Here is a 268,793-nt window from a genome sequence, read left to right on the forward strand (position 1 = left end):
CACACACCAGTAACTTTCCCATTTCTAACAGTGCTGTCCTCATCAAACACCTTTATGAAGTAACAAAACATGCCCGTTAATAAGAACTGTCCCAGCTCAGCCTGAAAGTACTTGGCGCGTGATTCAAGGCTGTCTGCCTGAATGGAGGAGAAGTGTTCTTCCTGCTCTGCGGTGAGAGCAGAACTGCTCTGATGTACCTTAAAGACCAAAGGAAGCCACCCAGCTCTCTCTAGGCATAGGTCACGGAGGCATGGAGGTGTGGAAGGGTGTTTAGATGGCAGTTCCTTGTAAAATCTGGATCCATGAAGTGAGATTATCAGTGGTAAAGGTTAGGAGGAGTAGAAGTAGATGCCAGTGCTAAGCAGCTTAACGATGAACAATGCTGTGATACCGGCCAACTCCTGAGGAGCTAGAATTGAAAGCGCATAGTGGGGCCACCCCCACAAACACCGTCATTAAGTCTGAGCAGCTCATGCTTCCTAAGAGTTAAAGGGATGGTGACTCGCCTAGAATAGTTGGTAAGGACAGCAGGGCGAACAAAGGGAAGCAGTCTTTTGGCCTCTCTACTTTATTTTTAATACAAATAAGCCATAAAAAAGGTTTTGGACATCTTTTTAACAAGAATACACTTCCCGTAGTGTATCAAGCCGTCATTTATTATTGATTAACACTGGAAAAATTTGAATGAGTAATTCCTAATTTGCTTACACAACGTGTACGAAATGAGACTTAGACGGTTGGAATGAACAACTGAACAAATTCAAAGCCTAAAATCTGGTGTTTGTATTAATTCCCTCACAACTTTCAAAGCCACACACACAGCTATAAAGAGAATGCAGATGCTCCTAACGTTGAATGCTATTTACAAAGCTCCATTCCTTTTGACTCCGTGGGCCCCTGTGCTCACGGTGTCCATTGTGGACCTCACACCGCTGTTCTGTTCCATCTCCAGGGGAAGGAGCTAGACCAACTCGTAGTACTTGCCAGTCTGAGGGTCAAAGTAGCAGTTGAGGCACGGGTCATACAACAGAGTCAACACTTCCTCCTCTTCTTCTGCACTCGGGTCCTCTTCACCTGTGGGCAAGGGGAATCACCAAGACATTAGCCATCGGCTTAGCCCAGAACTCCTCAAGTGCACTCTGAGAAGGGAGTCAGCGTGGGGGTTGCCACCTCTCTCAAGAGCTTTTCTCTATACTGGAAAGGAGGACCATAGTAAAAACAAACAAACAAACAAACAAACAAACAACTCCTAATGCCAGGGACTCAAAGGGCCAGCTCCATGATAAAGTCTAAAAAGCACATAGGGGGCTGGAGAGATGACTCAGTGATTGAGAACATTGGCTGCTTTTACAGAGGACCCAGGTTTGATTCCCAGCACCTGCATGACAGCTCAAACTTCTTGTAGTAACTCTGGTCCTTCGGTGTCCAATGGTCTCTTCTGGCCTCCGTGGGCACTGTACACATGGTGCATAGGTGTGCATGTAGCAAAACCCTCTTACATACAAAATAAAATAGAGTTAAAAGCAACAAGCAAAACCAAATGGTATAGAGAAGAGCCTGGAGGGGAAAAGGTAAGAGGGCAGAGTCATGTGCATTAGCGTCAGATATAAGGGATGACATCCAAAATGCAATTAGCACACGTGCCAGAGCTGTGCCCAGTGCAGAGCAGTGAGAGTCCAGGTCAAAACAGAGACTTTACTTATTCTGTTCCAAAAAGGCTACCAAACAGCTATGCATTTAAACGATGCCATTTGCAAAGCTAAGATCCCTAAAACGGAAAATATGTTAGGTGAGCTACAGTTTTTCTTGTGGCAGGGAGGTCTAAACTCTACGGGGTTATAGGTGATGGTTTGAGTGGAGGGACCATCCACTGCCTAAATCATTAGCTGCGTCTCCAACACGTAGAATGCAATTAAAACTGTTTCACCACTATACTTTCTAAGCTCTTTTGCATGCCCTGCAATGTCAAAGTCTCTAGGTTGAAGTTTATATGCAGATGAGGGCTGGCACAAGTTAGGTCAAGGCCATGATTGGACAGTAAAAAAAAAATAAGGTGGGGACAAAGCTTTCATAAGGTGGGAGAGAAGGGGAAGGGGAGGGAGAATCAAGATGGAGATGGAGAAGGATGACCCAGATCTGGGTGCTCTTGAATTGTCAAGGTAGTTGGATGGATATCTGTAGGCAAATTTATCTTATCTAGGTGGGCGGTTTATGTCCTTATCAATTGGTTTTGTTATTGTGTGGATGTATTGTGGATTGAGAATTTAACATATAAATCTGATTGATAAATTACAGTTTATTGAGTCATGATTTCACTGGGTTGTTGGGAACGTGGGCAGGGAGCCATGATAGGTCAGCCTATGCTGGACTTCTAGAGCCCTGACTTTACCCGGTAGCTGTAGCCAGAGAGATCGAGGCTAGCAGAGAGCCACTAATTAGAGAGATACTGATTAGAGATAAACTATGGTTAGTTCCTTTTGGCCACACGAGTACCAGAACTAACACTGGAGATCCAGATGCCACGCTGGAACGTCTGGAGGACTGCCTGGGTCACAGAATACTTGGGGGGCAGATGGAGATGCTGAGATAAATTCATGTTAGTTCCTATGGCCCGAGGGAGCCAGAACTGGCCAGAGAGTGACTGCCTGGGTCAGAGAGAGTCCTGGAGAGAAGTGCGGAGCAGTATCTGTGGGAACTGATGGTGCTACTTTTTTACCGCAACCAAAGACTTTGGGATTTGCATCCTGATTCCTTCAGAAAGTCTGTGTTTTCCTTTTGGAGCAAGAAGGATGAGGGTAGTCACAGAGAAAAAGAGGTGTTTAGGGCATTTTTCTCTTTATTAGCTCATCTCTCTAAGGACCAAGGAAAAGTGTGGGCTGTCAGCTTGAGACTCTAAAGGACTTGGGCAGTGAGCCTGAGACAGATCTGCAGTGACACAGGTTCTGTGGAAAACTGCATGGTTCATGGGTGTGTATGTGTGAATGTGTATGCACTGAAGAGAGGTCAAAGGTCAAAGGCTGCTGTCATGCTCCAAGGCAGTATCCTTCCCTGAACTGGAAGCTCACTGAAATGGCTAGACTGACTGTCCATTGAGCCTCAGAGACCTTCCCATCTTACCTTCCCAGTGCTGGGAACAGAGGTCTGAACTCCCATTCTTGACTTTTCTGTGAATGTTGCAATCTGAACCCAAGTCCCCATGCTTGCATGGCAGGCACATTACTGAGACATTTTTCCAGTCCCCAAAACTGTTCCTTTTTTCTTTTTAAGATTTATTTATTTTATGTATGTGAGTACACTCGCTGTACTGTAGCTGTCTTCCGACACACCAGAAGAAGGCATCGGATCCCATCACAGAGGGTTGTGAGCCACCATGTGGCTGCCGGGACTTGAACCCAGGACCTCTGGAAGAGCAGTCAGTGCTTCTAACCCCTGAGCCAACTGTTTCTTGAAGGCATAAATAAAAGTCTATGATCTTACTGGGATGGACTGTTACCTCAGTAATCAGGGGGTTCAGGGCCATGAGTTCTAGACCAGCCTGGCCATAGCAATACCCTGGCTTACAAAACAAAACAAAACACAAAAAGCCCATGATCTTAAATGCTCATAGTACAGTCAGGTGGTGGAGGGAGGCTGGCATTTTACCAGGAAGATCAGAGCAAGCTGTCACAATCACTCTCAGGACACCGGAACACTGGAGTTAGGACCACATGTTCACATGATGAGAGAGCTTTGAAGCCACTCTACAGCCTATCGCTCTTGTCATCACCCGGAACATAGCCCTTCCTGGTGCCAAGCACAGAAGGATCATAGGAGACAGGTTTGTTCTTAGGGAGTGTGTAGTCAATGTGTTCTTGTTTGGCTCTTGTTAGTTGAGTTCTGCACCCACAGATGAAAAGCAGGGCTAAGATGAATGGATGCCTCTGCCCTGTTTGCTGCCATTTCACTGGAGGAGCCCTTAATGGTCGGGAAGGAGGCAGTTTCTCCGCAGTAGCTCCTTAGACAATCACGAGCATGTAGAACAGGCAGGTATTAGGGTGTTCATTTTGCAAACGAGGAAGCTGAGGCCTACAAAGGAAATAGGTCATCTGAGGTTGCCTGGTGGTGACTCACAGGCAGAGCTTGGGACAAAGCCAGGTGATAAGGCTTAATTTCAGTATCCCTTCTCATATACCCTCGTAAAAATGAATTGACAGGCAGCTGATGTGAGTATGCTCCCGTGCCCCTGGTTCCTACTTATTAAGCACACCAGAGACGGAGCTCGATGTAAAAACAGAGAGACAGGACGTGTGCGCTGCTGCTGAGAAACTGTCTAGCCGTCTTCAAACTGGCTTCCTCCTCAGTCTGTCACATGCATCTTCTTGGGCTAGCATTCAAGGGCACACATTAAAGTTTCCTTGTTTTCTTGCTCTCACTTGAGCCTACTTGGTTGCAGATCGATGGTGACCAATGCATGAGTTCATGGACGCTCAAATAGACGCTTTAAAATCTTAATATGCCCAAATTTAGCTTTTGACACCGTACTTGATGTTTTTGTGAAGAGTGTGGGATCACACATTTAATTGGGGATTTAAACATGAGATAGACTAGAAAAATGTAAAGGTGTCCTACATTTTCAAATATCAAATTTGGAAGCAGAACAAATTTGACTTCTCATGTTTCAAAACCTACCAGTGAATGTGACAGGGTGTATTAAGGGGTCAGGAGTAAGAGTTCAATAGGCCCGAGAAAAGAGTGCGCTCAGTGATTGGGGCAGAGGCCCGAGGAGTGCCATAGCATGAGTAGTAGAGGACTCTGTTACTAACCACATTGGATTAACAGTGGTAGACAACATGGCCACTCGGCACAATTTTTAGTGAACAGGAGATTGGAGAAGAAATATCGCCTTTTCTTTATTTCTTTTGTTGCCTTTGTGGAGATAATGACTGTTGCTTCCCAAAGGGTGTGACTTAAGCATACCAAAGGAAGCAGCCACTAAAGGTTAACAAGGGGTTAACTGGGCAGTGCTTCTCCGGAAGAGCTAAAAATACCTATAGTTTCCAAATTCTGCATCCCTGGGGAGGGGGATGGCTGCCTGAAGGGTGGCTAGCTGCAGACTCGTTTGGACCTCTTGACCTTGATTTCATCATTTATAAACTGGTGGTCACGATGCCTGTGCTTGGGGCTCTGTGGAAGTCTAGGTTGGATGTGGTAATATGCATATCCACAGGGCAAGCAGCTGCTCAGTTAGTGGCTGTTAGCTCTATTTAGGATAGCGGTGAGAGAAACTATTAACCATTAGCTTTATATTTTTAGTAATTTATGTGTATCAGTACAGCTAAGCATGAACCACAGGCTTTGTAGAGGTAGGAGGTAAGACACTTAAACGATCTGATCTGCAGATGGCTCTGCATCCCACGTCTGTGGGACCCTGGGAAAGTTCACCGCTGAGCCTCTATTTTGTCCATGTTGGGATATTTCCAGTACCTGTCAGATTTCTAGTAGGGATGGAGCAAGCTCATACTCAGCATACAACGAGCTCTCAACAAACGCTGTAAACGTCCTGCTGGCTGGTTTTAGTCCAACTTGACATAAGCCAGAGTCATTTGGGAAGAGGGCACCTCAACTGAGAAAATGCCCCACCAGACTGGCCTGTGGGCAGCCTGCAGTGATTTTCTTGATTGATGGCTGATGTGGGAGGGCCGAGCTCTCTGTGGGCAGGGCAACCCCTGGCCTGGTTGTCCTGTGAGCTGTAACAAAGCAGGCTGATCAAGCAGCACACGTTCATGACCTCTGCATCAGCTCCTGCTTCCAGGTTCCCGTTCTGACTTCCCTCAGAGATTGACTCGGTGTAAGCTGAAACGGACTCTTTGGTCCTTGCGTTGCTTTTGGTCATGGTCCTTAATCACAGTAACACAGAACCCAACAAAGACACTCATCATTACAGGGGACATGGGCTATCTGTGCTGGACAAGAGAGGAGCATGTCCCTTAGAGCTTACTTGGCCCGCCAAACTGTATTTCTGTGTTTGCTTGATTTTTACGAGAGGGAGAGGGGGAGAGGGAGGGGAAGGGGGAGAGAATGAAATCAAACACTCCTAACTAATTTATATAGGACACTAAGACAAATTTATCTCCCCCCCCGACAAATTTATCTTTGATTAAAAGTCCTTAGACCAAAAATAAAATCATTTCCACTTCAAAGAGGAAACCCAAATTTTCTATCAAATATAATATGACAATATGAAAGTCATAATTCACAAGGTTAACAGTGACTCATGAGTGCTTGTGGATCTACCATTTACTTTCTGGTCTTTACTAATGCATCGGTTAGACCAGCCTTTGAGTGCCTGTGCAGTGCTTGTTCAGTGTATTCTGTGCCTGCACTTAAAAAAAAAACAAAAAACAAAAAATAAAAAACAAAAAACAAAACAAAACAAAAAAACCAAACCAATAACAATGCAAGCTAGTGCTGTTAAATGGGGCAAACTCGATGCATTTTACAACCAGCTGGGGATCTTTCAGGATGAGCATAGCCCGAGATGGGCCCTGGGTCTTTAACACCCAACTGCACCCAACTGGAAGCGAGGTGGGGCTGAGTCAGTAGCAGAGCTCTTCCTGTACAATGCAGAAAAACAGAAGCAGTAAATGCTATGAGTGCATTCATCTAGATACACACAACCACAGACTGGGGGCTTCATGCATTAGAACCATGGGCCTAATATAGCTTTGTGAGTTTTAGTACCAAAGCATGAATTTTAAAACTTCCAACGATGGTATTTGTACAAAAATCGGGTGAGCTTGTGCACAATTTTACGCCGAAATAAGTACTTTAAACTTATATAAAAGGTTTTGTTTTCATTGTAATTTAATTTCCGAGGCCTCCAACTTAATCATTTTGCCATAGGAATCTTTGCTTAATGAAATTATAATATCATTAAGCAATTGCCACTATGATGTCAAGTGTTGGGAAATGTTTGGAAAGGTAATTACCCTGCCTGGGTATGGGGTAATTTTCAATTATATTCTTGGATGCTGCAGAGTTTTTAAATTTTTTCCCCTTAAAATGCTAAATTGCTCTGTTTAAAGACTGGCTATGGAAGCTCCAAAAGGACAACGTAACAAATAGAACCGTTTTCTGCTGCCAGGCTCAGAGCATCTGGACAGGGGTCCAAATTGCATTTTTACTCCTCTCCCTATAACAAAGCCATTTCTACTGGAAATAAAATTACCTTTCAGATAATAATCTATTTACAAACTTCCAGCCTCATCTCCTTTCAAATTGGTTAGCAGCAATAAGAGGAGAAAGCTCCGTAGAGCAGACCGAGCACATCAGTATTGCCTATGCCACCTCTGTAACGTCAGCTCAAGTAAATAACCCCCGAGTGCACCTTTGAGAGCCAATTAATAGAAATGTTAATTATCTATATTTAATGCATTTTAACTGTGGATAATAGAAAACCTGTATGTGCAAGCTGAGGATTAGGGCTTGAAAATAAATAAAGGGCACGGCCTTATCAGATTTAAAGTCTCAGCGTCAAGACACTCTAGTTGATTTTCAATTTTTCTGATGCTGCCTCTAGAATTAAAAAAAAAAAATCAACGCATTTTCCCTCCTATAGATCCTAAGGACTGACTGACTGCATTTGTGTGTGCACACGAATACACTATTGTTTAAGCGATTCCCAGAGAGGGGCGCTGTGTCGGACAGCATGCCCGAGGGTCACGGAGGATGATACTCAACATAAGATGCTGATGAGCGCCAGGGGCCTGGAGAGGCTTTTACCAACATCCCTCAGAGCAGGAGGAATTCATGCACAGTAGCGTCTGGGAGGTCTGCTGGGAAACACTCCATTCTAGTGCCTTCAATGTGGAGGAAGAGAGAAGACCAAGGGTGGAGTTGAAGTGATAGGAAGGTTCTTCCACTAGAAAGCCGTTTTGCATCTGGAAGGCAAGTCCTGTGCGTGATTACAGATCAGGTGTCACTGCAGACTGAGCATCCTCTGTGTAGATGACTGAGTGTGTGTCATCTGGAAGATGCCATTTAAGGGCCACGCCGTGGGACTTAGATGTTTAATTAGAGGTTATTGGCAACTTTATTCCTTCCGGGTTATCTCTATTATAGTTCCAAATGTGATTGATCACATGTGAGGGAGGCTCCTTTTTGCAGGATCATGACTCTGGCCAGGTGTCAGAGCTTAGCTATCAAGCAAGGAAAGCTGGACCTCCATGCTAGTAGGCATAACTCTGGACAGCATGTGGTACTCCATAAGTAGGGATGGTTCTAGAAGAGGGCCTAGGGAGCTTTGGACTCAGCAATATGCTTGTTTCAGTTAGAGAGCTGACTTCTATTCCTGAAGGAAAGGCACCTCTTTATAGTAGTGAGCATGTGCGATCTATAGAAGAGACAGCCCTGGCCCCTGAAAGTGATTTAAGAGAGAACATCTCTCTGCCTCAAGTTTAAGTTGGGAACAAATGGTCATTGGTACCTTGTGGAAGTAGGAGGGACACTGTGTTCTAGAAGGTCATAGAAAAACCATGATTCATTTTATAAGCTGGGAGTTGAGATGGGGGTCTAAATAGAGTACTAAGAGGGCTACTGAGAATTGGCGGGATAGCATAATGCTTGCACGGTGAGCAGGAGGACCTGAGTTTATCCCTAGAACCCATCCAATGGGACAGGGAGACAGGCAGAGCCCTGGGACCTGCTGGCTAGGCTCACCTACGTGACAAGATGAAAAACATTATCTCCAGAAAAAAGATGGATGACTCCTGGGGTATAATCCCTAAGGTTGACCTCTGCCCCACTATCTAAAACCATGAGAACTATTCAATCCAGAAAGCTTCAGAGGAAGGGAGTTAAGTAGACTAAATGTTGTGGTTTGCCTTGGAGTTCTCTCTGAATTTGTAAAATAAAGGCAAGAGCTCGAGATTTGGGCAGAGGGAGGAGTCGGGAGCGAGAGGGGAGGAGTCAGGAGGGGGAGGAGTCAGGGGAGGAGAAAGGAGAAGGGAGGAGAGAGTGGGGGAAGGAGAAGCTGGAGACCTGGCAAATAAAAGGTGCAAGGGATGAGGGATTTGGGAGCTAGGAATAGGACAGTGTAGGGTGGATCTGCCCAATCTAGAAGCTAGATTGTTTTCATATTAATTGAGTTGCATTTTCTTTGTACTGGCCGATTCGGGTTGGAGAGGAAACTGCAACAAACTGCAACAACTAAAAGCCATCAGAGAGGGCCTGTCACAGTGTGGGTCTTTCTAACCTCAGCGGGGGTTCTGTGGCAGTACCAGAGTGCAGGTCAAGATGCAGATGGTCAGGCCCGTGGCTCTGTACTCCTTCATGCTGAGGTGAAGAGACAGGCTACTTAGTCTCCTAACCTCACTGTCATGGACAATGTTGTGGTGACATGTAGAAGAATCCCATGTCATGGAGGGCAAACCTCATCAAGTTTCTTCTATTGTTTTACTTCTCCAATTTTACATCTCCTCTTCTAGGGGAGGTCGCCTCTGTGATTCCTTTGTTCTCCCCTAAGTCTTGGAAGAACCAGTTTTCTCAAAGAGTATTGTCCCCGACAAGTCAGTCACATTCCAGTGGAAGGCCACACCACACGTCTAATTATATTCAGGCAGCACAATTTGGCCTTGATGGGGGAAAAAAAGGCACAAAGTTGGTTGGGAAGGGAAGTGGGGAGGTGGATGTGGCAGGAGTCATGGGAGGGCTGATGAACATGATCAAAACTCACTGTATACATTTCTCGAAGAACTTAGAAAAAACCATACGACTGCTGCCCAAGACAGAATACATGGCTGCGATCCTGGATTTAAAATGAAGTCAATGAAAGTTAAGAGAAAAGACAGGGGTTTCGTTAGACAGCCCAAGCTGCCCGCTGTGATTGCATGGGTGCCACCAGATACCACATCTGATCTGCTTTGCGCTGTGAATAGATCCTAAGAGAATCTGAAGGTTAGCTCAAGTTGCCCTGTGTCTGACTCCCACTGAACAAACACTCATCTACACATCAGAACTTTCTAGGGTGTTTACTTATGTCCTGGACGGTGCAGTAGGCACCTCACAGTGGAGCAGAACTCTTAGACCCTTATTGTTAAGTGTGAGGTCATTATGTAGCTGTAAACAGAACGACTATGGAAGAACACTTCTGTTGATGGGGAACAGGCAGCCAGATAACCCCACGTCCGTCTGTCTGTCTGTAAGGAGTGGTGCGAAGTCTGTGAATCCTTTCACAGTACTTTAGATGATGCATACAAAGAACATTAGCTGCCTGTTTTGTATCCTGCGGCAGACTGGCAACTGGATGGCCCAGGGTGACACTGCCGTACAGGACGTGCGGGGGCAGGGTTTATTTTTTATGAGACTGACAATGCCAGTTCTCCCTTGGAAGGTCTTTCTTACTCCAGATTTTTGTGAATTGCGGGGAGGTCTACAGGCTGAAGAGAGAGGTGGTTATTATTCCGTGTTGGAACTGGCAGGCATGAATAATTTAGGGGTCATATCAGTAAAGGAACAAATGTCAAAAACAAATTGACAACCATTCTTCCGGCGAAGTACCGTTCATTTTCAAAAGGTCAGCGCGGTAGTTTTTTGTTTTTTTTTGTTTTTTTGAGTAAGTTCTGAAATCTTCACTTCCCATTTTACATTTCACACAGGTTCGGAGAAAACGCGTTTTGAGTAAGTGTTAAGGGCACTTGTGCTGGTGGTAATTGGTATTCCACAAGCGTATTACAGCCGAGGAGACCGTGAAGAGCCCGCCAGTTCTCCTTCAGCTGGTGGCAAGGGTCAGAGCAGCACTCTGTAAACACAATGCTGTTTTGGTCAGCGCATGGCTCACCTAGGGTGGTGCTTACACTGAGGATCTTCTGGCTGAGCACAAATTGGCAGGGACACAGGTGCCTACCGCATAAGGCAGGGACAGGACCCTTGGGTTCCAGGGCCAGATGTAGCCCATGCATTTCCTGTGTATGGCTCGGCAGGATTTCTAGAATTGCATTAGTCAGGTCACCGCACTGTCCCCTGTGTATTCCTACCTCCAGCTGCTCCAGGAGCACTGGCTTCTCCTTCTGGGAAGGAAGTGAGGTGGTCCCGGGCATTGCAGCATAGCCCCAGAGAACTACGTAGAAGATGGGGTGGTAACAGAACCCATACTTTAGACTCGAAAGTTTAGAGGCTACCGTGAGAATCCAATTACACATGAAGACCCAGAACACAGAAAGATAGATCACTCATATTTTTGTCTTAGAAGTATCAAGATGGATTATCTCAAAAGAGAAAACTCGGTGGTTTCAACTTAAAACAAAACAAAACAATAACCAAACCAAACCAAACTAAAACACACTTATAAACTAGATAGTGGTTCAGCAGAAAGATGCTGAGGTCTTGGTAGCCCCATCTTAGCACCGGCTCTGACTGGAAATCTGACCTCTGTGTAAGTCACTTACCCATTAAGGCAATCAGCAGGTTGAATTGAACCAGTTTGTGACTGATTTTGAGTCCCAGGGTAGAACTTTGAGACACTCATCCCCTGCCACCTGACCTCTTTTATATACTGGGGTTCTATGTGAGACTGCTTTTGAAGTGAGTTTTCACGGCTTACAAAGAAAGTGTAGAGGCCACTGCTTAATATTAGAGGTCTGAAGTCTCCCACATGTATAAACCCCGGGGATGAGGAAGGAAACCAAGGCTTAAGCTTTTGTGAACTGCTCTATTGAGAATTTGGAAAACTTAAAACATTCCAGAAACTGCTCAGGGACCTGGGTCCTTGAGTTAGCAAACTGGCAGTCTCATATACTGAGGCCACTTGGGATTAAAAAGAAGAAATGAATAAAGAAATCATTAACAGAGAGAGAGAGAGAGAGAGAGAGAGAGAGAGAGAGAGAGAGAGAGAGAGAGAGAACACATGATGAACAGAGTAGTGTCTCCATAAGGCTCTGGTCTAGGCCAGCTATAAAGTGGCAGGTTATATGTAGAGACCCCAGATATATAGGTCCATGGCCCAGTGGTCCCAGCCTTACCCTGGATCTCTTCAACTGTGGCACACATATATATACATATACATATATATATATATATACACACATATATATTTGATATTTGCCTTACAGTAGTAGTGTGAGGGCTAAATACAACGTCTCAGCAAATGGCAGTACTCTCAGGATGCGTTCTAGATGACTGCGGCCACGCCTTCTTCTTCTGATGATACCAACCGGAAGTCAGAACATTATTTTTCTTTGACAAACATTTTACACGATTGGATAGAAACCTATCTCAGCATACCAGTCAAGTACAGATTGTGCTAGGCTGCCTAAAATCTCCTCGTCATTATCATGGTGAGATTAAGCAAACAGGAAACAGTAGTTTTGATGGTATTAATTAACTTCACCCCCACCCCTCCATACACACACTTATCACAGAGGGAGATGGTGAACAAACAGGGAAACATTAGTTCCTGAAGGCATGAAGTACAAGCTGCTAGGAAGAAGGGAAGTGGGCAGCTGATGAATGGGGGTGGGGGTGGGGGGGTGACAGCCAGGAGGACTTGCTCTTGATCTGGTAATCCTGGCCAACATGTTGCTACAACTCCCTGAACTTGTGAAAGTTGTCCTTAGCGGGGCTTTTGCTTACCATCAACAACCAGAACTGAGCCATCCATGGTAACTCAAGGACACCCTAAGCCACTTATTGCATGTGCGTGCATGCGTGCGTGCGTGCGTGTGCGTGCGTGCGCGTGTGTGCGCTCAAGGACTGTGTGCCCGGTTCTTGTGCTTTATTTAGGACACCTACTATAACATATTATTTGTTCCCTCACAACAAGGCCTCCTCCTGACAGCCACGATTCTGTTTTTTTCCTGTCATAAGTAATTATAAATGTACACCTCTCTAAAGATTCCCAAATTGAGGGGCGGAATCTCGTTCAGACAGTAAATCACAGAGACATCTCCATCCCTTGGGCAGCCGCAAAGTACAAGTCAGATGTATGAGCTCTCACGCTCAATTCTCCACACCTGAAGGAAAATGGATGCTTCACTGGGTCCCTGGGGCAGCGGGGTGGCAGCGAGTGGGGACCTGGCACTTTTGCTGGAGCGATTTATATTAGTTCCGCTCAAAACAGCAACAACCACAAAACTTTAGATGTAGTGTTCTTCCATCTTCAAGATGCAACCCAGGAAAGTGGCTTGGGGTCCTACTGGAGGCCATTTGTCCCTCCAGTTATGTACTTGAATGAACTTCAGTCTCCTCCACTCCTGCCAACCCAACCACTCTTGTCAACAGAGTCGTTTTGTTTGTTTGTTTGAGATAGAGTCTCAGGTAGAACCGGCTAGCCTGAAACCAGATGATCAGGAATTCGAACTCCTGATCTGTTTGTCTGTGCTTCAAGAGGTCTATGATTACTGGTGCGTCCTCACACTAGGCGTTATGCACGCTAAGCAGTCACTTTGACAACTGACTTTCATCTCTAGTCCAAAGAGTCTCTAGTGTTCCCCTTCTGACCTTCCTGACATCTAGGTTCCCGGCTTCTAACTAAAACCCACTGTCTCATCTTCATGACTTTACCGTCAAAGACAAACACCAAGGGGATTTTCATTCCGTTTCACACCAGTGCTCGCCCTGTTCATACGCATGTCCTGGCCTTGCTTTAGTGAAAGGGTTGCACCTCTGCCTTAAGGAAAATGCATACAGGCAAAGTCATTTCACATTGGGACCTCACTGTGGTACAGAGAAATGTAGTGATTGTTTATTCTGTGTCTGAATGACATAGAGGGTGCTAATTTGTACAAGCCAAAAGGACACTGCTCCATCACTTGATGTGTCTCCTGATGGGGTCAGGAAGCGGTAAACAGAGACGTAAGAAGCTGCTGTTGTAGCATGGCATGCTGTTTCTACAGTACTCATCCTTTAGTAGGTAGGAGAACGTTCTAAAACAATTTATCAGCAAGCATCATGCACCGTGTGATTATGTGTTATACTTTTAACCAGCGGTGGTCTAGCAGGTTGCTTACCCTAGAAACCCGAGAATACATAGGGAATGTATCCTGCTATGGTCTTATGATCGCTGTGATGACAGGAAACCAGGAAGAAGGAACTTTCCAGTTCTATTATAATCTTTTCAGACTGGTGTCACATGTGTGTGGTCTAGTCCTGAATAACACAACATGCAGGGCACGGCTATATCCCAGTGTTCCAAGAAGCTGGGGCTGCTTTATTTACTATGATACCAACTGCTGGTACTTGGCAGTCATTGTTCTAAGTGCTTCAAATATTGTGCCTTGTGAATCTCTCTACACAGAGGCAGCATGTATGGCTGGTCAGGCACCGTAGAGGTGGCAATTAAAATTCACAAGTGCTCACACAGTGGGAAGTGGGACAGCTGGAAATTAGATGGGGGTTGATGTAGATGCCAACGGTATGCCAACCTGGGTTGAGCCTTCAGAAGGACAGGGACAGTTCATCTCTGTAACTTGTTTAGCAAAGGGCTTTACAAAGGGAGAGGCAGAGGTGACCTCAGCTTGTATGGCCAGTATGAAGGCAGAGGTGTCTCTGAGTGACTGACTCTTTCTGTCACGACTTACCTTTATCTTTTATGCATAGCATTTCTTGAGTTCCTACCTTGCATACTCAAACTTGCAGAGGAGTCCAGAGACTGCTCCAGCGGCTGCTGACTGGGAGGGACAATTGGTGGGCTCAACATGTTCAACCAGTCTCTGAAGAGAGAAGAGAGTAAGTGAGCCATACGGTTGCAGCCCCATACATCAACTTGATGCTCCCCCTTGGTTTTTACTTCTCTGGGGTTTACAAAGGAACACTTTATCTTCCTTCATGTTTCAGCAAGAAAAATGTTGAGGATGAAAGTAATAACTCAGTTTTGTGAAGAGCTTAATAAGGAGTTGAACATTTAACCAACGAGTTGCTTGATTAAAGCCATAGGCTAAATGATAACCATTTTTCAGTTGGTTATCCTGAAAACATACATACACATTTCTGAACTTAGTACTTTCTTTAATCTACAGTAAGAAGCTGTTCTAGCCAGAAGCAAAGATTGCCAGCTCCTAGGCCAGTGCCAGCTCCATGGTCCTGATAGTAAGAGCTTGGCCAAATCACTTGATGCTCTGAGATTGACCTGTACAAAGGAGAAAGATGGTAACACTGCAGAGTTCTGCTTACAGAACTAGGCGAACCCCACTTGGCATGGATCTGAGTAACCCTTAGAGTTGTCACTTAGTAAATCTCACTTGTGACGTTCTGATGCAGAACGCCGATGCTGTGGCCTGATCTACAGTGGTAAACTAAGTGGGAGGTGGTCAAACTGGCCAAACCAGTAAGCGATGGCTGCATGCTCACCAGGGCATTCCACAGCTCAGCCTGCACCTGTACATAGCTGAAGTTTCCCCTCTGAAAGCCACTCTTTCTCCCACTGTACAAGTATTTTAACATAAAAATCACTCGGTTCCTACTTGTAATATTTTAAGAGACTTTCAATCACTGCTTACAGTTATCCCTCGATTATGGTTGCTGAAATAGGCGAGGTGAACATGCTGTGTAATTGAATTTCATAATGACACATTAAGGACATCAGAAAGGATTTGTCACAGACATTTACGCTAATGGGACATTTTCTAATAAGTACCTTTTATTTAGCCCTTTTAATTACAGCTGACCAAAAATTTCCCGTACTGTAGAAAATCATGAGGTCATCGACAAATTACCAGCCCAGGGACCTTATTTCTTAGTAAGAGTATTGAAAAGCAGGCGGGCAGGAGAAAGGAACAGTATCATCTGAAGACGCTCTTCCTGTTTTAGCTTATAGCATTAGTATATCCTGGAAAGCCTTGCATGCATTGATAGCATTTATACATTTATCCCCAGGCTTTGTTACAGCTATAGAATGCTGCACCCTGTGCATTGGGCTGTCGATGGCCCTCATGTTGCACAGGACAGGGGGACATCACGTCCAGGCAACTCTCCAGCTGATTTCCTAGGCTTGGCTATGGACCAATGAAGGGGCCCAAGCTCCCTAGACCTGACTACAGTCATCACCAGCAGGGAGCCTCTATCATGGTAAGTGGGCAGCCTATCCCTTCCCTTTTGTACACTGGGGCCACTTACTCGGTCCTAACAGAGTTTTGGGGAACCACATCTCTCTCCTGTTTCCCTATTGTTGTGGTACGGGGACAAACTTACCTTCCTCACCAGACCCCACCACTTAGCTACATTTTTAGGGGTGTACCTCTCACCCATTCCTTTTTGGTAGAGCCAACATGCCCTGTCCCCTTATTGGGAAGGGATCTTCTAGCTAAGTTGGGAGCCTCCATTTCCTCTGCTCCCCCCATCGCCTAAACCCAAGCTCGCCAGCAGCCCTCTGCTCCTTCCTCTAGCCAGTCAACCTACTAACACAGATGCGATGTTTCCTTTAGCAGCTTCTCAGGTAGACCCCCAAGTCTGGGACGTCCAGAACCCCTCTGTTGCTAAACATCATTCTCCTGTTGTCGTCCAATTACTGGACTCTACCAGATACATCACCCAAGCTCAATACCCTCTCCCTCTCCAGAGCCTTAAGGGACATAAGTCTATCATTTCCTTCGTCCTCCCTCTTCCCCTTTTAACACTCCTATGCTAGCAGTTAAGAACCTAGTGGAACCCACTGCCCGGTTCAGGACCTCAGGTGCGTCAATTCTGCAGTGGTTCCTATCCATCCCGTCATGGCTAACCCCTACACACTTCTGTCCACCATTCCCTCAGGGACTTCCTGTCTCTCATCCTGGATCTCAAGGATTCGTTTTTCTCCATCCCTCTAGATACCCGGTCACAGGACATATTTGCCTTTACCTGGACAGATGCTGACACCCACTTCTCTACCCAACTCATGTGGACCGTGCTACCTCAGGGATTCCGGGACAACACACACCTGTTTGGCTAGGCCCTAGCTTCTGACCTGTCATCCTTACCTCCCCTTCCATCTAAACTGATATTTTGTGTAGATGATCTTCTCCTTTGTAGTCCTTCCCTGGACACTAGCTGAACCTACACTGTGGTCCTTCTAAATTTCCTTTCCAGTCGAGGATACAGGGTAACACCTTCTAAAGTTCAACTGTCCACTCTTCAGGTCACCTATTTGGGACTAACAATTACCCCAACCCACAAGGCTATTACCTTAGAAAGAACCTAATTCAGTCTTTAACTGTTCCTTCTATGAAGGAGGAGATTTTACCATTTCTAGGAATAGCTAGTTTTTTACGCTCCTGGGTTCCTTCCTTTTCCCTTCTTTCTCACCCCAAAGCAAGCAGGAAGTAGTCAGACATCACAACGACCCTATTCCTGCTTCAACATCGCCTCTAATTTTTCTTTTTAATTAAACCAAAAGGGGTCGGGCGATGTTGGTATTCTGTCTAAGCTCCACCCCTACAGCTACCTGGCTGCCAGGTATGCTCCGCCCCACAGTTGCCAGGCAACAGCTAGCTGTGCCTGACACTATAAAAGGGGCTGCTTGCCCCCTTCTCCTCCTGTTACTCTCTCTTACCCTCTCTTACCCCTCTTATCTTTGTTCTTCTCTGTTCTTGCCCCCATTCCCCACCTCCACATGCCCATGGCCGGCTGTCTTCTCTTCTTCTACTCTTCTTTCATTTAACCTCTCCATGTAGAACCATGGTGTTTGTGTGTCTTCTGTCCCGGCAAGGGCCGAGATTCAAACCTAATACAGTGCAATCGGTTACGCTATCACTGCTGGCGCACGCTGCTGCGCCGTCACGCGCACCTGCTGCGCCACGCCACGCCACCTGCTGCCACGTCACGCTGCACCTGCTCGCCACGTCACGCCAAGACCTTTGCGTCCACGCGCACCTGCTAAGGCCACGCCACGCCGCGACCTGCTGCCCACGCCACGCCACGCCGCACCTGCTGCGCCACGCCACCTGCTGCCACGCACTCCAGCCCTGGCCTACATTTGGGCAGGTTTTAGTACTTGTAGCTGGAATGAGCACTGTGGGGAAAATCTGGCCTTTCTCCTCCACAGACCTGGATGGGCCCCGTGGTAAGTTCCCACAGGAGAGCCTAGGAACACAAGTCACACCCAGCACTGTGAGGACCCAACAAGCTCCCTGCACAAAGGCAATTAGGTACCCTCAACACCCGTCTGCCCTCTCGCTCACAATGTGCAAGATGACAGTTTCCACAGAGCAAAAACTAGAATGCCATGCTTAGTTTTTAAATTGTCCCCAGCCTGGTCCATGAGAGCCTCTCTCTTAAGGTAGTTTTGATTTGTCTTATTCTTAGGATAAGATGATTTGATTGCATTTTCATGTTTAGGACCATTAAAGAAACATATATGTATGCACCATATACATGCATGCACGTGCATGTATGTGTGTGTTTTTGTGTATCTACATGTATTCATGTATTTTTCATATCGTTATCAGTTTCTTTCTTTTTGTTTGGCCGTTTGTCTTTGCTTAGCCTGCCACTGCCCATGTAAATGCCTTTTATTTTCATGTGGTCAAATGTACCATTTTTTTTAGAATAGCTAGAGTCATAGTTAGAAAACTTTCCCTTCAACTACATTTTATAGAAGTCCACCCATGCTTTCTTCCAGTTATTTGGCTTCATTTTTAAAATTTAGATTTCTGATCCACTTAGGGTTTAGTCTAGCATATGCCTGTCTATTCTGGTTTATATATGCTTGCCCCAGGGAGTGGCACTATTAGGAGGTGCGGACTTGTTGGAGTAAGTGTGTCCCTGAGGAATAGCAGATACCCCACATAGGCCATGGCATTTGAATACTTGGTCCTTAATTAGGGGCACCTTCTGTGGAGGTTTAGGAGGTGTGGACTCGCTGAAGGAAGTATGTCACCGAGTTTGAGAGTTTAAAGACTCATTTTGAATTTGCTTTTCCTCCTTACTGTTTGGGGTCAGTGATGAAAGCACTCAGTTCTCGGCTGCTGCTCCAATTCCTGTGCCTGCCTGCGGCTCCCCACAGTGGTGTGGTAGACTCTTGTCCCTCTGGAACTGTAAGCCCCAAACAAGCCCTTCCTTCTGTAGGCTGCCTTGGTCGTGGTGTTTTATCAAAGCAGTAGGAAAGTAACTAATATATAATGCGATTACAGTTTTAGTTGAAGTAACTCTTTTGTTTGGTCTTTTTTCCTGGGCGAGCCATTTTCGAACTGTAATTGTGACAGACTTTTGCATGTTAACTAAACATGGATTAAGCAGAATGAACCAAGCTGTTTTCTTACTGTACCTTCCAGATCTCCCAAGTAGAAGGCAGAGGACGTACACTGTGCCCAGTTATGCCCCAGGACTGTCAGGTCTCTTTGGACCACACAGCACACTGTGAGAAATGCTGGCACAGCTTCTGCCAGTCTCTTGCCTAACTGACCCTCTTCATTCTCCTTTTCCCTTTTAAATATGGCTATCAAACCATATCAGGGCTCTGTACACTTTACTCTGCCCCTGAGCTCTACCCCGAGCCTTTAAAAAAATACAATACTTTATGTAATTCTTAATAGTATCTTTTTTTCCCCAACAGAACTTCCCCGCCTTTTTTTTTTTTTTTTTTTTGTCTCTTTGTTAATAGGAGCCAGTGGAGTGGTTCAGCTACTGTACATTACACATTTACCTCTGTGTGTGTGTTTAGTGTTAATCATGATCAACTTTAAATACCCACACCTTCCTCTATGCAAGCAAAAGGCACTGGATGAATGCGACGTCCAGCTCAGGCTCTTTTATAAGCTGCTGTACTGGTTCTTTGTCAACTTGACACAGCCTAGGGTCACCCGGGAAGAGGGAACCTCACAGAGGAAATGCCTCCATCAGACCAGTGTTTGGGTCAAGTCTGTGGGGGGCACTTTCTTGATTAATGATGGATGTGGGAGACCCCAGACCACTGTGGGTGGGCAGTGCCACCTCTAGGGATGTGGTCCTGGGTTGAAATTAGAAATCATATCGAGCAAGTCATGTAGGCAAGTCACAGAGAGCAGGCCAGCAGGCAACTTTTCTCGATGGCTCCTGCTTGTGGGGCGGATTCTTGATTAAGACTGATGTGAGCGGGCACAGTCCACTGTGAGTGGTACGGCCCGTGGGCAGGTGATCCTGGATGTGTAAGGAAGCAGGCTGAGCAGCTAGCCTCCATGGTCTCTGCTTCCGTTCTTGCCCCCAGGTTCCTGCAGGTATCTCGTCCCCAGGTGACGGATATTGATCCAGATGTCTAAGCTAAATAAACCCCTCTCCTCCCCAAGCTAGTTTTAAAGGATGCTGTTTTATCACGGCGACAAAAAGTAACTAGGACAGGTGCTTATCCCAGTTTTAGTTCTGAGCCATTTACGGGGGCTGCCCACCCTACCTACCATGTTCTGGAATCTCTTCTTGTTCTTTGTTCAGCGACTCTCAGAACTGTCCTGTTCTCAACTCCTGGCTGCTTCCTCAGCTCCGACTATCACTCATGCCAGAGGCTGACTCTCGCCCTGTACTGAGAGGCTCCGCTCTTTGGTCAGTCATCATTCTTTCTGTCAGGCCTGCTCTCTGAGTACACCCTAAAGCGTCTTCTCCCTGCTGTTGCTCTCAAGGACTCTGTAAGGTTTCCCAACCCATCCCCCACTCAAAACACGGGAGAGCGCCTGGCCTCCCATGTGAGCGCTGGCAATGTTTTATTTAAGAGTTGAGGTGGTGGGACCATTTTAAATAGCATGCAAAAATGCAGTGCAAAGGGAGAATAGAAGCTATCTTGTGAATTTCAATGATGTCAGGAACCTTCTAATTTTGGTAAAAAAAATACTTAAAAATTATTCTATCTAACCCATGTGCTAGACAGAGGACACTGTTTGAGTAGAGCTGAATTGGATATTGGTAGAACTGAACACAATGTTATCAGTTAAGACAGACTGTGGTTTTAGGTTGGGAATAGCTCATTGTATGAAATGCTTGCTGTGCAAGCATAAGGACCTATATTTGGATCCCTAGATATGGTAGCATGCATGTGTAATACTAGAGCTCCTATGGAGAGATGGGAGGGTGGAGGAAGGACAATGCCCAGAAACTCACAGGCTATTCACTTGGTGTACGAAGTGATGGCCAACAACAGGAGACCTTGTCTCAAACAAGGTGGGGATCGAGGACAAGCACCTGAGGGCGTCCCCTGACCTGGCTCCAGACCATGTTTGTGTACACACACACACACACACACACACACACACACACACACACACAAATGCACATGCACATACACTTCTATACAAGAGGTAGATTGACTTCAGTTTCTATATTTAAACAAGATTTTGTTGGTAAGAGAATTATTTTACAACATTAATTTTATTAATGTGCTTCTACACAGATAAAACTACACAACACACAGGCACACACATACACGCACCCACATAACATATGAGCACAAGCTAGCTTATTATCTCTTTGTGTATATGGTAACTACTGGCTGAATTCCTGTAAGCTAGGCCCTGGGAGTTGCAGGATGCAATATTTTTGGTTCCCACCCTGAGAGTGTCATGGTCTAATGGAGGAAGCATTCTAGTGGACAGAAAAAATAACTACAGAACAGAGTCTGTTCTGTCCTCATTGGCTGATCAGCTAATCTGTGAGTGTCCTTAAAGGGTCCCCTGCAGTGAGGCAACCTATAATCTGGTACACACGGATTGGCTACTTAGGGGAGCACTTATTTAGTGACATCAAATTTGATACTATTGGGGGGGGGGCTTAGATGCCTACTACCATAAAGAGGAAGTGATCTGATAAAATACTTCTCACGAACTTGGTGGTCTGCATCAAATACTTAGTGGCATTCATTTGTTACTAATGACTGTTTCTTATTCACTGAAAGAAAACTGGATCCTAAAAGTCTTCTCTGGTCAGAGAAGGGACTGAGGAGAGGACTGGTAAATGTTTCAGTTTTGTGGAAATTCAGGTTCTTCTAAAAACTGGTCCACTTTTTTGTTTTGTTTTTTTAAGCAAAATACAAATGGGCTAAAAGCTTCCAGTTGAGGAAGCTAGAGGCTGAAACTGTGTGTCTGCTATGTGTTTCTGGATCCCAAAGAAAGAGATTCTGTACCTTAGGTCTCCAGAAGGTGATGGTTAAAATTTTTCTGGGAGTCATCGGAGTAAGTGTATGAACCATCCACATGTCCCTCTCGCTCTCCCTGTTGCTATACTGTGAAAATCGGCCAGAGGGGTAGGTTGAAAAGGTGTTCAGCTGGTTTCCAATGGGGCCTTGGAATGATGGGCAGTGGGCAGGATGTGGCCTATAGGCCATGTTCAGTACTCTCTAACTCAGGAAGGAACTGTGCAAATGGAGGCTCCAGGCAGCATGTGAGTCCTTGTCAAGGGCTCTGCTCCCATCACCAAAGTCCAAGCACCTGTCTTGCTTCATGCTCTCTGCAGCAAAGCTCCCTCAGCTCCTCAGGCATTCCGTCTAGGCTCCCAGCTACACCCTGAGGTGAATGACGGAGGTAGCGCTCTATCGGCTCTAACTGCCAAGCAGGCTGCTGTGGAACACATGTCTGTATCTGTGAAACACATGAGCATCAAAAGCCCAGAATGGGGCATGTGCCTCAGTTAGGTTGAGATACAGGATTTGTGCACACTATGAGGTATCTTACGATACTTGAGTGCACACACATAATATATAACATAATATATATTTTGAATGAAAAGAAACGCAAGAATCATGTTCCTTTCGTTTTTAGTTTCTAAGGAATCTCCATACTGTTTTCCATAATGGCTGTATTATTGTCAACAGCATCGAGGTGAGCATTGCCAGCATTTATTGTTGTCTTTTTGATGTTAGCCATTTTAACAAGGAGAGGATATCTCTTTGTGGGTTTTCCTTTGCAAGCCTCTGACGATTAATGAGACCAAACAGTTTTTATTAGCATATAGTCATTGTACAAAATGATGGTTTCACTATGATGTTTTCGTACATTGACGTCATGTGACTTACCTAGTTTCATTCTCTTATCTTATCTCTATTCTGTAACCTCCTTCCCCCTTTTCAAATAGTTGCCCTGTACTTTCTTATGTCATATACATATATATCATGCCCATCTACACACTCCCACACACATATATATATGTATATATATTTGTATGCCTACCTGTACACATGTTCTATAGTCTGCATATGAGAAAAAATATGCTTTATTCTTGTGACTCTGGCTTATTTGCTTAAAACGATCTTTAAGTTCCACCCATTTTTCTTCATTGTTCACAACCTCATTGTTCTCCATGGCTGGGTAACTATACAGCACTTACTTTTACATTCATTGATGATGGCCACTTACGCTATTTCCATAAATCAGCTACTGTGACTAGTGCCACAGCAAACATGGGTGCAGGTATGACTGTTGAATGGTGAGTTAAATTCCTTCAGGAATTCAAAATTACTCAGTAGTGTCACGACAGGATGCTCTGATAGTTCTGCTTTAGTTTTCTTGAAGAACCTCTATGCTGATTTTCATAATGGCCTTGGTACCTTACATTTCATCCCACAGTGCATTGGAGTCCCTGCTCTTCTCTTCCTCCCCATCTTCTCCTACATCACAGCCAGTCAGAAGTGTGTGTATGCATCTGGTGTGTGTGTGTGTGTGTGTATGTATGTATGTGTGTGTCTGTGTGTGTGTCTCTGTGTGTGTGTGTGTGTATGTATGTATGTGTGTGTCTGTGTGTGTGTCTGTGTGTGTGTATGTATGTATGTGTGTGTGTGTGTGTGTGTGTATTTATGTATGTATGTGTGTGTGTATGTATGTGTGTGTCTGTGTGGTTGTTTGTGTTTATGTGTATAAGTGTGTGTATGTATGTGTGTACATGTGTGTATATGTGTGTGTGTGTGTGTGTGTCTCTGTGTGTGTGTATGTGTGTGTGTGTGTGTCTGTGTGTGTGTCTGTGTGTGTATGTATGTGTGTGTGTGTGTGTGTATGTGTGTGTGTGTGTGTGTGTGTGTGTGTGTGTGTGTGTGTGTGTATTCTTGGTAATGGCCATTCTGACTGTGACAATGAGATGGAATCACAATGTAATAGTTTTGACTTGCATTTTGGATTTTGTAATAGAAACATCTTTTGACCATTTGTGCTGTTTCTGAGAAGTATTTAGTTCATTTGGCCATTTATCCTTAATTATTAATGGGATTTTGGTGTCTTAAGGTTTGAGTTGCATGTAAATATTCTGCATTAGAAAACATTAGAAATAAGACATGGCTCCCACTCCTGAGGGATTCACTGGTGGGAGTGGTTTGAGTCACACAAGAGAGCCTGACCCAGGGTATGGCTGAGTAGCAGATCAGGGAAGGCTTTATAGATTAGCAACAGCCATGAGACAGCTCTCCCTTAAGGATGAGAGTGAGGCAACAAGGTAGAAGAATAGCTGGAAGAATACTCTAGAAGAAACAGTACACAACACAGCAGCAATGCAGTGCAATGAGAACACAGTGCACGGGAGCCTGAAGCACTTGTGGCCGTGTGAAGTTATTAATCCTGGGTGAGTGAGTGAGTGTGTGTGTGTGTGTGTGTGTGTGTGTGTGTGTGTGTGTATCTCATACATATATGTATGTATTGCATTCAGCTACTGAAAAAAAAATCGAGTATATGAGTGGCACACTAGGTTATGGGGACTCTAAGGAATCAAGCAAAAGATGTTAGTCTGGAAGAACTGTAGATGTGCATGTTAGCGAGACCTCAGTGTAGATGTGGAGAGAAAGGATTGGTGCGAGATTAGAGAGGGGCCGTGAGGACCAGCGAGGCCATGAAGAACATTGCTGTGCAACTGGGAATAAATAATGGGTATGATTTAAATATTCAGGTGTATGGAAAGAGATGGAGGAAGCACAGAACTCCCCCTTGACAAAAGTAATTCCTCATGGTGCCAAAATGGTTGCCTTTCAGTGGGGTCAGAAAAGGGCACACCTGTTGGCAGATGGCAGTCTATCATCCAGCTTCCTTAAGGTGAGCTCTCTGACTCTGTCTTCCTAAAAGTAGGTCATACACTTTTTCCACTAAAGATGCTTTTTTTTTTTTTGTATCAGGGAGAAAAAAAACAGTCTTTTCATAAAAGATGGGGATCTGGTAGTAAGATCAATCTGGACAAGAATCATGAAAAGAACTTTCTTCTTCCAGTAGGTTCTCTTATTCACTTCCTTATTCTCTCCCCACAATTTACTGCTTCCATACTAAGAACCCTTTCCATTTCTTTTCATGTTGTATTTCTATACCTGAGGGACGTGTAAGCCTCAGGGTCTAGTCTTCTTTGGTTCTCCATTTCTCCTCTGTGAAAGCCTCCATGCACATGCGAAACTTAAAATACGAGTGTCACAGGGAATGCGTGTGCTTCCCTCTTATTTATCCATCTTCGGTCAATATGGTTCACAAGCTCCAGCTTGAGAACCAGAATGTGTAGTAGAGTCTTTTCTGCTCTGAACATTGTATAAAACTCTTCTGAGAAGATACCATGTGTGAATGTTCTTCAGTGATCTTCAACATCTCTGCCAATGGCAATTGGCCTTAAGGATTTTTACATTCTTTTTTAGATTATCTTTGTGTGCTTCATTTGTTAAATTACATCTAAATAGGTATCGAGGGTTCACATGACCAGCACTGTTGGATCCACAGGGATGCTGAGCACATTAAGACGTAACTCCACAAACTCAGGAACATACAGACAGCCAGAGGAAAAGACGTGTCATGTTCTTTAATGCATGGAAAAATGTTTGATATGTACACAGAGAAAAGCAAGTTAAAAGAATGATATTTCACTGACAGCTAGGCAGAAGTTCTAAGGTCTTAAGAGACTAGGAGAGCGATGGGCTGAGAGTGCTGGTACGTGTCTATAAACATGCTATTACTGGAGAGACGGGGAGGAAGGAATTCAGGATAATCTTCACCACGTAATGAGTTCAAAGACTGCCTGAATCTTTTTTTTTTTTTTAAATAAGAAACCCTGTCACAAACCACAATAAACAAGATGGGAACATACTTATATTTTTGGCAGGAGCAAATCAGGGAACGGGGAAGTGGTTAGGCAATGCTTATCAAACGCCTGAGTAACTCTCCTGCCAGATGCTCATTGTGGCCTTCGGAGAGAGGACAGCATGACATGTCACTTCTAGTTCCCTCGGCAATAACAAGCCTGTGGAAACCACCTAGGTGTCCAGATTCAGTCAAATGAGGAAGGGATTTCTAGAAGCTTGTGAAAAATAAGACAATATCTGTATACAGATTCAGAAAGGGGCAGAGGTTAGGACTATCCCCAGTCTCAAACAAAAGCACATGTAACTTGTGTTTCCTACTATATGCACAGGAAGTTTCTAGATGTAGGTGTCTAAGAAACTGTTTCTCGCATTACAGCTGATGGTAAAAATGAGGGGCTAGACATCTTCTTAGTCTCTACCTTTCAAACCTCAGCTGCACTTTGGTTTTGTACTGCAGGTGTCGTTGTTGTGGTTGTGGTTTTGTTGTTGTTGTTGTCGTTTTTTGGTGCTGGGGATAGAATCAGGGCTTCCCTCTTGCTAGACAAGTTCCTACCGCTCAGCTCCACGTGCAGCCCTAGATGCTTCCTATCTTAATGTTAGAATCTCTCTCTGGGATCTTCCACCATGATGAGACCTGCAGGTCTTCTGAAGTGTCTAAAAACTGCCAATGTCAGTGATTAAGGCAAGCAATGCTTTATAGACCCATCTACTGACGGAGAAGGGACAGGAGTAACAGGTTGCCTTTCTCATTGTCACCTCCCACCATGTAAGCCAAGGTCCTGGTGGCCTGCCTCACTTGATGGCTGGACTCTAAAGACGAAAGCTGAGCATCTCAGGTCCTCTTCAACGCTGGCAGCGCTTCTGGAAACGGTCGGGTTTGTATCTGCACGAATGGCAGATGCTTCAACTGGAGGTTCGACTAAAAAGTGGGTGGCCGTGTAAAACTTCCTTCCTGAAACTGGAATCTGAAGAAAAGGCTGCACGGGGCTACACCTGACATTTCAAGGAACACAGGCTGACAAAGAATGGGTAGAGCAGGAGAGTAAGAGACACTTCCCTGTAGAGGGCAGGCTACCCTGACAGCTTCAAGAGGACACAGACTTTCTTTCTAAGTCGGGGTTCAACTGAGCATGTGACATTTAATATTAGATTTTTGTCATTCAGTCAAAAGGATCCCTTCCCATCCGTCTCCCCTTTCACTCTCTTTGTTTCTTCTCTTTCCTCATTTCATTTTTTTCTTTTCTTTTTTTTTTTTTTAGTTGCTGAAGGAAACAGAAAAGTCACCCGGGTAGTGACTCATGTCTTTACCTTGCAACGGAGAACGACGACCGGGGTGAAAATTCTGGAGGAAGTCAGTTTATCTCCTCAAAACAGAAAAGCCCAATCAAGCATTGTCTGATTAATTAGAGACACTTGGAAAAAAAAAAGTGCTATCAAGGCCCACAGCTGTAATCAATTTAATCAACATGCAAAGAGCCAATCTCTGGTTTTCTTGATGAACAAAGCTGAATGTTAAACAGAAGCGTGACATTGTAGTGCCATTAGCCAAATCTGCAAACTGAGAATTTTCCCCAAATATTCAAAGTCAAGTAAGGGCAAAGCAAGAAACTCTCTCATCCTGTCTCAAGCTACGGGCTCCACAGGCTTGGGTATTCCCGTGTTAAAAAAAATAAGAGGTACGGATGAGCCTCGAACGCAGACTGCTCCAGTGAGGACACAAAATCAACCCCCGCCACACTGTGTCCCTTGAAATTCCAGGAGGAGTGGAGCAGCTCTGTGTGGCATCTTCACAAGCTGTTAAGGTGTAGCAGCGTGCTGAAAGCATTCTAACTCAGCCTTCGGCGAGCCAAGAGCAAGACTGCAGCCTTTTCTAACAGGAGAGAATTAATTGTTCTAAAATTAGAATCTGAATACAAATTCATTTAAGCCTCCCCCGTGAAATTTAGCAGTGCTTAGAGAGTAGGTGGGGTTTAACTCAGGCGCTATAATTCAGCCCTGTGGGCTTTTTGTAAAAAAAATAAATAAATAAAAAAAATAACCACAGGTCTCATTTTCCTCAGTAATCTGTTGGGTTATCAGAAATGGTATTTGCCTAGTGATATCCATTTTCCTTTGGAATGTTTGGCTGTACCTCTATTTTCGGCACTCAGATAAAACAAGGATATGCTAGAAGAAAGGCTCTATCAGGTGGATGATAATTTGTCCCTTACCCCAACCCCCACCGCATTTACTGGCTGCACAAGAAAATATGGAGCTGAGAAGCTGACAGGATATTCCGCTGACGAGATTAATTTTTTTTCCGCAGTTGCAGAGTGTGTTAATTGTAACATTTCAGTTAATGAGAAATATTGTGATAGGATGCCAATGTGCGAGACAAATGGACTTTTAAACGGATACGAGGGTAAAATGCTGTTTTCAAAAAAAACCCACTTGAGATGAAATGATCCTGTGGCACGGGCAGGGGCCGTTCCTGCGAGTCCATTAGGCTTCTGAGGGAGGGTGATAACTCTTTCCAGTGGCCGGGCTGGAGTAGGCACTGCAATTATTCAGTGTTACCACAGCTTGCGTGCAGAACTGTGAGACAGAGCGGCAGACACTGCAGGATCAGAGAGAGCATTCGGACTGCGGTAGACCCAGAACTGCATGGCAAGGTGCACAATTCAGGGACTGGCCGCAATGCGAGCTCTAGCCTGGAAAGAGGAGTCCCTCTTGCTCCTTTTACATGTCGTGCTCTTTCCCTCAAGGCCACCAGATGGCGACACTACAGCTCAAAGGCAAGTTGGATCCATTTATGAATGGAAACATCCAGTATGCGCTCCTTAGCTATCCGGGGTCTTTTCTAAATATTGTACTTGACAAATTCATCCATGCTTTTGGGTGTAATTAGGATTTTGTCTTATTTATCTCTTCTAGCATACAGAGCCAGTTCTCTCCAGCTTGGTTGGGGGTCTGCAGGTCAACACAATGAGAAGACAGAGCGTACTGACGATGCAGGCAGATAACCAGGATCCCGAGTGATCAGGGATAAAGGCTTGCAGAGCGACCTAACAGGGAGGGTGAGCCCCTAACATGGGGGAGGGTTAGGAAGGACTTTTGACATCAACGGGGCACCGGTGTCTATACAGCTAAATGAGCAAGAAACTGGCGACTAATGGCAGCTGGGGTTCAGGTGCTGCTTTAGAGGAGGAAAAAGGCAAGATCTTGTTTTACAGCTCAACTGCTTTCAGTTAGAAATAATCTTCGCAGCAGTTCCAGAGGGTGGAGTGGACACTCAACCTCTAGATGTGACTTTGGATGCTCACCTCTGTGTACCTTTTTATTGGCTATGTATGAAGGAGTGTTATTACTAGATAAAAAGCTATGCTATGTTTAGCTCCCATGAAACGGTTTTCCAAAGCAGTTATATCAACTTCTCTCCCCCTGGCAGTCCGTCATCAATCCATTGTCAATGTAGTCATTGCCCTCCAGCAGGGCACTCACTCCGTTCCTGCATGTGTTCCTACCTTCTCCGATGGGTATCTATATCCCCAGTGGCATTTACACGCTATATTCACACCTACCCAGCAGTGTACTCACACCCCTTGGCAGTGCACACACAACATCCTGAGCAGGGTATTTATATGTCCCCCGCCAGTCTTGGCCATTTATCTTTCTTTCGGGTTGTCTCTATTTCCTTTCCTATTGATTTGTGTTTTGTTTCTATATTGTGGGCTGTGTGTAACCCTTGTACTGCAAATGTTCTATTCTGTGGCGTGTCTTTTTACCTGAAGTGGTGTTCTTTAATAAGTCCCCAATTTTAATATAATAAAATGTATTAACGTTTTTCCTTTATAGCTTGTGAAATTGGAGAGCTGCCTAGGAACCTCTTCCTACCCTGAGGTTATGAATCTAGTCTTCGGTGCTGTTCTTGTAAAGCATATAGTGTAGAGTGGAGGGCGGGGCAAGCATCGATCAGCGAGTCATGTACCAATGTACAACTGCTAAGAAGTTCATGTTGCAGGATGCTTGACAGGTAGCACAGTGGCCGAAGGCACTGTGGGGCAGGGAAAAGGCACACATGGGCAGAGGGGGGGGGCAGTGTAGTTTGCACACAAATTCCTACAAGGAACACTGTATGAAGTAAGGTTGAACCAGTAGTAGGCAGGGGCTGGCCACTCAGTCTTGTGATCTGTTCCCTGTGAGTGAAAGGCTTTAATAGGAGGAGTAGGCTCAGGCATGGGTTTACAAAGGTCACTCTAACTGCTCTATGGGGAACATAGAGCTGTGGTTAAAAGCACTGGTGATGAATGGAGACTCCATATGAGTCCAAGGGGAAGACAGTGAGTGGCCTAGGTGACTAGACACTAAGTCATTAGTGAGACAGGAAAACTACAAATGTGCATGGGATCCGCCCCACACCGTGAGGCGTAGTGTCCTGGCGACGGTCAGCTGCAGTCCAACTGGTTTGGACTATGTCTAAGTTGTCTCGTTCAGCTGAGAGGACAGCAACTGCGTTAGCCCAACGGTGTGCCAAGGGAGCTGGGCAGGGCTATGTCAGGACCAGAACGATCAGAGTAGACCACGTAAGAGACTGGAGAGAGGACAAAACGACTCAGATGCGCTACTAGAGGAGGGCGTGAGGAAGGCAATGGTTCAACGTACTGTTCTGGGGCAGGAGTTAGATGGAGGCTCATGAGGTTTGGCATCGAGGTTTCTTGTTATCTTGTCTGATAACGGAGGAAACGCCTGATGGTGTGCCAAGCCTGTTTCCTGGCACAGATGACCAGAGTCTGAAGAGACATCGGATAAATCACCTCCTTAGCCTTCTTGTGATGCTCGGAAGCCTCATACTCTGATTTTTCTTTCTATCCCCAGTTATAAATGGACTTAATGTATGTCCTCCTCCCCCTCCTCCTTCCCCTCCTCCTCCTTCTCCTCTCCTCCTCCTCCTTCCTCCTTTCTGACGCCCTATTATCACTGTTTGAAATCATGAAAGTCTTCATATTATTATTGAAATTAATACCGCTTATGAAAACATTCATGAGAGGCCCCGTGTATCATTAACTCATCGAACCCTTGTAGCGAACCTGGAAAGAAGAGTGACTACTTTTGGATAACTGAAGTGATGCTTGGAAAGGTGAATAATTTCCCAAGAATACAAACCCACATTTACTGCCAGACACTGCTACAGCCAGAGCATCCTGCCGTCTCCAAAACCCATTTGTTCTGTGTGCCAATGCCAAACAAGAACTAAAGCCATTTTGTTACTAATTTATTGGCTATAATGAGTGGGGTAGTTGGCAGCATGCTAAAGAGGGAGACCGTGGAAGTGCCAACCAGATACACGCCCGAAAATCTGAAGGGCTGGACATACTGGGCAGATAGCATCATTAGCTTCTGTTGACAGAGACTAGGCAGTGGGGCCAGGACACAGCAAACTTCCTCCGCCAGGTCCGCCTGAGTCTCCTCCTTGGCTTGCTCTTCCAGTGGCTCCTCTCCTTATTCTAACTTGGGAGTGCTAATTTCAGAATAGGAAAAGTCCACACACGCATGCACACACACACACACGCGCGCACACACACACACACACACACACACACACACACACACACACACACACACACACCATAATTTAAACTGTCATCATCTAGGATTCAAGTGGTGGCTACTGGGGTTATGTACAAGTTTTTTTCCCCCTCTCAATATTTTTATTGATTATTTGGAAATTTCACATAATGCATCCTGATCACACTTTCTAGTCCTCCCAGGCCCATCCTCCCACATCTGTAGCCTCCTCCCCCCAAAAGAAGAAGAAGAAAGGAGGAGGAGGATGGGGAGGAGGAGAAAGAGGAGGAGGAAGAAGAGGAAGAGGAAGAGGAGGAGGAGGAGGAGAGGAGGAGGGGTAGGAGAGGAGAAGGGGGAGGAGAGGAGAAGGGGGAGGAGAGGAGGAGGACATACATTAAGTCCATTTTGTGGTGTTTATATACTCCCAGTAGCCAGCACCTCAAAGAAAATGGAGTCCTTCCTCACCCCTCCCTGGCCAGAAGAGCTACACTTTGGCTTTCCTATCACAATTTTAAAGACTTCTCTTCAGTGACTTCTGTTTCTTTTGGGGGGGTGTAAGGAGAATTAGACAGCAAATATTAGCTCCTTTCAAGTGCCATTACATGCCATTACCTAAAGCCACCACAGGAAAACCAAGAGAAGATGACATGAGGCAGGTCACGCCGTACTTGCATTAGGCATAAATGCTAAGATGTTAGAACGAACAGTGCTCAAAGTCGTCAGAGACGTTCTCGGTGATGCAAGTCCACCCTTGTCAAGTTAGGTGCATGTGCGCTGTTCACACCCCGCATTTATTTATATTACAAATACATCCCATTAGAATTTTTCCTGAAGTATCTTTGCAACGATACAAAATAAAAGTGATTGGTTTCATTGCTATGACAGAGGGAGCACTCAAACTGACCCCCGTTTCATCCACACGCCCTTATGGGAAAACAGGAGGCTTAGTCATAATCTTAGATAATCTTCAATCGTCATAAAAGTTAAAAAGTGACAGAGAGAGCCAATGAGGACAGGTGAGCATGTCACTGAACACGGCTGGTAGCTGACAGGTGGTGTGTGTGTGTGTGTGTGTGTGTGTGTGTGTGAGAGAGAGAGAGAGAGAGAGAGAGAGAGAGAGAGAGAGAGAGAAAGAGAGAGAGAGATTTAAATGCCTCAAGACCCACAGGAGGCTTTGGCATACTTAAGACACAATTAAAATTAGGCTTGGAAGGAGAAACAGGAGCGGTGGAGAGATGTTGGAGGGAAGCCATGATCTCGGCAGCTTGGGAAAGGCCAGGCAGGCTTGTTGTGAGGGCAGCGCTGTGACTTCGTAGAGGGTGCTTTTTCCTCATTCTGAAGCTACTAATTTTAATAGAGAATGGCCTGAGGTGTTTTTAAGGTCGAATTAGAAATATGTTGCTGATTTAAAAACGCAGGCCAGGTGTGTTATTATATTACAGCTGCGGTGCTACTGTAGTTTAAGAATATCATTAAATCAGCACAGACGCACACTTAGCGTTTCCTGCACATTTCTCACCGGGCTGCCTCCTGACTGTGAGAAATCAGCTAATCTGCTCCTCGCCCCCCAATCCCTCCAAGTGACAGATCCATTCCTTCCCTAATACCCAAGGTCTTCATGTACCGTGTGCCTCGCCCACAGCACTTTCTGGCTGGGGCCTGAATCTGGAAAGCCACTCTCAGAAGGCAGAGACTGTCACGTGGTGGGAGCTGTCCTCCTTTGTCTCCTACCTCTTCCATTAGTGCAGGAGGCAAAAAATCAGAGCCTTTTCTGGGCTCCGACTGTGCATTAATTGTATTTGCTGCATGAAGGCAGTTTTTGTTTTCAGTGAGAGTGTTGTTAAAGAGTCTGTGGGAGGGCAAATTGTATAAAACAAGGTAAGTGTGCTATTTGCCATGCCAAAACACTGATCAGACCATGATGGAAATTTCTTTTAATTCTAGTGGCCAACGAGTAGTTTCAACACCCGTGAGGAGAAAAGAATCATCTACAGTTGAGAGAGGAATCCCATGCACGAGAGGAAGCGTTATTAGCGTAATGTGTATCTGTCACACACATGAACCGGAGAACACAAGGCCATGTGAGATTCTAGCTTTTAATTGTGTTCAGTAAGTAATACCAAAGCCACCTACAATTTACCATGGCATCTCACTCGTCACTGAGCCATGTATCCTTGTGACAACGCAGCAGTCATGATTATTAACTCAAAAATCGAGAGAGAAGAAGGCGTTCATAGCATAATATGAGAACTATTTCCTGATAAGTCTGTTTAAGAATGATTCTTTCCCCTATGACTATACACGCCCAACATCCAACAGTGTTTTCTTGTCCTGAGCGCCAAATTGCATCTGATTCTCCTTAATGGATAGCAAGGGATGTAAAGCCTTTTAAAAATCAATGGGCAAGAAAGAGTCAATACAACAATAATGTTTGCGTTAGTTCAATCAAATCAGCTAAGAGTCGTTTGCCTTTTCACCTTGAAGTCATTTGAAACAGGCCAGACATTTGACTCACATGGGGTTTATTATACTGAGTGGGATTTTATGTGTAATGAACATCATACTATGAAGCTACACGTGCCAATAAACATAATATATTGCTAACATGAGAAATCATGTTTTAACTTCAACCAATTTAAAAACATAATGCTTTTCATTAAGAGAAACGAGAAGAAATGCAGGGAGAAGTAGACAACGTCTAACGGAAGCAGAGTCTGTGCGTGAGCGGCAGTTTTGTAAGGCTGCCATTTTCCTTGTGCCAGGCACGGTGTGCTCCTCCCCCATCGGCCTCGTTCCTCGCTCGTCTGCGCACCGCACACACTGCACGCAGGGAGGACATGCAGAGAGGACCTGCCCTCTTGGGAAGCGCTCAGGCTCATGGAGGGCATATTCAGGTCATGGGGTAAGGGCTTCAGAAACACCAAGCGCCACTGAAGCTAGGCTGAAGTACGCTTTAAATTGCCCGGGCTGTTGGGGTTTCTTATTTAAATAACAAGGAAGGTCTGCTGCATTGGGTTCCAAAATGAACGATGAGAGTGGGTTTAGAGACATGACTGGGTGTGGACACTTGACAATAATTATGGTCTTCCATTTCTTAAGGTTTGTGTCATCGTCTGAGATCTTGACGTGCGTTCTCCGCTGCCCTGTCCCCTAATTTCTAGCAGAACAAAGATGCTATAAACTAGAATTACTACTTACGCTTGCTAAAGGATTTTATTAGTCTAAAAAAAAAACAGAATCTTTTAATTAGAAATTGAAGCTACACAATTGTTAGGATAGTAAACAGTTGTTTTGGTAATCACCATCTTTCCACTGGACGGCGGGGCACAGGTGTGTGAATCACTGTCCGGATGAACAGCAGTGAATTAGGGATGCCCGGATTCTTCAGGGATGTGTCATTTCAGGCGTAGAGGCTTTGGGTAGGTGGGGGAGAAGATGTGCTCTACTGTTGTGAAGGGTTTCCTAAGTTTGCAACTCTGGGGAGCACGGCAATAAATAAAATACTGGTTATGTTTCTCAGTCTTAATCCACAGTGTGGAGAAACCAGAAGACTTAGGCTGAGAAATGTGGTCCTAAGAGAGAGCTGGTAGTCACGGCCAAGGTTGTGAAGAACAGGGTTGCCCAGCTTAGAGGCAGGTCCAGGAATAAGCAGAAGAAAATGAAGACAAAGTCATCTTGGGTAGGTGGGCAGGGTACCCGGGTTGCTGCAATGGCCATTTGCTGCAATGGCCAGTTATGTATGGTCTTGGATCCGAGCAAACTTGCTGAGGGAGAAGAATCTCGAGAACCAGGATGGAAAGTGGGATGGACAGGTCACAAGAGTCAAAGGCGGTGGAGGAAGATGTGACGGGAAGGTGACCACTAGCTGTCAGCGCTTCGTCCACATGGTTCTGCAGATAAATGGCTGAACCTACAGCCCAGGGGGAGAGGGGGTTTTCTGAGTTGGGTAGATTACTGTCCTGGGTTATGAGTGGCTAGAGGTGAAAAGCAGGAAGATTCTCAAGGGATTTGGTTTGTTTCTGAAAATCTTCTCAGGGCTTTCTCTGAGGCAGTGCAGAGGCAAAAACAAAAACAAAAACAAAACAAAACAAACAAACAAACCAAAAAAAAAAAACAAAAACAAAAACAAAAAAACCACCCAGCCATTCTGAAATCTGGCTTTGGCTCGAGATAGGAGAGAAAAGGGCAGGGCTCGGATGTCTGAAAAGTCTGTTCTCTAGTATAGCAGTGGTCTTGAGGGTCTCTTCACAAAAAGGGCAGGGTAGGGAGGAAGAAGGAAGATGCTTGAAATAAACATGCCATCACACAGGCTCAGGTTTTTACCCCTTTCTCTTACTCACAATATATGTGTATTTAGATCTACACACACACACACACACACACACACACACACACACACACACACACACACACGCATCTTTAAAACAGCGTTCTATTTGGTTATCTAAGTGAGTGAGGGCTTCATGCACCTTCTTCAGCAGAGGTAACCCAAACACATGGCTAGCAAGTGGCTGACTTCCTCAAGTGGATATGAATGACCAGTTGAGGCAGGCAGACCTTTTCTAGTAAGCACACGAGAGAACACACTAACATTCAGGATGAGCAGTTTCGTTTCCTATTGTGTCCCCATACACTTGTGTCCCCGTTCCACTTGTGTCCCCTCCCCTTTCCCTCACTCCCTTAACTCAAAGGCTGATGGAGCTCCTAGCCTCTCCCAAACAACAAGGCAAGAGGGAGAGCCATGAGAGACAGAAAGTGTTAGTCAGCTTTCCATCACAGTAGCAAACACCTAAGCTAAAAACAGGAAGGGCTTATTTGGCTCACAGACAGAGGTTTCAACTCTTGGTTATGGGCTTTGTTGATCTAGACCAGTATCCCCTAGTAGGAGCCTGCAGCAGTCTGCTCACTCTATGACAAACGAGAGGTGCGTGTGCACACACACACACACACACACACACACACACACACACACACGAGAGAGAGAGAGAGAGAGAGAGAGAGAGAGAGAGAGAGAGAGAGAAGCAAGGAAGGAGGAGGAGGAAAAGGACGAATAAGAAGAAGAGGAGGAGTAAGAGGAGGGGGCAGCAGCTTGGGTCTCAGTATTGCCCTCAAGGGCACACCTCCAATGGTATATGCTTCCTTCAACTTCCTCCCCAGTGGCAGCAAGGTTAGACACAGGACTTCAACACGTGAGCAGTGGAGCTGTAAGTACGGAGAACTGGAGCCTCAGACAGCCATGAGTCTGTGTGACAGACCACCAAAACCAAGAGGTGCTGATGTCTTTTCCCAGAGAGAGACAGCAAGAGAAACGAGCGGTAAGAGCAATCTATGCCTCCGCCCATGCAGGTCGAGACGATGCAAACCCAGGCATCGGGAAGAACACTGAGAACTAAAGAGGAATGACATGTTTGTTTAGGGAGGGGTCTCTGTCCTGTTTTAAGATGATCCAGATGTAAGAAGGTGAAGAGGATCCCTGGACTTGTCTGTGCATTGTCTCTCTTGTTGTGCCAGAGGAAAAGAGGCTCGGGCACTGGAAGGGGGTGGGGGCATAAGGCAGAGACCTAACAGGGGGAGAAAGGGATGAAGGAGGCTGGGTGCACGCTATGACGACAGGCCAGCCTTCCTCCGTGGGCTGAGCCAGCGGCAGCTGGGGTCACTGGTTATTAATCGTCTGTGGGAGTCTTCAGGGCTTTATCAGATCATTGCGGTTGTAAGCGTGTTCACACCACACGAAAATGTGGCAGAGCGGCAAAGGGTTTAGACCCTAACATAACCTGCAGCGACGTTTAAAGAAAACAGCAACAACAAAAACCCCAACCAAAACCTACGGTAAACGACAAAGCAAACACTTTAGAAAGCCGTGCCGTGTGCTGCTGCTTGTGAACTCCAGAACTGTTTTAGACAGTGTTTATTTTCTAAACAGTTAGAACCGTAGGAAGCCTTTGGATCTGTCCCTTCCTCTCCCTAAAGTTACAGTAGGTTATGAAGCAGCAGGTAGCATCATTATTCCATCGGTAAGGGTGACGGTCGCCTGTATCCACACGCAGCCAGCGCACAACCACAGCTTGCTTCCTAAATTCATTCCTGAGCACAAGTACCCTCTACTGTTCTGGGGCGTCTCCGGGAACATGGAAATAGCTGTGCCTAAGGGACGGCTCTAAACGCGCAAGCCCATGGATGCTATTTTGAAACAAATGACCTGAAGCTGCAAACGGCATCCATTTTGCTCTGTTTGGCAGCATGCAAGTTTACATGCTAGGGAACATTTCTCAACATGAATGAACTGTGAAATTGTTTCCTCCTGCTCCACGCTCCTCTAAATTGTATGAGATTATGTTAGCCATTTCTACACCTTGTAAGAGCTGTCAGGGCCCCACGAGGTAGCATCAGTAGGTGGGGAGGGAAGGGCCCTAGTGTCTGAGAGGCTGCCTAAACATCAGCTGGTGCATTAGGAGAAAATAACGGGGAATACCCCCCCCCCCGCCTAAGGATTCGTGGGACATGGTCTGCTGCAAATCGAGACGCGCCGGGGGAATGTGATGAGGTGAGCCATAGACATTTCACTTCCTAGACTGCAATCTTCCTAGGAAAATGATCACCCCTGCATCCCACCTCGATCCAGTGTCAAGCACTGCCCTGAGAGCGCGAGCGAATGCTTTCACTGTGAGTAAAACAAGCTAGGGACGCATTCAGGGTTTTAGTTATTTTCAACCTGGAGCTCACTTTCCATCACCTGGATTTGCTTGCTTTGTGGGTTGTATATTATCTCTGATATTAATCTGCACGCACAACATAAAGAGAGCAGTTATGTTTCAGAAGTGACAGTCTTCTATAACAAAATGTAAATGGACGCTGACTGTTCTGTTACGTTAATGAAGTTCATTGAAGGCTGACTCTGAATCTGTACCTATGTGCACACCAGGACATGCAGTTTAAAAGTCTTAGGTTCTTAGGCGTCTGGAGTAGTTGCAGCATCTCACTGAACGTGATGTGGTCACTTGTCACAGGGCTGCATTCTGCTGTCCTGTTCATGGGGATGCATGCACATGCTTCCCGTCTCTGCTGTGATTAGAATCACAGTAACACCAGCTTTTTATCCACTGCTCAGACGCTCCCTATGCAAAGCCTCCCATCTAGGAACGAGGTTAGACGTTCAGTTACCCATGAGGGTGCTCTCAGAGACTTAGCTTCTCATATCTGTCTTCATATTAACTATCTGTAAAGTCCTATGTATTTTGAGATATGAAGTGTGTGTGGGGGTATGGTTTATAAGAAACACAATGAATATCAATCCGAAGCAGAATGCTAGCCTTCGATTGAAATTCAATCACATATATCACATGAATCAATCCATCCCACTCTATATGATGATGACACATGCTGATCTCAGGATTTGACCATCTTCTATATTTATGGATCAAGACTGCCTTTCTCTCAGTGCCCCAGGCTACTGAATTTATGAGTCAGGAGCTAAGGCACACAATCTGTAGGTTTTTTGAAGTTATATAATAATGTGTGTGTGTGTGTGTGTGTGTGTGTGTATGCATATGTGTATGTGTGTGTATGTATGTATATATGTGTATGTGTGTTTGTATGTGTGTGTATAGCGTGTGTATATGTGTATGTATGTTTGTATGTGTGTGTATAGCGTGTGTATATGTGTATGCGTGTGTATGTGTGTGTATGTGTGTATATGTGTATATGTGTATGTATGTGTGTATGTGTGTATATATGTGTATATGTGTATGTATGTGTGTATGTGTGTATATGTGTATGTGTGTGTATGTATGTATGTATGTATGTATGTATGTAATAAAACTGGCTAACTTGCTAGCAAATGCAGTTGAAAATACTTTTTTTAAAAGTTTGTTCTTTTAAATTTCATTTTGTAGAAATGCAAACTAGTTTTTCCTAAATGAATGAACACTTGGTTGCATAAAAATAGTGTCTGTTCTGTTGGTGACTTTTCTTGTATTCTATCTTTTGGAACGAACCTGGGAAAGGAATAGTTAGAGTCACATATTACCCCATCAAAACGTCCATCAGTCATCCAGCTTGGTGAAATAAATGCAAACCATGTGACTCCTTCTAGTGGGAATGAGTCATGTGGAAGTCACAGAATCCTACGGTTGGATCTGATGGCATTAACTTTAGTTTTTTCTTTTACTCATGAGGGTATGTGTATTATTATATGAACTCTAGTGAAGACTTGTGTGAGATCATTTACCAGGTAGCAGTTGAAAGATGATGAAATGAGGCCCTTTCTTCCTCTTCTCAAGTCAAGCTTTACTTTCCAACATGTCTTACTGCTATTCTCACTTGTTTAAACTACAAATTCTCCAGTTGTTATAGTTAGGATTAAAGTTGGATTTCCAGAATTTTTACATACAGAAAAGAAACTTATTGTGCAAGTTTGCAAGTGGCATCTTCTCTTTTCTAACTGTCTGTCTGTCCATCTGTCTGTCCACCCATCCACCCACCCTTCCATTTCATCCATCCATCCATCCATCCATCCGTCTATCTACCTACCTATGTGAAAATGCCTTTTTATGTACACTGAAATTGTAACTTCAATTTTAAACTCATTATTTGTGACTGTGACAATTCTCCGAGTTGTGCATGGATCAGGAACACAAGGATGAGTGCTAATTTCTACTCATGTCATAAGTATTCCCGGCTCGAATAAAAGTCCTCTAAGCCATGTAGATGGTCTCCCAGGAGCCTTGTTAGTACTTTTCTATGGCTTAGCTCACTATTCATTGCAGATTTGACCAGAAATTGGATTCTTGGTCCAATCTCAGTCAATCACCTTGAAAGTAGTAACTGACATTCAGACATAGTTCGTTAGCCTCCATATGCAGATTGAACGCTAATATAGAATCTCAGGCATCATTGGAATGGAAAGTAGAGAGAGTTGGTGTTCAGAGAGAAGAATTGGTCAGAAGGGAGGATGGACGAAGAGATGACAAAGGGACCCTGCCTGGCTGCCCGCTGGCTCTTTAGTTCCCAGACTATCCTGGGACTTGACTGCCCCACTCATGTATGCAGCAATGTAATCTAATTGAACGAATCCCTCTGCTTCTTTCTTCCCCTTCCCAGCTCTCTCAACACTGCAAGGTTGCCTTGGCATCAGGTCACGGCAGCCTGAACTCAAATATGATGTAAGAGACTGCACTCTGGAGCCAGAGCAATGTCCTCCTCGACGTCGGCCTACTGCGCAGGGCAACTCAGAGAGACGCATCCGGTAATAAGACTGTGAGCAGAGCTTGAGATCCACTGGCTCCCAATAACCCCTGAGTGCATGACAAGCAGTGATGATGCAATGACTTACTGGAATAAACTAGCTTTCATAAACATGCACAAGGCAGAAGTGTTACAATCCTGTATGCGTTTTTTGAGGCACGATTGTATTCTGTAGCCCAGGCTAGTCTGGAACTTACCATGTAGCCTCCTGTGGACTGGTGATTATATGTGTTTTAAAATATCATTCGGATTTGTTTATTTCCGGTCAACCTTAAATTATGTTAACAAGTGATCCAGATGCCAATAATATTTTTAATGTATCAACATATTTTGAGATTACAAAATCAAAAATTTATGAAAGAAGCAAACTGACATTTAAACTTTCATAAGGTGTCTTGTTAAATTTAAAGGATTATAAAACATTCATATTCTAGACATCAACTCCCTATTAAACTGGCATGTTTATGAAAATCCTGTTACTGCTCTTAAAGGGCTTGCTATGTGCTAGGGACTGGGCCAAGAATTTTTCATGTATTTGCCCTTTTGAACTTCCTCAAAGTATAATGAAGTAATATTGCGCCTGGAAGACCTTGTGTTTGATAGTTTGCTTGAAACCCTGCAGCCAGGTAGGTGCACACAGGTGGGTTGTTCCCAGTACTACACAGTTACGATAAGAAAAGTGGATGAGGTAGAACTTCAAAAGAGATGAACTCTGGCTGGACACTGTCCCAGGCAGATGGATCTCTGAGTTTAAAGCCAGCCTGATCCATATGGAAACTTTCCAGACAGCTGTTACATGGCAAGACCTTTGCTTCAAAAGTGAACCAAACCAAGCAGTCCCCCCAAACAAAGAAACCACGAGGAGAACAACTACTACCAACGGCAAAATAAGGACCTGGGGAGATGCCTGGAGGGTTCAGTAAATACATTTTATGTAACCAAGAAGTCAGAGGGTTTAAATTAAAACCATGTAGTTATGATTATACACAATTATAGCAATAACAAGGTAATTAAAAGCATGTAGGCGATTGATTCTTACCGAGGGTTAGATGGAGAAGGGGGGTTCATTTCTTTCTGATAGTGACGGCCTTGGTTCACAGGCTGAAAGAAACAAAACATCTGTGAGGCGGAAACCCATCAGCTTGGAGACCTTGGCGCACACCCTCACATCAATCCTTATTTCTGATGTTTTGATATCAACGGTTCTCATTTTTTGAGATCTTATTTCTGATATTCCATCTGCAGGAGAAAGCTGCGTCCCCTTCCCAGCGTAGGCAGAGGCTCTGGGAGACCCAGCAATCCCAGGGTGGCATAACCCACAGAATGCAGGCCACTTTAAAAGGTTCCGTAGCATCTGTGATGTAAACAGAGGCCTCCCTCACATGAGAGCTCTCCGTGTGGAATCTTTAGGCTGTTGCTGCTTCCGGAGACAGCAGAGGAAAACAAGGTCTCCTGTTGAAAGCACTGGCAATGGCTAGAGGCGCAACAAAACATATTTATGTCTCAGGGCCAGTAAGTTGGCGAGGACCACTTCTGTTGCCATTAGCTTGGACTGTTCATGTGAATCTCAGGTCCCACCCCCAAATGTATACGAAAACTGTGAGCATGGATCAAAATGAGCTGACAAAGTGGTGCTAATAAAAAATGGGGACTCTCTAATCCCCCACAATAAACCTTTCCTCATTTCTTGAAACACAACTAAGAAACACACAAAGAACAAGACAGAAAAACAAATGAACGCCAATAATAAAACTTGATTTTCTTCCTCTTTGAGGAGAAAGTTCGGACAGCTAATACCAACTCCATTTTGAGGATAATTCTAAATGTTTTCCTAACGTGGCTAACAACGACAAAATTCTAACATGGAAACCACATTATTTTGCCCTTATTTTACCACACGGTGGAACTTGGCATGCATTTGTGAAGTGCATTTAGAACTCCTACTCCCACAGGGGTTGCTAAGGCCCCTTCACCCTAGTGAGGAGATGTGGTCCCACGGTGCAGAGGTGCAGAGACCAGCTAAGGTCAACGACTATGGTGTGGTATGGGGTGGTGTGGCTATGGTGTGACTGTGTTATGCTGTGGCTGTGTTGTGTTGTGGTGTGGCTGTGGTGATGTGGCTGTGTGGCTGTACACAGAGAGCCTACCTTCCTCAATCCCCACACAGTCCTTATTTTAAGGGCCCTAAAATATTAATACCACAGGTGGTGGGGGTTTGTAAGAGTAAACTCTTACATATGTTCCTTTCAGATGTGTCAATCACGCATGTGAGAATCATGTCACTTAGCCTGGCTACCTGCGATGCACCATACATTTCAGTGCTCACAGATACTTTGGTGAGTGAACGGCAGGCATCGCCATCACGGTAATCAGAAATAACAGCTGGGAGAACAGTGGAAGGGAAATATGTCATAAGGCATAACTCATCTCACCAGAGAAATCAAACTTTCAGCAATTTGCAAGTGAAATTTAGTTGGCAATTTAGGCTTTATTATTTAGAGCAAGAGCTGCTTCTCTGGATCAGCTTGCACTGGGATAGGAAATGTCCCAGTGATGCCGTCGTTGGCATCCACTGTGCGTCGGCAGCACTGAGGCCTCTGGTGAATGGACTTCTGCTTATTTATCTCCACAGGCATTTCCAGAACTTTCTGGGTAGGTATCATAGTTCCATAACCAAGCAAATGTCCACCCCTGGATTTTATAGCCATTAGTTCTATGTAAATTCATTCCGAGCCCTTATTCCAGATGCTGTCTTTCCTTCCTTGGAAAGCTCTTTGCCCTGGGCATGTTAGTTCTTCTAAGTGATCCAAGGGGGAAGAAAGGCACATCCAATAATGACTCACAATAATGTTTGGAAACATTCAATAACAGCTTTTCAGAGAAGGAAAAACTTCATATGCAGCGGTATGTCTGCCTGAAGTCAAATGTCATCAAGTTGACTTTATGGGGCTGAAGACCTGCTACCCTACTCGTGGTATCTCGCATTGAGAAACAGAAGCAGTGACAAGGTTGCACATCCCTACCCTTGCTCTTCACCTCATACAACTGAGGAAGGAGTTTGTGGTGTACTCCTAAACCTTATGTGATCCTCCCTGCACCCAGAAGAAAGGGTCCCCCTTATCTCAACAAGGAGCAGGAACACAGGGGAGAGGCTGATCAAAAGGCCTTGCTAAGCTCTCCTGGTATCCTTCCAGTAGATCATATCACCTTTATTAAATCATGGTTCTCCATGAATTTCCACTCTGTCTAATCTAGCATGACAATAAGCAAGAGACCATTTTTCTTGGAAAATTCAAGTGTAATCATTTCTCTGGGTCTTCCTTTTTTTTTTTTTCTTTTTGAGGTTCTTGGGTCATGAAACACGTATGAAATTAATTTGTAGGCTTAAAAAAAGAAATGAATCTGTCTTCTATTATAAATTCTCAGCCATGGACCTAAGGTGGGTAGTGAAGGAGACATTTTCCTTTTCCTGGGTTTCTCCTATAGACATATCGATAAGTTTGTTTTTTGGGTAGGTAACATCCTGTGACGGTATCTGTGATGGTCAAATAAAATCAAGGTTTGATTTTGGAATTTAGCCTTATCTGCAGAATACTCTAAGTATTCTTAGAGTATAATGCAAAAGGCCATTGCTCATGCCCAGAAGTAACAACACCAACTCCCAATAGCGGCAGCAACTTACTGGTGTCTACGAACGCCTACGAGGGCCACAGCAGTGACACATATTTACCTCAGTTACCTCGTGCTAATTCTCGAGAGGGATGATCTCATTTGAGCCCCACTGCAAGCCTGTGAACTACATATGATTAACTCATTTATTAGAAGAGGACATTCTGCTACTAGTATTAACCCAAGACCGTGCTTGCCAGGACACGGTGCAGCTAGGATCTGTACCCATTCGTGAGACTCCATCTCGGCACTAGTTTGTTTGTATCATTTAACGCAGCTTGGGAATTCACGCAGAATGTGGAATGCAATGTTTCTGAACAACAACCTGGCAGGATCCATTCAGTATACGGAATGGAAAAAGGAAGCAGTCCCAAGATACATTTGTCTGAAGCATACGAGACTGTCTGATGTTTATAAATTAAGTTCACTTGATTTGACACTCACAGCATGTCGCTATATATTTAAAGTTAACGACAGTAAGATTTTAAGCACACTGATGAACGTGGGCCTGTTATATATAGTTGAGTTATATCAGGCAACACACACTCGGAGAATAAGGACCATTCATATTGTGAGGTGACTTTTGTAGTCGCTAGCCATAGAACAACTCGCACATAACCATATTTTCTCCTGACAGCACAGAAATGACCGCGACTCTAATATCAGTTTCCTCGTATCATTTCTCAGTTTCATCTGATTTTATCTACAGTGCAGCACAATCAAAACCCTACCTTCCTAGTTTACCCAGATAACAAACAAGCCCGGCATATCCTGCAAGAGCTGAGGAACTAATGAGTCTGTGGATGAGAAGAAATTAAGACCCATTAGGTAAGAAACACCTACAATGCCCGTTTTGTACGCACAGCAGCCTGGACTCAGGAAAAACACAGAAAGGTGCCTGGCAGAGACATGAACCGCCGGTCAATGCACACAGGCCTGGCAGTGGAGGGCTCTGTCCTTTAGGTGGCGCTGTTGCCATGTCCTCGTACGAGGAAGCTGCGCTCATAAAATTAACCACCACCCAGAAGCTTTGATTTCGTATGATCAATTTGCTGGAAATGTTGAGGTAAGGGAGAGCAGGGAAGGCTAAATAAAAGAACAAGAGATAAGATAATCCTGCTATGTTGAGAGGTACAGACAATATTTTTATGTTGTTATGTAAAATCCATTGAAAATGGCAATAATATCGCAAGGTTAATCAAGGCCATAAATAACTTGCCTGAGGACCTCGGCATATGCTGGGGATTTTATTAAGTGAATTTCGCCTCATTTTTCTCCAAATATTATGCTCTGCAATATGCCACATTGATGGATGCATAAGATGAACATTTAAATCCCCTCGCTCCCTTTTTTCTAAGCTGGGGGGGGCGGTTCATGTATTTGATATTAGGTTATGGGATGGGGGTTTCTAATCCAAAGAAATGATAGCTTTGAGGCGTCTACTCAGAGAACAACATGCGCTTTTCTTGTCTCTACGTTCATGGAGGGGCAGAAATAATTGAAGTAGTTAGAAAAAAATAAAAATAAAAAAAAGAGGAAACCACTAAAGGTGAATCAGTGGGTGGGGACACCAGTGTGTAAGCTCAACCTTTTCTTGGAGCGCCCCAGTCCGTGTGCACGGCCCCAGGATGCCTGCTTAGCTCCAGTAGCCATGAGAAGAGGAACTCCTGCCGGGTAGCAGGCTCCTAACATGGAAAGGCCCTTTGGTGAGTTCATTTTATAGGTGTAAACGACTAACATAGGATTTGGGCCCAGAACAGCTTTATATTCTCTTGATGATCATATGAAACTGTATTTGTGTTGGTGTGTACGTGTGTGTGTGTGTGTGTGTGTGTGTTACATGCACATACTCCTGCACTCCCCACACGCTCGCCATGAATGGAACACTTTTATGTTGTTGCCAATCAAATTCAGGAACACATTTACTTAAAAATTCATTGTAACTAAGTCTTACTTTCCTTCCCGAGGCCGCCTAGAACCCAGTTTCTGAACAAATCTCATGAGGGTTACTCTTTGCAGAATGCCTCTAAAATCGATTGCTTGTAGCCTGGTTTCCACAGAAGTTGTAAAGTATTGTTTTAATCGAATTTGGGTCTAAGTTAGATACTTTGAAAAATTTTTCTGTCAAAGGCCAATGGATTTCTCAGTAGGCTTGATTCATTTAGCTTAAGAAGGCCACAAAAGCCAATTTGTGACGAGAAATATGGTTACATTTAATTACACTTTAAGTGACTAATTTATTACACCTAAACACTTTTTAAATAGTACACACTGCTCGGGACTGTACTGGTGCTAGGGAGCCAGAGCTTGTGGCAGACGCAACAGCTCCTGCTAAACGCGTCACCGTGTTCCGTGTGTGATCTCTAGCTCCACACAGCAGCCTCTGTGACGTCCTCCCGTGAGGGCAGACACTGGGCGAGGCCTCACTAAGTCTCCTTTTCATGCGATTGCTCTCAAAGGCTTGCTCAGAGAGAGAGCTTCTCTGGGCATATACTGAATGTTTATTATCAATATTTAACAGAAAACATTGCATGTGCCACTCAAGATTTACTTAAGCAAAAAAAAAAAAAAAAAAAAAAAAGCAATGTTTACTCTGGAGCGGATGAAAACCAGTTTAGAGTAGAAAGGAATTATTCAGGGTGCACGTTACCGACTGTTTCACTCAATCAGTGACTGACAAGCAGCCATGCTGCCTCATGCCAGGTTGTCTTTAGGGGTCCTACATCCAGGACCAGGGCCACTGGTAACAAGATATTTAATGTTGCTAAGAGCTAGAGTTGGGCCGACTGACAAGGCGGAAGGCCGAATGTATTTGAGGATGGGGACATTTATCTGATATTGCTGTAACTTACAGTCCTGCAATGAGTGTAAAACAATTTAAAAATAAATCCTCTAGGGGCTGGCTCAGCAGCTAATGGTGCTTTCCACAGAGCCTGACAACTGGGCCCAATCAATCCCTGGGACTGCCATGGTGGAAGAGAACTAATTCTGCCAGCTGTGCTCCAACATCCATGCCGGGGCCATGGTGCGTACCCCTCACGGATAGATGAATGTAAAGGACTTCTTTAATAAAAAGTTAGCCACCCTGTAAGGCAGAGGAGGCGGTGGAAACAACCAAACCCAGACAAAATCCAAACAAACAAGTGGGTGTGTCCCAAAGGGAGAGGTCGATGGAAGAGCAGGCAGGCTGGCAGAGAACAGGGACAGGGGACACTGTGGCTGGAGCGCAGTGTCATTCGCCTGTGCACATGCTGGATGGGGTGGGGCAGGCAGCCAGGGTGAGTCTCAAGTTCTATGTGAGCTGAGGGAGAGGTCCTGAAGAGAAGGGTATCTGGCATAAGGAGAGACGCTGCTCTTACCTCCACCGTCTGCCCCTTTCTGGGATCTGAAATGCCTTCCTCCGTTTTGTCTGCATGTAAACTTGCACTCCTTCCTGAGCTCTGACCTAAGTGAGGACGTCTGACAGCGTGCCTGGGACCTAGAGGCCATGTTGGTATGGATTGCTCCTTCCTATACCTTCCCACAGTTCTTTGTCTCACTGACACTCATCATCCTGAATCGCAGAGCTTCTGTCGCTCTGTGAGCATCCTAAGGTGGGGACACGTTTTATCCCTAACATCCCTCCTAGTCCCCACTACATTGTACTAAATAGGTGCGGAATGAGTGCATGCAACACAGAATGACCAAGTCTGGGACGGGAGGTGGACATTTACTCCTGGCTCTGGGCACAGAGGAAGATATGGCCTTTACAGTGAGGCCTAGGGTAGTGCCACAGAAAGTCCTGGAGCTGTCTGGGTGTCAATCCGGAGCAAGGTACACGGATACCCTCACCGTGCAGGTAAGGAGCTGGAACTGTAACTGGTTTGAAAGCTTGGAGGGAATGGCGGAGAGAAGGGGGAAGTGAGGCTGGGGTAGGGTGGTCTCTCAGAGTGCAGGGAGCCCTCAGACTCCAGAGGCAATGGGAGTCACTGCTTTACATACAGAGGAGAACGGAGCGGATCCGGGCTCTACAAAGGTCCAGTGTGAAAAAAAACAAGAAATACAATTTTAAAAAGATTTGCTGTGCTCATGTGTGCGTGTCTGTGGGAGTAGATGTCATGTGTGTGAATATCCACAGGGACCAGAAGAGGAGGTTGGGTCCCCTAGAGCTGGAGTAGCAGGCAGCTGTGGGCTGCCTGCTGTGGAGAACATGGGAGCGGGGGAGGGGGGGATGTTTTCCAGTCTGGCTCGAGGGCCACTGGGGGCAACGCCATTTGGGCATGGAGAGGCCGGGAGGCCTGCCCTGTGGCTTCGCACCATCTCCACACCTTTTCTCGGGAGAGGGAAGAGGCACAGGCTCTCAGAGCAGCTGAAACAATGCTCGTAAATTGCTCTATTTAAACTCCACGTGAGCAGCAGGATGCGGAGTTCATTACGGAATGCAATTTCCCATTTGTTGCTAGTTCCAGTGGTGGAGCAAACCGAACTTGATGAAATAATAAACACGTCCCATGAATCTGAAGGTAGGACTTTTCAAATTTATTTCTGTCTAAAAAAATAGACTTTCCACTTCCTCATTTGGCTGAATAGAGGCGTTATTAGGCTCATTGCTAATAGTGCTATCTTTGGCCGTGCGCTTGGAGAGCGGGTACTTGTCATGCAGGAGACTTCTGTTTTTTTTTGCCAGAACAGGACAGCGATGAGAACCCCGTATCCAGGGCAACCAAGAGTTCAGACTTCTCAGTCCATAAATAATCATTCCCCAGCTTGCCCTCTGTACTCCTGGTCTCTGAGCCACTTTCTGACAAAATGGGCTCCATCCGGAGGCTGCCACTCTTTCTCTAACTGGGGCTTAAACGACTGCTGGGGAATATTCTATAAAAAAAGGCACCGTTTCACTTCTGTCTGCAACTGACTCTTGTAATTTTTACTCTGGTGAGAGGATGCTCTGTGGCCAAAGTCATGGGGACATAGATACCATTTAGCACCAAGCTGCCTAGAAAGTTCTGGGTATCAATGGCTGCGTCTAATGAAACCAGATTTAGCAAGAGGAAGCTGGAGACAGGGGAGATGGAGACAAAGGTCCCAAAGTGAGCACTGGTGGTAACTGTTCGCCTTTGAACCTCCTTAGAGACTTCTGGATTCACTGTCCATGATGACTTGCATGTTCTCTCAAGAGCACAGGAACCTCATCTTCCATTGGATGCCTGTAGCACCCATTTGACAAGCAACTCACATACCAAGAGTCAGGAAGACAGCCAGGCCACTTCTCAGGAGCCGCAGTGTTCTCACAGGAAGTGGAGCTGCTAATGGCAGGTGGAAGGACTCATGTAACTAACACATTGGACTACACGCCAAGAGGCTGCCCAGATACACGATGTCTACAAAACTGTTGGGGGGGCCTGGAACAACTGGCAGATAGCAAACAATTATCTATTAAATATGCAAAACCTATCTTCTGTCTACTACATTTGAACTTACCATTATGTAGGTTTAAAACGTATCTTAAACATTTTAAGGATTTATTGATATTTATTTAATGTGTTTGCGTGTTTTGTCTGTGTGTTCATCTGGTGCTCGTGGAGGTAGGAAGAGGACATGGATACCTTGGGACTGGAGTTACCGTACTTTTAAATGATGCACTGTCTCCCCAGCCACGTTTCTATGATGGGAACCTTTATTATTTCCATTTGGCACCTGAACAAGCAGGCAAGAGAGGGTCAGGGACCTATGTTGGCCCTGTGGGAGTCGGAATTATTCTCTGGCTATTTTAGTTGGGATTACAGACAGACCACACGAGAAGAGGCAGCTTTTGTTAACTAAAGCGTTTCCGCCCTGGGAATGGAGGCCAGGATGTTGCATGTGCTCGGCAAGGCTCTGACCACTGTGCTACATTTACAAGCCTGAGTCAAAGTTACTTTATCTTTCCTTCTCTGCTAGGCCATGGCTATACTAATGTGCTTTAACATGTGAGCATGTGGCAGTGTCAGCCTTTAAAACATATCTGAAGCTCTTAACACAACCCCTCAAACACACAGAGGAGTCAGTCAGTGAACCTCAGTGACGTGTACACAAGGTTCCTTTCTGTCCTCACTGGGAGCAGTACTTACTGTGGTCGTACTCACCATTGTCCATTCACTTAGTGAGCACTTCACTGAAAACTATCATGTCTCTTTTATGTGGTAAGGGGCTTGTGCTAGAAGCAGGAGTTGTCAGAGTCCATTTCGGTGCGTGATTTTATACACTGCTGTGGTTTGTGCGTTTTCCCCAAGTCTATTATAACAGACACGTCATCACCTACATGAAGCAGAGTGGGGCGGGGTCCTTAAGAGGTAGTTAGAGAGCAAGGACTCTGAGTTCGTGAGTGAATTAATCCCATTATTGTAGGAGCGAGTTCTTGACAACAAGACTCGTTGAGCTCCTTTCCACTAGTGTGTTTCTGCTCCCTGTGCCTTCTCCGTTTTCCCTGCTTTCATGGGACAGTGCAGGAAGACCCTGGACCTTTCAGCCTTCAGAACTGAACAAAGTCGGTCTCTGTATTCATCAGTGACTTGGTTCTCATCTGCTGTGCAGAACCAAGGAGAACTACGGCAACCAATCATCATACCTACATTTCCAAGAGGGCATAAGACAGTCTGAGACGCGACAGTGCCATCCTATGCTACCTGTCCTTCCCATAAAAGCCTATTTCAGAATGAGCTCTGCACGCCTCTCATGGTCGGCGGCTCACTTTTGACTCTACTTTCCCCAGGCGAGTCTGGGCTCGCTCCTTTTGAAGGCAAGGGAATGGATGCGAAGTATAGGACTCACAGGTGGGAGACAGGAGTTCCACGTGGTCGTGTCATCGCTGCTGGTACTGATGCTGACATTACAGTTGTCCACCTGGGATGCGCTCAGGCCATGAGGAGCCCCGGTGTCCTCTAGGTCTTCATTCTGCTGCCGCCTGAGGCTTGCCAGCATCTGTAGCTCAGATTCGCTCATCTGGCTGGGCTGATAGTTTCTCCAGTTGTATTCCTGACCCAGAGAGAGAGAGAAGAGAGATGACAGAGAATTGTGGTTTCCATTTTATGAGCCATGGACAAGTGTGACTACTGCCCTACCTTCAACAGAGGCCCAAACGCTCTCATGAGGAGCCTCAAAAGCATCAAACTGGCATCTGCCTGAGTTTGCTTGTGAATGCCAGTGTCCTCTGGCGGCCTGGCTCGATAACTGAGATGACTCCTCCTGGGGGAGGCCTTTTCTGACAATAACAAATGGGGCCAGCTCCTCTGTTATGTGTTCTTGTAGAATTTAAAAGTTTTGACTTTTAGCATTTGTCTCAATTATAACTGTCTAACTAACTACCCTGAGACTGACGAGTCAGCCGTGAGCTCTGCATAGATGGCTGCCACGACTGCCTGACTCCAGCTGGATTCCCACGGTGAAGATTCGTAGGTATTTACTCCGGGGCCTAAACTTGAAGCAGCGTTTAATGGAATGAATCTATCTGTTTACTGCGGATGCATTTTGGAGAGAGGGTTTCCCTGTAGCCCAGGCTGGCCTCAAAGTCACAGAAATCCTCCTATTTTAGCCTCTTGAGGGCTGAGGTTGCAGGTGCAAGTTACCACAGCCAATTTAAGAGGAACTCTGCAAAGAAAAGCTCCTTTTCTAGACAAAACCAGCTTATACGGTGTGATGGTTTGTATATGCTCAGCCCAGGGAGTGGTGCTATTAGAAGGTGTGGCACTGTGGGCGTGGCCTTTTTGGAGTAGGCGTAGCACTGTGGGTGTGGGCTTTAAGACCCTCATCCTAGCCCCTTGGAAGGAATATTCTGCTAGCAGCCTTCAGAGGAAGATGTAGATCTCTCAGCTCCTCCTGCACCATGCCTCCCTGAATGCTGCCACGCTCCTGCCCTGATGACAATGGACTGAACCTCTGAATCTGTCTGTAAGCCAGCTCCAATTAAATGCTGTCCTTATAAGAGTTGCCTTGGTCATGGTGTCTGTTCACAGCAGTAAAACCCTACCTAAGACGTAATGGATGGATTTTACCACTCTAAGTCCCCAGATACAAATAAACATCATTTCTTCTTTTAATTATTATAAAAATATTTTTAGCTTGTGTGTGCGTGCGTGCGTGCGTGTGTGCATGTATGCATGTGCGTGTGTACCCATGAGTGACATGGAGTACATGTGGAAGTCAGAGGACAACTAGCAAGGGGGAGTTCTCTCCTTCTATCATCTGGGTCACAGAGATGGAACTCAGGTTGTCAGGCTTGGTAGCAAGTGCCTTTACCTGCTGAGCCATTTTGACAGCACGTAAATCTTACTTCAATGTACAGGACAGGGATTAATATACGAAAACTTGGACACATTTTGTTTCCTTTCCTGTGGCTTAAACCATGACTAAAAACTTGGCCTTACATATGAGCAATGCATTTACACTCAAGTCTAACCCGTGACTTGAAAGTGACCTTGAGGCAGAAGGAACACCCATTCAGAGCCTGCCCCACTTGTGGCCCATGCATATACAGCCACCAAACTAGATAGGATGGATGAAGCAAAGAAGTGCAGGCCGACAGGAGCCGGATGTAGATCGCTCCTGAGAGACACAGCCAGAATACAGCAAATACAGAGGCGAATGCCAGCAGCAAACCACTGACCTGAGAACGGGACCCACATTGAAGGAATCAGAGAAAGGACTGAAAGAGCTTGAAGAGGCTCAAGACCCCATATGAACAACAATGCCAAGCAACCAGAGCTTCCAGGGACTAAGCCACTACCTAAAGACTATACATGGACTGACCCTGGACTTTGACCTCATAGGTAGCAATGAATATCCTAGTAAGAGCACCAGTGGAAGGGGAAGCCCTGGGTCCTGCAAGACTGAACCCCAGTGAACGTGATTGTTGGGGGAGGGCGTAATGGGGGAGGATGGGGAGGGAAGCCCATATAGAAGGAGGGGGATGGGTTAGGGGATGTTGGCCCGGAAACCGGAAGGGGAATAAAAATCAAAATGTAAATAAGAAATACTCAAGTTAATAAAGATTACAAAAAAGTGACTGAAATCTCCTGGCATATCTGGAAATATTGGTTATAGTCACAGGGACTTCCTATTGCACACACGAATGTTCAGATCTTCCCATGGAGACCTTGACTTACTTTCTTGAAGGACACTCAGAGTTAGTTACTGCCTTTTGTTTTTATTATTTTATGAAAAATCTAATCCTGAAAACAGCTCTTGGAGTTCCCAGGATACCAGATGATTTCTAATAAGGCATTGCCACCTCTATAACTTGGATTTTTAAAATATTGCTGTTTGATAATATGATGAGAAGACTTTTTGGAGTGTTGTTGGGAACCTCAAATAAATCCTTCTTCATGGCTCCACAAGACCTCTCCCCATATACTTTTTAAGGTATCATGGAAATTCTTTGTATGTACTTTATCGTGTCTATATTTGGTCATAATAAAAACTCATTTTATGGTTTTCTTATTGATTTATAAAACATCTTTACATATGGAGGACAGTACCCCTTGCCATCGCTGTCACAGCCATTTCCTGGCTCATCATCTTGCTTTTCACTTTGTTCACAGATACAGAACTCTCTCCTCCTGTTAAAACTGAATGCATTTTCACTACAAATACAGTAACTTCTTGTCATGCCACAAGTACTACCTTACTTTCTTGTTTTCCTCTTCTCCCTCACCTAAGATTCCCTTCCTCTCCCTCTCATAGCTCCCTTTTATCTTCCCACCCCAGACCCTTCTAAGTCCAATATGAGAGTAAACATAGAGTATTCATCCTTCTGTCTGACTTATTTTGCTTAACATAATGATCTCTAGTTACACCAATTTCCCTGCAAATATCTCAACTTATTTTCTTAAGGTTGGATAAAACTTTATTGTGTATAAGTGCCATCTTCTCTTTACCCATTCATCTTTGATGGATACCCAGGCATTTGTGAACAGAACAGCAATGGACGGTAGTGTAGGAGTATCTCCGTATACTAACTAGGAGTCTTTGGTTTTGTCCTCAGGATTATACTCAGGACACAGGGTAGATTTTAGTGTATAGGGGAACTTTCACACTAAACTCCACAGCGGCCCGTCCGGTTTCCATTCCTGCCGGCAGTGTGTGAGGGTGATTGCTTGTTTTCTCGATGATAGCCATTCTGATAAAGAAAATGGACTCTCAATGCAGCTTTAACTTGCGTTCTCATGATAGCTAAAGATATTGAACATCCTTTCAAATATTTACTGATTATTTGTGCTTCTTTTGAGGACCATGTGCTCAGTTCCTCAGCTCATTTACTGAATGGATGATTCGTTTCTTTCTCTGGTGTTTAAATTTTTGTAATTCTTTATGTATTCCAGATGTTAATTTCCTGCCTGATGTGTGATTGGCGAAAACATTCCTTCCATTCTTCCGTAGGCTGCTTCTTCACTCTGCCGAGGTTTCCTTGTTCTTCCTCATTTTCTATGGCCCTGAGGAGCATCTGTAGGCCATTTGAGATAGCTCAGATTCCTTACTGCAAGCACTCACAGTTAGACACTTCCCTCTTAGAACTGACTTTGTTACACTGCAAGGGCTGGTAGTTGTGCTTTAACTTTCATTTGATTTTTAAGAATTTAAAAACACCCACTGCTTTCATTAGAGTGCACGAATAAGTCTCCGAGTCTTTGTGAGGTTTCTCTTGTTACTGAGTTCTAGTTTTATTCCTAGAACTCAATATGTAAGGAGCCACTTTAATGAATTTGTTTGGGTTTGCTTTGTGACCTAGAAGGTGGCTTATTTTAGAGAGAGGCCATGGCCTTCTGAGAAAAGCGTATGTTCTCTGTGTATGTTAGGTCCACTTTATCTATGGTGTAGTTTATCTGATGTTTCTTGGTTGGAACTTAGTTTGTGCTGCCCATCTAAACATGAGTGAGGGATCGCAGAGCCATCCTGGATCTTGACGTCACTCACCTCTTATTCTCATTAGTGTTTGTTTTAGGAAGTTAAGAAAAAAAGTCCCAAATTTGGCTTCCACCTATTCACAATTATTATGTCTCCTTGATGGATTGTTTCTGTTGTTATAATGTAGGAACATTAATGAACATTTAAGAAGCTTTGGGGAAAAAAATATCACAAGACGAACCACATTTACATTCCAATGAAAAAACCACTAAAAAAGCAAATATTTCAAAGTCACAAGAAGTAGTCACGGTAACAGTAAGCGCACAGCAGCGTGATCAGCATCACTGTCAGGAGATATATGCACCCCAGCTACAGTAGTTACATAAAGTGGTTACAACTGTGAAAATGTGAGGCCCTGCACACACTGCTGGGTGGGAATATAAATGGAGTGAATAATCCAGAAAAACAAGGTTATAGTTTCTCAAAATGTTAAGCATAGAGTGCTCATGAGACCCCGAAATCCATGCCTGAACACATACAATGGGAACCAAAAATTCATTTTCTCTTATACACACACACACACACACACACACACACACACAGACACACACACACAGACACACACACAGACACACAGACACACACACACAGACACACACACACAGACACACACACACACAGACACACACACACACAGACACACACACACACACACACACACACACACACACACACACACACACTCACACACATGTTCTGAATAGCCAAAAGGTGAGAATAGCCCAAATGCCCATCAACTAACAAATGGAATTTTATTTGTCCATTTTATATAAAAGAGATAATAAAGGTTTATTACATCCAGTCTACAGGACCTTGAAAGCATTGTGCTACAGGAAAGCAGGGACATGTAGAGGCTGCGTATCACGTGATTCCATTATCTGACAAACCCAGGGTAGGCAAGTACACAGACGAAGAAAGTAGATTAAGATATCAGAAGCTGGAAAAGGAGCGGAAGCACCTGACCGTGGACAACTTCCGTCACGGGTGGTGAAGCTGCTCTGTAACCAGGTCACCGCGGAGGTTACAGAGCGTATGAACATTCCTGGATTGTCTACTTAACTTTGGGTGCAGCAGTGGACAGGTGACATTCTGTCCTGCCTTTCAGGTTGTGGATCTGAACATGCCACTGTGTCACACCACTGTGTCAAGTTATGGTCTGACATATCAGTGTGTCACACCAGCATGTCACTCGGCTTAGCATTGCGATTACTTGTTTTTACAATGGAAAACGACACTTTAAATTCTCAATATTTCCTTAGGAAGAAGTTGGTATGTCCTAGTATGACTGGTTCATGTATCCAGCCTGTTTATTTAATCCACAGCCTGTACTGTGCCCAAATGGCAACCCTGGGTGTTGAGAAGGAAGAGAGCTTGAGGTAGGAGATTCTGTCAGACAGATCTAAAGCCAGGCCCTGGTTTTGCCATTTCCAGCCACCACTGTGGACACCATCTATTTCTTCATGCCTCGGTTTCTTCATCTGTGCGGGGACATTTGATGGCCTTAGTAGTACACAGCGGATGCCATCCCTGCACAAACAGCACACAGCAGGTTAGTGAGGTCCATACTTTGCATTTGAAAACGCTGTGCAGTTTGGCTCTCACATATCCACCAAAAGCTCAGGTGCTAAAGACTAGATCCCGCCCCCTCCCCGCCATGTATGTGTGTGTGGCCATGTATGTGTGCCATGGGGCATGTGTGTAGGCTGGAGGACTTGTGGAGAGGTTTTCTCCTGTTACCTTAATGTGGATTCTTGGCACCGAACTCAGATATCCAGATTTGTGCACTAAGCCATCTTGCTGTTCCCGGAAGTGCAGCTTTTGAGAGGTGGGCTACTGAATGGTGTCAGGTCATCCTGGTCATGTCATTAAAGGGGACTGTGGGGTATCTCCCTCTCTCTCTTTTGTAACATGTCCATGAAGTTTTGCCATGTGCTGCTATTGTATATGCTGTCCACAGGCCCCCAGACAACAGGCCTAAGCAATAAGCAATCATGAACTGAAACCTTCCAACTGTGAGTCAAAATAAATTTCATTCTCTTTAAAAGCCAATCATCTTGTCTATATGTTATTGCCATAGCTAATACATGTATCTTCATGAATAACTATATTAAAATTATGTGTGACATAAAACAAAAGGTAGAAATTAACGTGGTTGAGATTTAAAAGTTGAGGACAGTTTAAGCCTTGGGTTTGAATGGATTTAATCCAATGGGTTGTGTTTGGAATCCATGGCTTAGTGGGAAAACATCCCTGCAGGACCTCGGTGTTGACAATCAATCCTTGTAATCCGTTGTTGCCATTCCCTTCCATCATTTTCTGTGGCAGAGAGGACTGGGCTAGTCGAGGAAGACAGCACACGATTATCATTAACGGTCTAGCACACTTAGAGGATGCCTCACTGAAGTTCAAGGTGACACTGAGAGTTAATTAAGTTTGCTTTCAGTAGAGTTGGTGGTCTGTGGTAAGAGCCTTCCACCACGGGCACTACCGAGGCCGCGGCTGAGGAATGCTTGCCTGAGCTACTACAGTACTCTGCAGTAGTGTGAATGAAGAAGATGGCCTGATTCATTCCACAAATGCCTACTGAGATGCCTTGCCCTGTCAGGTTCTTTCGCATTAGCCTTGCTTTAAACTCTATGCATTCTCATGATTTTATCTCCTAAGGAAATACACTGCCCTCTGGAAGGGGTACGGAGAAGGGAGCGGCTTCTCCCGAGCTTATAGGCAGAGCGACTGGTGGCGGACAGGTAATTAACTTAGCTCTCCAAGTCAGTTTTGATTTGCAATCTTTTAAGCCATTTCGAAATCACAAGGAAGACCACATCAAATGATTTCCTTATTATTTTTTAGCATTGTGAGTTGCACATCATGAACCCCAATCCCACTCATCTCTCCCTCTCCCCATACCTGCCCTCCACCTTTGTGAACCCCTCCCCCAAACAAAGGAGAAATCCTTTCATTGTGGACGCTGTAGTGTGTCACGGTGGACCCTCCCTGGGATTCCTCTCAGGTATCCTGTTATTGCCCTCTCCATAGAACTTCTGTAGTTTTAGATCTGTAGGACTGACTCCTTCACACTGTCCAGCAGTTCACTGATAGGGTAGATGTTGGGATGGGCTCGGGCCTCAGAAGTATCTGAGTTGGTTAGCCCACCGGCTCTCCCACATCCACACCACTGGGGCAAGCTCTCCTGCCTTACCCCGGGGTGGGCCATCCGATGCTGCAGCCAGTGAAGGGCAGAGACAACTCCTCCACTCTCATGTCCCTGGGGCTGCCTAGGCAGGGTCCAGGGTCCATTCTCCTGAGCGTTGCAGTCAGTGAGGGACAGGGCCAGTTCTCTCACTCTCACACCCTCATGGGCAGTTCACCCGCACCCCCACTATCAGGGTCTACTCTACTTATGCTGCCCGGCCAAGGTGCAGGGACTGCTTTCCCAATTGACGTAGTAGGTGAGGGTTAGGGACAGCTCTCCTGTCTGCTGCAGGTGGTGAGGGTGGAAAGGGAGGGGAGGAGATCTCATCCTTGTCCATGCCACCAACAGGTCCAGTGGCAGGGCCAGCTCTCCCATGTACATATCCCTGGGGCCATCTCCTGCAACCAGGGCCAGCTCTACTGTGCTTCCTAGGCCATGTACAGGCCTTGCTCTTCTGACTGCTGTAGCTGGCTGGGGTGGGGCCAGCTCTCCCGTTCTCTTACCTCCAGGGTTCTGCTTTCTCATGGTGCCCAAGGTTAGGGGTGGGGCCAGTTCTGCACAGCCCTCAGACATCAGCATGTCACTGCATGGAAGCCTAGACTAGGGATGTTTGCCTGGCCTTTGGTGGTAACAGAGCCCCTGCTGCTGCAGGGTAATGGACCCAGACAAGGTTCTGGGTAACACCAGCGGCTACTCATGTCAGGCTGTACCTCACTACCCCCGAGTCACCAGTTCGGCCTCTCTTCATTGTGCACACATCCTCTGGTTTCTCTTCTTTTCCATTTCTTCACCTTAGTGGCACCCGGAGGTCCCAGAGTTTCAGGTTTAGTCTCAGCAGTCCTATGCACGACCTATGCATTATGGCACCAGGCAGGGGTCACCCTGGGCATGGTCTGTCCCCATGAGCCTGTGTGGCGCTGGTCTGGTGGTCATCTTGGGCTTTCTCATCCCCAGGCCCTCCAGCACGGCCCCGCTTGGGGGTATCGTCTGTCTTGGGCTCATTCCTGTCAGATGCCCATGGTCCCAGGCTGGGTTCATCTTATCTCTGGCTTTCTCCCAGCCCTGGAAGCCTGTCCGGCCTGTGCAGGTCTCGTCGTATTGTTAGGCTACTAATCACTCAGCTATTCCTAGGTCTGAACACTGAGCAGAGACATGGCTTTTCTCCTCTCTGCCGCTCCTGACACACATGTGAGACACAGCAGCCACACTGCAGCCCCTCTAGGAGCATGTCCTTATTAGTTTTAAAGGAGGCCCGCAGCGTAGTCTTCACATCCAGGGGACTCCACACACAGGATATTGTCTAACTGACTCACCCGCGCACTGAGAGGGTCATGTAATTCTGACTCTAAAGGGCTCAGCATAGCATGTTAGCTGGAACCTAATTTTGCCTCCTTGCAGGAAAGGGAGAGGCTGCCCATCAGTTTGGTTAGGAATAAGGCAACAGGCTGAAGGCTGTCAGCTCAGCTGGCCCTGCCTCCTGCAAAGTTCTTTGCTTGCCACATCCTTCAGGTTGTTATTTTCATTGATTGCCTTCAGATCTTAGTTGCAAAGGCATTGAGACAGTGGTCCTCAAGCTTCCTAATGCTGCAGCCCTTCAATGCAGTTCCTCATGCTGTAGTGACCCCCAACCATAACACTATTTTGTTGCTACTTCATAATTGTAATTCTGTTACTTTATGAGTAGCAATTTTATGAGTCATAATGTAAATATTTTATATGCAGGATGGTCTTAGGCAAACTCTGTGAAAGGGTCATTCTATTTCCAAAGGGGTCAAGAGCAACAGGTTAGGAACCACTGCGTTAGGAATGGCTGTTGCTCTCATGAGCCTTGTAGTTAACAAAGCGAGTAAGACTTCTGGGATGAGACAGCCATAAGGCGGCAAAGGATGAAGGACCACACAAATAGTCACACGGGGCTTTGACGTCAGCCAAGGAAAACAAACTCCAGCTAGGATAAACCATGGCACATGAAATAACCTTTGAACCTGATGCTCTTCGCCTAGTCTCCTTTTTCAAGATTTTGGTGGAATAGCTTAATTGGTTCAATATCTGCTTGCAAAATTTCAGAGCTTCAGCCTCAATTTATAGTGTGAAGAGAAGTGGGATACAGCCCCATGACTGGATCAGACCAAGAACCTTACTTCCTGTTTCTTCCCAGATGGGAGAGGAACCTCCCCTTCATGGGGGAAGATGGTGCCTAATCTTTACAATGGGTGATACTGTGGTACATTCTAATCCTCAGGCCAAAAATGCAAGTCAAGGCAGAAGCATGCAGATCATGTTCATAGGAAACCTTTAAACAGATTAGAAAGTAGCACTTGCACATTACTGTTTTAGAAATGAAACAATACTAACCCAAGGTTGGTAACAGGGATGTGGACAGCTATAATTAGCTGAAACCCTATAGTAAGAAACTGCTTCCTCTGTTCAAACCAATTTTCTGTAAAAGCCTAAAATTTCACCAAAAGATATATTATTAATAGTTCCCAAATGAATACTACCCATTTGCCTGATAATAAATGGCATTTCATACACAAAGGAAAACTATGCAAGCATTCATTGACTACTGACCAACAAAATGCTATGAGAGAGAACATTAGAGAGATATAGAGGTAAAACTGATCCTGGGGACAGCAGTTATAGGAGAGTGACAAGAATGGGCAGTAACAGAACACAGTAGGATCTCTGAGGTGTTACTGTTTTTCTGCCTTAACTGGGACGATGGTTATATGACCATGACATATGCTTCTGGGTACCACAATGACAAAGTCACTAAAAGTTAATGTCTGGTGACTAACTCTGGCGGTTCTGTGTCGTGGCGGAGAGTGAGTGGCATTCTCGCCCTTACATTTGCTCTTGTGTTTTGCGTACATAAGTAGGGTTTAGGAAGTCATTTCGGAGTCCTATATGACAGCAGGAAGAGTATGAGACGCCGTTCTTCTGATCTAACTTTAATTGGCATTTTAATTTGAGGATTCGCTTCCTTTCCATTGTGCTGGCAACACTGCTTAGTTCCTGAAGCCGCCATTTAAATTAATAACTGATGGTACACTGACATCCTGGGGCTTCTCCCCACTGGCGTGCTGTGCGTCCCTGGGAGGACTTGCTCTGGGGACACAGGGCTAACGATACAAATGAGGAGCGAGAAGGAAGCCCAAGTGGGAGTGTGAAGTAGCACACGCTCAGCCGCCCTGCCCATTCACAATTTATGGTGCTTCGTAGCACTTGTCTACTACACAAGGGGAAATGACAACTTAAAGACTGAGCCAGGGTAGGACCTAGAACACTCTGCTAAGGGTAGAGGGTGTGGTATTGGCTCACACAACATAAACTACAATACAGTAATTCAAAAGAACCAACGTCCCAGAGCCTAGAGAGCATTTTATATATATATCTGTAATTACAGATATATGTGTAATGAGAGCCCAGTGCCAACACCTTTCAGCACCCAGCGCTCACGACAGCCCTGAATTCCATATACACCTATCCTCCAGAGGGACTCAGAAAGCAAGTTCTTGGGTAATTAAACTCAAATTTAATTCCTTGGGAGGAGATAAGTAATATTTAGTATGACTCACGTGCTGGTACTTTTTGGAAGGAGGGCCACAGAGCAAGCTTTAAAGGATTTTTTTATATTGATGTGCTGTGTTTGTAGAGTACAGCATAACCCATGATCTATACAGAAACACACTTTCATACGTTTCCCTTGTTCGTCAACTTGCTAATTTGCAGAAAGAATTCTGACAATTACAGCTGGATTCTTTTTATTAACCTTTCAGTGAGTGAAAACTGATTTCTAATTTTCCAGCAGCTATCTTTTGAGTTCAAGGTACTTCTTGAGCTTAACAATTAAATATCCAGTAGGAGGAATGCGGCAGTCAAGCTGAAGAGGTCTCCTATTCAAGGATACGACATCTTCAAGGTAACAGTAGCCTTGGACATGGGACAAGCAGAGCAGCCTTTAATAAATGATATTAAACCTTTCTTTTGGGAACTGAGGTACTTGAGTAACTAAGGTCACTGAGTATTATAGAAATGGAAAGAGCATAGTAAGCAATGTGAAGTTTGGGGTGTGAAGAGGGAACACCTTAGTGGGGTTAACAAGAATGCTGACAAACTGTGCAAGCTTACTTTTAATAGAAGTCAAGCTGCCACATGAACTGTCATGGACTAGTTGTGGTAGACTCTAAGGTCTCTCTCTCCCTCCTTCCCTCGCTTCCTCCTTTCCTCTCTCCCTTTCCCCCTCCTCCTCTCCTCTCTTCTCTCCTCTTCTCTCTCTCTCTCTCTCTCTCTCTCTCTCTCTCTCTCTCTCTCTCTCCCTCTCGTGTGTGTGTGTGTGTGTGTGTGTGTGTGTGTGTGTATGTGTACACATGCTTACACGAATGTTGGTGCCTGTACACAAATATTTTAAAGTTTTTCTTTTATTTGGAGGTCTGAAACAAATGTCAAATGTCTTTCTTGATTCAATTATTCTCTACCTTATACGCTGAGGCAGGACCTCTCACTTGAACTCAGAACTTCTTGATCCAGCTACTCTAACTAATCAGCTTGCTCCAGAGATCTTTTGTCTCCTTATAATGCTGGATTGTCAGAAGGGACCCTGCGCCCACACAACATTTACACAGGTGTTGGGGATCCACACCTCCAGTGCCTATGCTTGCACGGCAAGCTCTTTACCACACTCATCTCCTCAGGTCCGGTTTCTTCAACTTTTGAAAATCTGAAATTGCATCTCTTCATGACCGTAGCAGGCAGTGTTTGGCACCAAGCTGCCCACTAACAGACTCTAGAGCGTCCTAATGGCTTCTACTGCTCTACAACAATGCTACCCAAATTATCATCATCCCTCTGCTTTTCCTTGTTTCCCGGAACCTCTGCTCTAGAGAACTGGCCTTACAACTAGACTAGACACTGGATGTAATGAATCCCAAGACGCAAACCATTCTGTAGCAGCAGCAGGATTTGGGATTAACTATTCATTCTGAAGAGAGCAGAGGGGCTAGGATCAGGCTCCTCTGCTAATTCACACATGAACGCTACTTAATCCCTGGGTTCTGTAGTTTCAGCAATAAACTTGGACAAAACTTAGGTGAAGACCTTGTCTTTTTGGGGATGGGAGCGAGTAGAATTCTGATGAAACGTAAATATCAGACTGTTCCTGAAGGCTGCTAACTGGTGGGGATGTGCAATGTGGTTCAGCGCCATGGACTATGAAAACTGGCATGGCTGCCAGTTTTGCCACAGTTCTGCTCATCACCTGTGAGGCAACATCACCTACAGCTTAGCCCTGGGAGCAGGGCAGGCACACACAAGCTGGCAGAATGCAGAGAATCCCCGTTCTTGTTTCCAAATATTTCATAGGACACATGCGTTCACTCTGTGTAGAGCTTATGGAACTATGAAATGCAAGACGCGTATGCGCTTAACAGCAGCCGCTTACCAAACCATCGTTGGAATTGGTTTTGTGAACTTCGTTAATCTGCGAAGGCTTTCACTCGCCTTTAGAATGTCAGGAATAGTGGTGTCCGTGTTCCTGGGCAGTCCTTCTCCACAATGGCCTATTGGATTACAGGGCAGATGTTCTGCACACACTGTTTTATTTCATAGTCAGAACAATGCTATGAATAAATATTCTTCACCCTCCCTGCCCACACACACACATCCTGGTCCTCAGATGAGGTAACTGGGGCTGAAAACATAAATAACAAGTCCAGGGGCTCAAAGGAAGAACGCCGCACAACCTCTTGCAGGTCTGTCTGACCTGAGTTAGTGCTCCGGGCCGGCCGCCGTAGCCCTGGCTCCTGACTTATCTGCTTAAAAGGAAGGAAAGGCAGGTGATGGAGTGCTCTGTTTGGAGAAGCCTGCTGCCAGCTGCCTCCAGGGCGGCAGGAGGCCAATGGGCACCTGTGACGGAACTGTCAGATGGAGCCGAGTCACCTCTAAGTGAACCTGTGCAACGGGGCCGGGGCAGCAAACATATGTCCGATATGCGGGGAACCTGATCTTGGAGCAGGTGCCTGGAACAAAGCAACATTGTTGTAGTTGAAGCAAGCGAGGGCTCAGAAACACATTTCTAAATTCTTTAAACAACGGGGTCTAGCTGGAAAAACAGCTGCAAACGGCACACTCCAGGGGCAAATTCAAAGAGAGACAGATGGCTTCCCTTCGAATAAAGAGTATTATATAACTTAGAAAATGTGGAACTTTATAGGAATGGAATAAGGCCTTTAAGACTTACAAATAATTTTAAAATCCATTTTTCTTTTTACTAAGCTCGGAGAGCAAAGAATTACATAGGCTTTTATTACTTTTTAATAAATATGGTGATATCTCTTTCCTGTTCTAATACTGGGCTGGGACATCCAAGGGAGACAGTGAATCTAATCCCTTTGTATGTTATGCTAAATGGTGTGAAAATTAACTAAAGAACAATACGCCTAGATTAAACAAAGCCTAAAATACATTAAAAATATTCTTCTGTAACTGAGTTTTGAGATAAAAATGGAGATCTGAAGGTTAAAGTAGAAAATAGGAGTTACGTATAATTCTCCCCCAAGGAAAGCACCGGAAGTTGCACTCTGGCCCTTCTGTCTTTCTTATGAAGGTGACCAGTTTTCAATGAGCCCCACCTTCTCTTGGTGCCACTACCCACATTCTCACTATGGCGACATATGCACGGCAAGTGGAGCTCCCGAGCCTGTTAGGCAAGACTATTTATTTGTTTGAAGATGCATAGAGCAACACTGCGGGTCTAAAATGGCTCATTCATAATGGCTTGAATGCAGTTGTATACACAGAGAAGTTTAATTACCAGCTATCTACGTGGCTGCAATATTACCCAAGGGCTGTGCTTCTTTCTTAATTAAAAATATTTGAGCTTCATATTAAAGAACTCTATTAAAATATGAATAAAACATTGCAAAGGAGAAGTTTACCAAGCACGCCGCAAATCAATTTCAGGAAACATTCCTAAGAGGGCACCTTTCTGAGTTGAGGGCTACAGACAGCGCTCTCTCTCTCTCTCTCTCTCTCTCTCTCTCTCTCTCTCTCTCTCTCTCTATCTCCCCTTGTGTAACAGTCTTTAATTTTTCTCTGTTATAAAGTGGCTTCCCACTTGGTAAGAGTGTAGGTTTCGATGGACCTCTGCCCATGACTGCAGGTGGGAGGACCTTGAGGCGATGTTGAGCTCCATAGCAGAACAACATGACTGTCCAGGTTCTCCACTTCTTAACCTAAGGCTATCCTTAATCTTGCCTGTTTCCTCTTCCACAAAATATGTTATATTCGTTCCATACCTCGAACATTTGTCTACCGCTTGCCTTCATCTTGACACTGAATGAGCAGCAAAATACCTTGTTCTGTTCCTGCCTCCTGCCTGCTGCATCCATTTTGGACAAGTCAGAGGCTTGTCCGTGATTATCTTTTTTTTTTTTTTTTTTTTTTTTTTTTTGGAGCTGGGGACGAACCCAGGGCCTTAAACGCTAGGCAGCGCTCTACCACTGAGCTAAATCCCCAACCCGTCCGTGATTATCTTAATGCCTTACTTAGATACTTAAGATTGTCCTTGGGATCGAGGCTGCCCTCCCTTAAAACGCGAGCTCTTTCACCTCACCTTCTTCTAACCTTTTGAGGACACTGCTCACCTTCATTCTTAAAGCCTTGTATCCGGTGTTTCTGACGCCTACAACGCCCTTCCCAGGAGGTTTCTTGCACATCTGGCATCTCACGAGTTTTTGATCGTAGCTCAAATATGACCAGATCGTCACTGAAGTATCTAGCATGCTGCCTAGCTTTGCCAGTCCATTACGTTATTCGTTTGTTCCTAGAAAAGTTGCACAGATTCCTCTCTATAGCTCTTTGTTAATTTTCAATAGCTACGGCCCACTGAGGAGCGAAGCTGCATCTGTCCTTGTCAGTGTTTCACCTCTAGCCCTGAGCAGAATTTCTGACCTTAGGCACGCAGCAGCTGTTCCTATCCAGATGAACCCCACAGCAGTGCCCTATCACCTGGAGGTGTCTATTTTAGATGCGCAGCATAGGTGGTAGTGATGTCCGACACGCCGGCGCCCGACACGCCGGCCATCCAAATGTGTGGCTCAGAGTGCTAGCCCAGCAGTGGTAACTGCACGGCGGTCGGTGCCGGGATAATTCTCAAGATTGATGTCTGGCATCAACTACACATCCTGGCTGGGGTTGTTTGTCGGTATTCGACTTCACTAGTAAGATCACACTAGGCAAATACAGAATCAACAAAATTCCACCCATGACAATTTATGAAGGTTATGAAGCAAGAAAAAGAAATAAAGGCAAGAAGGAGTAAAACTACCTTTTTACAATGTTGTGATCCTATATATAGAAATCTACAGACAGGCAGACAAGTTCACCAGTTAGTAAGATACAAATCAACGGTACTTCTACGTATTAGCAATGGACACATTAAAAAAGAAAATCAAGAAAACCATTCCATAAAAAAGATAAAATATTTATGTGTTGTTGTAAAAATATAAAAAAATAAAAAAAGTATTGTGGTCTTTTACCTCGCTAGGTCCGCACCACAGTACCCCAAGATGTCTGCTAGATATCTTGGCGGAAACACATCCCAACTCCTCGGTGGCCCAGTGGCTCCTGCCGCCGCACACTTTGCCACACTCAAATCGTCACATGAAAGAACACACAACACAATAACCTTTGACCCAGTTGATAAGATATAATTGCCCACCTAAACATATAAAGCCCAGTACCATCCATCCCTTAGCAACATTCATAACAACCTGTAAATACACAGAGCGGAATCTTAACGTCACCCGCCATCGTTCTGCCATGGCCTCTCTCTCTCTCTCTCTCTCTCTCTCTCTCTCTCTCTCTCTCTCTCTCTCTTCCATTCCAGTCTCCTCCCCTTCCTTCAAACTTCTCTCCCGCCCATCCTTCCTTCTCCTCCAATGACAGCCTCCTTCTATCCTGTACTTGCCTCCCACCTGTATTTTACAAATTCAATGGGGAGAAGGTTCTGGTGAAGTCACCTGATTCCTGAGTACATGACTAGGCAGCTGTCCTTTGGGCAGTGGAATTAGCATCAAAATACAGATAACTCCAGGGCAAACCACAACATTTGTGAGCAAATTTAACAAAAGAAGCTAAAACTTGCTTATGAAAACAACAAAGCAGGGCTGGATGACAAATCTGAAAGACTGAAAAACAGCCAGCTGCATTATGAGTTTGAAGGCTTAGTGTGGATGAGATGGTGGTATTCACAAAATGATCTGGGGCTCTGACGTCAGCCCCTTAGTCAGCCCCCCATCACGCACAGCTACGTTGGAGCTCGTGAACTTAGCAGGGAAGGTTCATGCAGATGGCGATTCTAGAAGCACCAGCTTAAGATGGGGCAGACTCACTGCTTCAGGCCTCTGGTGGGGTGCCAGACATGCGCGGCCAGGGCCGTGTGGTAGAAGAGGGTCTTTCACACGTACGGCGAGAGAAGCAAGAGATGGAAAGAAGAGAAAGATGGGACTTGCCTCCTGCAATACCGTTCAAAATCTGGTGCCCATGACAGAGGACTTCCCATAGCAGCCCACCCCCAAAGGTCCACAGCATATCCCGTTAGCCCCTCTCTGGGCAGCAGGCGTGCACAGAGGGGCTTGTTTTAGTAAATTTCTACCAAGATCTCGGCTGCCTTTTATGCCAAAGCTAAAACCCCCAAATCATACAGAAATGCAAGGGCCGAGCAAGGAAAGGGCGGTGGAGTTGGAGAGGGAGCTCTTCCTGATTTCACAACTTACAGAGTTAGGGTGACAGAGATAATCCAGTGCTGGCAGAGAGGATATACATGTATGTTATAGATACATCTCACATATCAGTAAACGGGGAGCAATTTCCATCTCAAAACTATGCTGGAACATGGGATTTCCAGATTAAATGATGGAGGTAGAACACCTCCCAACTCCAATGATACGGAGTTATCAACTTAACATAGGCCACAAAAATAACTGAAGGGTCAGAACGATAAAAGTGTCAGGACAAACATTCAGTGTAAATACTAGTAGCCTTAGGTCAGGCATTGTCTTTTTAGATATATACCACCAAATGCATAGCACCAGAGGGAAAGAGCGAGCTCATCAAAGTTTAAAGTGTCCGTGCTTCAAAAGGCGTCACAAGGAAACAAAGAGGCAACCCACAGAGGTTGGGGGGGGGGTCCCTATTTTAAGTCGTGTATTTGATAAGCAGGTTTCACCCAAATTCTATTAGGAATTCTTACAAGTGAATAATGATAAGACAATCTAATTAAAAGCAGGCGAGGGCTTGAATAGACGTAGGTCCCACAGAGATACAGAAATGGATAATAAGCACAGAAAGCTGTTCATGTTTGTCATCACGAAAATTCAAACCCAAATCAATGAGCCACACTTCACAGCCGCGAGGATGGCTTAAATGTAAGGCAGACCACAAGAATGCTGATTAGAGAACACACAGGGACCGGAACCTTTAGATACAGCTTATGGGAATGGGAAACAGTAGATACTCTGGGACAGAGTTTGACAGCTCTTCCCAAGTTATGAGCGGGTTTCCTATGACTTTGAGATCCCACTTTTACATATGTATTCAAGAATACTGAATACACGTGCCAACAGGAAAACTTGGCCGTGAAAGTTCATCACGTCCTCATTTGAATTAGCCAAAAACAGAAACAGTCCAAACTCCAGCTGATACACGAAGAGGAAATAAGGTAGAGTCATATGAAGGATTCCGGTACAGTGTGATGGCTATTATTGGCTGTCAACTTGACTATATCTGGAATGAACTAAAACTCAAGTACACCTGTGAGGGATTTTTCTTAAGTAAATCATTAAAGTGGCAAGACCCATCTTCGGTTCAAATCCTTTGAAGTGGGAAGAACCACTTTTAATTAGGGCCACTCTGGGTGGCAGCCTAAATAAAATACATGGACGAGAGAAGCTCTTCTCCCCTTGCTTGCCCTCGCTCTCAGTGGAAGGTTCATTCCTTCTTTGGCATTAGACTCTGCTTCTTTGGGATTTCAGCATATACTGATGCCATCCAGCCTTGTGAACTAAAAAGGACTGGGTTCTTGGGCTTCCCATTGCTAGACAGCTGTGTGTGTGTGTGTGTGTGTGTCAGTTATGTGTTATACAGAATGCATCAGTGTGTATGTGTGTGTGTGTGTGTGTGTGTGTGTGTATATATATATATATATATATATATATATATATATATATATTCAATAAAAGAATCAGACACAGAAGGTCACATCTGATGGTTCCATCTGTATGAAATGTCCAGGACGGGAAGAGAGAAGACATAGACCAGCAGCTGTCCAGAACAGGGTGAGGGTGATGGAAATGGCTGCTGACTGGGACTGCCATCCTTTGGGATGACGGTGGTGATGACCACACCTTGACACTTAAAAAGTGCTGAGCCAAACATTTTAAAGAAAAATTTTCTGTTGGGTGAAAACATTCTTAATAAAGTAGTTAAATTGAGGGGAGAAGCCATTACTCTGGGTCTCTAGGGGGAACCCTTTTGAAGAAGGCACAGCCTCTGAGGAAACTTTCATAGGTTCTTAGTCGCAAGCGTCTAGAACCCACTGTAAAACAATGAATGTGAACTGTGTTTCAAATGGGTCTCGGAAGACTGCTCCATTCCTGCTGCAATTTCACTCCACAGTGAGGCAAGTCTATCTTTTGCCTCCAAGAATGTTCTGCCTTATTAACGTAAGACGGTCGGTCACACAAATGGGGACCGTGGAGCTCAGATAAAACTGGATTAGTTTGAGTTTTTAAGCCATTTATTTACTTTAAAAAAATTTTTTTTTTTTGTTCTTTTTTTCAGAGCTGGGGACCGAACCCAGGGCCTTGCACTTCCTAGGCAAGCGCTCTACCACTGAGCTAAATCCCCAACCCCAACTTTAAAATTTTAATCCTGTGTCAGTGTGTAGCTATGTGCACATGACTTGAGGAACCCTGGAACGGGAGTTAAACTGAACATGGAACTTTAGTAACAGCGTGAGCTCCCAGCGGCCGGGCCGTCCCTCCGGCCCATCCTCTGAGTTTTGACACTGAGGCCACGCTTCTTCGCATGAGTGGAAAGCAGCGCCTTGGTGCCCTTACTACTCACCACAGACTACGTTCCTCCCCATGTCATGCCTTTGGAGCCTTTGCTAAGTCTGTTTCCTCAGCGGGAAAGTGGAATAGTGACTTAAAAGCTTGCTTTAGGGCTGAAGAGACATGTGAAACTTTGGGCTTTGAACCTGGGAAAGTAAAAAAGAAAAAAAAAAATGACCTCGGATAATCCAAAGGGTTTCTGGGAACTGTTTTGACTCGAGTGCCTCTTGAGTGAGGAGAAAGTCAGGAGCTTTCTCTCCAAACTTTGGTTCCTTTACTCTTCCTGACACTCCCTGGTACGATGCAGAACCCTGCTGAGAGGTGGTGAACTTTTAAGTCCATTTGTGCCTTACAAGTTTACTTTTGGGTTCTGATTTTAGTTCTGTTAAAAAAAAAGTACCACATAGGAAGTAAGCTACCCTTTGGATATAAAGACAGACAGACTGTATTTCTCTGTGATCGTGAAGAAGTCAGGGGAAGGTAACAGGGATGTTTAGATAGAAAAAACTTGTTGAGGCTTGCTTCTGCTGTGGTCAAAAGAAGCAGCACTGTAGAATGACTTACAAGGCCAGCTTATTACCATTTCAATTCATTAGTGGAACCAAGTAAATAAAAGTACAACAAGGTTAGACAATTAGTGTCTTTTGGATTGTTTTAGCAGTATTTATAAATTAAAAACATGGAAAAAAAAAACCATAGACAACTTTCACCCTAACTTCTCATAAAACAAGTGGTTTGCTCTTTCTGTATGAAGGCGGATTTCAGTGTTCTGCTTGAGAATGGCTTGAAGAGAGGTTATCAGCCTTAGAAAGCAGTGGTGCACGGTTATTCCCACGGCACACTGCATATGGGGACAGTGATTCTGGAGTCTCCCAGAGAATGTGTGCTCGAGTTGTCCCTGTGGCAGCTGCGGTCCCTGGATAGTGTGGCCTTTTACATCTGAGCAGTGGGCACTGTGAGAGTCTGTCTCGTGGAGCCCTTGTGAAAGCCAAAAGGAAGCTCAGTCCGATGGGATGTGGCATTTACGGAAATGCCCAGCGACATCGCCCACTTCCACTCTACTAATGACAAAGAGGTGGGCATCCTGACTTGTGCTAGGTAGCTCCTTATTTCAAAATACTCAGAGCACAACTAGCCAAAGTTTTGTGCTGTAAGAAATATAGAGATTTTTTTGGGCCGTGACACATAAAAATGTCCACGTTGGAAAAAGCAGAGCGTGTGTGGCTTGCTCTGCAGTGTCTTGTTCATTTTTTGGCTTCTGAGTGTAGTTTATGAGAAAGTGGAGAAAGAGAAGTCCTAAGGCAGAAAGGTAAAAGTCAATCTGATGGACGCGCGTGCGGCCAGCCACACGGACGGACGTGCATGTGGCCGCACCACCAGTTCTGAGACTTAGCCAAGGACACGGCTCTACTCTTAACCTTTGGTTATATCGTTTATTATTTGTGAAACTGCTGCGGAGAGACCAGAGAATGAAGAGAGTAATGATGCTTTTATGGCTCCTAATGTAGGCTGTTATTGAAAATCTGTCAATTTAACTGGCAAGGTTTTGGCTCAAAAAATAAGGTCTTCATTTATAATTTGCAGACAGTGATCAGTCAAATTATAGGAAGTAACTGGGAAATAAAAATAACTCTTATGATGAAAACGGCATAATTATCTTTCTCATTAAAGGCACGAGGCACTCTATTATCCTCGGGATGTGCAACACACTCTTTAGCAGCTGTTGTCAATGAACTCAAACATCTGATGGGACGGGAAATACATCACTGATCACCCAAACGGTGAAGAATACATACGGTTCTAATGGTGCGAGAGTGCCAAAGCACAGCCTAGCAGGAAGTCCCTCCCACACAGAAATCACAACTAAGCCACACAGACCCTTCTAGAATCCCTTTCAGCGCCCCTCCCTGGCTTGTCTTTGTAAAGTTTTGCTTGCTGGAGCTGGCGTGCGATGGAATGGTACGGTCCTCTCCTTTGATCAGGGGGTCTGGGGTTTTCTAAGAACACCTTCCTTCCTTTAGGGCTAGAAAGTATGAGACATGCCACATCCACTTTTGAAGTTAATCTTGGCTGTCAACTCAACTGGACTGAGAGATGCCTAGAAAATTGTTAAAGGGCACTCTCTAGGTGTGTCTGTAAAGGGGTTTCCAGAAAAGCTTTACACTTAGGTCAGAAACTGAGGGGAAAAGCTATGCTGAAGGGAGTCATGTTACCCAACCACGTGTGGTCCTACACAGGACAAAGGAGAAGGTTTGCACTTTTTGTTGTTGCTATGTCCTGGGTGTACCAGGCCTTCAGTGCTGACTTGCAGCAGTAGTTCTGGGCCTCCAGTCAGAGAAGAAGGCTCTTGCTCTGAGGCTTCTGGATTCCTGGCTGGAGCAGGTACTGGTTCCTCAAGCTATCCAAGCAGCAGATGGCCATGGTGGGACTTTGAAGCCTCTGATTCTGTAAGCTATCTAATAAATTACATATATATATTTCCCTCCCCAGAGCCTTGAGCAGCATGTTATTTTAGTTATTTCTGTTTGCCTCACTGAGGGATTCTTGCTTTCTGGAGCTCCTGCTTCCAGGGGGCCCTTTCTAGGTACCTCTCATACGCCTGTTCTGCTCGTTCTGGGCTAGTGCAGATGCACCAGTACTTGGGATTGGAGAATCCTGGATACCGTGGTTATCCCATGTTGAGGAATATGCTGAAAATTTTTTGAGCAGAAACTTGTGAGTAAGATATCAAGAATAAGTTTTTAACGTTAAAATACTCTACGAAGAAGACACTATCTATTCTACTTTAATTTGAAGAGAAAAAGTTGAGCAGCTAAAACAGCTATACAAATTACAAAGAGGTCCTCGTCATTTGCTAAAATGCCTTCCTGAATGCTAAGTAGTGTGTATCAGGCATACTTTTCTACCCCCAAGTAAGTCATCAGAGAACACTTAAAAGAATCCACATAGTTACTTTAAAGAACATCTAAAACAGGATCCACAAATTACCTAAAGCATCCAAGAATGGCGCACTTTGTCTACATGCGAAGCTAACTGTGGGAAGAGAGAGATGTACAGCTTAAGAAAGTTAGCTTATTTAGATGAAGAAATGGTATTCTAAGAAAATGTGGGCTTAGCGGGGCGTTTTGACTACTGTCAGGACGTTTTATTGTTTAAGAGCAGTAGATAAATAAAACGTGTTTTTCTTACATGGACAGTTCGATGGAAAGTTTATTTTTTTCAGAGATCAATGTCCTCTTCAATATAATTGTTTGGAAAGCTGGAAGTGAATGTTAGGAGAATTTCACATATATAGTTCTATGATTTATCCATAGGAAAGGGCTGAGAGAAGACAAATTCTACAAATAGAATCAATGCCCATGGAGACAATAAATATTAGAAAGGAGCAATACGGTGTTATTTCTATGTTCTACAATATTATATATTACACCATAAAAATGTCCTGCTGTATTGTAATATCTAAAGAAACAACTATATCATTGTATGTACTTTATGGTTGATTTTTCTAATTTGACTCACTTATGTTCGCATACAGTAAGCAAAAGAGTGTTAAATAAGCCTGTATCAGGGGACAGATAAAATCATAGCACGTTTAAAAGGCATGAGGTGGCATCTGATGATCCGTGCCCTGACAGCAAACGTACATAGCCACAGCGAGCCTTGCCTCGACTGTTCACAAAGCCATACAGAACCAAATTTACAGCCATTATCTAAGTTTGGCATGTTAAAACAAAATGTTTGCTGTTAATGTTGTGATGTTTAGTTTCATATGTGTTCAATAAGAACGACCTCTTCGGGAAGGTGAAATTTCCTCTTGATAATCAAGAACACGTGATGGTGAGGAAGTGCGCTCTGACCTGATCCCGGGATAGGGAGAGACTTAGCAGAGCTTTTCATTAGAGGGAGGCTGTCACTGTCTTCCTCACTCCCTTCCTTTGTCATCCTGTGTAGAGTCTTGTGCTAGGCAATGAGGTTGGCAGGGACATAATGGTAGACTAAGACTCTACCATCTGGAGATTTTATTTAGCAGGCAACAAAGAACGATGTGATTTGAAACAGAATATCACAGTGACACAGAATGGCAGGCACAGCACAGTTTGTGGAGTGCTGAGACAGTGTAATTGTCCTGGCAGGAGAGAGAATATCCTAAGGAGAGACATTTGTACTGTCCTTTTGGGCATTAGACTATTGAAAGAATGGTCCCCAGGCAACCAGATTTCTCCAGGGATCTCATGCTGAGAGTAAGAAAAAACTAGCTGCTTGTCTCCCAGAAAGAGATTCCAGGCAATTCTGACAGCTTGTAAGACCACTTTTAGAGACTAGATCTCAGACGCTGAAGGTGGGCACTTCACTATGTAGCTATGCATACCTTTCTCCCTCTATTTAAATCTAAACATCATATTAGGGCTCTGATGAGCTTGGGGAAGCCACTGGATCGTTGTGCTTGTGCCTCTTCCCGGTGTGGGCACACTGACTGAATCTCCTTTCTCTGCTTTTCACTATGGCTTACTTGGGTTCCTGAAGACAGGTGTGCAAGCCTGGCTTGTTGAGGTCCCCAGAGCCCAGGCTCTGATCCTAACATGCTCAGTACAGTGGAGAAGGGGGTCAGTTAGGAGACTGCTGTGTTCAGTAGAAAACGCAAAGGCACCGATGTCAAGGAATTGATGGAGAAGCCAGGCTGATTTCAGTGTTGGAATGAGCTAAGAGCAGAGCCTGCCATACTCAACCACCCTGGAAAGCCCTGGAGAGATGTAATAGGAACTCCCTGTGCTGCCTTACGACCATTTCTTCCTATGGGAAGAAGGCAGGTTGGAAGAAGGTTGGGATTAGCAGACAGCAGTGCCATCAAGCTTGGTCTTAAAGGCTCTGCTAAGAACAGCCTGCTGATCTGTGTGACAACTACAAAGGGTCTATTTCTTAGGGACATTTTTTGCTGGTACTTATCAGGCCTAAATTTTGTTTATGCAGTTTTATACATAATACAAACTTTGATTAGAATCCCACGGATAGTAAAGAAAGGTTGGTGACACTGTGGCGATCTCTGTCCCTGCCACAGTTCCCGAGGGCACTACTCTCTTATACAAGACACTGCATGCTTCTCTTTCCTAACACTGGATGCTGTGAGGATGCTCACATTGCTGAAGAACCTGTCTTAGAACAGAAAACTAGAAAGAGTGCCAGTGACAATGGAACAATGGCCATCTCCTCAGTTTCTGGTGAATGAGCAATGCTAACACTTCATTTTATAAAGACAGGAAAGGGATCTGTTTAGGCTTGTCTAGAAAGGAAGGGAGACAGAAAAGTCAGCAAGCACCTTCTGGGTTAGTTCTAAGAACCATGGTGGATTCAGCATAGCCAGCCTGCCTCTCCTCCTTCCTTCCAGTCTAAAATTTTGGACTGGCCGCTATATAGTTTTCTCTCTTTCCACAAACACAAAACAAAACAAAGCAAAACAATTTACTTCTAACTGATATGAACATGTGGCATCAGGATTTCTTTTCTTTTCTTCCTTTCTTTTTTCTTTTTTGATCAAAGCATACTGCATTTATGACATGCGATCGCGAGAACACACACTAACTAGACTGGGGGGTAGCTTAGTGGTTCTCGTGTACATGAGGCCCTGAGCTTGACCCCCACATTGAAATGGAAGCCATTGAATATACGTACACAGGTCAAAGGCAGGATTTAGGTGCCTTTGCAATCAGTCGGCATTAATTCAATACTTACTAGGCTTCTGCTACGTGTCATGTGCAGCCTCTTTTAAGCACCACAGGGAGGCACATGGGTAAGAAAGCCATACAGAGCAGGGCTACTGAATTAGTCAGAAGTACCCAGTTCTGGTGCTACAGCACCACAGGGCTATGATGAATACCAGGGATATACTATGCATTCCAGAAACCCAGAGATGAGGACTTAAGCAGTCTTGGTCATAGATGGGTAATGTGGAGAAGATATGTTTAACCTGATTTAAAGAACAAGGTATGTGTGTGTGTGTTGAAGCATCACACGACGCACCATTAATCCATACAGGTTTTATATTCTTCTGTACCAGTTACCAGTTAAACAAATGAAATTAAAAACTTACAATGCCAGAGAGAGGACAGTAGCAGAAAGCGATGTTACCCACAAGTAAGGGGCAGTAAGGAAGGCCCCTCCAGGGCACAGATGCTGTCTTGTGAAGAGTGACACAAACCTAGGTCATTGATGCTTCGTTTAGAAGGCCCTGCATAGGTGAGTTCACTGTAAGAAGTCTTTCTCCATCCACAGTGCGTCAGGCTGCAGCCCTTTCTTACTTGCGCAAGTTCCCACAGGGTCACCTTTCTCTTTGCTTGGCATAAGCAGAGTTGATAAACGTGAAATCGCACATGCGCGTGGGTCTCGGCATTCGGCTCACACTATTTCCTAAGTTGTATCCTGGTTTGGAGATCAGCCAGGAGGAAGATATACACCCCAGTGAGTGTATTTCCATGCTTCTATGCTTTTAAACACACGGAGACGACAAGTTACTGGAGACTCTGCACAGGGAACCACAGATACAATCCCATTGGCTGCCCCGGGACCACTAAGTGTACTTTATATCAGAAAGGGAATTAAGATGATTGAGAAGGACAAAATGATATGTGAGACTCAGTTTAATTAATATTTGATACGGGCTCAGCTTCTCCTCTAGAGACAAGTCCTACAGTCTTCTCTAAGAAGAGGACAGAGAACACCTTGTTCTTTTCTTCCGTAATGCGTCCGCCTCTTTTATAAGGCGTATGATCTCACATATGTTATGCATCTGGGCTCAACTTGTTTGAGACGTTCTGTGTCAGCTTGACGCATTTGTCGCATGCATGAGAAGTTAGCTTCCTAAGAATGAACTGGACAGCCCCATTCTCCCTTTGGTTGATCACTGAACCACTGAAAACCCACACAGCAGCTGAAAGAATTTTGTCAGAGGTAGCAAAGAAGTCATCTACTATTTTCGTCTACCATTTTCACAATCCAGGCATCTGCTCATCTGTTTCTCAGAAGAACAAATACAGAATGGTTTTGATTTAAATATATATTTAAATAATCTAAATCTTTAAATATTTATGTCCAAATCTCTTGAACCGTTTGTCTATTGGGCACAGAAACATTTGTTTGTTAAATATTCAGCCATGCCCCAGCGCCAGGGACATCAATAGAGTGTGCCTGATTAACTGTAGCACAGCATATGTATGCTGAAGAGGGTGATTTCCCCGAGGAGCCGGCACTCCCTTTGTTGAGCTCCATTTCTTAAAAGGCCATGCAGATGGGCATTTGGACAATCATTTCTGGATGCACAGAACGGATGGCTCTTGCTGAGCTGTAATTTTGAAAAAAAAAAGATAATTTTAATGACTCTTGAGGGCCACTGACTTAGAGCAGATGGGACCCAGCTCTTTGAATCACAACTTTTATGTTGAATGAGTTAAGACAGAACTCATTCTAGCTTTTGTAAAACTGGATGATCATATTTATCTAAAGAAAAGACATCTGTGACATTCTTAACAGTTCTGTACCAAAATGCATCTGCAGTGCCCCAAGTTCACCTTTGATGGTGAAGGAACTGCAATCTGGTCAGCGGAAGTCTTTGCTTTGGCTACTATTTTAAATATGCTAATTGACAACCCTTTCCGCTAGAACACAGGACTGGCAAACAGCTGAGATGGTACAGACAATGCTAATGTTGTTGAAGAAAGATCGTAGCTATCTGGACAAATTATAGCTTTACAGTCTCAAAAAATGAAAATGTAATTTCTTCTCTCATGATAAACAAGATTGGCCATTCCAATGCATCTTAAAAGTCTTCATAACAACCATTTCCAAACAGTGCCTCTTGGCTACTCCAGGAAACTATCAAAGTAGTAATATAGTTCTCTGTGGATGGCATAGTGTCTTACACTTCCTTTTACCAATGTGTGAACAAAAGTGAGAGGAAAGCGGGGTGGTCCTGCCTGACACTGGGCGAGTCAGTTATTTCTGTTACAGTGTCGTGATTTTGCTGGGAGGCAGTGACTATGTGGGATGGGAAAGTCGAAGTAAATATCCACTGGAGAAGTAACCGGGTTAATGCAATTGTTCAAAGCGAAGCACATTTTCCAACAAGGTAGATTTGATAGTCTTTTAACTCACAACACTTTAATGAGTTCTTCAGAAATTCCTGTCTAAAACCAAACATTGTTCTGCAAGATGTATATAGTTCCTACCAAAAAGAACAGAGATTTGGCTTTTAAGCACAGAACAGATTTATGCTTTCTTTACCTCCCGTACAACAATTCACAGTCTGTGGAAGGGACGAAGAGGCTTCTGACTTTTTCAGAAGTGCCTCAGTAATAATAAAGACATGCCGATATGAGCAGGCCAAAAGGAAGATTCACGCAGAATAAATATTAGATTTGTCTGGCAGCTTATTCTGGAGAGTACATTACATTGTGATACAGGAATAAAATGTGAGGCACTATATTAAAAAGTCCATTTTCCTAAAGCATATACTGACATTTACAAGTTTTCAAAGACTACACAGAAACATAAAATGTCACACGTGGATCAAACATTCATCCCATTACACGTATACAGATGTGTGAAGGAGCTAATCAAAGAGAGAATGCAGGCGTAACTTATAGCATAACGGAGAAATTTATTCTATTAGGAGACAGCATGAAGGGAAATAACTAAATGATTGAAAAAAAAACAAACCTTGAACGTCCCAATACCAGGAAAGAACTAATACAGGTTTAACATTGATATTTACACATTCATTCCTTGCAGGCTTCCTTACAGTGGGTGAAGAGAAGATATCAAAGGTTTTCGACCTAATCTGAATGTGATAGGGAGGCAGACTGTATTTATTTGTGTCCCAAGGCAAATGTTGCAATCTGAATTGCAGGATGAGGAGGTGGCGATGAAGCCATCCGTCTACCTCAGTATGTGCTCCACAGCCATAGTTGGGGACTGGAAAGTGACACTACTATAGCTTTAGATAAAATTAGATTAGGGGAAGAATGAAACATTAATTTAAAGCTAGTTCAAACTGCAAGCCAGGTGTATCTACTAGCCATGCTGGGAATAATGCTGAAACGCCAAACGGCTTTTAGATGCTGTGACAGTGCGAATAGCCCTTTGTTTTAATAGCTTTCCTAATTTTACATGGTAGTTTCAGTTTTATAGCTCGTCATGAAATATATTTCTGTAATGCGCTTTTCAAATAAAATGTACAACTTCAAATTAATTGAGCACCAGCACATCAGTACACACGACAGCCTGGGGAGTAAAACACACACCAAGCAGAGAGTACGAGAAGATATTCTAAAGACTCATACTGTTAAGTGCGGCTCTCCCAGTGTGATCTCCGATGTGAATTAATTAATTAAGCTAGCAGCACCTTAAATGATAAAGACAATATATCACTGGAACCTTAATTAGTCTTTATTATAGAATGCATACTTTTATAATAATACCTGGTTTACATGTTACTAAATTTAAACTAATTTATCTTTAAATATCTCTAGCTTGTCAAATATTTTGTAGAGTATTTTAATTATTGAGTATTCAAGTATATATGTAATATAATTACTGCCTGGTCATATAGTAACATATTGTTTTTAACTATAATTTTGTTATTCTAAGGATATAATATTCTTAAACAACAAAACTAACATTAACATGTTATCTAAAGTAATCTTTTTTTAAAAAGATTTATTTACTTGTTTGTTTGTTTGTTTTATGTATGCAAGTGCTGTCGCTGTCTTCAGACACCAGAAGAGGGCATCGGATCTCATTACAGATGGTTGTGAGCCACCATGTGGCTGCTGGGACTTGAGCTCAGGACCTCTGGAAGAGCAATCAGAGCTCTTAACTGCTGAGCCATCTCTCCAGCCCCTAAAGGAATCTTTCTTAAAACTTGGAGGTGTATATAAAATAAACACTGGAAAATATAATTCAGTTTCCTATGGCTTATATAATAAATAAATAGGAGAAGTTATCCTGCAAGACAATACGACATCCTCCAAGCAAAGAACCAAACAAAAAAGGAAATCACTTTTGTAGTTACACTTATGTAAATAGATGTAGTACAGGTTTTAATTTTTTAAAATTTTAATATCTTGGTTTGAATATTGTTCATCTCTCTGACTCCATAAAATGGCGAGGCTTCTGTCCCTTCCCCAATGGCACTCTTAAGAAACTCTGACTCACAGTGAGGCGGGCGGGTGTTAGCAATGAGACAGTCCCACCATAGACTCAAGCCATATGCTACTGGCCACACAGACAGGCCCGGCACAGGGTGAGCAGATTGCTATGCAGTCAGAGCTTGGGGTGGGGGAATGCATGATGAATTACTTCCATCTGATAGTTATTAATAAATACATTCTGTATAGTAAACGTTGAACGGCATCAGAAGCAGGAGAGATAATAGAAAAGATAGCAATAAGGTGATAACAAATTCAAACGCACAGAGCTGAAAATCTTCACTTCCTCAAAGAACTTGACTGCTTGAGGCTTATGTGTCATCTAGACAGAGAAGCTAAGTTCCTCATGACAAGCTCTTTCCGGGGCACTTCCTAAGAAAACCCTCTCATTGCTTCCCAGAGAATCGCTATTTCTCATCTGCCAGGAAATTTTCAGTGTTAAAGTAAGTCTTCTGGGCGTAAGTAAGAAAGGTGGTGTTGTGTGCTCCTTGGAAAGACAGCCTATCTCTTGTATGAATGGAATGCTGTGAATTGAAAGACCAGTTTGCCCAAGTGATACCTTAGAGGTGATGATGCGGGATGGAGACCCTATTGGATGCGGAAGACAAAAGTCTATTTTCTAATTTTTACGGCTTAATGATTTCAGGGAAGAAAGACATAGGTATGTCTAATACCATTGCTTCACATTGTGGCACAAAATGGACCGTGTTTGGCATCAGATGTTACTTCAGCACACGTAGAACCCAGGATACTATATAAAAAGGATCCTACGTGTATTTTGTTGACAAAATTCATAAACCCCATAATCATGGCTAGAACTCTAAGCTGTGCCCCCATATTTTCAGCTGGCTCTGCTGTGGGAGGTGTGGACCTCATCTACAGTGCACATCCACAGGGCATTCTCATGTGCTACAGCGAGTTCAAAAGTTTGTAAGCCCACATAAGAGTTTTCTAATCATTCCTATATCAGAGTATTTGCACATCCTTTCTTGCACTTTAACTTGGCTGTGGTGTTTTAAACTATGTTTCTTCAGCACATACAAATTACCATTGATAGGAATGAAGATAAATATATTGATGAGGCTGGAGAGATGGGTAAAGGACTTGTGTGACAAGCAGAAAGTCCTGAATCTGTGCCCTAGAACTCACATAAAAAGCTGGGTGAGGCGGCTCCCGGGAAGGCACACACAGGCCTGCCAGCAACAACCTGCTCAGCTAACTCCACGGAAGTGTGCGTCTGTCCCTCAGGACAAAAGGAAGGTGGAAATGTCACCCAAGGCCTCCACATGCATGTACACAAGGGAACGGAACACACGGGGACTATGCATACACATGCGGTGCATCAACGAAACACCCCCCTCCCCAAATTAACTTCATCATATAGGGATGAAGACGTAGCTTTTAAACAAGTGTTGCTAAGCCAAATTCAAGTGTCAACAAATTTATAAGAAAACTTTGTATCAGTTCACTACCTGACAGCATATTAATATTCTAAGTAATTCCAGACAAACACCTCTGTCAGGGAGAGTCCCAGGACTGATTCATGATTCATTATCTAAACTTTAATTGGCACAACTCTTGCAATTCTGAGACCATATGGAAAATAACGAGTCCTAATAGGTCTAAGGTGAGAATATGGCAGGGAGGAAGGAGCCAGGAAAGTGTCAATTCCAAGTGCTTAGCAACCACAGCACAGCCTCCCCACAGACCTGGCAGGGGGTTCTCAGCTTTGCAGTGGTCTTGCTATCATGTACTCAACTATAAATTATTTCTGATTCGTGAGGCAAAGTTTAAAAAGAAAAAAAAATATAAACAACTGAAAAAATGGCTTCCATAATTAAACATGAAATTGGCTGTTAATAATAATAATAAAAAAAAATCCACAAATTTTGTGTTACCATAACGACCGTGTGGAACTGTTGACTGACATAGCAATCTGCTGCTTTTTTATAAATAGCAGCTGATTCCCCTCTTTCATCCCAACGCGTTTTAATGCTTATTGGCACCGTGCTTCAGACCTATTTTATTCACAAGTTGTGTACCTCTTCGCTGCTGTCACTGCCATAAAAATCGTCTTCCAACTCGGTGTCTCCCTTGGTCAGTTGGCTGTCCTCTTTTGGGTCCAGAATACACGGGCACCCCTTGGGGGACAGATCGTGACTCTTCCCATGAGGCGCTGATCTTGGTCTGGACGAAAAGGTGAAAATGTCCTTGGGAGCCATCTGGGTTCCCTCTGCCTGGTCAGGGTCACTGTCCTTGCTGGTTTCGAGCCACAGGTGTGATGCAGTACGGGAGTCCCCATCTAGGAGCAAAGATGAACTGCTACTTGCTGGGCCGGAGGGCGGGCCACCGCTTTCAGGGAATATCCACTCATCTGGCATTGGGAGAGATGATAACAACAGAGGTGTCCATTAAGTGTTCTGTTAGCCGGTGGTTAGGTAACGTCTCTCGTTTCTCGTTGAGACAGAGGTTTACCAAATAAGGCAGAAGCCAGGGAAGGCAATTTCCTCCGCCATCTTGTGTCTCGCTAAACAGCTACTCACAGAACACTGCCCACAGCCACAGGCAACTCATTTACACTTCCTCTCCATTTGAGTTGAAACCCTGGCCAGGAAATTTGTAAGTCTGAAATAATTATCACCTGTCTCTCGGCAAGTTCTTTATAGCACAGCCTCATTAATTTGACATCGGGTGAGGGAAGTTGTCCAAATTTAAAGGGATTTGAGTTACTAATACCTCCCTTTTTACCACAGGAAGACAGAGTACAGTACACAGCAAGCTTTTGAAAACAGACCATCTGGCCATTGTGCGAGCGATGCATCAAGGAGAATACGGAAGGATGACTGACGGTTTGTTTCTCTGCCTCTTGTTGATTGAAGCGATTCAGACTAAACTGAGCAGATACCGCAAATAACTCCAGGTCCGCAGAAATACTGTTATTTGAAATACAACTCTATCTTTAATTTTAGAAGGTACTCTGATGTCATTTTTTGCTCGTTTTCCTTAAAATTCTGTATATGACTGGTGAGAAAACTGTGTCCGCTGTTTAAAACCGTTTATCTTGGCTATCGCTCCGAATCAGGTTTATAACTATGTCTAGGCAATGCGAGAGGGCAGTGTTTATGAGAAAGCCATTAGAGGCAACGCTTGCTTCCTTCCTTTAGAAGGATGACAGGAGAGAACTGACTGACTGCCCAACTTAGCCCTTTTCCTTGAATGCACTTTTTCTCAGTGCATTGTTTCAGTGGTGGGCTTTCGCCTGTTCTGCACGGCCGTGTAGTGGGTGGAGTGATTTATGCCTGACCCTTCAAGCTATTAGCTATGGCTGCAATGAAAGTAACTGTGGGATATGTAAGATTTGCCAACTACAAAGCCTACACCCTAAGAGCAAGGCCCAGAAACCTCTTATAAAAACAGCACTTGTGGCACAAATGGAGGACAGTTTGAAACTGCACGCATCGGGTACTTACCATGGAGCACTGTATACAAAGTGACTGGGTGCTAAAGGGGTTGATAAAATGTGCTAGAGAAAGACTTTTCAGGACCATGGCCAGAGCAGGCTGGATCTGCATTATCTCACCACCTGCCCAGTGGTACAGTGGTCTGAGTCAGTGTGGGCAGGTGAAATGGGCAAGTTGACTATTTGGGGCTGGAAACCCTTCTGCATGAGGCTAGGCACAGAGTGGGGCTTTGTAACCTCACGGAGTGCTCTGAAACAGTGTCTTCAACCCTTGATTGGATAAATGAGCTTTGAGGTTGCAAAGATTTTGCTAACAGTAAAAAGATTCTGAATTTGCAACGGTCACCAACTAGTTCAAAATACCATGCACAGTGACTCGCAGGGGTTCCTGACGGTGGTCCCTGGGGTGCATGGGGCTACCTCACTGCACACCATTGTACCACAAACACTGTCTGAAACGCTGGGGGCTTTTCATTGGATGGGTACATTGAGTTTTCTGTTCTCTTTCCTTCTTTGATTTTGTTTTTGGGACAGCATTTCTCCATGTAGACCTGGCTCTCCTGAAACTCACTGTGTATACCAGTCTGAGATACAACTCACAGGTCCACCCCGTCTCTGGAGGGCTAGAGTTAGAGAGATGTGCCGCCATGTCTGCCTCAGAATGTATGATTTAAAAAAATTACTGTTTTAGTCGTTGGTTGAGTTCGACAATAAGAACAATGGAATCCCTGAGTGAAATGTGGCTGAGGATTGGGCAGAGTTTCCAGTAATTGAGAGAACAGCCCTTTCATGCTGTTCGCCGTGACCAGGCCATTTTGGTTTTGACTACAATTCTTATTTGCCTGACCTATTGATTCCCCCAAACAACTGCCCATTAGGGAGGTCTGCTAGCGACCTGGGACTCTCCATCCCAGCAGATACTCTACCTCCCTGGCTCCCTGTGGCGTGGCTCTCCTTCCCCTCTCCTTGTTCTGTCCTGTAAGCACCTGGTCCATAGCAGGATCTGAGTCTTACACTAGGGCCCTTCTGCAGGTTACCCTGGAAACATGGCCTGGTCTGTGTGGTCCTCAGTTTGCTCAGCTCTTTGTCTGCTTTGCTAATAAATATCATGTATCTGTGTGAAGCACCATATGTGGCATCCACAATTATAAATATAAAAATATCAATCAGCCCTGAAAATCTGTCTTAAATATATATCTGGTCACTGTCCATCTCATTAGTATTTGAATTTGCTCTCCACTTTAACAAATGGTAAAATCACACACACACACACACGCACACACACACACACACGCACACACACTCAAGTAATTATCTGAAATTAATTTCTTCTGAAGTTATCACAGATATTTGATTTGCATGCCTGGTTTATATACATATACAGCTGTTGTTTTACAAAAATTTCATGGGCAGAGCCTAAGGCTAAAAGTGGTCATAAAAGCCAATGTGCTACATTCTGTAGATGGACGTGTGAAAACAAAGGAACAGAAAGGATTCTGGGAATCTTCACTGTTCGATTAGACAATTTTTCACGACCTACTTGCCAAACATTATTAACTGTCAAAAAGTCGGAGTAAGAGGACCAACACAATACTAAATACCTTACTACCACAAGCCTTTCTGGAATCTGTATTTTTTTACCTCAAGTATTTCCATATCAATTGTAATGAATAATTTGGTGTGTTTTCTTAGAGAAATATGTAAATTACCGTGTAATCACAATATTGCAGCAAACAAGATAAATGCAAGAATGATCACCTAAACATCTAATTAGTTTTTCTACACAGTCAGATTTATGCTAGAGACACTAATTGCGCCTAACATTTTAATGAAGGTTTCAACACTGCATAAATAAGACTGACAAACTACAAACAATTTCCATTTATTTTCCCTTTTCCCTTGCTCAAAAACAATTTGCCTTTGTAAAAGTAGCAAACACCTGCTAGGCAAGATAGGCTGATGGCTCGGCGCTCTCCATTTACACTGAGCATAGGGAAGAGGACACTAGAGGGTGGACTTTAGGGAGGTGGTGTAAGGGCAAGGCTTAATGTGTTCAAGTTTCACTTCTGAATGGGACAACTAGGGTATCTGAATACTCTCTCATCCCTTCAAGTTGGACATAAAATTGCGAGTGAAAGGGAGACTTACAAAATAGGATAAGTTTCAGCGAATAATTGTATCGTCACTTTTGGAAATGACTGAGTTTGAAATATTTGGGCTACAGTAGTCTAAACCAAGGGCTCTGTGGAGACATGTTAGGGACCTATTCCGAGCTACCCATAATACAGAAGAGCTAAGCCGCATGGGCAGGTCGCTTGTCTGGCTACGGGATCAACGCTCAGGAAGGCAGGATCACCCACCCTTCAGGAGATGAGCCCTCTTTAAAGGATGATAAAGACAGAGGTGGAATAATTAACCATTTAATGGGATAATGTACCTTTCCTTCCAAGCATGCCCACTCCCGAATACCCTGAGACTGCCCATCCCCCTTGGGTGACCTTCATGGTGGCTTAACTCAAACATAACAGCTTTTTTTCCTTCTTTTTTAAAATTCTCGTTCACAAAGCTGCTGAGATTTACAGCTTGTACGTCTTGCAGCTTTTCTTCCAAACTCTAATAAAACTGTTTCTAAGTTCCCGATTGAGCATTTCTTAAATCCTTTCATTAACGAAATGGTGAACCTCAAGAGGAACTCTAATTTCCCAGGTAACAGGTGACAACGGCGTGGAACTCCCCAACGTTTCCAGTAAGTAATATTTGGCATGATTATGTTTTGTGAATGCTAAGGATGCCAACCTGGTGGTTCAGTAGCCGGGGGTTCCGGAGTGCTGGCTCTCACTGGCTCTGTCGTCAGCGGTGTGAGACGGTTGGCGGCCATGGCTACGTCGTCTTCACTCCTGCTATTTCCTGAGGAACTCCCTTTATTGAAAGAGATATTTCCACTCTATTATTTTACTGATATTTACACAAAGTTGTTTTTGGGTGGTGGTATTAATTGTGTATATTTTTCATTCAGTTGTTTAAAAGCAAATGAGAAGCATTATAGTTCACGGCCATTTTTTTTTTTAAATAGTTGAATGTTTTATGAGAAACTCTGTTGTATTTTTGTAGTAGAGCTTTACCTTAAAGTACTATAATATTTGCACGGGGACATTTTAGATTTAACTTTTATAGTTATATAATAAAAAGAATTCCAAAACTCATATAATTTTAAAGGGATCTTATAGTTTTCTTGGATTTCATAGAAGAACTGCACTATAATTCTTTTCAAACAAGCTCTTTCCTTTATCACTCTGAGAAGACAGATATGAACATTATCACGGAATTAGTTCTTCTCCCTGCCCTTAATAAAAATAACATAAAACCTGGCAGATTGAATCTTAAAAATTGGGGAAATAGTGCTAACAGATTTATTCATGACATCCCTGGGCTGTATTCAAGATAGACTCGTAATATATATATGTCTATAAATCTACATAAACATGCCTCCGATCCCATCTTTAAAGGGATAACTTTCTTACATTTATCTAATGCTTAGGTGTGGAAGTGTTTATGTTTGAAACTGTATCACATCGTGTGCAAAGAATCCAAAGGAAGACACAGCAGTGTAACAAGAGTCCTGAAAGGGCCTGCTTTGAAAGAAAGGATATACATTAAATCTGAAAGGTGATAATAAAGCCGGCTTTAGGGAAGGACTTGAGGCAGGAATTTCCTGGTTCACACTGGGTCCTTTCTAAGAGAAACAGCAGCAGCAGTCTAAGCTGCCTTCAGCCTGCCAATGGAGGGAGGGAGGGGCTGGCATTTCTGTGTGGCTGTCTACAGACTCTGGAGCAATAATTCTGCAGAACATTTCATTTCCATAATCCCTGCAGAACAGACATTTATATTTTAAATGAATCGGCTGATAATCCTTTGAAATTTACAACCTGCAGAGAGATCCCACTGCCCCGAATGAGACACTGATGGGAGATAGGATTGAAACCGTGCCGTACCACAGCGCGCCTCGGTCCTGTTTCCACTGCTGCTCCTTAGGCCCAGTCCTCTTCTGCTGCTACCCTTATCTGCTGACGGGTCTCGAGGGGGATGTGGATACGGAGTAGGGAGACTGGCTGGTGCATTTCCATATCAAAGAACAAAAGCCAGAACACAAAGTACTATATTGATTGAAATAATACAATAAATATATTTATCACCATACTGAGAATACTCATGTATCATTTTGAAATAATTTCAGTCTATATAAAAGACACAACTTAGTCCTTTACAGGAAATAGGGGTTCATTCCTATTTCAACAGTGGAATTTCTATATGGGTGATAAATTTCACCCAAAGATCAAGATTTATAATATTTATAGAGGCTATAAGAAGTGTGATTCATGTTACTCATATAATACGGTATGTTAAAAAGTATAAAAAATGAAATTGATAGAAATTTCCTTTTTCTGTAAAAAGGAAGTCTAATGGAGTAAGGAGTTTTCCAAGGAAATATGGTAAAAGAATTCTGAAATATAATTTGGTATTTAAATAATAATCATAGCAGCTACTATTTACTAAGTCCTTCCTTTCTTAGAGCAACGTCTTATATGGAACTGGTTCTTGTCATTGGCTCCTCACCACGACTTTGAGGCACCACCAGAGCCAGGGCCTGGCATAAATGCCTGACTTTTTCTAAAGAGGAAGAAACTGAGGAGCCAAGGGTGAAGAACTTTGAGTCAGGCTTCCGAGAGTCATTGGAGAACCGGGACTTCATGTCTGTGATACTCATTTCCTCCGGCCGAGTGCCATTCCCACGGGCAATACTGTCTATCATGGCTGTCATTAGTTTCTAACTCAAGTAAACTTAACTCAAATGTCTTCCTCTCCTCATTCACTAAAGTCAGGTTGAAAAGGACAGACCATTATAAAACAACCTTAAGTCTTGCGTTCTGTCCTCAACTTTTCTAATAGATTCAAGCTGCAAAGTGCTTTATTTCTGTGTTAGACTTGAACTCTCAATCTGACATGAGACCAGTCTTCCTACAGAGCTGCTTAATTTTTGTTCTTATTTTTGTTTTTTTTTTTTTTTTTTTTTTACAACAATGAGAGAAAATAAACAGTACTCTGCAAACAGAAACAGGAATCAGAAAATAAGCATGGAGTTTCCAAATGATGATGCTAATGAGATACTATTTTACTTTGGCATCATTGTCAGAAAGCAAAACCAGGACACTGTAGCTATGTAAGATCAACAATAAACAAAAGGACAGAGAAGACAAACCCTCCAAAGGTATTTCGACAGTCACTCCCCTTCTCAGTGTTAAATGGTCATTTTCTGGACTTAGGGTTCCATTTTGAACCCTACTTGATTCGTCTCAGTAAAAACCTTGCTCACTTCTTTCTGCTGACCCTTACTTTCTAGTGACTCCTTCTTACCAGGCAGAGGCGTGGTCTGCTTCACAGGGTGAGAACTTCCTTTCTCTCCTTGCTGTTCAGACGGAGGTATCAGCAAGGCTGATGCGTCTGCACTGTTAACATGCTTCTCTTCTGTAGGCTGCTGGCACGACTGGTTATTTTTGTACCCAATGGATCTCACTGTCTGTAAGGAAGGGAATAATATGTATGTTTAATGATACAGGAATTTCATTTATTTTTAATAAAATCTATCTAGTCAAAAACTTGAACAAATAAGCTAGGAAAAAAAAAAACCCAGAGGGACCGTCTCTAAAAGGTGATGGGAAGGGAACTTAGAGAATCCTAAAAATGGAAGGACATAGACAACATGCCACAGAGTGGCAGGCAGGCAGGTTTCCTGGACACAAATTAAAATACCCTGTGGGCTATGCCTGCCTACAACAGGTAGAGCTGAGTAAGAACCACCCGACACATCAAAGAACTGAAGAAATTTAAAAATAAAAGCAGACCACTTGAGAATATGTGGATTGTATGATTGGATCCAACCATTTTTTTGGACAGAGATGGCAAAATATGTTCACAAAGATTTGCCTGGTTTCTGGTTTCCATCGTGCCAGGAGCTAACCCGGTGCCATAGCTCTCCACATCCAAATCCCGCCTGGAGAGAGCTGGTCTCCTAGGAGTGCTGACACACATAAGACCACAGGCTCACAGGAGGGACAAGCTACAGTCAGAGGCAGCAGGACCAGCTAACACCAGAGATAACCAGATGGCGGGAGGCAGACACAAGAACATAAGCAACAGAAACCAAGGCTACTCGGTATCATCAGAACCCAGTTCTCCCACCACAGCAAGTCCTGGGTACCCCAACACACTGGAAAAGCAAGATTCTGATTTAAAAATCGCATCTCATGATGATGACAGAGGAATTTAAGAAGGACATAAATAACTCCCTTAAAGAAGTACAGGGCAGCCCAGGTAAACAGGTAGAAGCCCTTAAAGAGGAAACACAAAAGTCCCTTAAAGAATTAAAGGAAAACATAACCGAACAGGTGAAGGAATTGAACAAAACCATCCAGGATCTAAAAAGGGAACAGAAACAATAAAGAAATCACAAAGGGTAACAAAGCTGGAGATAGAAAACCTAGGGAAGGTATCAGGAGTCATAGATGCAAGCATCACCAACAGAATATAAGAGGTAGAAGAGAGAATCTCAGGTGTAGAAGATACCATAGAAAACATTGACACAACAGTCAAAGAAAATACAAAAAGAAAAAAGCTCCTAACTCAAAACATTCAAGAAATCCAGGAAACAATGAAAAGACCGAACCTAAAAATAATAGTATAGAAGAGAGTGAAGATTCCCTGCTCAAAGGGCCAGCAAACATCTCCAGCAAAATTAGAGAAGAAAACTTACCTAACATAAAGAGATGTCCATAAAGACACAAGAAGCCCACAGATCACCAAACAGATGGGACCAGAAAAGAAATTCCTCCTGTCACATAATAAATAAAACTCCAAAAGCATAGAACAAAGAAAGAATATTGAAAGCGGTAAGGGAAAAAGGTCAAGTAACATATAAAGGCAGACCCATCAGAATTACAGCAGACTTCTCGACAGAGACCCTAAAAGCCAGAAGGTCTTGGGCAGATGTCATTGGATTGAGTGCAGGGATCCCAGTGGAGGAGTTAGAGAAAGGACTGAAGGAGCTGAAGGGGTTTGCAACCCCATAGGAAGAACAACAATATCAACCAACCAATCCCCTCCAAAGCTCTCAGGGACTAAACCACCAACCAAAGAGTACACATGGGGGTACCCATGGTACCCACTGGATATGTAGCAGAGGACGGCTTATTGGGCATCACTGGGAGGGGAGCCCCTTGGTCCTGTGGATGCCCAGGGTAGGGGACTGCTAAGGCACTGAGGCAGGAGTGGATTGGTGGGGGAAGGAGCACACTCATAGAGGCCGGAAGAGGGAGAGGGGAGAGGAGAGAGGGGATAGGGGGTTTGTGGAGGGGAAACTGGGAAGGGGGATAACATTTGAAATGTCAACACATAAAATAACCAATAAACAATGTAAGAAATAAAAAATGTAAGATTTGCCTGTAACAACCTGTTTAGTAAAAGGACTACAAAAGTTTTTCAATTATGTTGACATGACAGAAAAAATTTTTGAAGTCTTTTTAGATCCAAAATTCCTGTTGAAAAATTATAAGCCTACTTCAGGCACATAGTTAGCTTCTCCCTTCCTTCCTTCCTTCCTTCCTTCCTTCCTTCCTTCCTTCCTTCCTTCCTTCCTTCCCACAACCCACGCGTCTGTTATTACCTCCTGCCCCTGTTTAGATAAGGTTTTCAAACCTTCTGCCCACCTCAGCGGATAGCCTTAGGTTATTCCGTCTGCCAGAGGGTGGAGGTGGTCCAAGAACCCTGGACCCAAAGGCAATGTGGCAGACATCTTGACTTTTACTGCTCCGGACACTGCCTGCTCTGCTGCTGATGAACTGGTCTGTCAAAGAAATACAGCCTGTTAGCGGGAAGTAACGGACGCCATGTCAGCAGTACGTCTTCAGGTTCTGTTTCGATGCCAACATCAAAATGCAAATAGTGTGTCAGATATATAGAATCTATAGGGTGTTTCTTATCAGGCAAGAAAACAAAGGATTATGAGAGAAATTTTAGAAACTCGGAAGGGGCTGGCACACCTTAGATTCCATTTCCCAAACTCAGTCACGCCGCCCGCGTACCTGCAGAATAGGCTTAAAGAGGTAATTTATCTGTATGCCAAGTAGAAAAGGCGACAGGAAACACTTGCTATGCTCGAAGTAGCCCTGGTTTGTTTACTTTCTCCCTGAAACCTTCGTGGTTCCTCCACTGCCCACACATTAAAATATGCTGTTAGCGTCCTAAGGCTTTCCACAGGGCCCCAGCCTCTCCGTCCAGTGGGTCGAGTCCCTAGTGTCTTCCTGAGCTTGCCTGCCCTTTCTGCCTTCCTCCTCACTGAGACGGTCCCTTCCTTCTGCCTAGCGCATCCCACACTTGCTGGTCTTGAGCCCTCGCTTCATTCCCGCTGCTTCCATGAGCTGCTTCTCTTGGATCACATCCCTCGAGACTCCTCAGGAGGAAACACCGTATCTGCCATTTGTATGACTGATAGTCTTTAGAAAAATGCCTGAGAAACATACAATTCAATATTTGTTTAGTTGTGGTGAATTATTTTATTTAAATTGCTTACCTAAAAAGAAAACAATACATATTTTGATGTTCCATTAAATTAATTCTATCTAAATTATTTCCCTAAGGCAAAATGTTTTTAGTATCTTAATAAAACAGTCTGTCTATAGTAATTCTCAAATAATGGTGAGTATACAAATTACCCAAGATATTCTCGTGACTGTTCCAGTGTTCTGTACTTTCTCCAGAATGCAGCCAGAGGTCTTACAGAAAGGGAAGTGAATCATCTCCTTCATTTTCCTTCACTTCAGCACCTCAATGGTTACCCAGTTGTTTTGAAATCTCCTGCCTCCTGTAAACACCTGCCCTGATATTTCCTTCCATCCTACCCCTTGGGCCCTGCTCTCTCCACTCTATGGCTTTACAGTTCTTCCTCCAAGGTGTCACTGCACGTCATCCCTGGGGTGAGGAAACGCTTACTTCTTCTCTGTCTTAATGTCTGAGTTATCATTTTTTCAGACATGTCTCTGTGTCTTTCTCATGAAGACGAGATTCCCCTCATCAGAGAACTTTCTGGAAATTCACGTTTATATATCTCTACGGCATTTCCTGTAGTGCTCCACTGGATTAAAAAGTCAGTGGTGGCCTTCTTTAGACACCTTGACATGGAGTGAGCATCTAATATATTCTTGCTAAGGCAAATGAATGCATCATACTGAATACAAAAGGAAGCTGGATTAAAACCTCAGATGTTTCTAATTATGACCACAACAACAATGACAACAACGAAACAACGACAGCAACATATCCACCTGGGGTATTCTTGTGTGAATCAATGAGGAGGATGTGAAGGTTAGGGTGGAAAGGTTACAGTTACCCTGAGTGGCTAGGCTCTGAATGCCAGTAGGGCTTTCACAACAGTCTCATGCCTGTTGGGTGACATTCAGAACTTCCTACTATTAAACAGACACACCTCCCCCACTTGCTTCTGTGTTTTTCCATTTACTATAAATGTTCATCTGAACCAACAGGACATAGTTTCTCAGGTTGAAAGTAGAAAAAAGAACTGTACTCCAATTCCAGGCTATTTGTGAAATCTATTACGGTTATCATCTGTAGTTTTGATGATCAAGTAGAATGCTTACTAGATGACAGAGTACTGAGAGGCTCTGTAGGATGCAGTGAGGGCCTATGGAGGATGGAACCGCATGGGCAGAGCCCTTCCTTCTCTGCCCTGAGAGCTGTCCAGGTCCAGGTCATCTTTCTCTTCAGATTCCTCACGAGGCTGATGTCCTCGTTTTGTTTTGTCCTTACACTCATCATCTAAATTCTCTTTCCTTCGAACCAGTTTAAGTTCTTTGCTGTGAAAGACCATTCATTTTGTACTCTGTGTGCCTGTCTGCCAAGCACATGGGAGAAAATGATTAAATTTCACCAAAATTACAGACATAATGTAAGATTAATACAGGGCTTGGGCTTGGAGAGTTTAGCAATCACATTGATGAAGTCCCATCCTCAATATTAAGAAAGAACCCATCAACTGCTCAACTTACACTTAGAACTTTCTAAATTGAAATATTTTATTTTTCTGAGAATTTTACACATGCCTCCTTCCTCCAACTACTACCATGGCCACACCCACTTCCATTCAAATTCATGATCTCTTCAATTACTGGTACATATATACACATTTACTTATATACATAACACATACATGCACACATACACGACGGGTGTACATGCATGCGTGTATAAAACCTACCGAGTGTATTGAGCATGGCATGTGTTTAGGGCTGCCCTGGGATTAGCTAACATCAGGGAGCTTGTCCCCAGGAGAAAACCAATTCTTATCTCAGCAGCCGCTGACTGCCTGTGGCTCATTATCTAGGAGTGAGACCTGTGAGATTTCCCCCATCCACACTGGCCATTATGCAGGGCTTTTTTGGACAATCATATTGTTGAAAATTTATGGGCATAGCTTCCCCATCATGTCTGGAGGACATTGTCTAACAGCAAGGCACCCTGGTCCCGTGGCTCTTGCAACGTCCATACCCTCTGTTTCCTGAGGCGTCAGTGTGGGGGGATGTATTACAGACTTATCAATTTGGGCCAGTACTTCATGATCATTTTTTTTTATTGTATTTTCTTCACTTGTGGGTCTCTAATGGTCTGTACCTGTTGCAGCCAGGTTGGACGACTGATTACTTCCCTCTCTTGGATGCCCTCATAGCACCTTCTGATACTGAGAACTAGACATCGGGGGTGTGGGGGGAGGGCAGCTTTCAAGTGAGTCCTAGATTGAATCTCTCTAGTCCTGTGTCTGCAGAGTGTGGCGCCTTCACTTTCTGGGAGGCACACAAGGGCAATGGCAATAGACTATCTTGTTTTATGCAGTCTTTTGAACTCTCTCAGAGGCAATGACTCAGAAGGTTTCTTAATGCCTGGTACTGGGTTTTTTTGTTAGGTAGTCTATGGCTCATGTTGGGAGTATTATCACCTCAACTAGTGCGGATTCCCTGAAACTCTGTTTTCTCTCTCTCTCTCTCTCTCTCTCTCTCTCTCTCTCTCTCTCTCTCTCTCTCTCTCTCTGGCTTTATCAAATATCCTTAGTTATTTATTCCTTTTATATTATCCTGCCTCTCCGGCTCCTGAGTTAAAAGTGATCCCTTTGCATCTATGTCTTCTATAGTTCTCTGATTCTTCAAGGAGTCTTTCACCCAGTGATGGACGTGCAGTGAGTATTAAAGATACAGGTAAACCAGAAATGCTGTCATATCCTAAATCACCAGTGTCATGAGAGTCTACCAGAGATGAGCCCTTAGATAAAGTTTATAGCCATTTAAAGTCTTTATTCTAGACAGCTAATACCACACCCAAGTGTTTGGGGGCAGGGAGAACTGAGTGGCCCTGAGTTTTCTAGAACCCAGAGTTATTAAAGGCAGAAACCATGTCCTGGGACCTTACTTGGTTGCCACAGGGGGTTTTTGCAAAAGTAAGTCATTTGAAGCAATCTGTTTTACCAGAAGCTCAGAAAAACAGTTAGCTGGAAGGGGAGGATTGAATAAAAGGCAGTTTAGCAAAAGGTAAGATTAGTTAGCTGGGACATCCTGGCCTTGGCTCCTAGAACAGAGTTGGGCAATTTTCATGGGACTCCCCATCAAGCAAATTCTAGTTAAGCCTGAAATGGCCTCAGCAGGAGTACAAGATGGAGGAACCTTTGCACTGTCTTACACTATCCAGATAATATACTGGATTTTAGGAAAGGACCTGTTGTCGGGGTTACAGAATAAGCCACCACCAATATATTTAAATTTAAGTCTATTTATAAAAAAGTTTACATTTTTGCCCATAAAAGTGTACAAATACTCCATTATTTAAGGTAAGTTTATGATTGATACTACAACGAACATACCAGTTTCGCAAATCCTTCTCTGTCTTAATAATTCACTGCTTAGAATCATATTAGCTGTCAAAGTTAATTCTCCATTAACGTGCATTACATTATGCATTCGTTTGGCTAGGCTCCTAATTAAATCCTACAAGGCTAAGCAATTTAGGTTTTTGGTTTCTAAAATAAGAAGTAGAAGGGACTAAGCTTTTTTTTTTAACAAGAAAAATCTTAATAGAAGAAAACTATAAGCAGAAATGCGTGTGCTCTGAATTTTAAAAGTAGCTATTTTAAAGGCTGACATCAATCTGCATAAAAGTGAGGTTAAATATCAAGATTAGATTAAAATCCTGCTCGAGGCATTTCATTTTCTTGAGTTTGTAGAAAGTGAACTTGATAGAGGTCAGGGATTTACCATTAATTATTTTGCTATTTTACTGATGGGTGCATGCCTTTGTAGTTAAGATCGTAAAACCTGAGGCTGTACTCTCTAATTGTCTTTTATAGAAATAAACATTCTTTTTTTTTTTTGTCTCAAGATACAATGTTCTAATTATTATCATCATTTAAGCTTGCAAGGTTTTCAAAGCTTAGCCAGCCAGACCTGCTACATTTCAGTCCTCACACTAGGGTCATGCCTAACGCTTTCACCTAACAGTGAACTTGGTGTCAGGGTCCAGGTTTTCGGTTGATTTTTATTTTAGCGTATTGTGTTGTTTGACAGCACATACAAAACATGAACAAAAGTTGATTCTAGTACGGCAATATTATTTTGGACGAGGCATCTGACCTTTTAAAGCCTTATCGTCTTCATTGACAAGATTGGGATAACAATGTAATTAAGTCCTGGCATTTTCTGCTAAGACTGTATGAAACCAGACACGTTACATGCTTACATTATGTCTCGGAGGGAGTGGATGGCTAGTAAACAGGTTGTTAATACCTTTCCACCTTGAATAACATTTAAAGCTTACAGACTCTGTTCACACTCCCTTATTCCTTTCTTCATTCATTCCTGAGCAGTGACTGGGTGCTGCCTGGCTGGCGCTGACTGAGACAGGGAGTAAGAGGCAACACTACCTCATCCAATGAGCCTGTACCCTCCTGGGTACAGTGGTGACAAATCAATGATTATGATTATAGCAAGGATTACAAGGAAAAAAAATATAAATGGTTCTACTTTGCTCAACAGGGCTTGGTGTCTAATCTCTGGGGCCAAGGAATTCTCACTTAGACCTAAAGGATGATGGATACCTATACGGTTCTAAGTCCTCCGCTATGTGTGATGTTCTCATTCTTTGTACACGGATGAAGAAATTAGGCTATGCCCATGGTTTGAGCAGGGGCTCAAAACCACATTTCTATTCATTTGCCTTTTAAAAAAGTTACATGATGTTGTCTTCATTTAATATACATTAGAGGGGACCACATGCGATCCTTCCCATATGCAATATTTGTTTTCTATGCAATTTTATAAAGCCATCTAAGTATAAACACATTATCTCAAAAATGCATGATTAATGACTCTATTGATCGGAACCAAAACTTCATGAATATTATAACCCAATGCATGTCAAGAGGTTAATGAGGTCTATGAGGAACTAAGCAGCTGACATATGACTTTAATGTCTTATTTCAAAGGTAGGGGAGTTGGGGGTCGGGGCGCGGAAGATAAGAGAAGGCTTTAGTGCCTGGTAGGTAAGGCATTCCAAAAGGTACTTGTGGGCTGTGGGGTAACTGGCTAATTTGAGTCAATGCCCAGTGTGTGGTATTCAATTGAACGCTGTTTTCTGACTGTTGGAGAACTGTCAGTCTACAAGCCATGGAAACATGATGAAAAGAAAAGCAGAGAGGTAAATGCCTCAAGCGGGAAAGGCTCTGGGAGATTATAATCCCTCTTCAACTTCTGCAAATAATTAAAACCAGTATGTAGCCTTCTCTCATTAATAGAAAAGTTTGTGACACTTTTTAAAGGCAATAAAATAATATTAACAACTGCAAATAGATTGTATCTTTCTGTGCTGACCTCAGATAGTGTGCGAAGCTTGGCCAGCTCCACAAGATACAAGGATACAAGTGTGCAGGATATAGTTTTCTCTACAAGGTCTTGATTTATTGACAAAGAATAATTAGCCTAGTTTTATTCCTTATGCTTATGAGAAAAAAACTAATTTTAAGAGACATGGTTTTATTTTGAGAAAGCGTTCTATTCTGAATAAGAAACATTGTTTATTTTGTCCAGGATTTGGGTTGGAAATAGGGCATTTCCCCATAAATCAAGCAGGCTTCTGGGAAATAATCTTCAAGATACCGAGGGGGGATTGTGGAGGGAGTCAGTAGTGAAGGTGCACCTCCAACGCCAGCCTTCTGCTCGTGTGCCAGCTCGGCCACTCGCTCTCTTCATCTGTGACAGGCCAGTTTCCTCGTCTGTGAGTGTCATTTCGACGGTGTTGCCACAGTAGGCTGCGTGAGAATTAAAGTGCAACAGCTGTGCCTGCGCTGTAGATCGTGGAACACGGCGACAGCTCACTAAATGCTAGCTTTGGGTATGACCATGATTAATTGTTTGTAAATAACCTGTGTTCAAGTCATCTGGGTAGCATCATTTTGTATATTCATTTGATCACTCCCGGGCTCCTGGTAAGTATTTGTATTAAGGTGCTAAGTACTAAGTTAGTTTCTAGGAAACACAACCATAAATGGGTCCCTGTAGTGTACCCCCCTTGCAACATCTGTCCATCTGTCTGTCTATCTATCATGTGTGTGTGTGAAGGTGCAAATAAGTTGAATAATGGAGGAGTCAGAGCCCCAACCAGCCATCTCTTTTTACCCAGTGAAGCTTCCAGTACTGAGTTTGGATTACATCTAATTGAGTTGTTGGCCAAAAAGGACCAAATGGCAACCCCAAAACAATGCAGGCTGTTGCCACGACTACAGGTTGCTCTCCACAAATTGACGGCAGGGCTCCATTGTTGAAGACAAGACCTACACACTGAAGATGGAGATGTCAAGCTGGTGCCTCTAGAGAGACTTCCCCTCTACTTTACAGTATCTTTGGTACAGGAAATTACTCTACATGCTCTCAAAAGAGAAACATAAAGACCAAGCCAGCCACAAATCCTTTATCTACAATGGTGTACTGCCTCAAGGTTTGCTATGGCAATTGTGATACAAAGCTTATGGGAGTAACCAAACAATAATTGATTTGACTTAATACCCACTCCTTGAGATGAGATCCATACCCGATACTCCTTGGGTTACTAACAAAGACTAAATAGCCCAGGCATCTAGGGCAAAACCAAATAATATTGATCTAAAAGAAAAAAAAAGTAATGATTAAATGACTCCCAATGATATTCTGCTATATTCATAGTTCAGTGTCTTATTCAGCTATCAGCACAGAAGCTTCCTCCTGCAGCAGATGGGAACAAATATAGAGACCCACAGCCAGACACTGCACAGAGAGTGAGAGTCCATGGAAGACACAGCTCTAAGTGGGTTGTCACGACCAAATTCCTACCCACAGAACCAGAGTGTAAATGCCAGAGAGGATGGAGGACACCAGGAGAACAGGGCCCTCTAAATCAACATGAGGGAAGCTCACGTGAACTCAGAGACTGAGACAGCAAGCACTGGGTCTACATGGGCCTGCATCAGGTCCTCTCTGTGTACATCATGGCTTCCAGTACAGTGTGTTTAGGGATTCCTGGGTGTGCAAACAAACGGGCCTCTGATTCCTCTGACTCCTCTGGAGTGCTTTTCCTTTTGTGGGGTTACCTTGTTTACCTTCAATGTAACAGTTTTTGTTTTATCTTATTTTGCTATATCACAAAATGAATGAATGAAAACCTAGCCATTAGGATGAAGGTTAACAACTGAAGTGTCACTTATATGTGCTGGGAGAGGGAAAATCAACAGAGCGATATTAGGTATATCAACAACTTCAGGACAGGCTTTGCGTTTAGGTGTAGTTGACCAATATTAATGGACTATACATTTTTTTGGTAGTTTTGTTTCTATTATTTGGTTACAGTTTGGTGAGTTTTTGTTTGTTTTGCTTTATTTTTCTTTTTGTCTTCTAGGTTTCTGGTATTTTGTTGTTGTATTGAGTTTTTCTTTGTTTTTTTTGAGAAAGAACTTAAAGTTGAATAGGTAGGGAAGGGAAGAGGATCTGGAAGGACCTTGGAGAGGGGAAGAAAATGATCAACATATATTTAAATAATATTAATATGTACTATGCAGCACAGGCTGGCTTCAAAGTTAAAGTTCTCCTGCTTCAGTCCCTTGAGTGCTAAGTGTGTCACCAAATTCCAGCTTCCATCGTATCTTATTAGTGAAAATATTAATATTTGGTAAAGAAATATATTTTAATTTAATAGCAATTCTCAGGAATTTTTAAGCTTCATAATATATAAAGAAGAATCTACAAATGTTCAGTAATTGTTCTAACATAATGAATAAGTAACATGAACCATTGATATAGTTAGAAAATTAAAATTCTCTAATACACCGTGTCTTGAGAAAGCCCGTTCTTCCTCCTACCCCTGTCTGCATTAGTTTCTGCTTCCAGAGGTAATCATTACATGTATTTAAAGTTTCCACATATGTCATACCTAGATCACAATGTCTTTTATTCCATCAGTGGGACTATGTTAGGACATTCCATTTTTGAGATCATATTCCAGACCATGACAGACAGAGTACACTGCTCTTTGCACAGCTACACAAAAGCTTACCATATGCTTTTGAACCAGTCCCCAACTGTGCATAAGTGGCTTGCCTTTGGGTCTTGTTATATCAAGCAGTATTGTATCAAATAGCTAAAGGAGAAATGTGCCAGGAATGGGAGCACACACCTGTGATCTCTATGTTTAGGAGGCCAAGGCAGGAGGGTCTATGGAACTTAAACTAAAAAAAGAGATGGAACACAAAGATTGGTACAAGAACAATTACCCATGTATCAAGTGGATTAAGCACAATTTATTAGTTAATGCTATGTGTATTACTGTATAATTTGCATAGAAAAAATTCACTCTATAAATGGTTTATGATAATGTTTTCTATAAAAGACCTCAGAAGCACTGATCAATATCCTTCTAAGGAGTATTTATTTGTATCTGTTTCTGTGTCTGTGTGAAAGAAAGTATGTGCAGATACACATACTGGACGTAAGAAGAGGGCATCAGGTGTTTTCCTCTATCATTCCCAGATATTCCTTTGAGGCAGGGTCACTCCCTGAGTCTGGACTCCTGTTTTCTTGGCTAGGCTAGAAGGTAGCAAGCACTCAAGATCATGATCCTTCTGTCTCCATATTCCTCAGACCTTGTGACTGGTATGCTTAGGGTGCCTGGCTTTGTTCATGGGTGCTGGGATCTAAACTTTGGGTCTCATGTTTGCACAATGACCAATTCTAACTGTCTAGGCATTTCCAGCTTTCAATATCCATTTCAAATTCTTTCTAGACTGAAAAACTTTAATGAAGAAATATGATCAGTTGTGCTGTTTTATTTTATTGAAGATAGGGAAAGAGGATGCATAATTCAAATGTACAAGATGAATTTATTTAAGTTTAACCAGAATTTGATCTGCTTTATGGAGAATCCCATGGAAAATTAATTAGCTCTATTCTAGGAACCCAAGGTCAAGGTGTCCCAGCTAATTTATCTTGGTTCCTGTTAAACTGCCTACTTGTGCAAACTTCTCCCTGTAGCTAACTGCTTATTTTAGCTTCTGTTATACTGCTTGTTTGTGCAAAACCTCCCTCTCCAGCTGCCATGCAAGATAACAAGGTTTAGTTTTGTCTTTAAAAGTCCCCTATATTAAATGGTTGGGGTTATACTTGGGTCCTAAATATCTAAGGATAATATCAGTTAGCTGAAATTAAGACTTTCAGTAGGCTACAGATTGTGCTGGCCTGGTCTTTGGTGGGCTCCCTGTAATATGGCAAAGATTTTATTTTATTATTTAAACCAGCAGGTTTTAATTTCATGATACCAGAGTTGTCAATTCTTGGTGTTATTCCTTGAGCATCCAGAGTCTTTTTCAAAAAGTTCTTGCATATGACTGTTATCTTAAAGTGTTTTCCCACGGTTTCAGAGTTTCTCATCATGTATGAATACCTTTAATCAGCTTGAACTGATTAATGTACGAAGTGTGAGACAAAAATCTAGAATCACCCTGCTACCTCTGAATATCCAGTTTTCCCTGTACCATTTGTTGAAGAGGCTGTCTTTTATCCACTGTATCTTTTGGACATCTTTCCCAAAATAGAGGTGGCTGGAGGTGGGTTTTTGTTTGTTTGTTCATTTGTTTGTTTGTTTTTTTCTTTTTTTCCTTTATTCTATTCTGTTGATCTATATATCTGATTTGGTGCCAGTATTATGCACTTTTTAATAATTATGGCTCCATAGTATAATTTGAAATAAAAAAATTGATACCTCTTTCATTGTTCTTTTTGCTCACGATTGCTTTGGCTATCTGGGGTCTGTTGTGCTTTAATAATGAATTTTAGGATTTGTTTTTTCCTATTTACGTGAAGACTTTCATTGAAATTTTCATAGGGTTTGCGCTGGATCTACAGATTGGTTTTGGCAATTCAGCCATTTTCACAGTATTAGTTCAACTGACCCATGAGTTATAGGTGGTGTCTTGGCTCTTATGACAAAATGTACTCATTTTTTAAAAGATCTATTTATTTATTTATTTTATGTGGGTACACTGTCACTGTCTTCAGACACTCCAGTAGAGGGCATCGGATCCCATTACAGATGGTTGTGAGCCACCATGTGGTTGCTGGGAATTGAACTCCGGACCTCCTCTGGAAGAGTAGTCAGTGCTCTTAATCACTGAGCCATCTCTCCAGTCTAATTTATTTTTATTTTAGGTTCTGTTTCACAGTAGATTTTCGTCATTGGTTTGAGTCTTCCTTTCATAATATGGACTCTAAAGAAGAATGTAATACTTATTTTACCAGTGCAAAAGGCAGCTTACTAATATATCCTTCCTTCCTTCCTTCCTCCCTTCCATCCCTCTTTACCTTCCTCTTTTCCTCCCTCTGTCTTTCTTTTCTCTTTAGATGCAGAGTAACTTCGCTACTCTGAAGTTGTAGTTGGAGGTTGGAGTGCCAGTTTCCTCTTATTTAAAAAGGAAGTGTAAGCCCAGTAAGATACCTGCTGTGAAAAGGTAGGCATTAGGGAAAGCCACCTTCCAATTTTTAATTACTACTTTTGATTTGTGTTTGGTGGGCCACTGTATCTTGTCATTAATGCTGAAAGCTCCATTTCAATAATCAGACCACATTCTCTGGTTCAATTAAACTGGGGTCCTATTAATGAAAGTAAGATTATTCGATTCCCCAGTCCTAAAGTCATTAGCTAATATGAACTGGGAGTTGATAGAGAAAATGGCAGGAATGTGGAGCTTTTTGGAAACAATGGCTTCTTAGGAACAGTGGTTTTATTAATTTCATCCAGTGCTCTTGATTAAGCTATATCACATTAAATAAAACACAGTCTAAAACAGTTAAAAAATTGTTCTTTTTTTGGTTGTGTGAAAATCCACAGGAAGTGGCTATTTCTCTAGAGGCTTTATTGGGCTCTTTTAATATGTGCATTTATGATGAAATATCAAAATTCACATCAGCACCACACATTTGTTTGTCATTGAAAACACTCTTCCTGCACTTTGTGGCAAATTTTAAGAGTAAGCTGCCACCTGAAAGCCAGTGAGCTTATGTTTCTGCTTTTTTATATGTTTTCCCATGGCGCCTTAATAAACACTGCTTGCGTGAAATCTTCCTATTTCTCTCCGTGTCTCGTTCTACATAGTATAGATAGCATGCACATATATTTCACCATTTGCCCCACTGCCAGCAAAAGGTCCCATTCAATGCTGAGGATTATAAAGCAGGTGAGGTTTGCATCATACATTGTCTCTCTGCTTTTCTGTGAGTTTGGAAATGGTGCAATCAAGAGTTAATAATGAAGTGCCCACTGACATACAAACTCCTTTTGTATTGACAAAAGGACAAAAAAGAGGCCGATTTGTTATGGATCTATAACTTCCACAACTGAGAGAGAAAAGACAGGTGGATAAGGAGGTTCCTGCTCCCAACCTTCATCACAAACATCTGTTTCTATTTGACCTTCTTTCAAGTTCTGAGCACGCTCTTGACCATCTCTCTTATCTGAGAAGCCACACATTGCCATTGTTCCCCCAGCTTCCCTCAGAGCCACTGCTTTCTAATGGCCCAGCTTCTGCCATCCTGGACCCTTGTCATTTTATGTCTGATCACTGCAGAGACATGTTAGTTACTCTCCATGGTCTTTTACCTCACCTTGTTTCAAAATTCACCTGGCATCCTGCTGTCAAATTCACTTTCCTAAAACATCCCACCTCTTTACCTGAGGAATGTAAGCTACTCCCACAGTGTGGTTCTAGCAGAGTGTTCAGTCACTCAAGCCATTCCTTTACATGAAGCCTTTGAAAGATAGATTGCTATCTCCTTGCTTTTACTCAATCTTCTGCCCTGACACACTTCTATAAGTCTCTTATTAATTTATTATAAATATATAAATAGACACAGAATACTTCCAGGATCTACTTCTTCCACAGATGGTCTCTCACTATGGCGTTTCCTTATCTTCCTTTGAATTAGCTCCTTATATCTGAGTGCTACTTGAATCACATGACCTTCCCAGGCTGTGATCCAGTATTCTCAGTGATGGCTGCATATAACAATCACTGGAGGATGTTAAAAACAAAACAACCAAATTAACAAAGAGTCTCTCTGAGAGGAGTGCAGATATCAGAAAAAAATATTTTGTGCTGTTAAATGTCGTAATTTAAAAATATCCTACGGGTTCAAATATCTCGGGAGTTGACCTTATATTGGGCTTGATATAAAGTTGTTTCATTGATTTAGTCAACTGGGATTAGGTTTGTACAGATGTAGAACATGGGAAGTCTCATATTTTGTTTAGTTCAGGAGGTATTTAAAAATTTTGGGGGGGAAACTGGGAAAGGGAATAACATTTGAAATGTAAATAAAAAATATCCAATAAAATAAGATGAATTAAAAATATTTGGAGACTATTTAAGATTGAAGGATACATATTCAAGCAGGACAGCACTGTCCACAGCTGAACTGCAGCTCCTTTTTAAACTGGCAATGAACTTGCATCCCGCTGCAGTCCTTCCATTCCCATAGTTCCTTCACAGAGGACAGCATTGCTTGCCTTTCACCGTAGTACTTGAATAAGTGCATTTCAGTAGCGGAGTAACCACTCTATGGAAGAGGGACAACCAGTCTACAGGAAAGCATTGCTTCACGTGTCTCCCTATCTTCTCCTTTCTCTCAGCAGATCACAGTACTGAAGTAGCAAGGGTTTTATGTGGGTCAAATGTTCACATGCCAAGTTCTTCATGGCATAGGTTGTTTGCTGGGCTGGCAGTGACCTGCATTTACAGGCCTGGCCTTGTATATTGACAGTAATGTGGAAGAACAAGGCATAGGGCCATCTTTAGAGAAAGACACCTTAAGGGGGAAGGGTCCACATATCATGCTTATAGGAGCCTCTGTGCATACCTGATTCTGCAGATCTTAGAGGATGACCTCCAAATTTAATTTCAGTTTGGCGAAGTTTTGTCATGTTAAGCAGCTGTGTGACATGTGGAACATCTGTTGCGAGTTGACAGCTTCGTGGAATAATATCTGTGGGTTCATCTATTAAAATGGAATACCACATATTATTCAAAATGAACCTCCATGCCCCAAATGTAAGCCATTGCTGCCAACTGAGCAAACTTTATAATGAAACCAAGTAAAGCAAAACATTTTAGAGTGCAACTTTAGACAACTTATGCAAACTTTTAGCCTTGGTATCTATAGAAAGCATGGCATTTCTTCTGTAAATGGGAAATTAGAAACTGCCTCTGTATGACTTATGGAGAAGAGTCCCACTCAGGCACCATTCTTATGAATGAAAGAGTCAAGTAACATTGGAAATACAAACAAGCTGGGGTGAGAGCTACACAATCTTCTGTACAAGTAGTTGTCAAGAGTGGCCATTGACATGTGCTACTTAACATGGATGCAAGCTAACGCTGATCGTGAGAGAACTAGGTGGCCTGAAGAGATGCAGCCAGAGGACGTGCTGAGGGCAGAGAGAAGCCTAGAGTGGTGCTGGCTGTGAAGCTGCTGCACAAGGATTGTATGGGAACTTGAGCTGAGACTCTCTATAAGCCGAGGATGCTCTGGCAGGCACCACCCTGCTACTACATAGGCATGCAACAACATGGGAACCCAAGAGGCCTTCCATTGGCCAGGAAATGCAAGCTTTCTCGTGCAAGAACCAGAGGACACTGGGGCTAAAAGACATATGAGATCCCACTGGGGAGAATACCCAGCAAACATATACTCAAAAGTAAATACAAAGGACAGAATCTTCTAGACCATCTCAGAGGCCTAGCCACTGAAAGTCCTCAGGAAAGTTTAGGCCCTAGCACAGCAGGATGGGACTGGAGCTGGCAGGCAAGGGGTGGGAGCCAGACAGGTGTGATTTCTTCAGGCTTACACAGAAGTTCCTCTAAACAGGGAAGACACATGGTTTACATTATTTGACTTCTTGAGACTAGTAGTTTTTCACTATTAACAGAGGCTGTTAGAAAAGACAGTGCATGAAATCACATGGGAAGAAACAGTGACAATCTTATAGTGTGACAGAGCAAAGGTTCCTTCACCTCGTCTCAGTTGGAGCCATCTTTGGTTTAGCCTGAAACTGATTTCCCCTTCCCCTCTGCTTTCTATCCCTGCCCTGAAAAGTCCTGTATCAGAGTACTAGAAACTTGGTGTCAGAATGCCCCAGTTAACTGCATGCTTTGGCTTCTGTTAAACTGCTTGCTTGCTTTACTTCCCCTGCAACAGCCAAACATGATGCAGTTTTTCTGTTTTATTTGCCTTTAAAAGCTCCCTGTACAATGCATCTGGGGCTGCTCTGTGAGAACTGTTTCCAGGCAGGCCCAGGCCAGCTTAATACAGACTCTTAATTTGGGCTTTTGTGTTGTCTTTGGGTCTCTACTTCGTAATAATAGTACCTTCTGGTTTTATTTATTTTTTTTAAATCAACATTTTTAAAAGCCTTATTTTATGTGCATGGTTGTATTGTCTGCATGTATGTGTGTCACATGTATTCAGTGACTGTGGAGGCCTAAAGTGGTTGTATAGCCTGGAAGTATAGATGTTTATAAACTACTGTATAGGTGCTGGTCTTAAAAAGCAGCCAGTGCTCTTAACTGTGGGGCCATCTCTCAAGCTCCGGTTGACACTTTTCTGTACTTCAAGGTTTTAGTTGTTTTGTTTTAGCTTGTATTTTACCCAAACAGGCATTCATGACTATCTCTACTTGTTCTAAAGTTAAACTGTAACCATTTTTTATTTTCTCATAGCTCCCACTCATATATTCTATCTCTTATTCATAGTTCACTTTCCCCTTTCCCATCTACCACCACGTGTTTCCTTGTTTTTTTGACAGGGTTTTTCTGTGTAGCTCTGGCTGCCCTGGGAACTGTAGACCAGGTTGGCCTCAAACTTAGGGATCCATCTGCCTTTGCCTCCAGAGTCTTAAGATTAAAGGAATGCATCACCACACCCAGCTCCTTTCCCCTTTAAACTCAAATATTAATAACTTCAGTTCTAAAAAATTAAAAACTAAAAAATAAACAACAGCCTTCCAAATCTATAATCTACATTTTTCTCACTCTGAATCATGTGCCTTAATCTATGAACTTTTTTTGGAATACTAGTGACTCAAGCCAATCTAAGGGCTCTGTCAAGTAACTGGCTATATTTCTGCAGTCAGTTTTCCCTTCAAATAGTGGTGAGGAACATAAACTCAAGTCGAGACAAATTATTAGAAGAATCATATAAAATCAAACGAGGAAGCAAAAACAAAAAGGTGAAAAAGGAAAACTAAAACTGGGGGAGACATCCACACCAAACAAACAAAACATATAACTGAAACACTGGTGGGTACATAAGGTCACACAGGTTCTGCCATTAATCCTTCCATCTTCACATATGTCATTAATAAAGAAACCTAAGAACACTAGATTTAACAGCATTCTCCTCCAACAGAAACCAAAAGTACATTCTCCTCAGCAACTCTAGAAATTTCTCCAAAATTATTCACATTGTGGGCCATAAATCAAGCCTTATCAAACACACACACACACACACACACACACACACACACACACACACACACACACACACACAATGATTCCCCACATCTTGTCATAGTAGACAAAAAATAGAAAGCAATAGATACAGAAACTATACAAATCCATGGTCACTGAAGAAACATGGGGTGGGGGACTAAAAAATTCATAAACCCACATGGAAACAACGGCACAGTAAGTGCAAGGATTGAGATGCCGTGAAGGCCAGCCCAAGAGGAACATTTTTTCAACTGTGGAGAAAAATTAGTGCCAGAAAAAAAACCTTCCAATTAATAAGTAAGCTAAAGAATTGAGCAGACAGTTCTCAAAGGAGTAAATACAAATGCCCAGTAAATAATCTGAAAAAGTGTTCAGCATTGTTAGCTACCAGGAAAATGAAATTAAAATAAAGTACAATAAACGCTGGCAAGGAAGTGCTGTAGAAGAACATTCAAATGCTGCTGATGTCCTGTAATGTCAACTGGGCAGACTCTACAGAAATCAGAATAGTGATGTCTCAAGATACTAGAACTAGAACTGATGTATGACTTGCACAGAGATGCTTGTCCACTTATATTTATTGTTGTACTGCTCACTGCAGCTAAAAAAGAAATAATTTAGATAATTTAGAGCATCAACTGCTGAGTAAATCAGTTAAAGTTTACATTACACACAATGGAATGTCACTCAATGTAAAGAAAACTGAAATCATGACATTTGTAGAAAAATGGATGGAAATGTCAGTCATTGATATGCAGAGAAAGCTGGATCCAGAAAGACTACTGCTATGTTTCCTCTCAAGGAGAAGCTAGATTTAAATCTGTATATATGTTTTTGTTTGTGTGATGGAACTACAAAAGGGGCTATGCAAGGAGGAGAGGAGAGATCTTAAGGGAGGGGACTGGCAGGTAATGGGGTACACAAGGCATTACAACACAAGAGGGCCTTTGGTGGGGAAGGGGAATTAGAGGGTTTGGCAATGGCAGTGGGGAAAGAGGATGGGTAACAACACTGTTTGAAGAAGCCAGACTGAAACCAAGTACTTTGCATACTAGTTTAAAAAAATAAAAATAATAAATGAAGAACTAAAAGGAGCATGAGAATTTTGGTGCTTACTTTCAGGCACTGGGAGGATAAAATTAGAGAACACATTCAATACACAGTATGATCACAGAACTGTGCACTGAGTCAGGCATGCATTTGGCTAACACACATAACACACAACAAGATCACGGAACTGTGATTTGAGTCTGGGCACACACTGGGAAGACTTCGTGTTCAATTAAAAAAGATACTTGTCTTCTTTGTGTTTAATTCCTTTTTAAAGTTAGCTCACGAGCAGTGGTTCTCATTGTGGCCTCTTCATCAGCCTATTTATTCCACTGACTTTTCAATTCCCGAGGTGTAAACTGGGGGAACTGGTTACGTTCAGGCCAGTTCAGGTTCAGAGTGTACAGGGCTCGGTCATGAGATCAATAAGCATAAAGACATTACTGAAAACTAAAATACCCACAGCCATTATTTAAGTTAAGCTTTCTATCCTCGAGTAGTTAACACACACACACACACACACACACACACACACACACACACACACACACACACACACACAGAGCAAACGAAAAGAGTCTCCTGTCAAGTGTCCATCCAGCTTCCTCTAACATTAGCACTTACCTGTGAACGCTTCCAAGGGGAGGTCATCTGTTATAGTTCAAACTGTTCTTTAACTTCATTCATATTTATATGGTTATTTGAATATTTTGGTGAATTTTTTTAACTTGTGTTCTTATCGATTACATTTGATTTTATTTATTTGTATGGTTTTTTAAATTGTAAATATATTTATTAATCCTCTCATTTTAAGAAGCAGATTTAGAAACTGGTATTAATAATCCACAAATCAATTCAATGTATATAGCCATAGTCTTAAAATGGCTATAGAACCACAGTAATTTTATTATTATTTTAAGTATTTGTAGTTCTTTTTTTCTTTCTTTCTTGGTGACAAAGTCTCGTTATGTAACTCTGCGTAGCCTGAAACTTACTGTGTAGACTAGGCTGGCTGCAAACTCCAAGATCCACTTGCCTCTTCCTCCCAAGTATTGGGATATAAGGTGAGCAAAACCATGTCCGGTTTACTTAGTACTTTTAATTTATCTCTATTAGCAACTCAAATATTAGATATTTGGTAATCTGTATGAACAAGTGTTCATAGTTAATGAAAAAGAAAACAACTTAAATTCCTAGGACTTGAAGCATACTCAACACAGTAGTGTTTCTTGTGCTTCAACAACAACAACAAAACTGAAAAATAAGACAACAAAAGTGAACAAAACAAAACACCACACAAGGAAATGTATTTTCAAGATGGTGATGCTATGGGAAAGAATCAAAGAGAAGTCGGATGAAAGTAGTAGACAAAACTCTCCAGGGCACAAAACAAACCCATGCAACATACACAACAGCAAGTGACTCAAAGGAAATGTAAGACGACTTTATGTGGTTCACTTAGGCAACATTTAATTTTACCTTTCACTTCTATGTCTGTCTGTCTGTCTGTCTATCTATCTATCATCATCTATCTATCTATCTATCATCTATCATTTGTATATGTATACACATACACATACACACATTACTCTTCATTATTTCTTGGCTGTTTTAGAATCTAGTGGAAAATTTGAATATGTTGACTATTCGCAAGAAAAATTTAATCCAAACCATCGTTATGAAAGTATAAAGCCCTCACAAGATGAAGACAGAGTAGCATTTGCTAATGTTCTAATCCTGAGGTGGGAAATGAATGATTTAACTCAAACCCCTCAACACTTAGTGGCAATACAGTGGTTTCCAAGAGTCAAAAACCAGGTTTACAAATTGCATTTTTCATCTTCTTATTTCTAACTCATTTATATTTTTTGCTGGCATTTAGAGAGTCAACATGAAGCTGGGTGTGGAGGCACACCCTGTAATCTCAGAACTTAGGAGGATGATGCATACTAGCAACCTGGACTACTCAGTGAGATGCTCAAACCCACACATTAAATAAAACAAACAAACAAACAACAACAACAACAACAAAAACCAGTGTGAAGTAACACAATAAATGAACTCAGAAAACAGAATACATTTGGAAAAAAATAACGAAACTAAATCAGATTCACCTGTTATGCGATATATTTTGAATTCCTTCATGTTTCTCTAACGATACCATTACTATTAAGATTTCATGTTGAAAGAGGCTTAGAACTGTGGAGATCAGAACCTAACTGTGAAACTGTATACTGGATCCCATAAAGAGAAATCAGGAACTCTGTATTAAAGAGTTGTGTGAGCAGAGTAGGATACAAAGCCAGAAGAGGCAACATCGAGCCTGAGTTTATAACTCCCAGGGGTAGTCAGACATCGAACCTGAGTTTATGACTACCAGGGGTAGTCAGACATCAAGCTGAGTTTACGACTACCAGGGGTAGTCAGAAATCCCCGGGGATGGAAGCTCAGTACATTTTCCTTGTTATAGTGAGATGCGGTTTATGATGTAGCCCAGGCTGGCTCTAGATAGGTACAAAAATGCAGGACGATGGTGCTGCAACTCCATACCCAGCCTACATTCTTTGATGGCAGACAATCTATGACAGAACTCCTGTAGGAACATAGATCACCTGGAAGTCTGAGTCTGACTTATCTGCTCTTTTTTTTCCTCTAAGAACTGTTAGAACTTAAATTATTCTCTGAGGGAAATTTCAGGTAGCATCATACAACAAAAACATTACTTAATAAAGGCTAATCATTGTTTAGCTCTGATGTTAAATGTTATTCCTATCTCAGGGTTTGACTTCCAGCTGGTATTTTTTTCTTTAATTTTTATTAAATTGGGTATTTATTATTTACATTTCAAATGTTATTCCGTTTCCCGGATTCCTGTCCATTAGCCCCCAACCCCTCCCTCTCCTCTTCTATATGGGTGTTCCCCTTCCGATCATCCCCCATTAAACCCCACTCCTACCGCCCAACAATCCCCTACACCAGGTGTCCAACCTTGGCAGGACCAAGGGCTTCCCCTTCCACTGGTGCTCTTACTAGGATATTCACTGCTACCTATGAGGTCAGAGTCCAGGGTCAGTCCATGTATAGTCTTTGGGGAGTGGCTTAGTCCCTGGAAGCTCTGGTTGCTTGGCATTGTTGTTCTTATGGGGTCTCAAGCCACTTCAGCTCCTTCAGACCTTTCTCTAATTCCTCCAACTGGGGTCCTATTCTCAATTCAGTGGTTTGCTGCTGGCATTCGCCTATGTATTGGCCGTATTCTGGCTGTGACTCTCAGGAGAGATCTACATCCGGTTCCTGTCAGCCTGCACTTCTTTGCTTCATCCATCTTGTCTAGTTTGGTGGCTGTATATGTGTGGGCCACATGTGGGGCAGGTTCTGAATGGCTGTTCCTTCAGTCTCTGCTAGAAACTTTGCCTCCGTATACCCTCCAAAAAAGGGTATTTTTGTTACCCTTTTAAAGAAGGAGTGAAGCAACCCCATTTTGGTCATCCTTCTTGAGTTTCATGTGTTCTGTGTATCTAGAGTAATTCAAGCATTTGGGCTAATATCCACTTATCAATGAGTGCATATCATGTGTGTTTTTCTGTGATTGGGTTACCTCACTCAGAGTGATATTTTCCAGTTCCATCCATTTGCCTACGAATTTCATAAAGTCATTGTTTTTGATAGCTGAGCAGTACTCCACTGTGTAGATAGATGTATCACATTTTCTGTATTCATTCCTCTGTTGAAGGACATCTGAGTTCTTTCCAGATTCTGGTTATTATAAATAAGGCTGTGATGAACATAGTGGAGCACGTGTCTTTTTTATATGTTGGGGCATCTTTTGGGTATATGCCCAAGAGAGGTATAGCTGGATCCTCAGGCAGTTCAATGTCCAATTTTCTGAGGAACCTCCAGACTGATTTCCAGAATGGTTGTACCAGTCTGCAACCCCAACAACAATGGAGGAATGTTCCTCTTTCTCCACATCCTCACCAGAATCTGCTGTCATCTGAGCTTTTGATCTTAGCCATTCTCACTGGTGTGAGGTGGAATCTCAGGGTTGTTTTGATTTGCATTTCCCTTATGACTAAAGATGTTGAACATTTCTTTAGGTGTTTCTCAGCCATTCGGCATTCCTCAGCTGTGAATTCTTTGTTTAGCTCTAAACCCCATTTTTAATAGGGTTATTTGTCTCCCTGCGGTCTAACTTCATGAGTTCTTTGTATATTTTGGATATTAGCCCTCTGTCAGATGTAGGATTGGTAAAGATCTTTTCCCAATCTGTTGGTTGCCGTTTTGTCCTAACCACAGTGTCCTTTGCCTTACAGAGGCTTTGCAGTTTTATGAGATCCCATTTGTCAATTCTTGATCTTAGAGCATAAGTCACTGTGTTCTGTTCAGGAAATTTTTTCCAGTGCCCATGTGTTCGAGATTCTTCCCCACCTTTTCTTCTATTAGTTTTAGTGTATCTAGTTTGGTGTGGAGGTCTTTGATCCACTTGGACTTGAGCTTTGTACAGTGTGATAAGAATGGATTGATCTGCATTCTTCTACATGCTGACCTCCAGTTGAACCAGCACCATTTGTCTAAAATGCTATCTTTTTTCCATTGGATGGTTTGGCCCTTTTGTCAAAAATCAAGTGACCATAGGTGTGTGAGTTCATTTCTGGGTCTTCAATTCTATTCTATCTGCCTGTCTCTGTACCAATAATATATATATATATATATTACATATATACATATATATATACATGGTCAGGGATGGTGATTCTTCCAGAAGCGCTTTTATTGTTGAGGATAGTTTTAGCTATCCTGGGTTTTTGTTATTCCAAATGAATTTGCAAATTGTTCTATCTCTATGAAGAACTGGATTGGAATTTTGATGGGGATTGCATTGAATCTGTAGATTGCTTTTGGTAGAATGGCCATTTTTACTATATTAATCCTGCCAAACCATAAGCATGGGAGATCTCTCCGTCTTCTGAGGTCTTCTTCAATTTCTTTCTTCAGAGCCTTGAAGTTCTTATTGTACAGATCTTTTACTTGCTTGGTTAAAGTCACACCGAGGTATTTTATATTATTTGGGACTATTATGAAGGGTGTCGTTTCCCTAATTTCTTTCTCGGCCTGTTTATCTTTTGTTTGAGGCTACTGATTTGTTTGAGTTCATTTTATATCTAGCCACTTTGCTGAAGTTGTTTATCAGGCTTAGTAGTTCTCTGGTGGAACTTTTGGGATCACTTAAATATACTATCATATCATCTGCAAAAAGTTATATTTTGACTTCTTCTTTTCCAATCTGTATCCCCTTGACCTCCTTTTGTTGTCTGATTGCTCTGGCTAGAACTTCAAGAACTATATTGAATAAGTAGGAAGAGAGTGGGCAACCTTTTCTAGTCCCTGATTTTAGTGGGATTGCTTCAAGTTTTTCTCCATTTAGTTTAATGTTAGCTACAGGTTTGCTGTATATGACTTTTACTATGTTTAGGTATGGGCTTGAATTCCTGTTCTTCCCAGGACTTATTTCATGAAGGGGTGTTGAATTTTGTCAAATGCTTTCTCAGCATCTAATGAAATGATCATGTGGTTTTGTTCTTTCAGTTTTTTTATATAGTAGATTATGTTGATGGTTTCCCATACATTAAACAATCCCTGCATACCCGGGATGAAGCCTATTAGATCATGGTGGATGATTGTTTCAATGTGTTCTTGAATTCGGTTTGCAAGAATTTTATTGAGTATTTTTGAGTCAATATTCATACGGGAATTTGATCAGAAGTTCTCTTTTATTTGTTGCATCTTGGTGTGGTTCAGATATAAGAGTAATTGTGGCTTCATAGAAGCAATTTGGTAGTGCTCCATCTGTTTCAATTTTGTGGAATAGTTTGGATAGTATTGGTATGAGGTCTTCTATGAAGGTCTGATAGAATTCTGCATTGAACCCATCTAGACCTGGGCTCTTTTGTGTTGGGAGACTTTTAATTACTGCTTCTATTTCTTTAGGAGTTATGGGGTTGTTTAAATGGTTTATCTGTTCCTGATTTAACTTTGGTGCCTGGTATTTGTCTAGAAAATTGTCCATTTCCTCCAGATTTTTGAGTTTTGTTGAATATAGGCTTTTGTAGTAAGATCTGATGATTTTTTTAATTTCCTCTGAATCTGTAGTTATGTCTCCCTTTTCATTTCTGAGCTTGTTAATTTGGACACACTCTCTGTGTCCTTTCGTTAGTCTGGCTAAGGGTTTATCTATCTTGTTGATTTTCTCAAAGAACCAACTTTTGGTTCTGTTGATTCTTTGTGTGATCCTTTTTGTTTCTACTTGGTTGATTTCAGCTCTGAGTTTGATTATTTCCTGCCTTCTACTCCTCCTGGGTGTATTTGCTTCTTTTTCTTTTAGAACTTTTAGGTATGCTGTCAAGCTGCTGACATATGCTCTCTCCTATTTCTTTCTTCAGGTACTCAGAGCTTGAGTTTTCCTCTTAGCACAGCTTCCATTGTGTCCCATAAGTTCGGGTATGTTGTACCTTCATTTTCATTAAATTCTAAGAAGTCTTTAATTTCTTTCTTTATTTCTTCCTTCTCCAAGTTGTCATTGAGTAGAGCATTGTTCAACTTCCATGTATATGTGTGCGTTCTTTCCTTGTTTTATTTGAAGACCAGCCTTAGTCCATTGTGGTCTGACAGGACTCATGGGGTTATTTCTATCTTTCTGTATCTGTTGAGGCCTGTTTTGTGACTGATTATATGGTCGATTTTGTAGAAGGTACCACGAGGTGCTGAGAAGAAGTTATATCCTTTTGTTTTAGGATAGAATGTTCTATAAATTTCCGTTAAGTCCATTTGGTTCATAACTTCTGTTTGTTTCTCTACGTCTCTGTTTAATTTCTGTTTCCATGGTTTGTCCATTGATGAGAATGGCGTGTTGAAAACTCCCACTATTATTGTGTGAGGTGTAATGTGTGCTTTGAGGTTTAGTAAGGTTTCTTTTATGTATATAGGTGCCCTTGTATTTGGAGCATAGATATTTAGGATTGAGAGTTCATCTTGGTGGATTTTTCCTTTGATGAATATGGAGTGTCCTTCCTTATCTTTTTGATGACTTTTGGTTGAAAGTCGATTTTATTCAATATTAGAATGGTTACCTCAGCTTGCTTCTTCAAACCATTTGCTTGGAAATTGTCATTTCCAGCCTTTTACTCTGAAGTAGTGTCTGTCTTTGTCTCTGAGGTGTGTTTCCTGTAGGCAGCAAAATGCCGGGTCCTTTTAAAGTATCCAGTCTGTTAATCTTTGTCTTTTTATTGGGGAATTGAGTCCATTGGTGTTGAGAGGTATTAAGGAATAGTGCTTGTTGCTTCTCGTTTTCTTCGTATTTGGAGGTGGGATTATGTTTGTGTACTTCTCTTTTTTTGGTTTTGTTGCAAGGGTATTACTTTCTTGCCTTTTCTAGGGTGTAGCTTGCCTCCTAGTGTTGGGCTTTGACATTTATTATCCTTTGTAGGGCTGGATTTGTAGAAAGATATTGTGTAAATTTGACTTTGTCATGGAATATCTTAGTTTCTCCCTCGATGTTAATTGATAGTTTTGCTGGATATAGTATCCTGGGCTGGCATTTGTGTTTTCTTAGGGCCTGTATGATATCTAGCCAGGATCTTCTGGCTTTCATAGTCTCTGGTGAGAAGTCTGGTGTAATTCTGATAGGTCTGCCTTTATATGTTACTTGACCTTTTTCCCTTTCTGCTTTTAATATTCTTTCTTTATTTTGTGCGTTTGGTGTTTTGACTATTATGTGACGGGAGGTGTTTCTTTTCTGGTCCAATCTGTTTGGAGTTCTGTAGGCTTCTTGTATGTTTTTTTGGGCATCTCTTTCTTTAGGTTATGGAAGTTTTCTTCTATGATTTTGTTGAAGACATTTACTGACCCTTTAAGTTGGGAGTCTTTACTCTCTTCTATACCTATTATCCTTAGGTTTGATGTCATTGTGTCCTGGATTTCCTGTATGTTTTGTGCTAGGAGCTTTTTGTGTTTTACATTATCTTTGATAGTTGTGTCGATGTTTTCTGTGGAATCTTCTGCTCCTGAGATTCTTTCTTCTATCTCCTGTTGGTAATGTTGCATCTATGACTCCTGGTCTCTTCCCTAGGTTTTCTATCTCCAGGGTTGTCTCCCTTTGTGCTTTCTTTATTGTTTCTATTTCCATTTTTAACTCATTCATGGTTTTGTTCATTTCCTTCTCCTGTTTGGTTGGTTTTCAAGTAGTTCTTTAAAGGGATTTTTGTGTTTCCTCCCTAAGTGCTTCTACTTGTTTACTTGCATTGTCCTTTAATTGCTTAAGGGAGTTATTTATGACCTTCTTAAAGTTCTCCATCATCATGATAAAGTGTGATTTTAAATCTAGAGCTTGCTTTTCCAGTGTTTGCTTTAGTGAGAGATCACTGGGTTCTGATAATGCCAAGTAGTCTTGGTTTTTGTTGCTTGGGTTCCTGTGCTTGCCTCTAGCCATGAGGTTGTCTCTGGTGTTAGTCTTTCTTGCTGTTTCTAATGGTGGCTTGACCTTCCTGTGGGCCTGTGTGTCAGGAGTGCTGTAGACCTGTTTTCCTGTTTTCTTTCACCCAGTTATGGGAACAGAGGTCTGCTCTCAGGCGTGTAGTTGCTCCTGTAGGCTGGCTTTCAGCTCTCTGTGAGGGTGGCACCTGGAAGGAAGGGTCCTGACCCTACTCCTCCTAGGTCCTAGTGTGCAGGGAGCACAGGTGGCCCTAGGAGTTTTCCTCCTGAGTTGGGAATGTGAGCAGAGAGTAGTCTTCTCTGGGTTCTCAGGGGTGTCTGCACCTCTAAGGCTCTAGCTCTCCCCACCCACGGGATTTGGGTGCAGAGTACTCTTTGACCTGTTCAGTTCAGATGCGTGCGCAGATCTGGACCACGGGGCTCCTCCACCTGACTGACTGCTCCTATATTCCTGTGTTCAGAGGCACTATGCAATTTCCTCTTGGGCCAGGGATGTGGGCAAAGGTTGGCAGAAGTGGCAATCTGTCCTGCCCTGCAGTCTCAGGATTGCCAACACTTCTGGGTGATCAGCTCTCTCTCCCACAGGATTTGGGAGCAGGGGGCTCTGGGTGGGGAATCAGAGAAGTTCCCAGCTGGTAGGTTTTAGAAATGGCAAGGCCTGTGAGAGGTGGGGCTGAGTCAGCATTCCTCAGGTTATTGAGAGCATGCTTCAGAGAAGACTGTGGAACCTGTTGTCCTTTTTTCTTCTCTTTTGCTTCTAGGCCATAGATAAAGGGTTTGGTGTTCCTACATGGAACACCCTGTGGAAGCTTCCATACTGAGTTGCTGCTTTGCCACTGTTCCAGAACAACAAAACAAACTGGCCATGGCCTATACCTTACCAATTAATGAACTCAAAGCTTTCTTCCTCATAAGTGGGCCACCTCACGTGTTTTGTGACGGTGCCTAACAAAGCATTGTGCCAGCTTAGGGTTTGGCTCACAGTGCTGTTCTCAGACTTCATGGGACATCGGTCGCTAATGAGGCCTTAGTCTCACTTTCATCAACCAAAGTTATAAAGGCACCCTGTGACCATCTAGTACTTGACAGCTCAGTGCTCTCTAGGTCAAAGGGGAAATGAACTCATCTTCCTACCACTTACATCCTACCTGCTTCCCTCCTCCAGGCCAATTACTAAGCCATTTTATTTTATTTTTAACATTTATAGCTTGATTTAAAACTTTGGACTAATTCTGAAAAACAGCATAGAGCTTACATAAAGTCAGACAGTTCTGAATGAGGAGTCTATGGAGAGCATGTTGTCTTAATTCCTGTACGTCCATTCAGTTTCTGTTATGAGTGGACTCGTTAAGACTTTGCTACGGGTAGTCACTCTCTACTGGCTTGGAATCTAGCGGGAGGCCAGAGCAGCCTTCTGGAAGCTCGTACCCAGCAGAGGATATGAAAAATATTGGGATGGCGAAGGGCAGTTAAACAACAATTGGTGTGTCTGAGAATACAAGAAAAGTGCCTGAGTATTCAGCAACAAGTACATGTTTGTATTGGCAGTAGGCAAGGAGGCACTGGCATGATAAAAAGCTCAGAGGTCCAGATACTGTGATTACTAGTGGGTGACTTTAATAGCTGACTCAGATCGTTACTACTCGACAAAGAAATGTCATACTTTAAGTAGAACACAGGCAAATGCTAAAAAAAAGTTCTACCAAGGAGTTCCAACCAGAGAAGGCTGTTTCCAGCGACATTGCTCTTAACAGTCTAGGAACAGTTAACAAGCCAGCACTGTTCAGTACACATCACAGAGTACACTGTGATAAATATCACACTACAGAGACACACAGCACAGACAGATCCACGGTGAAGGTACAGGGCCCTGCGATCCCAGTTTCATTACGTTCAAAAACAGGTACAATTAATCTGACAGAATCGAGGAGGGAGAAGCCACGATCAGGTGAGGACAGCGGTATGTTCATGATATTTTTAACACTCAAATTTCTTGATCAGAATGGTGATTACAGAAATAGAGAAATGTGTCCACATTGGTGTAATTCCACAAAGGGCATATGTAAAATATCGGCGTAATTCTATATCCACAAAATGTTGACATTATAACACCTGTGGTTCAATACAATGATTATTGAAGATAGTTGAAGAATGAATTACTCCTTTTTTAATATTAATGTATTGACTCACAGATAAAACCTCCCCGGCCATAAATTCCTTCTTCCTTTTAGTTTTAACTTGAGTCACGTGCCTGATGTACCTGAATCTGAAAGCAGTGGTTCAGTTTCGTCAGGGAGCACATCTGCTGTACGGTTATAGGCTGGCAGAGAGGCAAGCACTCCTACAGCCACCTGAGCCAGCTCTGACCACTCTCCCCAGCTTATCCTCATCCTCCGAGGGCCACGAACTCCCTGCAGATTTCTGGCCAACTTCTGTGTAGGCTTCAGCTTTATGTGTTCTCCTAAGACACTCCTTCAGCTTACAAAAAATGGAGAGGCGCCTTTAAAAGGTTGTTTTCTCTTCTCCCAGGCTGTATCCTGTGACTTTATACGTTGAAAACTTTTTCTGTATCGTAATTTTGATGGGAGCTTAGCAACGGATCAGATATTAAAGCGTTCATTTGACTTGCTGAGCTTCTCTTTACTTCATGTATATTAATCAGGCTGTGATTAACTTCCTGCGGCTGCTGGAGAGCGTGTGTAGCCTCTTCTCAGAGGGCTTCTGTCTTACAGTGGCTTCAACAGTAGCCTCGGAGTGATGTCAGCTGAGCAGGCTGTGATCTGCTTGTGAATTCTCTGGGGACTGTCAATGTGCATGGCTAAGTTTATTAACAAAGGACATGTATGGCACAATGTCCCGTGCAAGACCCACATCCAGGAGGGACACAGGTCTAGAGCGCACAGATGAACTTCTACGAGATCACCCGACATCTTGTGGGCAGCTATGCTTCCAGCTTCTAGAAGGATCGACTTTTAATAAAATAATCCCAGGTTAAACTAGAAGGGAAACATTAGTATTCCTTCAGTAGCTTCTGTTGTTTATAACCCTTATAACAAGCATGCGTGTTAGCATGTAAGTACTAGACAACCGAGTAATCGGCTGATTATATTAATCAAGCTAACAATAATACACATATTCTGGTCACTATACAAACAATGTGAGAAACAACTCAAATTTCTTTCCATTTCTAACACATTCAATAGGAAGTTATTATTGCCGTTAAATCACTACCCAAGCCAAACGCAGGGAAGAGGGTGAGGAAGCTATGGGGCTCTTGGATCCTCAGTCATTTGCATATCCTTAATTTGGTGGCTTTCCCATACACTGTACCCTGCTTGGCAAAATCCGAAACCATACAGCCTCCTTTGCAGCATGTAATTCATGGCTGTAGACTACAAGCCTGCGTTTCTGGATATCCTTGCTATGATATACTGTACACTGGCCAGTTTCTTGAAAAAAATACCTCTATTTTCTTCAGCCACCTAAAGAGAATTCTGTTTGCAATTAAGTCCCAGCTCAGATGCAAAGTACTATCATAAACAAAAAGAAACAAACATGAAATATAGACATGTTTTTGCTATATTAAGCAGTAGTAAACTTATTTGATCCAGAACAAATTAATATAATTCTAAGCAAAATTACTTTATTAGAACAAATCAGTTACTAAAACGCACACGTACTACCCTACCAGTGTGGGTCATTTTAAAACACAGCAGAGCTTTTCCAACTTCCAGAAGTTTACATCTTCAACATATTCCTTAACAGTCTTCTGAATTTCATTGGTGTCTGCTACAATTTTTCTCTTCTCATTTCTAATTTTATTAAATCTACTAATTATTAATAAAAATAATATAAATTAATAAAAGTAATAACAATTATTTAATAATTATTAAATTATTAATTTGTATCTCTTTTTGGCTACATTGTCTAAGGGTTGCGAATTTGTTTAGTGTGGGCTTCCCCTTCCTCATGGGCTATTGGCAACTGGTCCTTGAAGGTGAGGGAAGCAGGGACTGGGCAGGGGTCATGGGGAGGGAGGCAGGGTTCAGAAGGGCAGATTAACTTCCAGGGATCAGCTTCATTGAGAAGGCTCACCTTTATTGGGGTGACCAAGGGCTATAGAGATCTTGAGAAGTTGGTAGGAATTTCCAGGGCGTGTATACATTATTGGCTAGGGCAGAGGTGCTGGGAATGCCTCATTTGCAGGAGAAGCAAGTCCAAGAACCCGCCACTCAGGTTCTCATCAGGAAAGAGGAATTCAAACCTGTATTTTGGCTGAAGACTATGTGACTGCTCTCAGAGGTGAGGGAGGTAGAGGCCATATTCCTGAGCACATAGGGTTAAGAAACGGGAGAGTGGTCCTAACTCCTGAAGGTCTCAATTTCACTCTTGCTTCAGGTCCGCTCCCCCAGTCATACATACCCGCACTTTATTTAGTATTTCGTAGAGCCAGGTCTTTGTTTCACTTGGATCTCTATATCTTGTTTCCTTATCATTAAACTTGCCCTATTTGAGTTATTTCTTTATACTGATTTTGAGTTTGGCTTATTCCTGTTTCTCCAAGATCTTGATGTGTACCATTAAGATACACATCTGATAAGCTGGGGAGGTGGCTCAGTGGTTAAGAGTACTGGATGTTCTTCCAAGGACTGTTGAGTTCGATTGCTAGAAATCACAGAGTGGTTCAGAACCATCTGTAATGGGATCTGATTCCCTCTTCTGGGTTTGTGTAAGGACAGATAACACATGTACATAAAAATAAATATTTGTTTAAAAAGATATGAGTTTGAGATTTCAGTTATTAAGGTAGGCATTTGTATTTATAAACTGCCCCTAAGTAACGCGTCCCTGTGCCCACATGGTCTGGTGTGTGGTGTCTTTGTTTACACTCAATTCGTAATTTTTAAATTTCCTTCCTGTTTTGTTTCCCCATTGCCCGGCTATTATTTAATAGTGTGTTGTTCAAACTTGATGAGTTCTTATAGGCTTTGCAGTTTTGCTTTCTTATTTTTTTAGGAAAAAAAATCTGGACACGTATAATCTATTAATTATGAGTATATAAACTCAAATTGACCTGTAATGAACTTTGAGATTGAAGTAGTAATAAAAAGCTTATAAACTAAAAACTACATGCTCAGATGGACTTGCTACTGAATTCTGTCATATCTTTAGAGGAAAGGTAAACACCGATCTCCATCAAACTATTTTGTAAAATAAACAGGAAAAGAACAGTATCGAATTCATTTTAAAAAGTCAGTGCTTCTGATACATAAATGAATAAACATACACACATAAAAATAAGATTATAGGCCAGTCTCCCTGATATGAAATTTTTCAATAAAACATTTGCAAACCAAACACAAGTATACATAAAAAGATCACTTATCGTTGAATAAAATTTTATGATATGTATGGATCACATTTTTATTTTCCATTCATCAGTTGATGGGCCTGTAGTCTGTTTCCATTTCATAGATACCATGAATAGAGCAGTGATAAATATGGATGAGCCTGTAACATGTAGCAGGACATAGAGGTGGTATGAGGGCAGATAGCAGAAGTTCAGTGGGAAGGAATTCTCCAAAACAAATAAAATATTATATCTATCTATCTATCTATCTATCTATCTATCTATCTATCTATAACACATATACACGATAATACTATTATCTTCTGTGGGTGTAAGGAGAGAATGTAGTTAGGGATTATGTTGTTTTAGTAAAATGGCAGTTGTAAGTTCTCCGTGATCCATGACTTCACCAGCCCTGGGTAGCTGGCTGGATTTCCAGTACCAAGCACGATTTCCCTCTTGCTGAGTGGGGCTTAGGGTCAGTGGGAGAGTTGCTGATTATCACCAAGGGATCGCACTGGTCACTGTTGTAGTTCACAGGGCTGTTGTTTCCCTCCTTCGGAAGCTTGTACTGTACCTTCTGGAACCATGAAGATGGGTCCTCGTGGAGGAGGCATTCAGTTAGTTCCAGCTCAGGGGATGCTGTGCTCTCTGTCTGAAGTGTCTGATGTCGCCAGCAACAGAGACAGACCTTCTACATGGAGCATGGAAGTCTCTTGGAAAACCTGGCAATCAACTCAAAAGAGGGCGCCTGAAGCTTGGCGCTTTTGCTAGGTGCTCTACGGCTCTTGAAGAGAAGGAACAGTCCGGGGGAGCAGATCTTCAAGCTGTACATTTGTACAGACTTACTACATTCATCAGAGGACTTTTTAGAAATATAGTTAATAATATGATTCCCATGACCTTTCAGACATCCTTACTGTCATTTTATTCTCTTCCCTCCTTCTGTATTCATCTTCCCACTCCCTTTAGAGCCCCTGCCCCTGTTTTTCTCATTTCCCCATCAGATCGCTTGTACTTTATTTCTTCTATTGCTCTTCCCTCCCCACACCATGTTCCCATATCGAGAAAATTCTCAACAAATAGAGACCATTAAAGAAAACCACAGCTAATTGAAACGCAGAGTTGTGGAGCCCAGTCCCAACCATGGAACAAACTCCCACACCTAAGGCTCAGAGGTCATTCCTGAAGTCTGAGGAGGAAGACTGTAAAAGGCAGAGGAACAGGGAGTTTGCTGGGACATTGCCTCCTAATGATGTCAGAGGCTGCCCTGTAAGTCATCACCCACGTGACTGCCTCGGGATGAGCTGAGCGTGAAGACCAATGACACACATGCCAAGGCGGACAGGGGGAAGCTGCGTGCCTCGACCCTACACAAAACTAAAGGCAGCCAAGGAATGCTAAGTCGGACCTATCTTTATTCCATTTGAGCTACTGAATTTTTAAAAACTGGGTTTCATAGTCAGAAAATACAATTCTGTGTTCTATGAAGACATCTTTACCTTTTAGTACTTAGTAATAAACATTTTTTGAGGTAATATTATTACATCACTTTCCCTTTCCCTCTCCTCCCACCAAGTCTCCTATATACCTCTCCTTGCTCTTGTTTCAAATTCTATATCTAAACACATAAATTAAAGCTGCTCAGTCCGTGTAATGTTATATGAAAGAAAGTAAACAAGGGAGCAGGGAGTCAGTGTCTCTATTTGAAGAAAATATAATCCTGTGCATGAGAGAGTCTAAAGACTTTAACGTAAAATTTCTAAAACTGATAAAACACCTTCAGCAAAGTGTGAGAATATAAGAATTAACATATAAAAGTAAGTAATTTATCTATATGTCAAGCAAGAAATGTGATGAGATTACTCAGGAAAACAACCCCATTCACAATAACTTCAACTATTATCTTGGAAAAAGCATAAATAAGAGAGTAAACGATATCAATAGCAAAAAATTTAAAACATGAGAGGTGGAAAGATCTCCAGGCTTGTGGGTCAGCACGATTAATATCATAAAAATGGCTTTCTCGCTGAGAGTTATATGTTCCGGGCAGTCTATATCAAATTGCAAATGACATTGTATATCTGAATGAAATTCTCAAAGAACAGACAAATAAAATAACGTTAAAAAAGGCAGGTAGGTTTCTGAGTTTGAGGCCAGCCTGGTCTACAGAGTGAGTTCCCTACACAGAGTAACTGTTTTTAAAAACAGTAGCGTCAGGCAGCAGCATGGACAAAAGGAGCTATGGGAAGAAAGAAGACAGTTCGCCTGTGCTCATGTGGTTCTCCTGCTCCTGCTGCTGCTGCTGCTTCTGCTACAGCTGCTGCTGCTGCTGCTGCTACTGTTGCTGCTGTTAGAAGCAGCATGTCCAGGCTTCTGTCCCTGGCCTTCACTCTAGATTGGCCTTCCCAATCTTTGGCAGATTGGGACTGAGGAGACACCTAGCCCATGTGACCAGGCAACTCCTGGGTTTCTGGCCTCTCCTGTGTGAGACAGACACCTTGGACTACACAATTAAAAAGGCACCCAGTCTCAAGGACAGAGGGACGACCCGGTTCTCAGCATCTCAGATATGAAACAACCATTGTTATCATTTCAAAGAAAGCTGATTCAATAATTTCTTTTAGATATACACACATGCACACCCATGCAGACACACGCACCCACACACAGAGGGAGGGAGGGAGGGAGGGAGGGAGGGAGGCGGGAGAGAGAGAGTGCACTACCAGGAAAACAACTGTAAAATTAACATGGACACACAGAGGACAGTAAACACCCGAAGCAATCTTGAGCAGAGAGAACAGTGCTAGCGGCCAATAAGCAATGTTAACATCGCTATCACAATGTCTGCTTTTAACTCCTGTCACATAGACATTTTAACAGAGACAGCACTGCACTGGTACAAATCAGATACACAGAACAGAAGAATAGAAGAGCATAGAGGAGTAATAATTAGACCCATGCAAATTTAGCAAAATGATGTTTTTCTTTTCTTTTTTTGGGGGGAGGGGCTGGGGACCGAACCCAGGACCTTGCGCTTCCTAGGTAAGCGCTCTACCACTGAGCCAAATCCCCAACCTGGTAAAATGATGTTTTAAGAAAGATGCTGAAACCACAGAAAAGAAAAAACTCTTCAAAAAAATGTTACAGAGAAAACTAGGATTATCTACACATAAAACAGTGCAACGTCAGAATGCGCCTAATGCATACTATTCAAAACTGTTTAAAGTAAAAGTATCTTGAAATTAAAAACAAGCAAACAAAGGGAGACTGGATCCTTAAACTCTGTACAAAACTTAACAGAGGGCATCAATGTAATACTTAAAACAGAGAAGAAAATTGGGAGAACACATCAAAATACAGGCATCAGCAAGAATGTCCTAAAAAGGACTCTGTTAGTCCAGGAAGCAGTAGCAAGAATAGAGAAACAGGATCGCATAAAATTAAAGAACACTTGCCCTACCAAGCAAACCGTGAGCTGAGTGAAGACAGCCTATAGAACAGGTGCACATCTGCAGAGGATTAATATCTAGAAATATCAAAACAACAAGCTACCCCAGATCCAGACCACTCAATTACTAAGTAGGCTGATGAAACACAGTTCTTCAAAGACCAAGTACAAAAGGGTATTAAATAGGAAAAAATGTTCAGCACTGCTAGCCACGAGGCATTTAAACCACAGAGTGTCCGTCTTGCCTCCCTCAGAAGGGCTGTTACAGTGGGAAGAACAGAAATGCTGGCCAGCTGTAGGCAGGGGCAGACTCACACATTGCAGATGGCAACACAAATTAGTCTGGCCAATACCAATACTGTTTGCAACGTAAAAATCTTTTCTGTGTATAACCTACGTTTTTTATTCTAAATGAATATTTATCTCCTACATTTCTCCCGAGCCTGAAAAGAAAGCATACCGTCTCTATCGGCCGTCTCTCGAGGCTTGGATTTCAAAGTGAAGATCTTCCGCAGCTTACAGTTAGCGGAGACGATAATTCCATCCAGCGACTGGAAAACTGCTCCTTTGAATATCTCACTGGTGAAGGCGACCAGGTCAATGCACAGATTGCACCACTAAGACCAAGAGAAGCAGATGCAGATTAGGGCCCTGCAGGGCACAGAAGCGGGGTCTCACCGCATACGGAATGGCCCCAGTGTGCCCTTTCTGCTTTAACTTAGGTTTTCCTAAAGTGGCCTTGATTCTCCTTCACAGTCACCACCATCTGAACTGCAAACTGTTCGCCTGACTGTGGCACTCCCATCCGGGAACATGGTGGCAGCTCTGGGAAAACAGCTCTCTTGTCTGTGGGCACCATGCTAGTGCGAAGCCAAAGGCAAGTGCTTTACATCACTTAAAGCCTGAGCATTCGAGATAAATGGCCTGTTGCTTTTTTCAAGGGGATTAATTTGATTACAATTAGATACTTTAGTTTTGATTTTTAAAGGGTAGGGCTTAAATTAGAAGCTTGGTTAAATGGTACCCAGTACTATCTACTTACAACCAATTAACCTATTATACAGAAATAGATTCTTCTAAAGGATTTGTAATTATGCTGGGTGTGTGCCAATTTTGAAGTACTCTTACAGGTACTAATTCCATCTCATTAAACAATTAGATCCCTTAGTACTTCATCAGACGGCTTCTGTGGTCTAACTGAATAAAGAAAGGAAAAAATAACCACTACTGAGAAATCAAGACATATTTCAGAATGCAGAATAAAATCAGAAAAATAATCTCTGAGATTAAAACTAAAGTAGAATTAAACTTCCCGTGCTTCCTCTAAATATGAGTCTTCAATGAGTTTTAGGAGCAGTTTATAATTAAGACCTTTTCTAGAATGGATATTGATTTTAAAATGGAGGTCAGCTCAAGACTGTCTCAGTAACAGATCAGTAAGGGATTGCATGGAGTTACTGATTAAACCAAAAAGATTGTAGATGTCTCAGCAGTAAAGTTATATCCTAGGCAGTGAGACCACTCTGGCCACTTGTGGATTATGGAGCCTGGAGTTAGGTGGGGAGGAAATGGGTTTGAGTATGGCTGGACAATGGTAATCTGCTGGATTGTGGTATGGGCAGGGGAGGCTATTAGGGGTGGGGAGCAGCTAAAGCTTGTGAGGCCAAACTGTGAAGACTCAGGAAGGGCATCTGAGAGTGATTCTACTTCTGCAATTATAATGTGCAAAGGCAGAGCATTGGGAAGTTAAGTTTTGATCAACCTTGACGTAGGTATGTTCTGAGTAACAGAGGAGGTCTTTTGATTGTAGCTAAGTCAGAATAAAACGATCACCGAGAGACAGAAAGCCTAGCGTCTGTCAGTCATGCAGGTACGATGTAAGAAGGCTGGTCAGAAGGCTGACACAGGAGTTATTAGACTGTAAGGAACAAATCCAACAGATGGGCCCATCAGGTGGACATTGATGGCTGGGTGAATTCCAGAGCATAGGGAATGGAGGCGTGGGTTTCTTTATCCATTAGTATATTATGTAAGCAGTATTGTTCTGTAAATTATTTTCCTAAGACTTAACATGTCCCTGTTCTAGCTAACTAGTTCAGGCCACCAGGAATGAAACTCATTCTTCCCTCACAAACACTGTAAATATTAAGTGCTGGGCACTGGCCTCACTTCTGGGGATGTAAACAGACGTGAGATAAACACACATACGTCCTCTGTCTCAGGAAGAGAGGCAGACCTGTGGCTTCCACTTAACACAGTCACAAAAGGGGGTAGGATGGGTTTGTGTCTTAGTTATGGTTTCTGCTGCAGTGATGGAAACAACAAGAGGAGAAGCAGGCTGGGGAGCAAAGGGCTTGTTTCAGCTTCCACAACACAACCCATCATTGGAGGAAGGCGGGGCAGGAACTCTGCAGGGCTAGGAACTGGGAGTCAGGACTTGTGCAGAGGCCATGGAGGGTGCTGCTCACTGGTTTGCTTCCCATAGCTGGCTCAGCCTGCTTTCTTATAGAACCCAAGGACTGCAGCACCCACAGTGGACTGGGCCCTCCCTCACTGATCACTACTTGAGAAAATGCCTTACACCTGGATGTCGCAGAGTCATTCCCTCAACTGGGGCTCCTTTGTCTCTGATGAGTCTAGCTGTGTCAAGCTGACACACAAAATCAGTGCAGTTAGTTGTGAGCAAATTACTTACAGACCATTTAAATCACCGCCATACAAATAAAAGCCCAGTGTTGCCAAAGTTTCACCTGCTCAGACTGTCCAGTCGGTAACTGTTTCTCTTTTCCATATTTTATTTACTTTTCGCATGTTTTAATGATGAATTAACCTCTTGACCCCATTTCAGGAAGACTTACTTTCTGAACTTCATCCTCCCTGGATTATCATCTTTTGCTCTCTCTCTTTTTTCCCTAGTATTTCATATTCTGAGATTTTAATAACGGGGCTGTAGATGTTATACACATTGGAGCTAAGTGATACTCTGGGACAACTTTCCCTTTCTCTCCACACCCAGCCCTCCTTTTATACTCCAGGTTCAATGGTGCTTCTATCACCTGCCTTTTAAAAAATAACTGACTCTTCTGTTTCTGGAAAGGCTTGAAGACGGCACTCAGTTTGGCTGTAACTTGATGTTCACTGGGTACAGAGGAGGTGGACATGCTTTTCTTTCCACCACAGGGTCCTTTCCTTTCCATGTGCTTATCTGAACCGTGCTGTGTGCCGTACAACCCGCTCGATAGGGAATTAGAGCCCACCACCTTCAGAGTGCAAGGGAACCAGGGCTTATCCATGGCAGGAATGAAGCTTTTACTCACCCTACCCCACTCAGGCTTGACTGGAAAATCTTCAATAGTAATGGCAGTGTGTGTTACACATGGATATATGAACATATGCAAGTACATTCGTGCCTTTACACACACACACACACACACACACACTTACACACACACTTTCATCTTTTAATCCTTAAGCAAATGTCTGAGACTTGGAAAGTTCTTCCCATGGATCTACCACCAAGAAGGTGGATCCTAAGGAAAAACAGGGAAACCTTTCACAAATCCACCTTGGCTAGAAAAAATAGAAATACATTCACATATATTCTGGATTAGCTGATTTTATAAAGGATATAATTTTTATAAGCTTCAACAAACAACTCGATATTCATATAAATGTTATGAAGTGTAATACAAAGTTCTGGGGAAGAGGATAAAGTCTTTACTCCTAATGAGAGGATTATGTGACTCACAGCTGATCTTTATAAAATATGTTTTCATTATTCTTGGTGGTATTATACATTATGAAAGTCCTTATGCTGTTTGACATTTTCTCAATCTTTAATTACTGTATTCCTATATACACCTTTAATGCAGCAGGCAAGAACTATTGACCTTAAATATTTGTTAGAGTTTAATACATAGGCAACAGAAGAAAATCTGACAGTGGAAAGACCATCTGTCATCTTCAGTATATTTTTGAGATTCGCATTTTAAAAATCTTAGTTAACATTCAAGGTACACTTGAAAACAATGTATATTCTATGTATATTCAATGTATATTAGATAAACTTTTAACAAATGTTAGTTCAGGTCAATTGACAGCACTTGCCTAGCATACAGTCTTCCAGATTTTCCAAAGTTTTAGTAGTCCAGGCAGCAGAAGTGAGCTGTATGCTGTTCACATGACCCCCAGCTCTATTACTTTCCCTTCCAAGGAGGCCTGCGGGGCCCCAGGAACATCCAGGTCTGCTGTGACCCAGGAACATCCAGGTTAGATCCCACCCCACAGGCAGCAGAAGCTCCATCCCGTCCCTCCTGAGGAGGCCTGCCTGGCCCCAGGAACATGCAGGCTAGAACACTGCCTGACAATACCCAGACTGATGGGTCCATCTAGGGCACAATAGAGGTGAGATGCACTTTGTCCCCTAAGCTCTATCAGCAGGCCCACAGGAATAATCAGTTCTATCAGGGGCACAGCCAGGAGAGGTGCTGTTCCCTGAACTCCACTGTCTTGAGAAAGAGCTCAAGGATCTTTCTGCCTCACTGAGGAGGCCAGTCAGCATCAGGAACATCCAGGAAACACAAGGGACAACCAGACAGGCAATGGCCTGCATAAGAGCAATCAACAAGAGCGAGAGCAATATGGCACTACCAGAACCCAGCTATCCTACGGCAACAAGGCCTGGATATCCTAACACAGCTGAAGCACAGAAGATAACTTTAAATACACTCTTAGAAAGATGATAGAGGCCTTTAAAGAGGGAATAAGTAAATAAGTCACTTAAAGTAATACAATCAAACAGATGAAGAAAATGAACAAAACAGTTCAGGACCTGAATATGAAAATAGAAGAAATAAAAACAAACAAACAAACAAACAAAACCCCAAAACAAACAACCCACAAACTGAGGAAACCCTGGAGATGGAAAAACTTAAAAAAAGAACAGGATCACACATATATACCATGAAGATCTACAGGAGAGCGAAGAGAAAAATCTCAGGCATAGAAGGTACAATAGAATAAACAGATGCATCAAAGAAAATCTTAAGTCTAAAAATCTAGGATGTTATGAAAAGACTAATGTTAAGAATAATAGGAATAGAAGGAGGTGAAGAATTCCAGCTTCAAGGCCCAGAAAATGTTCTCAACAAAATTACAGAAGAAAAATTCCCCCAACCTAAAAATATGAAATGGCTATAAACATAGAAGAAGCTTACAAAACATGAAATAAATTGGCAAGAAAAGACAATATTCCTGCTGTATAGTAACAAAACACTAAATGTTCAGAACAAGGAATATTAAGAACTGCAAAGGTAAAGGCCAAATAACATATAAAGGCAGACCAATCATAATTACACCTCACTTCTCAACAGAGACTAAAATCCAGAAGGGCCTGGGCATAACTTGTACACTGTAAGAGACCCACAGATATCAGCCCAGACTGCTATGCTCAGAAAAACTTTCAATCACTATAGATGGAGAAAACAAGATATTCCATGAAAAAATTTAAATAATACCCATCTACAAATCCAGCCCTACAGAAGATAGTAGAAGGAAAATTCTAACGCAAGGAGGCTAATTACACCCAAGAAAACAAGAAAATAAATAATTCCACACCAGCAAAGCCAAAATACACTCCTGTAAAATAAAAGAACTTCTGGAGTTATCACCATCTCATGTATGTACATCTCATGATGTACTACAGAGCAATAGTGATAAAAAATATCACATGATATTGGCATAAAAACAAACAGGTTAATCAATGGAATCAAATTAAAGACATTGAAATAAACCCACATACCTATGGACACTTGATTTTTGACAAAGAAGCCAAAACCATACAACGGGAAAAACACAGTATTTTCAACAAATGGTGCTGGTCTAACTGGATGTCTACATGTAGAAGGATGCAAATAGATCCATACTTATTATCCCACACAAAACTCAAGTCCATGTGGGTTAAAGACCTCAACATAAAACCAGATACACTAAATCCAACAGAGGCGAAAGTGGGGAATAGACTGGAACACATTGGCCCAGGAGGCAACTTCCTCAATAGAACATCAATAGCTCAAGCACTAAGATCAACAATTGATGAATGGGACCTCACTAAGCCGAAAGGCTTCTGTAAGGCAAAGGGTACTGCCAACAGTGCAAAATGGCAACCTACAAAATGGGAAAAGATCTCTACCAAATTTACATCCAACAGAGGGCTAATATCCAAAATATATAAGGAATTCAAAAAGTTAAATACCAGCAAACCAAACAACCCAATTAAAAATGTTCTTAGTCATTGAACATTGAAATGCAAATTGAAATGACTCTGAGATTCCCACACCCTTCAAAATGTCTAAGATCAAAATCTCAAGCACATGCTGGCAAAGATGTGAAGCAATGGGTAATATTTCTCCATTGCTGGTGGGAGTATAAGCTTGGACAACCATGTTGGAAATCAGTCTGGTGGTTTCTGAGAAATTGGGAATAGTTCTACCTCAAGACCCAGCTATACTACTCCTGGGCATGTACCCAAAAGATGCTCCACCATACCAGAAGACACTTGCCCAACTAGGTTCACAACAGCCTTATTCAAAATAGTAAAAAATTGGAAACCATCCAGGTGTCCCTCAACTGAAGAATGGATAAAGAAAATGTGGTATATTTACAACAATGGGATATTACTCAGCTATTAAAAACAAGGGCATCAGGAAGTTTGCATGGAAATGGATGGAACTGGAAAAATATCATCCTTAGTAGGGTAACCCAGGTCCAGAAAGACAGGCATGTTATGTACTCACTTATAAGTGGAAACTAGCCATAAACTACAGCATAGCCATTCTACAACCCACAGAGCCAAAGAAGCTAAGTAAGAATCCTCAAGGGAGGATGCTTGAATCTCACACAGAAGGGGAAACAAAATAGATATTGGAGGTAGAGTAAGAGAGGGGAATGGGTGGGTGGGGTCAGGGAGGGCAATGGGTTTGGCGGTCAGGTATGAGGAGAGCTGGGGAAGAATGACAGGCCTGGGAGAGAGAAGGGAAATCGGTGGAGGTATGTCTAGGACAAGCCGGGGAGGCTCCTGGGAGCACAGAGGGTGACCCTGGCTGAGACTCCAAGCAGTAGAGGGTATGGAACCTGAAGTGGCTTCATCCTGTAACTAGGCAGCACTTTTGGTGCAAGGAGGGAACACCCACAAAACCTTAGACCTAAAATTTGCCCTGCCTACAAGATGTGCAGGAATAAAGGTAGAGCGGATTTGAGGGAACTGCTAACCAATGACTGGCCCGATTTGAGACCCGCCCCATGGGAAAGAGCCAACCCATGACACTGTTAATGATACTTTGCTCTGCTTACAGACAGGAGCCTAGCATTAACTGTCATCTGAGGGTCTTTCTCCAACAGTTGATGGAAACACATGCAGAGAACCACAGCCAAACACCAGGCATAGCTCAGGGAGGCTTGTGGAAGAGTTGGAGGAAGGACTGTGGGAGCAGGAGGGGTCAAGGACAGACACCAGAAGAAGACTTACAGAGTCATCTACCCTGGAGCCATGGGAGCTTCAACATACTGAACCACCGACCCATTAGTATGCAGGGGCTGGGTCTTGGTCCTCTACCCACGTGTGGAAGATGTGCAGCTTGGTCTTCACACTCGTCCTCAAACAATTGAAGCGGAGGTGTGTGTGGGGGGTGCATCTCTGACTTGGACCCTGCTGCCTGCCTTCGGATTCTTTTACCCTGGGCTACCCTTTTAGTTTCTCATACATTTTCAAGCTCTCTTACTTGTTTGTACCCATTTAGAGTTGTCAAATTATGCCAGTAATATGTTTTTTTTTTTTCTGTAACAAATTCTTGAGAAAGGAGAATTATTTTGGTTCCTATTTTAGAAAGTCTCATATTCGCTGGGACCATTCCAAAGCAGAACACTATGGGGAAGGGCGAGGTTGAGGGAAACTGTCTTCCTCATTGCAGCTAGAAGCACACAGAAGACAGGAAGGGGGCAGGGCAAGACATATCCATCAATGAAAGGCTGCCAGAGACGCACCTTCTCCAATCGATGCCCCACTCATCCAACATACACTTCCTCATGTAAGAAATCACCTTTTAGGCCAGAGGCCTTGAAATCAAATAATTTATGGAAACACTGTCAAGGAAATGCTGAGGAGTACCCTTTGCTCATCTCCCAGGTACTTTCCACACACTAATGGTTGCGATTAACAACTGGGCTGGGGAGAGAGCCATTCTGATAGAAAGCACTTGCTATGCAGTGTGAGGAGGACCTGAGTTCTTTAGGTATTCTAGGCATCTATTAAACCTCTGCCAGACTATCAGGAGAGCAGGGTCTGGAAAGAGCAGCCGCTTACATTAAAGCCAGTTGGTAGAGGTCTAGTTGGTAGAGGGCTGGGAACCCTTTGCCACCAAGGCAACGTGGAACCCACAGCTGAAAGAAATTCCATGTCACATAGAAATGAAAGAGAGTGCTCTGTACATGACCTATCAGGGGTCATTATAAGCCTTTTCTCAGCTCACTCCAATTCTTGGGAATGCCTTTCTTTTTCTTAATAAACTCTTTTTTTTAATTTCTATTATTCTGTGATCTGGTACAGCTCTTGGTCTTGGGACTTAAGAACATGGCAACGTCAGCAGGTGCTTTCCAAACTCTGATCCCCCAAGATGTAAAAAGATGTGCAGCCAGGGACGATTTTCTTCTATTGTGCAGGCTGACTCTACGAACGTTTCCTCTGCGGTGCAGAGCTTCTGAATTTCATCAGTTTTCATTATCTTCGCTCCTGGAGTTCCTTTCAGAAAGTCCTTGCTTGTGCCTGTGTCCTGAAGTCTCTTTCTATGGCAGGTTCAGGAACTGAACTTTTCCATTAAGGTCTTTGATCCTATATGAATAGATTTATACAGAAGTAGCAGTATGGGTCGAGTATCTCCCCCTTACATTTAGATACCCAGTTTTTCTTCCACTATTTGCTGAAGAAGCCATCTTTCTCCAATGCACGTTGTTTAGCTCCCTTCATGAAAATGAGATGTCTGTAGCAGTGTGGGTTTACTTGATCCAGCCCTTGATCCTATTACAGTGATTCACAGAGTTGTTTTGGTCCCCAGAGCCACACTGTTCTTGTTACTCTGGCTCTATAATGTGACCAGAAGCTAGACATTATGATATCACCAGCATGTTCATTTTACTCATATTTGCTTTGGATATTTTGACCCTTTTCTGCTTCCATGTTCCATCAGAAATTATTGATTTTTCTATGTCTATTTTATATTCTGTTACTTCAGGTTTATCAATTTTGAGCTTTCTGGTGGACTCTTTATAGTCTCTTACAAACAGGATTAGATTATATGCAGAAGGTACTTTGACTTTCTCTTTCATATCCTTCCCTTCTCCTTACCGTGCTAACCCTTCAAGCACTATCTGGAACAAGAATAGAGAAAGAGGATAAACTCATCTCGTTTCTAATTCCAGGCAAATGTTAAAGCTTGGCTTTCCCTTATAATAATGTTGGCCACAGGCCTGCCATCTATATCCTTTCTTTCACTGATGTCTGTTCCTCTTGGTCCAACGTTCTTTAGGACGTTCTTCCTGTAGCAATACTGCATTTTGTTAAATGTTCTTCCCCCATCTACTGATTGACTGAACAGATATATTGTGCTGGCCAGTTTTGTGTCTAGGTGACACAAGCTAAACTCATTTTGGGAGAGGGAACCTCAGTTGAGAAAATTCCCCCATCAGACTGACTGGTTCACCATGGTATGTGCCACCCCTGGGCAGGTGGTCCTGGATGCTCTAAGAAAGCAGGCAGAGCAAGCCATGGGGAACAAAGCAGTAAGCAGCATTCCTCCATGAACTCTGTTTCAGTTCCTGCTTCCAAGTTCCTGCCTTGAGATTCTGTCCTGACTTTTCTGAATAACAGACTACAACTTGTAAGATGAAATAAACCCATTCTTTCCCATGCTTTTGGTCATGGTGTTTTAGTGCAGCAGCAGAAACCCTAACTAAGACATGCCTTGTAATTCCATCATCCCTGGAAGGAAGCCCAACCATACTAAAGGATCTCGTTGACGAGTAACTGGAATTCAGCCTGCACATATATATATATATATATATATATTTTTTGGCAAGTTCTGCAACTGTGTTCCTATCAGGACACTGGCCTATAATCATATTTGTTGATGTATCCTTACCTGATTTTTATATGGGTAATATTAGTCTTATAAAATGAGTTTGGTGGCAAGTTTTCCTTTCTGTCGTACGGAACAGTTTGAAGCGCACTGGCTGTGCTTCTGTACAGGTATGAAAGGATCTGAACTCTGGGCCAGGCTGCCTTAGGTTTGGAGATTTATTTTTAGCCGTGTGAGCTAGTCTCCATGCTTCTTCTTCATTGGAGCTGCCACGCAAATGTGGCTTCTCTCTTTACGCTTTCTCTCCTTTAACTTACAAAAGTGTGGTGCAAACCTTAAGAGACGTTCCCTTTCTCTTCAGTTGGGTTCCAACCCTCCGCAGTTGTAAGTGCTGGGCACTGGAGGCAGAGCACTCCAGCTGCGGCTGACCTCTGGAAGGGACTCTGGTCTGCTTCTCCAATCCCAGCTGACACGTATGGCCGAGTAGGTGCCTCCCAACTCCTAGTCTCTGGGAAGAACTCTAAGTCCTTATTCGGGTGTCGCCTTCCGTCTTCCATCCCCATCCTTGAGTGCTAGATATCGCTTTGTTCACTTTGTATCTTTACAAACATCTTTCACTGTATATTGGATACTGTGAATGCAGGGTGACCCAGCTTCTGAGTTTTACTTTAAACCATCAAATCGTGTCCCCATGGGAAATTAAATTATTTGTGATCATTTCCAGTTTGACTAGCCATGTCTGTTTTTTTTTTTTTTTTTTGAATAGCAGTGTTGTTTGGCCTGCTCTCCTATGAGTAATTGTGTAGTATTATACTATCCTTGCGAAATATCGTACTTATTTTTTGGGGTTCACATGCACTTAGTAAATTAGTATTTCTTAATTAAAATAAACCAGTGCAGACATTCATTTTTTAATAGCACAAGTTAATGGCTCATGTCTGGAGAAAACAGCGGATTTTTTTTAACCTAATATTAAGTGAGCATTTACTATGGGCTTGTTGTTGCTAAGACAAAACTCATTTAGCCCAAGCAGCTCTACTGAACAAGTTCCACCACTAATCCTGCTTAACTGACAAGAAAACTGAGGTGCTGGGAAATGCAGACTTGGTCTGAGGGTCTGCAGTCAAAACACAACAGACCCAGAGTCTGGATGACTGTAATCAAGCCCCAAGGCCCACACTTCACTCCCAACAGCACCCTGCTCATGCACATGCTTTAAGAACAGGCTAGCCCTAAAGGTCATCTGTTTCTCAACTGCCTTTGGACTGGTGGTGCTTCCTCAAGCCCCCGAGGTCAGCAGAAGAGAAGCTCCCCGTCCTCAAATAAATGCAGCACCAGTATTAGCCTGGCAGCAACAAAGAGAGAAATGGATATAAGGGCTGACATCACGTAGGTGAGATCAAACAGTTACAGACCCTTAAATAAGTCCATAGAAACTAAAATGGAGTCTAGGTTATAAACATTTTAAGAGACTAGTTGATGCATCCTAGATAACTGCATATCTGAGTATGCATTCCCTTCTCATTCAGTTACTAAAGAAATTAATATTCTTTAAAAAAAATCCAAATATTGGCTCAATGGGAAACATGGTGTTTGAGAAAATGGGGCAAGATCGTCTTTGACCCGTTTTGGATACAGTATGCTAGACCTCTAGCTTGTGTTAAGATCTATAACAAATGCCTCTGGAATTTAATCCACAATGTATTTAATCCATTTAAATGAGAAACACTAGGAGACAGAGTCCCGCAGACTGCTAAACGATTGGCTTGGTGATTTACCACATCGCTTTGTTCTGTCTCCAGTGAGTGACGCCTTCTGAATGACTTCTCATAACTGAACTTCCCACTCAAACGCTAACGTTTAGCAGACATTATCGCACATGTTTTGTCGGTAGCAAGACACCGGTGCACATCTAACACCATCACCGACTACCTGACTTCTAGTAAAGGAGAACAAAATGGATCCCAGTGATTCCTGACTAAGTGGGTGCTTCCAGGGTGATTAATTTTTAAAATTGTTCTGGCCACTGAGAACTCAAGTCAAAAATATAAATTTCTGTAACTTAAAGGTTAAAGTGAAGCTTCATAATTAAGAGTACTATGGCGAGTAAATTTGGAAGGTTAGCATTTAAAGACAATTGAAACAGAAAATGGCCTATATATAAATATTAAGATCAGAGTGGCTATAAGAATTTAATTTTATTGCCTGTTGGTATCTAAAGGATTTAGCTATAGAATGAAGGAGAAGTGAACGATTTGGCAATTCTATCCTGAATCAGGGCTGTACCTTACTTAACTCCTAGAAGTCCCAGGCAGACAGCTGAGTAAAATGGAGGCCTCTCAGTGCACACAGGCACCTTCAGAACCGAGATGACTCATGTATTCAGCTCCTTTAGAAATGTTGTGGGCCATGTGGCCCACACATATACAGCCATCCAATTAGACAAGATAGATGAAGCAAAGAAGTGCAGGCCAACAGGAGCCGGATGTAGATCTCTCCTGAGAGACACAGCCAGAATACAGCAAATACAGAGGCAAATGCCAGCAGCAAACCACTGAACTGAGAACAGGACCCCCGTTGAAGGAATCAGAGAAAGAACTGGAAGAGCTTGAAGGGGCTCGAGACCCCATATGTACAACAATGCCAACCAACCAGAGCTTCCAGGGACTAAGCCACTACCTAAAGACTATACATGGACTGACCCTGGACTCTGACCTCATAGGTAGCAATGAATATCCTAGTAAGAGCACCAGTGGAAGGGGAAGCCCTGGGTCCTGCTAAGACTGAACCCCCAGTGAACTAGACTGTCGGAGGGAGGGCGGCAATGGGGGAGGGTGGGGAGGGGAACACCCATAAGAAGGGGAGGGGGAAGGGTTAGGGGATGTTTGCCCGAAACCTGGAAAGGGAATAACACTCGAAATGTATATAAGAAATACTCAAGTTAATAATAATAATAAAAAAAATGTTAGTCAGGAAACAACTGCAATCTGGAGGGAAGGGCCTTATTTGGTTTACACTGCCACACTGTCACCCATCACTGAAGGAAGTCATGACAGAAAATCATTCAAGGCAGGAACCACAACTCCAGGGATGGCACCACCCACAGTGGTCTAGGGCCCTTCCATATCAATCACTAAGAAGATCCTCTAGAGCCAGATTTTGTGGAGGGATTTCCTCAATTGAGGTTCCTCCTTTCAGATGACTCTAGCTTATGTCAAGTTGACATAAAACTGGCCAGCATATGCATACTATTCATTAATTCCCACCATACTTAAATAAATCAAACTGTGGTAAAAGTCCATTCATTGATCATTTGCTCACACAATCTGCATATAACATTACTTGACTTATGTACATTGAATTTTGTTTCTCAAGACTGAAATCACAGGGAAATCATCAGAAGTAATGTCTGCTGAAATCATTTGCTCAGAACAAAATTAAAGTTTGGCCCTGATCAATCAGTCTCGAGACGTGCAGTCAATAAACCAGTCCTGATGACCTGGAAAAAAAAAAAAAAAAAAAGAAATGTTGTGGGCTCAGATTTGGGAATCTGAGGTGTCCACAGAGGTCAGAAGTCAGGAATTTGTATGAGAGCTTATGACTTTTAAATGCTAGCTGAAGTGGTCTCAGAATGCCCAGTTAGGTTTGCCATCAAGACAGCTACAACTGATAACGGATAGGAAAAAGGGAATGACCTGGCAAAAAACAAAAACAAAACAAGCAAAAACAACAATAACGAAAACTACAAACAGTGCTCACTAGACATCATACCAACAGGGCAGGTGTTGATGTATTTAATTTTATTTTTTAGCTATTGTATTGAATTTATATCTACCGCCCACCCAACCCTTATTCCACCTAATCCCTTCTAACTCCTCAACACTAACTAAGTAGAAGAGAAAGATGGTGAAAGGGAAAAGGAGGCATAGATCCCTTTAGACTACTTCCTGCTGATTGGGCATCCTAGAGGCAAGTCCAGTCTTCATTATCAGGATACCCAGCAATACCCATCAGAATACCCATCAATAGCAATGCAGCAATCCATCAATAGCAATCCAGCAAATCCCACAGAAGAAAGCACAGAGGCAGGAACAGTGCCCTCTCTGGGCTCCCCCATTTATACCCTCCTGAGAGTCCCCAGGACTCTATCTGTGGCTGGCAAAAATCATGCTCTGCTAGTGCATGGGGCAAATCCTAATCGCCAGGTATGAAGCAGCCTCTTATCCCTGACCTGTGATAAAAACAAAACCATGCTCACATAGCGTAAGTGAAAATGCTGAAGGTGGTGGTGCTTCGGGGATGGTACCTTGGATGGGAGGGGCATGCTTAGCTTCTCTGCTACCTGGGATAGAAAATGTCCTAAAAACAAAACGACTCAGCTTTAGTTCAATGAGCTTCGGTGGGAATACAGCATGTCAACCTTCCGCTTCATCAGTGTTGAATTGGGAGGAAACTCGAGGAATAAGAGCAGGTTCTTCACATTTGTTGGCGCACCTGGACACTCGTGCAGTCACCAGGCACATTACACGGCCTAGAGGATCTGGCTACGAAACACTCATTATTTTACCACGAGGCACGTTGAGACTTGTCAACACTTGAGAACTTCCTGTGTACCACATACTGACAGGAGCTAGGGCTAAAAGCTCAGGAAGGACATGCTCATAGTCTGATGGAGAAGGCAAGCAGGCGACCAGGACCATTAAATAAAGCTCAGGTAAACAGGTGAGGGAAGGGCTGAGAGCCGTGACAACGATGAGTGGGTTCCAGGGAGGGCCAATCCCACCGGCTTCACAGCAAGCAGCACTGAAAGTGGGAGTAGCTGTGGGCTTCACCCAGCTAACTGCACTCCAGGCACTCTTTGAAAGGCATTACTATTAAGACGGAAATCCCAACATGTTTGTGGTATCTGCTTTTATAGATGAGGAAACGAACAGGAGATTTTTAAGACTAGCAATGTTATTATTATTAGGATTTTACTAAGTTTTGAGAATTTTATACATGAACACTGAATGTACAACACTAACTACCTACATATCCCCCAACTGCTGTATCCCCCTCTGAAGTCTGTGATGGTCTCTTCTTTAATTCCGATTGTTACACACATACATACATATAATTAATTAGGATATTGTACAATTAAATGTGAATTATGTATAAATTATGGAAATTGTATATGAACACACACGTAATCTACTGAGTCCATTTAGCTTTGCTCATATGGACACATACCCAGGGATGGCCTATTGCCACAGGGCACGCCACTTAGGGAGGCCGGACTCGAGGAATTTGACCATTCGGATGGCTCCAGACCTCACTACCAGAACAATTTCCACAAACCAGAGAACTGTTTTCCGTTTCTAGTTCAAAAGCCTCTCTTTGTGTGTGTGTTTTGTGGTGGTAGGGATAAGACCCAGAATCCACTGCATACGAGGTGGGCTCTGCATCGCTGATCTGCATCCGCGTCCCCCCACAGCTGTAGTGAGCGTCTCTTCTTCATGACAGTGGCTCATGCAGGTGTGCACACGTGTGAAGTGGATGCTGGTTGTCTCTCTCGACTGCTCTGCACTTTATTCATCAAGGTACAGACAGTCACTTGCAAAACTTGAAGCCTACCAATTCTGCCCAGTCTTGCTAGCCAGGTGGCCCCAGGGACCTCCTGTTCTCGCTTCTACCTCCTGCCTCTGCTTCCTCCTCCTGCCTCTGCTTCCTCCTCCTGCCTCTGCTTCCTCCTCCTGCCCCTGCTTCCTTCTCCTCCTCCCTGCCCTCCTCCTGCCTCTCCTTCCTCCTGCCTTGCTTCTTCCTCCTGCCCTTGCTTCTGCCTCCTGCCCCTGCTTCTGCCTCCTGCCTGCTTCTGCCTCCTGCTTCTGCTTCCTCCTCCTGTCCCTGCTTCCTCCTCCTGCCTCTGCTTCTTCCTCCTGCCCTTGCTTCTGCCTCCTGCCCCTGCTTCCTCCTCCTGCCCCTGCTTCTGCCTCCTGCCCCTGCTTCCTCCTCCTGCCCCTTCTTCTTCGTCCTGCCCTCACTTCTGCCTCCTGCCTCTGCTTCCACCTCCTCCCTGTTGGGACCCTAAGTGGCTGCTACTCCTGCCTAGCTGTTCCCTGCATTCTGGGGATTTGGAGTCCAGCTCTCTTGCTTAAGCAGTGAGCACTTTATCCACTGAGCCATCTCCACAGCCCTATTTATGTTTTATTTTGAAAGATTGTATAAAGTTTTCCATTTATAAAACTTACAGAAAGCTTCTTTTAAAAGAAAGTAAAGCAACGAAGCGAGACAACGTAGAGCAGAGAACCAAGCATATTCTAGAGCAGGTGGTGCACAGGCATGGCACTGAGAGCAGCGGCACTGAAGGGAAGCCTAGTCTCACTGGTCTGAAAAGCACTAGTCCGCCAAGCAGCCCCTTCTGCAGTAGCCCAGGAGTGTAGGATGATGTCACAGGTGAGGCAGGTACAGGATAGAAGGAGGCCTGTCATTGGAGGAGAAGGAAGGATGGGCGGGAGAGAAGTTTGAAGGAAGAGGAGGAGACTAAAAGAGAGAGGAGGAGAAGGGGAGAAGGAGAGAGGGGAGAAGCCATGGCAGGTGATGTTAATATTCTGTTCTGTGTATTTACAGGTTGTTATTAATGTTCCTAGGGATGGATGGTACCGGGTTTTGTATGTTTAAGTGGGCAATTAAATCTTACCGATTGGGTCAAAGATTATTGTGTTGTGTGTTCTTTTATGTGAGGGTTTGAGTGTAGGAAAATGTGCGGCTGGGCTGTGTTTCGGCCAAGATATCTAGCAGATATCTTGGGGCACCGAGGTGTAGACTTAGCAGGTAAAAGACACCAATACTTATTATTATTATTTTTTACAACAACACAGGAGGCCAAGGCTTTCCGTCCGGCCGGGCTGCTGTACTGTGGTTCTAGCTTCTTCAGCTGTGTAACTCTGGTAACAGTGATGCTACCGTCTGGGTTCCTGAGAGACTCACCACTTCCAGTATCCAAGCTTCTGCCCTGTTGTCCCTTTGCTTAGGGTGCTGGGTTCCTGGTGCTCCCTGATTACATGTCCTCCAATGCCACACAGATGTGGTCCCCTGGATGAAGCCTGCAAATAATTTCTTCCCCTTTTACTGGATTGGTGGCATCTCTCTTTCTCGTGTGCTTCCTTCACAGCTTTGGTGACACTGCACTTGAATGATATTCTCTTACCTAGTGGATGTCAAGGGGAGGGAGGGAAGCATCACCGTACGTAACAAAGGGCCTTATTCACAGAGAAGGCCCATAATGAATATCTTGGGAGTTAAATTTAATCCTCTTTCAGGGGGCATTCATGTGATACTTACGATTTTACGCTTGATCATGAAGAGTGGGATTTTTGCGTGAAGAGGTGTTGAAGACACTTCCTTATGGACTGTTGATAAATACAACCTTCTTTTGATGTTTCCTAAGTCAGTAATTCTGTGGAGAGAGAGAGAGAGAGAGAGAGAGAGAGAGAGAGAGAGAGGGGGAGGGAGAGAGGGGAGGGGGAAGGAGGAGAGGGGAGGGAGGAAGGGGAGGGGAGGAAGGGGGAGGAAGGAATGGGGAGAGAGAGAGAGAGAGAGAGAGAGAGAGAGAGAGAGAGAGAGAGAGAGAGAGAGACCCATGAATTTAAAATACATTTCTTTGGATAATCATCACAATGATACAATTTATCAAATATGCTCTTTCTAACATGGAGTTCGAACACAGAACTGAAGAATTGTCATTTTCTTTCAAGAAGTAATAAAATTTCTTCCTTATATTCAAAGTGCTCACAGGCCTGCATGTATAAATTCACTTAATATGCTAATTTATTTCATCACTCTACGCTAGATTTCCACAGTTCCCCTAGCCTATGAAAAAATCCAATTTGTATGAACTGGGGAGCCGTTAGCCTTTAATAACCATGCTTGTTCCAGCCCCTTAAGCTCATGTTATCTTGGGACATACTGTCACCTACTAAATAGGAAAACATTATGGGTTTCTTTCCCTAAAAGTGCACCTGTCATTTTCCATAGGCTCTTAGTCTGCGAAGAGACAGACATGAAGCACCAAGTGTCGGTTTCACTTCCTGAGCACATTTCTTCCAGCCAGAATTTTAATACACAAGTTTATTGCTCACCATTCCGGTCACCCCACAGTGATACCAAGGACACCGAATCTGAACATCTGTAATAGATTTAGACCACAGCCATGATCACAAAGATTAGGTTTGCTTCGAGCTGACAGAGGCTCCGTTGTATGTTCTGTTTCCTTTATGTCTCAAGGGTAACACGCCAGGCTGGAAACCCACAAGCCATCCTGGGCTGCTCTATTATCAAACTGGTGCTTTCTGAAAACCTTTCCTTTTACCAGAAAAATCGATGGCTGCCCCCACGGTAGCAACTTCTCTACGGCTGAATTACACCCACTCTTCGATAATGATTAATTCGTCAAGGTGACGTTTCATTTAAGTAATTATTATTAACACTCATAGTGCAACTATTTGTAAAAACGTGGGAGGATGTCTGTGAGTTTGATGCTAACATGAGCTACAGGGTGAGTCCAACCAAGCCAGAGGTACATAATGAGACCCTGTCTCAAACAAAACAAATCCCCAAACTAAAGCACAAACAAACAAATAACTCAACGTAGTTCATTCTGTAGTAATTCTATGCCTCCTCCTCCTCCCTATCCCTGCTTTACTAATCTCATTAGTTCCTATAAAACACCCATAACCTCATTATTACCTCTAAAGTAGTCCCTATAGTACACGAAAAGAGATCTAGCATTAAATATAATATGGGATGGTTTTAGAGTTCACTGTAGACACCACTCCCTCTCAAGGTCCCTTCCTCTCGCACTAAAGGATGAAATCGTTTAAGTTACAAAGGAAGATGGTGTCCTAAGCTATCATCCGAGCTAAGGACTAAACTTCAATCGCATTAACTTGAGTGCTTCACATGGTCTCTCACATCAATGCTGTGGTCTCTTCTTTACTTCAGCTATAAACAACTGACCTGAATAAATATATCAGAACTTCCATATGATCCTTTTAAACATTGTTTTTGTGAGTGTTATAGCTCGTAGTACTGTAGAAACATGTGTTTTAGAGTTGAAGGCACCATGCTGTGCGTATGCATAAACACCTTTCTAATGGTGTACAGGGGTGTGGAGATCAACCTCAGTGCAAGTTAAAGACTCACGTAATATACAGAGGCATGCGCTAGGTGTGAGTGAGGACATTTCTAGAGAGGCCCAAGTGAGAGGGGACGACCGCCTCTGAATGTGGGCTGGGCTAAGGCTGGGGAGACCACAGGTAAAGGCGGAGTCCAGCAGAACTCTGGCAGCCTCTACTTCCTGGCCCACCACGATGTGAACTGGGCTGCCCCACCCATTTTGAAATTTCTGAATTAAAGTATATATCCTCCCTCAAGCAGTCTGTGTGTGTTCTTCTGTCAGCAACAGGAAGAGAACAGATATGAGGAGTAAGTATGATTAGATTAAGTGTTATTATCAGGGATACTTTTCAGTGCCATCTCTGGTAAGCTGCACCTGGGGAGGAGATGGGGACCTCAAGGACTGCAAAGGAGAAGGAGCAAAAAGAGGTGCTATGTCAGCCAAAAACATATGTGACCCCGGTTAGAGGTCTGCTTTGCTTCTGGAAAAGAAACACCGACATTTCTACAATGTGGATTAAGGATTGCAGTCCACACAGCAGCGTCCAGTTCCAACACTGGCATGTGAGACGACACTAATGTTCATGTGTTTATCGATGCATTCAATAACTGCTGAGCCAGGTGACATGCTGGGGGACACCACAGGGCCACAAAGCTGAGAAGGACAAAGTTCCAGTCTCCGAGAACATCTTTGCTGGAGGAAAAGGCCAGTGGAAAGGTAGAAAGAGAAAAAACAAGTGAAAGCTGTTTAAAATATAATGAAGAAAATAAAAGATTCTAAATTAGGTAACGAGAAATTGCCTGCTTCAGACAGTCGCAACTGCATGGGCCGGAGAGATAAAGGCGGGACAAGAAGTAGAAGGCTAAGGCAGGGGCCAGTCACACAAGGCCATTATGCCATGGTAAGGAGTTTAGAAGCTTTTGGTCAAAGCACGGGGCTATTACAGGACTACACTCTACCCTTCACTATACATGGTCATAAGATGGTTATGGTGTCATGTTTATTTTGTACTGTCATTATTTTCATTTTTGGTCTTTGTGTGTTGAGCATGTGCACACCAGTGCAGTGGTCACAGAGGCCAGAACAGGGCACTGGATCCGCTGGGGCTGCAGTTAGAGACCATTGTGACCTGGCTGGCATGGGTCAAGCTCTGGTTCTCTGTAAGAGCAGCAAGTCCTCTTAAGCATCGATCCGTTTCGGCAGCCTGTCTTATTTCCTTACTAGGGTAACACTTATCCCACTGGAACACCAATTTCAGTGTATTCTGGTAACTGTACAAATTAATTTAATTATCAATCCAAATAAATTATAGCCGTTATTCTGGACAGTTCCCTCTTGGTCTCTGAGACACTCCTCAGCCCGTGCAGACTTATGCTGCCCATGTTCTCCACCTTAGATGAGCTCCCCCTGCTGCTCTCTTCTTCTGGCTGGACTGTGCAGAACGGATTCTTCTGTGCTTGATTCTTTCACGGATTATGAAGATTTTAAAATGCATTCTCCTTGAGCAGACAGCAATAGGTCATTCAAATTGCTGAGTTCGGTTTGGGAATCAGACGGTTTGTTTTCCTATGGATAAGTATTTGAGCGAGTTCCAGCTTTGAGTTTTAATAACTCAAACTTTTTGGACATGCCTTCTGGTGAGCATGTAGTCTTGTCTCCTTGGTAAATAGCTAGCGATGGGATCGTTGATTCACTAAGCTGACAGAAATATCTCTTCAAAGCTAGTGCAAGGTTTCTGCATTTTCACCTTTTTGAGGTCACTAGAACTTAACATTTCAGCCAGCTTCAATGGGATATAGTTATTGTGGATTTATTTACATTCTCTGTGACTAATGATATTGAATGAACATTTGTACGTGCGTGTGTGCGTGCGTGTGTGTGCGTGTGTGTGTGTGTGTGTGTGTGTGTGTGTGTGTGTGTGTACATGCAGGTAGACACCAGAGGTCAACAGTGGGTGCTTTTCCTCAGCTGTCTACCTTGGTTTATGAGACAGAGTCTCTCATGGGATTCAGGATGCACTGATTATAACATGCTGGCTGGCTGTCAAGCCTCACTGACCCGCACCGTCTGCTTCATCTGTATTGGTATTAAAAGTGTATTCTGCCACAACTGGCTTTTCTCTGGGCACTGGGAATCAAACTCAGGCCCTCATGTTTATGTGGTAAGCACTTTCCCAACTGAGCTGTTTCTCTAGCCCCGTGTCATTACTACAGTTTTCAGACATACGCACAATGATCTGCAGAATGTGTACATGTATGTAATATATATCATGATAATCATACATACATGCACACACACGCACACGTGTGGGGGTTAACCCAGGATCTGGTGCATGCTAAGCAGGCACTCTTGTTACTCTGTTGCAGCACAGCCCTTCGCTCCTGTTTTCTTATTGGAATGGTTAAGGTATAATTTTGACTTGCAGATCGTCTGACACATGAAGACACGTCTGACTTTGCATTTGTTTCTGTATCTGCCTTTGATCAGCACAACCTCTGACTTTTAGGAACTCCTGCCTGTCATGACATACTTTTATTTCCACATTAAGAACAATCCTGTCTAGTATGAACTTGCAGGCACACCTTTCTGTTTCTTTTGAGAGCTTTCAAGGCCCTATTTTGCATTTACTCTACAAACCATCCCAAATTAGTTTCTCTGAGTTGAGTGTGAGGTGAAGGTTATTTTCTTTCTTCCTGTTTTCAGTTGTCCCGTTAACCTTTCCTCACCTTTCTTTCCTCATGGAGCGTCTGTGGCTGTTTTCTATTGCTGCCTTGAAATGTTTGAAGCTGGGTACGTTTATTTTAAAACAGGGTTTCCATACCTTTATTTTAAATGAGGCTTTTTAGCTTACACTGATTACGGGGACTTCAAAGCATGGGATCTGTATCAGCTCAGCTGGGATCAGGGTCCCATGGTAGACGCTGGAAGATGTCACACTATCAGGAGGAAGACTGCATTTTGAGAGAGGAAGCCAGAGAACAGTTTGGGCGTTGGACTCACTCTCTGAGCAACTCACACTTGCAAAAGCTCAGTCCCATGAAAACGACCTTAACCCTTCTGAAGGCATCACACACAATGGCTAAGCTCCTCCCACAAGACCCTACCTCTTAGGTCCAGATTATTTCCCAAAACACTAGGGTTGGGGAGGAGTCATGCTACTAATACAGGAAATGCTGGAGGAAAAGCTACACTCAAATGACACCACACAAACCTATACATGGATCTCTTTTTGGACCATTCCTTGATCAACAATTTTTTCAGTGTTCATTTTTTTTTCTAGGCCAATAACATACTCTTTTAATTATTATAGATTAATTGTAAATCTCTGGTTTTGTTCAAGGCTTGTTTAATCTTTTCTTTGTTTCTGTAACTGCTTTTGATTAGCACAACTTCTAACTTTTAGGAACTCCTGTCTGTCTAGTTACCATATTTAAAATAAGCTAATTGGTTATATTAAATTGAAACCAAAGGTTGATTTTGGAAAAACAATATTGAGTTTTCCAATCTAGTCATAAGAAATACATCTGCATCACTTAGACCTTGTCTAATTTTTCTCATATTTTTTCTGGTTTGTATTGTATAACTTGTGTACATCTTTTTTAAAGAAGATTTTTAGGTACTTGGTCCTTTTTGCACAGTTGGAAATACCTGTACTTTAATATTGTGGCCTTTTGCTGCTGGTATAGAGAGATCAATTGCTTTTGGTATGCAGGCCCTGCAGTAGACACTGCTGCATTCATTTGTGTGTTTAGCTGCTGCTCTGCATATCCCCGAGGATTTGCTGCGTGATCATGTATTCGGTGTGTAAAGATGCTTTGGTTATGCCTTTTCTCTCTTCAAACTTTTACTTCATTATGTTTCATTATTGCACAGGTTTGAGAACTTCTAGGACTACAGTCATAAACAGGAGTGAATGGTGGCAGAGGTGAAACATCAAAACCCCTGTCACGTGCCACCACCGGCCAATCATTTCCCCGAAGCTGCTCGTGTACTCCTCCCAATAGTTCTATCTATGAACTGAAGTTCAGGGTCCACTGTTTACCACCCGTGAGGGGCTCAGAGACTCTGAGAAACGTGACCAGGGTCTCACAGCTAGCACGTGTCAGAGCCCGGAATTCTAAAGCCTAAACAGGCAAGACAAAGAGGAATAAGGCAAACACAAGTGGATTTGTCAATTACAAAGAAGAGTAGTTGCTTGGTGCCTTAGAGTTCCTACTGCTCTGATCAAACCCCATGACTAAAAGCAATGCTGGAAGAAAAGGGTTTATTAGCCTACAGTTCCCTATCACAGTCCGACGTGAAGGAAGTCAGGGCAGGAACCTGGAGGCAGGATCTGAAACAGAGGCCATGGATCAATACTTGCTCCAATCAATATTCTCTTGCTCCTCATGGCTTGCTCAGCCTGCTTTCTTATATATTCCAGGAACCATCTACCCAGAAGTGCCACTACCCACAATGAGCTGACCCACTCACCCACATCAGTCATTAATGAAACACATCCACAGGATGGTTATGTGTGGGCATTTTCTCAACTGAGGATCCTTCTTTCCAAACAGCTCTAGCTTGTGTCTTGTGACATAAAACGAACCCGGGCACTTGGATCTGTGCTTTTGAAAGGTTGAGTGCTTATGAGGAAGGGAGAAGGCAGCAGGTGGGTACTCATTGCCTTTCACTGTTTTGGGATTCTAGAAAACCAGAGACTAGGTCAAAGCTACTTGTAAATATTACTGTCCTTCTGACAAACACACTGTATTTACCACAAGAAAAATCCTCATGTAGTGCTTCTGTAGAGTGTGCTCTGATCTGTCTAGAACCACTTACAGTAAACAAAGGAGAATCCACAGACTTTTTGAAAAGTATAACCCAAGCATAAATACATAAATTGCCCAAACATCTCTCTTTGGTGAGAGATGCTCCTGGGGGTACTGTGTGGGGATTCCACTTGTTCAATCTGAGCAAAGTCTATTTAGAAAGGACTGGAAAGTTGTAGTGGAACTAGATTTTTTTCTGTCTTAGCACTCATCCTTCAACTTATAATCAAACATTGGCTTTAGTCTCTCACTCTTATGAGATTGGAACCCCAATCTCTTGGGCTATTCTCATAAGCCTGAATGTGTTATGCGCCCTCTTTCAGAAGCACACCCCCAAAAGTAGAATGTGAGATAGGGAAGCATGTGAACATCTTGAGAAGTGATCCCATTAGGCAGGACTAAGGGAATCAGGAGGGGGAATCTCAGTGGAAGAAGGCATTGTCAGTGCTAATGCTATTCTATCAGGGCCTCAAACAGGTAAGAAGTATCATCAAGGCCCACGTTGTTCCATCATGGCCTCTGGAGACATTCATCAGACCCACAGAGTGCACTACTTTAAGAAATTGAAGAAGAAGCACAGAGCCAGATGTTGATGTCCTCGCCTCCAGAATTGAAGGGACACCTCCAGGGACCTTAGCATCCATCTGTATCCAGCCTGAGCAAGCTTGCAACAAACCGTCTACCATTCCTGCAGCTGCTTCACAAACGTGTGTCCAGATGATATGGCATCGTAGAGACAGTGGAGGGACTGGGATGACCGCAACAGCAGAGGCTTGCTTATTGCACGTTAAACATATCATGCTATTATTTTCATAGTTTTGCATCTTCACTTCTCTGAGAAATCCCCTTTGCTCTTTGTTTTGCCAACATGAATTATAATAATTTATCAGAATTTGTTTTGAAATGCCATGCCCTTCTAGATAATATCCCGAATATCTAGATTAAAAACAATCACATCTCTTTTTTATTTACTACAGTGTAGTTTTTACTTCTAATACTATTTTTCAATTTCTCCTTCGATCTACACATCGGTACATATGCAATTTTATAGGCCATGAAAGGATGGAAATCTTGTATTTTCATAAGTGAGTAACACGCAGTTCCATGCATTTCAGTTTTATCATCTGACCGCCATGTTTTTACTGAGTTTAAGTGGGGTTACAGAATTTGGCATTACTCTAGAGTTTAGAGAAAGTGCTCACTTTAACTTCCACAGAGACATCTCTCCTTAGGGCTCAGTGATTTGTCAAGTTCCCAGTGTTTAAGAATAAGACGGGTAGACTTCTTTAATTTGGAGGAAAGACAATTCAGTCATCAATAGTGGTTTGAGTTGGGTTGTACAAGCTAGTTTTTCAGTTATGAGTTCACATTGGTTACTGCCCACTAACAGCATTAGAACTATGTCACATTGAGGGGTGGAAAGATGGCTTATTCACTAATGTGCTTGCTGGAGGAACACAGGACATGAGTCTGGATCCACAGCAGGTGTGGCTGTGTCTCCACTCCTCTCATAAGGTGGGAGAGAGCGGACATCAGCAGATCCCTGGAGCTCGCTGGTCAGCCGGTCTGGGTTCCCTGAGATCTTATCTCAAAAGGCAAGAGGGAAAAATGGCTGAGGAAGACGTGCCATCAATCTCTGGCCTCATACACATATGCACTCATTTGACATAACACACACACACACACACAGAGAGACAGCAGAGAGAGACACCCAGACACAAAACACAGAGAGAGAGAGACAGAGAGAGAGAGAGAGAGAGAGAGAGAGAGAGAGAGAGAGAGAGAGAGAGAGATACGGCACACTTGTTCTTTTTAATCATTTTGAAGCAAGACTTTCTGGCTTCAAATCCTGTTTTACATTGTATTATTTGAACAACAGTGGGAAATCAGTTAATCTCCGTGCTTTAATTTCTTCACTTGTAAAATGTAGACGGTGGGAAGAATCTCTAGGAGAGTTGTTGGGACTGCATTACAGAATATGTGAAAGATGCTTGGAGTGGCCTGACACAAAGAAAACTTCCAAAGGCCTAACCTTCACCGAGTTGCTTGTCTGTTGGTTATTTAAAAAGCTCTGTGGATTGGGGGGTTTTAAGTTTTCTGATGATTAACTTTAAGTGGATCACTCATGCCTGCAAAGTTCTCTATCAGTGACCCATCCCATTCTCCAAAAGGAAAAGCGTGAACACTTTGGATTTTAAGTCAGGGAGTCTTGGATCCCACTGCAATGAATTTGTTTTAAAAAATTGTATAGATATCAGCATAGGCTACTGCGTTCAGTGTGTTTCCTGTATGCTCCTGAGTGCTACACCTGGCTATCATGGTTATTACAAAGATGATTCAGAAGTTTTAATTAATCCAACTGAATTTACTTGATGAGCTTCTTTTAAAACCCTACCCAAATTATACATTTGTTCTTCTATTTACTGAGCACTTCCTCAGAGACAAGCAAGGGCAGATGTATAAAGCATGTGTTCTAACAGGGAAAAGAGTAAGGAATAAAAACAATTATAGAGTGTGTCATCCCTTAACAAGTGCTATGAGAAAACAGACAACAGAGAGTGACATGAATGGAAACTATCTGTCAGTCAGTAAGGCATCTCACAGAAGACGGCATTGGACAGAGTGGAAGATAGGGGTAAAACCCAAAGGGAGAGCTGTTTCTCTGCCGCAGTCCATCTTTCCGTGCACCGTGTCTGAGCATTAAGAGAGGTGACTCACTGAGCTGTGAGGCTCAATGGCAAGTGTACAACAGGCCCCATCCAGCATGAGCATCACCCGCACAGAGGTTAGGGTTACTTCCCACAGAGCAGATCGCTCAGGCCTAGCCACTGTGGCTCTGACACTGGAGACGCTCTCCGTAAGATCCCATGCCCAGCTAAGGACTAGACCTCCTCCCTCGAAATGTCACAGGAGCTGCAAAAATCAATATGCAAACCTTCCTCATCCCATAATCAAGAGTCGTTGGTTTCCGAGGAAAACAAAATCATGTGCTAAGCTTAAATGGTTCTGAAAGCAGGCTGAGTTGCTACTTTAAAAAAAAATTAAAATTAGTCATTCACGAGAGAAAGAATATAAATGCCTGTGTGTGACTACTTCAAAGCTTCATTATGCGAGTGAGCTTTTTTGGGGGCAATTTAGTTGCTGTGAGGAAGACTGCTTGTGAAGCAGCTCTTCACTTGTAATACAGGCTTGATTTCCGCCACTTCAAACCTCCTGTGACCTAAGAGGAAAAGAGGAAGAAGAAACAGAGGCATTACCCCCCTTCTACCTAAGGATGCATCTAAAAATATGTGTACGTTAAAACGCTGTGACAACGTCGAGCAAGCACTCATGGCTGAGGGTCAGCGGCAGAGTAGAAAAGGTAATGAGACCACGTCGGGGAGATAAACGGGGAGTCGACAGAAGAAATCAAGCTAATGTGTAATAATATTCCAGTGATCAGCAGGTACATAGCTCTCGCGGCTATGGTCATTAACCACATTCATTCCAAACTTAACGTCTAGATTTGCAAACCACTTGAAAAGAGAATTACTTTCCAATTCAATCTTCAGTTCATTTTTATATCATCATCTTTGATTGACAATTTTTTCACCCTGGCAAGCTCGGTAAGAATTCGATCGAATGGCAGCCACCTTCCAGGAGGGGCGGCGGTCCCACCTACTCAGCGTCTTTGCACTTTCCTTCTCTGGTGCAATCCGTCCCAGTCTCACGGGAATGTTCACCTCAGGCCAGGGTGAATTTGCAGAACTGATGCCATACTTCAGAAGACTCAATTCCTTTACCAGAATCTTTGTTCTCGAAGCCAAACTTAGTGGTTTTGATGACTGATTTTTTCCTTATTATGATCTAAAAAATTACCAACTTTAAATGCACATTTTAGGCCTAGGCATTCAGAAATAATGGGATTGCAAAAACAACATCGTCAAAAACATGGAGTCATGTTTCGGTCTGTGGTAATGTGGCTATGGATTGATTTTTCGAGGCAAGTACAAAATGGTTCTATCTTTATCCGGTCTGTACGGTTTTCACCAGGACTTTTTTTTTTTTTTTTTTATTATTATTAACTTGAGTATTTCTTATATACATTTCGAGTGTTATTCCCTTTCCGGTTTCCGGGCAAACATCCCCTCCCCTCCCCTTCCTTATGGGTGTTCCCCTCCCAACCCCTCCCCCATTGCTGCCCTCTCCCCAACAGTCTAGTTCACTGGGGTTCAGTCTTAGCAGGACCCAGGGCTTCCCCTTCCACTGGTGCTCTTACTAGGATATTCATTGCTACCTCACGGGTCAGAGTCCAGGGTCAGTCCATGTATAGTCTTTGGGTAGTGGCTTAGTCCCTGGAAGCTCTGTTTGGTTGGCATTGCTGTACATATGGGGTCTCGAGCTCCTTCAAGCTCTTCCAATTCTTTCTCTGATTCCTTCAAAAGGGGTCCTGTTCTCAGTTCTGTGGTTTCCTGCTGGCATACGCCTCTGTATTTGCTGTATTCTGGCTGTGTCTCTCAGGGCGATCTGCATTCACATTTTGATCATCCGTCTTGAGTTTCATTTGTTCTAGGCATCTAGGGTAATTCAAGCATTTGGGCTAATAGCCACTTATCAATGAGTACATACCATGTATGTCTTTCTGTGATTAGGTTAGCTCACTCAGGATGATATTTTCCAGTTCCAACCATTTGCCTACAATTTCATAAAAGTCATTGTTTTTGATAGCTGAGTAATATTCCATTGTGTAGATGTACCACATTTTCTGTATCCATTCCTCTGTTGAAGGGCATCTGGGTTCTTTCCAGCTTCTGGCTATTATAAATAAGGCTGCGATGAACATAGTGGAGCACGTGTCTTTTTATATGTTGGGGCATCTTTTGGGTATATGCCCAGGAGAGGGTATAGCTGGATCCTCAGGCAGTTCAATGTCCAATTTTCTGAGGAACCTCAGACTGATTTCCAGAATGGTTTACCAGTCTGCAATCCCACCAACAATGGAGGAGTGTTCCCCTTTCTCCACATCCTCGCCAGCATTTGCTGTCACCTGAGTTTTTGATCTTAGCCATTCTCACTGGTGTGAGGTGAAATCTCAGGGTTGTTTTGATTTGCATTTCCCTTATGACTAACGATGTTGAACATTTCTTTAGGTGTTTCTCAGCCATTTGGCATTCCTCAGCTGTGAATTCTTTGTTTAGCTCTGAACCCCATTTTTTAATAGGGTTATTTGTCTCCCTGCTGTCTAACTTCTTGAGTTCTTTGTATATTTTGGATATAAGCCCTCTATCTTTTGTAGGATTGGTAAAGATCTTTTCCCAATCTGTTGGTTGCCGTTTTGTCCTAACCACAGTGTCCTTTGCCTTACAGAAGCTTTGCAGTTTTATGAGATCCCATTTGTCGATTCTTTTTTTTTTTTTTTTTTTACAAGCACCAGTCAAGTTTTTTTTTTCTATTTTTTTTTTATTAACTTGAATATTTCTTATATACATTTAAAGAGTGTTATTCCTTTCCCGGTTTCGGGCAAACATCCCCTCCCCCTCCCTTCCTTATGGGTGTTCCCTCCCGACCCTCCCCCATTGCCGTCCTCCCCCAACAGTCTAGTTCACTGGGGGTTCAGTATTAGCAGGACCCAGGGCTTCCCCTTCCACTGGTGCTCTTACTAGGATATTCATTGCTACCTATGAGGTCAGAGTCCAGGGTCAATCCATGTATAGTCTTTAGGTAGTGGCTTAGTCCCTGGAAGCTCTGGTGGCTTGGCATTGTTGTACATATAGGGTCTCGAGCCCCTTCAAGCTCTTCCAGTTCTTTCTCTGATTCCTTCAACGGGGGTCCTATTCTCAGTTCAGAGGTTTGCTGCTGACATTCTATTTGCTGTATTCTGGCTGTGTCTCTCAGGGCGATCTACACTTCTGCACTTCTTTGCTTCATCCATTTTATCTAATTGGGTGGCTGTATATATATGGGCCACATGTGGGGCAGGCTCTGAATGGGTGTCCCTTCAGTCTCTGTTTTAATCTTTGCCTCTCTCTTCCCTGCCAAGGGTATTCTTGTTCCCCTTTTAAAGAAGGAGTGAAGCATTCACATTTTGATCATCCCTCTTGAGTTTCATTTGTTCTAGGCATCTAGGGTAATTCAGGCATTTGGGCTAATAGCCACTTATCAATGAGTGCATACCATGTATGTCTTTCTGTGATTGGGTTAAGCTCACTCAGGATGATATTTTCCAGTTCCAACCATTTGCCTCATAAACTCGTTGTTTTTGATAGCTGAGTAATATTCCATTGTGTAGATATACCACATTTTCTGTATCCATTCCTCTGTTGAAGGGCATCTGGGTTCTTTCCAGCTTCTGGCTATTATAAATAAGGCTGCGATGAACATAGTGGAGCACGTGTCTTTTTTATATGTTGGGGCATCTTTTGGGTATATGCCCAAGAGAGGGATAGCTGGATCCTCAGGCAGTTTAATGTCCAATTTTATGAGGAACCTCCAGACTGATTTCCAGAGTAGTTGTACCAGTCTGCAATCCCACCAACAATGGAGGAGTGTTCCCCTTTCTCCACATTCTCGCCAGCATTTGCTGTCACCTGAGTTTTTGATCTTAGCCATTCTCACTGGTGTGAGGTGAAATCTCAGGGTTGTTTTGATTTGCATTTCCCTTATGACTAACGATGTTAAACATTTCTTTAGGTGTTTCTCGGCCATTCGGCATTCCTCAGCTGTGAATTCTTTGTTTAGCTCTGAACCCCATTTTTTAATAGGGTTATTTGTCTCCCTGCGGTCTAACTTTTTGAGTTCTTTGTATATTTTGGATATAAGGCCTCTATATGTTGTAGGATTGGTAAAGATCTTTTCCCAATCTGTTGGTTGCCGTTTTGTCCTAACCACAGTGTCCTTTGTCTTACAGAAGCTTTGCAGTTTTATGAGATCCCATTTGTCGATTCTTGATCTTAGAGCATAAGCCATTGGTGTTTTGTTCAGGAAATTTTTTCCAAGCCATGTGTTCCAGATGCTTCCCTAGTTTTCTTCTATTAGTTTGAGTGTGTCTGGTTTGATGTGGAGGTCCTTGATCCACTTGGACTTAAGCTTTGTACAGGGTGATAAGCATGGATCGATCTGCATTCTTCTACATGTTGACCTCCAGTTGAACCAGCACCATTTGGTGAAAATGCTATCTTTTTTCCATTGGATGGATTTGGCTCCTTTGTCAAAAATCAAGTGACCATAGGTGTGTGGATTCATTTCTGGGTCTTCAATTCTGTTCCATTGGTCTATCTGTCTGTCTCTGTACCAATACCATGCAGTTTTTATCACTATTGCTCTGTAATACTGCTTGAGTTCAGGGATAGTGATTCCCCCTGAAGTCCTTTTATTGTTGAGGATAGTTTTAGCTATCCTGGGTTTTTTGTTATTCCAGATGAATTTGCAAATTGTTCTGTCTAACTCTTTGAAGAATTGGATTGGTATTTTGATGGGGATTGCATTGAATCTGTAGATAAGCGCTTTTGGTAAAATGGCCATTTTACTATATTAATCCTGCCAATCCATGAGCATGGGAGATCTTTCCACCTTCTGAGGTCTTCTTCAATTTTCTTTCTTCAGTGTCTTGAAGTTCTTATTGTACAGATCTTTTACTTGCTTGGTTGAAGTCACACCGAGGTATTTTATATTATTTGGGTCTATTATGAAGGGTGTCTTTCCCTAATTTCTTTCTCGGCTTGTTTCTCTTTTGTGTAGAGGAAGGCTACTGATTTATTTGAGTTAATTTTATACCCAGCCACTTTGCTGAAGTTGTTTATCAGCTTTAGTAGTTCTCTGGTGGAACTTTTGGCATCACTTAAATATACTATCATATCATCTGCAAATAGTGATATTTTGACTTCTTCTTTTCCGATCCGTATCCCCTTGATCTCCTTTTGTTGTCTGATTGCTCTGTTGTTGATTGAACTTCAAGAACTATATTGAATAAGTAGGGAGAGAGTGGGCAGCCTTGTCTAGTCCCTGATTTTAGTGGGATTGCTTCAAGTTTCTCTCCATTTAGTTTAATGTTAGCAACTGGTTTGCTGTATATGGCTTTTACTATGTTTAGGTATGGGCCTTGTATTCCTATTCTTTCCAGGACTTTTATCATGAAGGGGTGTTGAATTTTGTCAAATGCTTTCTCAGCATCTAATGAAATGATCATGTGGTTTTGTTCTTTCAGTTTGTTTATATAATGGATCACGTTGATGGTTTTCCGTATATTAAACCATCCCTGCATGCCTGGGATGAAGCCTACTTGATCATGGTGGATGATTGTTTTGATGTGCTCTTGGATTCGGTTTGCCAGAATTTTGTTGAGTATTTTTTCATCAATGTTCATAAGGGAAATTGGTCTGAGGTTCTCTTTCTTTGTTGGGTCTTTGTGTGGTTTAGGTATAAGAGTAATTGTGGCTTCATAGAAGGAATTCGGTAGTGCTCCATCTGTTTCAATTTTGTGGAATAGTTTGGATAATATTGGTATGAGGTCTTCTATGAAGGTCTGATAGAATTCTGCACTAAACCCGTCTGGACCTGGGCTCTTTTTTGTTGGGAGACCTTTAATGACTGCTTCTATTTCCTTAGGAGTTATGGGGTTGTTTAACTGGTTTATCTGTTCCTGATTTAACCCGGTACCTGGTATCTGTCTAGAAATTGTCCATTTCCTGTAGATTTTCAAGTTTTGTTGAATATAGGCTTTTATAGTAAGATCTGATGATTTTTTGAATTTCCTCTGAATCTGCAGTTATGTCTCCCTTTTCATTTCTGATTTTGTTAATTTGGACACACTCTCTGTGTCCTCTCGTTAGTCTGGCTAGGGGTTTATCTATCTTGTTGATTTTCTCAAAGAACCAACTTTTGGTTCTGTTGATTCTTTCTATGGTCCTTTTTGTTTCTACTTGGTTGATTTCAGCTCTGAGTTTGATTATTTCCTGCCTTCTACTCCTCCTGGGTGTATTTGCTTCTTTTTGTTCTAGAGCTTTTAGGTGTGCTGTCAAGCTGCTGACATATGCTCTTTCCTGTTTCTTTCTGCAGGCACTCAGCGCTATGAGTTTTCCTCTTAGCACAGCTTTCATTGTGTCCCATAAGTTTGGGTATGTTGTACCTTCATTTCATTAAATTCTAAAAAGTTTTTTAATTTCTTTCTTTTATTTCTTCCTTGACCAGGTTATCATTGAGTAGAGCATTGTTCCAGTTTCCACGTATATGTGGGCATTCTTCCCTTATTGTTATTGAAGACCAGCTTTAGGCCGTGGTGGTCCGATAGCACGCATGGGATTATTTCTATCTTTCTGTATCTGTTGAGGCCTGTTTTTGACCAATTATATGGTCAATTTTGGAGAAAATACCATGAGGAGCTGAGAAGAAGGTATATCCTTTTGCTTTAGGGTAGAAACGTTCTATAAATATCCGTTAAGTCCATTTGGCTCATGACTTCTCTTAGTCTGTCTCGTCTCTGTTTAATTTCTGTTTCCATGATCTGTCCATTGATGAGAGTGGGGTGTTGAAATCTCCTACTATTATTGTGTGAGGTGCAATGTGTGTTTTTGAGCTTTAGTAAGGTTTCTTTTACGTATGTAGGTGCCCTTGTATTTGGGGCATAGATATTTAGGATTGAGGTTCATCTTGGTGGATTTTTCCTTTGATGAATATAAAGTGTCCTTCCTTATCTTTTTTGATGACTTTTTAGTTGGAAATTGATTTTATTTGATATTAGAATGGCTACTCAGCTTGCTTCTTCTGACCATTTGCTTGGAAAGTTGTTTCCCAGCCTTTCACTCTGAGGTAGTGTCTGTCTTTGTCTCTGAGGTGTGTTTCCTGTAGGCAGCAGAATGCAGGGTCCTCGTTAAGTATCCAGTTTGTTAATCTATGTCTTTTTATTGGGAGTTGAGGCCATTGATGTTGAGAGATATTAAGGAATAGTGATTATTGCTTCCTGTTATATTCATATTTGGATGTGAGGTTGTGTTTGTGTGCTTTTCTTCTCTTTGTTTTGTTGCCAAGACGATTAGTTTCTTGCCTCTTCTTGGGTATAGCTTGCCTCCTTATGTTGGGCTTTACCATTTATTATCCTTTGTAGTGCTGGATTTGTAGAAAGATATTGTGTAAATTTGGTTTTTGTCATGGAATATCTTGGTTTCTCCATCTATGTTAATTAGAGTTTTGCAGGATACAGTAGCCTGGGCTGGCATTTGTGTTCTCTTAGGGTCTGTATGACATCAGTCCAGGATCTTCTGGCCTTCATAGTTTCTGGCCCGAGAAGTCTGGTGTGATTCTGATAGGTCTGCCTTTATATGTTACTTGACCTTTTTCCCTTACTGCTTTTAATATTCTTTCTTTATTTTGTCGTTTAGTGTTTTGACTATTATGTGAAGGGAGGTGTTTCTTTTCTGGTCCAATCTATTTGGAGTTCTGTAGGCTTCTTGTATGCCTATGGGTATCTCTTTTTTTTGGTTAGGGAAGTTTTCTTCTATGATTTTGTTGAAGATATTTACTGGTCCTTTGAGCTGGGAGTCTTCACTCTCTTCTATACCTATTATCCTTAGGTTTGATCTTCTCATTGAGTCCTGGATTTCCTGTATGTTTTTTGGACCAGTAGCTTTTCTGCTTTACATTATCTTTGACAGTTGAGTCAATGATTTCTATGGAATCTTCTGCTCCTGAGATTCTCTCTTCCATCTCTTGTATTCTGTTGGTGAAGCTTGTATCTACAGCTCCTTGTCTCTTCTTTTGGTTTTTCTATATCCAGGTTATTTCCATGTGTTCTTTCTTGATTGCTTCTATTTCCATTTTTAATTCCTTCAACTGTTTGATTGTGTTTTCCTGGAATTCTTTCAGGGATTTTTTTACGATTCCTCTCTGTAGGCTTCTACTTGTTCTCTCTAAGGGAGTTCTTCCGTCTTTCTTGAAGTCCTCAGCATCATGATCAAATCTGATTTTGAAACTAGATCTTGCTTTTCTGGTGTGTTTGGATATTCCATGTTTGTTTTGGTGGGAGAATTGGGCTCGATGATGCCATGTAGTCTTGGTTTCTGTTGCTTGTGTTCCTCGCTTGCCTCTACGCCATCAGATTATCTCTAGTGTTACTTTGTTCTGCTAATTCTGACAGTGGCTAGACTGTCCTATAAGCCTGTGTGTCAGGAGTGCTGTAGACCTGTTTTACTGTTTTCTTTCAGCCAGTTATGGGGACAGAGTGTTCTGCTTTTTCGTGTGTGTAGTTTGTCCCTCTACAGGTCTTCAGCTGTTCCTGTGGGCCTGTGTCTTGAGTTCACCAGGGCAGGTCACTTGCAGCAGAAAAGTTGGTCTTACCTGTGGTCCCGAGGCTCAAGTTACATTTCACAGGGTGCTGCCCACGGCTCTCTGCAGTGGCAGCAACCGGGAAGATCTCGCTGCCTCTTCCGGGAGCCTCAGTGCACCAGGGTTCCAGATGGCCTTCTGGTGTTTTCCTCTGGAATCCGTGTGTGTGCAGAGAGCAGTCTCTTCTGGTTTCCAGGCGTGTCTGCCTCTCTGAAGGTTTAGCTCTCCCTCCCACGGGATTTGGGTGCAGAGAACTGTTTATCTGGTCTGTTTCCTTCAGGTTCGGTGGTGTCTCAGGCAGGGCTCCTGCCTCACCTGGAGCCCTCCCACGGGAGCCCAGAGGCCTTATACAGTTTCCTCTTGGGCCAGGGATGTGGGCAGGGGGTGGGCAGTGTTGGTGGTCTCTTCTGCTCTGCAGCCTCAGGAGTGCCCACCTGACCAGGCGGTGGTATCTCTCCCACGGGTTCTGGGAGCAGAGAGCTGCTGCGGGCGGGATCCGCGGGTGTGGGACTTCCGTAAACACAGGGCGTGCCTGGTCCTAGAGGGATTCTGCCTCTGTTGTCCCGATTCCACCCGGCAAGTCACTTGCAGCAGATAAGTTAGTCTTACCTTGGTCCCGAGGCTCAAGTTAGCTCATGGGGTTCTGCCCACGGGCTCTCAGCGCTGGCAGCGACCAGGAAGATCTCGCCGCCTCTTCCGGGAGCCTCCGTGCACCAGGGTTCCAGATGGCCTCCGGTGTTTTCCTCCCATTTGTCGATTCTTGATCTTAGAGCATAAGCCATTGGTGTTTTGTTCAGGAAATTTTTTCCAGTGCACATGTGTTCCAAATGCTTCCCTAGTTTTTCTTCTATTAGTTTGAGTGTATCTGGTTTGATGTGGAGGTCCTTTATCCACTTGGACTTAAGCTTTGTACAGGGTGATAAGCATGGATCGATCTGCATTCTTCTACATGTTGACCTCCAGTTGAACCAGCACCATTTGCTGAAAATGCTATCTTTTTTCTATTGGATGGTTTTGGCTCCTTTGTCAAAAATCAAGTGCCCATAGGTGTGTGGGTTCATTTCTCCACCAGGACTTTTATTTTGTCAGTTTTCTCTGTATACCTTCTATTGAAGTTTAACCTCACTGAGCACTCTTCGTCCTGTTTAGAAAAGAGAAAGAATTCTGCCTTGTACGCTTTACTGGGACACAATGTAGCCTTTGTTCCTTCTTTCCCTTTGTCAGTCTCCATCAAGGGAAGCTAAGGCAGGGCTTTAAGGCAGGATCTGGAGCACAGAGCATGGAGGAGTGCTGCTTACTAGCTTGCTCGGAGGCTACCTTTCTTACATAGACCAGTCCACCTGTGTTGATGGTACAGTCCACAGTGACCTGGGCTCACCCACACCTCTGCAATAAAGGAAACGCCCAACAGATGTACCTATAGGGTAGTCTGATGGAGGCAATTCTTCAGCTGAGGCTACTCCTTCCTGAGGATGGCAAGTGGATGGCAAGATTCGCCATGGAAGAAAGCATCTGGTCTTTCACTGTAAGTAGGACATACAAAGTCTTGCCCCAACCCTTCCCTTATCCTAAGTTTTGGAGTCTTTATCGTGAATATATGTTGGGCTTCATCACAGTTCATCTGTCTGTACTGAGGTGGTCGCAGTACAGACTTCTTTCTCCCTGTAGGGCTTACCTACCTTCCAGATCATGAAGAAAATATACATGGCCCCAGAGACTGTAGGATATGAAACCATCAGATACTAGTAAGAACGGGGGCAGAGGAAAGACACGCTGGGAAGAGACACTAGGTACAGAAGTAACAGCTAAAACTCAACCATGTGATTGAAGTGTTAACAACTCTACACGCAAGAAGCTTGAAAACTCCACGAACTAAAAACAAGCAACACCTAAAAGGCTCATAACCCCACCATGGAGAGCCACAGCCAGAGATAACAGCAAGAGTAACAAGAGGGAAATGGGTCACTGGGCAGAAAGGTTCCGCACGAAGATTAATAGCTGATTTCTCCCCAGAAACCAGGGACATCAGAGGCTGCAGGAAGATAGTTAAAGAAAAACTCTATCAACCCAGGGTTCTGAATTAGAAGACCCATTATTTAGAAATGGAAAATGGATATTCTAATACAAAGGAAATTCTGAGAATTTGTTGTTAGCAAGGCCACCTTGAACAAAGAGTGGAAGCAGCTGTGATAGGGTTGATTGCCCCATTAGGGAGGCTTAGAAGGAACAAGGCTGTGAGGCTCTGGACAGTTGTGAGGGGCTTTCTACATTAGGTTAGCTGAGGTGGGGAGGCTCACCCTAAATATGACTGGCACCAGCCCACCCTCTGGGATCACGCTCTGACTAGAAAGGGGAGAGGAAGCATGGGGGTCGGCAGCTAAGCAGCAGGTTTCACACTCTCTGCCTCCTGACTTTGGACACAGTGTGACCTGCTGTCTCCTGAGCTCCTTTGCAAATCCTCCGTCGTGAAATACTGTCCCTCAAACTGTGGGCCAGGAGCTCTTTCCTTAGGCTGCCCTGACAGGCGTGTGACCACACTGAGAACAATACAGTAGTCCTTCCGGCTTACACGCAGGGCAGTGTGCAGGAACTCACATGCAGAGGAGAAGAAAGCGAGTTACGGCATGTAAGAAAGTGAACGAGCGCCAAGAGCGGGGCAAACGTATCTGCCGTAACTTTCCCTCCGTAACTTTCCCTCCTCAGTCTTACTTGAGAACATACGCTGTTGGGCGCGCTTGCTGCAAGCCTCGTGAGCTCAGGAGGGAAGACACAGAGTTTAAGGGGAACGTGGGCTCTGGAAACTTCCAGGCCAGCCTGGGTCACACAATGAGACTCTGCTTCCAAAACAGAAACAAACCACAACCAAATGTTTCTTACGTCAGAAAAAAAGAAAAGTATAAAATGGTAATTATACACCTGTGTTTAGGATTACAGAGTGCAGGGGAGTAATTGGTATAACAATAGCACAGAGGAGGAGACAGAGAACAGAATCGTTTTTTATACACCACTGAAATTAAGTTAATATTGCATAAGATTACCGTAAGTTGAGATTGTATAAATGTAGTCTCCAGGATGTTCAAAAGGAACCAATTCTCCCAATATCCTTTTCTTTGGCAGCAGGTGGGCGTTCTGAAACCCACGTCGGGACTGTGTTAACTTGTCCTGTTTGTGGTAGCTTATGAGCACAGTACTAAGAAGCTAAGGCAGCAGGTTTCATGTGCTCTGTATTGATGCAAATGTCCCGGTACCCGTATTTTCTAGCACACACGGTGCATGGCGTTCTTTGTGCTTTACAAACAAGGATGAGAAGACTGCAAAGGTGTGAGCCTTTATGTATCTAGGTCATCTTCACGACGTATGGTCCTTCCTGGCTTGTCAGTTTTAATTTATTGTCTTTACTTCTCTCTGCAAAAACATTTGTTCTTAAACAATATTCGCCTTCCTTAGAGAGGCTAGAATTGTGTGTAATTTGACCACTTAAAAAATGGCTGTCTCTGGCAGAAAAGGGCTCGGGTTACAGACATTTCCACCACACGCTCTCTTACCTTCCAGACGGGGTTTGCCATGGACTGCCATTGAACTTAGCCTTTATTTGGGAAAGTAAGCTGCCAGCTCTGCAGACGTTTGTTCATATGCAGGACCAGAGCACTGCCTGTCCCATGCCATTTTTAAATGAATAGGACCACCTTAAACAACCACTCTTCAAAATTTATAATAAAAGGTATTTGGTGATAAAGTACATTTTTAACAAACCACAAACCAGTTACATCCCAAATTGTCACTATACAGCACAAACTGATTATTAAGGATTTCCAATTGTCAGGAGGTTTAAACACTTGAAAAATTTCTATTTCCCAAATGTGGAAATAATGAGTTTCCAACCAAGGGAAAAAAAAATCTGTCAGATGTTTTTAAATATCTTGAATAGTTACTGTTTAAATATTTTTCTTCCCATTTCTGCCTTCCTGAATATACCACTATAAGTAAAGTTGGCAATATATACATTCTCTCGTTCTATTTTTACACGATAATCTCACACCTCTTTAAAGGGATGCTATTTCGCAAGTACACAAACAGACACATATGGGAATTACTCATTGTAACGATGACATTAACCAGAGGCAAAGCTTAGAGGTCTACCCTAACATGGTCTAACAAGCTAAACCATGCTGTACTCCAGAAATGCATGGCAACCGTTGAAAAGAATGAGACAGTTTACCATGTAGCAACATGGGAAGATTCCCAACACAGGTGATGCAAAAGGCGTCACCAAACCTCATGCTGGAATGTGCGTGCCAGGACTCTACATAGATGAAAGGGAGATTTGGGGGTGTCAGAGAGACACACACGCATGTTTAATCTCTGGAGCTGTTCACAAAAATGCTAATACCCGGAAAGAGATTCTACCTTTCTTATTAGAGACAGGTGTATGCTACTACACAATATGATGTTAATTTGAGTGTTTTAAGGCCCTAAGAGCAAAGCATTATTCAATGCTTAACTTTTCGTTTGAAATAAAATACACTAAAGATATACAGGATATTAGCAAGCGATGTTGGAAAAAGGTTCTTCGCTATCTGAGATTTTAAAAAGTCTTTGCAGACCCCAGGAGGGCACGGCAGGAAGCGCTTCTCCCCCAGGCCCAGAGCCGTGTAGGAATCGATAGACTGGCCTTCGAGCTGGGAACACAACAGTTTACTTACAGTGGCTTATTGAGTACTTAGCTCAATAGGGGTGGACGTTTTGTCAATATCATTCTAATGGATGCTGGGGGTGACAGTTCAGCACTGTAATATACAAACTGGAAGGCCATATGATAAAATTTATATGTCCCCAGAGTCAGAAGATGAACATCTGTAGTGGATCTACAGAAAACCTCAAAACCTGTCTTACTGCAGGACTACTGGCTGCTTTGGACGTTACACATTGTGTTGATGGTAACACAACATGGACTTTTTATGTTCTTTTATTTTACCATTTCTTAGAAAATAAAATATGAAATTAGACAATCTTCCTTCTAATTTGGATTAGGCTGGAAATTTATCAACATAAGCACCTTCCCCGTTAGGTTAAACAATGTAAGAAACTCCCTAGCTGAACAGGATTCTATTGGTCTGCAATAAGTCTGATGTGTGGAGGTAAATTAAGTCCTTAGGTTCTGCAGCCAATTTCTGAGTTCCCCACACAAAGCTACTGTGCTTCATGAGTTACACCGTGCAAGATACGCTGTTCCTTTAACCACATGTCCAGTGAGATGGCACGCTTACTCCATAGTTGACGTATAGAACAGTATCTTTACATTGGGTTTCTTGTTTTTCCTGTTTTGTACACTGGATTTACACACGATCTTTACAATATTCTGGGATGAATCAAAGTGAGAATTCAACCTGGACATGGTCTTGAATGTCTTTTATCTCTGTCCTTGGGAGAGAAGCAGAGGAAGGCGAAACTCTGTGAGTTTGAGGTTCACTTGGTCTGTAGAGTGAGTTCCAGGACACTGAGGCCCACAAAGAGACAAAAACAAAACAAAACAACAATAACAACAAAACCAACAAAACAAACAAACAAACAAACACTCCAAAATAATGTGCATTCAAATAGCTTCTAAAGGCCTTTAAATGCCAGGCGCTCCAAGTTCTCTTGGATACAACAAAATCAAAGGATACTTTCCACAGGGACCTTATCTCCTCTGCCCTATTTTACATGCCATCTGCATGTGGATAAAGTTGATTTAGATTTCTAGCCATGAATTTTTCCTGAACTAGACTGTTTTCTTGACATTTTCTCAGGATATTTCTACAATAATGTAATGCACTAAATAAAAAAAATCCTTAATTAACTACTGCCCTGCTCCTCAGCACCTCAATTCAGGGACCGACCGTTTCTGATTCATACCTCCTCCCTGAGTAGTTCTGGGAGGACCCACTCTTTTCTCTGGCTCAGGCCAGGTGCGGTGGTTTCTCACATTTATAACTTCCCAGCCAGTCTTCCTCTGCCCATTCCTATCCCTGCTTCCCTCAAACCATTAGTCTTAATGGCAGCCAGCATAGCCATCTAATGTAAACACAGCATGAAAATGGCATGACTCGGAGGGCTTCGGGCAGCCCTGAGAACAGAATCTAAATTCCTAGCTCACAGAGGCCTATAAATTTCCAGTCTCACTTAACAGGCCCCATTCCCAAAGCCAGCCACCTAGCAGGAACAGAATTCACTTCCAGGGTTCAAATGAAGAGGTTACCATGAACTGAGGAAGGGAAGGGTTGGCAAAAATGAGAAAGTACAGGGAGGCATCCCCCAAATCCTAACTGCGGCAACCATTCCCATTCTCAAGTCTGGAGGGGCTAGGGAAGATACTTAAACCACTGTACCACCTTCTCACCGGAAGGATCACGAACAGAAAATCTGAAGAAAGAAAAAAAGTCCCCGACTCTCCCTTCTTGCCCTCTGACCTCTGAGCATCTCTTGTTTTCCTGAGGTCAGAATGGTTCACTAAGTAAGTATGATATGAGAGGCAGGCGAGGATCACCTCCCAGGCTCAGAGCAGAGGAGGGTGGCCACTGAGAGCGGAGCGTACGGAGGGTAAACAGAGTGTCAGCATGTATGCAGAGCTCACTGAAGCTCATGCTCTTCCACTGGGCCCTCCCGATCCACACCTGACGGGTTCTTACAACGCGTCGACTTTGTGTACCCCTCATTCACCACAGTACCAGATCTTCCTGATTCTTCGAGTCTTGTTTTGTTTTGTGACGGAGTCTCCTATGGTTCAGCCTGACCTGCAACTCACTGTGTAGCCAAGGACGACCCCTGACCTCCACCTCCCAGGGGCTGGGATCACAGGTATGTCACTGTGCCTGGCTTCCCCTCAAGTCTTAACGTAAATCTTCACAGTAAGAACCGTCTAAGAACTGCCTTCCCGGGTCCTCTTTGTATTCTTCTGATCACGTGGCCCCATCGGTAGCTACTGTACTTATTTTTCTATTTTTCATTCCCAGAATATTAGGGCAGTGACAATCTGTACAAAAATGCCTGCCGTTCAAGGTGTGCAGTGAATATCAATTGAATAATCTTGTCAGCATCGTAACAGTGCCTGTGGAGAGACTATGTATTTAAGGACATATAATAATCCGTATAATTCTAAACTGAAGCAGCTCTTAAGAAAACTTGTTTAATCTTAATTTTTTTCTAATAGCGTGATTTTAGCTAAGAAAACACTCAAGCCTTCATATAAACATTTGCATAAGTGACGGATGTCCACTTTCTGTCCACTTAAGAGGAAAATGTCTACTGGCTCCAGTGCTCTAAGACGGAGCAACTGAAGCCGTGAAGGCGAGGCTGACCTCATTCTCCTTACTCATGTCTCCAGAGCAATAGCTTAACATCACCCGTTAGGGTCTGTGATGGCCTTGGTGTTAGAATGTTACTCATTTTGACATTTTTTGTTAAGTTGACAAACGGGAACACAGGGGACGGGGAGCAGTCTGGAGTACAGGAACACTTGGCTACGGGAAGCATGTTTTAGACTGGGTGGGGTGGGTGACCCTGCAAAGCACAGTCTGTACACAATGGTAGCAGGACTTCCACAGTCCCAAGTGTATCTCTCACGTCTCTGCAAGAGGAGCATGCTGACCCCGGATCTCAGACGCTGTCCTAAGCAGGGGCTGTGTTCAGGAAGCGGAACAGCAAGGGCTTTTGCAGTCAGGCCTTTACTAAGAAGCAAACTCTGTCTTCCTTTGCATACCGCATATTTCAGAGATGACCACAAGGAGTGGGGGATTCCACTTACCGTCCGCTCTGCAAACTGCCTCCACACTCAAGCACGGGCAGAGTTAAGGTGAGTTTTGTATGATGGCAGGAAAGGGAAGGCTTGAAAATTACCCTGATTCTGGAAGTAGTGAAAAGAGGTGAGAAGCAACGGAGGGGCAAGAAGGACGCACAGACAAGTCAAGAGGAGACGCCAGTCCTGTATGGGTCACTGGAGCGAGGAGGGCGGTATCATAGGGAGGACCACAGCAGCCCAGCTGCCGGCCTGTGTGCGATACACTCACATGCTCAATCTCCTTTCTATCACTCTTTCTCAGCTGGGAACCTAGGTGTGAATGTGTGACAGCTCACACTCAGACTAATTAAATAGGTGAGGCAAATGCTTTCTAAGAGCAAAATCACACGACGTAGAGTGACTTCTGCCAGAGAACATGCAGATGGACATTTCTAACTGGCACATGCTGGTCTCCTACACTGAACACTGCCCCAGAGAACAAACTTGCTGAGGGTTCTGACAGACTGGGAACGCAGGGCTGCTTAGTGCTCCCCACCCCGAAACCAAGGCTAGAACTCTACATATGAACCTGCAAGAAATGTGGGCAGGGCAAGCCAGGACAGAACAGAAACTAGTCACCAAAGGGCAATTTTGCTTGGGAACACCGAGCCTACTCCTATTATAGACAGAATAAGAGAAGGTGAGGGTCGGTTTGTGTCTGGAGGTAAGCTAGAGCATGCCTGTAAACTCTTTGTAAGTTAAATGCCTTGGGTATTTCAGTGTTGCAATGAGAACGGATCATTTCTGCCCATGCCCTGAACTTGGAGAACTGAGTGTTTACTCACCTGCTTGCTTGGACAGAGGCAAAGCTCCCAAGGACCCAGCTACTTTTGCTAAACCAGTTTTGTACAGCAAAGGGCAGCTCTCAGTATGACAAGGCTAAAATCTGGGCTCGGAACTTCTGTGAAAGACTGTCAACTCCACTTCACGCTTGGTATCTAAAGTCTATTGATCCCATCTTAAGTGGTAGCATTTCAGGCACTTGTGAAAAAAGTCAGCTATCAACTGACTTGCCAAAGGCCTGCTTGAGATGCTGATATTCTGAGTCATATTCTATTTGCTCCCGAGAGAAATGCCTTCACAAAAGTGAGATTTAAAGTCTTGTCCTCGGGTTTTTCTTTCTTTCTTTTATGGAAAATCAATATTGGAAAAAAAAATGCATTTAAAGAAAACTCTTTCTGTTTTAAAACTCATAATCCTGGAGAGCAAATAGGTTCTGCCCAAAGGCCCAGCATCAGAGGCCTGGGAGTGATGGTCTGCAGGGCTCTGTTCGAAAGGACTTCAAGGTGGCCACGGCTCACCGGCACTGTCAGAGGCATCCAAGAGGAAGCATGGTGGCTCCAAGAGTCATTCATCTGCCGTTGCCTCGGTAGAAAGCACAGCACAACGCCTACACTAGCTGGATGTGTATGACCTATGGGTATCTCTCCACTGAGTCTAGCACATGCTAGTCCTGGTTCCTGAGCTAGCTTCCTCCCACAGTCAACCAACCCTCAGGACTTGAAGAGAAGGCTGTCCAAGAAGTTTCTGGAATGAGTGTGAAGGTGAAAGTGGAAGATACGATGTTCTCAAATGGCAGCGGATCCAACTCATATCAGAGAGCGAGGCTTCCGCTGAGTCTCAGGAGAAAGAAGGAGGTCTGAACCAAGGGGGTGCTAAAGGCGAGTCAGCAACATCTGACCAACCATGGGCACTGGGCTCATCATGTGGCTGCAGGCAGCACAAAGTGACCAACTCACGAGGATAATGCGTTTACAGAATTCTTTCCAGAACCATCTACGTGATAGTAAATTGTCTAGGAGGCTAGGAGGCCATCTGTGGGGCAGTGCAGCAACTGGGTGGCTTTGTGAGCGGTCTGTGCTGGTCACTAGGGCAGCTCTTATCTGGAGAAGACCTCTCCAGGGCTGCTTTCCCAACCTCGCTCTTAATCTGCCTTTGTGTCATTTTAATTTTTCTAGATTACTTAAATCAGAAGGAATGAAGAAAAACAGCTTTATAAAAACCACACTCAATTTATTCAAAGCAGTATGTGGGCTGAATGCCTGTAATGCCCCCACTTAGGCTGAGGTGGGGTGGGGGTGAGATTTAAACAAAACAAAAAACAACAGAAACATCAACTGTAAACACCATTACACACAAGGATCAGAGAAACTATTTTTATTTCTTCTACTCAAAGGTTTGTCCATTGGAAATACCAGGTTTTCTCTGTTACATGATTTATCGATATCATCCAATATTCAAACCCATGGAAGAGGCTTCATTACTCCTGTTCCATAGATTAGGAATCTGAGGCACTAGGCTTGGAGCACACGGGCAGTGAGTATCAGGCAGAGTGCTGGAACCAGGCAGGCCGTCTGGCTCAAGCATATGCCTCTAAAACACTTCCATATACCCTCTCTTCAAGTTTTATTTTAATTTAACATCTGCGAGGCATGATGTCAGGGTGTCCCCAGCTATTTCTGAACACAGTATTTGTGTGTTTGGTATTCATTTGGCTGATTCTTACGTCTCCAGACGAAGGGTGGGGAGTGGATACGAGTGTAACTGGGTTGAGGAAAGGAAGGATGCCTTTGTCCGAGGACAATGGTGATGATGTCCTGTCCTGTCATGCTTAGAGCTACTCTACTTATAATACCCCATCCTTTCTGAAGAGCCTCAAAGAACTTTACCTGCAGTAAACCATCGATAACTGCTATTAGCTTCCTTCTTTAGAAACAATGTAGTAGAATGTAGGGTAGTAGAATGTCAGAAAATCCCCCAGTCACCACCATATTTGCTTCCGTCATTGAACTATAAATTAAAATGAGTGTCTCTGAGTGCAGCTTCTCAGGTAGTCTTCCTGGAGAGTTTGAGGATGACCACTACCCTTTCTCCTACTGTCTGATTAACACACAGGCCAACATCAGCATCCTGTAAATACAGAGGAGCGAACACCATGAAGACAGATGCAGCCTCACAGCACGGAAAGAGAAACTAAAGCATTTGTGGGCCTGGCCTTGAAATTGTAATTAGCTTACGGTTGAGAAGTAATTTGAAATTTCAAATTACAGTTATTTGGAGACTCTTGACTTGCTCACCATTTCCCTTTAAAACACTATAATAATACACAGAAGTCTAATGACAAGAGGATCAGACATTTTTTTAAAAAATATCCCTACAGAGAGTCAAAATCCAGAACTTGTGATAGCCCTAGGCTGCGCTGCTCCAGAGTGATTCTGTGCTGTGTCCTCACATCTTGCAGACCTGTACGAAGTAATAGTGTTTGAGATGGTGACCTTACTCCACACCTTTCTGATTCTTTGTAGCATTTTCTTATCTTTGTTTATATTAGCTCTGAAATTTTTCTCTGACAGTCTGAAATCTTCACTTCTCTTACTGTTTAAAACCCGTCCTTCCTTGCTTGGCTGTAAAGGCTCCTAATTAAACATACCCTTCTTGGTTTTCCTTTTTCTTAGCAAGTTAAGATATCAGAAAAACAAAACAACACTATATTCCTAATTTTTTTTGTTTGTTTTAAAGATTTATTTATTTATTTTATGTACACGAGTACAGTCTCTCTGTCTTCAAACCCACCAGAAGAGGGCATCGGATTCCGTTAGAGATGGTTGTGAGCCACCATGTTGTTGGGAACTGAACTGAGGACCTCTGGGAAAGCAGTCAGTACTGTTAACTGATGAGCCACCTCTCCAGCTCCTATATTCCTAATTTGTAAAAAACATAGCCCACTGCCTACAGGACAGGCAGAGAGTCTGTTTCTGTACAATAAGCCACCACGGCCCCTACTTGCTGTTTTTTCTTTAGCCATCCATGTTTTACCCTGGGGGGAGGCTTTACACTCATTTCCCCCTTGCTCCGTACATGGCTTCCATTCCTTTTGTGAGTATTTACTTATTCTATAGGACTCTTTAGAATTATCCCCCATCTTATCACATATCTCTGATAAAAGCCCAAAATAAGGGCTGTGCTTGCTCTACACCAATAGGTGCTAACGCTTCTTTTCTTGAATTCTATTGTTCTATACCAGTGTCTTTGACTGTACCATTCTTCATGACCTCCACGAAGATAGAAAGCAGAACTAATTTCCTCTTAGGCATCTACATATGCTAGATCTTATATGTCACCTATATCTACATCTACATCTATATCTATACCTATCCCCTAGTCCTATGTGAGTGTTGCAAATATTTAAACTGAAACAGAACGGTGGTTCAAAAGAAAATTCAGAGCTGGTGAGATGGCTCATTGGTAAACACCATTGCTGTCAAGCATGAGAAGCTGAGTTCTATTCCTGGAACCCACAGAGTATATGGAGAGACGTAATCACCACAACTTATTCTCTTATACTCACATATACATGGCGCCTCCGCCACCCTCCCCACACATACAAAATACTAAAAGATAAGTCCAACAGAAGAACTGACCTCAAATAGAGAAGTCTCAATGCAGAAACACACAATACATAAAAAAATCAGGGTAGCAACAACCCAGTAAAAACGATCACCTCCACAGTAATTGATTCCAGTAAAAACAAGTTAGATAAAAACTCAGACAAAGACAGTAAGGCAATAATTATAAGAATATCCAATGAAATCAGAGCACATGAGTGAACTCTGGAATGAATTCAAGAAAACAAATAACAATAGGTGCTGGGGAAGACTGGGGAAATGGACCTTTATAAATGATTAGTACTGTAAATTGGCCAGTATGAAATCAGTATGGAGCTACTCCCACGTGATTTATGGTTCTCTACCCGAAGGCATCCAAGTCTTTGTGCATCATGTTTCCTGAAGTCTGTGTACAACAGCCTACTTACGGAATCAGCCTCTGTGTCCGTCAACAGACAACAGATAAAGGGGAATACTGGAGAGAGGGCTGGACGTGGTCAAAGTGCATGATTTACTCATCTAAAATATGTCTTTTTCAAACTCAGTGTACAATGAACATAGGCCAATCAAAAAGTAAAATGAAACAAAACCTCATTATCTCTGAGGACATACAGGATTTATCTCTGCAGTGTAACAGTATTTAATGTGAAATTTTTTATTACGAAATTAACAAGTTAAAATAAAAACTTGATCATTTTAAGCACAAAAAAAAAAATCATTCGGTAACATTCCACACTCATGAATACTAATAATCTTTAGCAAACTGGAGACTCAAGTCCTTTATCTTCTGACGGAGTCATACTTCAAAGTCTCTTTCTGTGATAACGATTTAGATAGACTACAGTGATGATAATTACAAACCTCACCTTAGTATAATATCAAATGTTATTTCTTGTTCATATTTCATATACTTTGAAGGTAACAGGAGAATCTACCGTTCAGTAAGGCAGGGCCCCAGACTGGCACGTCTCCATAATCAGGAGAACACTGAGACGGAACATGGTAAATGACACTAATTTCTAATGCTTCCTCATGAAGTGACATACGTCAAATCATGCTCTCATCTCAACTGTGACAAATATAATTCTTTTGTTTATAAGGTGATCAGCTAATGGTAATTTTTATAACAATTTAATTAGGCAAGATACTATTTCTGTACCTTCGCTCAGACCTAAAAGAAGCATACAGGTAAAGTACTGAGCCACCATTATCTCTAAGTTTTGCTTTCTTCATTTCTGTAAAACTTTCAGAGATTACTCTTTCATAAAGTACTTACAGCATTCGTTTTTACAACCATCTTTTCCAATTAAGGTAACAGAAGGTCAGATTAGTATATTATATTTTAACAAGATTGGTTGCAAAATAAATATAAACCCCGTAAAGGAAAATATGGATAGAACTTCAGCATACATCTTAAAGTCTTTTATGACGTGAATCAGAAACAGAAATTTTCTCTTTCTTCTTTAGATTTTCTATTTTTGCTTACATTTACGTGATTATTTTCTGTGTGTTTGCACCTCTCCCCACCCCAGCCATCATGCCAACCCTATAGTTACTCTTGCTGAAATGAGAAATGCTTGGTAACGAAGTCACACAGAACCAAACTGACTTTAGCTATACAGTAGGAAGAGTGGCATATCTTATACACAAAGAAAGCCAAACACACAACATTATAGCAAGGAAGTCAGTGTACTAAGGAAAAACGTTCCACTTTTAGAATTCTGCTAATGATGATTATGTTTTAAATCCTTCCTAGAGTTTTGCTGGATACAGCAATCCTCATTTCCTGTCTTTAAGATATATTCAGATTTGTCGAAGTATGCGATGGGGACACCACAAGTTCATGGCCAAAGTTTTCAAGATTCATGAATAAATTTTTGTAAATATTTCCACTTTACTCAAGAAATAGAAAGCTGTGAAATGTCAATTTCTGTTCCATGACGAATCTGTAGCATGAGCTTGTGACGGGAATGCCTGACTTGCACGGGACTGTCAACAAAATAGGACTTATTCTGCGTTTCACAAGTGATTATTTTTCAACAGTGGGAGCAAATTAATTTTTATAGTTTACGTAAACATAAATAGCAGCAAAACTCCTGGCCAAGAGAAGCATTTTAAAAATTAATGCTTACCGTCCATGACTTCATTTGGCTAAGAATAAACAATGAACCATTCATTTGCTTATTATTAGCAACGCACAGGGCAGAAGCTCAAGAAACAGCAGAACGGGGAAGAAATATGACCCCCAACATAGGAGGTGGTTTCAAAATTAGTTAACCCCATGGATAAAGGATAAAACTCACAGTAAATGAAAGTAATTTGTATAAAGAGGAATTCCCAATGGCTGAGCGGGGCCTGCGGTGTTGAGTGATGGCCTGTAATAAAGCCGGGAGTACAAGGAGTGCGTTCTGAGGGCTGACAGTGTCTCGGACACAGGGCAGCAGCCTTCAAGAGCTCCTGCAGAGAGGTCCTGGCAGGATGGAGTAGTAGATGAAGAGATTAACAACTCCGGAGAGACGGAAGTCTGTACTGGCAAAGTAAATCAAAGCAGAAAGCCTTTTAGTGCCTCAACTGCCAGAGAGGACACCGGCCTCTGCTGTGAAGATGTGGGGTACAGCCAGAGCCCTTCGGCCACGCCTCTCCTTCCCAAGAAAGAAGTGGTGCTGGGTTTTCATGTGGACAAACAGTGCCATATGTGCCTGATTGCTTGCTTAAACCTTAAGCAGCGGGAGTAGGGTCACTGCATGGCACTGCACAGGACACGTGGGAATGCCTGGAACCCGGCCTGCACAGGGCCCGGGGCAGCTCTACCCTGCTCTTCCCAGCTTTTCTATGATCTGGTTCTGACCTGTGGAGCACAGGTCGAATGTCCCTCCTTCCGCAGCCCTGTCCTCAGCATGCTTCCGAAGCAAGCTTTCTCTGCACTGCCTTAGTATCTATGCATTTGCTTCTTAACTGATTTGGGGTTTTGCTTTCCTAAAATGAATTTTCTTTTAACCTGCTTTCTCTCCAATAGAATCTGAACTGAGAGATTTCATCCACTGCACTTGTCAGAGAGTAGGTACTCATGTTTACTCAATTAATTCAGCAAATGTAAGGCACACAAAAATGTTTCATAATCACAAACAGTTGAAGGGGTCTCTTCTCAGGAAGACACTTGTAAGGCTTTGTATGCCTGAAGGTACACAGTGTGTTAAGTACAAAGGTGACTCACATCCTCATCAATTCCTAGAACCAAATATCCGCCAGTTCTCCCAGAAGAAGTGTTACCAGCGACTGAAGAAGAGGACTCCCCTTGGACTGCAGGGGCGCAAATGCAGAACTACCAATGTTAGTGCCTTTCGGGCAGGAGGGTTGGCCTGTGCTGCCCCTGGCAGCCTGTTACTCAACAAAAAGACAATGAACAACAGTGCTATTTCTACCAGACTTTATTATTTTTTCAGGAAATGTTTGCTCTCCAGTGCTAGAGATCAAACTTGGTCCACATGATAGGCAAACACTCCCACTGAGTTACACTTCTAGTCTCTTAAGGAGATTTGAAATGACAGGACTGTTTTGGAGGCCGGGTGTATCAGCTTGAGCTAAGGGCCAGACAGGGGTATTTTGTGACTGAGAAAGCAAACATTTCTCTAGTCAGATTTCTTCAACTACAGCATCCAACAGAAACTCAGGGACACACTGCTCATGCCCTATAACCTTTAAAGGTTGAATGTACACAGGTGTGTAAATATTCAACATCAAATGTCCCTGAACATTCCAAGCTTTCACTCATATTGGGCAAATAGATCACCCTCACCTAGTCAAGGTTCTTCACATACATTACTTTTATGATTCTTGTTGGCTACTACAAGCCTTTAAAGTTAGCTTAGGAGTGGTAGCACACTTGTCCTCCCTGAATTCAAGAGGATGAGGCAGGAGGGTCAAAGTTCAAGGCTAGCCTGGGCTTATATGGTTAAGTTGTAGAAGTAGCAGTAGTAGTAGCAGCAGCAGCAGCAGCAGCAGTAGTAGTAGCAGTAGTAGCAGTAGCAGTAGCAGTAGTAGCAGTAGCAGTAGTAGCAGTAGTAGCAGTAGCAGTAGTAGCAGTAGTAGCAGTAGTAGCAGTAGTAGTAGTAGCAGTAGCAGCAGTAGTAGTAGTAGTAGTAGCAACAGCAGTAGTAGTAGCAGCAGCAGTAGTAGTAGCAGCTACAGGAGCAGCAGCATCTATCATCTGGGGAACTTTGGTCCTTGGTCTGGTTCCTAAATGATTTTAGGGTCCAACTCTTGAGGGAGAAACGCTAGACAGTTACACAGGGATTGGTAGCCTTAGAGGTAATTGAAGCTTTGAACTCCACACTAGAAAATTAATCATAAGCTTTATCACTCATTAGGATTTAAATTACCACAGGAAAAGTAGGAGGGATCTGAGCTTTGTTGAGGTCTATTAAGGAAAAGGTATTTTCTCCAACTTAAAAGAACAGAGCCCATGTCTGGCCCTAGGTTTAGAACATCACACAGTTGTGGCTGGTGGCCAGGATACCCCCACCCCCAGCCCTTACCTGACGCTATGCTAAAGAGGTGAGAGGAATAACTACCCCTTAAAGGGATAATAATGTATTCTTCCCAGAAATCCTCCCCTATGCAGAGTTTGCAGAGCTTCTAACACTGAGGTCTCCGTATGCTTTCCTGGATCCGGGCTTCTCATTCTTTCTCTGAATCTGGTATTCCACTCTGGTGTCCTGGGAGTGCTTACTCCTGGCACTCTTCAATCGCTTCCTCTTCTCTAGTTCCTTCTCCCCACAACTGCTAAGACTTACAGTTCGCTCACCTTTCTGTTTTTCTCTCATGAACTTATAAAATCATCCTTAATCTTCTTTTAGAGTCTAGAGCTTAGGTGCTTTTAAGGAGAATCAGAACCCCAGCTACCCAGGTCTAAACGAGTTCCATCTTGGTTGCCGGGGTATACAGGACCCATCTCCCTATCAATGCATTGTAAACTTCTGTGTAAAAAAGAGCCTCCTGGGCTGTCTCCTCAGAAAAGCTACACTTAGTTCCCGGCACCCACACTGGATAAAATACACCCCACTTTAACCCCAGATCTAGGAATCTAATGCTCCCTTCTGGCCTCTGCACGCACTTGGCCACACATGGGAAGCAAACACACACATATATAAATATACACAGACATAAAATTTTTTAAAAGAACATTCTAACCATGATTCAGAATACATCCGCTAAAGCCTTTATCTGTACAGCACTGTGTCAGCCTGAAATCTTGACTTGATCACCTCAAGTTCTGGGTTAAGAATACTGTTGAGCTTCTGGGTACCTTCTCCAGTTACATGTGTGATGAATTTTCAGTATACTCATATTTTCTTCCTTTTTTCCTACTTTTCCTTAAAAAAAAAAAAATCTACGTAACTGTAGAGAGAAGAAATACGGACACACCCAAATGTCCACGCGCAGTGTACAAACAGCTCACGGTGCTTAACTTACACCCCAGCTTTGTGCAGTGGCAGTGTTTGGCTAATAGGTTTAATTTATACCCCAGTGCAAGACATTGGGCTTGGCCTTTCTCGTGCACGCAGCCCCTTTCTGCTCCTGAGTTTCATTACGGACGGCTGAGGCTGGAGTGCAGCAGCTGGATAACTCGGGCAATGCCTGAGTGTCTATCTGGTAAGAATTCTATAAGAAGATGCAGCACACAAAGAAAGTTAAATAACTTCCCCAAGACAGCAAGCAAATTAGTGTCAGAGAACTCAAGTATTTACATCCAGAGCTGTTCTCCTCAGCTGCAATACACTCTTCCCCCTCCCACACACCTGTGCCACATACCTTTCATGTAGATATACCATGTTTCATACATGTACACCTTGTTTCATACATGTATACTATGTATCTAAACTGCACTCTATGTATATGCATTGCTAAACATCTCAACAAACCAGCAAATACACTTTCCAATCATGTTTTCTTTGGATTGTCAACTTTTGAAATGATAACATGAACCTTTCAAACTGAAATTAGCGGGAAAACAAGGGATGAGGGGAGTCAAAGAATAAGGAGAGCCTCAATAGCTATCAAACACTAATTGCAGGGTGGGGAAGGTCCTTCATGGCACCAGTTCTGCCTGTGCCTTTCGTGTACAGTAGGTGGCGCTCTGGTGCCGTGGGAGGCGACAGGACGCTTCTCGCTCTGAGAAGGCAAGCCAATTCGCTCTAAGCATCTCCATTTTCCTTTGCATTTCCAAATGATCCCTTTTCGGGTTTTTTGAAACATTTTTCCTCTGTGCTCTGAGACCCTTCTGGCCACACTACCTACACCTCTTTTCTCTGCATCGACACGGGGTTACTGCCTCCACCGCACAGCCTTATGAGGCACTTAGAAGAGAATATTAGAAGATACAGCTGCACAAAGCAGCCTGCCTCTCTGTGTCTCTCAGCGGAGAGACGTCTTCCGTCCACCGAATCTATTTTTTAGACTGAAAATTTGTCTGCACCTGAAAAATTCCCCAAAACAGCTACCACCAAGTCTTCACGTTTTCAACTGTAATTCTGCAGAAACTGTCGTCACTAATTTCCCATCAAAACGTTATTCTAGAAATTAATTTTTTTTTTTATCTAAAACAACAAAAAGGAGTTAGAACATTTCTAAAATTAGAGTAAATTATTTGGAATAGGAAACATTGGGGGAATCGAGTATTGGTATTTTACTAAACCAGCATAAGCTTGCTGCATTCAGATCGCTCGTCCTTCTACCCTCGCCCCTTTACAAAGAAGCTCCTTTCTATGTCACAGAGAGACTAACGCAGAACTACAACTGGTCAAAATAAAGGTGGTGTGTGACAATGGGCTGCTCAAACCCAGTCCCTAGGCCTACAATGCACCGTGTACACTTGGGGCTGAGGGAAGAGCATGGCAGACGATGGAATAACTAACTATAAGGGCCAGTGTGGACCAGCACACCCACTGCTGGACTGAGTCTTCTTGGCATGGCATGCTTCTCCATGAGATTTCACACCGTGGCTACTTAGATAAGGCCTGCATAACGGCAAGACGAATGAAGATGCCGATGGAGGTAGGGGAAGTCTCACAAGGCCTTATTCCTAGACGAAGAGCTGTAGGCAGTCTAAGGTTGCTGAGAGACGAGAGCCAGTTTTCTCTGGGGAGTTTTCAGCTCCCTGATAGGTTATCAAATTCTAAGTGGTCGGAGCACATTGTACATACAAACAACACTAAATGGATTCGGGAGATTTTGTGTACATGCGTGAGTATATATGTATACATATATAGGTAAATAATAATTAGAGAATGGGCCTTAACTTTGAGAAAGACTAGAAGGGACATAAGAAGAGTTACAGCATGGAGAGGGAGGGAACTGTTATAAATATAGTACTCTTGTATGACAATCTCAAAATAATACATTTAAATGCAAAAAGAATATCTGAAGTTCATCTTCAAACAAAAGATAGAACTCCTATTATCTAATATGACTATAAAGATTACTTTTCTTTGTTTTTTTTTCCCCCCTTTGGTGTCATCCTGACTGACTGATCAGAGTTAGTTAAATATTTGTTCTAGGGATGTGGATAAACTTGGTTTGAGATAGGCAGCTTTGTAGAACAGATTCCCTCACAGATGTGCACAGCCTCCGCTGGTCAGGGAGGCTGAGTAGGAGGACTGTCTTCTCGCCTGCTTTCGGGTGGGGTGACGGTCTTCTCCTTCATGACCTGGATCAAGCCCTTGATAGTCTTTCAGTCTGAGCTAAGTCACAGCCCTCAGGCTGCTCCATTCTGCTCTGGTAGATTATGGGATGCCATGGTACTGCCATTCATAACCCAAAGCCAGAGAAGAAAGACACAACGCGGGCACCAAAATGCTTCTCCTGACGCCCTAGAATAAAGCATTTACTAATTCTATGTTACACTGTTGGATATAAATGAATCAAACCTGTATTTACTCACAAGCGCTCTTTCCTAAGCAACACCAAATTTTGTTTTATTGCCAAGCAGTGTCATTTCCGAACTTATTTATGCAAATAAATTTCACCTATTAAAAAACTAAATACCAAAACCAACAACCAAACGACAACAAAAGACAGCTGTGGTTTATGCTGACTGAAACAAATGAGCAAAAAGCTGTTATGGAGAAAAGTTTTATTTACCTTAATAACATATCTTACACAGATTTTTCAGGCCAGGTGTATAAACGAATCCACTCACTGCCTACCGTATCCCACGCCAAGAAAACAAACAACAGTAAAGAGTTGGTCTGAAACTGTTTATTACCGATCAACAAAGATGACAGGAAGCTAGCACCAGAATGTAAACCAGCTTTTTCACCAAGCGCACTTTTTTTTTTTTTTTCCCAACACGAAGCTTTGAAAGAGGAAAAGCGCTATACGTCTTACACAGTGGCCCAACTTCCTTCTCACACTGCACTGGCCACTTTGAACCACATCGTTCTCTGATTTTAGATTTGTTGTTTAAAAGAGATCAGTATTATTGAATTCTTATTATGTATGAGTCCTCTCCAAAGCTTCGTGAAATCTGTCATCGTCGTCGTCGTCGATGAAAACGACGGAAACGCCATGTTCGCAGACAGTTGGCCTTGGCCTGGGATGTGAACCGAGAGAGTCTGAGTGATGAATGTATTGGCCGCTTCATAGACTATCTTGAAATGTGAATCCTAATGACAGCTCAGTGAGACAGGCATTACTGTCTCCATCACAGAATTGAGGGACAACGTTCCCAGACTGTGAGCTTCCCAAAGACAGTGCTACAATTTATGCCTGCCTGCTGTCTTTGGTAGCCTTGAAGGCCCCTGGGCTGACAGGCTTTGTAAAAAATTACCATGGCCTCTGCCTTTGTGAAGTCAGGCATATTACCGATGACCCAAGTACCAGATGGATAAGATGTCTTGCCTTGGGTAAGCGGAGGTTAAAGAGTGTGTCTCTGTGTGTGTACACATACACATGTTTAGAGGCCAGAGGTTGATACTGAATAGCTTCTGTAATCATCCTCCGACTCATCTTTAGGGTGAGGGTCTCTCACTAAACCCAGAACTCACCGACTGGCCAGACTGTCTGGGCAATGAGCCCCAGTGACTCTCCTGTCTCATTTTCCCCAGTCTCTGGGCTACAGACATGAGCTACCACATCTGGTTGTTGTTGCTGTTGTTGTTGTTGTTGTTGTTGTTGTTGTTGTTTTGTATGGGTGCTATGGATCAAATTAAGGTCCTCGGGTTTGTGTGGCAAGCATTTCACTAAGCGATCTTTCTGGGCCATAATCAGTTCTTTTAAAGACATACTCAAACCTTAAGGCTCAAAGGGGCACAAGTCTAGTCACATTGAGTTGTGAATGCCTTCTTCTGCTGTTTCTATGGCAACGAAACTAAGAGAAGAAGGAAAACTAGGCACCTTCCTCAATTCCGATATCCACACAGATCTCCTACAAGATCTGACTTCTGCCTTGGGAGGGAGGGATAGAGAACGTGATCCAGTAAGAGCACAGATAAGCAAGTTCCCAGAGTTGCCAAGGTGAGGACAGTGTGCATGATCTCATCTCTAAACATAGCATGTCAGTCCAGGGCACAGCAAGCACTCAGCCGGTGTGTGATCCCATGATGATGTAAGGTACTGCTCAGACATGATCAAGTGTACCTCTGAAAAGCTCCCAACAATCCCACCGCAGTACTGACTGTACCAGTAATAGCTGTCCCAGAAAGAGGGCTTCCCCTTCAGCCTTCACGGCCCAGGAGGAGGGTGCTCCATGCCTGATAGAGGAACTTAGGCTAGGATGCAAACTGTCAGTGTCAACGAAGTGAGAAAGACAGGGATGTCCAGTGACTACTGTCCACGGGGATCGTTACACAGGAGGAGGAAGGGGTGAGTGGACTCCATAGCTTCAAGCCATGGAGCCTACAATAATGATGGCGATTGTTCTAAGAGATACAAACTGTGGACATTTAGAGGACTTTGCGTTGGGCTTGTTTAGGTAAGCACCAGAGCTAACTCGGAGTGGTCTTAGCGGATCTTAATAGGGTTTTGGGGCCTATATCGAACGTCATTCAGTATGTAAAACACCAGAAATAGAAAGTTCAACTTGGAAGTTGAGTACAAAGTACATTTGAACTTCCTGTTTTTCCTTCCTCTCCCCCAAATTGCTAAAGTTATGTTTGCAGAAGTTCTCTGCATCACCCAGCTTGCCCAAGGATGTGAGGGAAAGGTTTAAAAACCAATGTAGCACAGCCAGTGCCAGAGAGAGTAAGAAATGGTAAGTGTGCACACTTGTGTCACTCTTTTAAGTTGAGGGAGGGATGACTGGATGATTCAATCTGGAAACACAGTCCTCACCAAGGTGATAGGAAGGACATTGAGGAATGTCAGGGAGGGAGTGGAAGGAACTGGGAACATTTCCAGGCCTGTTAGTGCACGGAACCGTGAGGACAGTGGGGCTCCAGGAGAGTCAGAGAGCAGGCAGAGGAGAGGAGAGATCTCCCCTGACAGAGGTACAGGCCTTGCACTTCTCTAGAAAGAAAGGCCTATGGGGAAGTCTCCTGGACATGCGTCAAGAGCCACTTAGTTGGGGCTTAGGTGAGTAACACGAGGAAAATATCCCGGTTCTGAACTAAAATCGAAGCTTCTGACTAGATCCTCAACCGTGACAGGAAATCCTTCATAAAGTGAAATGGAGACAAAGAACATCTGATGAGGGGAAATCATGAAGAAAACTGAATTTCAATTAAAGTATCAAAAGCCAGAATTACCTTATTAATTACATGTCTATATTAGCATTGTTTTAAGAATTAGCTGCCCGTGCTTCTAACTATGGCTGGCTTCAGTGTAGCGGAGAGTAGCTGATGTGACTACAGGACGCAGGGGACACAAGGACTCTGCATTAGGGTGGTTTGAAGAGAAGAAATAACATCTGACACATGGCAAACTATGAAACAAGTAAGCTGGGGCATTTAAAAATGCCAAATATACTAAAATAGTATTTGATAGGCCACCATCTTTTTGGTATATCATTAATTAGTTAATTAATTGGTGATGAGAAGAATACTTAAGAGTCAGTTCTCTTCTTCACCACAGGAGCTCTAGGGAACCCCACTTGGGTCACCAGGCTTCATGGTCAGTTCCTTGACTTGCTGGCCACTGTCCTATCTAGGAACCAGAATCATGAAGTTAAGGCACATGGATTGCCGGGGCCCTAGAGAACTGAGTTGGGGCTGCAGCTCTGTTAACCTACTTAGAATAACTTGGGCAAGATGGTGCCCTGGGCCTTGGTTTTCTCACTTGCAGAGGTGTCCCCTAGTCCTGCCAGTTAAGAGTAAGCTACCTAGGGCTGGCTGGCTCCCTCCCTCTCTCTCCCTCCCTTCTAAGTGACAAGGCACTAGCTGAGGATGACACCTGTAATATTTAAACAAAAGTCACAGGAAAAATTGGTGCTCCTGAATAGCGTAACTAAAATGGCTTTAACCAAGGAAAATATTTTTGAATATGAAATCAGATGTTAGGCACGGATTATTAATTAAAAATACCTCTCAGATTAAAATCTCTAAACCCCATCACTTTAGTAACATGTTTTAAGAACTACCACTGATGATGTTACAACTGTGAGTCCAGAGAAGTAATGCTATGTATTGTGGTCACCTTAACAGCAGCCATAGGCTGTTTCTACAGAGAACACTGGGTTGGAGGCTCTATCCCCTGCTCCTGTCTGATGTGCTCAGTGTCTGATGCAATGCAATTTTTCTTGTCATTTGCCCTCCCCGCCAAGGGTTGCCATTGACAGCTGATGTGAAAAAAAAAAAAAAACAAAAACAAAACACTGTAACCATTTTAAAATAAAACTTAGAATTTGCCTTGTTTAAAAACCATTCTATGGTAATCCCCATATCAAGTAGAGATTTTCTCCTTTGACATACATAGAAACTGGGTTCTCAGAAACTTAAGTCACTTGCCCAGGGTTTTAGTTAAGAGCACAGGTATATGCCACTGGAGGTAAAAGTTCTATGATGTTTCCGAAAGTTATGTGACAAATCAAAAGACTTATCTTAAAGTTTTTCAAGAGTAGTTAGAGGGGAATGAATGAATGTTTAGTCACGCTGAAAACAATTCGAGGAAAAATTGGAGGGCTTTAAACACTGTGGCATGATTCTCAGTCATCTGAACACATACACTTACTCTCTGCTTTAGAACAGCCTAGTAGGTTTACTCCACCCCAGTCTCCAAGGGTGGGGGCAGGGACAACAGTTTCCACAGTTTTCCAATGCGTAAGGAAGGAAATGAACATTTGCCATACAAAGCATTAGCCAGAAAAGCTTTGCTGTTTCTGGAGAGTCTGTAACTTAAATCTATTGAGTTTCAGACGATGAGTCTATGCTTGGCACGCTCTATTTCAAAATAGCAAGTCACAGGTTGCTGTTAGAGTTTGGCTGTATTTATAGTGGTGCTCTTTATAGTTCGAAGCCAACAGGTGCACACCACAGTGGCCCACTGGTATCAAAGATCCAAGTTCCAGACGACAGACGCAGTGTCAGCAGCGGTCTGAAGTCTAGTCACACAGAGATGAAAGCCCAGTTTAAAGTCTAAAGACATTCGCTCTTGACTCTCAGGACTTGGCTTAAAAATGGAAGCACTGATGTCACTCTGATGCACCAGGGCAGCGGAGATCTGGAACCAAGCTTCAGGAAGAAAGCCCAGCCTGAGAGAGCAGAAGCCACACCCTGCAAGAAGACCAGGCTTTTCCGAGTTCACCTTATTTCCTACAGTTCCTCAGGGCTCTTTTTACAACGCAGACTAAATGCACAAGCAGATCATGTAGCAGACACTGGATTAACTGACACTGTCTCTTTGTTAAATGTGCCAGCTGCTGCTGCCTCTGGCTGTCCCTACCCACTACAGGTCCCGAGCCAGCTGCATGACAGGGCTTCTGTTGCCAATACGTTTGAGTAGAACCTAAGAAAGACGGTGACGATGCAGCTTCAGGACAAGGCACTCAGGCTACAAAGAGAGAACACAGACTTTGTGGGAGTGGGGATCTTTGCTTGTGTACCGATGTGCCATAAGGAGCTGGAGTGCTTTCTGTGGTACAGCACGTGCTCCAGAAAGGCATGGCACAAGCAGAGGTCTGTTTGTGACACCCGATAGGCACATGAGGGACAGCAAGACTTCATTCCAGCTCGAATCCGTGATGCTTCCCTGAGGCGTGAAAAAATATGTATGAGCATTGTAATAAGAATCTTTGTGTTACCGTTCACACGAGAGTTGTGTTTTATACTGGGCGTGGTCGTCCACGCCTGCAATCTCAGTATTCAGAAAGCTAAGGCAGAAGGACTGCAGGCTGGAGGCTACTCTTGGCAACACAGTGATCTCAACGCACACATGACCTACCTCATGGATATTATTTATGAATGAACGTATTTGTGAATCATACACACTCTCCTGGTCTCTTACTAATATCCGTTACTGTGATGAAGTGGTAAATCCCTGGCTTTGCTTAACTTTTAAGATGGGCAAACGTCATTTTTTTTTTAATGATCTGAAAAAAAATTTAAGTCCTCTTGAAAATCTGGAAGATTTAGCAAAAATCTTGGCCTGTTCATCTACTTGGTACTAGTCAGCCGAAGCTAAGGAGGGCCTGGCATCTCTTAAGCCAGCCCCTAGTGCCACAGTCCGCACAAACCCACGGTCTCACTGAGCTTTTTCATCAGCTGCCTACCCCGTTATACCTGAGAGAGACCTGTCCATGTGCCAGCAAAGAGCAACACAGACTGTGCTTTCCGAGAACTGTGACCCCGAGTCACCGTCCCAGACTTTCCCAGACAAAATCCCTACCGCGGCATCTGGAGCACCAGGAGCCAGTGTCCTTAGCAGAAAACAAAGCATTGGCTCCAGGGCTTACAGGGCACCACCCACATCTTCTGCCATGGAACTGAGTAGTTCCCAGCCATTTGGGATGGTTAGTGTCTAATTCGTAATTCTCAGTGGCTTTGCTTAACTTTAGGTAATACATGAACGTGCTCTGACCAACAGGGAGAGAAGGGACGGGAAGCGAGTTCCGAACTTAGATCTGAAGAGGGTCAGTGTGTGCCTATCACTCCGCTGCGTGCATGCGACTGCGAGGGATGGGTCTTGGTAGTCTCTGTTTCATCAGCTTTGACCTCAAAGAACCCTGGAGGAGCCCAAACGTCGGTGAGGAGCCAAGGCCGGCTATAACCATACTTCAATCGAATTAACAAAATAAACTCGGCCAAGCTCACCCACTTCCCTCAGACACACGAGGAGGACCTATGCAACACTGTTACGTCAGTGTGCCTCAGTTTGTTATCCAGAAGCCGACTGATACACATAAGCATTAACCCATTGCTGTGACAACTGACACTTCACTGAAATGCCATATATAACGTACGCCATGTGTGCGTTCTCATGCCATAGCATTTTATATTAACTAAGTACTTGCTTTTGTCGTTCTATACAACATTTGATAAACCAAACTGGCCTGAAATAAGACTGATGACATCTTGCTTAACCTCCCACCTAGATTTCCAGATAGATTAAAAAGATATAATTGAATCATTAGCTCTTACTGTCATAAAAGTTTTAATATACTAGTGTAATTAAATGTTTTCATCATCTGACTCTCAACACAGTCTTCAATACGGACTACAGTATTTGTGAATTAATGAAATTGAAGTATTGATTATTCTCACTTCTAGAGTTTATGAGGCCTAGAAGACAATATAAAGCAGTAGGCTCTCATTTGCAGAAATATCCTACACACCTAGAATTGGATGATGGCACAGTTTCCAGCAAGAAGAACACTGCTCCTCCTGGCTGTCTGACTTTTTTTTTTTTTTTTTTGCCAGCTTTTGGGACCCTTTTCCTCCTACAGGGTTGCCTCAGCCAGCCTTAATAAGAAGGGATGTGCCTAGTCTCACTGCCATCACTGGGATGCTATCACTGGGAGGCCTGTAAAAGAAAATGGAGGAGTGGCTCTGGAGGAGAGGCAAGGTGGGGCAGGACTGTGAGGAGAGAAGGGACAGGAAACTATAGTCAGGTTGTAGTACATGAAAGAATAATGCATTTTTTTTTTGAAGAAAGCTGTAACTATTTCTGCAGTTAGAACAATACTTTCAGTAGTTTGGATATAAGTTAACAATAGGACAAGGGTAACTATAAGATAGTTATTCATTAATGAAAACGATTTTAAGGAGCTGGAGAGATGGCTCAGCAGTTAGGAGTACTTGTTGCTTCTGCACAGGTCCTGGCTTCCAGCACTCACATGGTGGCTTATGACCATCTAGGACTTCAGTTCTATAGGCTCTGATGTCCTAACCACTGAAGGCACCAGGCGCACTCGTGGTGCACAGATATATATGTAGGAAAAACACTCACAGAAAGTAAACTGTTACAAAAGAAAAAACTTAAACCCCCACACTTCTGTTTTGGATATATAATAGTCTCTGTGTGTATACATTTATATGTGTATATACGCCTATATACATAACACACTTATGGGTGTAGGAAAGGATAATCCAATTGGTGGGTGAGAAAGAGAGGGGACGTTAGTATCTATCATTTGCAAAAACTGTTCTCATCCCTGATACAAAACAAGTCTAACAACTATAAAAATCACAATAAAATACCCATCAGGCAATCACACAAAAAGGCTTGAATGAACTAAATTTCAGGCATAGATGAGCTCTTCATAAAAATAGAGAGATGTACCACTGTTCTTATTTCTAGTAGAGCAAAAGACAGTTAAGAAATCAGCCACAAATGGGGGTGGGGGAGAAAGCAGCCTGGTGTTAGTAGCTGCATTGGGCTGGAGTGGTTAGAACTCTGAGAAGCCCCACTACAGGGCATGCTGCACCTTTCTGCCAACTTTGCCTGGGTCTCTGGTGCTGCTCTTATGTAAAAGCAGTAAGAGGGCAGGGAGAATTTTATTTGCTGAGCTTTAAGATTTCAGTTACGGGGTCAACAGGGACCCGAGAGAGCTGAGTATCCTCTGAAGCATTTTAGGCCTTCACAGAGCGCTCGGAAGCCTTTCTCAGTCGTTCTGGGATTGATGGTCAGTGTCTTAGTTAGGCTTTCACTTGCTGTGACAGAACACTCTGACCAGAAGCAGTTTATCTTTCAGTTCATCGTGCATCATCTAGGGAAGTCAGGGCAGGAACTCAGCCAAGAACCTGGAGGGAGGAGTTGATGGCGGCCATGGAGGAATGCTGCTTACTGGCTTTCTCCTTCTGCTTTCTTAATCACTGCAGGAATGTTACTGCCCACCCACAGTGGGCTGGGTCCTCCACTCAATCACTAATTAAAGTGTTCTACAGCTAAGTCTTATGAGGACAGGTTCTCAGCTGAGCATCCCCTCCTTCTAAATGGCTGTATCTGTGTCTAGTTGATGTAACACTAGCCAGTACAGCCAGGAAGGACAGGTCTTGGGCAGCAGAGAATTCCAGTAATAAAGGATAGAGTATCAGGGGTCCTCGGACCTATCGACATCTGTAAAAGAGAAGAAGACACTAACATTTGGGCAGCTTGTTAAAATTTCACCAGGAGCCAGAATTCTAGGCCTGCTAAAGGAATGGACCTGGCCTCTCTAAAGACGTGAAGCAGCAATGAACTGGATCAAACTGAAGCCAGGCAAAGCCCAGGCTCAGCCCAACCAGAAGCAGACTTGGCCTGAAAGAGAAAGGAGTGTTCTTTTTCTGGAGGTGAGTTCCTTTTGTCTTAATGGCCAGTGCTTTGACTCTACAGGTTTTATACCTGAGGAGTCAACCAACTGTGGATTTGAATATTTGCAAAGAATACTGTGTCTGTATTGTGCACACACAACAGGACAGCATGACTATTTACATAGCTTCTATACTATGAGCAGAGATGATTCACAATATATGAAAAAGTGCATGTAGGTTGTATGCAAACAAAGAGACAGATCTGGGTATCTGAGGAGTCTTAGAACCAATCCCTGTGAGGACTCTGGGCCATCTTTGCACACATGTGCTATGGGAATCATTGAAAGACATGCATAGATGTAAGGAAACCACAATGGTGGTTAATGAAAATGTGTGCAGCAATGACCAGGGTGAACCACTGTGAAGTAACTGATAAGCATGAACCACCAGCAGTACGTTATTGTCAGGCTAACATCCAATAATCATGTACTCTTAGTATTCAGTGAAGGGGTAGTGAGAGTTTAAAATTATTTCTCTTCTTTTTTTAAAACATGTATTTCTACAAGCATTTCCAAAAACAAAAAAATTCTAAAAACAAGTATTTCAAGAAAAAAAAAAGAAAAAAAGAAAAAAAGAAAAAAAAACAAACATGCTTGTTTCTTGTTAGAAAATAAAATATCCTTCAAATTCTGAATAGTTGCTTTTTTCCAATGCTGACTTAGATACCAGAGCGGAAAATTAAAACACAGCTCATCTCTACGTGGAAGTCACAGTCTACTAGAAAAGGGAGATCTGTAAATAACTATGAATCAACTGAATAAATGCTGTTACGGAACATACAAAGAATGTTACAGAAACCACAGTAGATGTGGTAGATCTTAGTTCAAATGGAAGTGCCAGCTGGGGTGAAGGGTCATCTAACTTGGTTTTAAAGAGGCAGTGACATTCACAGATGGAGATGAGAGAATGAGTCCTAACGCTATATTGGTTTCCAGATCTGATAGTCCAGTCGTTCTTATAGACAGTCTGGCCCTACAGGAGATAGACGGAGAAAAAGAGTGGGCAGGGGATTTGGCTGGGGTCTTAGTCAGGGTTTCTATTCCTGCACAAACACCATGACTAAGAAGCATGTTGGGGAGGAAAGGGTCTATTTAGCTCATACATTCACATTGCTGTTCATCACCAAAGGAAGTCAGGACTGGAACTCACACAGGGCAGGAAGCAGGAGCTGATGCAGAGGAGAGATATTAGTTACTGGCTTGCTTCCCCTGGCTTGCTCTCTTATAGAACCCAAGATTACCAGCCCAGGGATGGTACCACCCATAGGGGCCCGATCCCCTTTATCACTAACTGAGAAAATGCCTTACGGCTGGATCTCACAGAGGCATTTCCTCAAGGGAGGCTCCCTTCTCTGTTTAACTTCAGCTTGTGTCAAGTTGACACGCAAAATCAGCCAGTACAATTGACCCTTGTCAAGTTGACACACAAACACAGCCCTTACTTTCTTATTCAACCCCATGAGCTAGATAACTTTAAGAGTCCCACAATCTTTACGAATTCTCCCATATTAAAATTTTAATCCTTTAAAATAGCCAATCTCTTTTAAAATCAAAGACTTTTTACAATTCAAAGTCTCTTAACTGTGGGCTCCACTAAATACTTTCTTCAAGAGGGAAAAATATCAGGGCACAGTCACAATCAAAAGCAAAATCAAACTCTAACCGTCCAATGTCTGGGACCCACCCACGATCTTCTAGGCTCCTCCAAGGGCTTGGGTCACAGCTCTGCCATTTGTAGCACACTCCTTGTCATCTATACTCCAGCTGCCTGTTCTCCACTGCCGCTGCTGTTCTTGGTGGTCATCCCATGGTCCTGGCGTCTCCAAAACTCTGCTGTCTTCTGCTGCAACCAGGCTTCACCAGTAGCCTCTCATAAGCTCTCATTATGGTGCCAAGCCTCAACTCCTTTGCATGACTCCTTCAGTCCTGGGCCATCAACTGCAGCTGAGGCTGCACCTTCACCAATGGCCTTCCATGGCCTCTCACAGTGCCCAGCCTCAGCTGCTCTTCATGACCTCTTCATGGCTGCAAAACCAGTACCACCTGGGTTACTCTTACACATTACCAAGTTCAGCCACAGCATGAGGTAGAACCTTGGCTATCTCTGGAACACAGCCTCTTTGTGTCCTCTTGTCTTCTATTACATTATCACCAGCTTCCTCTTCTCCAGCTCCTTCACGGCCTAAGCTTGGCTGTCCTGGAACTTGCTCTGTAGACTGACTTTGAACTCAGAGATCTGCACCCCTGTCTCCTAAGCACTGGAATTAAAAGTGTGGTCCACCAAGCCTGGATTTAAGTTTTTCTTCACCTAGAACTTGCTCTGTCCTAGGCTGGCCTTGAACTCAGAGATCAGTTTGTCTTTGCCTCTTGGAATAACGGCTTGTACTACCACGCCTGGACCTAAATTTAGTTGGGTGGAATCTTGCCACAAGGTCACTACTCCCTTAATTCAATTTAAAATCATTGAACACAGAATTTAGCTCCATTTCATTTCCTGGTGTCCCTTTAATCCTCAAACTATATATTTTTGTATTTTTTCCTTTCTCAGCTTGCTACATGTGTTCAAAATGCTCTTCATTAGACTTAACCAGAGAACAAGGTCTCTGTTGGGCTTTTGAGACTTCATTTGTTAATGCAATTAATATAAATCTCTTTACCTCAGCCTTAGGCAGTCTCTTCAGACAAGGGCAAAAGGCAGACAAGTTCTTCACCAAAACATCACAAAAATAATCTCTTGGCCACATATTAAAGTTCTTCACTGAACTATCTTGGGCCAGGTCCGAACAGTTCAAATCAGTCTCAGTAATAAAAGTCTTTTACATTCCTGCTAGGATAGCCCATTAAGCCCCTTTAAAGCATCCCACTGCTTTCCAAATCCAAGTCCCAAAATCCACATTCTTCCAAACAAAAGCATGGTCAGGCCTATCATAATACCCCACTCCTGGTACCAACTTCTCTCTTAGTTAGGGTTTTACTGCTGTGAACAGACACCATGACCAAGGCAAGTCTTATAAATGACAACATTTAATTGGGGCTGGTTTACAGGTTCAGAGGTTAAGTCCAGTATCATCAAGGCAGGAGCATGGCAGCCTCCAGGCAGGCATGGTACAGGAGGATCTGAGAGTTTATATCTTCCTCCAAAGGAAGCCAGGAACAGACTGAGCATCCTAAGGCAGCTAGGAGGAGGGTCTCCAAGCCCACCCCACAGTGACACACTTCCTCCAACACGGCCACACCCTCTAACAGTCACTCCCTGGGCCAAGCAATGTGCAAACCATCACAGCTGGACATAACAACTTGTGCCAGAATAAAAAACCCTGAGAGCACCACACGAATGATCCTTAAAGTGGTTCAGACCAGAAAATAATAAAAGCAGTTTTACATGGTTAACAATATCTTTGGAGCATACCAGGCTGCCACTACTGCTTAGAAACTGGTTTCCTTCCCTGGGCTAGGAGCATTGAACAGTGAGGAAGACAGGAACAGACCAAGAAAGAAAAGAAATAAGATTTGAGAGATGAGAGCACAGAAATGAAGAAACTTTCCTGACTTCCCCATGGTTGTGATTTTCATCATCATACTTATTAGTAATTCATAGTACTACTCACTTGTAAGTGACAAGGTTTATTAATAAAGCACTGCTGGCCTAGTACATTTCCATATAAGGACAGGTGAGCTCTGATTTTAAAATTCCACTGTAGGCTGTGCTTTAAAAGAAAACACATGCACAATATCAAGAGAATTCTGATATTAAGTGAGGAAGAGGAGTATTCCATTCTGGGGAAAGTGCTAGCCTCTAAAAACAATAGGAACGATGGTTGAAATGAGAATGAGGCTGACTCCCTCAAATCAGGGTGTTAGGGGTTCAAGGCAGGCTGTAGCCTCTAGGACAGCAGGAGAATCCTAGCGAGCACTTAGCTCCATGTCCCAGTGCCCTGCCCCGGGTCTCTGTAGGCAAGCATCTTAGTCATAGTTCTTGCATCGTAGTCATAGGTCAAGCAAAAAGGAGGAAAGAACAAAGCTCCCAAGACGACCAGACAAAATAATCAGATTAAAGGGGCAAGCAGCTGAGTTGGTAGGGACAGCCATGGACCCAGCTGAACTAGCTCATCTTCCTTGACCTTGGTGTCGCTAGAGATTGCTACGCAATCTGCTTCTGGCCAATGAAATGAGCCTGCCGGCAAAGCGTCAGCTACGTCTCGAGGGCCGGAAGTAGTGGGGTCATGGCTATACTGACCAACACTTTTAGAGACAAAGGGAATGAGTCTTGGCAGTGAACAATAATAGCCTGACCTGCTCATCTGTGAAGCCAAACTCTACTGCCAAGCTCCTGAAACTCCTGCAAGCCCAGGAAGTGAGACAAATAATTTTTTCCTCAGGAATCAGTTTGTTTTTGCTATTAATGAAGGCACAGGCGCACGTCTTTTACATGAAATTGTATTATCCCAGCATAATATAATTTGAATAATAAGTTTAAGACGGGGAGATTTGAGAAGTTTACATAAATTTATTGCACACAAAAAGCCTTTTAGGAGTCCAAGCAGACAGTTGGTATTTTATCTATTATGCATATCAATCTCGGTGAACGTGTGCTTCCTTGCTACAGCTCCAACAGAAGCACGGACACCTGCACAAACTCAGTGTTCTACATCTCACCATAATGGCGAGGACAAGCCAGCTGCTATTTTCCTTCCTGCCCAAATATTTTCCAAATACTACCCTGTTTTTGTTACTGTAACGAGGTAACAAAATTTCACAGAAGTATTTAACAATTGGCTACTATATATATGACAGATTGCTAAATTTACTAACAGTCCTACTGTTCAACTATAAAATCCAAAAAAAAAAAAAAAATGCGACATGAATTCCACGCTTGGTGGCCTTAATTCTAATTTAACTTAAGGTAATAAGAATTAATTTGATCCAAATATTTGCAAACAGGATGAATTCTGTGATGTATGGAAGGGGAATGCTGAACTCACTGTTTTCTATTTCTTGCTGCTAAACAACGTATCAGCTTGCTCATCTCCTGAAATTGCATAAAACAGATAGGAGAGCTAATTTAAACAGTTGTTTGTGCATTCAATATTTATAACCCGAATCGTGCATGACTGACTGGAAGCAGTGAGTTAGAAGGTTTGGCTCAGCGGCTGCCTGGAGTGATGGATGGCCTGGAAGAGTTTCTTGTTCACTGACCAGATCAATCACATAATAGAATGAAAAAATAAAAATAAAAAACCAGCCCAATCCAGATTCCCAACATTTCCATCTGTATGCAAAGCTATTGCTGGAAAGAATGTATCATAAAACAGAATGTGAAGCTACTTAAGAATAATAAAAGCCCACCAAAATGATGTAGAGTGTAAATACGAGAAACAAGGTAACTGAGTGATAATTTACTTTTTAACTGAATATTAATGAGAATCTTATGACATTTATATTCCAAAAACTTATGTCAATTTAAGTGGTATTTTGACTGGGCTCAGACACATGAGAGAAACAGTTTGCAGATCAGTGAAAGGTTTAAATATTTTTGGCAGTGTTTGCGATTGGATTGTACTTAATCAGACTAAAAGGTAGTGCTGTGACAATTATCATACACTGCCGCTGTTAATTATTTCCGTGGCGGTTCGGAGAAAGGAGTCTTTGGAGTGTGAACAGTCATCGGCTGTTTCAAATTACAGCAATGCACGCGCACATTGACGGTTAACCTCGGACGTGTATTGCTGGAGTCAGTGGTGCACACGAGGACCCTTCCTTACTGTGGTTCTAGAGACAGGTGTGACTGACTTATGAGACTCCACTGAGGGCATCTTCATCCAGGTCCTCATGGCTGATATCGAGCTAATAGCTTGCAGTCAGCTGTGGTGGGAGTATTTACACCACAGGAATTAGCAAGTGCTATACATGAGAGCCCCCTCCCCCAACCAAGAGACAGGTGCTACACGTTTACCAGTACACGGCAATACAATCATCCTTTGGATTGAAGTGTGTGTGTGTGTGTGTGTGTGTGTGTGTGTGTGTGTGTGTGTCAGGGGGCACAATAGGCTTGAAAGCTGATGACAGGAAGTTGATATCATGCTGAATGGGTAGAGGAGAGAGAGGCCTCAGAACCTGGCTTCTCTTTTTTGGAGGCCTATGGTCTGAGGTGAGCATCCGGGGTGGTAGACATGTCATTTAGCATTTCCTGGGGCCTCAAACAATAATGCTGTCCCCTTGAGTAAGTTTCCTCCTAAAAGTGGACATGAAGGAGGAGGACAGGCAAGAGGACCCAGTAAATGACAGCACGGAAAGGAAGGATAGGGCAATAAAGAAGCAAAAAGAGATGGAAAGAAACATAAGGTGAGGAAGAAGCAGAAATCGGATGAGGACGCACATGAGGAAGAGCAGAGACACCAGAGGGATGTCCTTAGGAAGCAAGAGTCAGCTCCTAGCAACAGCTCATCGGATCTTACAGCAATTGATTGATTCACGTCTGCCTTGCTTCAGGAGTTAGTCTTGCTCCTGTAAAGCTTCCCCCAAAAGTGGAAATACGGTGTTATACTAAATAAATTACAAGTGGCCTCCTCTACACTTGAACTTCTGGTGATAGGTAAGAAAATGTGTGTAAAAGGCTGGATACCTGGGGGCTGTTCTTGGTTTGAATAGGTATGGCTCCCAGAGGCTCAAGGGTTTGAATGCTTGGCCATAGGGAGTGGCACTATTAGGAGGTGTGGCCTTTTTGGAGTAGGTGTGGCCTTATTAGAGTAGGTGTGGCTTTGTTGCAGGAAGTGTGCCACTGTGAAGCAGTCTTTGAGGTCTCAGAAGCTCAAGCCATGCCCAAAGTTGCGTCCACTTCCTGCTTCCTGTCATCCAGATATAGAACTCTAGGCTCCTTCTCCAGCACCATGTCTGTCTGCAGGCCGCCATGCTTCTGGCCACGATGATAATGGACTGAACCTCCAAACTGTGAGCCTGCCCCGATTAAATGTTTTCCTTTATAAGAGTTGCCATGGTCATGGCGTCTCTTCACAGCAATAAAACCCTAACTAAGTCACAAGACCTAGAACTAAGAGGTGCAACCTCTGTACTGTTGGAAGTCTGACCTAAAGTTTAGAAGCCAGATATCGGGGTTCACTCATGAAGAATTATTGAATGGGTTTCCGCATGTGTACACCAGGCAGTAACTAGGCTGGAGGATGGTAAGAAGACAGATGCTGGGCAGCTTTGCACGAACAGGATGGTGGTAGTTTTTTAACTTCAATTATATCAGCATCATCTACACAAATTCTTCCAATATGTGCTCTGGGACCACGTTTTCTGTCTGAGTAGTAGAGTGGGGCATGAGAACGTGCAGATACAATGTCGCTGGTGGAGGTATCACGCTCTGTGAAATGAGGAACAATGTGAGAACAGTTACACCAACCCTCAGGCTGGAGCTAGCATATCTGATATCTTGGCAAGATTTCAAGTGGGAAAAGACGTGCTAATACTGAGAGTGGGCCATCCTGAGAGGGAAGAAGCAAGGCACTGTGGGGCAAGATTTCTACTTACGATGCTCTCGGCTGGCTGTGGCAGCTATCATTATTTTTAATAGCTAACTTCAAAATTCCTTCTGACTCCCGCTCCAAATCCTTACCTGCAGGGGTAGGTCTCCTGCAACTCTCAGTGTACTAATGGACACAAGTGGATGGGTTAAATGTCCTAACTAAGTACCATGTTCTCAATTAGTTGTTATAAAATTAGGTTGGTGAGCCTTGAAATAAATCAGAAATATGGAAGGGGCTACAAGAAAAAGGACAGGAGGAAAGAGTTGAGGAGGGGGACGAAAGCAGAGTGGAAGAAAGGGAGATGGGAAGGGCGGAGGAGAGACGTTACGAATGGATGAAAGCTTTTGACTGCTGGTTTCCACACCGCCCGCAATCACAGCATCCACCTGCGATGACCTCCCTGAGCTTCACGTGGCCATAACATACCAGCGTCTGGTCTCTCACTGTTTCCGGTCAGCATGGTGAATGAATGAGTGAGTTAACTAAACGAGTCCAACTGCAGCCAGCCCTTCTCCATAGCCTTAGCCGTCACTACTAAACCTTCATGCCTATGTAGATGGGACATGGGTAGATGGAATCCATACTGTTCTGCCACTGTAACCTCCTTGAGGCTTAAGCCACGCTTCTGTCACTGAGCTGGCAAGAACACGAAAAACGGTGCTTCTTTCTTGCTGGCTGCTGAAAAGCTTTCATCCATCTTTCCTACCATTTTTTTTTTAAGGCCAAACAAAAATTATTGGAGCTTATTTGCCTCTAAGAGCAACGGAACTAAACCAGCACAAGCTAGCTCATGTAAAACTGTTGTAACAGGTTGCATCAGCGGCCACCACAGAACTTCAAGACCTACTGACTCCCAGACTCAAAACTCACTAGTGACCCAGCTTTTCTTTGATAGAGCCCTCCCGATACCCAGCATCCGTTTTATCTAGTCAAATAATGAGTCCAGTTGCAAAGAGTTGCTTCTAGTCCAACATCCCAAACAACCCCCTAAAACTTCCTTAAAGTGGATGAGCGTGTGTCCGATTCCCACTCCTCAAGAGCAAACATGAAAGCGAAGGACCGGCTGGCTCACCTGTTGATTAAACACTGCGCTAGGACCTGCACTCTGACCAGCTTTGTTAGGTACAAACGGTTGCTGATGGGAGAGGTACAGAAGCAAAATTCGGGTGATTTAAAGAGAGAAAAATGTGACAAAATATGCTAGGCAGACAACCAAGACTATCACACTTGGTTCTTATTTGTGTCACTAGAAGATTACTTATAATTCAGACTATTTTATAGCCCACATAATGATAATTATTTTAATCAGAAATCACTATGATAAAGGTAGTGAATATGGAGCAAGGCATTTACGTGGTCTGCAATTGTATTCCCCCAAATGACAAACTATATAACTTCACTATGAGACAGTATGATGGATATTCACTCTAGGTGAATAAAGCTTCATCCCACATGAATGCCAGCAGCCTCCTGGAAGGATATAATACCTGCAAAATATGCAATTCCTGTCAGATATGTAAACCAGGACTCTGATCCTATTCAGACAGACCAAGTAAGGGACATTCTATAAAATAACTGACCTGAAATTTACAAAATGTCATTGATGCAGAAGACACAGAAAGATTAGAAACCACCCTACATTAACATGTGTGTTATATATAGTGAGTAATCCTGGACCACAGCCATAGCAGCTTTGAAGGATGGGATGTCTATAGCATATAACAGCATAGTACTGTGTCGATGATAAATGTTTTTGAAAGTTGTACAGTGTACATGAATGAATGTCTTTTCTTAGCAAGTACACGCCAAAGTTTCCTGCCACTAACGTCTGTAGACATTTCTGAGCACTTCGGCTATGCAGAAGTAAACAGTAGTCAAAAGTTTTCTACAAATCCAGCACTACAAAGGATAATAAATGGTAAAGCCCAACATAAGGAGGCAAGCTATACCCTAGAAGAGGCAAGAAACTAATTGTCTTGGCAACAAAACAAAGAGAAGAAAAGCACACAAACACAACCTCACATCCAAATATGAATATAACAGGAAGCAATAATCACTATTCCTTAATATCTCTCAACATCAATGGCCTCAACTCCCCAATAAAAAGACATAGATTAACAAACTGGATACGCAACGAGGACCCTGCATTCTGCTGCCTACAGGAAACACACCTCAGAGACAAAGACAGACACTACCTAAGAGTGAAAGGCTGGGAAACAACTTTCCAAGCAAATGGTCGGAAGAAGCAAGCTGGAGTAGCCATTCTAATATCAAATAAAATCAATTTTCAACTAAAAGTCATCAAAAAAGATAAGGAAGGACACTTTATATTCATCAAAGGAAAAATCCACCAAGATGAACTCTCAATCCTAAATATCTATGCCCCAAATACAAGGGCACCTACATACGTAAAAGAAACCTTACTAAAGCTCAAAACGCACATTGCACCTCACACAATAATAGTAGGAGATTTCAACACCCCACTCTCACCAATGGACAGATCATGGAAACAGAAATTAAACAGAGACGTAGACAGACTAAGAGAAGTCATGAGCCAAATGGACTTAACGGATATTTATAGAACGTTCTACCCTAAAGCAAAAGGATATACCTTCTTCTCAGCTCCTCATGGTACTTTCTCCAAAATTGACCATATAATTGGTCAAAAAACGGGCCTCAACAGGTACAGAAAGATAGAAATAATCCCATGCGTGCTATCGGACCACCACGGCCCTAAAGCTGGTCTTCAATAACAATAAGGAAGAATGCCCACATATACGTGGAAATTGAACAATGCTCTACTCAATGATAACCTGGTCAAGGAAGAAATAAAGAAAGAAATTAAAAACTTTTTAGAATTTAATGAAAATGAAGGTACAACATACCCAAACTTATGGGACACAATGAAAGCTGTGCTAAGAGGAAAACTCATAGCACTGAGTGCCTGCAGAAAGAAACAGGAAAGAGCATATGTCAGCAGCTTGACAGCACACCTAAAAAGCTCTAGAACAAAAAAGAAGCAAATACACCCAGGAGGAGTAGAAGGCAGGAAATAATCAAACTCAGAGCTGAAATCAACCAAGTAGAAACAAAAAAGGACCATAGAAAGAATCAACAGAACCAAAAGTTGGTTCTTTGAGAAAATCAACAAGATAGATAAACCCTAGCCAGACTAACGAGAGGACACAGAGAGTGTGTCCAAATTAACAAAATCAGAAATGAAAAGGGAGACATAACTACAGATTCAGAGGAAATTCAAAAATCATCAGATCTTACTAAAAAAGCCTATATTCAACAAAACTTGAAAATCTGCAGGAAATGGATAATTTCCTAGACAGATACCAGGTACCGAAGTTAAATCAGGAACAGATAAACCAGTTAAACAACCCCATAACTCCTAAGGAAATAGAAACAGTCATTAAAGGTCTCCCAACCAAAAAGAGCCCAGGTCCAGACGGGTTTAGTGCAGAATTCTATCAGACTTTCATAGAAGACCTCATACCAATATTATCCAAACTATTCCACAAAATTGAAACAGATGGAGCACTACCAAATTCCTTCTATGAAGCCACAATTACTCTTATACCTAAACCACACAAAGACCCAACAAAGAAAGAGAACTTCAGACCAATTTCCCTTATGAACATCGGCGCAAAAATACTCAACAAAATTCTGGCAAACCGAATCCAAGAGCACATCAAAACAATCATCCACCATGATCAAGTAGGCTTCATCCCAGGCATGCAGGGATGGTTTAATATCTGGAAAACCATCAACGTGATCCATTATATAAACAAACTGAAAGAACAAAACCACATGATCATTTCATTAGATGCTGAGAAAGCATTTGACAAAATTCAACACCCCTTCATGATAAAAGTCCTGGAAAGAATAGGAATTCAAGGCCCATACCTAAACATAGTAAAAGCCATATACAGCAAACCAGTGGCTAACATTAAACTAAATGGAGAGAAACTTGAAGCAATCCCACTAAAATCAGGGACTAGACAAGGCTGCCCACTCTCTCCCTACTTATTCAATATAGTTCTTGAAGTTCTAGCCAGAGCAATCAGACAACAAAAGGAGGTCAAGGGATACAGATCGAAAAAGAAGAAGTCAAAATATCACTATTTGCAGATGATATGATAGTATATTTAAGTGATCCCAAAAGTTCCACCAGAGAACTACTAAAGCTGATAAACAACTTCAGCAAAAGTGGCTGGGTATAAAATTAACTCAAATAAATCAGTAGCCTTCCTCTACACAAAAAGAAAACAAGCGAGAAAGAAATTAGGAAACGACACCCTTCATAATAGACCCAAATAATATAAAGTACCTCGGTGTGACTTTAACCAAGCAAGTAAAAGATCTGTACAATAAGAACTTCAGGACACTGAAGAAAGAAATTGAAGAAGACCTCAGAAGGTGGAAAGATCTCCCATGCTCATGGATTGGCAGGATTAATATAGTAAAAATGGCCATTTTACCAAAAGCGATCTACAGATTCAATGCAATCCCCATCAAAATACCAATCCAATTCTTCAAAGAGTTAGACAGAACAATTTGCAAATTCATCTGGAATAACAAAAAACCCAGGATAGCTAAAACTATCCTCAACAATAAAAAAAGACTTCAGGGGATCACTATCCCTGAACTCAAGCAGTATTACAGAGCAATAGTGATAAAAACTGCATGGTATTGGTACAGAGACAGACAGATAGACCAATGGAACAGAATTGAAGACCCAGAAATGAACCCACACACCTATGGTCACTTGATTTTTTGACAAAGGAGCCAAAACCATCCAATGGAAAAAAAGATAGCATTTTCAGCAAATGGTGCTGGTTCAACTGGAGGTCAACATGTAGAAAAATGCAGATCGATCCATGCTTATCACCCTGTACAAAGCTTAAGTCCAAGTGGATCAAGGACCTCCACATCAAACCAGACACACTCAAACTAATAGAAGAAAAACTAGGGAAGCATCTGGAACACATGGGCACTGGAAAAAATTTCCTGAACAAAACACCAATGGCTTATGCTCTAAGATCAAGAATCGACAAATGGGATCTCATAAAACTGCAAAGCTTCTGTAAGGCAAAGGACACTGTGTTAGGACAAAACGGCAAGCAACAGATTGGGAAAAGATCTTTATCAATCCTACAACAGATAGAGGCCTTATATCCAAAATATACAAAGAACTCAAGAAGTTAGACCGCAGAGAGACAAATAACCCTATTAAAAAATGGGGTTCAGAGCTAAACAAAGAATTCACAGCTGAGGAATGCCGAATGGCTGAGAAACACCTAAAGAAATGTTCAACATCTTTAATCATCAGGAAAATGCAAATCAAAACAACCCTGAGATTCCACCTCACCCCAGTCAGAATGGCTAAGATCAAAAACTCAGGTGACAGCAGATGCTGGGGAGGATGTGGAGAAAGAGGAACACTCCTCCATTGTTGGTGGGATTGCAGACTGGTACAACCATTCCTGAAATCAGTCTGGAGGTTCCTCAGAAAATTGGACATTGAACTACCTGAGGATCCAGCTATACCTCTCTTGGGCATATACCCAAAAGATGCCCCAACATATAAAAAAGACACGTGCTCCACTATGTTCATCGCAGCCTTATTTATAATAGCCAGAAGCTGGAAAAATCCCAGATGCCCTTCAACAGAGGAATGAATACAGAAAATGTGGTACATCTACACAATGGAATATTACTCAGCTATAAAAAACAACGACTTTATGAAATTCGTAGGCAAATGGTTGGAACTGGAAAATATCATCCTGAGTGAGCTCACCCAATCACAGAAAGACATACATGGTATGCACTCATTGATAAGTGGCTATTAGCCCAAATGCCTGAATTACCCTAGATGCCTAGAACAAATGAAACTCAAGACGGATGATCAAAATGTGAATGCTTCACTCCTTCTTTAAAAGGGGAACAAGAATACCCTTGGCAGGGAAGAGAGGCAAAAGATTAAAACAGAGACTGAAGGACACCCATTCAGAGCCTGCCCCACATGTGGCCCATATATATACAGCCACCCAATTAGATAAGATGGATGAAGCAAAGAAGTGCAGAAGTGTAGATCGCTCCTGAGAGACACAGCCAGAATACAGCAAAATACAGAGCGAATGTCAGCAGCAAACCACTGAACTGAGAATAGGACCCCATTGAAGGAATCAGAAAAAGAACTGGAAGAGCTTGAAGGGGCTCGAGACCCCATATGTACAACAATGCCAAGCAACCAGAGCTTCCAGGGACTAAGCCACTACCTAAAAGACTATACATGGACTGACCCTGGACTCTGACCTCATAGGTAGCAATGAATATCCTAGTAAGAGCACCAGTGGAAGGGAAGCCCTGGGTCCTGCTAAGACTGAACCCCCAGTGAACTAGACAGGTGGGGGGAGGGCGGCAATAGGGGGAGGGGGGGGGAACACCCATAAGGAAGGGGGGGGGGGAGGGATTAGGGCGATGTTTGCCCGGAAACGGGGAAAGGAATAACACTCGAAATGTATATAAGAAATATTCAAGTTAATAAAAAAAAAAAAAGTTTTCATTAGACTGACTCTCTGAGGCCACTCTTGTCCTAAGTAATGCATTTCTGTTGCTTGAGATCCTAAGGCTACCTCAATGACATTACACAAATGTTCATGGTTAATCAGGGTAGACTGTGCTCTGCATAGTCAAAGTTTAGAGCCATGCACTATTTTCTATGTTTTCTCTGCTTCCTATGGGCAGATGTTGTGTGAGCATCGGCTTCTGGTCCCTGCTGCAATGCTTGCCCTTCCTGACCATGGTGGACACTATCTGTCTTAGGTGGACACCATCTGTCTTAGGTGGAACTATCAGTCTTAGGTGGACACTATCTGTCTGTGTTATATTACTGTGAACGGATACTGTGGCCATGGCAACTCTTACAAGGGAAAGCATCTAGTTGGGAATTGCTTATGGTTTTCAGAGGTTTCATCCATAATCATTATGGTGGGAAGCAACGGCAGCACTCAGACACGGCGCTAGAGAAGTAGTTGGCAGTACTACATCCCGACTTGAAGGAAGCAGGGAGAAAAGGTATTTAGGACTGGCCGGGTTTTTGAAGCCCTAAAGCCCATCCCAGTGGCACACTTCCTCCAACAAGACTACACCTATCCCAACAAGGTCACTCCTCCTAATCCCTCTCAAGCACTGCTACTCCACGATGACCAAGCATTGAAATGTAGGAGCCTATGTAGGCCATTCTTATTCAGACCATTACATTCCACTCCCTGGCCACCATAGTCATATCATAAATGGAAAATGCATTTAGTTCAACTTCAAGTCTCCAAAGTCTGTCACAGTCACAAAACTGTTTAAAAGTCAAAAGGTCCAAGTCTCTTCTGAGACTCAAAGAATTTCTTAACTGTAACTCATGTAAAAATCAATATTAAAAAGCAAGTCACATACTTCTAACATATAATGGCAAAGAATAAACATTACCATTCCAAAAGGGAGGAAAGGCAGCCTAGTGAGGAAATACTGGACCGAAGATTGAAGACTAGCAGGGTAAACTGTAAAATCACCGTGTCTGACATCAAATTGCTCTTTCTATCTCCAACTCTTTTCAGCTTTGCTGACTGCAACACATTTCTCTCGCTCGCTCGGGCTATTTCCACACCAGGACTACAGCTTTGCTCAGCAAGTGTCCCATGACCCTGGCATCTCTAATATCTTGGCAGCCCAGCCAAGGGCCTCTCTGCGCCCCCATACAAGCACTCCCTTGACACCCTTGACACATGTCTGGCCTTGGCAGCTTTTCTTAGCTATGGAGGGAGACTCCAAATCCCCATCTTGTACCCTTGATTGGAAGGCCAGAATCATACAGCCAAAAGCTGCCAGGTTCTGTTGCTTGCTAGTGCTAGAACATGGCCCCCTACTTCCACTATAGTTGCATCAGCTTTCTGTTTCCAGTGGTTCCTCCATTCCTTAAGCTTTGCTTTAGTTCTTTCTCGTGGGCTGGAAGCTTAGCTAGGTGGGGTCTTGACCTGAGGTCACCACTCCTTGTATTCATTCAGGTTTTCCTTTAAACTTATCTCCTTGAGCAATGGACTTAGCTCCATGATACTTCCTAGTGTTCTTCTCCCCTCCCCCCAAACTATATATTTTGCATTTTCCCTTAGTTTGTTCCTTTTCATTATAGATCTGCATAAAAGTGATCACTACCAGGAGACATAGTCAATATTAGGCTGTCTTGATATCTCTTCTGCCAACACCATTAATCCAAAACTCATCAATTTAGCCTTAGGCAGATTTTTTTTTTTTTTTTGTACAAAAGCAAAAAACAGCCGCATTCTTTGCCAAAATATCACAAGAATGGTCTCTGGACCACTTACTAATATTCTTCTCCTCTGAAAACTTAAGCAGGCCCTTCAGCACCTCTATTTTCCATGCTCCTATTAGGATAGTCCATTAAGCCTCACTTAAACTGTTCAACTGCCTTTTTAGTCCAGAGTCTCAAAGTGTCCCATATTTCTTCAAACAAAGGAATGGTCAGGTCTATGATAGCAATATCCTACTCCTAGTACCTACAGGGGTAATTCTTATTCAAACTACCACACCATCTATCTGGAACCATAACCTAAAATAAACCCATTTCCCTAAGTTGCTTTTGGTTCATGGTATCTTATCACAGCAACAGAGTACCTAACTCGAGACCTTTCAGAGTTTCAGGTCTTATTTTAAGTCTTTGACCTGTATTGATTGGTTTTTGTATGGTGAGTGAGAACACATTTTAATTTTCTGTATGTACATACTCTGTTTGCCCTGCAAGAAGACCTTTCTTCCATATATTTTGGCAACTTTATAAAAAACTAATTGGTTGTAGATCTTTGGTCTGATTTCTGGGGCCACTAGACTTTTCTACTGGACTGTAAGATTGTTTTGATGCCAATACAGGATGCTATGTCTTTTTTGTTTGTTTGTTTGTTTTTTGTTTTTTTATGCCATAGGCTCTGAAATGTGTCCTGAAGTAATATATTGTGAGTTTTGCTCTTTTTGTTTGCAGTGGTATTGAGTAATATGGGGTCTTTTGTGCTTCCATATAAACTTCACAATTGCTTTTCTCTGGTGCTGTTCTGGCGGGAAGCCTGTAGTTCTATTTGGGCAGTGGGGACAATATTAATCCTTCCAACCTATGAACATTGAATTCCATATTTTACTGTCACGATCAATATATTTCACCCAGGAGCACTCAATTGAACAGGTACAAATGCCTTATGTGGGCTCCAGGAATTCAGGCCTCGTGCTTGTGTGGCAAACATGTTACTCAATGACCCATCTCTGCATCCCTGTTCGTTTCCTCACTGCTTTGGGGATTGGTCTGTTCTTGCTTTTCTAAGCAACTATGACTGCTTAGTTGAACATTTTCTTAATTCCTTACATAGGTTCTCGATATTACAAAATACTTAGTACTGCTTTTACTGTAGCCATAGATTTGGGAATGTCATGTTTCCTTTCTTTTGTGTTTCAAGGAATTAGATATTTTTTCCTTCTGACTTCAGTGATCCACTTGAGCATTCAAAAGTGCCATGTGCTTGGCATGGTGGCACGCATCTTGAATCACAGTACTTGGAATGAAGAGGCAGACAGATCTCTGTGATTCTAGACCAGCCCAGGCTGCACTGTAAATTCCAGGCCACCTAATACTACATAGAAAAACCTAATCTCAGAAAAAGAAAAAAATGAAGTGTCTAGTCAGATCTTCATGAATTCTAAAATTTCTAAAGTTTCCCTTGTCAACTTTCATTCCATTGTGATCAGAAAAGCGACAGGCTATGATTTCAAGTGCTAAAAAACATGTTTTGTGGCTCACCATATATTTATTCCAGGGAAGATTCTGTGTACCAGTGAAAAAACTATGTCAAGTGGAATGCTCTGCAAATGTCCACTGAATCCATTTGATTTACAGTAGAGTTTAATATGGATCTTTATTTCTTGTCTAGATGATCTATTTATTGATAATGGCAAAGTCCTAATATACTCTCTATTATTATATTACAGCCCATATCTCCTTTTAGGTCCAGTAGTATTTGCTGTATAAACCTCAGCATGCCAACATGAGGTATATGAAGATTTACGATCTTTACAGTCTTGATGAATTGCTACCTTTATTATTTAGTGACCCTCAACGTCTTCTGCATTTATCTTAAGTTCTGTGTTGTTTAACATATAATTATATGAGACACATAAGCTGTTTCTGCTTGCTGAAATATTCTACTTGCCTGTTAATATACTTTTCTATGCTCAGTCTGTGTGTGCTGGCTGGTGAGTAAGTTCTTATTCTGCAGATAATTGTTCGGTCTTGCTTTTTAACTATTTAGCCAGTCCATAGCTTTTCCTGAGAGAATTATTAATGACTTCGTGTAGATTAAAATTATTACTGAAAGGTATACACTCATGCCTGCCATTTTTCTTCTACTTCTTTTGAATATTCTTTGATTCTTTTCTTACTAGTGGACTGATGATTTACTTTATCAATAATGTATGATGATTTCTATTTTATTTTGTATTTATCTTTTGAGTAGCTCTTCTTTGAGTACGTTATATTTTCCAAACTATCCACCTATCTTCCTTCCCTTTCTGGATTCACGAATCTCTCAAACACCTTTTATAAAAGGCTGGTTTCGTAGACACAAATTCCTTCAGATTTTGCTTGTCTTGGAAAGTATTCATTACTTATTTGCTTTTGAAGAGCAGCCTTGACGGATATGGTAACTCAAGTTGACAATTATTTTCTCACTCAGGACTTGAAATACAAGTCTTCCATCTGTTACTAGTGGAAAAGTGATGTGTTTGGGTGTCTGGTTGACAAGGACTGGACTTGTGATGATTAATCTTCACTGACAATTTTACTGGATCACCTCCCAGTGTATCTATGAGGGTGTTTGAGGTTAAGAGACTTAATTGAAGGGAAGACCTAGTCTTAATGGGGCAGCACCATACCATGGACTAGGGTTCTGTTTAGGTAAAAAGGAGTAAACAGAGACATAGTATTCCTCTCTGCTTTCTGATTGTGGGTGTCACCTCAGATTTCCATCACTATACCTCTCTGGTCATGATAGACTGTATCCTTTCCAATTATATACCAAAGTAAACTCATCTATCTATCTATCTATCTATCTATCTATCTATCTATCTATCTATCTATCTATCTATCTATCTATCTATCTATCTATCTATCTATCTATCTATCTATCTATCTATCTACCATCTATCTATTATCTATCTATCTATCACTTTTTAGGATTTTGTATGTATTAGTGGTTTGCTTGCGTGCCTCTGTGTACACCAAGTGTGTACCTAGTACCCAAGGAGGTCAAAAAAGGGTATTAGATTCCCTCCCAAGAAAGGGGATTAAGAGATGGTTGTAGGCTCCCATGTGGGTGCTGGGAAATTAACCCAGGCCTTCTAAGAGAGCAGTAAGTGCTCTTAAGCACAGAGCCACCTTTCAGCCCCAACTCTTCCTTTTTAAGTAGCCTTCATCGAGCATTTTGTCACAGGATCAAGAGAACTAATGCTCATGCTTCCCCAGTCTATGGAGTTCCTACTGAGAAATCCACTATTAACTTAGAGGAGTTTTTCTTGGTACTTTTCTCTTGAAGACTTTCAAATCTACCCTTCTTGTCTATTTGATATGTTACGGTGAGGATTTTTTTCTGGTCACAAGTCTACTTGGGGTTTTATAAGCTGCATATATGGGTTTTGTGCATATATGCTGTGTGGTTTTCAAGATATGGGAAGTTGTCCACTATTATTTAATTCAGTAGACTTCCTATGTTCTTAATCCTAATCCCCTCTGCTTTAGGCACTCCAGGCACACATTTTGGTCATTTAATGTGATTGTATCCTGAGTGCTCCCTTCACTGTGGCCCGTACCCCTTTTAGAATACGCAAAATTGAAAATCGCGTAAAGCTCCAACATCCATTTGCTCCATCGAGTCTGTGGGTGAAGCTTTCCACTGCACTTCTCACCTGACTCAGAGAGCTCTTCATTTCTGAGACTGGCTCATTCTGTTGGTGAAGTTTTCATTCACACTCTGCACTGTCTTCCTCACCATGTTTATATAGAATCTATGGGACCTCAGTGAACTCCTTTCAGTCGTTTTACTTATTTATCAGGCATTTCATCTATCTAGGTATTTTCAGGACCTATTACTAGAGTTAGCATCTTTAGGAATTGTAATACTGCCTGGACATTAAACATTTCTTTTGTTACTATGGTGATGGTGTTACTATGGTTACTATGAAAGGTGTTCTTCACCACTTTGTGGGCCACTTCCTTTTGGTTAGTGACTTTCTCTTGTAAAGTGTCTTGTGGTATCAGTTTGTTATGCAATACTGAGTTTATATTCAGTTAGCACCACGGGGTAATACTTCTGTAAGTTCTTTGGTTGTTACTAGTGCAATGTGGGCACATTGCATATCATATTGGAGTCAGAGACCCACAGTCTCCGCAAACCATGTAGAAATGTAGACACTAACAGTTCAGACATTTGTGGTGTACACAGCGTATGGGATACATCATGTATAACTTCTGCTTGTGGTTTTAGTGGTAGTGCTTATCGCCAGATGGTAGATTTCACTAGGCACTGCTGATACCACTGACTTTGATATTTGTCAGAGTCACTAGCTTGGGCTTCACAATTGTGAAAATGGCCCCGAAGCACTTATTCTATAACTAGACAGTGTGCAGGCACAGGAGATTCATAAGAACAGCTGGTTCAGAAATCCAAGTACTCCTTCCATGGTAACCACACTGAGCCATCTCGGGTGCTTTTGATCAAAGCCTGGAGCCTATAGACAATAGATACAGTGGTAGAACTTATACATTTCTCTCTGCTCCTTTAGTAGACTTGACTACTGAAGAGCTAGCTAATGAACCCATTCCCTGGCCAGCTGTGTGTGTGTGTGTGTGTGTGTGTGTGTGTGTGTGTGTGTGTGTGTGTGTGTGTATTGTGCACACACCTGAGGAGAAATGATGATCTCTTCTTTCCTCCTTCCTCCTATCTTTTAAGCTACAGTACCGCAGAGATCAACCAACCATGGATTGTGGCAGGATCCACAGAATTCTCTGAGCTAAAGTGTTTGCAGAGCAAATAGGACCAGAGGACACTGCTGGCACCAAGTAGAGCTTCCTTCTCCCCACCCTCTTCTCAGGCTATGTACCTTTGGAGTACAATTAGAGTTAATGCTCTACAGTTTTAAGTTTTAGCCCTTATGAGTATGTGTGCATGGGGGGCAGGGACATAGTCACAGCATAGTCTGTGTGCTTTAATAGTGTTCATAGCTTTGGTGGGTTGCTGAGGATGGGTATGTACCTTCACTATTGGCACCAGAGAGAACTACCCACATGGGCCACTACTTGTTCTTAGATACCCAGTCCTTAAGCAGATACCCTCTATTTCCCTCTGGGTTATGGTACCCATTTCCATTCAATGGGTTTGTATCAGAAGTATACACAGGGCCACACAGCTCCACGCGGCAGCCACTTGCTGGGCCAGCACAGTGGAATGTCTGTGTGCTCACAGCACTGGGAATATGGAGGGCTTTAGCTCAGAGGAATGTTGTGGATCCGGCCACGGTCCATTCCTGATTACTCTCTGGGAGACACCGTACCTTAAAGGCTAGGAGAAGGGAGAGGGAAGAAAACACCTGACCATCATTCCAACTCAGGACTGCACAGCTGGTCAGTCTTCCTAGCTGTCCACATTCAGACAGTAGGTCCCTCGTCAAGACAGTTCCTACCGCCCACTGAGGGATTACTGAGATAATGGGAAATCCTTTTCAAAGCCAGGTTACTATGTGCAGATCTAATGTTTATATATATATATATATATATATATATATATAATGATTTATCCATATATTTGATTTCCAGTAGGTTGTTTGAAGTCTTGTTGTAGGAAGTCTAGTTGTAGGAAGTTCAAAGTCCTGAGTTCAATCTCCAATGGGGTGTGTGTGTGTGTGTGTGTGTGTGTGTGTGTGTGTGTGTGTGTGTGTGTGAGGTAAGAGACTAGAAAGTCAGTTAGCCAGGAGTCTAGGATTTAGACCTAGCTGTGCCATTAAGAAGCCTGAGTGTTGTGGGCTGAGGAGATGGCTCAATGTGTTATCAAGTGCTTACTTTAGAAGCATGAGGACCTGAGTTTGGTTTCCCAGCATCCCTGTGAAAAGACCGGCATTGGGGGTGAGAGCACTGTAAACAGAGCTGAATCTGAGAGCTTGTTGGACAACAGCTTTGCTGAAATGGTGAAGCGCCAGGCTTCCAGTTAAGGAGACCCATTCTCAAGAGTGAAGGTGACAGAAAAAGGTAGCTGATTTCTTGTATAGGCCTCCACATGTGTAGCTTAGGTTACACACCCACAAATGTGCATACAACACACACAGCAAGGGGGTAAAAGAAACCTTTTTGGAGCCTCAGCATTTTATTTGATTGAAAATCAGGGCAGGACCCTTCTGGTTTCTGTCTGAGTCCAGAGCTGAAAGGCAGTCAACAGGAGCACTGACACACATGAGAGCAGAGGTAAGACCAAATCTGCTGCAAGCAACCTGCCTGGTGAACTCAGGACACACAAACCCAGGAGCGGTCTGGGACAGAACCCTTTTGGTTTCTGAGTGCACCCAGAGCTGAACTGGTCCCACAGCTCTCTGTATCCAGATCCACCTGTAAGAAAACAGGTGTACAGCAGTGCTAACACACAGGATTTCAGGAGGGTCAAACCACTGTCAGAGACAGGAAAACGAGCTAACACCAGAGACAACCTGATGGCAAGAGGCAAGCACAGGAACCTAAGCAGCAGAAACCAAGACTACTTGGCGTCATCAGAGCCTAGTTCTCCCACCAAAGCAAATACTGGGTATCCCAACACACCGGAAAAGCAAAATTTGGCTCTAAAATTACATCTCATGATGATGATAGAGGACATAAAGGAGGAAATAAATAACTCCCTTAAAGAAATACAGGATAACACAGGTAAACAAGTAGAAGCCCTTAAAGAGGAAACACAAATATATATATTTGGAGTACAATTAGAGTTAATGCTCTACAGTTTTAAAAAGAGCTCCTAGCGCGCCCTTATGAGTATGTGTGCATGGGGGGCAGGGACATAGTCACAGCATATTCTGTATGCTTTAATAGTGTTCATAGCTTTGGTGGGTTGCTGAGGATGGGTATGTGCCTTCACTATTGGCACCAGAGAGAACTACCCACATGGGCCACTACTTGTTCTTAGATACCCCCAGTCCTTAAGCAGATACCCTCTATTTCCCTCTGGGTTATGGTACCCATTTCCATTCAATGGGTTTGTATCAGAAGTATACACAGGGCCACACACTGAGAGAACAAAATGCCAGCCCAGGCTACTGTATCCAGCAAAACTCTCAATTAACATAGTTGGAGAAAGCAAGATATTTCATGACAAAACCAAATGTGCACAACAATATTTACACAAATCCAGCCCTACAAAGGATAATAGATGGAAAACTCCAACACAAGGAGGGAAACTGCTCCATAGAAAAAGCAAGAAAGTAATCTTCTTGCAATAAACCCACAAGAAGAGAGACACACAAATATAATTCTACCTCTAACAACAAAATAGCAGGAAACAACAATCACTATTCCTTATTATCTCTTAACATCAATGGACTCAATTCCCCAATAAAAAGACATAGACTAACAGACTGAATATATAAAGAGAACCTAGCATTTTGCTGTATACAGCAAACACACCTCAGTGACAAAGATAGACACTACCTTAGAGTAAAAGGCTAGAAAACAAATTTCCAAGCAAATGGTCCTAAGAAACAAGCTGGAGTAGCCATTCTAATATCTAATAAAAATGACTTTCAACCAAAAGTTATCAAAAAGTTATCAAAAAAGATAAGAACACTTCATATTCATTGAAGGACAAATCTACCAAGATGAACTCTCAATCCTGAATATCTATGCTCCAAATGCAAGGGCCCCTACATTCATAAAAGAAACCTTACTAAAGCTCAAAGCACACATTGCACCTCACATACTAATAGTGAGAAATTTCAACACCCCACTCTCATCAATGGACAGATCATGGAAACAGAAACTAAACAGAGATACAGAGAAGCTAACAGAAGTTATGAACCAAATGGATTTAACAGATATTTACAAACATTTCATCCTAATATATAGGAGCTAAAACCATCAAGTGGTAAAAAGATAGCATTTTCAACAAATGGTGCTGGTTCAACTGAAGGTCAGCATATAGAATGAAAATCAACCCATTCTTATTGCCCTGTACAAAGCTTAAGTCCAAATGAATCAAGGACCTCCACATCAAACCAGATATACTCAAATTAATAGAAGAAAAAGTGGGAAAGAGCCTTGAACACATGGGCACTGGGGAAAATTTCCTGAACAAAACACCAATGGCATATGCTCTAAGATCAAAAATCGACAAATGGGATCTCATAAAACTGCAAAGCTTCTGTAAGGCAAAGGACACTGTGGTTAGGACAAAACGGCAAGCAACAGATTGGGAAAAGATCTTTATCAATCTTATACCTGATAGAAGGCTAATATCCAATATATATAAAGAACTCAAATTGTTAGACTCCAGAGAGTCAAATAACCCTATTAAAAATGGGTACAGAGCTAAAGAAAGAATTCTCAACATGGAACATGGAATGGCTGAGAAGCACCTAAAGAAATGTAAACATCCTTAGTCATCGGAAAATGCAAATCAAAGCAACCCTGAGATTCCACCTCACCCCAGTCAGAATGGCTAAGATCAAAAACTCAGGTGACAGCAGATGCTGGGGAGGAAGTGGAGAAAGAAGGAACACTCCTTCATTGTTGGTGGGATTGCAAGCTGGTACAACCATTCTGGAAATCAGTCTAGAAATTCCTCAGAAAATTGGACATTGAACTACCTGAGGACCCAGCTATACCTCTCTTGGGCATATACCCAAAAGATGCTCCAACATATAACAAGGACACATGCTCCACTGTGTTCATAGCAGCCTTATTTATAATAGCCAGAAGCTGGAAAGAACCCAGATGCCCTTCAACAGAGGAATGGATACAGAAAATGTGGTACATCTACACAATGGAATATTACTCAGCTATCAAAAACAATGACTTCATGATATTCATAGGCAAATGGATGGAACTAGAAAATGTCATCCTGAGTGAGGTAACCCAATCACAAAAAACCAAAAAACCAAAAAACCAAAACAAACAAACAAACAACAAAAACACATGGTATACACTCACTCATAAGTGGATATTAGTCCAAAGGCTCGAATTACCCAAAATACAATCCATAGATGACATGAAGCTCAAGAAGGAGAACCAAAGTGCAGATCCTTCAGTCCTTAAAAGGGGGAATAAAAATATTCATAGGAGGCGATATGGAGAAAAAGTGTGGAGCGGAGAGTGAAGGAATGGCCATTCAGAGCCTGCCCTACCTGGGGATCCAGCCCATATATATACAGCCACCAAACCCCGACAATATTGATGATGCCAAGAAGTGCATGCTGGAATCAGATATAGCTGTCTCCCGAGAAGCTCAGCCAGAGCATGACAAATGCAGAGGCAGATGCTCGAAGTCAACCACTGAACTGAGAATGGGGTCCCCATTGGAGGAATCAGAGAAAGGTTCAAGGAGTTGAAGGGGCTTGTAACCCCATAAGAACAATATCAACCAACCAGAGCTCCCAGGGACCAAACCACTACTCAAAGAGTACACATGAACAGACCCATGGCTCCAGCTGCACATGTAGCAGAGGATGGCATTTTTGGGCATCAATGGGAGGAAAGTCCCTTGGTCCTTTGAAAGCTTAATGATTCTGTGTAGAGTAATTCCAGGGTGGGAAGGTGGCAGGGAGTGGTTGGGTGGGGGAAGACCCTCATAGAAGCAGGGGGAGGGGATGGGATAGGGAGTTTCTGGAGGGGAAACAGGGAAAGGGAATAACATTTGAAATGTAAATAAAAAATATCAATAAAAATAAATAATAAAATGAAAAAAAAAAAAAAAAAATCAAATGAAATTGGTAAGATTTATGAATTGCCTGTAACTGAAAACTGAGCGGCTAAAGATTTTGAAAAGAGTATGCTAACACATCACTTGTGAAAATATGGCTGATTTGTATATTTATTTGAAATCACTGTGGCATATCGATAATAATGTACCACTTTTAATAATGCTCAGATATTTTATTTCCATATTATAAATCGATAGCGTTTAACCTTAGGGGCAAAGCGAGACTGTATTAAGCAGAGCAGCTGCTTCTGTTCACTGCTAACAAATGCAGCCCACCTCCCACCACACTGAGGATTCATTGTCATTGTTTTGAACCGTTTATTGTAATAGCCTTTTAAGTATGAAGCAGATAGGAAACATAAAATCACTAAAGTCTTCCAATAAACAGAGAAACCGCTTGGATTTAATTAAAGTAGTCTTCGGGGAGTTCTACTATAGGCTTAGGAACAGTTTTCATCTCAGTTACACGTTGTGCTCCATAGCTTCAGTCCAGCCTTGAGAAAATCACTTTTATGACTATTTTGAGAAAATTCACTTCTCCTTCCCCATATGTAACTTTCCCCATTGATAGAGTTGTCATCCTGTCAGTGAAGTGTGGCTAGGAGAAACTTGCTCCAAACACGGGAGGAGAGTGGGAAGAGGAACTAAGGCCACTCATTAGTTTTTCAGAAACACAGGACTGAAGAAGGGAAGCTGACCAAAGCCCTTTCCTAATTACTTTCATCTACGTTCTTAACCTGATCCTTTTCCTTCTGTTTTTTTTTTTTCTTTCTACTGATAGCAACATACTGTGTATCAAAACATTTCTCCACAGCACAATGTAATCAAGCAATGTTGTTAAGAACTCACTATGCATATACACTTCTTGGTCTTATGGAGATCACAAAGAATGTCTAAGATGTAGTCCCTGCCTTCAAAGAATCATGTCTACATCTAATGGAGATATCTAGGAAGCAGAAACTATGACCAGCAAGAGGGCCCAGGATCAATATACGACCTGATGAGAAATGTCTCCCCTAGGCTCATATTTGAATACTTGGTCCCCAGTTGTTTGGGGAGTAGGGATTCCCTGGGAGTGAATTTGAGGTTAATGCCTGGCCCCCATTTCCTCCTGTTTTCTCTTGGTTTCCTAGGGGGCAGCCTGGCCTCACGCTCCCGCTGCTGTGCCTTTGCTCCCGTGCTGGACCACATCCCCTCTGAACCGTGAGCCTAAAGAACCCTTCCCCTCTGGTCAGCTTTTCTATCGCAGCAGAGAAGCAGCAAGTACAGCATTCAGTCTGCTTTGCCCTTAAAGAACAGCCCACCTCTAAAAGGTGAAGGAGTAAAACTAGGTTGGATGAAAACGTGAGCAGCAACCAAAGAGTGTGTGAGACATTCAGTACCAAGGCGGCTACAGCACGTGAGGGGAATGGAGGAAGCCGAGGAGGAAGAGCTCGCTAGGGTCAGCCCCAGGAAAACTCACGATGCCCAGGGACAACCAACTCTGTAGAGAGCTTGGATGGAGCTCAGACTGCCCAAGAAGAATTTGAATGTGACCAAAACTTGTGATGTCATTTTCAGTTAAGGAAGTCTTACTCTCCAGCTTTAAAGAGACGATTGAGCTATACCTGTGGACCCCAACCTTTGATGAAGTGCTGGTTCCTGTACTCATCCTCAACATATAAACATGCCCATCTCAAAATCTATGTAAGATCTGAAAGTGGAAAGTTACACTGTTGTTTCTGAAGTAATGGAATACAGACCCATTTCAAAATCAGTATCATATCATTTTAAACATTCCTTTACCTAGCTCTGAAACTTTATTTCTATGAATGAGATGAACCACCTTTATCTTCACACTTTCTCTCCTCCCCGCTGCTGGAGCTCGTAACATAACAAACCGAAAGCAGCAAAAGGAATTTAAAGATTTTGGAAAAAAGAACCAGAAACTACCATCTATGGATTGCTATGGACCAGGTACTACATTATCGATCTGCAAATGATACATAGTTCAACTAGCTCTGCTGCTACCTATTATAATACCTTGCAGTATCTTTCACAAATGGGATCAAAAATTCAAAGTTTAATGATAGCCTCACCAGAGTGCAGTTTGCTCAGGCTCTCAAATATCTCACGCTCTGGTTAGAGTTGGGGCTGGCTTTAGAGGCACAGAAGTAAGATGGCCACTGTGACGTAAATGCCATAAAGGTTACATAGATGTTCAATTGCCCATGATTAGGGCCTAGCGATGGATCATCAGTTTAGAGTGGGTACAGCTCTTGCAGAGGACTTATGCTCAGTCCCCAGCACCTATGTCTGATGGCTCATCAGCTGCCTGTAACTCCAGTTCCCAGAGGCCTGATGCCTTGGGCCTTCAGGGCACCCACCCTCACACACACAAATACACTTCTTTTGAAAGACCCATAATTAATGGAAATTTTTTCAAAATCAATTACTCTATGGCTACAATATTTCCTCATAGGAATTTTCCTTATATTTTCTATTTGCTATGTTAATCAAAGCCAGATGAACTCCATGACATTACTTATGTACAAATAAAGAGCACCTTCATGTTAAAAGAGTTATATATGACATATATCATATATAATGAGTGTTCCATTAATAAAAACATTAAACGTGACTACATATTTTATTAGTAAGACTATGTAAATCCCAAACATATTTTTGTAGTTGTTTCAAATTATTTTATTTGAATGTTTAAAATTATCAGATAAACAAAATAGTGAGACAGAATGAGATGCAAATCAGTGAAAACATATTTCCTGATGATAGATAGACTGACACAGATAGGTAGATAGATGGTAGTTAGATATATAGATAGATGATTAATAGATGATAGACATATATATATATATATATACAGTTTGATAGATAGATAGATAGATAGATAGATAGATGATAGATGAAGATGATAGTAGAACTGTGTTTTGTGACAATGAAGAGTCATCCTCCTGAACGGAGATAAGAGAAAACACGATCAGTGGGAGATCTGTACTTGCTAGGTCATCCTAAAAGACCCCACTGAGGGAAGGTAAAGGGCAGGCAAAACTGTCAGACAGCAAAGCTCTATCAATCACATGTAACTTCCGGTCTCCAGCCGTGTCCCCTCAGAATACACACCTGTGGTCTCTCTGGTTTAGTCACCTGGACTCTGCTGGTACCAAGACTGTAATATGAGCTCTCTGGCTACCAGTGGGTGCCACCCAGCTTTGGCACTACAGCAGGAGAGTGCCCTCTCTCCTTGTCCCTGCCAATCGTTTCCTTCTGGTAGAGGGCCCTGAGTCAGCAGTGATGCAAGCCTCCGAGGAAAAACTCCTTCAGGTGTCTCTCTGCAGGAACTAGTGCCATGAAACGTTCTTAGGCAACTTAAAATATTTCAGATGAGTGTCGTAGATATTAAGTATCGCTGTAGTCTCATCTAAGGAGATGCAGAGGTTATAAATCCCAGTAAGTGGATATTCATCTCTTCCCTGTTGTACAGATGAGGCAATCATACCCGAAGGACTCAGCACCTTGCCTAGAATCACCATGCTAAAAAAATGGCCAGTGACTCGCCAGCCCATGGAGTCCTGACCACAGGACCCTGACTTACACCCTGACTACCGGTAAGAAGCAATTACTAACTAAACGAAGCCTAAAAAATGTGTAGCCTTTCACTATGATTGTTCAAAATAAGAATTCTCCCTATTATATACATAGGTGTAAGTTTTCTGTTGCTGGTATTTCATTTTTATTTTGGACAAATATCTAGGTGACATAAAGTGTACTAGAAGACCATTTAAATTAGTAAAGAAGGTCAAATTAAGACACAAGGAAAGACCTTTCATAAGCATGTTTAACAAGTAAAGCATATGACACCTGATTTATATACCTGTCACATGTGTTATCCAAAACTTCTACATGAAACCTATTTTAAGGCATGCAAATTTAATACGTTGAGAAAGTCAGTATGCAAAGCACCTTAAAGTGCTCTCTTTACTAATGCATGGAACAAAGTGTACTGATTATGCAGTACATTTAATTGGACATAATTAAAATAATGAGATTTAAATACTGATGATTTTAAAGAGAAAAAAAATAGAAGGTGGGATGAGACCTGAGATGCATTCAGAATGGTGAGGAAGCATTCAGTTCTGCTCCGATAGACAGACCCGCTTGTGTGAAGCCAGCTGCTGCTGCTGCTGCTGCTGCCACTGCCATTTCCCCCATCCCAGGAAGTTACGGGTGGTAATATTAAAGGAGAAAAGGATTTCATTGAATAACATAATCCCTTGCGTTTGGATACTGTCTTGTTTACAAGTAACTTGGGAGTGAAGCAGAGACCATTATGCTCCTCAAGGGAAGGCATCAAAATGACCAAAGAGATAAGAAAGTGAATTTCCCACAATGCCTTGAGCTTGGTTAAATGGACACAATTTCCAAAGCTTTCGCCAATGTCACCCTGACCTGAAGACACAAAATCCAGGTATTCTCTCAATTGTGCTGGCTTTCAAGAGGCCACGATGATGTCAGGTACAGGAGGGGAACAGGAGCGCATCTGCAAGCCCGTCTGCTGTCTGACGTGGCTGAGGTAGGGAAAGGCAGGCACAGAGTCTTCTCTGACTTCTTTGTCTGCCTCGCTAAGGTCATGCAAGCGAAACCCTCATTAAGTTAGCCTGAGGGTAGGGCTTTGTTTGGTAGGATGTTTCAATTTTCTATAACATAGAGCGGTGAAAGGCAGCTTTGAAGTGTACACGGCCCTAAAATTTCTTAGGAGAGACAGAGAAACACTGTCTACAATTAACTATGACCATAACCAGTTTATATTCCCACTTACCGAGGAAGAACGAAGATACACAGGTCGGTGTCCTGCCCAAGGCTAAACAGCTGGGTATGGGTAACACGAGAGAAACATTCAGGAATAAACATAAATCCGGAGCTGAACTCTAGATTCTATCCAGATACAATTTCAGAGTCAGACTCTCATAGCATCAAAGGATGCTACAGCTACACACTGTTTTAAGGATCTCTCTTTAAAAAACAAACAAACTGGTGTTTCCTTCTTACTTTTGTCAGATTCTAAACACAACACCCTCAAAGCTGAGGGCCCAACATATGAAGCCTTGTAGCAACAACATCGTCTTAGACCCATGGGCTGAGAACCTTAACCTCTACAAAGAGCGCTTCGACCCACATACTGAGAAAGCACTGGCTGACCTGGCTGAGAAAAAAGTAATGTCAATTCATCGGTGACGTAACGGTCCAAAGTCCCAGACTCAGAGAGAAAATGACAGAATCAGGACAGAGAAAAGAACTAACGCGGCTCAACAGCATCCGCTCAAAAGAATGCAAACCCGTTCAGTGTGATTGGTGGCCTGAGGTAGGGCGACGGTGGATTTCTAATCCAGATGCAGTTAGGTCTTCCCCACGGCGCAGGATGGGGTGCTCCTCCTGTGTACCAGGTGTCAGCACCCACAGCTGCAGACCGACTGCATCGTAATACAGTTAGCAAAGTTACACAAAGGACAAACGTTTTACAAAGCTGCTCTTTACTCAGGCCAGCTGGGCTCAGTTACCCTGAAATACTTTGGAAAACTGCAACTGATACCATAAATGATGCAAATCAGAATGACCTTTGTTAAAAAGGAGGGAACAGGCCGACAGCCAAACTGTGGGGTGACACTCCTACTGAACGGTTCAAGAAGGATTCCGCCACTATCCTGCTAAACACGTGTGCTGGGGCAGTGAAACCCTCCTTAAATCTTCTGATGGTCTATGCCATCTTCGCCATGAGGACAAGACGGTGAATGATACTGTTCCTTGATGTTTAAACGAAATAGAGGTCTACATAGGAACCAAAGGAAAGAATCAACGAGCAGGTTGTATTCTTGATTTTCAGAAAAGATTAACAGGAAAAAGAACAACAGCGAAAAATTCGAGTCAATCTTTTATTTCCTTCAAAGGAGTGAAGAGGAAAGAGCCCAGCAAGAAGGCCTTTCCTTCTGTGTATACCATTATGAGAAGCCCCTGGAGATGTACAAGGCTTTGCACCTTCATCTTGTGCTAAGATTCGAAGGGAGGACTTCCTGCCTACCTACTATCACTGTATGTGTGAGGTCAGAGAAGCACCGGGATGGCGAGTAACACCAGGGGGCAGCGATTGGAGCACCATCCTCACCATAAACCAAGCATCTGAACTGCGGCTTCAGGAATTAACAGGACTATATGCACTGACAGGCCCTTCATCGTTTAGACGTCAGCTTAATCGATGACCGAACGGCTAATAGTTATCACCTGCCAGGCAGCTGACTTTTGTATTTATTAAATGAAAATAAGCAAACTATCCAGGATGATGATGTTAGTCCTAGATATACCATGTTTCATAAGTAGAAATATTACTACTTTGCATTAATGTCCTCATTCAGCATCTATAACGTGCCCGTGAGGGGTTGGTACTGTCTCCGTAGATGAGGCAAATGACATAATCTACCAAGTTCCCCAGAGTTCCACTGCAGATCTGTCCATGTCCTTTCTTCTTCACAGACCTTGTTCTTCTGTCATCCTGACACTTGTTGAGATGTGAATGGTCTTTTGCTATCAGAGTTCAATGGAGGAGGAGGGGTTAGATGCTGCACACAGTGGTGTGCCATCATCTTGCCCGTGCACCCACATTCAGAACCACTGCTAAGTGCCAGAATGGTGCGTCTTGTCTTCATGGACCTCAAAACTCTGTCCCTCAGGTCCATAACTGGTTCCTTTAGGGTTTCAATAAAGAAATTAAGTGAGGTGTCAGAAAGGGGCCTAGGAGATTGGTCTCCTTTAGTTTGAGGGGAGGATTAAAAAATAGCCTTTTGGAAGAAGAAATTCTTCTTAGTAGAAACTGGCTAGGAAGAGTTGGGACCAGAAACTAATTGCGCACCAGAATCTAAACAGGGACCCCACCTGACTTATAAGGAGGGAGCCATGAGTGGAGGGTGTGAGAAGAGAAGAGGACAAACCAGGACACACAGACAGAAGGATAAGGCCAGAGGAGTGCATCCGTGGCTCACCCGTGGAAACCCCCACTTGTTTTCTTCAGACAGCTCACAGTGACTGCTGTCAGTGTGGCCACAGTAGAGGGAGGACGCTGGAAGTCCAGAGGAAAGCTGGAACAACGTGGACAAAGGCGATGGTGTTTGGGAAGTAGGAAAAAACAGCAGCAAGGGTGGGGAGACCAGCCAGACTCAAGGGATTTCAAATCCCTGGGGCAGCGGACTGCCTGACAATACTAGGTCTTTAGTAATTCCTCACGGAATGAAGAAGCCCTCAAGCTGAGCAGCTGCTGTTGCAAAGCATCCCCCAGTCCCTGCGCACCACCTCCTCATGGACACAATAAATCATCTGGGCAGCAGAGAAGACACAGGAAGAGGCTGGGGAAATGGTGGCTAAACTCCTAAACCAGCAGGCAAGACCACACTTAGGACAAAGCTCTTGATGCATCACAGAAAACCTTTGTGAAACAAAATGCCTTTCCCTGATCTGACAATGGAGGAGTTTAGAAGCCAGATATGGTTCTGCTAGGTGACTTTCCGAGCTTGTTAGAGAAATGCATTATTTAAAATAGCCTAGGGCTATGCTGCTAGGAACACTTCAGCAGGAAAGGTACAGAAAGGAAGCCCTTTCATTTCAGCAAGGAGGAAAACGTGTTAGAAGGAAAATCTATATCTATCATTCTGTCTCCCTTTTGTTGAAAACATGGTCCTTGTCATTTCTGCAGGAAACAGAACTCTTGACTATTAATAACAAATTCCATGCCTACAAGATAAACTGACACAGTTTGGCCAGGACAGAGTGCTCACCCACGTCCCTGAATAATTTTAACATTTTTGTCCAGGAGAATTTACTTTCTTAGAATTATAGAACCAGAATCATTTAGAAAATCTACTCACTTTCCACGTGGACATAGAAATCAATGATTACAGAGAACCATTATTTGCAATCTCACCATTAATCCCGGCTCATCTCAAAACTGCTTCCCATGTTTAACCGGGCTGAGCACAATGGCAATATGGCAGCAAAGACGGTTGGGTTGACTTAAGTACCACTTTCTCTCCTGCTAAGACCAGGTTAAAGATACCTGTTGGCTTCTTGATCATTAAAGCTTCAATTGTCATTTACATTAACTAAGACTGCGTGTCACCTAGCCTAGGGTGATATGTGAAAGTGCTTATGCACAAATAAAGCTTAATTTTGCCAAGAAAAGAAGAGGTCTCATTGGCAAGGAATCCTGTTCTCAGGTCCAGCCAAGGGACTCACAGGTCTCTGATCAAAAGGCTGACTAGGAACACCTTTGACACTGTTTTAAAGAAGCTCAAGGTGTGGGCGGTGAGATCCAGGTAAGGAGAGCAGAATCAGATTTATAAGGAAAGAGCTTTACAAGTCTGAAACAAAATTTGCCTTCTTTCAATTCAAAAATCGCTCTCTCCTGTGCTGCACAAGAACCTTTCCGCAGCACTTCCTGGGCCTTTAGAGCCCGGAAATGCTTTTTTCTGCAGGAACCAGGAAGTGGCCCATAAGAGCAGCAAATGGTACTTTGGTCGCCTCTCTCTAAGAACTATTTTAAGGAATGGTGGTGGCTATGGAAGATGATAAAAGAAGATCTCACAAGTTCACAGGGGCTTAAGGTTGAGTAAAACCAAAGTGTATGGTGTTCCATTTGTCTGTTTCAGTCAAGAAAACAAGGTTCTGTCTGAAAGTTAAAATTCAGATTCCTGGACAACTAGCTGACACAGAGAATAATTAATAACTCTCAAATACTAAGAATGTACCCTCTCTGCTTGTCTCTGTCTCTCTCTTTTAGTTTGCATTGAGCACTGATAAAGCTAGAACAAAACTGTCTTTATTAGCAACTTGCTTTTGTCCAACATGGAAGACAAATGCCTAAACTTAAACTGAGTATAGCTTTTAATTAAAAATAAAACAAAACATGTAATGGTTTATTTAAAATGCATAAATTCAGCAATGAAATCTTAGAAAATGTTCAATTCTGTATGAAACTACAAATCAAATATTATTTTCATTGCCACTCTTCTCTCATGCAACACATACTTCACCTGACTAACTTCGCTTTTACTAAACATTCTTGCGAGGTCAATGAAAATAAACAGACTCCCAGCCGTTTCTGCATTCACATAACGAGCCGATGTGTCAAAATTATATACAGTAAAGTACTAAGAAGTCTTTCAATCACTGTTAAGCCAACGATAGTTCTGCTGAGACACAGGACAAAGTAAAATCGTAATCCACTGCATCTTCTGAAACAGATAAGACCTGCTTTTCTTCTCCTAAGAAACGACATAGTACAGCGATATCCAAGGAATACAATTAAATTATCTTACTTACTGCACATCAACCCGGTAAGTCACTAATGTTCAATGAGAAAAACCCTGCCATTCGCAATTAATGTTAGCACTGTTTCAATTGATCAAATGTCTAATGCGCATAAAACATTCAAAGACGTCCTGGATATCTTACAGTAATTCGGTGGAGAAGTCCTGTCCCAGGGGCACGTAAATCTGTAGCACAAGAAACCTCTGGATCAGTCCAACTAGAAAAGAGAGAAAATATGTAAAATGAAATGTTCAGGCCACTTCCGTGTACAAATAAACAAACAGTCAGCACAGAGCTTAGCACCTCAGGGCAGAGAGGCCTAGAGTAACACATGCATGATTTATAACCTGACTAGAATGATGAGGACTCCGATGACATCTGAATCAAACATCAACCGATGGTGTGATTTAAAGCCCCATTTGGGGCACTGGTGAAATTTTTATGAAAATCAAAACAGGATTTTTATTCTCTCTTTTGTTATGCCATAAGAGAATGTGAGCATAGAACACACACACACACACACACACTTGAACTATAGATTGTCATCAGCGTGACCATAAAAACATATGGCAATTATTTTCATTCCCTGACAAGTTTTATAGTCTTACTAAACAACTCAATGAAGAAGAGTAACTCAGGAAGAGCGATTCTAATCTTGACAAGTACAGCACAGTGGAAGGCTCGGTGAAGCAGATCTAGATCGTGTGGTTTTTAACAGTGGCCACACTGAGCTGGCTGAAGGAGCAGTTTCACTCACAGTCCCCTTTGTAACACGCTCTTAATTAATTCTCACTGAGAACCAGTAGCTTTTATTCCCTACCACTAGTTTTAGATGGATACAAATATCTGGAGAAGAACCAACCCACGTGGCACTTTTGATAGCTGAAGTCTATAACTGCATAAACAAAGTCTGTTGATTTGTACGGTTTCTCTACCACAGGTCATGGAAGAGAATGTTCCCTCCCCTCTCAGGTTCTGAACCTTTGATTGATTTCCCAATTGACTGTACTTTTAACCACTGTGGTAGTGCAGTCCTTCGTAAGGTATCGCTATAGGTGGGTGGTGGAAGGATTTGGCAGGCAAGGCATAGAGGAGATCCTGGGTTCAAACCTTGATGAAATAAAAAATGACAACAAACCGCACAAGAATCACACCTCTGAAATACACAGGACAGGAACGAATTTGCATTTGTAAAGGATTGTATAGAACTTAGAGATGTCTTCAACTTTGTCTATGACTCAAAAGCACAGTCAAAAAAAATATAAAGACTTTAAGGATTAATATAGTAAAAATGGCCATTTTGCTGAAAGCAATCTACAGATTCAGTGCAATCCCCATCAAAATTCCAACTCAATTCTTCATAGAGTTAGAAAGAACAATTTGCAAATTCATTTGGAATAACAGAAAAGCAGAATAGTGAAAACTATCCTCAACAATAAGAGATCTTCTGGGGGAATCACCATCCCTAACCTCAAGCTGTATGACAGGGAAATAGTGATATAAACTGTGTGGTATTGGCACAGAGACAGGCAGGTAGATCAGTGGAATACAATTGAAGACCCAGAAATGAACCCACACACCTATGGTCACTTGATCTTTGACAAAGAAGCTAAAACCATCCAATAGAAAAAAAGACAGCATTTTGAACAAATGGTGCTGGTTCAACTGGAGGTCAGCATGTAGAATAATGCAAATTGATCCATTCTTTTTTGTTTTGTTTTGTTTTTTCTTTTTATTTCCTTTTTGTAAAATTTATTTCTTGGATATTTTATGTATTTACATTTCAAATGCTATCCCCTTTTCTCCCTTTCCCATACTCTTCCCACCTCCCCCTGCTTCTATGAGGGTGCTCCACTTCTTACCCACTCCCACCTCAACATCCTAGCATTACCCTATATTGGGGAAACGAGCCTTCACAGGACCAAGGGCTTTTCCTCCTTTTGATACTGGACAATGCCATCCTCTTCTACATATGTGGCTGGAGTCATGGGTCCCTCCATGTGTACTCACTGGTTGGTGGTTTAGTCCCTGGGAGCTATGGTGGGGTCTGGTTGGTTGATATTATTGTTCTTCCTGTGGGGTTGCAAAACCCTTTCAGCTCCTTCAGTCCTTTCTCTAACTCCTCCACTGGGGGTCCCCTTGTTCAGTCCAATGGTTAGCTGCAACCCTCCTCATCTGTGTCATTAGGGCTCTGGCAGAACCTCTCAGGAGACACCCATATCTGGCTCCTGTCAGCAAGCACTTCTTAGCAACAGCAATAGTGACTGGGTTTGGTGGAGATATATGGGATGGATCCCCAGGTCGGGCAGTCTCGGGATGACCTTTTCTTCAACCTCTGCTTCACTCTTTGTCCCTGTATTTCCTCCCATGAGTATTTTGTTTTCCCTTCTAAGAAGGAATGAAGCATCTACATTTTGGTCTTCCTTCTTCTTGAGCTTCATATGACCTGTGAATTTTTTCTTACATATTGTAAGCTTTTGGGCTAATATCCACTTATTAGTGAGTACATACCACGTGTGTCCTTTGTGACTGAGTTACCTCACTCAGGATGATATTTTTTAGTTCTATTCATTTGTCTAAGAATTTCATGAAGTCATTATTCTTAATAGCTAAGTAGTACTCCATTGTGTAAATTAACCACATTTTCTGTATCCATTCCTCTGTTGAAAGGCATCTGGGTTCTTTCTAGCTTCTGGCTATTATAAATAAGGCTGCTATGAACACAGTGGAGCATGTGTCCTTGTTATATGTTGGGACATCTTTTGGGTATATGCCCAAGAGAGGTATAGCTGGGTCCTCAAGTAGTTCAATGTCCAATTTTCTGAGGAACCTCCAGATTGTTTTCTAGAGTGGTTGTACCAGTCTGCAATCCCACCAACAATGGAGGAGTGTTCATCTTTCTCCACATCCTCCCCAGCATCTGCTGTCGACGGAGTTTTTGATCTTAGCCATTCTGACTGGGGTGAGGTGGAATCTCAGGGTTGTTTTGATTTGCATTTCCCTTATGACTAAGGATGTTGAACATTTCTTTAGTTAGTTCTCAGTCATTCGGTATTCCTCAGCCGAGAAATCTTTGTTTAGCTCTATACTCCATTTTTTAATAGGGCTATTTGATTCTCTAGAGTGTAATTTCTTGAAATATATATATATATATATATATATATATATATATTTTAGATATTAACCCTCTACCAGGATGTAGGATTTCTAAAGACCTTTTCCCAATCTGTTGGTTGCTGTTTTGTGGTACTGACAGTGTCCTTTGCCTTACAGAAGCTTTGCAGTTTTATGAGGTTCCATTTGTCAATTCTTGATCTTAGAGTATAAGCCATTGGTGTTCTGTTAAGGAAATTTTCCCCAATGTGCCTTTGTGTTGAAGACTCTTCCCCACTTTTTTTTCTATTAGTTTCAGTGTATCTGGTTTTATGTGAAGGATCTTGATCCACTTGGACTTGAGTTTTGTACAAGGAGATAAGAATGGGTCAATTTGCATTCTTCTACATGCTGACTTCCAGTTGAACCAGCACCATTTGTTCAAAATGCTATTTTTTTCTACTGGATTTTATTTTTATTTTTACCTCCTTTGACAAAGATCACGTGACCATAGGTGTGTGGGTTTATTTCTGGGTCTTCAATTCTGTTCCATTAATCTAGCTGCCTATATTCTACATTGCTAATGTAAACTGTTTTATAATATTCCTGAGCAACATAGGTCACATCTACGTTTTATCCCAACATTTTCAATAAACAAACACAATTGGCCAAATATGTTTAATAACGCTTATTAATATTTTCATCAACGCATACAAGAATAACTTCTCTTAAATTATCAAGCTCATACATGTGTTCAGAGAGAAATTCTAAGGTAAGCAAAACAAAAATGTGGACATGAAAGGCTCAACTAGAAAATTCTCCAGGAATGTGTTCTACCACATTTACAGACAGATCCGGTGTGGCAACCGGAGATCTGACCCACAAAAGCAATGTGAGCTGGGAAATGAGGTCACTTCAAATAAGCCTGTCAGCCAGCCTCTCTGGTCTCTAGCACTGCTGTAAATAGAGCTCGGAGAACACAAGATCAAATGAAATCGCCCCTTTCAAGGGTCCCTGATGTATGCCACAAAGCTCATGGAATCAGTATTGTTCCCTTCAAACACAAAGAGGGGCATGTAAAAAGAGCATTTCAGGAATGAAAGATCCTTTCCTCTAGACAAGGAACTCTGCCATTTCCAAAAGGCTTTCATGTGTGGTGATGGTCTGACAAGATAAGAGCTTTCCTACCATTTGACAGGTTGAATCTGTACGTCAACAATGCTAAATAAACTCCACTACAGTATATGTTCCCCTGGCCTAGGAAGAGTAAACTGACTCTTCGTATCTGTGCTGCATCTAAAATCACTCCAAGTAATATTGAATATAGATCTTATTATCTTAAAAAATGTTCATCAAGTGTATAAAATAGAAATTCCTTGTCAAAGGGGTAAGGCCCTTATTTCTTTTTCTTTTAAATACTGAAAAACACACTCAACTTGTAAAATACTGATAGTTTTAAGCAGAGGGTTCACAGTTGTTTCATTAGAACACATGACAGATGGCATACATCACATACATTTTAAAAGGATTATGTCATCAAGTGGGATGAGGCCCCAACAATCAGTCCTCCCCGTTGCCCAGAAACCTTGGGATGAACTCAGTCCATGGTTCCAGTGACAGCCTTAGTGCATCTTTAACTTCCTTCTCATCCCTAAAACTGGGTTAATAATTTCCATCCATAAATCAAAGAATTTGCATGAATTAGTGCTATCATTTAACAAAGAATATTGAACACATGCTTTCACAAAGGTTTTGTACTAAGACTGACACAATCTGTGGCCTCTTGGAATGTGCAATATGGCATCACAATAGAGAAAGCCAAGAGTTCCATGGCAGCATTTAACCATATGTGCTTGAGGAGACATGAGGATGATCAGTAAAGGCAGTCTTCAAGAATACGCAGGAATGGCCAGGCGACGGGGAGGGGTGAGAATCAAGGGAAACAGATTGTAGGGAAGTAGTCCGTCTTATAATGGAGGACGGATGTCCATGAGGAAGGCGAAACAGCTGAGCTAACCTCAGAATGTTCAGTGGGCTAGTATAAGACGCTGAAGGGGAAAAGAACAGGTCTGAAATCCAATCATACAGAGCCTTGAAGGCTGTGAGAAAGACACCGGCCAACCTAAAATCAGCGGGAAGCCACTCGCTCACGAAATTCTTCAATACAGATTGATTTGACTGCATACAATGATACAAAACAAACTGTTTCTGGGAGTGGAAATCTGCCTTCTGAAAATGGAAAAAACGATTAAACTTCTAACCGCTGCACATCAGCATCATTAGTGCTGTTCATAATAAGAGGGCAGGGCAGAGAGTGGAGATGGGCTGACATACAGGCATGGTATGAAGGACGGGTATGACCTGAGTTCATGGCAGGGGGGTCTCACTGAAGAGAGGACATCTTGGGTAAAGGCTGGGAAAGAGGACACTGATGGATGTCAAAACAGCAGCACAACTTGAAGGGGTGGAATACAGGCCAGAGAAAGAGGCATGAGAGAAAAAGCCAGAGAGTTAAGAAGGAACCAGATAGTTTATACTCCCGTAGAGAAACTATCTTTAAGAAACGGGACAGTTTTCAGGAGAGGAATTACATGATTCGCATGTCACTCCTAACTGAAGAGTTCTACTCTGGCTACGGTGATGCCAGACAGTAGAGAACCCCAGTAGAGAGTGACTGCAGTAATCCAAGCCTGAGAGATTAGGGTGAGCAGCACTGAGGGGTAAGAAGCCAGCAGTTTCAATCTTTGTGCCAGTGCCAACAATATCTTCTTAATGGATTGAATGAGCGAATAAAGAAAAATGGAAGCTGATTTAATGAGGAATCCTGGTCTCCTCAGTTGAAAAGACGATGCTATTTGCTAACCTCAGTGAGGCAGCCTAGGAAGAAGAGGGATTCTGAGCAGCCTTGGCCAGCAGCTGCCCTTTATATACGCTACTCTCAGGCCGTCTAGGGAAACAGACCAGTAAGTACCTAGCGAGCGAGACTGGAGTTCAGATGGAAATGGCATTAAAAATCCACGGTCCTGAAGCTGATAACCAGGGATGGCATGTAGCTACAGAGCTAAATGTAAGTCCAGGGCACTGTGGCATTCAGATGGTGACAGGAAATGAGGAAAGAAAGAAGGAAACTGCCAACGGTGTGGTACATGGTAGGAAGGAGGAGGAAGGTTTGAGATATCCTAGGAGGGAAGCGAGACAAGCCTATCCCAGAGGCGCCAGCAGATGTTCCCAGAGGTGAAGGTGAGCCGAGAACCTGCCCCTGATTCAGGAACAGAGAGGACCATTCACTCTGCTGAGAACATTTAATACAAGGGTGAGATCACAGTCGCTTTAAGGGTTTTAAATGGAGCAAGACATCATTTAAAAAGAAAACCAAAGTAGCAGTAGGAGGCCTGGGGGAAACCATAAGAAACCATCCTCATCTTTCAGAACAGCTGAACTTAGGCTGTAGGGATACAGATGGCCGGACACACGCTATTTGATTCAGATGACTCAGTGGGGAGACCAGTGACTTTGAACGTGACTCTTGGAGACAGAGTCCCTACTGGATATTTATGTATGACAGTGATGCTTCTCACATGGGCAACTCCATATAACACAGTCCACGCTGAAGGGTAGAATAGATTTATCTAACTGGTGAATGACACACCGAAGTGTCATTACCAAGGGCAGATGCTTACAGTTAGAAATTATAAACAGAATTGTCAAAGTTTCTTATTGTGGCAAATTTAATAAACTTATTGAACATCAACTGTATGTCATTATGGAGTTAGGGGTTACAGAGAAGAGGATTCACACCCTGGCGAATAGGCCTGATAGGCACATGGGCTTGGGTTCAACCTCTAGCAACACAAAACAAAACGTATTACAAAGAACGTCTACTGAGCACCTTCCACGCTCCAGGCCCTGTAGAAAGACATTGCTGTTAGTACCTGACTCCCCATTTTAATTTCCATTATGAGCTGTATGGATTCTTGGCTTTATGTACCATTCTAAGCACAATGTAACACATACCCAACTAGGAACTATGCGGAAGTCATGATTTACTCATGACAGCAAATTTACTTTTAAAAGTTTTAAAAATAATTATCTTTTAATTTATTTTATTGCGGTTCATAAAGAAACCACAGGGCTATAGGAAAAGCTCAGTAGATAGACATTGCTTGTCAAGCTAACGACCTGAGTTCCCTTCTCAGAACCCCACAGGATGGAAGGAGAGAAATGATTCCCCTAAGTTGTCCTCTGACCTCCATGCACGCCAGGGTGCATGCATATACTCACATAATAATAAAGCAATGTGATAACAACTTGAAAACACAATGGGTTGATTTGTTTAGGATTTATTTTTTTAGGGTTCATCAAGAACAATTTAATTCAGAAAGGTTACTACTTAGGAGCGGTCAGCCAAACTTAACAAAATTTCACTATGAAACTTTCTTGTAAGTAATGTTGTCAGAAACACAAATGAACTACCAAATGTCAAGTTTGCATAAAGCCTATGTTTATTCTTAACATAGGAATACATAATGATAATTGAACTTAATTTAGATGCTAATTGAAAGCCATTTCTCCTCTATTCAAGTCATGCTTTCTAATTTCGGTTTAACCATAGCAACCTCATACAGAAGGTCATTTTATATAAGTAAAAATAACTGTGAACTTCTTATCAAAACTTCCAAAGAGGTTGTGTGAAAGGCATTAGTGCTACGGAGACCACGCAAACTGTTCCGTTGTGACACTGCTTCGCGTGCGATGAGAAAGCCGGATTAATTTTAATTGCAGGGCATTGTGTAAGAAGTACATTAGAAGATTCTGTTTCTTCTAATTAAAAGCCATCATCATTACATTTAAAGAGGCAATTATAATACATTAAACCAGATTTCTGAGGAAATTAAGGGAAAAAAAGTAAAAAAAAAAAAAAAAAACCTGAACAAGAATAGAAGGGGAAGGAGAGTCTGTGTTTAGTCGCTTCGGTGAAGTGAGGACTTTTTCTCAGAGCCAAAGGGAAGGCTGCTAGGCCTGAGTGATGTCATCAGCACCATGACCATAGATGCAGAGGGCATCCGACTAGAAGGCAGTCCGACCGTCTTTACACGCTCAACAATAAGGGCAAAAGAGACTAGCCAGTTTCAAACAGGCAAGTTCCTAGACTGTACCGGTTTCATAAAGTCGATATCCGGAAATAGGTGAACTGCACCTCTCTCTGGTAAGAAAAAAAAAGCTACAGTTGTAGACATGCATTCCTGACTTATTTTTCAGGTCACTTTACTCACAGAGGCAAATGTCTATGAAAATAAAAACAGCAGCAACAAAGCACCTGCTGTCACTCACACCCCCCGGCTGGGAACGATGAGGAAGCCATGTTTACTTATGGCAGCAAGTTAATTTAAAAATCTTGACAATAATTATCTATTCTTAGTCAAGGTCTACTTCTTATATTGGGTTATAAAGGAACACAGGCACCACTCTTCAAGTCCTCTTGCCTCTGCCATTTGCATAGCTTGAGTCTGATCTTAGAAATTTAGGCTTGACAGCAGCAAACCACTGAACTGAGAATGGGACCCCCATTGAAGGAATCTTAGAAAGGACTGAAAAAGAGCTTGATGGGGCTTGAGATCCCCATATGAACAACAATGCCAACCAACCAGAGCTTCCAGGGACTAAGCCACTACCTAAAGACTATTCATGGACTGACCTGGGCTCCAACCTCATAGGCAGTGAATATGGCCCAGTAAGAGCACCAGTGGAAGGGGAAGCCCTTGGTCCTGCCAAGACTGAACCCCCAGTGAATGTGGGATTGTTGGGGAGGGTGGTAATGGGGAGGATGGGGAGGAACACCCATATTAAAGGGGAGGGGAGGGATTGGGGATGTTGGCCCGAAACTGGAAGGGAATAACAATCGAAATGTAAATAAAAATACCCCGTTAATAAAGATGGAGGGGGGAAAAAAAGAAATTTAGGCTTGAAATGGCAATGCGTAAAACTTAGAAGCTGTACAGTTTACAAGGAAAATTAAAATTAGATATCAAGTATGAACAGCACATCGTCCCACAGGACCTGGTGCACGGAAGGAACTCAACAGATGTTCCTTTTAACAGGCTTTGGGTTTTGTTGCCAGGGATTGAACCCAGGCTGGTGAGCCTACAGGTAGGCGCTCTATCAGTAAGCTTTACATGCAGCCCCTCAATAAATGCTCTTAATGAATGAAGACGGGGCAAATGGTAAACGCAAAAGAGAGCTGCCTCTTTATTTCTCCAAAATATTACAAATCTACATTTAGCTGATAGGACATGGTTCATGAAAAGTCTGGTTATATCAATACATTATATTACTCAAGGTTCACCACTTTATTGAAAACCTAATCTGGTGACAGAGCCTTAAATTCTAACCTATTCACTGCCGACACCTGCCCTCTGGGCCACGTCTCTAAGCCAGCTCACAGGTTCTGTCTGCTTTAAAACACTGGTGCTAATTTTCACACTGGAATCAATTATTACTGCAGCTGTCAGTTAAAAAGCATTCACATCTGTACTTATCAGATATTAATATTCCTAAAGGTTTATCAATTCTTGTTACTAATAATGTCTTATATAAATTATTTTTTTATCATTTTTTGTTCTTTAAAATACGAAGTCGGGTACATGTCAAAATCTTGCCTGAACCACCTGATTTTCTAATAAGAACCCGACGTTTATTAGCTCACCTATAAAGCAGTATGGTGAAAAATTTCCTCGGGCAGAGTTAGCCTCAATAAATATTATTATAGTAAGCGGCTGCTCAAATAACCTCCTAGGTCTTAAAATAGTTCTGAATTTCAACAAGATAGTGAGGCAGGATTGGTTCTACAGGGCATGGCATACAGCTCATTCCCACGGAAAGACTATCACGTGACTTCGCCTCAGCAGCGGCCACAGAGGTCTTCCAAGCAAGTCTGTCTGCTTCGAAGACACAACGTGTAGTTCTCTCAAACGTCAGGGTGCAATGTTAGAAGTCTTACTCACGGATTTGCTTATTCTCCTTCGGCAACTGGATTCTGTTGGTTTGGCTGCTGCCTTCCAGGACAAATACAAAGCTTTTAACTTCTTTATCAAACTCCTGGGAACGAAGTGAAAACAGTAGTAGTTGAAGCATATCCTATTTGACTTCTACTGCAAATCAACAGGAAAGAGTCAGTCTCTCAGTCTCTCTCTCTCTCTCTCTCTCTCTCTCTTTCTCTCTCTCTCTCTCTCTCTCTCTCTCTCTCTCTCTCTCGACTTAAAAACAGACTCACACTTTGATGATGCTTCCCCCCCCCCCAAGACTTCCTGTGGATGGAAGAGAAAACCACACCAACCATATGGCTAATTTCTTATTGTGTGAACATCATTCCAAATGGAAATGGAAAAAACAAAGTTCTCCACTGCGGGGACTCCAAAGCCACTCCTCTGGTTTGGGGTAGAGCTGTTTCTTGCTTCTTGTGTGCACTGCTGATTACCGCTCCGTGCCACACCACGGCAGAAGAAAGTACCTGACCAGTGCTGAGTTCACACTAACACGTTCTCTGCTTTCAGGACCAGCTCCAGTGGAATTATGTGTTACTCGCATCTCCTGTGACTTTGAAAATTACACGCATGACTTACCTAAGAACCAATATAAGTTAAAATGCAATCATTAAGCCTATCTAGGAGAGAGGACTAGGCAGAGAAGAGCACTTGTTGTTCTTCTAGAAGACCCAAGTTCAGTTCCCCGCACCCGCGCTGGACGGCTCACAACCACCTAGGCATCCGGGGGATCAGATGCCGTCCTCTCGCCTCCTCGGGCACATACAGACCCGGGTCATATACTCACACGAACACACACGTAAACATAAAAATAAATCTCCTTTAAAAAGAACTCTGTATTAAATAAGTCCACGCAGTGTTGTTATAGCATCCCCTCTGTGTTTGCAATGAACATTCATGCACCAATTGCATTATTAATTTTACTTATTCACACACTGGGCCTGTATTTAGATCTTTTCAGTGGTTTATCCAAACTTTCAGCATAGCCACAAAACACTCATACGCTAATCTGCACCCAACTCGTCGAACTTAATCGCTTCCTAGTGGGACCGGCAGGTCTCTCAGTTCCTGTTACGAGGAGTCCATTTGGACTACACCCTCTGCCTGAATGCTCTTCTGTGCCCCAGTCTCACTTGGTTGACTCTTAGCATTTGCGCTAGTTATTTTGGTGATAGCATATCCATCATAAACACCCGAAAGCCAAGCAGTATTTATCTTAAGGTCAGGGTTTTAAAGGTTTTAATACAAAGTTCCTTGGGCCCATGAGCCTGGGCAAAATAGTATAGGGGCAGCATCATTGGTGAAAGAGCTTCTTCATGGCAGACAGGAAGCAAGGTAAGGAATGGAAACCTAGGGCCAAGGATAACCTTCAAATGCCCAGCCCCAGTGATCTACTTCCTAGATTTTGACCCTATCTCTCAAAGTTTCTACAACCTCTTCAAAGAGCACCAGGTTGGGGCCAAGTATTCAAACACAGGAGCCTGCGGGGATACATTTATATTTAAACCACGACAGGGCTCAGGGCCATTTACCTGGAAAAGGCTCCCCTGACTTCCCTGGTGCACACTCGCTGAGGCCAGCTAAACAATTTTCATCCTTGTCCTTCTATGCCTTAATGTTTCCACCTATGAGAGGGGCATGTGGTTATCCATCTCACTTAGTTATTTACCTTATAGAACATTGTGTAATGTGTTTAATGTTAATGCTTAACAACTATGAAACACTTAATGGTAGCTTAAATTTCATCTATAGATATTCTTATTCTTCCCTTGAAGGCTTCGTCTCTTGCTTCTAAACGAGAGAAAAGGATACGGATGGAGACAGTCGTGAGGTGTAGTTGTAACAGGCAGGACTGGCTTCCACCTGATTTTGAAAGGTGTCAGTTTCTGGTGAGTGAGAAGGGCATGCGCCGGTGTGGGATGGGATTGAAAATAGGCAGTTTGGTGGTGGGAAAGCAAAGATAACAGGAAAAGCTCATTTTGGGGACTGACAAGAACACAACGGGATAGTTTTGGGGACTGTTGAGGTTGGATTTATAGGTTGTCAATCTGAAAGGCCATAGGTATTTTCCCCAAAAGTACACCTAGATACAGGCAAAAGAACGACGAGGGGTCTGACAAGGGCTAGCTAGGCCAGTGTCATGAAAGGATAAAGCAAAGGCTTTCAAGGTCCTTACTGGAAAGTGACTGGCACACATTAGTGTCCGCAGTGGAGAGAAAGAGAACTCAGAGGAAGTAACTAAACCTGACATGAAGGGAAACAGAAGAGAATGTGGCCTGAAGGTCCCAATCCGACTGAAGAACAAACAGGGGGAAGGCCTGAACAAGTGACCTTAAGAATCGAAGACTGGGCTGGGAAAAAGGTGTCTCTGTGTCTCACTTGGTAATTTCAGGGGTCCTGCTGTTTGTGGCGATGAAGTAGAGGCTGGGATAGGAAGGGTAAGTCTGCAGTAGAATGGAGGAGGGCATTAGAGATAATGAAACCAGGAAACCAAGAGGCCCAGGGCTCAGAGAGATTTTCTGACATCAAGGTCAGCTAAAATGATGGAGCAGGACCTAGAAGACACAGAGCAGTCACACGCCACTCGGCAGTCTTAAGCAGCTAAGGAGCCGATGACACAAAAACTTTTGAGGGTGAAGGAACAAGAAAACCAGTTCTGATGTCTGACTGAAGCCTCTTTGTTCTATAACCTTCCCTCATATGTCTTCCCAGGATTGGACTCTTAATTTCTAACACTTACTTTCCAGATCACAGATGGACTGCCCAAGATCTTCCATTTTGCTCCAGGATTTTTCCCCTGAGCGCTAAAAATTTCAACAAATGCGCCTCCCTGGAAAATAAGAACAAGAGATGCAGAGTGAAAGACAATGCTATGGGAGAAATTGTATCCACCGCAAGGAGACTAAAACCAGTGCTCCAGCCATCTGCCAGTTAACAGATGTGGGAAGAAACATTATCCCGGATTTTATGTTTATATTATACCTTGACTATATACAAGCCACAACCATTGTGATTTGGTTGTGAATTCACCTTAGCAGTGAATTCGTAGGGAATCCACTTTTAAAAACATGATAAACATCGATTGTGCCACAGAAATATTACAGATGGGGCTCACTGACCTCACATGTACAGTACGGATCAGATCTGCAAAGTATTCTAAAAATACAAGTGTAAAGGGCTCAACCTCAACTTGTGAACTAAGCCGATACATTCTTATCATTATGCATGAATATAAACTTAGCAGTCATACTGACTGGGGCTCAATCCATACTTTCTTTTTTTTAACTTTCTGAATTTGGAGTTACTTAATGTCCGTCTTTTTCCACCTGTCAAATGAGTTGCTGGATCATACAGGCTAGCAAACATATATCAAGGACAATACCTGGCATAAAGGCATAACAGTGCCATCGAAGATTATCTACTAGAAGGGACATAGCTCAGACCCATTCTTAGCAAGGACCAGGAAGGACTGGGGTAAATGGAGGGGCTTCCTACTGAACATCCCTGCAATATCTCTTAAATAAAACAGGGGGCAAGAGGAAGAACAAAGAGTATTTTCCATAGAGTGCCTGTTACCTTCTATAAACTCAAGACCACAAAGTCATACTAATGTAAAAATGCTAAAGATAGTTCTAACTGTCCATATACTCTGCTCATAAAAAAAATGGGGGAATTAAATGATTGTCTCCGAGGAAGAATTTATTGCAAAATTTGAGAAGCTAAAGATGAAGACTAAATATGGCTTGGATTACAAGGAGCATATGAAAAAAAAACTGGGTTTGTGTGTGTGTGTGTGTGTGTGTGTGTGTGTGTGTGTGTGTATGTGTGTGTATGAAAACTTACTACCCTTTTCCCTCAAGCACATATTTTTGCCTCTGACATCCAATTTCTTCCTTCTTATTATTTGTAAAACTGTACATGCTACTGCTTCTAAGGGGAGGCTTTTTTTTTTTCCTATAAATCTTGAGCAAGCTGGGTTTATAACCAATCTTTCCCCCCACTTTTCCTATGTTTTCCAAATGGCCTACAGTAGGCATTTGCTATTTCATAACTTTATACTTGATCTACATGAAGTGAGACTAAACGAAATTTACTTTAAACCATAGAATACATTTCTAAAACCAGGCCAAAGAACTGCACACAGTGCTTTCAGGACAAGTTCCGAACTAAGAGTTAGAGCCCATGGAATGGGCACTCTGACAATATTCTTAATAGCGACGTGAAGATGCTATACAGACTGCTAATTCCAGGACGAGTACAGGAGATCTAGGGCAGGAGAGCTGGTGCAGGAAGCCATCCATTGGACAAGGTGACTGAACTCTCGGTAGCAGCCTGTCCAAACGCATTCCTCGGATGACTTGCTTAGGAGTTGTTTTAAAAAGTAGACTGGCTAGCCCCATCTACACATCTTCATTCTCGAGATTTAGAGGGAGGGTCAGGAAATCTGTATTTCTGTAAGTATCCCCAAGTTGGAGAGTCACAAACAGGAAAAAGAACACACGTGCTAACTGTAATTCTGGGTTTAAAAGGATTCATTCTGGAATTCATCCATTCACTTTTCTATTTAGCTTCGATCTCGGAGGGCATCAACAGTGAAAACCCCAGGTGGTTAACAACTCAAGATTCTGATTCCGGGTGTGTGGAGTGGAAGAGGGTCATGACCTGCTCTGTGATCAGAAACACTGATTCTGCACTGGAAAGCACTGAGCTGGAGCGTGCATACCTCAAGGTCACCACAACTTATCCACTAATTATTTTTTATCCCCCGAGTGGAGGCTTCACACCCAGAACGTGGGCCAGCTCACCCCGGAGGAGGAAACCAAACAGTGCGGAAGCCCTTTTGGGTTACCTGGTACTCATTTTTGAACATTCCCGCAGAGGGCCCTGGGTTTGGCAGGCAGAGTTTGCCGGCTGGAGATGGACCGGCAGAGCTGGCTCTGTGCCCGCTGGCTCGGGCTCGCCTCGGTACCTCGCGCCTGCAGTCAGCTGAGCCTCCAGCCGCCGACCCGCGCCATGGTGGTCCCCGCTCGGGGAGCCGCGGCAGAGATGGCACAGCGGCCTGCGGGCTCCGCCGACAGAGTGACTGTGTGTAACCTACGTGACCGCCCAGCAGCCACCTCCGGGGACAAACCGACCGCGCCCGCGGGAACCGCGCAGCCCGCTCCGGGGCTTTGCTGCTGCACCCATTGGCTCCCCGGAGGCGCCTGCGCACTAAGCACTTCGGAGTGCTTTCCCTCCGGCTTGGCTGAGCCGTTGCCCAGGCAACTGAGGGGCTTGTTCACCTGTAACAGCTTGTAACTCATCTAAAAAAGCGTAGGGTTATCTAACCCAGGCTCTAACTCAGATCTTGTATCTTCACACCGGCTCTAACTATTGCAAACTCTGGTAACTGCTGTTTGGTCAGGTGGTCTTTGGTTTCTATCCTCCTGTACTTGAGAAATAGCAAAATGTTAGTTTAGGAAGGGCTAGGAAGTGAGGGTGTTTATTCAAGGTCATTGAACCCTTTCAAAGGCTAAGGCGTCTTTAATGAAAGTAATGTACACCGAAGTGAGTGCTCCAGATACCATGCTGAAAGCTAGCTGGGGAAAAAAGAGGTCCTACCTGCACCGGGCTTACACATTGTGTGAGAAAGGCATGAAGGAGAAAATAATCCCGATTCTGGCTGAATGCCATGAACATAGATAGGGAACAGCACCGGAACAGAGTTTTAGTTTGCTATGGCTATTGTAAGAAGTTATCACCAAGTAGCTTGAGAATGAAAGAAATTTATTCTCTTATAGTTCAGAAACTTGGAAATAACAAAACGTCAGCGGGTCTGCCCTCCGTCTGGAGGCCTGAGGAAAATCCTATCCACAATTGTCATCCTTTGGCTACAGCTCACCAGTCCTGTCACCCTCCCTCTCCCCTGTGTGTCAACTTTGTAGTCTCTAATGGGAATATATGTGAAGACGGGAAAAGCCTTTATTAGTTATTTTTTCCTTTGCTGTCACAAAATACCTGACAAAAGCAAGTCAAGGAAGGAGAGTAATTCTGTATGGCAAGTGTAATTAACCTGTAAGACCCTCCTCCCCGGGGGACCAGGTAACCTCTTGGGATGCTGGGAGTTGTAGTTCTTTAAATGTAAGGACGGTGTCATGGAAAAGTACTGTGACCTATATAGGTTGGTCATTAAAAACTTTTGCAACACCTGTCTCAGGGCCACTCACTAGGGAAATTCCAGGTATTGGTCCTGACCAGAATCCATCTCTTGGACCGTTTTGAATATCTAATAAAGCTGGGGTCAAACTCGGCCCAAAATGGCAGACTTGCTTTTTCTGCAGCAAATCTCCGGATTAACACAAGAAAGGCGTAACAGAAGCGCAAGGTTACATTGCATCCATAGTCAGATCGCAGAGATGAATACTGATCAGGTCTTTCTCCATTTTATGTAGTCTAGGATCGGAGCCCCTGGGGTGGTACCACCCATGATCAGGGTGGATCTTTCTTGGTCAAACCTCTCTGGAAACAGCTTCAGACAGTGTCGAGAGGCCTGTCCCTCTGGTGATCCTAAATCCAGCCACAGAGGCCATTTGTATAGTTCAAACAAACTTTAGTCAGCATTGATCACCTCCCTTTGACTGACTACCTCCCTTCGACTGATTCATAGTCAGAGAACACTTCTATTTCATAGATGTTTATATGGTAAGTATTGATAATTACTAAAATTGGGGGAGGAGGCTGTTTTATGCAATAGTAAATAACTATCACATTCTATTTACCTTACTATGTAAACATTCTATCTAAATACTTCTGAAATTGGCTCATCTTCCATTCACTGTAGTCTATTCTGATTGACCTTTTGATTGATAGATCATTTTCTCTTCCCCAAGCTATGATAACACCCTCCTGTAACACTCTGTTGATAACCCTTTATGGTATGGTAAGAGTATCTTTATAAACTGCAAATCCCAGGGCTGGAAAGTCGGCTCAGTCAGTCTACTCCCCATCACATAAACAATGAGACCTGAATTTAATTCCCAGGGTCCATGGAAAAGTCAGTGCATCTGTTGTCCCAGATCTGGAGGAGACAGAGAATGGAGACAGGGTGATCTCTGAAACGCATTGGCCAGCCAGTCTGGTGAAATTGGTGAGCTCCAGGTTCGGTCCAGACCCTGACCAAAATAAAATGAAGAGTGATGGAGAAAGATACTTGATGTCAACCTCTGCTCCCCACACACATCCACAAGTACATGTGCACACACCAAATGAACGTGTACATATGTCACATGTAACACACACAGAGACACACACACAGATACACACACACACACACACACACACACATACACACACACACACACACACAAAGTAAAAGTGATTCCAACCACACCAGTTTCCTGCTTCTCATCCTTTTATGACTACAGAGCCTGTGTTGGTGCTGTAAAATTGAACCCCTACCTCTGCTCCAATGCCAGCCTACCTATTTACCAACCCTGCTCTCCTTCCCAGCACACTGAGTACATTTTAAAGTTCATGTTTATGTTTGGCACGTTCCGTTTCATTGCAAGCCTTCATGGTTAAGAGTTTACTTATTAAGGACAAATTAATAATCCCAATTAAAAATCAACTTACTAATTTATTTGTATGTGTGTGTGTGTGTGTTTGTGCACACATATACACACATACACATGCATGGATGTCACAGGACAACCTGAATGAATCAGTTCTCTCCTGCAACCACATGCACCTCAGGGTTTGAAGTTGTGGTAAACGCTTATGCCTATGGCTCTATATTTTTGGAACAGTAACTTCAATTTTTATGAAAAAAATTGCGACAGGGCCAAACATGATAATCACTGTATATCTGGGTGTTATTTCTAACGTAGTTTTGTTTTTATTACTTATTTATCTTTGTTTAGTGCTGTAAGAACATAGGATCATTTGCTGTCAGGCCAAAGACAAGCTCCTAACCCTCTGAGCTCCTAGCCAATTAAAGACATTGCTAGTTGTATTTTCATTTGCAAGTTTGGTATAGGCCTATTCAGACAACGGCTAAATCTGAAAGCTGCCACACTCAGATCAGCCTGATATACTCTGAGAATTGGCCTTAACACTCACAGTGGTGGTTTTCTATAAAGCTCTATATAGTTCTTTAAAGATATGAGCATAAAACCGGAGATGGGACAAAGTCCAATCTTATAATAGCAATTGCTCTTCTTTAATTTGGATAAACGCTAGCTGTGTGCAAAATCTTGGATTTGAGTATGCCTTCAAGAACATCTACCAGAGCTGAGAGAGAGAGAGAGAGAGAGAGAGAGAGAGAGAGAGAGAGAGAGAGAGAAAGCCAGCCTTCTCAAATAACTTGGCTTAAAACAAGCTATTTATGTGTATTATAAAAGACAGTGAAACTGTTTCTTTAATTGCTATAATTTTTTAAGAAGTCAGTACATTTAGTAATTGCATTAAATTGCTTAACTTAATTTGACAACATTAAGAATTAGTCACTTTACAAGCTTTAAAATGTTCATTTTTGTTCTCTGAAGAAAGTAATTTTGTGGAATATTAATATTATTAAAGGATATGGGAAGGCATTTAAAACAGAATAGCCTAGAAACCGCTCTTCAAGGTGGCAGAATCTTTGTTTGCCAAAGTAGCTATTTAAGTTAAATGTCTGTGATTCTCTATTTGGTAAGTAGCTACTCTTTGAACTAAGAATATACTGCCTCTACCGCAATCTAGTTATGATTTATATTTTGGCTTACAATCTATTCACCGTAACGAGAATAAAACCAGTAGTTTGGTTATCAGAATTTGTTATGCTTTTCAATGACATTAGAATGCTTAAAACTTGAGAAGTTTAGATTTTTTTTTTCCACGTTGTGATTGACTTTAGGAGTTATAATCATGCTAAGCCTGTAAAATTGTTTGAACCGTGTCTGTTCTGTGGTCCTAAGCAAGCTGCTATTGAGAAAAGTTACTGATATCCAAGATGTGTGTCTGACTAGTGGTCTGACCTGTTCTTTGACTAGAAGGTACAGCATCACAGAGCTTTTGATGTTTGTACTGTTTTTAGGGTTCTTTTTCAAACGGTTCTGTTCAGTAAGATTGATGGAGACTGTTTCCTAACTTAAGATAACCAAGGATTCCAAGAGTTATGCAGAAACTTGAGATTCCCAGACCCAGCTGCTGCCTGAAGGCTGTCTTAGACAATAGCATTATTCTAGCCGTTGAATGTTAAAGTATGGATACTTTCCTAAAGTAGTTTATGGAATATCATACATTTAGGCTTAAGAAAATGAATATACTTACAAAATGCATTTTAGAAAAGATTAAATTAATTGACTGTATATAAGTATTGAGGAAACTGTGGGGTCCTTTATGAAGAAGAGTTCATACTGAGTAGCCAAAAGCAGATAAATATCCACGATCACAACAAAAAATTTAAAATCTCATATTTAGGCAGAAACACTGAGGGAGAACACCTTCAAACACTCACAATCAGACACTCCTTTGTTGGCTCCATTGTCATTCTGGTAAAGTAAGAAGGAATGTAGGAGCCATGTGGCCCGCTGCCTTCCATCCTCCTCTGGTGTGAAATCACATTCCACCAGACAGGCCTGCACTTCTTAGTCTACTCATGTCACAATACCGATTCCCTGTAGTGTCAGTCGTGACACTGGGTGCCTTGGCTCGGGGGGGCAGCTATGCATGAGCCAGTGCAGTGGAATGTTTACAGGTCCCAGTGACAGGAGTTCTGAAGAGTTTCTGACCCTACGGTACCACGAAGCCAGACAACAGGCCCCTTCTCAACGCAGCTCCTGACTACAACGGACTAAGGGCTGCTAAGAGATAAAGTCATTCCTTTTCCAAAGCCAGGCTGCACACAGATTTTTAATTACTTGTCTAATTGAACTAGCATCGCCGATATCTATGGTGACAATTTCTGAGAACATTTTCTTTCTCCTTCACCTTTGCGAAGGGGGAGACTGTCCCTTTCCGTTATGTGGAAGTTTATTTTATTCTGAATCCAGACATTACTTCCAGGAGGGAGGGGGATGACGCTCATGAGCCTAAAGGAGGGAAACAAAAGGTCACGTGTCTTCAGGAACGGAAACTTGGGATGCTCAACTGTCTTTCTCCAGAAGTATAGAAAGGAATAAACACGTCCTAGAGGGGAGACCCTAACCAGTCCAACTACCGAGAGGGGATTTCTCAGACCGTTGAGCTACCTGCAAACTGCACAGAGGAGTTCGCAGCTTTTGTGAGGCACGGTTGGGCTCCTCAGTGAAGCAGCTGGGCTAACTCATCTGTTACCGTCAGAGCTTTTCGGAGTATGTTCTAGTCATACTTACACCTTATAGCATTAAACTTGCTGCTCTTCCAAGGTGAAATTATGCGTTAACTAACCAAGGTGAACAAAAGAATTTGAGCCTTTGAGTATTTTTTTTTTATTACTATGTCCTTATTCCCAGTATACTTCTCGGCAGAAACAAGTTCCTTCAGTGTGCTGGACATGGAGCCCAGCTCCTCTTAGCTACGTGGCGCCGTGCTCATAGCTGAACGTCCTTCAGTTCCAGGACTGGCACTTCTCTCATCCACACGAAGCTGTTCTATCTTTTCCTACTGCTGTCTAATCGGGAGTGTTTCTGCAGGAACAGTTCCTGACGTGTCTGAAATCAGCCATCCGAAAGCTGCTGAAAGCGAATGCTGTGTTAGGTGCAGATGCCACAGCCCCCTGTAACGCAAAAAGCTAAAATTAGCTGAAAACTTTGCTGCTGTTAGGTCCTAATCTCGTGCCACGTTTTCATTCATTCTCGAAATCCCCAAGCCACGCTAAGAGGCAGGTGCGAATGAACATGTATTTTACTAAACGGCTCAGGATAAGCCAGTGCTAACCTGACAAAATGGTGTTTCCTGGCAAATGCCGCGAGGAGTATAAATTAGGCTTTCTTGATGGAAGCGAGGTACCTTACAGAATGAGTAAACTTTGTCTCTGAGTCTATGAGCCCAGATAAGCATTCGGACCAGATGACCGAGCGCGTGTAGGAAATGTGCCAAGTGCCAAAGCGCATTGGTTAGAAAAATAAACCTGGGTGTCAACTACCACTGTCACTGACTGCCCTTATTTAATGTCTGGAGTACAGAGCAGGATTATTTTAAATATTTTATGGTTCAGGTGCCAAGAAGTCCAAACAAGGGCTGCGTCGTGTAGCCCCTGACTGAGTCTCGGTAGTGTTGGTGATTCTCTTCACTGGTGGTGCTGCTGCTTACCATTCCTACCAGTTCCATATTGTCAACACGTCCCAGAATAAAAGCAGGAGGCTAAACATAATCTCCCAAACGGATAATCATGGATGATGGACTAGGGCGAATTAAAATCAATGGTAGCTATATTAAGATAACAAAATGGTAACATTGTAAGCAGAGTTCAGATTCTTGTAGAGCAGAGATGTAATTACTGTACGATATTGTTTAGTGCAATCTGCTGCTACTCTTCTGATATGGGATTAGAATTAAGATACTTAAAACCGAATTGTTCGAGCTATCACCGTTTTTTCCCCCAGAGTTCTTTGCCTCATCCATTTATCTCCTTCATTGGTTTGGTGGTACCTTTCCCAACCTTTGTATTTTTTAAATACTGTCATAATTCCTCTAAATGTAAACATAAATACCAGATAGATGAATATAAATCTGTAAAGATGTACTTTGAAGCTCTGTTTTTCTACTTATTTACTTGTTTGGGAGATCTTTCATTAGTTTCCCGGAAAGTGTTTTAATTTTTAAGCGAACGTGAAAGACTGTGTTGGAGCTGTAGTACGGCATGTGTCTTTAACAGTATCCTATCCTGGGTACGTTGCAGTAAAAAAAAAAAAAAAAAAAAAAAAAAAAAAAAGGCTTCTTTTGCCCTGCACTGGATGCCGCACTGTAGGGCCCCATGACCTGTTAGATATTTTCATCTCAGTCAGCAAAGCGTCTCACCCACTTACCTCCATCCCATATCACACTGCAGATGGCTACTCTCTGAGCCTGGCAACAATCTCTCTACCCATCCAGTTCCCAAGGCAGGCTGCCACCATGCCAGACATACACATCCCAATTCCGTGGCCGCTCAGTGTCCAGCTACCACGCACTCTTTTGAACTCAATTAATTCGCCACATGAAAGAACACACCATACGATAACCTCTGATCCAATTGATAAGATATAATTTGCTATCTAGACATACAAAGCCCTGTACATATCCATCCCTTAAGAATAGTCATAACAACCTATAAATGTGCAGAGAGGAATCTTAACATCCGCCCCCACGTTCTCTCAGCTGCCACCTCTCTCACGCTCCAGTCTCCTCCCCTCTCTAAAACGTTTCTCCCGCCCATCCTTCCTTCTTGTCCAATGACAGGCCTCGTTCTCTCTTGTACCTGCCTTCACCTGCATAATGACATCATCCTACATGGGTAAAAATCTGAATACAGGAAAACGTCTGGCCCTTGTCATAAATAATATTAATTTTATACTATGTGCAATGAATTTCTTTGGTTTCTATTTCCATTTTTGTCCAAACTGCCACTTGGCTCTGTTGCCTCTTGTGGTAGCAGATAACTAGTCTTCTCCATTACATGGTGGGAGATAACCTGTCTTTCTCCTCTGTCGCCCGCTGTGGTGGTTACTTCGTAACATTGTACTTATGGTTACTTGGTAACATTGTACTTAGTTGCAACATGCTGACAAGTGGATGAATTTAATTTACAAGATTTTTCATTATCTAAAGAACACCCAATATAGGATATTAAAATAACTAAAATGAAATAACGCAAAGGCTGTACCTTTGCTATTTAATCCATAACAGATTATTTTGATTTGAGGACATATGCAAAGATGAACGCATATAATACATAAGAGGATGTGCATGCTCTTTTGTAGATTCACCTGAGTATCCTTAGAATTGCAAGTTCTCTAGCCGAATATTAGGATGGTAGCATCATTTATTCAGATATTGGAAACATTTTTATGTAGGAAGGGTGATGCTAATTTATATAGATTTAGGTGAACAGATGAGCGTTGTGACAAGCCTTTTTGTAGAAAAGAAATCTTTTTCTAACTTAGACTTTTAAATTAAATCTAAGGAAACAGTTTTTGATTTGATATCATGACCTTTTAACAGTGTACTTACAGAACAAAAGGTCAGTAATCATCGTTTCAGTCAGCTGAGGAGATTTAGTCTAGAGGAACAAACATCCCCCTAGACTCAGAAGTTCAAAGTGATGGTTTATTTCCTCATCGTCCACCCGTTAACTGCAGCCCCACTTGCTGCTGTCTCACCGCCATGTTGTTGGATCGGTCCCTCCCTTGAATGTCGTCATACTGAGTAATGGGACACAAACAAAGTAGAAAACCGTGTAAGGGCTCCAAACGCATCTATCCAAAACTGGCAGGAGTGGTTTCTTGAATGTCTTTTAAAATTTTTATCAGTCATTAGACAGCTTCATATAATATACTTTAATCATATTCACCATCCACTCTTACTTCCTACTCACCCAATTTTGCTTCTTTTCTCTCCCCCTTTGAATCCTTCAAAGCAACGTGTGTTGCCAGTTCTTGAAAGTGAGGTCTTCCACTGGAGCGTGGTCACCTTCCCAGGGCGGTCCTCACAGAGAACACTGTCTCCCTCCCTCCTCTGGCAGCTAAGGATCCACAGTAGACGTGGAGCCCCATTCCCATCTCTACTCTCTGGCTTGGCTTCCAAAGGTTTTGTCTGTGCTGTCGCAACCTCTGCGCAGTGGCTCGGCCATGTCCGGCAGGCACTGTTTCCTTGAAGTCATTCATTGCCTCTGCCTCTCTCTCTTCCATAGAAATCCCTAGCCCCTGGCAGGAGGAGGCGCGCATCGTGTTTCATTTAGCGATGGACATTTCTTTAGGGATGAGTAGTCTCTTAGGCTCTGAAACTTGGCCAGTTGTGGACCTCGGTGTTAGTCACCATCTACTGAAAACAGAAGCTTCTCAGATGAGGGCAGGGTGACGATGCATTGGTCTGTGGGTATGGTGCTAAGTCCTTGGGAGTCACTCTACTACTATTTGACATAATAATAATAATAAAAGTAGGCTCACCCCTAGGGTCTGTGACCCTCCTGACTGGAGATTTTGGCCCGATAATGCTGCTAGGTACAGGCTTTAACTTGTGAGGTAGGCTTTAAATCCAATCAGAAAGGACCATGCTCCTTCCACGATGTTCATGTCAGTAGTGCCCCAGTGACCCTGTCTTGCCGGGATCACTGTAGCCCACTGTGCTCACACCTGGGTATCCACAATGATTATTTTCTCTAATGTACTCAGCACCTTTCAGCGCCAGGAGAGCTTGGCAGCGTAGACGAAGCCTCCGGCCGATGTGTTTTTCCACGTTCCGTAACTCAAGTATGTGCTGTCTTCAGAAATAGGGTCTCACTGCTAAGTCCTGAAGAGTTACTGAGAGAAGTGGCAATGGCTCCTGATGTTTAGAGGTTTGAGGGACCTCGCTGCTCGGCAGCTCCAAAAGAAGCAACCGATCCCTAGACTGAGGGGTTTATTCCTCAGAGTTCCCTGTATTTTAATGGCCAAAATAAACCGCGTGGCAAAAGCTGATGTCATCGGGCAGAGACATAGGCTTGTCTCTCATGGAGAAGCACTAAGTATGTTTAACAATAATCTAATATAACCTGTCGCTCCCTTATTGTGCCACTACCTTTTACATTCTTCTGTTTTACATGTAAAATATTCACTACTCAGCAATTCAAGTGAAAACATATTTTTACATAAAATGTATGCATGAGTAATTAGAAATATTAAGCATAAAAATAAAAAATGGGAATGAACACATATCTACTAAATATTTGAAGAATGACAAATGATATATCTATATGATTGAATACTGAGCAATAAAAATAAGTCAAATATTGATACAAGGTACAGCAAGATGGACCATGAAACCATTATAGTAAGTGAAAAAAAAATCATATATGATTTTATTTGTATGGTATGCCCAGGTCTTATAGAGTCAGAAATTTGATCAGTGGTAGTCATAGTCTGGGGGTGGAGAAGGATGGTGGTGACTGTTCTTGGGAACAGGTATTTGCTAGATGGTGATGAAGAGACTCTGGAATTTGATATCCATGATGGTTGCACAGCTCTGGGAATCAGCAGTGACCGTCGTATTTGAACGTATATGAAAAATTTTACCAAAACCAGCTAAAAAACTGCACGGTGAATACGCAGATCGAAAACTTTCTTTGCAATGAATAATACTTTAGAAATTTCACTGGAGATCTGTTTAAAAGAATGAACGTTTCTGGCACGAGATTAGTAAAATAAGCAAGGACTTTATCCTATAAATTTGCATTCTTTCCTCGTAGTAGGTATGGAACATCTCAGTTATGAATGGAAAGATTTTTCTGCCGAGGTTCAGACTGGACACAGGATCTGGGTTCTCAACTAGAAGCAGGGATAACTGGAAGACAACAGACAACTTTTTTGGGTACAAGTTGACAGGCAAGTTTCAAGGCTTGAAATTAATTTCTCTCTCTCTCTCTCTCTCTCTCTCTCCTCTCCTCCTCTCTCCCTCCCCTCCCTCTCCCTCCTTTCCTGTCCCTCCCTCAGTCCCCACCTCCCTCTTGCTTTCTTATTTGCTAGCAGCTTGAGGCTGCAGGCATTTTCCTGTGACTTACTTCTCTTGCACTCCCACACTCCACATGCATTCTCCTTTCACTCAGATACACTCTTCATACACACCTCACACACACTTCACATACCTCCTTGCACTCTCCTTACACACACACACACACACACACACACACACACACACTTCTCACACTCCTCTCGTTCTCTTCCTGCCTTTAACTTGCCCCAGATTTTTATTGTTACTCCAAAAGCAGGTAGAAAAACAAGACATTACATAATCATTACCAAACGTGCCAAGTTCAAAAGAATGATCATATTTCACAACAAATTAAGAATTATGATTGTTTCCCAAAGTTTCAAGCTTCCCCTATTCCCGGGACTGTGGCCAAAAAAAATAATAATTCCAAACCTATCATTATTTAAACTTTAACATTGACTTATTATACTTCAGAGCTGGGAGCTCAGAGGTCAGCTACATGTGTTTTTTTGTTTTTTTTTTGTTTGTTTTTGTTTTTGTTTTTGTAAAGTTCTAATAATAAATGACTTGGGCAAAGCTGCCAGGCAGTGGCCAGAAAGAGACGTTAACCCTTAACTCAGCAGTTCTGTTAGCCTTCTGCTTCTGTTCATTGCACAAAAAAGTCCCAGTGTTTTGACTTATTTAACTAGTATAAAATTTTATGTATTCTATATTATCTATACATTTTCAAAGGAACCACTCTCAAATGTTGTGCAAAACTCATTTCATAACTTCAACAGTTCTTTCCTTTCCTGGGGTCCCAATGTTGGCCCTATTTCATTTTTCTAATAATTTCTTCAAACTTCCTTTGCAAGTCATTCATTAATCTGGAACTACTATTGTGCAGTTATTACATTGTTTCCAAGATGAGAACACACAGCATGCACCTGGGCCATTAGGGCTGTGCTGTGCTGTGCCCCTATGCCTCAATTTTTAATTGTTTGAGAATCATAACATCAAGGAACATCTAGTTTCACAGAATTCACCAGAGCAGAAGGAGAAAAAATTGGAAAGTCATATATAGTAGAATAATTATGCACACCAAGGGCAGCTGAAAAGCAGTCATGCACAAATGAAATCTTTACAGATATTGTTCAGGGCTAAGGTTAAGAGAAATGGGAACAACTTTTTTATAAAGAGCTGCCGAGGGTTTCGGAGATGTCTCCATCTAGGCCTGCTGTGGGTCCCCTGGAGGAGTGTGTCTTCTGCTTCTCAGGGTCCCAGACACCATCTATGTCATGGTATGGTGTCCCCAGCATTTTCCATGCTTTTGGATAGAAGATTCAATGTTATCAATCTTTCCAGCAATTTGTATAGGAATTTAATGTAATTCCTTATAGGGATTTTTATAAAATTCTGGCTATGTTTTTGCATAGATTAAAATTATGTCCTACAATTATATAAAAATAACACCTTGAATAAACAACATGATCTTTAGAAAAGAAACAGTTGGAAGACTTTTACTCCTAATTTAAAAACTAATAATTATCAAGACAGTGTGGTCTTGGCATAAAGATGTCTTAACAGAACAGAGAGAGGAGAAATGAACTTTGTAGTGAATTAGTATTTGACAAATATATCAAGGAAATTCATTAGAGAAAGGATAGCATCTCCAATAAATAGTATTGGAGCAATTGAATATCAAAACAATATCCTTCTACCTTTATCTGTAGATATACATAAAAATCAATCTTAAATATAAACTAACATGATAAAGGAGTAGGTGTTTCATCAAAGAAGAGTTGGAGATGGTAAGGGAGGAAGTTCGTGTTTGTAATCTCAGCACTTGGGAGGCTGAGGTAGGATTGCCATAAATTCAAAGCCAGTCTGGGCTCCATAGTCAGTTGTAGGCTAGCCTGGACTACAAAGTAGGACTTTGTCTCAAAATAAAGGGGAGGGGAGAAAAGAAAAATAAAAAACGAAGAAAACAGGGTTGGGGATTTAGCTCAGTGGTGGAGCGCTTGCCTAGCAAGCACAAGGCCTGGGTTCCGTCCCAGCTCGAAAAAAAAAAAAAAAAAAAAAAAAGAAGAAAAAACACAGTAACAGACTATTGGGTTTATGTAAGGATTCTCAACATCATTTGTCATTAGAGAAAGTAAAATTTACAATTAAAAAACGATTTGTGCCCCCTGGAATCATTATAGTAAATTAGTTACAAATGTGCAAAAAATGTTGAGAAACAGAAATATTGGTATATTTCTAGTGAGAATGTAAAATGTTTTAGCCATTCTCATAAACAGTTTGGAAATTTCTCAAAAAGTTAAATAGAAAAGTATTAATGCAATCTATCAAATTTACCTGTAAGAAGAGGTGCGAACCTTTCTATACAAAGATAATTTGAAAATCCACACAGCAACACTATTTACCACGGCTGAAACTGAGACAAGTTAAATGTCTATCAGCTTCTCAGTAGACATCTGTGATAGATCTATAATGCAGCATTATTCATCACCCAAAGAATGAGCTGATGATAATGTCTACATAACAATTAGATACCAATAATAGGCTAAACGAAAAGAGTGTATATTGGATGATTGTAAACTCATACTATATGATTCAATTTATTTGTTATGATGAGAACAGAGTCATGCCTTGATTTGGAATAGAAATATAGAGGGAGTTGTAATGGATGTGAAGAATCTTTTGAGGAAAATGGAATGTTTAAATGCTTATTTATGGAAATGGTTGCACTATTCTTTAAACCCGATAAGTATCATTTAAAGGAGTCACGTGACAAAATATAAGGAGATGAGAAGTAAGGCTACTCCATGTTGTTGTCTGCAGAGAGGAATCATAGCAATGAGCTGGCTGAATTGATGAAAGATTTTCCTTTTGACTCTTTATTTTTGTCCTTGGTTGCTGTGTTCTGTGGTGGTCTAAGAGTCTCCAGCATTGGGAACTTTAAATGTAGATTTAATCTGTTGCTATCTGAACACTGAAAACAAGAAGGTTTTTTTTTTTAATGTGTATTTAGGGCATCCTTTTATTCTCTGAAGGTCTCAGCAGCCTCTCCCACTCTCTAACTCTCTTTGGGATTCATTGTTTTCAGCTACTTTATCCTTTACATAGATCCATGAGGTTGTTTTTGACTCTAAACTTTGCCTTCTAAGTTTGATTTTCAGGATCCAGACATTGTTTCTGTTTGGTTTTACAATAAGGATTGGTGTGTTCTCTAAATTAAAATATCTTGATCAGCAATGAGGATATGGAAATAACTCTTTAAAAAACAAAAGTGCAAACTTTTCTGGCTTGAAAATTAATTTGGATCATTAACTTGTGTCTAAGAACAACAGACCTCCCAACAAAGGTCTTTGTGTGATAAAAGGTTAAAGGCTGAATGTTGCTCATTGGCGTTTACTCATTCTTGAGCTTCACACAGTAAATATTTATTGAATACCTCTTCTTGCTAAGTGAATATCATATAAGTGGAAAATAAATTAGCAAGGTAATTTTCAAGAGTGGCCAAGGGAATGCTTGTGTGCAGGCTGATAAGAAAAACTGTGGAAGCTCATATCAGATAGGGGAGACACAACTATTCCTTTGGGAAATGGAAAACATAATTTCTGACTGTGATGGTTTGCATATGCTTGGCCCAGGGAGTGGCGCTATTAGAAGGTGGGGCCTTGTTGGAAGAAGTGTGTCCCTGTGGGGTGGGCTTGGAGACCCTCCTCCTAGCTGCCTGGGGATGCTCAGTCTGTTCCAGGCTTCCTTCAGGTGAAGATGTAGAACTCAGCTCCTCCTGCACCAGGCCTGCCTGGATGCTGCCATGCTTGAAGAAAATGGACTGAACCTCTGAACCTGTAAGCCAGCCCCAGTTAAATGTTGTCCTTTATAAAACTTACATTGGTCATGGTGTCTGTTCACAGCAATAAGACCCTAACTAAGATACTAAGAAAATATCAAAGAAAAGAACTTTAAGAGAGATCCTGTCTGCAGTGTTCCTTAGAACATAGCAGCCAGTATTGTTGGATTGTGCAGTCTGTAGGTTACAGTAAAAAGTATGGATTTTAATGTAATTGAACAAAATATCAAGAAGAAAATGTTTGACAGTAGAGGAAGATATGGAATAATCACACACACACACACACACACAGATGTCATTTGGATTTTGTTTAAGGCTGAGTCTTTTTTTTTTTAATTTTTTTATCTTTATTAACTTGAGTATTTCTTATTTACATTTCAATTGTTATTCCCCTTCCCGGTTTCCGGGCCAACATCCCCCTAAACCCTCCCCTTCCCCTTCTCTATGGGTGTTCCCCTCCCCATCCTCCCCCCATTATCGCCCTCCCCCCAACGTTCACTAGGTGTTCAGTCTTGGCAGGACCAAGGGCTTCCCCTTCCACTGGTGATCTTACTAGGCTATTCATTGCTACCTATGAGGTTGGAGCCCAGGGTCAGTCCATGTATAGTCTTTGGGTAGTGGCTTAGTCCCTGGAAGCTCTGGTTGGTTGGCATTGTTGTTCATATGGGGTCTCGAGCCCCTTCAAGCTCTTTCAGTTCTTTCTCTGATTCCTTCAACAGGGGTTCCATTCTCAGTTCAGTGGACTGCTGCTGGCATTCGCCTCTGTATTTGCTGTATTCTGGCTGTGTCTCTCAGGAGAGATCTACATCCAGTTCCTCTTGGCCTGCACTTCTTTGCTTCATCCATCTTGTCTAATTGGGGGGCTGTATATGTATGGGCCTCATGTGGGGCAGGCTCTGAATGGGTGTTCCTTCTAAGGCTGAGTCTTGATGTGAATGTAGTCAAGGTTTGCTTGGAACTCACGGTCTCGCTCCTTCATCTGTCTGGGTGCTGTGATGACAGGTATCTGCTACCATAGTAACCCTGATGTATCTTAGGAAGCATAAATGTGGCTGCTAAATACAAAAGTGAATGAGGCAGGTGATGGAGTTAACACCGAAACACCGACCTAGAGGCTTTGGCTTATTTAGAAAAGGAAGGACACTATTCCACAGAGATAGCAATAGAGAAGAGAAAAATAGGGACAGGAAGATGAGTGGAATGGGGGTGCATGATGTGAAAATCACAAAGAATCAACAAAAAGTTAAAGAACATAATTTTAAATAATTTATAACTGTATATGTTAATGTATAATTATAATATAAATGTGTGATATATAATTTATTAAATATAATTTCACTAATTCGAAAAGGTTATTAAAAGCCTTATTATAAAATTGTTATAGAGAAATCTCCATGTTGAGGCTAGACAAGTTGCTCAGTGGTTAAAGTTTTTGTCGTGTAAGCAAGAAAACTGGAGTTTGGATCATCAGAACCCACGTAAATGCTCAGTGGGTGTGGCAGCCCACCTACAATTTCGAGTCTCAGAATGGAGAGACGAGAGACCACCAGAACAAATTAGTTAACAAGAGAACTGAATGTCGAGTTCTGGGTTTGGAGGAGAGATTCTGCCTCAAAGACTAAGGAATAAGATTCTCAAAATCAACCTTGGAATGAACCCCAGAACCTACTCAAACATGAATGTGCTCTCATACAAACATACACAGACACCACAAATACACATAGAAAAAAAAGAATAACTCTTTTGCCCAGTCTGATTTGTATCCTTTTCAACTTTTTTTAACTGGGCCAATGGTAAGAGTTGATGGGCAGTTGATGCTGCAGCAGAATGCTGACTTAAATGACTGTTCCCATGGTACAGAAAGGGAGAACAAGAAGGGAGGAGCAGAGGAGGCAAACAGTGGCTTCTCTTCATTTAGTCTCTGATGTTTTACTTTATAGGTTTTTTTTGTCATTAAGTCTGGTTCCCTGAACACTGCATCAAAAGGTTGTATTTCTTGATTATTTGGATTCTTTTTTTCATAGTTTGACATTTTGTACTTACAAAATATCCATTCTTCTTCATTTTAGTGCTGACCCCAGACACAGTGCAAATATTTCCCCATTTTACAAGAGAAATGACAGTCTAGATTTTGATGAGAAACCTCATCTTTTAATTATATTGCTTAATTAATGAAAGAGTGAAAGTGTAATAATAGCAGAAAGAGCGTAAGAAATTCTACCATAAAACATGCTAACACCATGACTATCTACAGCACTCATCATCAGGAAACTTGAATTCTGGTCTTAAAATGACTACATGACACCAACTTCCAGATCTCAGATTTGGTTTTTGTTTTTGTTTGTTTTGTTTTGTTGTTTGCTTGTTTTTACATTATTAATAGTAAATACCTTTAACCCTATGGATAGGAAGTATAACAATTAGAGGGAACCATTTGAAATTACTGCAAATTAGCCATATTGAATCTATAGAAACAAGAAATTCATGTGGTTCAATCTGATAGGTTTGTTCAACTTAAGAGAGTGTGACAAACCAGCAGATAACCTGGGCCATAGCAAGGAACAGAAGGACCATTTGCTCTCCTGTGTCATGCACCAAGGCCTGAAATTTTGCCATACCTTCTTGCCAGAAGACAAAATTCCTGACAGGAATAAGATTATGACCTGTGTGTTTTCCTGCAAATGTATCAGGCAATCTGATCTGAACTTTCTAGGGTTATTCGCCTGAGGTACTCATTCAGTGCGCACATCTCTAAGTGGCCCACATCTCTGTCTATGTATGGTTTCTGCTATTAATTGAATGATTTATATGAAGATATTAATTAAGTTTTCATTTTTAGAAGTAGCTTTGAAAGAAGTTGTTCAAGTTTAAGGTGAAGAAAATGTCTTCACTGACACTTGTACATTGATTTGGATCAAAAATTAAATTTAGCATTAATTGGACATTAGCATTAGCTGTTCACTAACCTCTTCCAATTGAAGTCCAACTACTCATGCATGCCAGGTGCTGCATATTTACAATGAGTTTTTCATTACTTTGAAGTGGGCCTTATGATAATCCACATAGTGTTTTTTCTATTACCTTGGGTTATTAATTTTAAGTTGCGGCTAACATGTACAATCTAGATTCATAATTGTTTCAGCCTGGGTTATGTGTTGTAAAATCCTGTTCGATTTCTTATTATGTAAGGAACATGAATTCCAAACTACTTGCTTCGATGTAATTCTTTGTGTTGAAGCAAGAGTACACATTTGAAAAAAATCATGTCTAGTCTTCTCATATGCATTAGGCTACTATTAGAATGAGAAGACAAGAGACCACAGCACAAATTAGTTAACACGAGTAACTGAATTTCAAGTTCTGGATTTGGATAAGCGATTAGGATTCAATAAAATAAAATAGTGTATTCCACATTCCTGTTCCCCACCAAAAGTACTAGATGGAGAACATGTCTAGAGCCTGACAGAAAAAAGAACCATGTAGAATTGATAGATCTATCTTACAGCGTAACCAACATCTATTTTATTTCCAAATGACCATGAACTAGAGTCAAAATAAACCTTTCTATATTTAAGATGAAGCTTCTTGGGCACTTTGTCACAATAGTGGAAAGATGCGTAACATATCCCATGCTAGAATTCAATTCAGAACTGAAATATTTGAAGACTTGGGTCTTTTTGACACAGTTTCAGCTGGTAAGGATAGTAGACAGAGGGGTTATGAAGATGTATTACAAGTTCTGAAAGATCAAGTCTACCAATCTAAGCTATCATCTATTAAACTCCCCATCACAATTAAAGGAGAAATACAAACTTCCCATAATAAAAAACAGACTAATGGAATATATAACTACCAAGCCAGTTCCACAGAGAATACTGGAAGAAATACTTTACACAGAAGAGAAGGATAAACATACCCAAGAGGTCACAGTAGGGGGTGGGTTAAGCAGTATCAGGACAGTTAATGGGAAGAAAAACATTACAGAATGAACTAAATGACTTAATCAGTACACATCTTTCAGTAATTACTCTGAATTGGTCTCAACTCACCAATAAAAGACACAGACCAACAGAGAGGATTAGAGAAGAGAATGTGTGTTTTGTTTTTTCTAAGTAAGACACTTCACCGTTGAGGATAAGACACTACTTCAGGGTGTGAAAGAATGGAAGAAGGAAATGGGGAAAGCAGGCACAGCTATCTACTATAATACACAAACTTTAAGCCAAAATTAGTCAGAGACTTTAAAAGGCCACTTCATATTCCTCATGGGAACAATATGCCAAGAGGCTATTATAATTGTAAATACGTACACCAAACACAGGTGCATTCAATTTCATAAAACAAACACCAAGCTCAGAGATGAACCTGAACGCAGTAATTTGATTTCAATATCCCACTCTCACCACTAGACAGATCGTCAAAGACAAAAAGTAAACAGAGGCATTGAAGTTACATGAAGTTACAGATCAAACAGAGTGAACTAGCAGGTACAGAACACTCCACCCAAACACTAACAAATGCTTCTTCTTATCACAAGGCCCTGCTACTTTCTTCAGAATAGACCACCTCTTCGTACACACAGCAATTCTCAGCAAGCTTAGGAAAATTCAAATATCCTATATTCTCTTTGTATAACAAATAAAACTACTTATCAACAGTGCGAGAAACTACAGAAAGCATACAAATTTATGGAGATGAAACAGAATAACTGAGAAACAATGAATGAGTCATTGAAGAAGTTAAGAAGAAAAAAAACTGTAAAATCCTGAATAAAAAGGAAAGCACAGCATATAGTGCTACATTAAGGCAGCTCCAAGAGAAGTTTATAGCTAAAGTGCCCATAGGAAAAAGTTCATGAAATGTCAAAAAAATAACTTCATGAGATACCTTAAGGATTTGGAAAAATGATAAATCAAAGAGTAGATAGAAAGAAATAATTAAGTCAGGAGAGAAATCAATGAAATAGGAAATAGGATCAACAACAAAAATACAAAGAATCAATAGTACAAAGAGTTGACTCTTTCAAAAGTTAATCAAGATTGACAAACCCTTGGCCAAGTTAACGAAAAAGATAAGATACAAATTAATAAAATTATAAAGAGAAAGATTATAACAGATACCAACAAAATTCAGAAACTCAAAAACACATATCTTTAAAACCTATTTCCAGAAGATTAGAAAATATGAAAGTGGGTGAATTTTTAGATACATTTGACATATAGACTTAAACCAATATAAAACCAATCATTTAAACATATCTATAAATCATCGATTAGATTGAGGTAGCTATGAAATGTCTCAACTTTAAAAAACACTAATTTATGGATTCACTGCAGAATTGTGTTCTACCTTCAAAGAACTAACACCAGTGCCTCTTGAAATGGAAATTTCTGGTTTCTTTGGAGACTCATTTGTGTCCCGTGATGTTTTTCTAGAAACTGTCTTATGAGATGTTTTTTTCCTGAAGCAACACGTGGTGTTTTTCTGTAAGCAGCCTGAAAAGGGGGACGCTTGAGAGAACATGTGATGCCTGGAAAGAATATAAATATAGCCCAAAGGACAGTGGATGATGCTGGATGGTACTGGTTCACCTTGGCATTCTTTGCTGGTCATTGTTTGTCATGACGTCATAAAGGGAAACACCACCAAAGAACTTCTAGTGGTATTCCAGCAACTTCTTGCCCCTTCTGTGGACTCCATGTGATTGATAGAGCTTTGTGGTTTCTTCTGGATCAAACCGCTGTTACTGATTCATGAATGGTGTTTGCTAGTGGACCAATTGCCACTGCTGATTCCTAGGAGCTGAACTGCTGATATCCTGACAACACAGATTTGATTTGATCCAAAGAACTATTTCTAAACAGGTCCACATCCTCCTTTGACCCATTAACCTTTCCTTTCCATTACCTCTGGTGGGTGGTGGCCTAGAGGGAAGTTAAAGCATTTAAGAACCCTCATAAAAAGTAGGTTCTGAAAGATATAAGCCTAGAGCCATTTAAACTATTTCATGAAACTAGAAACTTTCAAAGTATTTTAGTAAAACCAGTATTGCCCTGAGACGAAAACCAGATAGGCACAACAAAAATTACAGAACAATCTCCTCCATGAGTGCAAAATTCCCATTACAATACTTGTTAACCAAGTTTAAGATGAATGATGAAAAAGATCATTCATTGTGATCAAGAGAGATTTAGGAAGGATCTGATATATGCAAATCAATGTAATGCATCACAGAAAGGTTCTCAAAGACATAAATCCCTTATCTCAAAGGCCCAGAAAAGGCCTTTGACAAAAATCTAACCCTCCTTCTTGAAAAATGTAATGGAAAGGCAAGTGATGGATCAATCACACCTCCAGTAAACGCTATGTATAACAGACCTATACCAAATAGAGTTAATTGTTCTAGTCCTTATTAAAAGCTTTGATAACTATCCCCACAGGATCCCCACATCACTCCTCCCTTTGAATCTCAGAATACTGAAACATTGTACACCCAAGACTGGCATTTTCACGGGATTTCAACTTGAGAAAGAAAAAGGCTGGGGTTTGGTTCCTGGGGAAAGGAGGAACTTGTACCCTGGAAAGAGGCTTCATATATTTGAGGAACCATCAAACATTCAGAAGAAACTGGAGATAGATAATGATGGGCAGTTACTGATCATCTCCCATCTTGAGCAAGACTCCAGCTATGCATACTCTTTTACCTCGTGTCAGGACCCCAGGGGTGATCTGAGTAAGCGGTCATCATTAAATCTATTTATTTGTTTCTCTTTCCAGTACAGCTGTATTGGAATTTTTCTCCTCTATTCACTACTAGTCGTCCCTTTATTTGCCCTGTTGAGGATGGGCGAGTAAGCCTAGCATGTTAGGACTGGCAGGGCCCCAGCCAGGCTCTGACCCTAACAATTCCACTAACACTTTAAGTCATTCAGTATTAAGCAGATATTAGCTGTAAATTGGGTTAATATATCCAGTGACGCTTCATTGGAGAAGACTTGTTTTTATTTTCTTAGCAGGTGAATAGCTTCTCAGGCCTGGGGCTTTGTATCCATCCATGTCTATTCCTCAGTGCTGGAATGTTGTCTGGCTTGAACCTGTGCAGAACTTATGCATGTTCTTACAGTTTTATGAGTTCATATGCGTATCAGCCATGTTGTAGTCAGAAGACACTGTTTCTCTTTGGAATCCTCCATCACCTCTGGTTCTTACAACCTCTCTGTCCCCCTCTTCAGCATAGACCTTGAGCCTTGAGGGGAGGGGGTCTTATGAAGACATCCCATTTAGGACGTAATGTCCCATCGTGTCTCAATCTCTGCACATTGTTCAGTCGCAGGTTGCTTTGTTCATTACCACCTATTGCAAGAAGAAGCTTCTCGAATGAGGACTGAATGTTGCTCTGATCTATGAGTGTAGGAATATATTACTAGGAGCAACTATGATTTGTTGCATTAATTTCCAACCTCAATAAGCCCATATTAAAATCACACAATTCAGCTATTATAAGCTATGTGCCTAGATTGGGCAGATCGAGTGCTATACTAACTTATTCCCCAGCTATGAGACCCTTTGTTACTTGTGGTTTCTCCTGGCCACGTTTTCTGCTCCATCATGGCTTTCTCCTACTCTTCTTTCCTCCTCATCCCTTTTCCTTCTCCTCCCCAACTCTCCCAAACCCCTCCGCTGCTCCATCACAGGCTCTAGCCTTTATTGACCAGTTAAAATAAGAAGAAAGATTACTGGAGATCACCTGAATAGGTGACTAACTGCTCATCAGGGGGCAAGCCCTCTTAAGGAAGCAGAATTAACATCAGAATACAAATAGCATCAGAGCAACCCACAAAAAATCATTGCTGTTTCCTTAGTAAAATAATAGTAATAGGTTTCTCATAGAGCGTATCTGGTCTTAGATTCTTGACCACTTTAGCAGTGTTAGACATGGAGTCCATCTCGTGTATTCGGGCTCAAATCCAATCAAAAAGGGGTTGGTTATTCGTATAACATTTATGCCACTGTTGCCCCAGTACAACTCTTGGGTAGCTCTCTGTTGTAGATTGCAGGGTTTGTCTCAGTATTTCCTCCTGTTAATATTTTTGTTCCCCCTTCTAAGAAGGACTGAAATATCTGCACTTTGGTCATTCTTCTTGAGCTTCATGTGGTCTGTGGTATCTTGGGTAATCTGAGCTTTTGGGCTGATATCCATTTATCAGTGAGTACATGCCATGTATTTTGTATGTGTGTGTGTATGTGTGTGTGTGTGTGTGTGTGTGTGTGTGTGTGTGTGTGTATGTTACCTCACTCAGAGTGATATTTTCTAATTCCATTCATTTGCTTATGAATTTCATGAAGTCATTGTTACAGCAGCTGATAAGTACTCCATTGTGTAAAGGTACTACATTTTCTGTATCCATTTCTCTGTTGAAGACATTTGGGTTCTTTCCAGCTTCTGGCTATTATAAATAAGGCTGCTATGAACATAGTGGAGCATGTGTCCTTGTTATATGTTAGAATATCTTTTCGGTATATACCCAGAGGAGTATAGCTGGGTCCTGATGTAATACTATGTCCAATTTACTGAGGAAATGATTTCCAGAGTGGTTGTACCACCTTGCAATCCAACCAACAGTGGAGGAGTGTTCCTCATTCTCCACATCCTCGGAAAAATATTGTCACCTGAGTTTTTGATCTTAGCCATTCTGACTGGTGTGAAGTGAAATCTCAGGGCTGTTTGGTTTGCATTTCCCTGATGACTAAGGATGTTGAGTATTTATTTAGGTGCTTCTCAGTCATTCAATATTCCTCAGTTGTGAATTCTTTGTTTGGCTTTGTACCCAATTTTTAAATAGGTTTATTTGATGCTCTGGAGTCTAACTTCTTGAGTTCTTTGTATATATTGGATATTAGTCCTCTATTACATGTAGGATTGGTAAAGTTTTTTCCCTATCTGTTGGATACTGTTTTGTCCTAATGACTGTGTCCTTGTCTTACAGAAGCTTTGCAATTTTATGAGGTCCCATTTGTCGATTCTTGATCTTAGAGCATAAGCCATTTGTGTTCTGTTCAAGAAATTTCCCCAGTGACCATCTGTTCCAGGCTCTTCTCCTCTTTCTCTTCTATTAGTTTGAGTGTATCTGGTTTGGTGTGGAGGCCCTTGATCCACTTAGACTTGAGCTTTGTACAGGGTGATAAGCATGGATCGAGTTGCATTCTTCTACATGGTGACCTCCAGTTGAACCAGCACCATTTACTGAAAATGCTTTTTTCCACTGGATGGTTTTAGCTCCTTTGTCAAAGATCAAGTGACCATAGGTGTGTGGGTTCATTTCTGGGTCTTCAATTCTATTCCATTGATCTACCTGCCTGTGTCTGTACCAATACCATACAGATTTTTATCACAATTGCTCTCTAATACAGCTACAGGTTAGGGATGGTGATTCCCTAGATCTTTTATTATTGAGAGCAGTTTTCGCTATACTGGGTTGTTTCCACTGGTGGAATTTTGGGTCACTTAAGTATATTATCATGTCGTCTGCAAATAGTGATATTTTGACTTCTTCCTTTCCAATTTGTATCACGTTGACCTCCTTTTTTTGTCTGATTTCTCTGGCAATCAGGACTTTGAATACTATATTGAGTAAGTCGGGAGAAAATGGGCAGCCTTGTTTAGTCCCTGATTTTAGTGGGATTGCTTCAAGTTTCTCTCCATTTAGTTTGATATTGGCTACTGGTTTGCTGTATATTGTTTTCAGTATGTTTAGGTATGGGCCTTGAATTCCTGATCTTTCCAAGACTTTTAACATGAAGGGTGTTGAATTTTGTCAAATGCTTTCTCAGCATCTAATGAGATAATCATGTAGTCTTTTTCTTTGAGTTTGTTTATATAGTGGATTACGTTGATGGATTTCCATATATTGAACCATCCCTGCATGACTGGGATGTAGCCTACTTGATCATGATGGATGATCGTTTTTTTTTTTTTTTTTTTTTTCCCTCGGAGCTGGGGGATCGAACCCAGGGCCTTTGCGCTTCCTAGACAAGCGCCTACCACTGAGCTAAATCCCCAACCCCTTGGATGATCGTTTTGATGTGTTCTTGGATTCAGTTTGCAATAATTTTATTGAGTATTTTTGCATTGATATTCATAAGGGAAATAGGTGTGAAGTCTTCTTTTTTGGTTGGGTCTTTCTGTGGTTAGGTATAAGCATAATGTGGCTTAATAGAAGGAATTGGGTAGTGTTCCTTATGTTCTATTTTGTGGAATAGTTTGGACAGTCTTGGTATGAGGTCTTCTATGAAGGTCTGATAGAATTCTGCACTAAACCTATCTGGTCCTAGGCTTTTTTTTTTTTTTTTTTTTTTGGTTGGGAGAATTTTTAGTGACTGCTTCTATTGCTTTAGGAGTTATGGGACAGTTTAGTTGGTTTATCTGATCCAGATTTAACTTTGGTACCTGGAATATCTGTCTAGAAAATTGTCCATTTCCTCCAGATTTTCCAGTTTTGTTGAGTATAATCTTTTGTAGTAGGATCTGATTTTTTTTTTATTTTCCCCAGGTTCTGTAGCTATGCCTCCCTTTTCATTTCTGATTTTGTTAATGTGGATACTCTCTGTGTGCCCTCTGGTTAGTATGGCTAAGCGTTTATCTCTCTTGTTGATTTTCTCAAAGATCCAGCTCCAAGTTTGTTGATTCTTTGTACAGTTCTTTTTGTATCTTCTTGGTTGATTTCGGCCTTGAGTCTGATTATTTCCTGTTGTCTACTCTTCTTGTGGGTATTTGCTTCTTTTTGTTCTAGAGCTTTTAGCTGTGCTAGAAAGCTGCTAATATTCTCTTCAGTTTCATTTTGGAGGCACTCAGTGCTATGAGTGTTCGTCTTAGCACTGCTTTCATTGTGTCTCATAAGTTTGGGTATGTTGTGCCTTCATTTACATTAAATTCTAAAAAGTCTTTAGTTTCTTTATTTCTTCCTTGACCAAGTTATCATTGAGTAGAGCATTGTTCAGCATCTAGGTGTATGTGGGCTTTCTTTTGTTTTTTGTTGTTATTGAAGACCAGCTTTAATCCATGGTGATCTGATAGGATTCATGGAATTATTTCAATCTTCCTGTATCTGTTGAGGCCTGTTTTGTAACTAATTATGTGATCACTTTTGGAGAGGGTACCATGAGGTACTGAGAAGAAGGTATATTCTTTTGTTTTAGGATGAAATGTTCTATAAATATCTGTTAAATCCATTTGGTTCATTACTTCTGATAACTTCTCTGTGTCTTTGTTTAGTTTCTATTTCCATGATCTGTCCATTTATGAGATTGGTTGTTGAAGTCTCCCACTATTATCGTGTGAGGTGCAATGTATATTTTGAGCTTTAGTAAGGTTTCTTTTATGAATGTAGATGCCCTTGCATAGATATTCAGAATTTGGAGTTCATCTTGGTGATTTTTCCTTTGATGAATACGGAGTGATCTTCCTTATCTTTTTTGAGAACTTTTGGTTGAAAGTTGATTAGAATGGCCACTGCAGCTTATTTCTTGGGATCATTTGCTTGGAAACTTGTTTTCCTGAGTTTTACTCTCAAGTAGTGTCTCTCTTTGTCCCTGATCTGTATTTCCTATTTGCAGTAAAATGCTGGGTTTTGATTATGTATTCAGTCTGTTAGTCTATTTGTCTTTATTTGGGAATGAGTCCATTGATATTATGAGATATTAAGGAATAGTGATTTTTCCTGTTATTTTTGTTGTTAGAGGTGGATTTATGTTTGTGTGGCTCTCTTCTTTTGGGTTTGTTGCAAGAAGATTACTTTCTTGATTTTTCTAGGGTATAATTTCCCTCCTTGTGGTGTAGTTTTCCATCTATTTTCCTTTTTTAGGGATGGATTTGTGGAAAGATATTGTATAAATTTGGTTTTGTCATGGAATATCTTGGATTCTCCATCTATGTTAATTGACAGTTCTGCTGAATATAGTAGCTTGAGCTGGCATTTGTGTTCTCTTCAGTCTGTATGACATCTGCCCTGGATCTTTTGGCTTTCATAGTCTCTGATGAGAAGTCTGGTGTGACCTTTCCCCTTTACTGCTTCTAATATTCTTTCTTTGTTTTGTGCATATGGTGTTTTGACTATTATGTGATGGTCAGAATTTCTTTTCTGTCCAATCTATTTGGAGTTTTGTAGGCTTCTTGTATGTTTAGGGCATCTTTTTCTTTATGTTAAGGAAGTTTTCTATAGTAATTTTATTTCTATAATAGTTTTATATAATAATTTATATAATTTTGTTGAAGATACTTACTGGCCCTTTAAGATGGGAATCTTGGCTCTCTTCTATACTTATTATCCTTAGGCTTGACCTTCTCATTGTGTTCTGGATTTCCTGGATGTTTTGGGTTAGGAGATTTTTGCATTTTACATTTTCTTTGATGGCTTTGTCAATGTCTTCTGTGGTATCTTTTGCCCCTGAGAGTCTCTCTTCTGTCTCCTGCATTCTGTTGGTGATGCTTAGGCCTGTGTCTCTTGATCTCTTTCCTAGGTTTTCTATTTTTCCAGGGTTGCCTCCCTTTGTGATTTCTTTATTGTTTCTGTTCCATTTTAAATCCTGGATGGTTTTGTTCAATTCCTTCCCTTGTTCAGTTGTGTTTTCCTATAATTCTTTAAGGGATTTTTGTGTTTCCTCTTTAAGGGCTTCTACTTGTTTACCTGTGTTGTTCTGTATTTCTTTAAGGGAGTTATTTATGTCTTTCTTACAATCCTCTAACATCTTCATGAGTTGTGATTTTAAATCAAAAATTTGCTTTTCTGGTGTGTTGGGGTATTCAGGGCTTGCTTTGTTGGGGGCACTGTGTTCGGATGATGCCAAGTAGCCTTGGTTTCTATAGGTTCTTCTCCTTGCCTTTCGCCATCTGCTTATCTCTGGTGTTAGCTGGTCTTGTTGTCTCTGACAGTGCCTTGACCCTCTTGTAAGTCTCTGTGTAATCGCCACTGGGAGACCAGGTCTCTCTCCAAAGGAAATGGGTACAGAGAGCTGTGGGACCAGTTCAGCTCTGGGTGCAGGCAGAAACCAGAAGGATCCTGTCCTAGACTGCTCCTTGATTCCTGTGTCTTGAGGGCTGTGGGTGCGTCCCCCTGAGTAGAAGTGGTGGTCTTACCTGTGCTCTCAGGCATGTTAGCACTCCTGGGAAAACAGCTTTCTCCCAGTGGGATCTGGGTACAAAGA

The 268,793-nt window shown here is 42.5% G+C and overlaps 1 protein-coding gene, 1 long non-coding RNA gene and 1 other non-coding gene across 3 annotated transcripts; 1 reads left to right on the forward strand and 2 right to left on the reverse strand.

The window, feature by feature from the left end:
- Nucleotides 1–635: 635 nt before the first annotated feature.
- On the reverse strand, nucleotides 636–241,274 carry Cfap20dc (CFAP20 domain containing). The gene is made up of 16 exons (XM_032917591.1): nucleotides 240,999–241,274; nucleotides 238,890–238,979; nucleotides 236,111–236,204; nucleotides 226,161–226,233; nucleotides 144,217–144,331; nucleotides 127,230–127,386; nucleotides 105,805–105,942; nucleotides 92,029–92,165; nucleotides 89,681–89,843; nucleotides 88,261–88,377; nucleotides 87,065–87,187; nucleotides 82,851–83,182; nucleotides 51,179–51,382; nucleotides 41,760–41,821; nucleotides 14,590–14,684; nucleotides 636–1,074 (listed from the first exon to the last, which is right to left on the reverse strand). Exons 1-16 carry the CDS (start codon nucleotides 241,017–241,019, stop codon nucleotides 962–964), a joined length of 2,034 nt encoding a protein of 677 aa, XP_032773482.1. The 5' UTR covers nucleotides 241,020–241,274; the 3' UTR covers nucleotides 636–961.
- Nucleotides 48,787–49,908, forward strand: LOC116913407. The gene is made up of 2 exons (XR_004389613.1): nucleotides 48,787–48,891; nucleotides 49,056–49,908. It is a non-coding gene; the product is annotated as an uncharacterized LOC116913407 (long non-coding RNA).
- On the reverse strand, nucleotides 59,597–59,728 carry LOC116914133. Its single transcript, XR_004389694.1, has one exon. It is a non-coding gene; the product is annotated as a small nucleolar RNA SNORA17 (small nucleolar RNA).
- Nucleotides 241,275–268,793: the final 27,519 nt, after the last annotated feature.

Source organism: Rattus rattus, chromosome 12 (assembly GCF_011064425.1).
Source record: "Rattus rattus isolate New Zealand chromosome 12, Rrattus_CSIRO_v1, whole genome shotgun sequence".
NCBI classification, from domain to species: Eukaryota; Metazoa; Chordata; class Mammalia; order Rodentia; family Muridae; genus Rattus; species Rattus rattus.

Coding starts and splice junctions, on each gene's coding strand:
- Cfap20dc (XM_032917591.1), bottom strand. CDS start 241,019: ATGTTCAAAAATGAGTACCAG. Junction 127,387..144,216: donor TCATGATCAAGCGTAAAATC/GTAAGTATCACA, acceptor TCTTGGTCTTAG/TGGTGCAATCTGTGCATTGA. Junction 14,685..41,759: donor CCTTCTCCATCTAACCCTCG/GTAAGAATCAAT, acceptor TTCTCTCTTCAG/AGACTGGTTGAACATGTTGA.